Genomic DNA, 243,793 nt, shown 5'->3' with positions numbered 1-243,793 from the left:
AATACTAGCTATGATCAAGTCTGATTGGATCAAAAATCCACAAGAAATTTTATAAGCACATTTGTCAATGAAAGAAGAGGAAGAGCCTTAAATATAACTTAAATATAATTTCTACTGTTGTAAATGTTTGAACGGTTATCAAAGATGGTTTAAATTTCTTTGGGTCACCTACTGCTATACAGTTTCTTGTCATTTAAAGAGATCACTGTTCAAGAGTCTCAGTCAGGAACGAGCTATTTAAAACACAAAGCTGAGAATATAAAATTAGGTACTAGGATTCAAGTTCAAGTTTCTCATGTAATAAAAATGACTTTTTGAAAAGTGTTAACAAATTCACAATTTAATATCTTCTCTAATGCTATATATTTAATTTTTATTATAATCATATTCTATAAAGAAAACATTTTATCACATTCAACAAGCTCCTCTAGTTTTCATTGGATGCTATAATGTGAAACAGTTGGAAAGTACAGATCTAACCCAGCACCTTAACTTATTTATGAGGAAACTGGGGCCCAATCAGGGTGACTCATCTAAGGTCACAGAGCTAATCACTTCCTTCCTAAACCAGCTCCTGTGCTGACTTTCTGAGTCTTACCTGTAGGTCTGTGATACATCATTCTCCAAGTTACCCACATCCAAGTCAACTTATGTTCACTTCCCTCTCTGTCGTATCTCACCCAACCTACATTCCCTCTCACATTGAAGGAATACTCCACTTTATGGGAGCTGACAGCCAGCTGCTTGCCACGTTGGCCTCCAATTTGTAAAAAAACACAGTATCTGCAAAGCGCAGTAAAGTGAAGCATGATAAAATGAGGTATGCCTGTATGTTTATTTCCATTTTGCTGCCACTCCTCCCTCAATTCACACCTTGGTCTCATGGAAAACTCCTGTGACTAGGTGACTAAGGAAGACATTTGAGCTTGGTTTAACAGATGGTATCAGCTGGCAGTGGACTGCTAAGGTGTTCTAGCTACACTTGGAGATGGTCTTGAAAATGGTCTTGGAAGTGGCAAAAGGAAGTCTTCCCAGTGGGCAGAGCTTTGAGTTGTACTTTTGTGGTTCTCTTTGCCTTGAGAAAGACTCTACACCAATTCATGGGCCAGCTGGGTAAGGAGTTAGGCTGGTGACAAGGAGGTTTGGGAGAGAGGATGTAGCTGTAGATGAACCTCAGAATAGACCTAGAAAGTGAGAGTACTTGTATCCTATATGAATATTTATCAAAATGTCCCCACTGCTGGGACTTCCCTGGTGGCCCAGTGGTTAAGAATCTGCTTTCCAATGCAGGGGATGCAGGTTCAATCCCTGGTCGGGGAATTAAGATCCCACATGCCGCGGGGCAACTGAGCCCGTGCACCATGACTACTGAGCACAAAGGCCACAACTAGAGGGAAGCCTGCACACTGCAACGAAGACCCTGCATGCCACAATGAAGACCTGACGCAGGCAAACATAAAAAAAAAAAAAAAGTCCCCACTGCTAAAGAAGCTTTAATAAATTAGTGAAGAAGGGCTTCCCTGGTGGCGCAGAGAGTCCGCCTGCTGATGCAGGGGACGTGGGTTCGTGCTCCGGTCCGGGAAGATCCCACATGCTGCGGAGTGGCTGGGCCCGTGAGCCATGGCTGCTGAGCCTGCACTTCCGGAGCCTATGCTCTGCAGCGGGAGAGGCCGCAACAGTGAGAGGCCCGTGTACCGCAAAAAAAAAAAAAAAAAAAAAAATTAGTGAACAAGATGACTGGACAGGTGGGTGAAGACCTTTTCCTAGTCAACCCAGTGCCTGCTCATTGGGGTCATGAGCTCATCACAGGATTCTCCTCAGCAAGGCTAATCTGTTGCCACTGCAGAATGCCCGTTTTAGAAGGAATCATTATCATGTATTATTTCTGTCATGGTGGTTAAGTGAGTCAACTTCATTGGGAGGAGGTTTATACTGAATTTGGATTTCCTTTCCTACCAGCCACGCCTTCACCATCCTTATCCTAAATGGGTTTACCAAATACCTTATTCACCATCATGGTATCTTATACGTCATGGTATATGTCTTAGTTCAGGCTGTTATCACAAATTACCATAGCCTGTGGGGCTTATAAACAACAGGAATTTATTTCTCACAAGCTGGAAGTCTGAGATCAGGGTGCCAGTGTGGTTGGGTTCTAGTGAGAGCCCTCTTCTGGGTTGCAGACTGCCGACTTATTATATCCTCACCCAGAGAGCAGAGATGGGAAGCAGGCTCTCTCATAATCTTATAAAGGCACGAATCTCATTCATGCGGGCTCTACCCTCATGATCTCACCTAATCCTAATTAACTCTCAAAGGCCCCATCTCCTAATACATCACATTGGGGGGAGGATTTCATCTTACGAATTTTGTAGCAACAGAAACATTTAGTCCATAACAGCATCTGACCAAGGAACTAACTTTACAGTGAAATAAGTAAAGAAACTGGCTGTCCTATCAGATTCACTAGCCCTGTGTTGTGGACCCCGACAACCAGAAGCAGCTGGCTTTAAGGAATAGTGGAATGACCCAGGGAATTCACGCCTACTGAGCCAGCTGGAAGACAAGAGCTTGAGAGCTTGGATTCTATTTACAATGGTCCCTGGGTATTCTCGGGGAATTGGTCCAGGACAGCTCTTCCTATACCCTCCCACCCCCAGATACCAAAATCCAAGCTTGCTCAAGTCCCTTATATAAAATGGCATAGTATTTGCACATAACCTACACACATTCTCCCATATACTTTAAATCATCTCTAGATCACTTATAATACCTAATAAGAACATATTTTGTTTATTTTTAATTTATTTTATATTTTTTGGCTGCACTGGGTCTTCGTTGCTGCGTGTGGGCTTTCTCTAGTTGCTGCGAGCGGGGTCTACTCTTCGTTGCGGTGCGCGGGCTTCTCATTACGGTGACTTCTTTTGTTGTAGAGCACGGGCTCTAGGCGCGTGGGCTCAGGATTTGTGACTCGCGGACCCTAGAGGGCAGGCTCAGTAGTTGTGGCGCACGGGCTTAGTTGCTCCGTGGCATGTGGGATCTTCCCGGGCCAGGGATCAAACCGGTGTCCCCTGCGTTGGTAGGCAGATTCTTAATCACTGCACCACCAGGGAAGTCCCGAGAACCTATTTTAAAGTAGGTTTCTTCCGTTATGAGATTGTAAACTCTGAAGGCTGTCACCATTTTTAATATCTTTCTATTTAAGTACATAGGGTTGTACTTTATATAGTGCAGGATACAGGTTGCACACTTGTAGATTCTCAGCTATATCTGAACTGCATTCATTTTGATCAACCTGAAGTGTTGTTTTTTTTTTAAACTGACAGTTGCCAACATTTAAAAATCAAGAGATTTCATGTGAAATGCACATTTCCACCTTCTCTTGAAAAATTCGAAGGTCTGGCCATTTTAGGCCCACATTCCCAAAGTTGCGCTCTTTAAACAAAACAGGCATTTCCATCCGCCAAAGTCCTCACCTTGCTCACTTGATTTACTTTCACTAGTCACCTGGTCCCTGAAGGCATGTAAGTTTGCCACGCTTGCTGCTCAATGGAACTATATTGAATAAATGAATTTGGCAGTTAATGCTTGTACGTTCATTTTCATTTCACATACGCGTTCTATCCTTCTAACTCCATTATAATAAGCCACTTGGTGGACAGAATCCTGTTAACTATTTTTCCTTAAATAACTTTTTGGTGGTCACGTGCTTCAATAAATATTAATATGTTTATAAAACCTTGCTCTTAGCCCCAGACCACTGCGAGTTGAGTCTCCCTGCGTTGGTCTGGGGATGCCTAAAATTTCATCATTATGATTCGTTCCCTGGGTTAAGCCGAGACTTGGTTACTTGTCAGGTAAAGAGATTAAAATTATTTCCCGATAACACAAACATACAACATTTTAAAGTAGGTATGAGGTGGGAAGTTACCCTTTCCACAGCAAATAAAAAAGTTCTTTCAGAGGTGGTCAAGTTTCTAGCTGGGACCCTGGAAAAGGTGGAGGAGACTGGAATGCAGTTGCACTCTGAAGTTTATCGAAGGCTTTTTGGGTGGGAATTTTATCCGAAGAGTCTCAGAGCGACCCTCGCTCGGGTTCTGGCAGCTTTGGGCGTGGCTTCTGGCACAGCCCCCGAGTAGTTGTCACTGGGATCAATTTCAGGACGCTCCAGAGCCCAGCCTTCGGAGTTTCACATTTCTGGGGGCTCGTCTCCCCGCCCTCAGGTAATTTCCCTCCGTTGCTGGCGCTGCCCTGCCCCCTCGGTCGCTGGAGTCTCCCCCCCTGCCCGACACCCTCTCTGGCTCTTTCAGCATCAGTTTCCCCAAGGAGGCAGGAGGGAGACGAATTTGGGGGCTTCCCTGCCCTCGTCTTGGAGCCGGGGAAGGGGAGATGCGGGCAGGAGGCTCTGTGAGTTCAGGCTCGGCAGCCGGCTCCTGAGGCCTTCGGCCCGGGGCACTTCGCGAGGGAGCGACCCTCTCCTCAGAGCCGCCAGCGGGTGCAGTCCAGCCACGCCGAGAGGAGGGGGCCCGGGGCTCCCCGCCCCCGACCCGGCGTTGCCGCGCTCCCCCTAGCGGCCGCCGTGCGGCCTCGCTCCGTCCCAGGCTCGTCGGCGGCGCAGCTCACGTGACCGCGCTCCGGGCCTGCGGCCGCTGTCGGTTCCCCCAGTCACCGAGCGAGAGGGAAGAAACAAGATGGCGGCTGAAGGCGATCCGGAGTGGGGCCCCAGCAATTCGGATTGAGCCTTCTCCCTCCACCCGCTTCCGCCGGCCGGGCCCCTCCCGCCCGGCCCCGCGGGCCTCCCCACCCGGCCCCGGCGCCCCCCACCGCCACCCCTCCGCCCGCCCCTCCCCCCTCCGCTTTCCCTTCTCCCCCCGCCTCGGCTCCGACATGAGGGGCCGGCGGGGCAGGCCGCCCAAGCAGCCCGCGGCTCCCGCTGCGGAGCGCTGCGCCCCGGCCCCGCCGCCGCCGCCGCCGCCTACGTCCGGACCCATCGGGGGGCTCCGCTCGCGGCACCGCGGCAGCAGCCGGGGCAGGTGGGCCGCCGCCCAGGCTGAGGTGGCGCCCAAGACGCGGCTGAGCTCGCCCAGGGGGGGCAGCAGTAGCCGGAGGAAGCCGCCGCCGCCGCCGGCCCCCCCTAGCACCAGCGCCCCGGGCCGGGGGGGGCGAGGAGGCGGGGGCGGCAGGACGGGGGGCGGGGGCGGCGGCGGCCACCTGGCCCGGACCACCCCGGCCCGGAGGGCCGTCAACAAAGTGGTGTACGATGACCACGAGAGTGAGGAGGAAGAGGAGGAGGAGGACATGGTCTCCGAGGAGGAGGAGGAGGAGGAGGACGGCGAGGCTGAGGAGACCCAGGATTCCGAGGACGACGAGGAGGATGAGATGGAAGAGGACGACGATGACTCCGATTATCCGGAGGAGATGGAAGACGACGACGACGACGACGCCAGTTATTGCACGGAAAGCAGCTTCAGGAGCCATAGCACCTATAGCAGCACTCCAGGTACCCACCCAGCCCAGTTGCTGCAGACTCCTTCCCCACCTCCTCCCCCTTCTCCCCTCGCTCACTCCCTCTCTGGTCTCCCCCCACCCCCTCCTCCCCCCTCAGACAGAGGGGAAATGCGACGGCACATCAAGTGGCAAAAAACTAGATTTACTAGAGGAAAGAGGCGCATTGTTCAAAATGGAGATTGCATTGTTGCAGTTCGCAGGCCACACACTCGCGCTCTCTCTCCCTCTCCCCCCACCAACCCCCTCTTTTTCCTCTTAAAAATTTGTGCCAGTGCAGTGTCTCCACCGGGAGGGTTGAAAGTTTGGCACACACACATCCATTGCATTCATTTTTCTCCCCTTGTTTTGGTTTGGTTTTTTGGAATGAAAGAAGCCTCTTGTTTTTGCAGACCTCTTTGCATTTCTAATGTGGTTTCTTTTAGATTTTTATTCTATATCTGTTCCTAAAAAGGGAATTCAGGATTTAGGTAGATTGTGCCATGCAAACACACACAAAACATGCTTCTCTTCACACCCCGAGCTGTGTGGTTTTAAAAGTGTGTTAAGGAAATAGATCAGTTGGGTTAGTAGGGGAGCCTTATCTGGTCCTGTGTGTTTGTTTTTATTCTTGAGTGCTAATGGGCGCGTGCAACAGTTGCGGGGTAAATGGCCGATTAAAAAGCAAAGCAGAAAAACCAAAGGAAACCAAAACAAATTTAGTATTTCATCTGATTCAAAATCATTTCGGTAAAATGCAAAATAAAATAAGAGGCCTCAGGAACATGCGTCTTAACTAATTTGATGCCTTTGCCTGAGAAATGCAGTTTCCTGTCACCTGTTGCAGAGACGTATAGTTGATCATGCAGACGCAATTGCTGAAGATGAACTTTTGGACCAACTCCCAAGTCACACAGCAGAAGTATAGGGAGATTTATTGCAAAATGACTTTTTATTTTCATTCTGTTTCTGAGGATAACAGTCCTCCCTGATCTGTAATGAATTTCTCCATGGTGACTCCTCTCCTATTTTCTCAGAGTTCCTCTAGGCTGGTGCTGAGATACGTTTTGTTTATTTAAAAAACACACACATACACACACACAATGGCGGCTTTGTATTAAATACGTACTTGCGGCTTACTAAATTGTGAAAAAAACCGTAATTTATAGCGATAACCTACAAGACTTTTCCTTTATATTTTTGTTAATCTGGATTAACTAAATTAGAATCCAGTTTTCAGAGCATTTAAAAAGTAAAGTTCGTGAGAGAATAGGATCTTAACAAAGTGATAAAGGTGTGTCACTTGTTTTTAAAAGAGACTAGGATAGTAGAAGTGGTTAAATTTAAGTGTGTCTGTTTTTTTATAAATACCTAAATACTCATTGGAGGAGTATGAGTATTAAGTCAGATGTAAACCTGTTTAGATTGTCCTAACAGCACATGAAAAAGGTAATTTCTTTTGCCTGACAGAATATCTGCCTGTCTTTGGGGTCGGGTGTGGGGAGAGCTGGCAGGAGAATGAAGGGAATGAATCAAATGTCAAGTGTTTGTGTCCTGTATGTAGAAGGGACTACACACCATTCTTCATTTCTTGCCAACTTAATTTTAGTACATCTTTTATAGTAATAGTTTTTACTTTAAGAAATCACATGTGGTCTTTTCTACCAAGAGCCCAGAATGGAAAGACCCGTGGAGAGTAAATTACACTATTGGAGGAAGTTTTCTCAGATGAGACAGAGCTAAGGTGTTTTGGCAGGGTGGTTCAGCTAACTTTAACTCCTCTTTGAAGGCCTAGAAAATAATATTTAGGGTTGAGAGCCGTGTATATGCTGAGTTAAATTACAGTTTGTGGTTAGGTTTCCTTTTTTAAAAAGATGCTTATATCTTTATGTACTTCCATGACATTTCGTTTTTTCTGATGACATTCATAGTGCACCTTGTGTATGCTTGTCCTATCTTTATGTGAAATTATGGATTATATATGCTTATATTAATCTTATACCACCTGCATTTCCTAGTACAGCGTGTCTCACACAGCCGGTGCTCATCAGAGATTGGTTGGACAGATGATTGTTAGTAGGTGAGAACTTGTAATAGATGAAGTTGTGCTAATTCTACTGTGGGTGCCATAATTCCTAAATATTTTGGATTTGGGAAACTAAATATTGGTCTAATTAGATTTTGATACATTGACCAGGGAATGTTTTTAGCAGCAGAGTTAGTGTGTTTTGAGCTGCTGTTTCATATTGCTTGCCAGGCATTTTCCTTCCTTTATTGGATGTGGTGTTAACGTGTTAGATGTTTTACTTTTTGAAACATTATTTCTCAAGATTATGGTAGAAGAGATGATACATTTTGCGTTCTAAACTTTTAGAATATGTCTGCTTGCCTAGAACAATGCATGACAGTGAGTTGTTTAGGCTAAGCACCTGTTTCATTAGTTTTATTGTCTGTACTTCTAGGTAAATGTATGTGCTTTGGAAGGAAAAATGTATGTGCTTTGGAAGGAAAAATGTTCTAGATGGTTTGATATCCCCAAGCTCATAAATAAATATGTTTGGTGGATTTGAATCCAGCTGTATTGTCAGGGCTCAGAGAGGAATATACTTTATTGGTAATTTAGAGAAGATTATTAAGCTTTGTAAACTAGAATGTTAGCTTAAGTACTAAATATTCAATTCCTAGTATAAGAAATTACTCATTCATTTATTCATATGTTGAGTACTTTGTAGGTAATATACCTGTTGATGCGAAGACATTGGTTGATGTTACTAGCTTAATTTTCTAAAACCATATATTTAAAAAAGTTTATTCACTGGAGGTGAAATGTTTTCCTTTTAATGGAGAGAAATTTTAAATGGGTACGTAAGGTTCTCACATGACAGATATTATTATAGGTATAACAATTTGTTAGTACAAAATTGAAATCATCTAGTTTTGCTTAAATTCAAGGCATTTGGTTGAATGAGGCTTTTATTTTTATTGTTAAAATTTAGAGTTATTTCAGCCTGTAGGTTTTATGACATAGTTTGCCAGTACATTGAGAAGGATTGTGTAGAAAATCTTTTGAATAGGCATTTGGTAAAGTTCTGACAGCACCTTGAAATCAAGCATTTTCTAATTCAAAAAAGTTAAATTAGACTTTAAACAGAATAGTTCTTGCATTTAACTTGTGTGGAACATCTGAGAATACCTAGGTGGTATTTTGATTTTTTTTGTTGTTGTTGTTTTGCGGTACGCGGGCCTCTCACTGTTGTGGCCTCTCCCGTTGCGGAGCACAGGCTCCGGACGCGCAGGCTCAGCGGCCATGGCTCACGGGCGCAGCCGCTCCGCGGCACGTGGGATCTTCCCAGACCGGGGCACGAACCCGCGTCCCCTGCATCGGCAGGCGGACTCTCAACCACTGCGCCACCAGGGAAGCCCCTAGGTGGTATTTTGAAATTTGGAGCTTCTGATGACTTAAGAAAGCAAAAGCGCTGGTGTTGCCCTGGGAGAGTTAGTGATTTATGTCCTCTAAGGCAGGGGTCCGGTACTGGTCCGCAGCCTGTTAGGAACCGGCCTGCACAGCAGGAGGTGAGCGCGAGGAGTGAAGCTTCATCCGCCGCTCCCCATCGCTCGCATTACCGCCTGAACCATCACCCCCCCCCACCCCCGTGCATGGAAAAATTGTCTTCCATGAAGCCCTGGTGCCAAAAAGGTTGGGGACCTGTGCTCTAAGGATTATGACAGTGGAGATGGGTGGCGTAGGTGCCATGAATGAACTGTAGGTTGATCTGAAGCAGAATTTGTTACCTGCTGGCAGTATTTATTCTCACTGGTGTCAACCAAGTATCTTTTCATTGTGCTTGGAATTCCTGATTGCTACAAGTGAGGTACGAAGTGCAGTGGAGATTTAAAGGAGGGTGAGATCATACCCTATTTGGGGGAGTTGGTGTGGGTGTTATGCTTCCTGGATGGACATGTGGCTAGTGAGGATGGACATGTGGCTACTGAGGATGGACAGAAGAAGGGAGGGAGCAGCATGAAGCAAGGCACTGATTCTAAGGTGCAGGCAGGCTTAAGTAACCTGCTTTAGCAAGAGCCTGAGTATGTGAATAGGAAATAAAAAGATAAAGCACCATTGTTGGGCAGTACTTAAGAGAACCAGGCTATAGCATCTCCTCTCTCCCTCATTTGTAGGATAACAATTGGGGTAGATCAGTGATCCTCAGTCATTTTTCACTCCTGGAACACCCAAGGGATTTGCTGTATTCCTATCAGCACCATGTGGGAGCATGAAACAAAACCAAATCAAATGGTGGATACTGTTAAATCACTGATGCAGCCAGTTCTTTCCCCCACAAATTGAGAGAATTAATGGAAGAGGTGATTTCTGAAGTCTCCTCCCCTCCCACCCTCCTGTCTATTTCAGGTCTATTTCATGTGTGGGTATTGGGGATCAATCAGAAGATCTGGAAACAAGCGGGATATGATTTCAGGGGGACATCAGGAAGTTTAGCATTACTTCTGTTCTGCAGGATGGATTGGAAGAGGACAGATAACTGGTGGGGATCTGGATGGGTTTTGTAGCCCTGGATGGGAAGATCAATTCAGGAGGTACTTCAGAATTCTCCAGCATCAGAAGTGTAGACAGAGGAATGCATCAGATATGCCTCTGTAAGAGTGGCAATGCTTTCAGTAGGTACAGGAGTTTAAGATTATAAGGGAAATTAATGAGATCTGTTTTCAGGTATTGGTACCTGAAGAGGTTAAACATGAGAATTAAAAGAAAGAAAATGCGGGCCCCAAAGAGTTATGAAAAAGTTGGACAACATGACCTGTGGGTATTAGAGAGGTGTGTCTGAGGTATGCAATAATAGATGGTCTGTGTACAGCTCAGGCTCAGTACTCTTCTGGTGTATATTTGGAAGTGGAGCTGGGTATTGAAATGTGGGTGTGCAGCAGGAATGAGGATATTAAGGCCAGGAGCTCTGGTCTGTTCCGTTAGGTCTGCCTTTCCTCCCTCTTCAAGACCCCATGTCCTCCCTGTGACTGCAGATCCTTGGTGGGGGGGTGCCAGGGGTGAGAAGGTGGTGGTAGTGGTGGCAGACTGGTAGTCTGGGTGACACAGACAGGAGGAAATCCTAGTAGATGCCCTCTTTGCATTGGTTAGATTGCTCCCTCCCTGGTCCTTAGCCATGCTCTGGGGATCTCTTCCTAGAAGTCTTCCCAGAGTTCTGTTGCTCACCTTGGTCTCTTCTCTCTCTCTCTCTCTTTTTTCTTTTTGGCTGCACCGCTTGGCATGTGGGATCTTAGTTCCCCGACCAGAGATCGAACCCGCGCCCCCTGTAGTAGAAGCACGGGGTCTTAATCACTGGACCGCCAGGGAAGTCCTCTCTTCTCTTTGAATGCCTCTTATAGCAGTTATAGCCTCATCTTCGTAATTTAGCACTAGTTTAGCACTGACCCTCATTATTCTAATTTTTTTCATGCTTTCAGTTCTTTAAAATGATAAGCTTCAGGAGACAGAACATTTCTTAAAAAAAAAACTTACAAAATGCACTTTAAAAGATAGACAGTAAAATGCAGATAGTATTAAAATGCATATAGCTAAATATAACGTTTTAATTGTTTGGTATACTGGTATGTATCAGATTATTCTGTATATTTTTCTAGATACTAAGTTACATTCCTCAAGTATTTTTTGATTGCTGGTTGATTTTTAAAAATAGTAACAGTAAGAGCTAACATTGGACATCTAAATTACAGAATTATTTTTGAGAAGTATTTAATAAAAATTACATTTAAAAAATACCAAAAAATTGGGAATTCCCTGGTGGTCCAGGGGTTAGGACTCTGAGCTCTCACTGACGAGGGCCCAGATTCAATACCTGGTTGGGGAACTAAGATCCCACAAGTTGGCATGGCAAAAAAAAAATTTTTTTTTAAATTATACACACACACACACACACACACACACAGTTTTGCATTTTTAAAATAGCAGCTTTATTGAGATACAGTATACGTACCATAAAATTTACCCTTTAAAAAAAAGTATATTATTCAATGGTTTTTAGTATATTCACGGAGTTGTGAATACATCATCCCTATCTAATTCCAGAACGTTTTTTATCACGCCAACAAGAAACCCATATCCATAGCAGTCACTCCCTGTTCTCTTCCTCCCCTGCTCCATCCCCTGGCAACTATTACTTCATTCTCTGTTGATTTGTCTCTTTTGGAACTTTCTTATGAAAGGAATCATACAATATGTGGCTCCTTTCACTTAGCATAATGTTTTCAAGGTTCATGGATCTTGGAGCATGTAACAGCACTATATTTAAATAATATTCCATTATATGGATATGCCGCATTTTGCTCATCCATTCATCACTTCATGGATATTTGAATTGTTTCTACTTTTTGGCTGTTATGAATAATACTGCTGCTAACCTTCGTGTATAGGTTTTTGTCTGGACAAGATGTGTTTATTTCTCTTGGGTATATCCTAGGAGTGGAATAGCTGGATTATTACAAATACAATTTTAGTAGAATCTTTATAACCAGACTTATTTTGTTCATTACAGTAGTTTTAAAACAGTTCTCTTAGGATGAATGAGAGCTGGTTTGTAAATCTTCCAAAATATCTATGATTTTTGGATTGCTTTAGGTCAGCTTGGAGAATTTATACCAGGGTTTGTCAGAGAAGGAGCAGTGTAAGTGGAGTCGTTTTCCCACATAGTCAGTGTGAGGGCGTCTGGCAGGCTTCGGAGGCACCCACATATGTCAGCCCACCGCAAAATTTTAGGCTGTCATGATACGTGAGAGTCTCAGGATTTTAGATAAATCTTTTATGAATGTCAGGGATCTAGGGAGGTAGCATGTAGCACAGAGTTTTAAAGAGTGAAGGATCTGGAACCAGTCCTCATAGGTTTGAATCTGGGCTCTGTGATGATGGGCATTTTGCTCAGCTCTTTGTACCTCACTTTCCTCCTTTGTAAAATGGAGATATCATAGTACTGAATTCAGGATGTTGTGAAGGCTGAATGGGTTAATGCATGTGAAGTGCCTAGAACAGTGCCTGGCATATATATAGTAAAGATTCAATAAATAGTAGCTATTATTGTCTGTTGATTTGTTCCTGAACTGAAAGTGGATATTCTGTAGGGATATAGGGACCTTACAATGTAGTGAGGTAGTATTTTATTCTGTCGAAAGCTGTCAACTGACTCACAAGGTATAAAAATATTTTAAGCACCACATTAAATAAAAATGTACCTGAAAATAGAGCTTTATTTTCCCCCCTTTAAAAGAATTACTAAATGTTTAACTTACCCATTCAAAACATTCAGTTTACCTAACATCTGATTTATTCTAGAACTATAATAAATAATACATTTCCTTTAGTTATTTACAGGGGTCAGTTAAAGTAGAAATAGTGCTCTTGATAATTTCAGCTCTTTGGTAGTTCCTCTCCTCCATGCCATTTTCCTCTGCCTGTTCCTTAAACACCAGGTTTCCAGGTTTTCAAACCAGCCCCTGGCCCCCTCACTGTCTCCCTCCTTCCCCTGAGATCTCATTTATTCTCAAGTTGTTTTTAAAAATTGCAATGAAAAATTTAAAAATAGTGTAGATTTACTCCTTTGGGAAAATACATATAATATAAAGATGAAAATGAAAATGATCTGTAATCCCACCAACCAAAGATACTCACTAGATATGTTTCTGTATATATATATATATATATATATATATATATATATATATATATATAATTCCACTTACTGTAACCTGCTTTTATCTACACATTTTTTAAAAGTTATAACTAGGATGACACTAAACAAACTGTTTTTCCCTGATATACGGCAAGGTTTTCCCATATCACTGTATCTTTATCAGTCATCCATCCCTAATGATTAGTAATGCTGAATTATCTCTTCACGTGCTTATTTGCTGTCTGTGAAGAAAATCATTGGTGAAGTGTCTGTTGAAATATTTTGCCCGTTTAAAAAATATTTATTTATTTAGGCTGTGCTGGGTCTTACTTGTGGCATACGGGATCTTTAGTGGCAGCATGTGGACTAATTAGTTGCAGCATGCATGCAGGATCTAGTTCCCCGACCAGGGATTGAACCCAGGCCCCCTGCATTGGGAGCGCAGTCTTATCCACTGGACCACCAGGGAACTCCCTTTGCCCAGTTTTTAATTGGGTGGTTTTCTTATTATTGAATTTGGAAAGTTCAGCTAACATAATAATTATTTATGATATATAATTTCCCAAAGCTCTTTTCTCTGTTCCTTTTTCAGAGCATTCTCTTCTTGGATGCAACATCCTGACTTATCTCTCTAAGGATATTTATTATAGTTTTTTTTTTTTGAAGATTTCTTCTGTTTCTTTTGTTTTCTCAGATTCCTTTCTTAGGTTTTAGTTTTTTCTCTTTGATATTGGAGACTTTTTTCAAGTGCCTCGTGATCCTCAACTGTTCATATTTAGGAGTGAAGCACTGGGTAGCACTTTGTGGGTGGCCATGGGTTGTCAGCTGGTGGGTTTCACTGCAGAGTAATTGGGCAGTGGAACCCCAGGTATCAATATTTGTTTTTGTTTTTGTGAATTTTTGTTTTCTCTTTCACTCTTTTTTTTTTTCTCCTGTGAGTCTATTTGGTTTCTTAAGGGAAGATTTCTTAAATCTTTTTTCCTGGGGCTGGGAGTAGGGGTCCGAGGGCACGTGACCAATATCCTGGGAAGCCAGATGAGGGAGGGTGACTAGGGCTCACACCTTGGAGTAGGCACACTTCACTGAATTTCTCTGTTAGGAACCTTGAGCCAACTTTTTTTTTTTTAAGTGTGGTGTAATTGACATACAACATTATCTTAGTTGCAGGTGTACAGCATAATGGTTTGATATATATATACATTGCCGAATGATCACCACAGTAAGTCTAGTTAACACCTGTCAACATACATAGTTACAAAAACATGTTCTTTTTCTTGTGATGAGAACTTTTGAGATCTGCTCTCTTAGCAACTTTCACATATACAATATAGCACTCTTAACTATAGTTACCATGTTGTACAGTACATCCCCATAACTTATTTGTATTGATATTATAACTGGAAGTTTATAGCTTTTCACCCCCTTCACCCATTTTGCCCACCCCCATCCCCTGCTTCTGGCAGCCATCAGTCTGTTCTCTGTATCTCTGAGCTTGCTTGTTGGCTTGTTTTTTAGGTTCCATATATAAGTGAGATCATACGGTATTTGTCTTTTTCTGTCTGACTTATTTCACTTAGCATAATGCCCTAAGGGTCCATCCATGTTGTCACAAATGGCAGGATTTTCTTCTTTTTTATGGCTGAATCATATTCCATATATGTATATTGTGTGTGTGTGTGTGTGTGTATACATCACATTTTTTTAATCCATTCATCCATCAATGGATACTTAGGTTGTTTCATGTCTTGGTTATTGTAAATAATGTTGCAGTGAACATGGGGGGTATAGATGTCTTTATTTTTTTTTGCGGTACGCGGGCCTCTCACCGTTGTGGCCTCTCCTGTTGTGGAGCACAGGCTCCGGACACGCAGGCTCAGCGGCCATGGCTCACGGGCCCAGCCGCTCCGCGGCATGTGGGATCTTCCCGGACTGGGGCACGAACCCGTGTCCCCTGCATCGGCAGGCGGACTCTCAACCACTGTGCCACCAGGGAAGCCCCTAGATGTCTTTTTGAGATAGTGATATCTTTTCCTTTGGATATATCCAGAAGTGGAATTGCTGGATCATATGGTAATTCTATTTTTCATTTTTTGAGGAACTTTCATACTGTTTTCCATAGTGGCTGCACCAATTTACATTCCTACCAGCAGTGCATAAGGGTTTCCTTTTTTCCACATCCTCGCCAACACTTGTTATTTCTTGTCTTTTTGATAATAGCCATAATAACAGGTGTGAGGTGATACCTCATTGTGGTTCTTTTCTCTTTGTTCTAGTATGTTTTTACCTTTTGTACTTCTTTGTTGTCAATTTACCAAGTGTTGAGAGGAAAAGGATATTAGCTCATGTTACATATTTATCATATATAAAGTGAAGTCTCATTAAGTATTTCTTTACAAAACGGTTAAAAAATAACTTATCTAATACTTATTCAGCGTGCAAGGTACTGTGTTAAAACCTTCACAGAGATCCAGTGATGGATAAGAAATGGTCCCTACTCTCAGGTCTTTATTCTTTCAAGAGGGAATAATAAAACAGTGCATAAATGTAAAATAATACAGGGCAGGCTGTGGTAAGTGCTGTAAGAAAAACAATTAAGTTAGGGAGAGAGATCATATTCTATATATTTGGGAGATCAGAAATGGTGTCAAGAACAAGGTTGAATTTGAGATATTTCTTGAAGATTGGGTAGGATTTCTCCAGGTGGAGATTGAACAGAAAGAGAAAGGAGGAGGTGAAAGGTAACAGATGACAGGAAGGTGAACGTTCAGGGACTGCGTACTTGATGTCTGAGTGTGGAGGAGGCGAGACTGTAGAGAAGTGGAGATTATGTTTTGGTCCAATTTGAATAAATGCCAGTCTGAGGAATTTGAACTTAGTAGGCAGTGTGTAGTCATTGAATGTTTTAAAAGTGGCGTATGTCATGATAAAGCTGAGCTTTTTGGGAATTCCCTGCCGGTCCAGTGGTTAGGGCTCCACGCTTCCACTGCAGGGGGCATGGGTTCGATCCCTGGTCGGGGAACTAAGACCCGCATGTCATGTGGTGCCGCCAAAAAAAAAAAAAAAAGCTGAGCTTTTTGAAAAATAATCTGGCTTTGGTGTATAGGATTTATTGGAATAGGAGGGGGCTGGTATAATAACTTTTCATAGCTACATAAGATCCCATCCTAAGGCTTTACCAAGTAGTTAAGCTGTGCTGTACAGTCATTCCTTGGTATCTGCAGGCAGTTGGCGGCTGGACCCCCCCCCCCGCCATGATACCTAAATCTGCTGGTGCTCAAGACTGTTATATAAAATGGTGTTGTACAGTTGGCCCTCGAAATCCTTGGATGCCAAACCTGTGGATATGGAGGGCCGACTGTTTACGTTTGCTGTGATTACCTGTAGTGACTAAACCTTTAGATAAATCTTGGTTCACATTCCTGGTTTTTTTTAAGGCTTTTACTATGTAATACTAATAATTATAAATATTATATAACATATATATTAGGTAATGTATAATATACGTATTATACTAATACAATATGTGTCATTATATTATAAATATTAGAAATATATTTCCACCAGCAGTGTATGAAAGTGCCCATTTCACCAGCACCAGTTATTTATAAACCATCTTTGCATCCAGTGGGTTAAAAGCCCTCTTGTTTCTCTTGTTTGAATTTGCATTTTTGACTAATAAAATTTAATGCTTTCATGACCTCTGACACCCAAATCTCTGTAGTCATGGTTTCCTTCCTGTGTTTTAACTAATGGATGAGTGAATACTTCTTGAACCCCTCCACTTAGAAGTCCTGTAGGCACATCCAGTTCAACATGTTCCAAATAGAATTCATGCTTTAGAGACTGCTCCTAACCTCCCATTTCCTTGTTCAGTGAATAATGGCACTGCCCACTGAATTGCCCAAGTCAGAAGTGAGGAAGTACCAGACTCCTCCCTGTGCCTCACCCTCCATGTGCAGGCTTGTCACCAGGTCTTGTGAAGTTTACATCTTACATATCTCTTAAATATATTTCAGCTCTCTTGTCCATCCATGCTAATGGTTACCTAAATCAGGCCTTCTTTATCCCTTACTTGGCTTCTTAAGGAAACAGCCTGCCTGCCCGCCTGGGCTCCTTTTGTCCATTCATCTCTCATATCCATCTTCCACGTACATACTCCTCTGCTCTGAGACAAATCTGACCATGTTATGCCCTTTCTTAAAAATCTGTGGGAAAATGATTATGTGCTTTAGTGTAGGTGGATAGTTCTGACTTGGCTTTTGCTTCCTCTACCAGCCTCATCTTCTGTTGCTTCATTTATTTGTTCACTTATTTTAAAAATACCTGTTGAGAACCTACTATGTTCCAGGCACTCTTTGGGATGCAGCCAGGAATAAAGCAGACATGGCCCCTGCCCTGACACAGCAGGGAAGGTAGCCAGTGTAACAGTGAGAGAAGTGCTTCCAAAAGGGGCAAGTAAGAATGACTTCATGGGCGTGGGGCGGGGAGTGTCAGAAAAGGCCTCCCTGAAGAGTGACAGGTGAGCTCCAAATGGAAGTAGCCGGCAGAGGGGAGGGGAAAGAGGATTCTAGGCCATAGGATCACCACATGCAATGGACTGGAGGGAAGACCATGAAGGATTTCAAAGCCAGCAGTGCTGTGATCAGGTTGGTGTTTTTTAAAAAAAAGTCCCTCTGGCTATAGAATAGATAATGAATTGGAGTGGGATAAGAATTGATGAAGGGAATTAGGCTGTTGAAGTAGACCAGGTGACAGATTTTGTACCTTGGAGAGAAATATTCAAAAAATAATTTAGTATTTAGGATGTCACATCTTAGTGATAGATTGGTTAGTTGGGATATGATCAAGGTTGAATTGACTTCTAAATCTCCTTTATTTCTCTCTTTATTCACAACTTATTTCTCTTCACCTTTAATTTGATTGTCAAGTAATGCTGAATTCTTTGTAAAAGTTCCCCTCAAACACCTCGTAGTGGGGTTCCCTGGTGGTGCAGTGGTTGAGAATCCACCTTCCTATGCAGGGGACACGGGTTCGATCCCTGGTCTGGGAAGATCCCACATGCCACGGAACAACTAAGCCTGTGTGCCACAACTACTGAGCCTGTGCTCTAGAGCCCGCGAGCCACAATTACTGAGCCCGCACACCACAACTACTGAAGCCCGCTCGCCTAGAGCCCTTGCTCCACAACAAGAGAAGCCACTGCAGTGAGAAGCCCACGCACCGCAACGAAGAGTAGCCCCCGCTCGCTGCAACTAGAGAAAGCCTGTGTGCGGCAATGAAGACCCAACACAGCCAAAAATAAATAAACAAAATAAATAAATTTATTTTAAAAAAAAACACCTCATAGTTATTCACTGCTGTGATGACTAACTCCTGGTCACCCATCCATCACCTTCTCCAGCTTGTCTTCTCTGGTCACCATTCCCTTTTCCTTAGGTGAGACTAAGTTCCTTTACCTCTCCCTAACCCCCCAGGACCATGTGCATTTATGTTTAGTTTCCAAATATTTCAAGGTGTTCTAGGTTTCTTTCTTTCTGTTACTGATTTCTAATTTAATTTCATTGTGTTCAGAAAGCATACTTTGTATGACTTTAATTCTGTAAAACATTTTTAGAGGTTTGTTTTGTGCCCCAAAATGTTGTCTGTCTAGGTGAACGTTCCAAGTGTACTTGGAAAAGAAGGTGTATTCTGCTGCGGGTGGGTAGAGTGTTCCATAAGTGTCAGTTAGGTCAAGTTGGTTGCATTATGAACGTCTTCTGTATCCTTGCTGATTTTCTACCTGCTTGTTCTATTGATCACCAAGAGAGAATTGTTGAAGTCTACAAATATTGTCATGGATTTGCCTATTTCTCTTTGGAGTTCTGTTAGTCTTCATGTATTCTGAGGCTCTGTTATTAAGTACTAAACATTTAGGAAGGATTATTTGACCCCTTCATCATTATATCTTTATTTGTTAAGACATCGTACTGAAATGGACTCTAATTATCTGTCTGTCTCCTTCATCCGAACCTGTCTTAGGGCAGGGAGACTCTCATTCATCTCCCTCTCCTTCGTGCCGCTCAGTCTCTAGCATGCAGTAGGCAGCACAGGTAATTGTTGAACTGAGTGTATGAGTCAAAAAAAATTTCTCTAGATTCTTTTCACCCTTAGTTCTGCCCTGTCCAGTATGGCAGCCACTAGCCACGTGGGGCTATTTAAATTTAAATTGAGTAAAATTCAAACTTCAGTTCTTCATTGACACTAGCTACATTTCCAGTGCCCAGTAGCCATGTGTGATGTAGAACATTTGGGTCACTTCATATCATCACAGAAAGTTCTCTTGGGCTGACCGTGTTACTGTCGCCAGTCTGCTTCTGCTAAACTGTGAGAATTTACCTAGCATCCCTTTTTCTCTAGCCTTTTATTTGCTCTGAATCCTGCGCGGCCTGGGTAGCCCCAGCACTTGGCTGTGGTTCTTCTCTGTTAAGCCTGTCAGCCCAGCGTTATTTGTGGATGTGATGGTGTTGAATTTCTGCAGTGAGACTTGGGCTCATCTTTGCGACGATGGCATCGTTTGTTGTTCTCTGGGGTAGGGGAAGAGGTAGTCAGCTAACCTTCAGTTTTAGAAAATCTGCCATGGTCCTGATAAAATTAAGCTAAGTCGTAGATGCAGGACAAAAGGGAAAGAATTAAAATTCAGAGACTTTTGGGTGAGAAATTTAGTTTGGTTACTCAGGGAATTCCTGTATTGTAGAAGTTGGTATGTGAACTGAATTGTCACATACTGGTGTGTTGTTTCAGTTGTCTTGAGTTCTATATAAAACCTCTTTCTCAGGAGTCTCTGGACAAATGATTTAATTACTTCAGTAGTTTTCAAGGAAAAGACATCACTTTTTGAGTGGAATTCTTTTGTTACCTAACCAGTATTAAATTGCAATTATGGAATCTCAGAAGATTTGCTAAGAAAGCTCATGCTTACACTCTTCTCTACTCATGGATGTGTTCTAGAATTCACACACCTGGGAGACTGCGTGGCCAAGTGATTCATACTGAATGACAGTGTTCAGTAGGTGCAATTTCTACATTTTGCTGCTATGGCTTCCTGCTTGGTTTCAGGATGTTAACATTGCCTCCTTTGAGGTCTGTTTATAGTGTATTCTATTTATGGAACTTAAAAAGCATTTCAGAAACGCACATATTAATCTGTGTGGAATTTCTCTTCTTGTCCTTTTTCCTTCTAATGCTTGCATAGCTATATTGAGACTTGTCTGAGGAAATAGTCCAGCATTTAAAGTAGCTAATAAAATTTTAGCCCTTCCCATCAGCGCAGTTTTCCCTGTTTTTCTAAACATCAAAATTATTTCACACACTCTTTGCAGTCTTAGTAAATTACCCTTTTCTCCAATTTATGACCATAATCTGCTTTCACAGTGTTATGCAAATAATTAAAAAATTAAAAAGTGATTTTACTGTAATTTCAGATACATATTTGAACTTTTTAGCTTGAGTTGTCTGGGTGAAATGCCTCAAATTTCTGATTCTCTGTAAACTTGGAAGATTGCCTTTATCCAGATATATTATTATCCTTAATTGCCTAAACAGCTTGAGTTATAAAATCTCCCTGCATTTCAGGAGAAACCTAACAATGGGAGCTTGTTTATGGCAGGGGACACAAACTCAAATGCTACAGGGTCCAAGTAAATTAAAGATGTGAAGTGGCCTTTTTTTTCCTTTATTAATACAAAACTGCATTTGCTGTTAAAGTTTATTTGCCTTGAAAAACTAACCCTATTGGAATTTTAGTCCCTTTTTGCTTTTACAGACAGTGCTGTTGTAAATGTGCTAGAGATGTATCTTTAGTCACCCAGCCTGGTGTTTCTATAAGGTAGATTCCTAAGAGTAGGGTGGTTGGGTTACATTTCATAGGCTGAGCCAGGTTATACTCTCATTACTATTGTTCTTAGACCTTCCCTAATCCGTGTTTATGTGGCTTTTAAGTTGACTTTTTCTGGAATTTACCGAAGTTTACTCAGACCTTTAGCGGGTATTTTTGGATATAGACTAGGCCCAAAATCCTTTCCTCATCAATTTATTGGTAAATACACTTATTTATAATATGAAAGCCTGAGGTTTAGCTCCTAAATTGGGAGGCAGATGTCTCTCTTCAGAGTTTTCTGGCCAAGTGGGAATGGAATTTTTTTTATTGCTTCTTAGCTTGAATTTGACCTTAGAGGCGTCATTCCTCTGTGGGCCTTATTAGTTTACTCACCTGTAAAGTGTAGATTGGACTAGATGATCTAATGGGCAAGGGATTGGCAGACTTTTCTCTTAAAGTGCTGTATAGTAAATATTTTAGTCTTTGTGGGCCACACTGTTTCTGCTGCAACTACTCAACTCTGCCACTGTAACATGATAGCAGTTGGAGACAATAAGTAGACAAATGTGTATGGCTGTGTTTGAATAAACCTTTATTTGTAAAAACAGTCTGTGGCTGGCCATAGTTTGCCAACCTCTTTCTGAGGTCTTGACATTCATTAATCTGTGATTTGGATAACTAGGTTAGGAAAAAAGCTTTGAATTTTTAAAATAACACTTTTTTTTTTTTTTTTTTTTTTTGCGATATGCGGGCCTCTCACTGTTGCGGCCTCTCCAGTTGCGGAGCACAGGCTCTGGTCGCGCAGGCTCAGCGACCATGGCTCACAGGCCCAGCCGCTCCACGGCATGTGGGATCCTCCCGGACCGGGGCACGAACCCGTGTCCCCTGCATTGGCAGGAAGACTCCCAACCACTGCGCCACCAGGGAAGCCCCTAAAATAACGCTTTTGAAAGTCTAGTAAGAACTTCAAATTTTATTTTTGCTTTTTCTCTTTATCAGGAAAGAAATAAAGAAAATTTAGAAAACTCAGAAGATAACATTAATATTTTGGTCACTATCCTTTGATAACCAGCTTTGTGTGTATATTCATGAGGAGTACTTACATGTGTAGAAACGTACATATTTTTTATAAAACTGGATAATGCATAATTGGTTTTATGAATCTTTTCCCTTACAGCATGAAATCTTACTGTATCTTTAAATAATTTGTGTATGAAAATGTCTGCTGTCATGGAGCTTCTAATGGAGAGCTCATGGATTTTAAAAATTAATTTTGTATTTAGCCACCTCTTCTCTTTTCTAATAGTTTCTAATAGCTTATTTTTTGATTGGGTTGGAATTTCTAGGAATAACATTTCATCAGCTTCAAACATGAAGCATATACATACATCTGCTTTTCTTATATTTATACCTCCTTTTTGTTTCTTTTCAAATTGCACTGTCTACCACCTCTAAAACAATGTTAAATACTAGTTGAAATGAGAAGCATCTTAGTGCACTTTCTAAATTTAATGGGACTGATGCTAATATTTCACTGTGAATTGTTATGCTGACCATTGACTTTTTTGTTTTGTTTTGTTTTTTGCTGTCCTAATAAGCATAAAGGGATATTTCATTTTGGTTTGGAATTTAAGTGCTTTGTTGCCTATGTGATGTGCATGTATTTTCTCCTGGTCTGTGGCTTGTGTTTCACTCTCTTAACTGTCTAATCAATGAGCACATTTTGTCTCTCCATTAATTCAAGTCTTTGATCTCTTTCATCAGTGTTTTATTGTTTTTGGCCTACTGGTCTTTTTCATATTATTACATTTGTACCTAAGTATTTGATGATTTTTGGTGCTATTACAATTAGTACTTATTTTTTAAATTTGAATTTCCAGTTATTTATTGTTATAATAGAAATATAATTGATTTTTGTGTATTGATCTTTGTGACCTTGTTAAACTCAACTGTTAGTCTAATAGATTTTTTTTTTTTTGTAGATTTCTTGGGATTTTCTACATAGGTAATCATGTTGCCTGGCAAATAGAGATGATTTTATGTTTTCCTTTTCCAAGCTGGATTTTCTTTTTCTTATTGAAGTATAATTGATTTACAATATTGTGTTAGTTTCAGGTGTACAGCAGAGTGATTCAGTTTTATTTAATTCTTTTTTTCGATTCTTTTCCATTATATTTTATTATAAGATATTGAATATAGTTCCCTCTGCTATACAGTAAATCTTTGTTGTTTATCTGTTTTATGTAAAGGTAGTGTGTATCTGTTAATCCCATACTCCCAATTTATCCCTGTCCCCCCTTCCCCTTTGGTAACCATAAGTTTGTTTTCTATGTCTGTGAGTCTGTTTCTGTTTTGTAAATAAGTTCATTTTTACTATTTTTTTAGATTCCACATATAAATGATATCATATAGTATTTGTCTTTCTCTGTCTGACTTAACTTCACTTAGTATGATTTCCTCTAGATTCATCCATGTTGCTGCAAATGGCATTGTTTCATTGTGGTTTTATGGCTGAGTAATATTCCGTTGCGTATATATACCACATGTTCTTTATCCATTCCTCTGTTGATGGACACTTAGGTTGCTTCCACGTCTTGACTATCGTAAAAATTGGTTTCTAATTTAACTTCATATGTCAGAGAACATACTGGGTATGACTAAAAATGTTTAAAAAATGAAGTCATTTGAGATTTGTTTTATGACCCAAAGCATTGTCTGTTTAGGTGAATATTCCATGTGTACTAGGAAATAAGAGTCTGCTGCTGTTGGGTAGAGTGTTCCATAAATGTGATTAACTGTTGTTGATAGTGTTCTTAAAGTCTTCTATATCCTTGGGGATTTTCCATCTACTTGTTCTGTTGATTACTAAGAGAGGAGTGTTGAAATCTACAACTATTGTTATAGATTTGTTCTCTGTCTCCTTGCAGTACTGTATGTTTATGCCTTATATATTTTGTGGCTCTGTTATTAGGTTCATAAACATTTATGGTTGTTGGTCTTTTGATTATTTGACCCCTTTATCATTATGAAATGACCTTCTTTACTCTGGTAATATTCTTTGCTTAAAATCTACTGTTTGATATTAATATAACCAGTTCAGCGTCTTTCTTTTTGAATAGTGTTAGCATGGTGTATCTTTTTCCACCCTTTTCCTTTTAGTTTGTACTATGTCATATATATATATATATATATATATATTTTTTTTTTTTTTTTTTGCCGTGCTGCATGGCATGCGGGATCTTACCCCATCCAGGGATCGAACCCGTGCCTCCTGCGGTGGGAGCGCAGAGTCTTAACCACTGGACCTCTATGGAAGTCCCTAGTATATATTTTAAAGGGGTTCCTTGTTTTGTTTTTTTAAAAAGCCAGTCTTCTGACAGTGAATTTAGGCTATTTACACTTAATATAATTTTTTTTTTTTTCTTTTTTGGCCGTGCCTCACAGCTTGGTTTGCAGGGTCAGTTCCCTGACCAGTGATTGAATCCGTGCCCTTGGTAGTAAAGCATGGAGTCCTAACCACTGGACTGCCAGGAAATTCCCATCTTTTTTTTTTTTTGGTTCCTCCGTTTCCCTTTCCTGCCTGCTTTTGGATTAGTTGAACATTGCCCTATTTTAATTTATTAGCTTTTTGGTTTATGTCTGTGCTATTTTTTTAGTGGTTCCTCTAGGAATTACAAAATACTTATCTACTTAAAGTTAGCATTTTATCCCTTTAAGTAAAATTTAAAAGTGTCACAACCATAGAGGTTCCCTTATCCTAGCCCTCTCCCCAATGCTATAAGTGTCGTATATATCTACAGTTGTCCCTCTGTATCTGTGGGGGATTGATTCCCAGGACCCTTGTAGATACCAAAGTCTCTGGATGTCAGATCCCTTGTATAAAGTGGCACCGTACAGTTGGCCCTCTGTATCAGACTCTACATACATTAAAGCTCCACTAGATGATGTTACAATTTTTGCTCTCAACCACTGTACATATATATATATATTTTAACTGTACGTATTTTAAAGAGTTTAACTGTACGTATGCTTAAGAGTTGAAACAACCTTTTTTGTTTGTTTTTTAATTTCTTGTTCTTCCTTTATTCCTGAAAGTCCAGTTTTCACTCTGGTATCATTTCTGTTTCTTTTACCATTTTTACCATTTGTTTTTTTGTTGTTCTTTCATAATTGAGATTTTATTGGCTGTTTTGAGGATCAGTACACAGACATTTCAATTTGTACAAATTCTTAACATACATACCAAAACTCTAAAAAATCATGTAGTTGTGATTCTTTTCTGAACAGTTATTCCAGTGACTTTCCAACTTAAAATGTGGAGGCAAATTTTCCTTGACAGGATATCAAGTACCAGTATCTTCAAATATTGATATGCTGTTACATCATTAAGTCTCACTAATTCACAATTTAATATCACATACACTACATACTAAAATTGTCGATCGTCTACAGCACATTAACAAAATTACTAGAAGAACTGGACTACCATGACCAAAGATGTTACAGAGTACACAAAATTCTGACCAGGAGAGCCAAGATCAAGGAGTGAGTGGTTTGCTTTAGGAAACTCTGTTAGTTTTCCTTCATCTGAAATGTTTTTATTTTGCCTGAATTGTGGAAGAGTATTTTTGAAGGATATAGAATGCTGGGTTGATATTTCTCTAAGCACTTTAAAGATGTCCCATTCTCTGCGGTTATTTGAATTATTGTTCTCTCATATGTAATGTTGTTTTTTCTCTTGCTGCTTTGTAGATTTTTCTTTAGCTATATGTTCTGGAATTCCTTCCATACTCTGGCTTGCGGGGGAGGGGGGGGCTTTTCTTGATCTACTGGCTAGAAAGATGTGAGTTTCTTGTAGATTCTGTAGTTGGAGCCTCCCTTGAGGCAGGGGCCGGAAGAGGGGGAAAAAAAGTAAAATAACAACAAAACAGGGGATTTCCCTCATGCTCTTCAGCACACAGGGGACCCTTTTCCTCAGTCCTCTGCCTGAAAGACAGGGCTTCTCTGAGTTTTTTCTGTTCATGCTTTTTGCCGTAGATTCACTGTGAGCTTGTTCTATTCCAGGAGAGAAAATAGGGAAACAGTCCTCTGCTTGTTGTTTGTTGTTGCCTCTTCTAGTTTCGACTCCCCTACCTGGTCCTTGTGCTTTTGCTTCCCCCCCTCCCTCCCATAATCCTTTGGTGGTTGCTTTTTCTGTATTTTGTCCAGAGTTTTCAGTTTAGTGGAGCCATTATCTCCAGTGAGCTTATTACTCCATCTTGGCTTGGCTTTGGACCACATTCTTCTTGTGAGCTGCATAGTGTTCCCTTGTGCGGAAGTACAATATTATAGTTTTTTGTTTTAGCCAGTTCCTTACTGGGTGGACATTTAGGTTATATACAGCTTTGGCACTGTTGCAAACAGTGCCAAAATGAATGTACATGTGAGTTATGTTATATGGTAAATTCTTAGAAAGGGGATTGCTAGATTAAAAGGTATGTATTATTCTGTAATTTTTCATAGATATTTACACATAATATGCTTCTGGATTTTATTTGCTATTTTTAACTTTATTTTAATAACTATGATTGACCCATCATTTCTTTTGTGGAGGGGGTGGTACATGTCTTTTGTTATTAGGTTTTGGTGTCGCTGTTATCCTGTTTTTTTTTTTTTTTTTTTTATCTTTTTTTTATCCTGGTTTTTTAAAGACGACTTTTAAAATCTTTTCTTCTTTTTCTGTCCTCTGGAATGTTTTGAAAACCATCCTGGCTGGGTGCTGTTTTAGGGACAAGAGCTCGCTGACATCTTCTTCAGTTTCTCCCATAATTATTGGTTTGTTTTCTGTTCTTTGATTTAGTTTTGGTGTTTGGTAATTCTCTGACGGTCATCCTTTCACCCAGGTTTTAGACTTTATTAGCATTCTTTTAATAGCTTCTGTACCTGTGGCAAGTTCCCTTTTATCATCACCAATTTTATTTATTGTGCTTGGTCCCACCTTTTCTTGATTAGGTTAGTTCTAGTTGTGCCCTGTAGATTGCCTATCTGTCCTCTTTACTCACTCTTCTACCTCCTCTTTGTGGACATTTGAATTTGTGACCTGCGTTCATGTTAGCTATTTAGTCAGTCTACTAGAGCTGTTAAGATTAAAAAGAAGTGTCTTAAAGTCTCCTGCTACTATTCTGTTTCTGTCCAGTTCTTCTTGAATTTCTTATAGTTTTGCTTTATATTGTTTGATGCCAATTTATTTGGTTTATTAATTCATGCAGCAACTAATGCAGGAATCTGCTATGTACCAGGAAGTGTAATAAGTACTAGGCCTGAGAAGCCAAACAAAAATTGTCCTGGGCTTCCCTGGTGGCACAGTGGTTAAGAATCTGCCTGCCAATGCAAGGGACACAGGTTCGAGCCCTGGCCTGGGAAGATCCCATATGCTGCGGAGCAACTAAGCCCATGCGCTACAACTACTGAGCCTGAGCTCTAGAGCCCGCAAGCCAGAACTACTGAGCCCACGTGCCACAGCTACTGAAGCCTACGCCCCTAGAGCCCGTGCTCCGCAGCAAGAGAAGCCACAACAGTGATAAGCCCGTGCACCGCAACAAAGAGTTAGCCCTCGCTCACCGCAACTAGAGAAAGCCCACGCGCAGCAACGAAGACCCAACGCAGCCAATAAATTAAAAAAAAAAAAAAATTGTCCTGGCCTTTGTGGAAGTTGCAGTCTAGTGGAGGCATATGTTAATTGAATGAAACTGTAAGGCTTTTAAGTGTGATAAAATACTATGAAGGAAAAGAGCTGAATGAATGAGGAGCTGGCCACTTGACAGAGTGGGAGAGAGTATTCTAGGTAGAGAGAACAGCTGTGGGGAGGCAGCGAGCTTTGCATGATCCAGGAGGCCAGTGTGGCTGAAGCAGAAAGGAGAGGGGGAGGCTGAGTTTGGAGCAGTAGCCAGGGCGTACGTCACAGAGGGCCCTGTAGGTCTCAGGAAGGAGTTTGGATTTTAATCCAAGTATGGTGGGGACTCACTGAAAGGCTTAAAGTTGGGGACTGGCACAATCATATTTACTTTTTATTAAGTTGTTCGTAACTGTTATATCTTCATTGTAGACTGCATCCTTTATCATTACAAAATCTTTGTTCCATTTAGGGATTTAAAAATTTTTGCTTTGAATTAAACTTTTGTAACTCCTTTTTATTTCCATTTCCTACAAAGAGAAGTGTACCTGGGACATCCTGTTGAAAATAGCTAGTAGGCAGTTGGAAATAATGTCTCTGGAGTTCTGAAGCGAGGTCTGGGTAGAGAAATGCATTTAGAAGTCATTGATATTTGGGTGGTAATTGAGTCCACTGATAACTGGGGGAAAGCAGGAGAATCTGCTGAGGACTAAACTTTGGGGAATTTGCACGTGTAAGAGAGGTGTTTGGCAGAGGGACAGCTGGTCAGGGAAATTGAGTCCTGGGTGGCACAGGAAATTCAAGAAGGATGTTGTGGCCAAATATGTCAGATGTTTTCAAAGAGAGGCTAGGTAAAACAGGTGGTATGTTACAGCACTTTCTATCCCAGGTATCGGTTGATGCTTACAAGTTTGCAGTTAATTTAATAATCTTATTTAATCTTACTCTGTATTTAGGCTGTAACATGATATGTCCTGTTAGCTATATATATTGAAAAAATTGAAACAAATAATTGAAACAATTAGAAGTAAGGAGCTTTAGAACAGATTTTCTGAACTTTTTGCTTTTACTTTACGTAATTTCAAATATGCAGAAAAGCTGGAAGAATAGTACAATGAACACCCAGTATACCCTTCTCTTGGATTCACCGATTTTTGTTGTTTATAAATTTATGTATTTATTTATTTATGGCTGCATTGGTCTTTGTTGCTGCGCGCGGGCTTTCTCTAGTTGCGGCGTGGTGGGGGCTACTCTTCCTCGTGTGTGCGGGCTTCTCATTGCGGTGGCTTCTCTTGCAGAGCACGGGCTCTAGGTGCGGGGGCTTCAGTAGTTGTGGCTCGCGGGCTGTAGAGCGCAGGCTCAGTAGTTGTGGTGCATGGACTTAGTTGCTCCGCAGCATGTGGGATCTTCCTGGACCAGGGCTCGAACCCGTGTACCCTGCATTGGCAGGCGATTCTTAACCACTGCACCATCAGGGAAGTCCCGGATTCACCAATTTTTATAAACATTTTTGCCATATTTGGTTGCTCAGTCTTTTAAAATTTTCTTTTTGCTGAACCACTGAATAGTAAGTTGTAGACATAATAGCACTTCACCTCTAAATACTTCAGCATACTCAAGACATTTAATTTAACATGGATATAACATTACATTTCAAATTTCCCCAATTGTCCTCTATTGCTGTTTTGTTTCTTTATCCAAGATTCAGTCAAGGGTCTTGTACTGCTTTTAGTTGACATCTCTTTTGTTCCTTTAATTTAGAGCTCTTCTGTCACTTTTGGAGAGGGAAGGGTTCTTTTGTGACAGTGACATTTTTTCATTGTCCAGGCCAATTGTCTTTAGAATGTCTCACTGTTTGGGTTTATCTGATTGTTTCCGATAGAAACACACATTATATAGAGAGTTATGGGGTCTAGAAGTATGAAAACACTATAAATATTCTTCTTAGAATTAATACAATAAAAATGTATGAACCAAACTGAAAAATCTACTGTGGCATCTGGATTTTAATCTTGGCATGACCTCACCCCTGGACCTCTAGTTTTGCTTCTGGGTATCATTTGTTGAACACACTTTTTTTGTTTGTTTTTTTTTTGGTTATTACAATAAAACATGGTCTGTGCTCTCAGGGAGTTAACAAATGAGCTGGGGGCACATGAGTAATTGCCTGTAATATAAATGCACTCACACTATAATGGAGAGCTGTACAAAGTGTCAGAGAAGCACAGTGCCTGGAGGCACAGGAGAGGACAGAAGAGGCGACATTTGATCAGGGCCTTGGAAAAGGTCTAGGATTTCTTGCAGCTTCAGCAAATTAAGGCAATATCTGCTTAAAATGTACAGAGAAGTTTTTAAATTAAAAAAGCGAGAAATTAACAAATACAGATGGTGCCCCACGGTGCATATTTTAAAAACCCAAGCATGTAGAAAAGGACCCCAAGCAACAGTTAACACTTGGTGAATATTGTTGCCAGTTCTTCCAAAGAGCTCAGAGAAGAGAGCATCCCTATAGACTCTATGAAGTAGAATTCTATTGTGGAATTGAAAGGAGTGGGAAGTTTTGCCTTAGCAACTGTCAGGTTGTTCAGATAATGTACATAGTAGCATATTCTTCTATTAAGCTAATAATCTGTCACATGGGCCAGAATCCTTGTTTAGTCAAGAAACTCTCTCCCTTGGGCTTCCCTGGTGGCACAGTGGTTAAGAATCCACCTGCCAGTGCAGAGGACATGGGTTTGAGCCCTGGTTTGGGAAGATCCCATGTGCCGCGGAGCAACTAAGCCCGTCCGCCACAACTACTGAGCATGCACTCTAGAGCCCTCGAGCCACAACTACTGAGCCCATGTGCCACAACTACTGAAGCCCTCACATCTAGAGCCCGTGCTCCACAACAAGAGAAGCCACCGCAATGAGAAGCCTGCTCACCGCAATGAAGAGTAGCCCCCACTCGCCTCAACTAGAGAAGGCCCGCATGGAGCAACGAAGACCCAACGCAGCCAAAAATAAAATAAATAAATTTAAAAAAAGAAACTCTCTCCCTTAACCTAGACTGTGTTGGAAATTCACTGACAAATTCTTGCTGTTTGGTTCCCGTACCCGCTCCCCACCCCCATGCAGACCACTTTCCATCCATAGCATTTTCTTCTTGTAGGCTTATTAATGTCTTTGATTAAGCTTCAGCTTCCTTTCACACCTGTCCTATTCTAATCATACCTTCTTAGGCAGCTTCTTGATTCTCTTGTTTGAGTTTCCAAAAAAGCCCCACTTTTTGCTTGGTAGTGGGAATATCCAATTTCGGTAAAGCTGTGATTTTCACACTTGGCTGCACATCAGAATTATCTGGGGAGAAAGATAAAAATACAGATTACTGAGCTTCACCTGGGGTTCTGTAAATTTGAATTGCATTTTGCTACTCTACTTTTAACAGTTTACCATGTGATTTTGCTGCACTTCTGGTTTTAGGATGGATAGTTTTCAAGGCAGCATGTCAAACTTTAATGTGTACGTGAATCACCCGAAGATTTTGAGAAACTGCAAATCCTAATTTAGTAAGCCTGAGATTCTGACTTTATTTCAAGCCTCATAGATAATGCCAATCACATTTTGAGTAGCAAGCTTTGAAGGTAACTGGAATTAGTGGATTTCATCTGATGTGTATTAATTTTTACTCAACAATCTCAGGGATAACCTTTTTGAGTTCCAGGGCAGTGGTTCTCAAACTGTGGACCTCAGACCAGCAGTTAGTATCGCATGGGAATTGTTAGAAATGCAAATTGAGACTCTTTCCTAGTCCTTTGAATCAGAAGCTGTTTTAATTAGAGTCAGCTCTCCAGGTGATTCTGATGCGCAAAATTTGAAGACCAGTGTTCTAGGACTTCTCATGGTAGTCCTCTATTTATTTACATAGTGAGGAGTGAAAACACATTTCTGACATCTGCAAATAATGTAAAGACATCATTTTCTTGTGTAATTGCATAGGCTAGAGTTTGAAACTACTGATTCTTTCAGCAAAGTGTTTCAATTTTACATATATATATTCTTTTTCATATTCTTTTCCATTATGGTTTATCATAGGCTATTGAATATAGTCACCTGTGCTATGCAGTAGGACCTTGTTGTTTATCCATCCTATATATAATAGTTTGCGTCTGCTAATCCCACACTCCCAATCCTTCCCTCCTCCACCCCACCCCCACCCCCTGCTTGGCAACCACAAGTCTGTTCTGTATGTCTGTGAGTCAGTTTCTGTTTCACAGATATGTTCATTTGTGTCATATTTTAGATTCCACATGTAAGTGATATCGTATGGTATTTGTCTTTTTTTTTTCCTTAAAATTTATTTATTTATTTAGTTTTGGCTGTGTTGGGTCTTCGTTGCTGCGCACGGGCTTTCTCTAGTTGTGGCAAACAGGGCAACTTCTCATTGCGGTGCGCAGGCTTCTTATTGCAGGGGCTTCTCTTGTTGGAGAGCAAGGCCTCTAGGTGCATGAGCTTCAGTAGTTGTGGCACGTGGGCTCAGTAGTTGTGGCTCATGGGCTCTAGAGCGCAGGCTCAGTAGTTGTGGTGCACGGGCTTAGTTGCTCCGCGGCATGTGTGATCTTCCCGGACCAGGGTTCGAACCCGTGTCCCCTGCATTGGCAGGCGGATTCTTAACCACTGCACTACCAGGGAAGCCCTGTCTTTCTCTTTCTGATTTACTTCACTTAGTATGATAATCTCTAGGTCCATCCATGTTGCTGCAAATGGCATTATTCTTTTTTATGGCTGAGTAATATTCCTGCGTGTGTGTGTGTGTGTGTGTGTGTGTGTGTGTGTGTGTGTGTGTATGTATTACATCTTCTCTATCCATTCACCTGTCAATGGATGGACATTTAGGTTGCTTCCATGCCTTGGCTATTGTAAATAGTGCTGCTGTGAGCATAGGGGTGCATGTGTCTTTTTGAATTATAGTTTTGTCTGGGTATATGCCCAGGAGTAGGATTGCTGGATCATACGGCAACTCTAGTTTTTTGAGGAACCTCCATACTATTTTCCATAGTGGCTGCACCAATTTACATTCTCACCAACAGTGTAGGGAGGGTTCCCTTTTCTCCACACCCTCTCCGGCACTTATTATTTGTAGACTTTTTAATGATGGCCATTCTGACCAGTATGAGGTGGTACCTCATTGTAGTTTTGATTTGCATTACTCTAATAATTAGTGATGATGAGCATCTTTTTGTGTGCCTACTAAACTCCTGATTCTTTCAGTAAATATTTATTAAGTATTCACAGCAGCAGAAATACACAGACAAAACTCCCTGCCCTTAAGGAGATTACATTCTAGTGTTGATACTAACTACTAGTTCATATATATATTATATATATACATCCATTCATCCATAAGCAGTAGATAAAACTGTTTCGCATGGTTCCAAATTATTTATCCTTTTGTAGCAATTTTTTTTGGTAGCAGTTTCATTTGTTTCATGGTGTTTTTATGATTGATCCATGCCGACATATGTAGCCCTTGACTGCTCTATGGAATTTTATCAAATGGGGAATTCCCTGGTGGTCCACTGGTTAGGACTCCATGCTTTCACTGCTGGGGGCCCGGGTTTGATCCCTGGTCAGGGAACTAGGATCCCGCAAGCCAAGCAGCATGGCCCCCAAAAAAGGATTCTATCAGATGAATGTTCCACAGTTTAATCGTTCCCCTGTTGATGTATATTTTGGTTGTTTCCAGCTTGATTGACTGCTTGCTTTTATACGCAATGTTCAGTGTTCTGCATATGTATAAGGAGAGTTTCTCTAGAGAAGTGTTTTTCTTTCTTTTTTCAGGGGGGTGGGTTGGGGTGTGGCTTGTGGGATCTTAGTTCCCTGACCAGGGGATCAAACCTGGGCCCTCGGCAGTGAAAGCTCAGAGTCCTAACCACTGGACTGCCAGGGAATTCCTGAGAAGTGTTTTTCAAACTGTGGGCTGAAACCAGCATAATTTAAAAGCAGAAAGAGAATGGAATAGAAGGTATTGGAATGGGATGGAAGAGAAGATATTAGTATAAGAGTAGTGCTTTGTAGAACTTTAGTTTTGGGGTAGGTGTGTAGGTAGATTTAAATGTAAAATGTATTTCTTACTTTGGATCATGGGCAAAAAATTTTCAAACTGCCCCTTCAGGGTTGTGTGCACAACCTTAACCTGACTGTTACTGAATTGCTCTCCAAAGTGGTGACGGCACTTACAGTCCCGAGTGTGGTATACCGGTGTCTCTGTTGTTCTCCGTTCTTCCCAAGTTTGTTTGGATGGACTTTAAAATTTTTGTCCATTGTTGAGTATGAAACAGTATCTCATTGTGGTTTTAATTTGCCTTTTCCTGATGGCTAGTGAGGTTGACGTGAATCCCTTTTTTTTAATACAGGAAAATTAATATACTTTATCTGCTAGATAGTAGATCAGTGTTGAAAATGGTAATGAGTGTAATCCTCAATGGTATATTATAAATACATTTCCCTGAATAGTTGAAATATCTTGACTTGCTAATACTAATGATTGACAGTTGAGGGGCTTAAGTGGTTTAATTTTATGAGTTTTCTCTTTATACACTGTAATCTGTGCTCACTTCTGTAAACCCAAATCTTTGAATTTGGCAAAATGACCTTATATTTGTATTCATACAAGACCGTCAGTAGCCATTACTGGCAGCATATTAATATTTTTATATATTTGTATAGATACCTGCCCAATATTTTTCTTTTAAAATATTATAATAAAAATATATGCATGTGGTATTTAAGAATATAAAAGGATAAAAAAATTAGTCTTTCTTTTTTTTCCTCCATTTCTCCTCTCCAGGAACAGCTACTTTAAAAAGATTCATATATGACCTCTTTGATGTATATACTTTATTATTGTTCTCTTTTCTTTTTTTGTTTCTAATTTTGTTTCTCAAATGACATTCTAGTCATTGTTCTGTAGCTGGCTTTTTCATCTACTTAATTATACATCTTAAAGATTTCTTATTTCAGCACATGAATTTTACCCTATTCCCGCATGCGTGCTGCAACTAAAAGATCCCCTGTGCCGCAATTAAGACCTGGCGCAGCCTAAATAAATAAATAAAAAAAAATTGAATCGATTTAAACTCCCAATAATGCTTCAGAATGAACTGGCCAGCATTTAATGCTAACTTGTAAAAGTGCTCACGTTGTTCAGTATGTATGTAGTTGTAGTTTGAATAGATACTATTTTGTGGTTTCCAGCTAGATGATAGAATATAGAATTTATGAACCTTTGTTTGCCTTTCTTCCTTTTACCTTAGAAAGCTAACAGACTTTAGCTTAATATAAAGCTAAATGAACTGTTAAATATTAGAATAATACATGCTTATCCAAAATCTTTCAGAATCTGTGAAAGCTGATATTTTAAAATTAGATATCAAATTAAATTAGACTACTGTTACTCTCTAAGTTAATTTACTACAAAAGAGTACTATCAACAGTTTTTTTTTTAAACATTAACTGTTCTCATTGATAGTCTTGAAATAGCAATTTACTGAGTTTCTCATTATAAAAGGCTTGTATACAGTGTTAGATACTGTTTTAATCAGTACTCTTTTATTTGCAAGCAACAGAAAACCAACATGTTCACTTAAGCAAAAGGGGAGTGGTTTTTGGTTTGTGTGACTGGGAAATTTGTTTTTTAAAAATAAATTTATTTATTTATTTATTGTCTGCATTGGGTCTTCATTGCTGTGCACGGGCTTTCTCTAGTTGCGGCGAGCGTGGGCTACTCTTCGTGGTGGTGCGTGGGCTTCTCACTGTGGTGGCTTTCTTGTTGCAGAACCTGGGCTCTAGGTGTGCGGGCTTCAGTAGTTGTGGCACGCGGGCTCTTGAGTGCAGGCTCAGTAGTTGTGGCGCACAGGCCCGGTTGCTCTGCAGCATGTGGGATCTTCCTGGACCAGGGATCGAACCCATGTCCCCTGCATTGGCAGGCGGATTCTTAACCATTGCGCCACCAGGGAAGTCCTGACTGGGAAATTTGAATGACAGGTTCTGTCAGTACTCGTGAGTTATCAATACTTATCTCCCATTTCTGCTTCTGTCTCTTGTCCTTATTCCCTTCTTCCACAAGGGAGGTAAAGGTGGGTTAGCCACATACAGCCTCTGGCCACCTTCATGGAAAGAACGAGCTTCAGATCACTTCTCACTCAGCATCTGAATATAAAATACCAGGCAAGACTCTCACTGGCCTGCTTTGCCAGTGATCAAGAGGTGGAATACTGTGTTTGGGGGCCCCATCAGAATCACATGGTGTAGGGGAAGGGTAATTCTCTAAAGGGAATGATGCTAGCTAATGCTTCCAGTAAAACAAACGTGCCAGATCTTTCTTTGGCGTAAGAGGTGGGTGTTCAGCTATGGAGGTGGAATGGATACCATGAATAGGTAAATTGTAGGGTAACAAATGATTCAAAGAAGGCTACGAGAATTCAGAAGAGTTTGGGGGAGTTAGAATAGTCTTTTGGAGGAAATGGTACCAGAGTTAAATCTTAGGGTGGTGGTGTTATGTTCCACACCAGTTGGTTTCTTTCTTCATAAGGTCACTTTTATTCATCTTTTTCTTCATTCCCACAGCCAGACTCTGAATCCAGGTCTTTATCTTCTGGGTAGTTGCAGAAGATGCCCTGTGTCTGGTTTGTTCCCCCTGTCCTATTCATTGTATACACTGAAGCCAGAGAAGTCTTTCTGGAACATTCTTATGTCCCTGCCCTGCTGAAAAAGTTTTCATTACTTCATTCAAAGCCATCAACCTACATTACTGCCAGAATAAAGTGCTGTAAAAATGCCTACACCTAACATTTACGGATCCATGTTCTGATCCTAGAACTACTTTTCCAGCCTTTCCTTATGTAATCCTTTACTTGGACTCTGTTTGACAGCATTTTGCGTAAACAGCTGAGAGGAACACAAGGACTGTTTCTATAAGCAGGTTTGTCTCATTTGGTGACTTGTGTTTCTTCTCCTGCATTTGAGGGTATTCCTCTAGGTTCAGTCTTCCCTTTAATCCTTTTCTGCTTTCTCTCATTTATACTTTTGCAAATGAGGCCCAAGTAACTTCCAGAAGACAGTGAAATGTACTGGATTACCATCGTGGTGCTTATTACTAGCATGGTGATTCTGTGATTTAATTGAATCTGCGAAAACTGTATCTTTGTAGTAGATGGATATTTGCTGAGATGGAGGAGGTTTCTTTCTTACGATGTAGGCTCACCAGCAAAGTCTGGCCCAGAGTGATCCCTTGGACTTTTTTCTGCAGAAACTAATGGATATAATCTTATTTGGAAAATCTTTCCAGTGAATGAATATGGGGGGTGCATTGTATAAAATAAAAGATCTTGACCTTTTATATTCTTTAGCATACTTTCTTTTCCTGGTGCCCTGTACCCTTTTAGTTTGTACATGATGAGAATTCACTAGATGTGAGGAGGGCACAGCAATGGGGAAGGGAGGAGGCAGTTAAGAGGTGACCAGCAACCCAAAACCATAGTTAATAAAACAACAATAGCATAAAAATAAATTTAATGTTAATTGATCTCATAAAAAGTCTGCTATTTAAAAGTACATTTGCTATTCTGTAAATATCATTGGAAAGTGTAATAATAATAATAATGCAGGCATGGGCATGGCAATTCTGGAGAAAATTGTTTCTTTCCATAAGTTTCTTATTAATACCTCATAGACTTGTTCAGAGGATTAAATGAGATCTGCTTGCTTGTTACGAACTAAGGTCTCAAATGCTATATATTGATACATTTACATACATATATATTCCTGGACTGTACATTTCATAAATTGGCGAACAGGCACGCCTCCTGTTGCTTAATTTACAGCTAAAAATTATAATCTGTTGTCTGTTTCCTAAGTGAGCCCCGCTCCCCCTTTTTCTCCCAGTATTGGAACCCTGCTTCTCTTCTCTCTTCCTTATTTCTTCTTCCTTTCTGTCTCAGCCCTAACCTTGTGCTTCACTGTGGAACTCCCCATTACATGGCTCTCAGGAAGAACTGGCCAAGGAAAGGGTGCGCTGCACCAGAGAACTTCCTGTCTGATTGCTGAGAGGCATTTCTTAGTGCAGCTGGCACCATGTGAGATCTGTTACGCCTGTTCTCTTCTTTGGAGATGTCTTTTTCTCATTTATGTTCTTGTCAGATCTTTCACAAATGCACTGTTATTTTTTATCATGGTTACCTGTAAACCAGTTAACCCCTCTAGGTAATTGAGAACTGATTATAATTGTAATTTTTTTTTTACTTCTAGTTTGGGATATAATGGGAACACTTTAAATTTAGATTTTCTATAGACTTAAAGATTAGAGCTAAATCATTGCTTCTTGGTATTATTTTAACTTGACAGTTACTGAAAAAATAGAAGTATGCGTCTCTCTTTTTGGGGCTATATGTCCAAATAGGAAAAACCTTAGTTTGTAGAAATGATGTATTGATTTGTAATTATACCATTTCTTTATTTACAGGTAGGCGAAAACCGAGAGTACATCGGCCTCGTTCTCCAATATTGGAAGAAAAAGACATCCCACCCCTTGAATTTCCCAAGTCCTCTGAGGATTTAATGGTGCCTAACGAGCATATAATGAATGTTATTGCCATTTATGAGGTACTGCGGAACTTTGGTACAGTTTTAAGGTTATCTCCTTTTCGCTTTGAGGACTTTTGTGCAGCTCTGGTGAGTCAAGAGCAGTGCACACTTATGGCGGAGATGCACGTAGTGCTTTTGAAAGCAGTTTTGCGTGAAGAAGACACCTCCAATACTACCTTTGGACCTGCCGATCTGAAAGATAGCGTGAATTCCACGCTGTATTTCATCGATGGCATGACGTGGCCAGAGGTGCTGCGGGTGTACTGTGAGAGTGACAAGGAGTACCATCATGTCCTTCCTTACCAAGAAGCAGAGGACTATCCTTATGGACCAGTAGAGAACAAAATCAAAGTTCTGCAGTTCTTAGTCGATCAGTTTCTTACCACAAACATTGCTCGTGAGGAGTTGATGTCTGAAGGGGTGATCCAGTACGATGACCACTGTAGGGTTTGTCACAAACTCGGGGATTTGCTTTGCTGTGAGACCTGCTCAGCAGTGTACCATTTGGAATGTGTGAAGCCGCCTCTTGAGGAGGTGCCAGAGGATGAGTGGCAGTGTGAAGTCTGTGTAGCACATAAGGTTCCTGGTGTGACTGACTGCGTTGCTGAAATCCAAAAAAACAAACCATATATTCGACATGAACCTATTGGATATGACAGAAGTCGGAGGAAATACTGGTTCTTAAACCGAAGACTCATAATGTGAGTAAATCTGGTCTTAAATTTTTGTATGTATTTAAAATTAAGCCAACTTCCTTCATGATTGATGTAGAGCTGTGCTGCTGATGTGATATAAACCTTGGTGATTTAATAATGAGTTGTATAGTTTAATAATTTCTAACTTGAAAGAATATGTACATTAAAACAGTTTTTAAAATTGTAAGGAAAGAAGGGTGTATGAAAAAAAGCAAAATACACACCATTGTACTCAATGCCTAGGATGGAAAGCAGAACGTTACTTACTAGGTGGGATGCCACATGCCATTGTGGGCCCTTCCCCCGTTAGATTCCCTGCAGCCCACCATGAGGTAATCTGCATCCTAACTTTGGTGTTAGGATTTTCTTGCTTCTCTTTTTAGTTTTACTATATTGGTATATAAAATGGAGCAGCAAGAACAAAGAAACTGTCTAAGGAAAGATCAGTGCTGCCATGATTGGTTGCAGCCTCCCAGGAGAAGCCCAACCTGAGGGTTTTCACGAGATTCTTCCAGGCAGGACAGTGGGAAGGGCGGGAGGAAGTCTGGGGAAGTGAGGGTGCTTGGCAGGGTTGTAGTGTGGACTTGGTTTTGGACATCCTGTAGAAGTATGGTCAGAGGGAGTGGGTTACTTTGTATTTTCAGCTTCTAAAGCTTTTCTTTTTAAAATATTTTGTTTATTCATTCATTCATTCGTTTATTTATTTATTTTCTTTTGGCTGCGCTGTGTGACATGTGGGATCTTAGTTCCCCGACTAGGGATCGAACACCCTGTACACCCTGCAGTGGAAGCGCGGTGTCTTGACCACTGGACCACCAGGGAAGTCCTCAGCTTCTAAAGTTTTCAAAGCCTTCTTCAAGCTCTCAGAATTAGGTCAAATCAGAAAATTTGTGGTGAGATGAAATGAAAGAGCAGGCATAGAGAGGAGAGAAGGAACTTCATCAGCACATGGTCAGGCCAAGCCAGGTACAGAGAAGTATCTTAGCCAGGTCCACCCTTAGTTTTTAAAGATGGTACAGAGTAAACAGCGAATTTCAGAATTTTGTACAGTTGTCTTCTTGTAGTGTTGCTGTTGAGAAACCTGAATCCATTCATTGATTCTTTGTATATAACCACTTTGGACTTACCTGGAAACTTGTAGAATCTTCTCTTTGCCTTCAGAGTTTTCTGCAGTTTTCGAGTGATAGGACCTTGTGTGGGTCTGTTTTCATCCATTGTGTGTGTGGTGGGCACTTGCAATCTGACAGTTGAGTCAGTTCTGAGAACTTCCCTTGAGGACTTCCTCCTCTCCTTTTGCCTGTTGTATTTATCTTGAACTATTACTTTATTGAATGTTGGGCTTCCTACTTTGGTCTTCTGATTTTATCTTTTCACTCCAGTTTTCCTCTTTGTCTTCGTCCTCTTTGGAATGTGTGTGTGTGTGCGTGTGTTACTCAATTTTTCTAGATTTCCTTATCTTGGTCTTCAAGCCCTACTATTTATTTTTTATATTCTATCACATTTTTATTTTCTAAGAGCTCTTTTGTTCTTAAAATCATCCTCCTTTTTAAAAAATAAAATCAAATCTTAGTTTTTTGTTTTCTGGAAATAATAATTTCTCTTACTTTCGAGGATGTTATTGATAGTTTTTTCATGTGTTTTTCCCCACAGTGAATGGTCTGTGTTTCTTCCAGGCTGCTTCTTCCTGCTGTGTGTATTGGTCTGTCTCTTCCATCCTCAGATGTCTATTAATCCTTAATTTTCTGCTCCTGATTAGCACTGCGGGATTATACAGCTGATTGGAAGTTCTGAGCAAGTGTGTAGGCCATATCAATTTTGAGCTTAATCGTTGGGTGATTTTCTTAATCTTTTTTCTTGGTGGTCCCTGATGTCACTCACTATCTTTAGTCCTTCCTTCTGAGCTGGTCAGGTGACCCAGAGAGGCCTTCTCTGGTGTTCTGCTTGGAGCATGAGGGTTTGGCTGGCTGGGTGGTGGAGGCGGGCTGCATTTACTATGCACACCGCATTTACTGTGTACATAGCCACTCAGTACCTTGGTTTTCTGTACAGGACCTTTGTTCACACCTGCACCTGGTGTCCCCTGGGCCAGAGAACCTCACTTTTACCTCCTGTAGAGACTAAACCTTTAGTGGCTTGAAGTGGATAGATAGGTGGCCTTGGGATCTGCTCCTAAAACAGCTTTCAAGCACTTCTCTGCTGTCGATACTCCCCTCCTCATTTTGGTGATTGTTGGTTCTCAGCTCCACCCTTTACGTTTCGGATTGGGCTTTCTTGGCTCTGGTTAAAGGCGGTTATCACTTGTCCATTTGCTTTCCTGCTTCCAAAAATTTTTTTGTTGTCTCTCTTATTTTCTCTAATCTTGTAAGTTTAAATCTTTAAAAATATTTCTTAAGTGGTTTTAAGAGGGTTTCAAGAGGGAGCAAACTGAGATGTGTGGATTCAGTCTTTTACCTTAATCCAGAAACTGATATGAGAAACAGTATATGAAGTTTTAAAAGTTTTAAATATACAAAGTATATTTTGTATGATTTGGTTTGGATCAGTTATTTTAAAATTTTGTATAATTTTTTTTGTTTTTTGCCCCCGTATCTCCCAAATATCTGGTTGTGGTGTTTATTGTGCCACCTTTCTCATGTCATGCTATGGAGATGTAGCATGGAAACTTGTGTTGGCGAGGTCAGTACAAAGGAAAAGATAACTGGAACCACATTTTGGTTTGAAGTTTAATGCAGTCTTTCATTCTATGTGAAAAGTCAGTGAGACTGCCTTTCAGGGAGCCTGGTGCTTGTGCTCTCTAGATGTTCAGCGCAGCAGTTTACAGACCCTATCCACTCAGTCTCATGTGCCTTCCCGGAAGGTCTCAGAGTCATCAGGATTGCTGTGAACAAATCAGGAAGTAAATGAAGTCTATTCTGTGCTCCTGTTCTCCCATTCTTTTGTTCCCTTCCCTATCCTGCCTTTCTTCACCCTTTTTGGATGTTCATTCTCACTGCCTCTCACTTCCTTCCCTGTGCTGCTGTTTTGGGCCCCAGACATCCCAAAGGTGCTTTGTCCACATATAGGTAGGCCTTGACATCTGTAATGTAAGGCTTATCACACAATAATCAATGGTGTAGGCCTTGGTGTTAGGGACCTATAGGTGGAACTAGTTGCTGATGGGTTAGTAATAACAATAGCCAACATCAACATTTATTCAGCACTTAATATATGCTGTACAGTTTTTTTGTTTGTTTTTTACATATTATATTTACGTAGAAAAAAAGGAAGTTAAAATTTCAACAGCTTTTTTTTTTTTTTAACAAAAAGTATATCCCCAGCCAGGAAAATGGGTAAATCTAGAGAGATCCTCAAGGAGTTTATTAAACTGTCAACTTGCCCTACGGACAGTAACAGATTTAATTTATCATTGGATTGAAAAGTTCATTTTTATTTTTATATAACCTAAATAGTAAATTTGCCTTTTCTCTGAAAATTTTATACACAATTTTATAACCTTCAAAAATGACAATAAAAAATCAAATTATGTTTATAAATTTTTGTTATTTCAGTATATAAGAACCTTTTACTTTCTGACATTTATGGTTTCACAATATATATCTTAAATTTGTATGTTTACTTTTTTTTTTCTTGTCTTTATCCAGGCCATTTATTACTAGACAGTTGTCATACAGAGTGGTTAAATATTAAAGCTCTGAAACTAGCCCTGGTTTGCATTCCTGGCCTTGTTAATTACAAGTTCTGTGTCATATTAAAGCACCTGCAACCCTTCTAAGCCTGATTTTTTTCACCTATAAAATGAGAATTGTCATTGCTTCATGAATTGTGAATGCTTGTATGTTTATTTATTTATAAAATTTATTTATTTATTTATTTTTGGCCGCGTTGGGTCTTTGTTGCTGCACGCGGGCTTTCTCTAGTTGCGAGGAGCGGGGGCTACTCTTTGTTGCGGTGCGCAGGCTTCTCATTGTGGTGGCTTCTCTTGTTGCAGAGCACAGGCTCTAGGCGCGTGGGCCTCAGCAGCTGTGGCAGGTGGGCTTAGCAGCTGTGGCTCGTGGGCTCCAGAGCGCAGGCTCAGCAGTTGTGGCACACAGGCCCAGTTGCTCCACGGCACGTGGGATCCTCCTGGGCCAGGGCTCGAACCCGTGTCCCCTGCATTGGCACGTGGATTCCCAACCACTGCGCCACCAGGGAAGCCCCTGTATGTTTACTTTAGTAATCAAGACACTATTTGTGAAGTATACCTAGTATTTTTATTATTCTGTTATTTACTTTAACAGCTTTATTGAGTTGGGGTTTTTTTTGTTTTTTTGTTTTTGGCCGCGCTGTGCTGCTTGCGGGATCTTAGTTCCCCGACCAGGGATCAAACCTGTGCCCCCTGCAGTGGAAGCACAGGGTCCTAACCCCTGGACCACCAGAGAATTCCCTGAGCTGTTTATTAATTTATGTATTATAAAATTCTATTGTTGTAGATATACAATTCTATAATTTTAGTAAACTAGCACTGAAAGTCCCACATCCCAGGAAACATTTTCTTCTGAGACAAATCCAAGTGGTTGGTTACTCCACATTTCAGTCATTCTGAAAGTGGTCTCATATCTGTTTACAGTTAATCTTACTCCCATTATCAGCCTTAGAAAATCACTCTGCTGTTTGTATAAATTCGCTTTTTCTAAACATTTCATATAAAAAGAAACATATAATAATATTATTTTGTATCTCAGTTCTTTCACTTAGAATAATGTGTGCCTTACAGTTTTCTAATAAGCATTTTGTATATACTTTTTTTCATTAACCCTTACAACAACCCAGTAATGTGGGTACTATTTTTGTACATTTTATAGATGAAGAACTAAACTCAGAGAAGTTAAATAACTTGCTCTAGGACCTGCCCAAGACTCTATGGCTATTAGGAAGTAGGACCTAGAATTATTTTTTCAGGACCTATTTATAAGAATATTCTCTTTTCTTGTTTCTTCTTTTCTTTTTTTTGACCACACTATGCAGCTTGCAGGATCTTAGTTCCCCGACCAGGGATTGAATCCGGGCCAAGGCAGTGAAAGCGTGGAGTCCTAACCACTGGACCGCCAGGGAACTCCCAAGAATATTTTCAATAGCTAATTTTATACTGTAGTCTAGTTTCCAAGCCATCATCTTGAGAAGTCGGCAATTTGCCTTGTTTTAGCTGTTAAAAGCAATGCTCATAACTGCGGGGAGAAAGATTGTATAATGGTTTTGGCTCTGTTGGGACTGGGTTTTTCTGAGATCTTATAAATTTGAAACACAGGCATTTTTAGAAAATATGACATAAATTAAGTGATGTTTCAAAAAAGTCCTGTTTCTTGATAATTCAATATCAGTATATAAAACAACATTCAGACAAGTAGAAGACCCTTTGAATGTGGTTAAATAGGTGCAAAGCTTTAAAATTACAGGAGTGAAAGGACTTAAGAAGGTACCCATGCATGGATTTGTGGTACATTACCAATGAAATGAAATAATCTAAATAGAACAAATTCTTTAAATTACATGTTTGTCAGGGAAACTATTCACTTACATTTATTTGCTTTAAAAGCTTTAGTCATAATCTCTCAAACTGCCTTTCTTATTGCGTAATAAAGTACACAGAATTTAATGAAAATCTCAGATGAACAAGTATGATACTTTTTTTCATGTGTTGTGACATTTTGACTATTTTCTTTGTTAAAAGTCAGATACAAAGATTTTTTCAATTTTTTAAAATATTTATTTATTTATTTGGTTGCGCTGGGTCTTAGTTGTGGCTCACCAGCTCCTTAGTTGCAGTACGTGGGCTCCTTATTTGTGGTATGTGAACTCTTAGTTGCAGCATGTGTGTGGGATCTAGTTCCCTGACCTGGGATCGAACCCAGGCCCCCTGCATTTGGAGCACCACCAGGAAAGTCCCTAAATATCATTGTTAATAATAATTGTTCCTTGTGAATAATTTGAGTAAATGTGAGATTTTACATCATTTTAAAATTTAGATCAAAACAATTTCCGTTTACGCGCCCCCTTGTGGTAGGTGATATGTGGACTACTGATGAAAGTTTTGAAACCATTGTAAATTGCTCAGCTTATGTTATGTGGAGATCTGGTATATGTTTTCCCTGGAAGTCCAGAAGCTTAAAATGATAAATCAGTGGACTTATTGCCCAAGGGGGTTATGTCTAAAACAAAGTCTGGGGCAGTGAACACTTTAATTGTGATACCAATAGTTTATAGAAACTATTTTCCTCTTATTGCTTTTATTTGTTTAATACTCATTTAAAAATATGTTATTTGAATAGGTTAGGGAATAAAAGAAAAGTTCTTAAACATCAGTTTATAGTCTACCTGAGGAACCAAGATACTTACTGAGCAAACAATTTAGAGATCAATTTCAATCTGTTATGTAAGAAGGCCAGTCTTTCTTAAATATTGCTTTCATTCTATCAGTCCTTTGCTCTCAAATTGGGACTTCTAGTAAAATAGGAACTGCCAGATTAGACGAGCACTGTTTCCTGTCACTGTCTGTTCTGAATAAAATTACCTTGAACACAGCATTTTAAAACTCTGCATTTTTTCATTTTCCAGATGAACTAATTTATGCTTTTTAACCTGTACAGCTTTCCACCTGCACCTCCACGTTCTAGCCATAAGCCACCTATTTACTTGTTGACTCAGTTGCCATCAGACCTACGCCTGTAATCCTTCTGCCTGTGTCCAGTTCTGCATACCAGCAGCCTCCTGGACAAGTCCACATAGCAGGCACCTCAGATACAACATGTCTAAAACTGCATGCATCACTTGCCCCCATTACCTACCCTTCATTCAGTGTTGCCATCTTAGTAAATGGGATCACCATCCTACTGGCTGCTCAGGCTAGAAACCTGGGAATAGTCTTTTGTCCTATGTTGTTTGTTACATCTTTTAATTACCTCTTAAATATTGAATCCATTTCTCTCCATTCTCACTGTCAACATCATCTTGATTAGACTAGTTTAGTAGTCTCCAAACTGGTGTATGTGTAACTCCCCAATTCTCTTCTCTGTTCCATAGCTGGATGATTTTTTTTTTTAAATATTTATTTATTTATTTTGGCTGCATCAGGTCTTTGTTGTGGCACACGGGATCATTGAGTTGCGGCATGCGAACTCTTAGTTGCAGCATGTGGGATCTAGTTCCCCGACCAGGGATTGAGCCTGGGCCCTCTGCATTGGGAGCGTGGAGTCTTAGCCACTGGACCACCAGGGAAATCCCCATAGCTGGATTATTTTTAAAACAGCCATTCTGATCAGGTCTTTTCCCTCCCAAGTTGAAAAACCTTTCAATTACATACTTCCATTTGCTCTTAACAGAAAGTTCACAGATCCCTAATTTTGTGTATTTATTTCTTTTGCTTCCCACCACCCAAAACAAAATCAATAAAAAGCAAACTAAAAACCCGCAAAGCCTTTCGACTAACTTATCCTTCAAGTCAGCCTATTTATGCCATTTCCTAGGGCTTTTTCCTCTGAATTTCTCTCCCTCTTGCACCGTGAAACACATCTTTTTTTTTAAAACACCCATTAAACTTGTAATTATTTGTTTTAAGGTAAATATCATATACTTCATCAGATGAAGAACATAATAGCAACCCTGCAGATTGCACCCACCACGTGCTGTCAGTGTTCGAAGCACTTTATGTGTTTTATCCTCACAACAGCATTTTGATGTAAGTACTGTCACCCCATTTTTCAGAGGGAGAAGTTGAGGCAAGAGAGAGGTTAAGTAATTTATCCAGTATCGTACAACTAGTAAGTGGCAGAATCAGAATTCAGTCCCAGGCATTGTGACTCCAGAATGCGTGCTTTTAACCTCCTCGGGCTGCCTGTAATCTCTGACCCCTGAACCGCATTAGCTTCCTGTGGCTGCTGTAACAAGGCAAAGTGAGAGATTAATTTTCTCACAGTTCTGGAGGCTAGAAGTAAAAAATCAAGGTGTCAGTGGGCCCACTCCCTCCAAAGGCTCTAGGAAAGAATTCTTTTCTTGCCCTTTACAGCTTCTAGTGCCCCAAGTGTTCCTTGGCTTGCTGGCAGCATAATTCCAATCTCTGCCAACCTCTGTCTCTTCGAGAAAGTCTAGGCCTTTTCTGTCAAGTGCCTCAAAATTCTTCCAGCCTTTTCCCATTTCCAGTTCCTAAGCCACTCCCACGTTTTTAAGTATCTGTTATAGCAGCACTTCCTTTCCCAGTATCAAAATCTGTTCTAGGGGACTTCCCTGGTGGCGCAGTGGTTAAGAATCTGCTTGCCAATGCAGGGGACACGGGTTCGAGCCTGGTCTGGGAAGATCCCACGTGCCGTGGAGCAACTAAGCCTGTGTGCCACAACTACTGAGCCTGCAGTCTAGAGCCCACAAGCCACAACTACTGAGCCTGCGTGCCACAACTACTGAAGGCCGCATGCCACAACTACTGAGCCTGCACTCTAGAGCCCACGAGCCACAACTACTGAGCCCACGTGCCACAACTACTGAAGGCCGCATGCCACAACTACTGAGCCTGCGCTCTAGAGCCTGCAAGCCACAACTACTGAGCCCTCGTGCCACAGCTACAAAGCCCGCATTGCCACAGCTACTGAGCCCACACTCTAGAGCCTGTGAGCCACAACTGCTGAGCCCGCGTGCCACAATTACTGAAGCCCACATGCCACAACTACTGAGTCTGCGCTCTAGAGCCTGTGAGCCACAACTGCTGAGCCCGCATGCCACAACTACTGAGCCCGCGCTGTAGAGCCTGTGGACCACAACTGCTGAGCCCGCGTGCCACAACTACGAAGCCTGCATGCCACAACTACTGAGCCTGTGCTCTAGAGCCTGCGAGCCACAACTACTGAGCCTGCGTGCCACAACTACTGAAGCCCTCATGCCACAACTACTGAGCCTGCGCTCTAGAGCCCGCGAGCCACAACTACTGAAGCCCGCGCGCCTAGAGCCCATGCTCCGCAACAAAGAGAAGCCACTGCAGTGAGAAGCCCACGCACCACAATGAAGAGTAGCCCCCGCTTGCCGCAACTAGAGAAAGTCCATGCGCAGCAACAAAGACCCAATGCAGCCAAAAAAATAAGTTAAAAAATTAAATCATAAAAAAAAAGCATGAAATCAAAATCTGTTTTAGTTTCCTAGGGCTGCCATAACAAATTGAGCATAAAATGAGTTGTTTAAAGCAACAGGAATTTATTCTCTCGCGATTCTGGCGGCTAGAAGTTTGAAACCAGCGTCAGCAGGATTGTTTCTTTCTGGAGGCTCAGGGAGACTCTGTTCCATGCCTGTCTCTTAGCTTCTGGTGGTTGCTGGCCTTCCTTGGTGTCTCCTGGCTCATAGGCAAGGGCACATGACTCGAATCTCTGCCTCCATCTTCACATCACCTTCTCCACGTGTCTCTTTGAATCCTCTCCTCCGCTTGTAAGGATAGCAGTCATTTGATTTAGGGCTCACCCTAAATCCAGAATGATTTCATCTCAAGATCCTTAGCTAATTACATCTGCAAAGACCATACTTCCAAGTAAGGTCACATTCTGCAGTTTCAGGTGGACATACCTTTTTGTCAACCCACCACACTAGTGTTCCTCACTCTTACTAGTTTCTGTGGGTTTGTTTAGAAATGAAACTCAAAACGTACTGTTAGTCATTAACCTCTTACTTATCTTGGCTAAGTAAAAGCCAAACAGACTTTAAAATGTAGGCATATAATCTGTAAGTTTGCTATTAATTGTAGTTTTGGCCCATATTTTCATTCCATTCTGTCCTCCCCTGTGACTTCAGGGAAGCCAGGCCAGTTTGGGTGTGCAGAAGGAACGTTTTAGAGACAGGGCTTCTGTAGAAACCAAATTCTAACCCCATAAACAAAGATACTTACAAATTGATGTATATTCATCTAGGAAAGCAGTTGTCACTTTTACAATTAGAACAGATAATCTTGGTTATATAAACTGTGTAAACGTGCCCAAGTACATCAATATTAAAACTTCTTTGAAAGCATTAGCTGTTATTGTTCACTCAGTTTTGCTACTTTATGCTTTTGATGAATTTATCCTTCTGTAGCTTCAAGAAGAAAATAAATGGTCATTGTTGAGTATTATCTTTGATGAGCAGAATGAAAAATAGAGCTATTTTTACTTTGTATTTTTTTTTAATATATATTTTTGGCTGCATCGGGTCTTAGTTGCGGCATGTGGGATCTTTTGTTGCATCTTGTGGGCTTCTCTCTAGTTGTGGCATGCTGGCTCCAGAGCGCATGGGCTCTGTAGCTGCGGCATGCGGGCTCAGTAGTTGTGGGTGTGGGCTTAGTTGCCCCGCTTCATGTGGGATCTTAGTTCCCCAACCAGGGATTGAACCCGTGTCCCTTGCATTGGAAGGCGGATTCTTAACCATTGGACCACCAGGGAAGTCCCCCAGTAGAGCTGTTTCTAGAGGGACATTGACAAAACTGTACATTTAGGGGAAGAATATCAGGGTAGTGACGACTGGAAAACATGCTGTATGAGGAATAAAGTATTTGAGCATGTTTGGCCTGAAAAGAAAAAAAACTGGGTAAAATTATAGATGTTGTGAAAGAGTTGATGGACTGTGTATGGAGGAGGCGTTAGGTTTATTTCAGAGAATTCTAGCAGGCAGAATCAGGATGGATTGGTGGAAACACTAGGTGTGTGTCATCTCTTAAAAGGAAAAAACTTTCTAACAGAGCAGTTCCAATCTAGAATAGACTGCCACCATATAAAGTTGTGAATTCTCTGTTAAGATGAAACTTAAGATTAAAATTAAGTGTTCTCCGTTAAGATGGAAATTATGCAGATGCCAGCATGGGCTAAGTCAGTCAACTGATAAGGACCCTTTTAGTAGCCTGTGAGTTGCTTGAAAAATTGGACAGAATGTCCATTTAATTAAATTTGTTCCCATAGCATCTCACTTTCATGTAGAAATCTTATGCTTATAAATTGTTTTCTACCCCAAAAACGTTTTTATGTAGAATGTTTTTCTTGTTCCATTGAAATTTGTAGATATTTCTGAATCAAGAGGAAAAAAGCAAACAAGGAAAGAATTTGATATCATTAAACAGAGGGAAAATCCTTAAGATTGAAATCTTAGAAAACAAAGAATTAGGCTGTCCTGTAACTCTTGTGCTCCGTCAAAGCTCACTATGTACTTTTTATTTATTTATTATTTATTTTTGGCGGCATTGGGTCTTTGTTGCTGCGTGGGCTTTCTCTAGTTGAGGCGAGGGTAGGCTACTCATGGTTACGGTGCGCGGACTTCTCATTGCAGTGGCTTCTCTTGTTGCAGAGCTCAGGCTCTAGGCGCATGGGCTTCAGTAGTTGTGGTACGTGGGCTCAGTAGTTGTGGCTCGTGGGCTCTAGAAGGAAGGCTCAGTACTTGTGGCGCACGGGCTCAGCCACTCCACGGCATTTGGGATCTTCCCGGACCAGGGCTCGAACCCGTGTCCCCTGCATTGGCAGGCGGATTCTTAACCACTGCGCCACCAGGGAAGCCCCCTATTAATCTTTTTATTTAGAGGATTCTGACATCTTTAACATTTTAAATTGGAGTAGACCATTGTTCTCACTCAGTCATAAAAAGTCAGTAGAAATACCCACTGTAGAGTGAAATCTAGAGCAGCTTAAAAAAATGATTTTCAGAAATTTTTGTAAAAAGCTTCTAACAGAAATATATTAGTATCATATGTCAGCAGATGCTGATTTGAAAGAGGGAAAACAGGAACCCTTTATTAATCTTTTTCTTTAAAATTTTTGATAATTTTGATATCCTTTTATTTATCCATGATTTAATATATCCCTTCTTTGTTCAGAATTATTGAATGTCTCATTCCTGGAATTCTGCTACATTTTAATTTATTTACTACCTTATTAGTAACAATAATATTTTCTGTTTATTGATCGCTAATGATGTTTTCCAGGCACTATGATAGATGCCTTATTATAATACCTTTATTTACCGTATAGTATCTTACAGTGTCCCTCAAGACAGGTACTGTTGTCCTCATTTTACCAGTGAGGTGAATAAAATGTCTCAGAGGCTCAGAGGAGTTGTGGCTTGTCCCCGTTCACATATCTCATTTAAAGCCATATCTTTCTTAAAGTGCTCTTCTTTCAGCTTTGTGAGTTTGCCTTTGAGCAGACAGGAATGTTAGACTCTTTCTTGTTAGGTACCTCACACATACTCCTGAATTCTTCTGAATGAGAGAAGAACTAAGTCACATATGTTTCTTGAAGTCTGGTCCTAGACATTAATTTGCCTTGTGTTTTTAGTTATTAGTGTTGAAGTCTCCACCTCCATTACAAGTGACTGGCATCTTTAGAGAGATTTAAGCAGGAAAATAAGCTGCTGTGCTCTTCTTCTCTCCAGTTTGAGCTTTGATTGTCCGTTAAGAAAGAGGGATGAGGCATTGTTACTTGATTGAGATGACTCCTTCAGGGACCAGAATTTAGCAGAGCATTTACACCATTTGGATGGAAATGTTTCTAAACTATACTGTAATGTGAACCTGCTCTGTACCTGCCAAGTACTGAACACAGTTTAAAAATTTCTGGTTATTCTGCTCCTCGCATTGTTACAGTGATGATCTTAAAGTTGATTGAAGTGTAACCAAGACTGTCCTCCACCAAGTACTCACACGCTCTGAATTTTAAGGTCATGTTTCTGCATGTCATGTTTTTAGATATCTTTCTTTGCTGCTATACTAATTCCTCTCTTCCCACTACTACAAGCAAATTATTTTATCCTAAGCTGCTATGGGCTAGCAAATCAAAATAATTAGAGGTTCAAATAAAATGAGTACCTTGAGTTTGAATGAGACTTGATAGGATCCCTTATGAGCAAATATACTGAGCTTTAGTGCACAATCTTTGTGTGTTTTAACTTCCACTGGATAGATAAAATTGTCAGGTAAGTGCCATTTTGTCTAACATCAAAGTGTTTTTGTGCTGTTTTTAAACAGAGAAGAAGATACGGAAAATGAAAATGAAAAGAAAATTTGGTACTACAGCACAAAGGTCCAGCTTGCAGAATTAATTGACTGTCTAGACAAAGATTACTGGGAAGCAGAACTCTGCAAAATCCTAGAAGAAATGCGTGAAGAAATCCACCGGCACATGGACATAACTGAAGACCTGACCAATAAGGCTCGGGGCAGTAATAAATCCTTTCTGGCGGCAGCTAATGGTGAGAGGGAAATTTTCTTATTTTACTTTTTGTTACATTTCCTGGTATGAAATCACTACAAAATATGAAAATATATTAAAATTTTCAAGTATGATTATTTTAATTCTCTATATTTCATTTTCTCAAGAGGAACTTGTTCATCCTAACATAAATTGGGGATCCTGTGCATTTTAGTGTTTTGTACCTTGCCTTGCTCATTACTGATGTTCCCCAAATTATATTTGTTTCTTTCTTTAATTCAAGAATTTTATTAATAAACCTTTTAGGGAGTCCTATTTTTAATTATGAGAAATGGTATTCCTTTAAAAATTACTCTTTGCTTTCTTTTTTTCTAATAAACTTTTAATTTTAGAATAATTTTAGAGTTACAGAAAAGTTGCTAAGATAACACAGAGGGTTTCACGTACGCTGCAGCATGCTTCCCCTATTGTAACATCTTTTTTTTTTTTTTTTGCGGTACGCGGGCCTCTCACTGCTGTGGCCTCTCCCGCTGCGGAGCATAGGCTCCGGACGCGCAGGCTCAGCGGCCATGGCCCACGGGCCCAGCCGCTCCGCGGCATGTGGGATCGTCCCAGACCGGGGCACGAACCCGTGTCCCCTGCATTGGCAGGCGGACTCTCAACCAATGTGCCACCAGGGAAGCCCGTGGGGGCCACTCTTCATCACGGTGCGTGGGCCTCTCACTATCGCGGCCTCTCTTGTTGTGGAGCACAGGCTCCAGACGCGCAGGCTCAGTAGTTGTGGCTCACGGGCCTAGTTGCTCCACGGCATGTGGGATCCTCCCAGACCAGGGCTCGAACCTGTGTCCCCTGCATTAGCAGGCAGATTCTCAACCACTACACCACCAGGGAAGCCCCAGATCATGACTTCTAAATCTCATTCTCCAGGGGTTCCCTGGTGGCACAGTGGTTGGGAGTCTGCCAGCCGATGCAGGGGACGCGGGTTCGTGCCCCGGTCCGGGAAGATCCCACGTGCTGTGGAGCAGCTGGGCCCGTGAGCCATGGCCGCTGACCCTGTGCGTCCGGAGCCTATGCTCCGCAGCGGGAGAAGCCACAGCAGTGAGAGGCCCGCGTACCGCAAAAAAATAAAAAATAAAATAAAATCTCATTCTCCAATTAAAAAAAGAATCAAGACTCCTTGAGAATTCTAGGGCTGGGGCAAAGAAAATACAAGGTGAGTCTGGAACATCTTGTAGTGCTGGAAAGTGAGGAAGCACAGAAGAAGGAAGGTGGGAAGGAAGTGTGTTTAAAGGTTACAGGACTCATGTGTTCAAAGGATACAGGACTTACCTGGAAGAGCTCCCAATGGCCAAAAGCTGGACCGATTTGAGCAACAAAGTAAAAATGATAGTATTGGATCATAACCCAAAGAACATTATTAATATACAGGAGTCTATGCTGATATAACTTGTGGTCTGCACCCATGCCATAGTATCACTCCACCCTAGTTGAAAGAAAATTAGAGCCATTAGGGATTTAGTGACTTCCAGAAAGTTATGGGACTTCAGAGAGAAATGTTTCCAAATGGGCCTCTGTTTTCTCATTTTACAGTGGAGACCTGAAGATTTAGTAGCCTACCCCCAGGCTCACGTAGTTAATTCAGGTCAGATCTGTGCTAGGTCCTGGGTCTCTAGGTTTTTGTTACTGTACCACACTGCCCAGACTGTGGGTCTGTGTCAGCTTAACAGATTTTCTCCTATGGCAGAGGATATCACAGTAATCTATATCAATCTCAATTTTAAAAGCTAGACTAATTTTCCTTTCTTTTTTTAAAAAGAAATTAGAGCCTATATTATCATGTATTTTCTAGAAGTGAAGATAACCAAATCGATTTGAGTTCTCTAAACATCAAAATGTTACTGGTAATCTTGATCCTTATTTCATAGTTCTTAATGCTTTTAGCAAATTTATCTTTAATAACTTGTATTGAAACTCTTAAGTGGCATTTATAGTACTTTTATACTTGGTATATATGGAAACATAATTTTATTTGTTTTATTATAGAAGAAATTTTGGAATCTATAAGAGCCAAAAAAGGAGACATTGATATTGTTAAAAGTCCAGAAGAAATAGAAAAGGAGAAGAATGAGACTGAGAATAATAACTCCAAAGACGCTGAGAAAAGCAGAGAGGAGTTTGAAGACCAGAGTCTTGAAAAAGACAGTGATGACAAAACACCAGATGATCCTGAGCAAGGAAAATCTGAGGGTAAAAACACTATTTGGTTAAAAAGAAATATTTCATCAGTGTTACTTATGAAAACTCCAGTTTTCCTTGCAAAATGAAAATGAATCTTTTTTATTGCAAACAACTATTTAATTTTACATTTCTGAAGAGGTTAGGATACCCTTCCTCCATATATAGCATGTATAGTCATTGTAATGAGTTTTATATATTGGTGGATTTACTATAATGTTATACCCATATCTCTATTTATACTTCTTAATAAGGTGCCATTTCCCTATAAGACTTTTTGGTGAAAATCACTGTTTTTATACCAGAATATACACTTTTGTATGTGATATAATACGTTCCTTTTTATGTTAACTACTTAAACATTCTTAATATATCAAATATTCTTAAATACCCTTTGGATTACCTGCTGCAAAATTATCCCAGAATCTAATTGCTTCAAAATGGCCATTGAATAGAAGCCAGATTTTTTGGTGATCATTCATTTTTAGTAGTTGACTGAATGTGGCCATTTGTCCTAAAGCAATTTTAAAGGATATCTTTAAAGTTTTGTTGTGCATTTTACTGTAGAGCCAACAGAAGTTGGGGATAAAGGTAACTCTGTGTCAGCAAATCTTGGCGACAACACAACAAATGCTTCTTCAGAAGAGACTAGTCCCTCTGAAGGGAGGAGTCCCGTGGGGTGTCTCTCAGAAACCCATGATAGCAGCAACATGGCAGAGAAGAAGGTGGCATCTGAGCTCCCCCAGGATGTGCCAGGTACAGAGGGCAGTGTATCAATGCCTCTGTAATGGGGGGGAAATCCTTCCCTTTAGTAGTAAAAGCTGAATGTCACCTAAAACTTTAAAGTATGTGTTCATTCATGCTGCTTGCTTACATAAATGCCATCCCTGATTGCTAAGTTGTCACCTAACATTTGGAGTTTGACAGATGTTCTTGCATTTAGTGCTTGAAACTCATCATAATCTTCATGCTTTTTAAAGTTCATTTAGCTGTTTTTGTCTAATAGACTTATTTTTATATTTTATCACCAGACCATAGTGGCAGATATTTTGGGTTTAAATACTCACATACTAATGGCTCAGTGTTGAATGATTTGACCATTCCAATTCTGTATGTACTAACAGATTAATTTTATGTTTGCATGTGGTCATGTAAGTTTTTTTTTAACAACATCTCAAACCATAATGTTACAATAGAAAACCATTGTCACAATATATTTTGACATGAAAATGTAAATTAACCAGTAATAAATTTTAAGCTTTTTAAAATTAAATTCAAAATAAGTTATATCACACCAAGAATGTTATTATGCCTTTCCTTTTGCCTTTTTTAAAAATGAAAAAAAAATTTTTTATTATAGGAGCTGTGTGTATATTTTTGAAAAACAAATCAGAAAATTTAGATGAGCAAAACAAGAAAAAAAATACTGGTAATCCTATCAAAAGTCAATAATTATAGTTAATACTGTATTGGAAATCCTTAAAGAGTTTTTCTGTGTATTATAAGAATGTCATGTAGTTCTTTCCTTTTTTTTTCCCGCCTCTCTTTATTTTAGCCATTCTGGTAGGAATGTAAGGATATCTTATTGTGATTTGAACTTGTAGTTCCCTGGTGACTAAGGATGTTGAGCACCTTTCGTGTGTGTGTGTGTGTGCGTGCGTGCGCGCGCCTATATATGTGTGTGTGTGTGTGTGTGTGTGTGTATATATATATATATATTAGACATTTGGATAACTTCTTTTGAGAATTGCCTGTCAGTTCTTTTGTTCATTTTCTATCAAGTGGTCTCTTTTGTGTGTGTGTGGATGTTTCATTGGCTGGGCTAAGTCCAGTCCCTCTACTCCATCCTGACTGGAAGCAAAAGTTTCTCCATTGATATTTTAAAAAATGTTAACCCAATCTCATCATATTCCTGGAATAAATACAACTTGGTTGTGGTATGTTCTTGCTCTTATGTATTGTTGCATTTCATTTTTTAATATTTTGTTTAGGATTTTTGCGTCAACTTTCATGAATGAGATTGACTTGCAGTTTTCTTTCTGTGATAATGTCTGTGTCAGGATTTGATGCCTAGATTATGCTGGCCTCATAAAATGAGTTGGTACAAGTTCCCACTTTTCCTTTTGTCTGCAAGAGTTTCTGTGGGTTGGTATTATTTATTCCTTAAATGTTTGCTAAAGTCTTCTGGTCCTGGAGTTTTCATTGTGGGAAAGTTATTAATTGTAGATTTCATTTCTTTGGTAGATAGTAGGCTATTCATATTTTCTGTTGTTTTCTTGTGTCAGTTTTAGTAAATTTTATTTTTCTAGGAATCTACCATTTCATTTAAATTTAAGATTTTATTGACATAATAACATCCTGTTTTTTAAATGTCTATAGCATCTGTAGTGATCTCTTTTTTCAGTCGAGAAATTGGTTATCTGTTTTCTCTTAATCATTTCATAAGACTATTAACAATTTTTATGAGTCTTTAAAAAAATAACTTTGGGCTTTGTTTATCCTCTCTATATTTTTTCTAGGTTTTTATCTTATTTTTATTTCATTCCTTTTATATTTTTTCATTTTTGTGAATTTTTCTTCCCTGTCTTTTTTTTCCCAAAACCACTCTATTGAGGTATAATTAATATACAAAAAGCTGTACATATTTAATATGTACAACTTGATGAGTTTGGAGATAAATATATACCTGTGAAACCGTCACCACAATCTATGACATAAACATATCCATCACCTCCAGAAGTTTCCCATACCCTCTTTTTTTTTTTTTTTTTTTTTGGTTGTGGACCATTTTTAAAGTCTTTATTGAATTTGTCACAGTATTGCTTCTGTTTTATGTTTTGGTTTTTTGGCCGTGAGGCATGTGGGATCTTAGCTCCCTGCCCAGGGATTGAACCTTCCTCCCCTGCACTGGAAGGCAAAGTCCTAACCACTGGACCGCCAGGGAAGTCCCTCTCATACACTTTTTTTTTTAAACATCTTTATTGGAGTATAATTGCTTTACAGTGGTGTGCTGGTTTCTGCTTTATAACAATGTAAATCAGTTATACATATACATATATCTCATACCCTCTTTATTATTTTTTTCTTCTAGCTTCTTAAGATGGATGCTTTGATTATTTTTTATTTTTTCTATGTCTGTTGTCAAGGCTATAAATTTCCCTCTATGTACTGCTGTAGCTGCATCTCACAAACTTTAATATGTTATTTTGTCTTTATCATTCAGTTTAAAATACTTTCTAAATTTTATTATGATGTGTTTTTTTAACCCATTGCTTATTTAGAAATATATTGTTTAATACTCAAACATTTAGAGATTTTCTTTTTTTTTAATTAATTAATTTTTGGCTGCTTTGGGTCTTCATTGCTGTGCACAGGCTTTCTCTAGTTGTGGTGAACGGGGGCTACTCTTCCTTGCGGCCAGTGACTTCTCTTGTTGTGGAGCACAGGCTCTAGGCACGTGGGCCTCAGTAGTTGTGGCATGCTGCTCAGTAGTTGTGACTCTCAGGCTGTAGAGCTCAGGCTCAGTAGTTGTGGCACATGGGCTTAGTTGCTCTGCAGTGTGTGGGATCTTCCCGGACTAGGGCTCGAACCCATTTCCCGTGCATTGGCAGGCGGATTCTTAACCACTGCGCCACCAGGGAAGTCCTAGAGATTTCTAGTTATCTTTTTTATTGATTTCTAGTTTAACACACTGTAGTCAGAGAACATTCTGTACATGATTTATGTCCTTTAAGATTTGTTGAGGCTTGTTTTGTGGTCCAGCATTTGGTTAATGTTGATGAACTGTCTCATATACACTTGAAGAGGATGTCTATTTTTAGTTTTGGGGTGCAGTACAGAACAACTAGGTCAGGGTTTTAATTGTGTTGCTGAAATCTATATGTTTGCTATTTTTTTCCCCCCTATGGAAGATAATTTTTTTTAACATCTTTTTGGAGTATAATTGCTTTATAATGGTGTGTTAGTTTCTGCTTTATAACATATGCAAGATACTTTTAAGTTATTTCTATTTACTGTGGGGTTGCCTTTTTATCTTTTAAATATTTTTAGTTTTTGCATTATATATTTTGAGCCTGTGTTAGTAGGTGCACATAATTTTTATATTGTTGAATTAACTATATCTTTGTGAAATGTCCTTTATCTTTAATACTACTACTAAACTACAGAAGCTTTCTTTTGATTAGAGTTTGTATTTTATATCTTTTCTGGAATGGAAAGGTATTTAAAAATAACCCGAGAATTTAAAATCTCTTTCAAAATACATCTACTTTAGAATTTCTTTAGAAATATATACACACATATGTATACATATATATGGATATGCATATTTATTTATTTCAAGCTGTATTTTGTCAAGTCCTGTCAGAGAGCACTATCATTTTCTTATGATAGACGACATTATGCAAAAGAAAAATTATAAGTCTGTGATCTAAAAATCTAAAGGAGTGAGAACATAAGAAAAATGGGCAGATTTCATGATTTCAAATTGGGTATGATTCAGAAAGATTTTATGTGGCTGAGATTGAAGTTTAAACTGAAAAGTTGGGCCATATTTTGGGAAATGTTTGTAGACATCACTTAAAAAAGTTAATCTCTGGGGCTTCCCTAGTGGCGCAGTGGTTGAGCGTCCGCCTGCCGATGCAGGGGACGCGGGTTCGTGCCCCGGTCCAGTAGGATCCCACATGCCGCGGAGCAGCTGGGCCCGTGGGCCATGGCCGCTGGGCCTGCGCGTCCGGAGCCTGTGCTCCGCAACGGGAGAGGCCGCGGCAGTGGGAGCCCCGCGTATCGCAAAAAAAAAAAAAAAAGTTAATCTCTGAATATCTGTTCCTGAGATTTTCCACCACTGCATCTGTATTCCAGACATTTCACTTCAGTTCATGAAAATGGTTATGTTGCTAAAAACGACCCGTTATAGCAAGTGTACTGTTTATTATTCAGTATAACTTCTTTGTAGTTAACAAATAGCTCAATTTCAGAATTACACTTTCGTTCTGGATTTTAGATTAGAAACTTTTGTACCAGATTGCCAGTTTTTCAGTATATAAGGAGAGACAGGGGCATGTGTCTTTCTAGCATCTTAACCTCAAATGTACTATTGAGAATTTGTATTCAAACATATAATGAAGACAGCATTTGTTTTATTAAAGTTATGCCTCTAGATTTAATGACTGGGACTAAGAAAATAGCAGCAGTAGATAAAACTGGCTTTATTTCCATAACTATTTATAATTGCTTTGAAAGTGTTTCCATGGACATATTGAAAGTCTAACATCTGTAAAGTTGAACTATAAGAACATATTAATTTAACCGTTTTCTTAACTTTTTGGGATAACGACATCTTAAAAGATAGTACTTTGCTTTAGGTTTGGATTTTATTGTAAGGAAATTAAGTGGAGGTTAAGAGGCTGCTGATACTGGATGCTGAACTGATGTGCTTCCCGTTTACTTCTACCTCATTGAGTTGATTGATAATGGCTTTTAGAGGTTCTGCAGCTAAATATTACTCTTTTGTTTCTTATTCTTTTTTTTTTTTTTTTTTGCGGTATGAGGGCCTCTCACCGCTGGGGCCCCTCCCGTCGCGGAGCACAGGCTCCAGACGCGCAGGCCCAGCAGCCACGGCCCACGGGCCCAGCCGCTCCGTGGCACGTGGGATCCTCCCGGACCGGGGCACGAACCCACGTCCCCTGCACCAGCAGGCGGACTCCCAACCACTGCGCCACCAGGGAAGCCCTTCTTATTCTTTTAAATGTGTTTGGTTTTAGCTTCTAGTGTAGAATATTTGAACTGTGAGGACTATTGGTAGGTGATATCTTCTTTGTGGTGTTTTAAAGCAAATGCTTGAGATTTCTTTAATCCTAATGAAGTAAGGATGTAAAGAGTTCTAGAGCAATTCCTCTCAACTGAAATGGATGAAAACTTAAGGCAAATTAACTTGGGACAAGTCAACAAAAAAGCTATGTATTATGAGTTATGATAGTCCTCAGCTTGTTAGCACCTTGAAAGTTTAAATGGACAGATTCTGAATTCAGTTTGCTTTCAGTGGGGTAATGGTTTTTTTTAAGATCAAAATACCTTGGGATGGGATTGATTGCCTATTCTTTTATGAAGTACCATCATCTTCCTAATAGCAGAGAGCACTTTCTATGAAGTATTTTAAGATACGATTAGGTGGAATCTCTTAAGTCCTATCCCAGAGTTATTGTCTTGGTTAAAACCATACTTGGGGTGTATTGTATGCTGAAATAGTTTTTTGTGGGCTAGTGTAGAACCCAATCACTTTTTATTATACTTCTGTGAGAAAATGCACTCTGAATTCTGAGCTCATAAATGAGGGGATGTCTATATACTGTTTCATTATTCGAGAAGATGATTTTTAGACAATTATAAATTAAGAATACAGCACATTTCAAAACTAGATCTACAGATGTGAAAGGAATGATTAGTGAGGAATTTGATGCTATTCATGTGAGACTTCTCTTCCAAATATATGCATTTTCCAACATGAGTTAGTTGATTATATTACTGGTTTGCAGCTGTCAGATTTTAAGTTTGCCATTTCTGTCTTTCATGTAGAATTTTCTTATTATGACATGCACGAAAGTTAAGAGAATAGTATAGTGACCCCTCCCCCATATTTTAACACTTAGATTAGAAAATCATCAATATTTTGTCATACTAGTTTTACTCATGCTTTTTTTTTTTAACTGCTTTTTTGAGTGCGGAGGACTCAAATTTTTAAAAATCGCCCCCCTTTGACCCCATGTGTACACTATTAGATAAATCATAATCCTCAGTTAATTGCACTCATCATTGGTCATTACATAGTCCCCCTTAATTTATTCATTCACGTTTGAAATGATCTTTATTAATGAAATAAACACCTAGGAACCTATCACCCAAAACAGAAGTCTAAGTCCTGCTTTGAAACTTACCTGTATCGAGCCATCTCCCTGTTCTCATCGCCTGCATCCTTCTACCCTACCTGAAGTGATTGTCACCCTGAATCCTGTGTTCACTAATATTTTCTTTCCTTTTTATAACAGAAATCCAGTAGAATTAAGACTATTGATACTAGAGGTCAAAGTGATGTATAGACCACATAACTGTTGCTTCATTGAGTTGATCTACATGGTTTGCTAAAAACTATGTATTTCTGTTTCTTTATTTTATTTTATTTTATTTTTGCGGTACGCGGGCCTCTCACTGCTGTGGCCTCTCCCGTTGCGGAGCAACAGGCTCCGGACGCGCAGACTCAGCGGCCATGGCCCACAGGCCCAGCTGCTCAGCGGCATGTGGGATCTTTCCAGACCAGGGCACGAACCCATGTCCCTTGCATCGGCAGGCGGACTCTCAACCACTGCGCCACCAGGAAAGCCCTCGGTTGTTTTAAACTGTGTAGCAAGTGTGTTGTGTTAAGTATGTCTTATTAAGTGTATGCGTTAAGTATAACTTCGGGGAACTTAATCTTTTCGCTTTATATTACTAATACAATGTTTTATGTTGCTGGAGTTCTTTCACATTAACTGTATTACAATACTCCTCTGTGTAACTATACCACAGTTTATCCCCTTTCCTGATGATGTGAATTTGGGTTGTTTCCTTACTGCAGTATTCTAAAGCAAATCCCAGACCTCATGTTATATCAGTCCTACATACATTTCTAAAGAATATGGACATTTTCTTATATAATTACAGTGCCATTATCATTTTAATAAAATTGACAGCAATTCTTACTGTCATCTACTATCCAGTCAATTTAAATTTCCTCACTTAAAAAAATTTTTTTGAACATTGGCTGTGTTTTAAATAACTCAAAATAAGATCCCCGCGTGACATGACATTTGGTTTTATATCTACTGAGTCTCTTAATCTAGAGCATTCTTCCCTTTCCTGACTTTTTAAAGAATCCTAGTATATCCTACTATGGAATATCCCACATCCAGGATTTTCTTTCCTTCTTAGTGTTTAATTTGTTCTAAAGGCTTGATTAAATTCATTTTCAACGACTTTTGGCAAGAATACTTCATAAGCTGTGTTCTGGGTATTTCACATCATATTGCATCAAAAGGCTCATTGTGATGTCTGTATGTTTTACCTTTACAAATTCTAAGATTGATCAGTGAGTTCAAAATCAGCTGTCTATTTGGAAGTTATAGTATATGATTTCTAATTCTATAATTTTTTCAGTATTTTTTTAACTGGAATTCTTCTGTAAAGAATTTTCCCTCATTAACTAAGTCTATTTGAATACCTTGAAATATAATTAGAGCAGAAATAAATGCTTAATTATTTCTCTTAAAATCTTATTTTCAGAGTCAGGAGTTGGTGTCTAGTTACCTTCAGTGGTGATTTTTGAGTTATGAACTTTGGGGGGAGGGGCATGATTTTCTCATTTTAAGTATCTGTTTGAACTCATGGGTCTTTATGTATGCAGCTTGTTTCAGTCAGTTGTAGTTATCATTAATTTGGTTATATTGATTTTCAGGAGGCCCTTTGTGTTGGATTTTGAGTCCTTTTTGCTGTGTATGACCCCAGTAGTCTCTTTTGCTTTTTTGCTTTTTGGCAGAATAAGATGTATGCGGCTTATCTTATACATTTCTTACCCCAGACCTGGAATCAGTAATTCCTGCAAGAAGCCCTGGTTCCTTTTTGTGGGAAATGATATTTAGAGACTGTCATCTGGGCCCAAGAATATTTACTGCTCTTGGGCTCTCACTGCCTCTAGGCTTTTTTATTGGGTAGTGTTAGGAAATAGGTATTTTAGAAAAGAAAAAAACCAATTCATGTTGCCATTTCAAATTCAGATTGAGGATTGCATACTTAGTTTCTTTTTTTACACTTGTATCTCTTTTCCTTTATACTGAATGCCTTAGTTCCTAACAACAGTAAGTTAATTATATACTTGCTTTATCCTGTTATAGATGTCCATTAATAATATATATTATTTTTATAATTATTGTTAATATCCTGATGTGCATTAATAACAGTAATAAGAAATGATTTAAATAGCATAGTAATTTCATAATACCAATATTATTGCTCACAGTAAGAGTACTGAACCGCATTTAAGATTTTTTGCAGCTCTTTATCTTTATACCTTATTTCCAGTAAGAATGTATAGTCAAAATTCTGTGTTCCAAAGTCACTTGAAATAATGTTTTTCTCTGTGTGGTTATGCCAACAACTTGATACACGATTAGGCTGTTTTCTTTCAGTTTTTAGGGGCTGCATTTCTAACTTGAATTTTTAAAAAATGTAAAACATTTACATGATTCCAAAGTCAAACTTTGTAACTGTTATCTATTCAGAGAATTTCCACTTTCATCCCTTCGTTCTCTAGGTAACCATTTCCTTCCTTTCCCTTACAGGTAGCTATTTTTATTAAGTTTTGGTTATTCTTCTAGTGTTATTTTTTTTTTTTGTATAGAAAAGCAAAATATGTGCATAAATTCACATTTCTCTCCTTTTTTACATGAAATTAGCATACTCTAAGTACTGTTCTGCATCTTTCTTTTTACATTTAATCTTGAGATCATTTCATATGTGGATATAATGATTTCCTCAGTCCTTGTTATGGTGCATGATATTTTATTGTATGTACCACCTTTTATTCAGCCAGTGCCGTATTGATGGGCATTTTGTTTTTTCTGGTCTTTTGCCATTATAAATAGTGCTACGGTGAATACCTCTGTAAATATCAGTAAGTAATTTAGTATTTTTGCCAGTGTATTTCAGGGTAGATTGCTAGGTTAAGAGTAGATGCATCTGTAATTTTTCTAGATATTGTCAGTTCCCTTTTATCCAGTTTGCACCATTTTACAGTCCTACAATGTGTGGCAGTACCTCTTTAACCCACCGCCTCTCTACCTGAGTGTATCATGAGACTTGGATTTTTGGCCAGTCTGGTAGCTGAGAGGTAGTTTCTCTATACGATTTTACTTTGCATTTCTCTTACTTTGAATTAAGTGAGCATATTTCCATGTTTAAAGGCCATTTTTCTTTTTTGTGGCTGAATCGCATGGCTTGTGAGATTTCAGTTCGCTGACTAGGGATTGAACCGGGGCCCTTGGCAGTGGAAGCACGGAGTCTGAACCACTGGACCGCCAGGGAACTCCCGCCATTTTCATTTCTTTCGTCACTGTTCATATATTTTTCCCATTTTTCTATCAGGTTGTTGGTTTTTTACTCAAAAAAAAATTTAGGAGCTCATGATGCATTACAGATAGCCTTTGTGATATACTGTCGACGACTTTTAATTTAGGGGATTGATTTAAAGGTATCTTAATAGTGGCAAAATGAAATGCACAGGGAGGCTCTAGATTTCTGAACTGCCGAGGAAAGACCTAGGCTTTCAGTTCATGGTAGTATTCATTTTGATATACTTTTAGGAACTGTACTCTTAGTGATACTATTATATTGGTCTTAAAATTAACAATCACTTAGGCATTACCTTCTAGTTAAATTTGGGGGTATAGAATTCAGGCAGAAAACCTTAGAGATAAATAATCCTGTTTAATTCTGTTTCAAATACTGTTTGAATACTTTATGAAAAGTAAGAACATAAACTTCAGATTTTGAGGGATTTTCTTCACCAAATCAGTTCTGCAGTATCTGGCACATCATAAATTTTGTGAGATTGTTATATCACTTTATTATTCTGAAAGATTGTCTGCTTTGTACTACACACTAAGGTGATAAGAGCCTGAGTTAATACTGGGAGACTTAAAAAACAATTCATAGGTTGTTGTTTGCAATTTCTTTCATACATTGCATTATTCATACATGAGCAGCTTTTTAAAATCTAGCTTTGTAATGCAACCCTAAAACAATTAAATGTCTTTTCTGACAATTAGTTGTTTTTGATGTGATTTCCAATTTAAAAATCAGATATTCTATTTTTCTAGAAGAACCTAACAAGACATGTGACAGCAGTAACACTAGTGCTACCACTACCTCCACCCAGCCTAATCTGGAAAACAGTAACAGCAGCAGTGAACTAAATTCTTCCCAGAGTGAATCTGCTAAGGCAGCTGATGATCCTGAAAATGGAGAAAGAGAATCTCATACACCTGTCTCTATTCAAGAAGAGATAGGTAAGAATACACTTCATACATTGAAAGGAGCTTTTTTATTTTTTTAATTTTTAATTTTTTAAATAAAAGTTTGATGGGGGTGGGCAGATTTGGATTTTGTTTTCCTTTTTTTTTTTTTTTAAACTCAAGTGACACTTGCACTCAGTGTTTTTGTTTTAAAAAAATAAAAAAGCACTTGGGAAAAAATACATCTTTTTCACACCCCCTCCCCAAAGGTAACCACCATTATTTGGTGTGTAACATTTTATATCTTTCTCCGTGCAGTTACATTAATGTATGTATGTTTACAAAAAGTTTTTTTTTTTTTTTAATATAAACGGGATCATTCTGCATGTGTTGTTCTGCATCTTGCTTTTTTCACTCAGTAATACATGTAGGGGTTCTTTTCATGTAATGAATTGAATTTATTCTTTTTTAACTGCTGCATGGTACTCCACAGTACAGATGAACCATAATTCATTTACTATTTCTCTATTAATGGACATTTAGGCTAACAGTTTTTTCATTATTACAACTAGTGGTGCTTTTTAACATCCTCACCATGTATCTCCGTGTACTTGTATTTCTGGCAGTATAGATACAGTAAATGGAATTGCTGGATCATATGGTAGGTACATTTAAAAAATAGTGATGGCTACTGCTTAATTGTACGTTAAAAGGAATTTATACTAATCATTTACATGTATGTGTATTTCTTCATATTCTCACTAAATTTGACATCATCTATCTGTTACATTTTTGCCAATGGTGAAAAGTATTTCATTTTAAAATTTGCATATCCCTGCTTACTAATGTGGTTGACTTTCTTTTCATGTGTTTGCTGAACTTTCTGTGAATTGCTTATTCATATTTTTTGCTGATCTGTTCCTACTGAATTTTGATATTTTTCCCAAATGAGTTTTAGGAATGCTTTATGTATTGTGGGTATTAATTTTTGATTTTACCTATATATTTATATAGTCATTGCTTGTTTTTAACCCTTTCTGTTGTTTTATAAAGAAATTTTTACATTTTTTATGCAGTTAAATTTATCAGTCTTTTTCTTTAGGATTTCTCTGGATTTTGTGTCTTACTAAGGAAGACCATCCCTATCCCAAGAACATACATATATTTTACAGTAATTTCACATAATACTTCTATAACTTTGTTTTTAATCCTTCTGGTGTATAATTTTGTGTATGATATGAGATGGAGATCTGTCTTAATTAGAACCTTTTCAATTGCAAGTGACCAAACCAGCTTAAACTAGCTTAAGTGAAAAGGGAATTTAATTAGCTCATATAATTGGGAAGTCCAAGCCATCACCAGGCATAACTGGACCTCCAGGTATCAAAACTCTTTCCATTTTCCTCTTTCTGTCTCACCTTTTGGATCTGCATATGTTTGTGTGTTAACCTCATTCTCTCCTAATACAGACAGGCTTTCCCCAAGTGGCAGGGAAGATGGCATCAGCGGTTTGTATTCATATCTTTCCAAGGTCTGTGACCCAAAGGCAAGGCCCCTACTCCTGCTCCAAATCAAAAGTCCTTGAGGAAAGAATTTGAGTGGCCTATCTTGGACATATTGTTCCTACTCCTGTGGCCAGGGCAGGCAAGGTATTATGATTGATGGCTCCAGCAAAAGTATATAATTGGAGTGGGGTAGGAATGGTTTTCCAAAGAAGGAGAGATGCTGTGAAGATAGGAAACAGCAAATATCCACAGTTCCACCCTAGCTCAGTACAAACGTGTGTATTCAAATTAAAAAAAGCCTCTGCCTAACATAATGGAAAGATCTCACCCACAACTGAAAATTTTTTCAAAAACTTCTCTCCCAAAATGAACATCTGGTAATTTTAACTGTATCTAGGATTTCTGTGTATTGTGTGTATTATTTTGATTATGTGTGGTTGTGGCTTATCTTGATCTTACAATCCATGAGCCAAATTATGAACTTAGCTACCTGTAACACTCATTAACCTGATGGTGGATGGTGTTCTCTGATAAACCTGGCTGCCCTTTTCTGGGAGGTTTTCTGGGAGAATGGATATGGATGAGAAGTGAGAAGCATACGGGAAGGTCCCCCTTCTGGAGGCCATTCTTCTTTAACAGGCTAGATCCAGCTGACTTCTGTCAGGGATGGCCTGCTGGAAATTGCTGTAGGTTTGAATAATTATACATCCCAGTGTGACAGGTTTGGGGTTTTTTCTGGCAGTAACACCCCCTCATAGATTGCCTGAATACCCAGCTAGTATCTAATGCCCAGAAACTTGGCTCAGAGTCTCTGAGGGTAAACCCCCTCTACTTGCCCAGTTTGTCTGCCCCAGCCCCCAGGTGAGCGAAGTCTGTCTAGGCTCCTGCCTCTTGACTCATTAAACAGTGAGTTAGGGAGGCTAGGGCCAGGCAGCTCTGTACTCAGCCTCCAGGCTGCATCACAGTGATCCACTCCTTTAAACAGGAATGTGGCCTTTGGGCAGGGTGTGCTAGACAATGACCTCCACTCTTAGCCTTGTTCCCTCTCTCTGCTCCTTCAAGTCGTACCCCCAGGGATGAATTTTCTGCCTCCTTTCCCTTATTTGCACTAAACTTAGCAAGTGGCAAAGGATTGACTCTCACCTGTTGGATTGTTGGCTCTAAATTGAGGCGCTTAATTTAAAAAGTGCTGTGCCATTCCCTTTCTGCTTTTAGGAAGTCTGGCCTTGACTAAATGATGTCTAAAAAGTCTTTATTGTAGAACTTCAAAGACAGTCCCAAGAAGTAGCCACTGTAGGGAATTCTCTGGCAGTTCAGTGGTTGGGACTCCACACTCTCACTGCTGAGGGCCCGGGTTCAGTTGCTGGTTGGGAAGTTAAAATCCCTCAAGCCGTGTGATGTGGCCAAAAAAAAAAAAAAAGTTGCTGCTATAGTTCATCATGTTGGCACAGAACTCTAGCATGGGTAGAATCATGGTCTGAGAGCCGAGAGAAAATCGTGGATAGTCTAACTAACCAACTGCTTTGCTACCACACATTGAAGGTTACTAGCCTTCCAGCCTGAGATGGCAAGATACCCAGTACCCCTACCCCATCTTGATTTAGTCAGTGCCATATTTTCTGCTTGGTTTTTCATTTGCCAGTGCCACACTGTCTTAGTTTTTAAAAGCTTTAAATTAAGAAAGAAACATGAGATCTTGTTCAACTGTCTGGCCAGTGGAAATTGGATAGTGATGCAGTCATTTTAGAACGTATAGAAATTTTCAGCTGAAGTGAGATTTTTGGAAAAGCAGAAATTGCTCCTTGGCAGTTACATCTGTCACTTTAAAAAATTAAGATATTATGAAAATGTGAGAGGCCTTTATTGTATCTAAAAAAGCTAATGTAGTTGATTTTCACATGTACAGTTATCTGCATACACAGATAATTGTCTAGATTCTTTAGGAAAGAATTCACTTGACATTTATGTTTATAAGCTTTAAATTATTAGGTATTTAAACAGAACTTCAGTGGAAATCTTTCTAAAATTAATTATATCCTTTACTTTTAATATAGAAATCCATGTCGAATATATAAGGCAATATTTTATTAGTGTGCATTTTGAGTTATGTTTGTTAAATCTGTAGCAGCCCTTCCTCTTTTCTAGTAGCTGAGCTTTAAAACAGATAACCTGGCATGTTTGAATTTTCTGTAAAATAATAAATGACTCACAGTAAAGTTCTGACATACTTTCTTTGGAGTAAAACTTTAAGAATTAATGCATTTGCTTTAGCTGTTCAAGGACTTTTTATTTTCTGGATCTTAGTTGTCTACCAGATAGAAGTTTTGGATAAGTAAGGTGTTATTACTATATGTAATTTACTTACTGTTAGCAATTACTTTTGGCTTTTTATTTGATAACAGGTGATTTCAAATCAGAGAAGTCTAATGGGGAAATAAGTGAGTCTCCTGGAGGTGGAAGAGGAGCGTCTGGTTCAACTCGGATTATCACCAGGTTACGGAATCCAGACAGCAAACTGAGTCAGCTGAAGAGCCAACAGGTGGCAGCCGCAGCCCACGAAGCAAATAAATTATTTAAGGAGGGGAAAGAGGTGTGTTTTTCCTGTTTAAAACAAAAATCTCTGGAATGTAAAATAATTTTTAAAATAGGGGCAGGAAGTTTGTAGAGGTACTTTTGAACTTTATTTTCCTCACTTCCAAGAGTGTAACGAGATTAAAAGTGTTAGGTTTGTATTATGATAAGTATAGCTGTACACCCAAATTTCAATCCATGCATAGAAATGCTGTAAATGGGTAGTATTCTTTCTTACTGTATGGTTAGTTTTATTGTATATAATTCTAAAGAGATAGAGGCTGCTTCTTCACATGTGGGAACAGGTAGGCTATTTGTGGGCTTTATTAAAGATTTAATACTCAATTCTGGCTGTAGTCATTTTAGATGAACCTGCAGCTAAAAGATAAGACTTACCCCTTGATAGCAGAGCACAGTGTATAGAACAGCACAGCATCTCAACTCTGACTGTGAACAAAAAGATTGAAGCTAGGACTCAGTATTTCTGTCTCCCAGCAAGCCGTGATGATAGAATAAGGGCCACAGCTGTGTCTCTCAGATTTGAGAATTATTTGCAGGGTAGATATGCAAGATTATGCAGTGTTTTGTTTTGTTTTGTTTTTTAATGCAGTGTTTTTAACATCAAAGAAATGGCTTTAAGGCAGTGGCTTTCAGGCTTCTTTTTACTCTGACCCTCACTAACACATTTTTCATAGCAACCCAGTACGTTCAAAAGTTTCCTGAAGTAGGGCTTCCCTGGTGGCACAGTGGTTGAGAGTCTGCCTGCTGATGCAGGGGACGCGGGTTCGTGCCCCGGTCCGGGAAGATCCCACATGCCGCGGAGCGGCTGGGCCCGTGAGCCATGGCCACTGAGCCTGCACGTCCGAAGCCTATGCTCTGCAACGGGAGAGGCCACAATAATGAGAGGCCTGCGTACTGCAAAAAAAAAAAAAAAAAAAAAAAAGTTTCCTGAAGTAGTATTTTACCATGTGGGAAGCATTCTGGTATTTTCTTTTCTAGTCTATTGTATTATATTTCATTTTTTTTAAGCTGAATAAGCCCCACTATTGATTTCACAGTCCACTAAAGGATTGGAATCAACTATTTGAAACACTATTTTAACGTATCCATGGGCTCTTATCTAAAGCTGGAATGATAAAAGGAGCAGAAGAAAAGGTATTTTTAGGAATATATGTTTGCGGGAATAGTACATGTAATGCCCTCATGCCCTCTTTTGTCTCTAACCCCTGTATATTGTAAGCTTGAGAAAATGATTGGTGAATGATTTATATATCACACATTTAGTTTCATGTGTATATTTGAGATACATGAAAGTACTTAATAATGTCCAACATATCATAGGCACTTTAATAGAGCTTAGCTTTCTTTCTTTTTGCAGGCATATCTTGGTTGTTTAATTATAAACAATTAGCTTTAGCTTTTAACTCAGCTTTTAAACTTCAGAAGTTTAGGGACTTCCCTGGCCGTCCAGTGGTTAAGACTTCGCCTTCCAATGCAGGGGGTGCGGGTTCGATCCCTGATCGGAGAGCTAAGATCCCACATGCCTCTCGGCCAAAAAACCAAAGCAGAGAAAAACAGAAGCAGTATTGTAACAAATTCAATAAAAGACTTTAAAAAATGGTCCACATCAAAAAAATCTTTAAACTTCAAAAGTTCAGTCATAAGATGTATCTTAACTTATTTTGAATGATAAATAACAAATTATTGAAAGACAATTGATCAAATTTACATATTTGACATAAATAATGGAATCTTCTTATTTTCTTGGTCAGGTACTGGTAGTTAATTCTCAAGGAGAAATTTCACGGTTGAGCACCAAAAAGGAAGTGGTCATGAAGGGAAATATCAACAATTATTTTAAGTTGGGTCAAGAGGGAAAGTATCGCGTCTACCACAATCAGTACTCCACCAATTCATTTGCTTTGAATAAGCACCAGCACAGAGAAGACCATGATAAGAGAAGGCATCTTGCACATAAATTCTGTCTGACTCCAGCTGGAGAGTTCAAATGGAATGGTTCTGTCCATGGATCCAAAGTTCTTACCATATCTACTCTGAGACTGACTATCACCCAGTTGGAAAACAATATCCCTTCCTCCTTTCTTCATCCCAACTGGGCTTCACACAGGTAAAGGAAACTTTTTTGCTCTAAATATAGTAAATATTTACAAAATGATTATTGCAGTTGCATACTTTAAACTGTCATTATTAATGAATTGAATGAAGTCATTTTAGTCAGCAGAACACTGAGGATGTTAGGAATATGAGTAACTTTACTTCTAAAGTTACCGATCCAACACTAACATTGGAAAGATTTCTGGAAAGCAGAGTCTTTATTCCCGGAACCAAGTGGAGTCCAGACAGAGTTCCAGAACATCATAGAAGGTTTAAAGATTTGGAGGACGAATTGACCTCTGAGATTCCTCCAGTGTTTAAAACCTATGATTCTGTGAGGTAGAACCTTCCAGTAGCAGTGTATTTTATACCTGCTTAGCCTAGAAGCATATGCCCTATAAGATGAAGTCTTCATAAATTACAGCTCTTGTGCTTTTAATTTAAGATCAACAAGATGAAATTTTGTTTTTTCCTTTTTTTTTCCCTTCTGAAATTTAGGGCAAATTGGATCAAGGCCGTTCAGATGTGTAGCAAACCCAGAGAATTTGCGTTGGCTTTAGCTATTTTGGAGTGTGCAGTTAAACCAGTTGTGATGCTCCCAATCTGGCGGGAATCTTTAGGACATACCAGGTAAGTGAATTCTGAGCCTTGTGAATGGTGTGTTAGTCTCCCTTTTGGAATATTAGTCTATTAATAATGAAAGTTAATGTGTTGAAAAGGCCATAATAAAGACTTAACTCTTCTTGACCTCATTTTCCTCCTATAAGATGGAGGAAAACATGTAAGATGTAAACCTGAATAAACATTAGTTCTTATTTAGGATATAGGATTATAATGAAGATGAGAAGAGATCAGTTATATGAAAATTAAAAATATGTTCTAAAGTGAAAAGTGTTTTTATTGAATAGAAGGAATGCTTATATTATTTGAATATTTATTCTGGAGTGTGCTAGACATCTTGATTTATTTAGAGTCGAGTATCTGGCCAAAGATCATGTAGCTCCTAAGTAGACCCAGAGTTGTGTGACTTTAGCAGACGGTTACCAAAAAAGATAAATTTTGTGACTTGAATCTACTTTTTAGCCCTAATGGATTTATTTTTTAACTTTAATTTTTAAAAAGTTCTTATTATAAACCTAATATAAGCTTATGGTAAAAAATGTAAATTATTATTCAATGTAAAAAGTAAGGCTCCTTCTACCTTCCCTGCCCCTCTACAGGGCCCACTCCAAAGGTATAATGCTGTATTTTTTTTAAATTTAAATATATTTTGTGTTGCTTTCTACACCTGTGTTTTATCTTTTTTTAAAAAATAAATTTATTTATTTATTTATTTATTTATTTATTTATTGGCTGCATTGGGTCTTTGTTGCTGCGCGCGGGCTTTCTTTAGTTGCAGTGAGTGGGGGCTACTCTTTGTTGCGGTGCGTGGGCTTTTCATTGTGGTGGCTTCTCTTGTTGCAGAGCCCGGGCTCTACGTGTCCGGGCTCCAGTAGCTGTGGCACACGGACTCAGTAGTTGTGGCTCGCGGGCTCTAGAGCTCAGGCTCAGTAGTTGTGGCACATGGGCTTAGTTGCTCTGTGGCATGTGGGATCTTCATGGACCAGGACTGAAACCCGTGTCCCCTGCATTGGCAGATGGATTCTTAACCACTGCACCACCAGGGAAGCCCCCTGTGTTTTATCGTATAATGAAAAATTTTAAGAAAAATAAATATGCCTACTAAATATTTTTCATCTGCTAAGGGTTGCTTTCAGTTTTCTGTAGTGTTTCCCCCCCATAAATCTTATGGATACTCTTTCCTCTCTCCCTCCTATTTTGATTGTAATTGCTGCTACTGGTAGAAGCTTCCACAAATGGAATGGACTTAATTCTTCCTAGGATTAAAAAAAAAAAAAAAAAACAGGGTTAAGTTAAGGTGCTACGAACGGTGCAGCCCAGGAGAGGAGAGCTAAATGGGTGGTGTGCCTGTATTTTTCTCACTGCCGCCTTTTCTCAGGGCAGGGAGAGCAAGGGGAAAGTCAGAGGCAATTGTGAGGCCTATATTTCTGTTTTTCCTTCTTGCATTTACTTCCATGCTTTCCCCAAACTCTTCTGTCCCAACAGTCTCCTATTCAGTGCTCATCCTGAAACTTGTGTTGGTGGTCTCTGGTGGCAGAGACCAATATTTTGAGAACTAAAGCTAAACTAAATGTTGCTAAAGAAAACTTCAGTACTCAAATGTAACTTAAAGTGACTAAGTCAGGGCTTCCCTGGTGGCTCAGTTGAGAGTCCGCCTGCCAATGCAGGGGACACGGGTTCGTGCCCCAGTCTGGGAAGATCCCACGTGCTGTGGAGCGGCTGGGCCTGTGAGCCATGGCTACTGAGCCTGCACGTCCGGAGCCTGTGCTCCGCAACGGGGGAGACCACAACAGTGAGAGGCCTGTGTACCGAAAAAAAAAAAAAAAAAAAGACTAAGTCAAAGCTTTTATAAATTCGTTTCTAAATATTAAACATTCTAATGAAAATGCAATTCATTTTTTTTTTAGTTAGGGTTTTTTCCCCTCCTCGTATGTCATTATGACTAGTCTATTATCCTGTTTTATTTTATTTTTTTAATTTTTTTTGGTGCACTGCGTGGCATGTGGGATCTTCTTTCCCTGACCAGGGATTGAACCCGGGCCCTCGGCAGTGAGATCGTGGAGTCCTAAACTTTGGACAGCCTGGGAGTTCCCATGACTAGTCTTTTAAACCTGTAACTAGAGTTATAAAATTGTATCATGAATTATATTAGTATGACACATCTGGTAATATATATGAAAGAACTTTTTTTAAAATTTTGATGAGGTGATATAAAATAGCATACTCTGAATTTTTAAAAAATTAGAGACCATGATTCATGAAAATTAGAAATTAATAATAGGACTTACACTTTGGCAGTAGTATGGTCACAAATGTTTAGGTGACAGACTTCTAAGACTTGATCCTAAGGCAGTATCTAGAAATTCAACCAAATATTTTATTATAAAATGTTTGTTTATTATGATATTCAATAGTAAAGGTTTGGAGGCAGGATCTTTTTTGAAAAAGTTTATGAAGTCTTGGTTGAAAAACATTAAAGAACACCTAAATAAATGAAAATATATCTCCTGTTCACATATAGGAAGACTCAGTGTCTTGACAACGTCAATTTTTCTCACCTTAATATACAGATTAAGTTCAAACACATTAATAATTATAGTTGGGCTTTCTGTAGAATTTCATAAGATGGTTAAAAAGTTTTTATGGAAAGGGGCAACAATAGAAAAGGTAAATTTGAGGGACGAGGTGGAAGGACTTGCCCTCCCATGTAACAAAACTTACTTGGTAGCTATAATACAGTGGTATAAACAAATAGACCAGTGGTACAGAATAAACAGTCCAGAAAGAGACCAACCCATATATGGAAATACAGTATGTGTTGGAAGTAGCATTGGAAAGGATGAACTGTCTAATAGAAGATGAGGAGGAAATTAGTTGTCCGTACAGTGGTAAATTGAACTTCATTCTTTATATTAGACACAGTAGTCAGTTCCAGGTAGAGTAAATTCTAAATGAGAAAAGCAGACGTTAAAACTCTAAGAAGAGAATATAAGAGATTATCTTTGTGACTCTGGAGCAAAAAAAGTTCTCTTCTTCCTCCCTCCCTCTCTCCTTCTCCATTTCCTTCCCTTTTTCCTCCCTTCTTTGCCTCTCTTTGCTTTCACTCGTTCCTTCTTCCTGCTTTTCTTCCTGCCATACTTCCTTCCTTTTCTCTTCTGATTGTTTTATTTCCTTCTTGATTCATTCAGTATCTCCCCTAACATAGCTAAGGCAGGCTTTATTTATTTCATTTGTAAGAGTGCTGTCTGTCAGATTTGAATGAGTATGCATGTGTATGCCTGTGTGTGTGCACGTACTAAAAGTGACTTTCCTTCTTCACATTTATTATGTGATATGTACATAAGATTGTGTGAAATACATAAGCTATAATGGGTAATAATAAAATGAACACCTGTGAATTCACCATCCAATTTAAAAATAAGAACATTATTATTGCATTTACTTTGCATTCATATTACCTTGCCTTTCCTGAGAGATAACCATCATTTTTACATTTGTGTTTTGTTACACCCTTCCTTTTACTGTGTAGTTTTATCACATATGTATATAGCAGTAAACAGTGGTTTTCTGTGGTTTGAGTTTTATAGTAATGTGTCATCCTAAAAGACTGAATCCTAGACTGGTTGAAGGTGTTTTTCTTGTTTTATTATACTATAATCAAAAAAGGGTTAGTATACACAGTATATTGAAGAACTTCTACAGTTCAGTAAGAAAAAAAATCAAACTATTTAGTAGAAAAAAAGGCCAGAGGTACAAACATAATTTAGGGAAGAGGAGACACAAATAGCCAAGAAACGTGAAAAGATGCTTAACCTCCCTAGTAAGTTGGGGAAAAAGCACATTAAAACTAGGGGTTGGGCCAACATCGTTTTCAATGATGAAAAACTGAAACCATTTCTGCTAAGATCAGGAACAAGATAAGGTTGCCCACTCTCACCACTATTATTCAACATAGTTTTGGAAGCTTTAGCCACAGCAATCAGAGAAGAAAAAGAATTAAAAGTAATCCAAATTGGAAAAGAAGAAGTAAAACTGTCACTGTTTGCAGATGACATGATACTATACATAGAGAATCCTGAAGATATTACCAGAAAACTACTAGAGCTAATCAATGAATTGGGTAAAGTAGCAGGATACAAAATTAATGCACAGAAATCTCTTGCGTTCCTATACACTAATGATGAAAAATCTGAAAGAGAAATTAAGGAAACACTCCCATTTACCATTGCAACAAAAAGAATAAAACACCTAGGAATAAACCTACCTAAGGAGACAAAAGACCTGTATGCAGAAAACTATAAGACACTGATGAAAGAAATTAAAGATGATACAAACAGATGGAGAGATATACCATGTTCTTGGATTGGAAGAATCAACAGTGTGAAAATGACTATACTACCCAAAGCAATCTACAGATTCAGTGCAATCCCTATCAAACTGCCAATGGCATTTTTCACAGAACTAGAACAAAAAATTTCACAACTCGTATGGAAACACAAAAGACCCCGAATAGCCAAAGCAGTCTTGAGAAAGAAAAACGGAGCTGGAGGAGTCAGGCTCCCTGTCTTCAGACTATATTACAAAGCTGCAGTAATCAAGACAGTATGGTACTGGCACAAAAACAGAAATATAGATCAATGGAACAGGATAGAAAGCCCAGAGATAAACCCATGCACATATGGTCACCTTATCTTTGCTAAAGGAGACAAGAATGTACAGTGGAGAAAAGAAAACCTCTTCAATAAGTGGTGCTGGGAAAGCTGGACAGCTACATGTAAAAGAATGAAATTAGAACACTCCCTAACACCATACACAAAAATAAACTCCAAATGGATTAAAGACCTAAATGTAAGGCCAGACACCGTAAAACTCTTAGAGGAAAACATGGGCAAAACACTCTATGACATAAATCACAGCAAGATCCTTTTTGACCCACCTCCTAGAGAAATGGAAGTAAAAACAAAAGTAAGCAAATGGGACCTAATGAAACTTAAAAGCTTTGGCACAGCAAAGGAAACCATAAACAAGATGAAAAGACAACCCTCAGAATGGGAGAAAATAGTTGCAAACGAAGCAACTGACAAAGGATTAATCTCCAAAATATACAAGCAGCTCATGCAGCTCAATATCAAAAAATTAAACAACCCAATACAAAAATGGGCAGAAGACCTAAATAGACATTTCTCCAAAGAAGATATACAGATTGCCAGCAAACACATGAAAGGATGCTCAACATCACTAATCATTTGAGAAATGCAAATCAAAACTACAATGAGATATCACCTCACACCGGTCAGAATGGCCATCATCAAAAAATCTAGAAACAATTAAATGCTGGAGAGGGTGTGGAGAAAAGGGAACACTCTTGCACTGCTCGTGGGAATGTGAATTGGTACAGCCACTATGGAGAACAGTATGGAGGTTCCTTAAAAAACTACAAATAGAACTACCATATGACCCAGCAATCCCACTACTGGGCATATACCGTGAGAAAACCATAATTCAAAAAGAGTCATGTACCAAAATGTTCATTGCAGCTCTATTTACAATAGCAGGAGATGGAAACAACCTAAGTGTCCATCATCGGATGAATGGATAAAGAAGATGTGGCACATATCTACAATGGAATATTACTCAGCCATAAAAAGAAACGAAATTGAGCTATTTGTAATGAGGTGGATAGACCTAGAGTCTGTCATACAGAGTGAAGTAAGTCAGAAAGAGAAAGACAAATACCGTATACTAACACATATATATGGAATTTAAGAAAAAAAAATGTCATGAAGAACCTAGGGGTAAGACAGGAATAAAGACACAGACCTACTAGAGAATGGACTTGAGGATATGGGGAGGTGGAAGGGTAAGCTGTGACAAAGTGAGAGAGAGGCATGGACATATATACACTACCAAACGTAAAATAGATAGCTAGTGGGAAGCAGCCGCATAGCACAGGGAGATCAACTCAGTGCTTTTGTGCCCGCCTGGAGGGGTGGGATAGGGAGGTTGGGAGAGAGGGAGATGCAAGAGGGAAGAGATATGGGAATATATATATATGTATAACTGATTCACTTTGTTATAAAGCAGAAACTGACACACCATTGGAAAGCAATTATACTCCAATAAAGATGTAAAAAGAAAAATCTACAACCAATAAATGCTGGAGAGCGTGTGGAGAAAAGGGAACCCTTTTGCACTGTTGGTGGGAATGTAAATTGATACAGCCACTGTGGAGAACAGTATGGAGGTTCCTTAAAAAACTAAAAATAGGGGCTTCCCTGGTGGCACAGTGGTTGAGAGTCCGCCTGCCGATGCGGACGATGGGACATGGGTTCGTGCCCCTGTCTGGGAAGATCCCACATGCCGCGGAGTGGCTAGGCCTGTGAGCCATGGCCACTGAGCCTGTGCGCCCAGAGCCTGTGCTCTGCAACGGGAGAGGCCACAGCAGTGAGAGGCCCGTGTACGGAAAAAAAAAAAAAAAAAAAAATGTACAGCAGAATGAAACAATTCTTCGCCTGAAAATATATGTAGTGTGATTCTATTTATGTAAAGGTTAAAAGAATGTATGCTAATATAATGCTGTATTGTTTAGGGATGTGGACATTTGTGGTAAAAGTTTAAAGAAGTGTAAGGCCTATATGCTTGACACTTAAGAAATATGCTTCTAAATAAATAACAAATGGTAAAAAAATCATAATGGAAACTAGAAAACATTATGAATTGAATGTTCATGAGAATACAACATAAATTGAAATTTGTGGGAAACAGCTAAAGAGTACCTGGGGAGATGGGTAGCCTTCAGTGCTTACACTAAACAAGAAAAACTGCAAATTAACTAGCTAGGCATGCGTCTCAATGAGTCAAACCAAAGATGGGAAATATGTCAATATTCGATGAAATAGGAAACAGATGTGTACCTTAGATACTATTATATTTACAAACCTCTGATGAGGTTATCAGGAACGGGGCGGCGGGGGGGCGGATAAAGAACAAATAACCAATATCAAGAATGAAAAAGAGGTCGTAACAAACAATATTTCTGAATCTCTCTCACTGATACTTTGGATTTCAAACCTTCACAGAGTCCACTAACATAGCATTCAGGCTTCCTACATCTATAGAGAAAGTGCCCGACTGGACTCCTCCTTTTGGGTGGGGGAAGGGTTGGGGAGGAAGAGTCCCACTGATCTGAATCATTGGATAGTAGGGCAGAGGCCACACTCTTGGGCAAGAAAAGGATTTCTGGTTCAGTTTGAAGGATATCACTGCACCTATCAGTAAGGAGATGGGCAGGACCAGATGATTTCATTAGGAAGTTCTTCAAATTTTAGGAAACGGGTAATTCTGTTTAAACTGTTCCATAAAATAGAAAAAGAAGGAAATCCGGTTCAGTATTATTTCTGTTAGTACAAAACTGTTCTAAAACTTGTTAAATAGATAAATAGAAAATCATGGCCCTGTCTCATTTATTAATATTTACCATTGATTAATAATTAATAGCAAATAGAAGTGTATGCAAGAAATCTTAGAGCATTAGCAAATATAGTCAAGAGTAAATTAAAAGAATAATAAATCATGACTAATCTGACTTCCTCTAGGTATGGAAGATTTGTCTGTTCTTAGGAGATTATTAATACCTTGCTATTTTAAGAAGTCAAAGAAAGAAAACTTTGATTTTCTCATTAGATGTCAAGAAGGTATTTGTTTATTAAGAAGATATAAGTTCATTATTAATTCTTGGTTTATAAAAAAAACTTGGGTAAGTAGAAATAGATGAATGCCCCCTCCCCTTTTTTGTAAAAATGTATTTCAGACCAAACCGTCATGTTTTTTTTCTTTTTTTTTTCGGTACGCGGGCCTCTCACTGTTGTGGCCTCTCCCGTTGCGGAGCACAGGCTCCAGACGTGCAGGGTCAGCGGCCATGGCTCACGGGCCCAGCCACTCCGCGGCATGTGGGATCTTCCCTGACCGGGGCACGAACCCGTGTCCCCTGCATCGGCAGGCGGACTCTCAACCACTGCGCCACCAGGGAAGCCCCTGTCATGTTTTTTGAAGAAACCCTTGAAGTATTCCCATTAACATTTAGGTGGAACAAAACAGAGATCCCCACTATTGCTGTTATCTTTTAACTTTTCTTTAAAGTATTAATGCAATTTACTGAGAGAAATAAAACATAAATAGGTAAATGTAGGGACAGTTATATATAGTTGATCTCATTATATACTTAATTGACTGAAAAACTATAAAACAATATGAAAATTAATTAAGGTGACCCCCATACCGAACAGTCGGTTTTATATATGCAGATAGTAACCATGAAGAAAAGCGGGAGTTCTGAGTTAAAATAACAAATTGAATGAGCACATCTAATTTTGCTCCCCACTGAACTCCACCAAAACTATGGCAAAGGGATTTTTTCAAAGCATAAACCCACAAGGGACAAGGGAAACAACGGAGAAGACAGCACCAGTAAAACTGCAAGCAGTATTGCCAGAGGATGAGTGGTACCCTACCCAGGAAAGCCAAATCCCAAGTCAGTGGGGGAGAACTGAGAATTTTCACCAGTCACGCCATAGAATCCTCAAAAGGCACAAAAGCAGGAAGAGCAGAGCAATGCATGATTCTGTCTCTGCAGTGCACCTGTTTACACATGGTCCTGCCAGGTACCCTGAGTGTGGTGAGCGCACTGTCTTCTAGGCGTTGCTTATGACTGTGCCCTCTGATTGCACCACAAGAGGCTCTTAACTTGTGAAAGGTGACCTGGAGACAAATTCATTTTTTCCTGGGAACCTTCTTTTAATAGTGACAATATTGTTCTTGCTCATGCAGCTAGTTTTCTTCTTGCTGAGTTTTCAAAAGCCAAACTTTATATTGTTTGGGATACACACATAGGTGGTGGTAAAACTATAAAGAAAAGCAAGGGAAATGATAACACAAAAGTCAGGATAGTGGCTGCCTGGGGGTGGGACACATTAGTTTTGGATGTAGTGGTTATTGATAAGGTTCTGTTTCTTAACTTGGTTACAGTTTACATATTTCTAAAAATTACAATGAAGAAAACATCCAACAATGACAAAACACCTCAAACCAGGAATATATTTAATAAATATTTAGGAGCATGTAAAGAAATCGTTAAAACTTTACTAAGGATATAAAGGATACTTTGGGACTTCCTTGGCAGTCCAGTAGTTAGGACTTTGCACTTCCACTGCGGGTTCAATCCCTGGTTGAGGAACTAGGATCCACTTGCCGTGCAGTGGCCAAAAAAAAAAAGATACAAAGGATACTTTGAGTAAATGAAAAGATACATCATATGCTTACATATGTATGTTGCATTTTTCTAAAGATGCCATGCAGTATATTAATTATATTGACTTAATCTATCAAATTTAATATTCATTTGCATTGTGAATAGGAGTTTTCTTCCTGGAGGGAGAGGGAGGCATGACCAAAATGATACAAATATTTCCTCTAGAAAATGTGTAAGAAAAGGGAAGTAGGTATTTCAAAAAAAGAGAATAGATATTTAGAATGTATCTTGAAGCTATGGTAATCAGAATAATTTGTACTACAGAAGAAGTAGAGCAGTGGAATCAAACAGAGAATCCAGAAATAGACGTAAACACATGTGGGAATCCACTGTGATAGCTTTGCCTGTCAGAGAAGGAGATGAGGGCGTGTTTGGGGAAAATATCACCCAGATTCCTGCCTCAGCAAAAACATTCAGACAAATGAGGATTGAAAAATACCCAATATATTGTTAAAAACTATAACAAAAAACTTAAGAGCGCGTGGATTAATTTATGTTTCTGTTGTGGTACTTTCTTTTCAAACAGCTATAAAACCCAGATGCCATAGATGAAAAAGTGGATATATGTATTTAAAGTTCTGAGTGGAAAAATATTATAATCAAATCCAAAAGACAGATGACACACTGAGGAAAAATATGTGCACCACAAATGGAAACTTTCCTTTTATAAATGAAAAAGACCTTTTATAAATGAAAAGCCCATTACAGATAAGACACAGGATTTGAACAGGCATTTGGCAGAAAAATAAATATAAAAGGCCAGTAGACATAAAAAAGTGGTTACTTCTCTCATAAAAAAGTGGTTACTTCTCTCATAATTAAAGAAATGTAAATAAAAACAGTGGGATAGTATTTCTTCTCTCTCAACTGGGCTAGTAATTGAGAAGTTTGGTACCAACTTGAGTGAAGGTGCGGGAAAGCAGGGTTGCTTTATAATTGATGGCAGTGTGGAGCGTACAAATCTGAAGAGCAATTGGGCACCATCTGTCAGCACTTTAAATATAATACTCTTTGGACTCAGCCATTCTACCAGTGGGAAACATAAAGGGATATTCCTCAAGTTTGCTAAGAAACACGTAAAACATGGTTTCCTGTAGCTTTGTTTGTAATAGGAAGAGAAACACAACAAAACCCTGTGGAGGTGGGGAACGGAGTTGAGGCTCAGTCCACGCTCCTGGCCTGGCTCTCTGAACCGAGGATGTGTGGAGGGAGCCCCTGCCCCCAGTGCACCCGCCAGTACAGAGTGGTGTCTGGAGGCTCGTAGTACCAGCGTCAGGCTGCCAGCAGTAGCCAAGATTTCTGCCCAACTAAATGGAATTGAACCCCTGCAGAGCTCACCTTTCCTGCTGCCTTTTCCCATAAGGATTGTGTTGGAGATAGTGAGAACTGTAGAATCTATTCTGGGGGAGCGGACATCACAGTTTAGCTACAATACTACCTCGCTGGCCTGGCGTCAGCAAGATGAAGCCTGTCTTTGATGATGAAGATGGACCTGTTCCCCATGTGAACACCAAGAGCACAAGCTGAGTGCCCAGCTTAACCGTGCGTTCCCAGAGTGTCACTGTACTGGTGTTCTCCCCAGACAGTGCTCCATTCCTGGCCACCATCTGCGAAGATGGCTCAGTTGCTGTGCCAGACCTGGCCTTTTATAGGTGTTTAAAGCTGAACCCACAAAAACCCTGTTGAGAAATACTACTTGGTCGTAGCTCAGTCACTACTTCTTCACTCTGGAGAGCTGAGGCTGGCAGGTTATCCACTATGTTGTGTCTCCAGAGTTTTGCCCACTCCCTGGTTGCAAACTATGGTATCTGAGACTAAATTAGTCCCCAGTGAGAATCCACTCCCTTTCCTCTCCCATCAGTAGTGAGAGATGAATTTTTGCTATACTAGTTGTGTGCAGTTAACAGGCATGAGCTCTTGGCCTGGGGGACACTAGATTCTAGGGTGCTGTAATCACAAGGACACAAAACTTTATTCAAAGTGGAGATAGATAAATAGGAAGTTTTTGGTGGAGGGACAGAGGTGAAAAGAATTAAATCCCCTCTCACATCTTTCTTCTGCTCCCCCAGGTTAACAAAAGATCTCTTTATTCTTTTCACATAGCTGTGCATTTGAAATTGGCTACATCTGGGTAGGGTATGATAAAAGCAATTCTTCTACCACTAGGGCTCTTAGAGACCGGAGCTCCTTTCTTTGTAGATTTTGGTTAATGTTCTTCATTATGGGAAATATTCCCATTCATGAAAACCTGATCACCTTAAAGTAGAACCTCACCACAGACCTGCCCATCTCCTTACTGGTAGGTGCAGTGATATCTATTTTCTTACCTGGAAAAAGAGTGTGGGCTGTGCCCTAGGCCTGATGATTAATGCCCAGTCCATGTGGTCCTTCCTGCCCAACCCTTCCTGTCATCCAGAAGCAGGAGCCCTGTGGGTCCCTTTCTCTGTGGTTGTAGGAAACCTGAGTTCTATGTTAGTGGACCCTCTGAAGATTTAAAAATCCCAAGTACTAGTAGAAATAGGAATATTGGTTGATAAAATAAGAGTTTTGGGATTTGTTGGTCTTTTGGGGGGAAGGAAAGAAGATATGTATCTTCTGGTATGGAAAGATCTAGTGTAGTTTTTCATTGATTAAAGACTGTGTAATTGTATTTATAATTACACAAAAAGGATATTATATTACAGTGTTGATGTATGCATAAATAAGTCATAAGTGAGTATATTTCTTATGGAGAGGCATATGAGAAGGATAGCATGTTCTGTTTTTTTCCTTTTTGTACTATTTGATTTTTTTCCTATTAGAGAATTGTACATCTACTTATTTTTATGAGTCTGGGGTTTCTGGGCTGTGGGATTATAGCTAACCATTCTTTGTTTTTGTCTTCCTAATTTTCAGTACTATATTTTTATCTTTTTTGTTTATATTTTATAGTTGAGTGTAATTCTGTCTTTCTATCCATATATTCTTAGGTTACATAGAATGACATCAATTGAAAGAGAAGAAAAGGAGAAAGTCAAAAAAAAAGAGAAAAAACAAGAAGAGGAAGAAACAATGCAACAAGCTACATGGGTAAAATATACGTTTCCAGTTAAACATCAGGTAATTTTGGTATGATCTTTTAAATTGTGTTAGCCATTTCTGAGACTTTGATTCTGCAGTTTTGAATACTTAGTAATTTATTTTTACTTTTGACACACTTTTAATTAACGTAGTTGGAATGAAGTAATTCTTTCTGGCAATTTTATAAGCATAGGTTTATGTTAGTAGACTATAGGTGAGTCATTAGACCAATTTGTAGAAATTGTTATAAATGTAAAATTGTTCTATATTTTTCATATTAGAAAGGAATATTAAGTTTCTTCATAAATCTTTGATTCTCAGTGAAAATAAAATGGACTGGTAGATTAATTTGCCTGACCATTGATTTTATTTAGTAAAAATGTGTAAAACCACATGTGCTTTATAAAACATTCTCATTCTTGTTTAATCAGCATGTTTTCACTTACACCAGGTTTGGAAACAAAAAGGAGAGGAATACAGAGTAACAGGATATGGTGGTTGGAGCTGGATTAGTAAAACTCATGTTTATAGGTTTGTTCCTAAATTGCCAGGCAATACTAATGTGAATTACAGAAAGTCATTAGAAGACAGTAAGTAACTTAAGCTGTTTTTCCTGCATAATTGTTTCTGATTTGTATTCTTAAAAATTTGTAGTATATTGACTATATTTTGGATGAAAGTGTTTTTCTGCAATTCTTACTAGAATGTGAAAAATTACTAATGTAGTTTAATAATTATAAACTCTAAAGTTTTTAAAATTACCTTTATTCATGGGATTTTGGTATCTAGGATTTTAGCTTAAAAAGATGATAGAATAAAACTTGTTAAAAGAAAGAAGGCCTCAGCTACCTAACTGTTTTTCTAAAATCTTAAATTCAGTACTGCCTGACTTCTTGAGGAAACACAGTCTGGTGACCTCAGCATTGTAACGTTTAACAAAACCAGAAAGAAAGCGATAGAGGCTTCCATAACACTATCACATAAAGGAGATAGTAACTCAGTTTATGCTACTGGCTAATGACTTTATTTATTTATTTTTTGGCTGCGTTTGGTCTTCGTTGCTGCGCCTGAGCTTTCTCTAGTTGTGGCGAGTGGGGGCTACTCTTTGTTGCGGTGCGTGGGCTTCTCATTGTGGTGGCTTCTCTTGTTGTGGAGCACGGGCTCTAGGTGCGCAGGCTTCAGTAGTTGCAGCTCGCAGGCTCAGTAGTTGTGGCTTGTGGGCTCTAGAGCACAACCTCAGTAGTTGTGGTGCATGGGCGTAGTTGCTCCGTGGCATGTGGGATCTTCCCGGACCAGGGCTCGAACCTGTGTCCCCTGCATTGGCAGGCGGATTCTTAACCACTGCGCCACCTGGGAAGTCCCAACTTTAGTGTTTAGAATCACAGAACTCTAGAGGTGAACTGCCCTTTTAGGAGGTAAATATTTTGAAACTCATGTTAAATAAACAAATTATTTCATGAAGGTGTTAAGTGCCATACTGAAGGTCACACAGATGGCGCTTCCGTTGCCCTTTTTGCACTCTACCACGTTGTCTCTCCTTTGTTATCTGAGCAATTTTCAAAAGCAGTTCTGTTCACTTTGCAGCATATTTGCTAATTTATGGTGTGATATGGTCTTTCCTGTGAAGCCCATGCTGTAGTGCCAAATAAGTGCTATGTACACACCTAGCTAACTGATTTGGCTTCCTTGTGAATGGTTCTCATGAAACCTGAACCAGTAGATTTTTGAAACTGTTAATGTGGGAAAGTTGTCACTGAATTACCTTTTAACAGAAAAAAAACATGTATTTTATAGAGCTCACTGGAATTTATATTTTAGGGACTAGGAGTGTCTTGCATATAGCAGATGTTCAATAACTTTCTATTTGCTAAATAGAAATATTCAGTATTCATTTATATTATCTGATTATATTCAAGCTAAATGTCCATTATAATAAATTCTAAAAGATTGTTATAATTTTTATTACTATTTCATTGTTCCAGTTACCTGTGTAGCACTTAGAAAGAATTATAGAGAGCTTTTCTTTAATTGTGTTTGACCTATGTAATAAAATCCAGATTATCAATATGCAAAATATTTAGGCTTTTGCAAATTTATTTTGTGTCCACTTTCCTTAGCATGGGGTTTTCTATTGTCCAAATGCTGGGCCTTTATCTAGCAGGTACCAAGTTGGTCTTGGAGCATCTTTTGAGTCTTTTCCTCCCAGTTGGCAGCAGGGAAGAAACCAGTAGTAAATCAGGCCCAAACAAGGCTACACATTGCATTTGGTTATTTCTCTTTTCTGTGATACAGACTTAAGTATTCTTAACTTGGAATCTATAGATAAACTTCAACTGTATTCAAATTTCAAATGCCATTGAAATTTATTACAAAAGTTTGTGTATGTACTTTTTTTCTGGGTAGGGGATCATAGCATTTATCCAATTCTAACATGGTTCTGTAATACAAAGTATGTTAGAAACCACTGATGCAGACTTTCTGAAGTCAGTGAACAGGTTGAAATAGTCTCATATGTGAAGGCTTCTGAAGTACATCTAAACTGTAGTCATTACTTCTATGCTTTAGGTCAGCTGAGCATATAAGAAAGAATGTAATAGCTTCAACTTTTGTATTTTGGGTTTTTTGAATTAAAAAAAGTATAAATTGCTGGAATATATTTGATAATTTCCACTAAACTAGGTGTATTAAAGTAAATTGCTAATATTTGACATACTTGTAATTACTATATACTTGGGGTTTTTTTAGCTAAAAATAATATGGATGAAAATATGGATGAATCAGATAGAAGAAAAAGTCCACGAAGTCCAAAAAAAATAAAAACAGAGTCTGATTCTGAGAAAGGCGAGGTAAAAGATTCAGATGCTACAAAAGGAGCAGACCAAAGTGAAATGGACATTTCAAAGGTTACTGAGAAGAAGGACCAAGGTAAGGAGAGAAAAGTGTGGAGGGCAGCCTGGGGGTGATAAGAAAGCACTGGATCTAGTTCGCACAGCAGGAAAGGTACTGCAATGTCTCTTTGATAATAGCATTATTGAAACATGATTCATATGCCATATAACTCACCCACTTATAGTGTACAATTCAGTAGTTTTTACTATATTCACAGAGTTGTTCATCTATCACCATACTCAATTTTAGAACATTTTTCATCACCCAAAAAGAAACCTCATACCCACTAGCAGTCAGTCCTCCCTAAATCCCAATCTACTTTCTGTCTCTATGGATTTGCCTGTTTTGGACATTCCATATAAATGGAATCAGGTAGTATGTGGTCCTTTGTGTCTGGCTTCTTTCACTTAGCATGTTTTCAGATTTCATCCATGTTGTAGCATGTATCAATACTTCATCCCTTTTTATTTACAAATGATATTCTATTGTATGGATACGTCATGTTGTGTTTATCCATTCATGGTGGACATTTGGGTTGTTTCTTTTTGGCTATTAAGAATAATGGAAATATGAACATTCATGTACAAGTTTTTATATGGACATATGTTTTCATTTCTCTTGGGTAAATACGTAGGGGTGGAATTGCTGGATCAAGAGATAACTCTATGTTCAGCCTTTTGAGGAACTTACATTGACTTTTGTGAAAAGTTGTTTTTTTAAAAACTAGATAAGTTAGATAATGCATGAGGCTTAACATGTTTTATAACCATAAAATAACCATAAAATACTCTGTACAAAATCTTATGTGAAGGTACTGGTATATGCAATAGCTATCACATACTAAGTTATTTTTCCTTGTGGCATTCCATCATTTTTAGATACTAGGAATCAGAATTTTTAAATATTTGGAATGTATGTGTTTTTTAACCTTTTATAAAGTTTAGCCCTGTCCATTGACCTATTTTAATCATATCAGGAACTTTTAAATATATAGCTATTTATAGTTAAGGTTTTGAGTAAAAATCATAAAAACTGGTATTTTTTAAAGTGAAAATATTATCATGAATTCCACATTTCAGACTAAAAATTACATTTATATAAATGTCTTTGTTTCACAGATGTAAAAGAAGTTTTAGACTCTGACAATGATAAATCCTTTAAGGAAGAACCAATGGAAATAGATGATGATGTGAAAACAGAGTCACATATAAATTGTCAGGAAAGTTCTCAAGTAGATGTGGTCAATGTCAGTGAGGGTTTTCATCTAAGGACTAGTTATAAAAAGAAAATCAAATCATCCAAACTAGATGGACTTCTTGAAAGGAGAATTAAACAGTTTACACTGGAAGAAAAACAACGCCACGAGAAAATGAAGTTGGAGGGTGGAATTAAGGGTATAGGAAAGACCTGCACAAGTTCTTCGAAAAGTCTGTCTGAATCACCAGTAATAACAAAAGTAAAAGAAGGGTGTCAAAGTGACTTGCTTACACAAGAACAGAGCTCTAATGCAAGTAACGATAAATCTGAAGACTTGATTCGGGGATGTTCACAAAATGATTCCTCAATTCTTGGAATCAGTGATCCTGATCATACAACAAACAAACTTTATTCAAAAGATCAAATGCTAGATGATGCCTCCATTCAGAGCGCAGAGACAAACTGTCAGAAACAAAATTCTGTTCGAAATGACGTAAATGAGAGTCTCTCTGACCCTGCCAGTAAAGGCCAGGAGCCCAGTAAGATTAAAACAAAAGGAAGTGATTTTCTCATTGATGACGCTAAACTAGCCAGTGCAGGTGAAATTGGTACTTTGATCTATAAGAACAAAAAACCACTCATACAGGAAGATAATGACACCATTGTGTCTCCTTCCCAGAGCCCTTTACTTCCATCAGTACCTAAAAGTACTGATGATAGAGATATACCATCTCTGTCAAAAGCAATAGACTTTGAAGGAAAATTGGGATGTGATTCTGAATATAATAGCACTTTGGAAAATAGTTCTGATACTATGTCTATTCAAGACAGCAGTGAAGAAGATATGATTGTTCAGAATAGCAATGAAAGTATTTCTGAACAGTTAATAACTCAAGAACAAGGTAGTGAAGGCTTAGAACCATTGAAACATGAGTTTGTTTCAGATAAGACCACTGGAAACTGTGGCGACAGGCTGCAGGCTAAGGTAAATGAAGCAAATGGTAAAAAAACAAGTCAAGATCAGAAATTAGAGGAGAGACCACTTAATAAATGTATCGATCAAATCAATCTGAAAAGTGTCACTGACAAAAAGAATAATGAAAACCGAGAGTCTGAAAAGAAAGGACAGAAAGCAAGTACCTTTCAAATAAATGGAAAAGATAATAAACCTAAAGTATATTTGAAAGGTGAATGCTTGAAAGACATTTCTGAGAGTAAAGTAGGAAGTTGTGACATTGAACCAAAGGTTAATAATATAAATAAAATAATTCCTGAAAATGATATTAAGTCTTTGACTGTTAAAGAATCTGCTGTAAAGCCATTCATGAATGGTGATGTCATCATGGAAGATTTTAATGAAAAGAACAACTTGGAAACAAAATCATGTTTACTGAGGTCTTCGGATACTGAAGGCGACTACCAAGATCGCCTAGAGACCCTGCCATCAACCAAACAGTCTGAGGGTACCCAAGCTACCACGCCTCTACCATCTTGTCCAGAAAGCAGCAGTTCAGCCAATCAGGAAGAAGACATGGAAATTGAAACCTGCGAAGTTAAGAAAGTTACTTCGTCTCCTGTTACTTCTGGAGAGGACTCTAACTTCAGTAATGATTTTATTGATGAAAATGGCCCGCCCACCAACAAAGATGAAAATGTCAATGGAGAATCTAAAAGAAAAACAGTCATCACAGAAGTCACCACCATGACGTCCACAGTAGCCACAGAATCAAAAACCGTGATTAAGGTAGCAAAAGTTGATAAGCAGACTGTGGTCTCTTCCACAGAAAATTGTGCCAAGTCCACTGTCACAACCACCACTACAACGGTAACAAAGCTTTCCACGCCCTCCACAGGCAGCAGTGTGGACATAATCTCTGTGAAGGAGCAGAGCAAAACTGTGGTCACCACGACAGTGACAGACTCACTGACCACCGCAGGAGGCACTCTGGTAACATCTATGACCGTGAGCAAAGAATATTCCACACGAGACAAAGTGAAACTCATGAAGTTTTCAAGACCCAAGAAGACTCGTTCAGGTACAGCTCTGCCATCGTACAGAAAGTTCATCACCAAGAGCAGCAAGAAGAGCATATTTGTTTTGCCCAATGATGACCTAAAAAAATTGGCCAGAAAAGGAGGAATCCGAGAAGTCCCTTATTTTAATTATAATGCAAAACCTGCCTTGGATATATGGCCATATCCTTCTCCTAGACCAACCTTTGGTATCACTTGGAGGTATGTACTTTAAAATGCATTTGGGGGAGGAAGAAAGTTTTTAAAGAATTATCTAATAAAAATATCTCATTTATGAGATAACAGAAATAAGACAGGGAAATATATATTTAATGGGCAAAGTTAGTAATGGAAATAAGATACAGAGAGGTTTTAACCCGGCCAGCTGGTGGGTACTAAAGTTTACTTAGGGAAAAATCTTTAAAGACTGAAAATGTAAGGGAATCCTTTAAAATGAAATTCAGCTTCACTTTTCACAAGACAAAAGAAATGTGTCAAACATAGTTGTTGGTCTAACCTCCCAAGTTATTGCCATGTGTTTGCTTTGGGAGTGAGATAATCACAGAATTGGATAATCACCAACTTTCTGGAATGTTTGTATTTTATTTCTATTAGGTAATTCATAAAAACATAAGACATAGGAAACATGCCTGTAAATCACACAAGGTTCATCGTAATGTAGGAAATCTTCTTGATGTAATTTGTTTGCATGATAGGCATTTGTTTTGGAGTTCTCTGTTATTTATGTGAGAAAAGGTAGTCTGAGATGTCTTAGGGAGTTTCTTTAAACCCAGAAATAGTCTTAATTTAAAAGTTTCTGGGCATTAAGCTTTGGGGATAAATTATAAGTACGTAGAGTTGGCAGTTGTAAGATCATGTAGTTTTAAATTGGGAAAGGATCTTAGAAATTCGTATCTTTTTTAGATGCATAATAATTTGCCTCTGGTCCCAGAGGGACTGAGTTAGGAATAGTGCCTGGTTTTCCTAAATCCCAGTCCAGTACTTTATCTTCTATATCACATTTCACGTATTTGTCCTTGCTTTGTGCTTTTCCATGTCCTTGTCTTTTTATCTTTTCACCCTTAAAATTGAAAAGGATGGAACATGAACATTGAAAACATAAGAGTTCTGTGGGACATGCTCAGAAACTAGGAACGGTCTTGTTTGCAGTGAGATTTCGCTAGGATCCTCAAGTTCATGAAGTCAGCAGGTTCCTGAGCAGACTGCATTTCACTTTAGGCTTCATTTCTGTGTGTCTTTAGTATGGTTCCTTTAAGTTGAAATCATACTTTTCTTGTTTTCTTTATATTACAATTAGCTAGTATTAAAAAAAAAGACTGTAAATGAGTACTCTCTATAAAGGAATTAATTAATATGACCAGTCATAGTTGGTTTGACCAAGTTTTTAATAACTCATCTTTTGATTTGAATTAAAATATCATCACTCCATTACACATTCAATAGAGACAGCTGAAAAGTACAATTTCTCTGCAGGGCCTGCAATGAAGGATTTGCAGAATCCTGCAGGGAATCAAGGAACTCTTCATTACAGTTCATGGATTTGTAGGATTACTCTGCACTTTTCTGCTTTCTTCATTGAGAGCGGTCCCAAAATGTATCCTTGACTGTCCTGCAGGTAACTTCTTTCCCACTGGAAAAGTTACTATGTACAAATACTTTAATTAAAGTGACCTGGCAGTTGTGGAGGCCGACCTTTCTGCTCTTTTCTATTCTGTAAATGGAAGGTAGGCTTGACTGCGAAGCACTTTTCTCTGAACCAGTTCTGTTCACGTGTTGCCCAGGGCCCTTTTCTGCACGGCTGGGTTTCAGAAACCTTGTATTGTTATGTTTTAATATGCACTGGGGGCACAGTTTTTATCTGTTTAGTTAATTTCTCATTTTTTAATGGAAGGAAGTACCTTCCTGTATGTTTTAAACAGATACTGCCTTCAGATATATGCTAACGTCTTAATTTGCTGAGGTTGAGAGAAACATAATCCCTTCTATCTAACGGAGGCATGGGTAAAAATGTAAATTATTCTTGACTTTAGAATGCATTTTTAAAAAAGGTATCGCTATAAAAACCATGCATGTGAAATGCATTTTTCTACTCACACTTGAATAAAATATGTCTGATGCTTAGAGTAGGTGCTAAGAATGCCAAAGGCGCATGTTTGGTCTTTATTAAATTTAACATTAAGGCTGAGCAGTATTGAAAAAGTGAAACTTGTCTCATTGACTCATTAGGGCCTCTTTTTCCCTCCACACTGTCCATTCCCTTACTCCCTTTTCCCCAGGCCCTGATTCTGTGTTTCATGATCACTTTGAACCAGTAGTTTTCTCCATGGTGCTGTCAGAAGGATCCTCCTAAAATGCAGATCTATCCTGTGAATGTTCTGACTGAGCTGAGCAGGCATTTAAAGCGGATGTGTTAACCACCACAGGGCTGGGAAGGGGAAAGCGTTTGTCACCTGTCCACCACGTCTATGAGAAGTACTCCCCTTTATAACCCATGCAGAACTGGCTGCATTGCAGAGATCTCCGTATAGACGGCCGCTGACACTCTTTAATCCTTCCATTCGGTGCAGCACATTTTGGCTTCTGCCTTCTTCTCTCGTGCCAGCTTCATCTCTCGCTGCACCTTCACACCCCTTCCCTCCAGCCAGAGTACACCGGATGTGGTTTTCAGGAAGAAGTGTGTGCTTTTGTACACCTTCCTCCTCAGCGCATGTGTGCCCCCTTGCCTTTGGTCAGCCGCCCCCTCACCCTTGTCCTCTGAGGCTCCAGCAAAGCTCTCATCCCCATCCCTGGGCCCAATCAGGTACCACTCCCTTGTGCTTTCCTCTGTTACAGCTCCTGAGGATGCAGGAAGACATTATAATTCACTTCTGTGTCCCCAGCTCCTTTCACTTAGTTTAACACATAGAAGAAACTCAAGTATTTTTTGAATGAATAAATGAATGGACACGCTCTAATGCATGAGATGTGTTCCCCACCTGGTGGTGTTTCCATTGTAAAATGGAGAAGCTTTCAAGTTGTTGTTTGTTGAGAGTGATTGGAGGAAGAAGAGAGAGAATGAGAAACAACTCTCTTTCCAAATAAATATTCATTTGTTTTCTCCCATGAGTCCAAAGTTCCCTAGGCATTTCTTTAGGGTGTGATCTGAAAGTGACAGACACTTTCCCCCTCTAAGGACATCCTTGCACTGATTAACATTTGCCCTCTAATTTAAGAACCCTTTGTCCAGGTCAGAGGATTCACAGGGTGATAGCACAACAAAGAAAATAATGGTGTCACAGCTGGAGAGGGGAAATTAAGAAGTTGCAGCAACTTTTTGGCTAGAGCTTTCTCTTTCTCACATTGTTTGCTTTTCTAACTTAACGTTAAGAATAGAAAGCATTGCTTTTCAAATATAAATTGTCTAAGACTTACCTTGTATACCTCTATTAGAGGAGGAAATTATTTCGTTTCATAGGCTTTCCCTATAGTACAATCAATCAGTATATTCATTTAAGTATGTGGAAACGTCAATAAAATATTTAATTATACAAAACCACTAATAGAGAATTGACAGCCTAGGGCTGCTTTAAAATGTTCTATGGTTAACTCCATTTTAAGACATGATGTTCATTGCAGTTGTAAATTCATTCTGAAATGTGTTTTTAATATTATTTTTAAAAGAATATCTAATATGTTCAATAACTTTGTATACAGTGTTTAGAAAAAACCTGAACACAGAGATTCCTTTGTCTCCTGACTAGTATTATTCATTGTATCATAGGATTCTAAAACTACACCAATGTTGTTAAAGTAACGTTAGTATTAGCAGCATTCATCATCCAGTACTTTGTGTTTTGCAGAACCACCATTTCAGTACAAAATTTCTGTCCATCTGGAAAGGTCTTATTGGATTTGTGAGGTCTTTTTGTTTTGCTTTTTGAGAAAATTGAAACATTTTCAGTTTGTTTCAGCAAAAATCAGTTAAGATTTTATTCTTCTTCAGATCACTTATCACATTGTCACACAATTATTTCTCCATATATGCTCTCATTCATAATTTTTCTAACACATATTTTAGAATTAGGCTAAATTTATAAAATCTTTGTAAATTGTTGCCATATCAGTCTTACAATGAAATATGCTTTGTTTTACATATTTATATGGCATTTGAGATAACTACAGCCCCTTTGTGAATTGTTAGATGCATGTCATGCCTGGGAACAAAAAAGTTCTTTTATTAAGGGACATATAATAACCAAAGTGCTTATAAAGCCATATGATAAATATTGAAGTCACAATGAGGACAAAAAACAATCCTTCAGTTTAGGGGGGAGAGAGAGAGAGAGAGAGAGAGAGAGAGAGAGAGAGAGAGAGAGAGAGAGAGAGAGAGTGTGTGTGTGTGTGTGTGTGTGTGTGTGTGTGTGTGTACATACATCGTTTTTCTTGGGTTTTTCTTTCAGGTATAGACTTCAGACTGTGAAGTCCTTAGCTGGAGTGAGTCTTATGTTGCGGTTACTGTGGGCAAGTCTGAGATGGGATGACATGGCAGCCAAGGCTCCTCCAGGAGGAGGGACTACACGGACAGGTAGCGGTTTTTTATTTTCGAATTTAAGTTTAAAAGAGAAAAATCTCTTGACAGTTCACTTCATTTTAAGCATGTCTGTTATTTATTAAAATATAGTGCTAGTATTTTAAAAACAAGGCTTTGGTCAAGTTTAGCAACACATGCTATAAAATCCTGGGGGCCGGGCAGGGGGGTTTCACATTATAAGGGTAGTCACTAATGTGTGAACCAGTGTGAATTTTTAAAAGATATTTCTTACCGCACAGTATAAATCATTTAAATTGGGACATCTGGAACCCTGTGCTTGCTGCTGCTCTCCTAGGGTTTTTATTATTTTGACCGAATTTTGCCACCAGGAACTAAGCTGTGCCCAAACAGCATTTTGCTCAGTTGAGAAATTTTCAGTGACGAAGAAACTCAGTATTGTTGCAATCTAGTGATGGTCCTGCAACTGTTCATTAAGCAAATGTTTCCAAAGGTTTAGTCTTTTTTTTTTTTTTTTTTTTGCGGTACGCGGGCCTCTCCTGTTGCGGAGCACAGGCTCCGGACGCACAGGCTCAGCGGCCATGGCTCACGGGCCCAGCCGCTCCGCAGCATGTGGGATCCTCCCGGACCGGGGCACGAACCCGTATCCCCTGCATCGGCAGGCGGACTCTCAACCACTGCACCACCAGGGAAGCCCCTAGTCTCTTTTTTAAAGTACCAGATGTTGTACCTTTTTATTCTCTGAATATTTGGGGTGGTTATTAATACTATGTGAATTAAATCACCATAGAAACATCTGAAACTGAAATCACAACAACAGAAATAATTAAGAGGCGAGATGTTGGTCCTTATGGCATTCGATCTGAATATTGTATCAGGAAAATCATCTGCCCCATTGGAGTTCCAGAAGCACCAAAAGGTAAGGAGTAGAAAGAATTCTTTTCTTTTATTATTTACCTGTTAGCCATATCTTTTATGAATTGAAGTTTGATTATAATTGTTTCTTTAACTCTTTATTCAACTTTTGAAAACAATACTTTTTCATCACAAACTATTCTGTTTTTAAAATGATATTTAATCAGTAAACATAGCAAAATTCCACTAGACACACAGTGATGCCTACAGTCATGGTACCAGGCAGAGGAAGGGTACAAATACCTCTTTTATCAGTAATTAAAGATATGGAGCAGTGGTTGACACCAGACCGTCAGCTCCAAGACTCAAGCCTTTGAGTCTGTCTGGTTGTAGTCCTGGAACCTGCTGTAGAATCTGACACATAAGTGGTCAGTGAAGATTTGTTGACTCAAGGGTTCAAGCTATTGTGTAATACTTCAGTGCTCAGGGTAGAAGTAACCTAAGAGGCATAAAGAGTTACTCAGGAAACATTTATAGACACCTACATGATAGGCCTTAGGTGGCAAATACATAGAACAATGGAATCCAGCCCCTATTCTAAAGGAAGCAAAGAAAAGGTATAATAATTATATACTTGAGAATCAAAATTATTAACACTAAGAAGAGTCCAGTAAGGTGTCCAGATTCAAGATATGTAATTAGACAAAAATAAATAATTTTATTTTACCTGTGTAGTAAAAATACTTAGGGGAACAACTATGAAGAAACATGTAAAAAGAAGATGCTGTCTATAAATAGAAGCTTACTATTTTATAGAAGTTAATTGTCCCCAAATGGATAAATTTAATTTTTTGAATCTTGATTGAATCAACTCAAAAGCTCATCTTGGAGAATAAATGAGAATGGCTTTTTTGAAAAGAGTAACAATAAGGGGGTAGCTGCCCTAATAGATGATGAAATATTAGTATAACTAAAACAATGTCCTGGAACAGGAATAGACAGCTCAGTTGATAGGCAAAGACACACAGATGGAAGAAGGCGTTCCTGACCAGTCGTCAGTCTTGACTCCACAGCCGTTGATGCAAACCACTGCTGTCTCCTTGAATCACTTTTCTTTTCTTGTATCACTTCATACAATCCAGGTCCTGCTGCTGTTTCAGTTTCCTTCTGTTGCTTGCCTGTGATTCTACTGCTTCCCTCTTCCCTGAACATACGGGAAGGTTCAATGCTTGTCTGTCCCTACTTTTTATTTTTAGAATCTTATCACTGGAGATTATATCTATTCTTAATAGTTTCCGATCCCTCCTTTATATTAGTAAGTCTCCAGTCCCTCTTCTCGGTGCCCTGATAGGGAAATACAGATCGCCAGAGTTGTACATTTCAAGGACACCCAGCCCAGCTGGGAGGAACACGCTACGCTTCTTGAAGGAGGTTGTTATCCACATTGCGGTCTGAAGGATGAATTAGGCACCAGTCAAATGAGGGGGAAGGAGGCTAGGAGTAGTGTTCCAGGCAGAGGGAACAGGCTGTGGAAAGGCTAATAGGGCTTTTATATCAGGGGCCAGCAAACCATGAGCTTTGACCCACCATCTGCTTTTGTTAATAAAGTTTGATTGGAACACAGCCACACTTTCTGACTTATGTATTGTCTTTGGCTCCTTTTATGATACAGAGTTGAGGAGTTGTAGTAGAGACCATCTGGCCTGCATAGTCTAAAAGTATTTACCATCTGGCCCTTTAAGAAAATGTTTGCCAGTCCCTGCTTTTCATGATATAAGAGAAGATGCCAGAAGTACTATAATTTAGAAGCTATATTGCTTAAAATACTCCGATTTCTTTTCCAAAGAAACACCTACGCCTCAGAGGAAAGGCCTTCGATCGAGTGCATTGCGGCCAAAGAGACCAGAAACGCCCAAGCAAACTGGCCCTGTTATTATTGAAACCTGGGTAGCAGAGGAAGAATTGGAATTATGGGAGATCAGGGCGTTTGCTGAGAGGTAAGGAAATGGTTTATATGTGATCAGATGCTGAAGATTTTTATCACTTCAGAATTAAAGAATTACCCCTTTAATAGTTTATTCGATATGTCCTAATTTTGCTCCACCTTTTGATTCTCTACCTGTGTATCGTTTATTAACGTCCTCTTTCTAATTTTTATGAGTTATCTACTTGTCAATTTTGAATTACCTTAATTTAAATATTTTATTTTTAAATTGAAATAATTTTATACTTTTTGTATGATGTGGAACTTAACCAGATTTCACTTAATATTAGATGCCAGATGCCTAGTAGGATACAGGCATACTCATTTTATCGCGCTTCGCAAATACTGCGGTTTTTCCAAGCTGAAGACTTGTGGCAACTCTGCATTGAGAAAGTCTGTAGGCACCATTTCCCCAACAGCATTTGCTTACTTTGTGTCTGTGTGTCACATTTTGGTAATTCTCACAGTATTTCAAAACTTTTCATTATTATTATATTTGTTATGATGATCTACGATCAGTGATCTTTGATGTTACTACTACGACTCACTGAAAGCTCAGATGATTATTAGCATTTTTTAGCAATAAAGTATTTTTTAAATTAAGGTGTGTACTTTTTTTTTAGACATGATGTTATTGCACACTTAGTAGACTACAGTATAGTGTAAGCATCACTTTTATATGCACTGGGAAACCAGAAAAATCATGTGACTCACTTTATTGCGACATTTGCTTTATTGCAGTGATCTGGAACCAAACCCACAATATCTATGAGGTATGCCTGTAGTTTCTGATAAATTCCTCCTTTCTTTCCCTGCAGAGTGGAGAAAGAAAAGGCACAAGCAGTTGAGCAACAGGCTAAGGTTAGTGAACAGAAGAAGGCAGAGGACTTCAAGGCCCAAATGGAGGCTCATCTCAAACAGCAGCGATTGGCTGCCCAGCAGGTGGGGGAGTTGGTACCAGTCCCACCTGGCAGCGAATTGACATTTTTAGCCAAATTTGTGCACACTAAAAGCACAGTAATTTTATATTCATGTGGTTTTATTTTTACATGTATCTCATATATATCTTAATTTCAGTACTTGAAAATAGCTCTGTGGATATACCAAGCTTTGGTTTTGCAAAAAGTGTACACATTTCAAGAACAATGTTTGAAGTATAATTTCTCTTATTTATTATATTTATAATTCAAAGGGTAGTTTCTAAAGATAATTTTTTCCTGTAAAATTCCAATCCGTAAAATCTCTGTAGTCTATGAAAAAGTGAGTTCTACTAAAAGTATAAGTTTGTTGTAATTGGTGGTCATCAGGCTACTGTGGTCTCTTAGTATTTCCATACTGTGATGTATCATATGTGCCTGACTATTTAGGGACCCAAATAAAAGATAATTACCCCTTCCTTCTAATAAGAAGATACTATGAAAGTTTTTAGCCAAACTTGAATATATAAACTTTCAGGATATTGATAAAATAGAAATAGATAAAATAGGTATCATTAACTTAGTTACACATAACTTACTTAAAAATTACATATTACATAAATAAATCAGACTCATTTCCTCATGTTTTACCTTTTTCCTCATATTTTATAAAATATTTTTTCAAGTTCTTGTATACTTTACAGTGGTTTACTATAGGTCATCTTCACTTAGATCAAAGTTTGAGATAAGAGCACTTCTGGATTTTGTCATGTCTATCTCTCCACTCATAGAAAGACTGTCTAGTTGTTTTGTTTTTCATTTTATGGATGTGTTTTGTCATCTCTACAATGTAATCCAAGGTATTACTTTTTGGGGGGGCCAGGGGGTCAATTTCTTTAATTTGATAATGAGCTTTTCTCTGGCAGTTGAAAGTCAGAACCTGAACTTGGTGATGTATTACCTCTCTGAGTCCCCCAAGAACATTGTATTCTTTGCTTTTCCTTCCTATGTGTGTCAGTTTCTGAGGTGATGGACATGCACCTGTATATAGCTTAATTGAACAGAGCAGTATATACTTAATCTATATATTACTTCAGAATTTTTATTTAGGGGCTTCCCTGGTGGTGCAGTGGTTGAGAGTCTGCCTGCCGATGCAGGGGACATGGGTTTGTGCCCCGGTCCGGGAAGATCCAGCATGTCGCGGAGTGGCTGGGCGCGTGAGCCATGGCCGCTGAGCCTGCACGTCCGGAGCCTGTGCTCCGCAATGGGAGAGGCCACAACAGTGAGAGGCCCGCGTACAAAAACAAAAAACAAACAAACAAAAAAATTTATTTAAAATATCTTTCTCAAAACAAGTCAATCTTCATTTTAATGTTTTCCAAACTTAGCAATGAAGATGATCGAAACTTTTTTTTCCATGCAAAAATTGAGAAATAATGACAGCTAGAGTTTAATGACAAACTTGCTGTTTTGAACATGTGTACAAACCCAGCAGATTTTGTGGACATGTCAAACCTGTGATTTCTTCCCCCTGTAATTTTTAAAAAATTTTTATACAATTTTTAAAGGTTGTACTCCATTTACAGTTATTACAAAATATTGGCTATATTTCCCATAGTCAACATTTCCAATTTTTGAAGGCATAGCCCCAGAAAATAACTATGGGTTTAGCTGTTTTGTTTTTCTTGCCTCCTTTATTTTTATTTTTCTTTTTTTTCTTTTTTTTTTTTTTTTTTTTTTGCGGTACGCGGGCCTCTCACTGTTGTGGCCTCTCCCGTTGCGGAGCACAGGCTCCGGACGCGTAGGCTTAGCGGCTATGCCTCACGGGCCCAGCCGCTCCGCGGCATGTGGGATCTTCCCGGACTGGGGCACGAACCCGCGTCCCCTGCATCGGCAGGCAGACTCTCAACCACTGCGCCACCAGGGAAGCCCACCTCCTTTATTTTTTAACTGATCCAATTGGATGACATTTCCAAGAATCCAAAACTAAGCTCCTTTTCTTCTTTTTTTTTTTAAATATAAATTTATTTATTTATTTATTTTTGACTACGTTGGGTCTTTGTTGCTGCGTGCAGGTTTTCTCTACTTGCAGCTAGTGGGGGCTACTCTTCGTTGCGGTGCGCGAGCTTCTCATTGCGGTGGCTTCTCTTGTTGCGGAGCACGGGCTCTAGGCGCACGGGCTTCAGTAGTTGTGGCTTGTGGGCTCTAGAGTGCAGGCTCAGTAGTTGTGGCACATGGGCTTAGTTGCTCCGCAGCATGTGGGATCTTCCCAGACCAGGGCTCGAACCCGTGTCCCCTGCATTGGCAGGCAGATTCTCAACCACTGCGCCACCAGGGAAGCCCTCATTTTCTTCTGAGGAATGAGAAATTATGTAAAATACCTCACATTATTTTAAGGCATAGAGGACATATACAAAAGTAACAGTAAAAAGACTAGGTATGCTGTCTTTGGTGAGCAGTGTTTGATGGCAAGAAATTGTTCAGCATTGGAATTTGATCTTCGTACACAACTCAGCTCCAGCATTTACTAGCTCTGTGACCTTGGGCTGGTTTTACAACCTCTCTAAGTCTCAGTTTCCTCATCTTTAAATCACAGTACCAGCAACTTTATTGGGTTGGTCCAAGAATTAAATAAGATAATGAAGGGGTAAAGGGTTTGCCACCAGGTTTGTAGTCAGTGCCAGCTGTCGGTTTTTTTTGTTTGTTTGTTTGTTTTAACATCTTTATTGGAGTATAATTGCTTTACAATGGTGTGTTAGTTTCTGCTTTATAACAAAGTGAACCAGCTATACATGTACATATATCCCATATCTCCTCCCTCTTGCATCTCCCTCCCACCCTCCCTATCACACCCCTCTAGGTGGTCACAAAGCACTGAGCTGATCTCCCTGTGCTGTGTGGCTGCTTCCCACTAGCTGTCTATTTTACATTTGGTAGTGTATATATATATATATGTGCATGCCACTCTCTCACTTCGTCCCAGCTTACCCTTCCCCCTCCCCGTGTCCTCAAGTCCATTCTCTATGTCTGCATCTTAATTCCTGTCCTTCCCCTAGGTTCTTCAGAACCAGGAAAACTGGACAGCTACATGTAAAAGAATGAAATTAGAACACTCCATAACACCATACACAAAAATAAACTCAAAATGGATTAAAGACCTAAATGTAAAGCCAGACACTATAAAACTCTTAGAGGAAAACATAGGCAGAACACCCTGTGACATAAATCACAGCAAGATCCTTTTTGACCCACCTCCTAGAGAAATGGAAATAAAAACAAAAGTAAACAAATGGGACCTAATCAAACTTAAAAGCTTTTGCACAGCAAAGGAAACCATAAACAAGGCGAAAAGACAACCCTCAGAATGGGAGAAAATAGTTGCAAACGAAGCAACTGACAAAGGATTAATCTCCAAAATTTACAAGCAGCTCATGCAGCTCAATATCAAAAATATAAACAACCCAATCCAAAAATGGGCAGAAGACCTAAATAGACATTTCTCCAAAGAAGATATACAGATTGCCAACAAACACATGAAAGGATGCTCAACATCACTAATCATTAGAGAAATGCAAACCAAAACGACAATGAGGTATCACTTCACACCAGTCAGAATGGCCATCATCAAAAAATCTAGAAACAATAAATGCTGGAGAGGGTGTGGAGAAAAGGGAACACTCTTGCACTGCTCGTGGGAATGTGAATTGGTACAGTCACTATGGAGAACAGCATGGAGGTTCCTTAAAAAAGTAAAAATAGAACTACCATACGACCCAGCAATCCCACTACTGGGCATATACACTGAGGAAACCATAATTCAAAAAGGTCAAGTTGTAGTTTTTACAAGTGTAAACTTAAACTGTCATGTCGATAAGCTGTCAGGAAAAGGCAGCAATCTCTGGGTAAAGAAACGCAAATCGTCTTTAATAACACTATAGTCTGAAAGATCCGATTATACCGTTCTGTATAAAATAGTCTAAAGGATTTTTCTGTAAAAATACTTGAACTGAAAAATATAAATCTAGTAAAATTATTTATTATTTTCAGCTTGTTTGATTGCAGGTTTGCCAACTTGAATAGTGATACTTAAATATTGACATGTTCTTTATGATTGGGTAAATTAACATGACAGGTCCCATCATTTGCTGTCTGTCTGTTCTAAACCCCACAGCTGAATCGCAAGGTATCCCTATCTCCAGTAAGATCACCCACGTCTCTTGCACTTTCAGTCTGAAAGCTTGGACCTTTGCACAGACTGGAAAAACTTGATCATTTCAAATTTATGTTACCAAAAACTTACTGCTTTTAATAAAGTATATGTGATTTAGAGTCATAAAAATGTTGCCTCCCTCGAGAAATTAAATTCAAGTGTAAATTTGTACGGGCATATTTTCAGAAGTTAAATATTTTAGAAATTTGGTGCACTTTCTTAGATTGAGAGGAAATGTGGCTGGACTTCATGCAGAATGGTGTTTTTATTTGGAACGATTTTGGTTCATGATTTCTCTCCCTGACTTTTCTAGAAACGATTGGAACAGCAGAAGCCTACAGTAATTGCAGCTTCCACTACTTCCCCAACAAACAGTACAACTAGTACCATCTCTCCAGCACAGAAAGTTATGGTGGCCCCCATAAGTGGCTCAGTTACAACTGGCACTAAAATGGTACTAACTACTAAAGTTGGATCTCCAGCTACAGTAACATTCCAGCAGAACAAGAACTTTCATCAGACCTTTGCTACCTGGGTTAAGCAAGGCCAGTCAAATTCAGGTACACAACTGTGATTAAATAAAAGATTGCTTTCATTCAAGAAAAAGAAATTTCAGTCCTTTACCTACTGAAATGAAATGTTTCTTTAGAAAAGTATTTTTCTTCTGCAGCTGATTGAGCAAACAAACTGTAACAGTAGGTTTGTTACAGATAATATTCATAATATTACATTAGCAAAACTCCTCTCTTACATTATTTCACTTTCAGCATTTACATGGTTCACTTACTTTGAGTGGAGAGGAATGTTTTCTTAAAAATACAAAATGAGCCACATTTCATGCATTGGTGCCTTCCTAGAAGTCACTACGTTGCTGGTTGTTTTAAATCTGAAGCTTATTAAATGTCTTATACCCCATTAGCCACCAGCACAGCTGCCACATCTGCTACAACCATTGCCAGCACAGGTCAGACGTTCCAAATTACAGGCAATCCAGTCACTATGGCAGGAAAAGTAATTACCAAACTGCCACTTCCTGCAAACAGCAAGATTGTCGCTGTAAATGTGCCAGCAACGCAAGGAGGTAAGGGAAATGTGAAGAGTTTTAATTCACATTTGCCAGATCATACTGTTGCCATTATTTTTCATTTCCTTTTCACTGATTTCAGTCTTCAGATCTCACATTTTATGTAGCCCACTATAAACCCCCGCCACACCTGGTTTCTCCTCAGGAACCAAGCAATACCTGATGTTTTATGAAAGGGGCAGTTATCAATTACTTCTTCATCTTTTTTTCAAGGCGTTGTTCAAGTACAGCAGAAAGTCCTGGGTATCATTCCATCCAGTACAGGTACAAGTCAGCAAACCTTTACTTCATTCCAGCCCAGGACAGCAACAGTCACGATTAGGCCCAATACCTCAAGCTCTGGAGGAACTACAAGCACTTCCCAAGTAAGAGTTCTTTACAGGTTTATTTGGTGTTAACCACATTGGTTGAAGTTTTCAGAATGGCCTCTTCCAGGATTAATCCAGCTTCTAATTTTTCTTTACCTTTTACTTAATCTGTGACAAAGTACTGATTTTTAAAAAAATCTGTTACTTACATTTCAAGTGAACTGTTAATTTTTAACATTTAGTTAATAGCACATTAGTATAGTTTATGAATCATAAGAATTGCTTTCCAGGATTTTACAAAGAAAATGTCTTTATTGAAAACAATGGGCAATACTGGATCACCCAGGAAAACGACGTGCTGTGCAGCTAAGAAGTAGAGTGAAAACGTAATCCACAGCATTAACTAGTCTATCAGCTGATATGCACACATATTAGATACATCATTTCCTTGGCACTAGTATTATGGAAAAAGTTTAATGTTTTGCAGACTTGAGAATGTTCTAAACCTAACACTGAAAATAATATGCTGTGTAGTCTCTCCTTTAAATTAGGAAAGAACTTCTGGTCTCTGATCTTGCCCCTGTGTTCTCCAGGTTACAGATAAGGATTGGAGCTCAGGGAAAATAGGACTCATCATTTTCCTGTGAGCAACTGTGGTGGTTATAGAGCAGAGCTTTCTTGGGTCTTGTATCCTTCCTTTTAGTCTGTAGGCTATTCTTGGTATCAGTGACAAGGAATTTCTTGCGATCTCATTTAAATTACTTTTTTTCCCCTCAAAGTTCTATCTTTATTCTGATGCTTAATATAATTTAATATGTAATGTCCAAGAGCTTCTGTAATTTCTGTAGACATGTTTATCAATATGGAATGTTTAAAGATATCTGTTCTAAGTCCATCATGCTTTAGTCTTTTAAAAACATTTTAATTCATTGTCCTTTGTGTTATTTGTAGGTAATCACAGGGCCTCAGATCCGCCCTGGTATGACGGTGATTAGAACACCACTCCAACAGTCAACACTAGGAAAGGCAATTATTCGAACACCTGTGATGGTACAGCCAGGTATTCATCCATCCAGTATTATCATTTTACATCTAAAGAGTCAGTCTAGGAAATCTATAATATTCTGTATTTGGCACTCTACATACTGGAAAATACCAATATGAATTAAGATTTCGAAGCATACTAAATTTCTGATTCATCATGGGATACACCCATAAGATTTTGTTTCATTTCTGGCATTGTCAATAAGAGAAAAGCAGGTCCAAGTATGCTTGTTAAAAATGTTCTTAAAACCTCTAGTAAATGAGATAGATACATTCAGATCATTGGAGTAAAGAGAATGAGCAAAGAAAACAGTCTGTGTGGCAAAAGATAAAATCAAGGAAATGGCTAAGAAGCATTTAAATGGAAAGCATAAAACAAGATTACAGAGGCAGTGCCTGCCCTTTTTAATGTAAATAAGTTAAAGCTCCCATATTAAAAGTTGAAGCCTGTAAAGATTGAGTGAAAAAAGAAATCGAACTGTGCATTTATGAGAAACATTCCTAAAAGCAAATCACCAGAGAACGTAAAACATAAAAAGATGGTCAAAGACACATGAAATAAAGGACAAAAAAAGAAAGAAAGAAGGGATAGGCAGAGGGAAGACATGCATAATCCTACTAATACTGAACAGAGTCGAATTCAGTATTTTAAAGAAACAATAACTAGGACAAAGAAAGTCACTTTATATTTGGCTTAAAGATATAGATTGCAGTGAAGGTGCAATCTTGGATCTTTAAATAAGATGTCATTGAAGTGTATAAAGCAAAAACTATTTGAGATCAAGGAGGGATTAACAGAAGCATAGTAGACCAGAAACAGACTGTATCAACTTCTGTACCTTTAGGAATACACATTAGTTTTAAATATTTATGAACTATTTGTATGAAAATGGTCTTATAATGAGCCACAGGTAAAACCTTGATGAATTCCGAAAAGTAGAATGTGTATAGGCTACATTTTTTGTAGTAAAGCTAGAAATTAACATTAAGGTAGTATACTAAGAATGCTTACTTGCTTGGAATTTAAAAACGTATGTTCTCAAAAGTAACTTTTATGTTAAAGAAACATCAGATGTGTCATCACAAACAGATTATCAAGTAGCAGCTAAGCCAGGCTGCAAAGCTGAACTGAGAGGCAAATTCATTCATTCAACAAATATTTTTGAGCACCTACTCTAGGCAGTTGAAACACATTGGTGAACAAAACAGACAAAAAAAAAACCCATATTAAATCTTAACCAGAAGTTAGAAAAATATATAAAACAAGTCTTAAATGAAAACAGGAAGAAGGAAGTAAAGTATAAGTAATGATTATAAGACAGAAAAGGCAAATATTAAACCATTTTCTTTTTGCAAGTCTAGAGAAAGGGGAACAAAATGCTAGTTTACAAAAAGTAGGAATGAGAAAGTGCAATAAAAATAGAAGGAACTAAATCTGTTTGAATAACAAGGCATAATTATATACTATGCTTATAAATTTCAAGTCTTAATGACTCACATCAAGGAAAGAAATTTGGAAAGTTGCCATAGTGTTACCTACAAAAAAGAATTCCAGACCTCATGGTTTTATGGATAAAATTCTTTGAAATGGTTAGGAAACAATTTCCTTCTTATAAAAAATAGTTGCAGGCCATAAGGGGAAAGGGGTAGATAAATTCTTTCCCATTCATTTTACAAATTTAGCATAATTCTAATATGAAACATAGCATAATATTTTTTTAAAGGAAATATCCTAATGCCTAAACAAAATTTACCCCAGAGAAGAAAGTATGATTCCTTATTTCAGTTAATGCTACAGAGACAATTGGTAAAATTCAGTATCTATTCATGTTTAAAAATAGCTGTCAGTTAGGCAGCCAACTAAAAGGAAAGATAAAACTAATGTAAAGAAGAAAAGTTTATGGATGATAAATGGTAATATACTTAGACTTGCATATGTGAATATATAGCTTCACATATGAGTGTGTCTGGTGTGTCGTATGAAAAGCAAGGTGGCCAGTGAGGCTGGTGGGGCCCAGTGAAGACAGTAAGAGTCTTAGGAGTTGTGGTCAGAGAGGTCGAGGGTGGATGGATGTGTGTAGTGTGTGTCTGAGTGTGTGCAGGTCAACTTATCCCTATTCCTACCACCACGCTAGCCTTTCCCAAAGTTGAACACTCCCAGGTTGTAATAAAAAGTGTTTTAATTTTTGAATTTTGATGATAATCTAAACATAATTGAACATGTACATATTGGGAATCATCTGAATGACCATCATATAATCAGTCAATACCAGCCCTTTTATCCATCTGTGTTTATGATGACACCGTATCAATACAAGGTGATATAAGGATGTATGTATACATATAGCTGATTCACTTTGTTGTACAGCAGAAACTAACACATTGAAAAGCAATTATAGTCCAATAAAGATAGAAAAAAGAAAATACAAGGTGATAAACGAAAGTAACTTTTCATTAACTGTTCCTCAAACTGCAGTACAAGGACAGAGTGTTGGGGTCCAGAAGTTCTCAACTTCAAGCACTTGTCTATATGTACTGCACTGTTTTTTGATTCATCTTGAAGAATAAGTGGACAATAACCAAGTAAAGTTGAGAAGAAAGAGTAATGATGAAAAACTTACACTGCCAGTATCTATAGCATATTTACAAGCCATCAGAATTTAGGAGCATGATACCAAAGGAAAGCAGACCAACTGAAGTCATGCAGACACTGTGACGCTATCATACTATTTCTGATTGCTGGAATGTGATACTTTAGTGATAGGGTTGGAAAGGGTTCAGTGAAATGGGCACCCAGTGGTGATGGGAGTATGAATGGGTATAACCTTTCTAAATTCAATTTAATACTATGTTCCTGCTATGAATCCAGTAATTTTGGGAGGAGTATATTCTAAGGAAATAATTAGAAGCACATAAAAATTTATAAGCAAGGATTTCACCAGGGTATTATTTAAAAAAAGAAAAAGGGAAAGTGTTCTAAATGTCAAAATAGGTTTAATTTTATACATAATGCAATAATATTAAGCACCGGTCATTTTAAAAAATATACACAGAAATATATATGTAGACATATGAGGAAAAACAGGAAGTGAATACAAAATTTCAGAAATATAATATTTACAAATTAATAATGAATTCAGATTTTATAAGTATAAAATTAGCTGCCAAATAATTACCACCTGCTTTTTCTTCTAGTTTCATCAGGTTAAATGAGAAACAGAAGTTTTTAGAAGACTATGGAGCCATTTCAGTTAAACTTCATTCATTCTATAGATGTTTATTCAGCAGTAACTATGGAAGCACTTGAGCACCTTGCTCTAGTATTGAGGATACAGGGGTTCTTGCCCTCTTGGTTCCTCCCAACTAAGTAGCAGATAGCTGTAACAAAAACTCATTTATAAATATAATTGTCCCAGAATATTCCAGATTCTATATGTTTTGTTTAAAAATCACATTAATTAATTATTATCTTTTCATTTATATTCCTAAGGAAAGGCAGCCTAATGGCACATTTTACATAGGCTCTTCCATCTTCCCTATTGTCATTTTGGCTTTAGATTCATAGGAAGAGCATTATTATTATTTTTTATTTTATTTTATTTTTTGACTACTGCAGAGAGCAGGAATGGGAGAGTGGTTGTTAGTGAGCTGAGTGGAAACAGGCTCACTGACAACCAGGTGGGTCCTTTGGGTGTGGGTATATGGCTGAATGCATCAGTATGTCAGCATCCCGTAAGTCTTTTTGAAAATTGAGAAGAATACATTCATCTGAAGCGTTAAACGACATTTCAACTCAGAGTATTGCTTAGGGCATAGAAGCATTCTAATGTTTTGCTCTTTGCATAGGTACTCCTCAACAGGTTGTGACGCAGATCATCAGAGGGCAGCCTGTTTCCACTGCGATCTCTGCCCCTAGTACAGTTTCCTCAACACCTGCACAGAAAGGACTAACTTCAGGAGCACCCACTGCAAGTCTACAGCCTTCAACCTCACAGCCCCCTCGCCCCCAGCAAGGACAGGTGAAGCTTACCATGGCTCAACTCACCCAGTTAACACAGGGCCACGTAAGTAATGTGACTTCCATTTTAACTTTACAAGTGATCTTACTTACTCTTGCTGTAAGCTTTAAAACACGTACTTAATCTTTGGACGTTTAAAAATCTACTTACTTTTTTAAATGTCTGGTTCCTAGAGTCAAAACAAAAATACTTTTTTTTAAAAAAATTTATTTATTTATTTTTGGCTGCGTTGGGTCTTCATTGCTGTGCGTGGGCTTTCTCTAGTTGTGGCGAGCGGGACCACTCTTTGTTGTGGTGCCTGGGCTTCTCATTGTGGTGGCTTCTCTTGTTGTGGAGCATGGGCTCTAGGCATGCAGGCTTCAGTAGTTGTGGCTCACAGGCTCAGTAGTTGTGGCACACAGGCTTAGTTGCTCCGTGGCATGTGAGATCTTCCCAGACCAGGGCTCGAACCCATGCCCCCTGCATTGGCAGGCGGATTCTTAACCACTGCACCACCAGGGAAGCCCAGGAAAGGCTTTCTTAAAGACAGAAAATACTAGCCATAAAGGAAAAGATTTATAAATTCAACAACCTTAGAAATAAGAACTTCAGTTCATCAAACATTATAAAAGAGTGAAAAGAACGAGGGAAGGTATAACTACAACCAGCCAAGGACTATTCTGCAGAATACATGAAGAATTACTACTACAAATTAAGAAGGAAAAAAATCCAGATAGTTCGGTAGGAAAAAAAGAGCAAACAAACTTGTCGAGAAAAGAGGAAATCTAAACGTCCATAAATCCAAAAAACTGCTGAATTTTGTTAGTAATGAGGGAAATGCATATTAAAACCATATATCTAAGAGATTGGTATAAACTAAAATGTCAGACAAAATCAAGAGACAGCAAAGACATGGAGCAGAATGAACTCTCATACACACCTCGTAGTATTATAAATTGCTTTAGCCACCTTGAAAAACTGTAGACACTATGTAGCAAAGCTGAAGACACATGCCCCACGTCATAGTAGTTCTCCTTCTAGGTATGTTTCCTGGAGAAGTTCTTGTTCGTCTGAGCACCAGGGCGATGGACATGAATATATACAGCAGCATTGTTCATAAGAGTCAAAAACTGGGAACAACCCAAATGTCAATCTGCAGTCAATTAGATAAATAAGTTGCCTTCCTCCAGCAATGGAAGTGAACAAACAACAGCCACATAGAACTACATTGCTGAGCTAAATAAAAAAGCAAGTAACAAACAGAATTACAGTATGATCTATTTGCATAAGATTCAGAAACAGGCAAAACTAGCTACATGTGTAGGGTTATGGGCCTGCTGCATTGCCTACCTGGAGGGGACACCATTTGAATTCTTCCTGAATGGTGCTCCTGAAGTTGTGAGTCTGTGGCCCTTAGAGAGCTATACCTAAGTGGTCGCACTATGAAGAACTGCAGTTATTGTAACAGTGAGAGTAGTGCTTACCTCTAGGGCAAAGGAGGGGAATTAAGACCAGAGCAGGTCACATGGGGGCCTTCTTGGATACTGGCAGTGATGACCTGAATGCTGGTTTTATAGACGTTCACTTTATAATTATTCATTAAACTATACTTGGTATTGTATGTAGTTTTGACTGTTCACAAAAATGTTTTAGAAAAGCAATAGTGAATAAGGCAGGGGTCCTTAACCGGTTTGTGGCCTGTTAGGAACCAGGCCACATGGCAGGAGGTGAGGGGTGGGCGAGCGAGCGGAGCTTCATCTGCCGCTCCCCGTCCCTCCCCGTCCCGCGCGTCACCGCCTGCACCGTCACCCACCCACCCACCCCGTCCGTGGAAAAATTGTCTTCCACGAAACCAGTCCCTGGTGCACAAAAGGCTGGGGACTGCTGTAGTAAGGGACTCCTGAGTAAAGTGCATGGAGCTTAGCATCACTGTAGGAACTTTGTAGCATCCGTTTTGGCTGTTGGGAACTTAGGGTGGCTTGTTTTTACGTTTGCTTTCTAATTCTCCACCATGTTCCTGATGGTTGAGGATTAAGAAGTCCTGGACAGAAGAGGCAGTGCAGATGGAGTTTTTAGTTCCTTGTCCCCATTTGAATGATTACTCAGACATTAGTGACCTTCCTCACATGGTGTTTGCATTCCACATCTAGAACCCTAAGCTTTCTATACGTTGGCACACACCAACACACTCCATAGGTCATTTGGTACATAGTGAAAAAACTGAAACTAGGAGACCTGGGCTTCTCATTATATCTCACCTTGAACTTGCCGTCTCACTCTGGGTAGGAGACTTGAACTTTCTAACTTGAGTTTCCTAATTGGTAGAAAGATTGTAGTAATATTTTCTCTCCCTAATCCACAAAGTCACAAGTCTATTGTGAGAATCAAATGAGGCATGTCTAAAGTATGTCTAAAGATGCTTTGAAAGTTATAAAATAAGATGATTTAAAATCAGAATTTTGTGCAGACCTTAGTTATTCACTTCACACCCTTATTTTATAGATTGGGAAATTTAGATCCAGAGCAGCGATGTTACTTACAGACAGATAACCTGGCTGTCCGTTTGGAGAACTCAGACTGGAACTCTGGATTGTTAGTTCATGCTTTTTCCACTAAACACCATCAATCTTTTAAAATAAATATTCTTATTTTAGCTTATCTGAATTTTTCTTGGTACCATTCCATAGACATTCAAATACATATGTTCATTATTTTAAAGGATCTGTTCAACATAAAAATGGTATCCTTTGAACACGGTTTACATGTTGTGTGTTTTTTCCATAGGGTGGCAATCAAGGTTTGACAGTAGTGATTCAAGGACAAGGCCAAACTACTGGACAGTTGCAGTTGATACCTCAAGGGGTGACTATACTTCCCGGTCCAGGACAGCAGCTGATGCAAGCCGCAATGCCAAACGGTACCGTCCAGCGATTCCTCTTCACCCCGCTGGCAACAACGGCCACGGCAACCAGCAGCACCACCACCACTGTTTCCACTACAGCAGCAGGTAGAACCTGGGCTTGTCGGAAATGCTGCTTGTTAGTGTCACGGGTTGCTAGGTGACAGAGGGGGCCAGAGGGCCGGTCTTTATCTTTGGGAGGATGTGCCTCAAGCTGGTGAGTGTCACAGCTGACTGGTCAGCCTCACAAGAGCTTGACCAGATCTCTTGCTCTGACAGCCTCCCTGTCACCACCATCCCCTGTTAAAAACTATAGAAAGCGGGGGGTTGGCACAAAATAGTAAAGTATCGTGGTGACTGTGCCCACTCCTAACTCCTCACCAAGCCTGTAGGAACTGATTGAGTCATGACGTGCTCTCAGGGCAGGTGGGTATTTCCAGCTCATAACCTATGATTGGGAGCTTCAGGACCAGAGCACTTGGTGAGCCTCCTGCTGCAAGCGGCCGTCACTCACTGGCGTCACGCCATAGGAGAGGAATGTGGGCTGGCCTTAGCCTGGGCCAGAAGACCTGGCTGATTTCCAGAGACTGTGCCTTGCTTTGGAAGCCAGCCCTCTGGAGACTTAGCAAAATGTGCGGAGGGCAGCCATGAACATGGCCCGTGTTCCCCAATTTAGGAGAGTCCTGACCTAGGTGTTTCTAGATGGAGCATTTCTAGGGCATCAATCTTCTGTACTGTACTGAAATGCAGAATTCTCACCTTTAGAAAATCCCCTTCAAATTCTTCTTAAACCACAGTCTCATGTTCTAGAGTAAGAAATATTTGGTCTTTCCTTTTCACAGGTACAAGTGAACAAAGACAGAGTAAATTATCGCCCCTGACACAGGTGCAGCCAGCCAAGAGCCTGCCTCCAGCTCAGCCGTCGAGCATGAGTCCTGCAGAAGCCCAGCCTCAGACTGCTCAGCCCGCACAGCCCCAGCCCCCAACCCAACCCCCGTCCCCAGCTCAGCCTGAAGCCCAGACCCAAGCAACTTCTGCCTCCCACGTCCCTCCTGAAGCACAGCCCACCCAAGCACAGTCCTCCAAACCCCAAGGTGCAGGACAGTGTCAGCCTCAGAGTAATGTCCAAGGACAGTCTCCTGCTCGTGTCCAGAGTCCACCACAGACTCGAATGCGTCCATCAACTCCATCCCAAGTGTCTCCTGGACAGCAGTCCCAGGGTCAGACTACAGCCTCACAGCCGATTCCAATTCAGCCACACACATCTCTTCAGCCACCTTCCCAGGGCCAGCCACAGTCACAACCCCAGGTACAGTCTTCAACTCAAACTCTTTCATCAGGACAAACGTTAAGCCAAGTTACTGTTTCGTCCCCATCCCGTCCTCTGCTCCAAGTACGGCAGCCTCAGCCCCAAGTCCTTGCTGTGCCGCAGCTGCAACAAGTCCAGGTTCTCTCCCAGATCCAGTCACAGGTTGTGGCTCAGATACAGGCTCAGCAAGGTGGTGTGCCCCAGCAGATCAAACTCCAGGTCCCCATTCAGATGCAGCAAAGCAGCCCTGTGCAGACTCATCAGATTCAGAATGTGGTTACAGTGCAGGCAGCCAGTGTGCAAGAGCAGTTGCAAAGGGTTCAGCAACTCAGGGATCAGCAGCAAAAGAAGAAGCAGCAACAGATAGAAATTAAGCGGGAACACACCCTCCAAGCTTCTAATCAAAGTGAAATCATTCAGAAACAGGTAAAGTTATTAAGTAAAAGCAGCATGTTCAGTAGCTTGAATTATTGTGCTGTGCATTAGACTTAGTGTTTGGTTGTGTTAGCTTTCCTTAAATAAGACACAAAAGTCATTGATGCTTCAAGTTAGAAGCAGCACTGGATTGACCAAAACGTACTGAATGACTGTTAATGGTTTGGAACTCTGTTGGATATAAACAGTCAGTGCTTACTGGAAAAACGACGTGTATTTTGGGAGAACTAAGTTGGAAAGAGTGGACTTAGGAAGTTTAAGTATCATTGATATGAAACCTGAAGGTTTAACTAAGTTTGGAAGCCACTTCAGGCATCATAGCAATTTCTTTGCAGTTGTCATTCCTTAGTTTGCACGTAGACTAAGCAAATTTTATAGACAGATTAAACTCATTTGTGTTTCCAGCCACACCTTCGTAAAAAAAAGATTTAAATAGTATTACTCCATAGCATAAATAAAAAGTGGCATTGTGCAGTAGCTTTGTAGTGAAGTAAGGCAATTTAGATGAGTTAGAATTATTCTGCTTGAAACAAAGCCACATGTATAGTGACATCCTCTATAGCATTGCGGGAGAATGTGCAGCGTTCCGCACTAGTCAGGAGTTTGTGTGGGTTTCAAGTGTTCCCAAGTCAGGAGAACCCAGTTCCTGGGTCTCCCGTTTACAGTCTGTGAAACCCGCTTATCTCCCCTGAGCTATATCCTCATTAAAACTCTCTCCCTTTCAGCCACACAGGGTTACTGTAATGATTAAATGAGGTCATGTATGTAGAAGCACTTTTTATTTTATTTTTTATTGAAATATATTTGACATATAACATTGTATAAATTTAATTTAAGGTATATGTCTTATTGATTTTATACATTCACATCTTGTAATATGACTGCCATTGTAGCAATAATTAACTCCCCTATCATGTCACATAATTTTCATTTCCTTTTAGTGGTTGGAATAATTAAGATCTAGTCTCTTAGCAACTTTGATGATTGTAATGTTGTTAGAAGTGTTTTTTTTTTCTCATTTTAACATCTTTATTGGGAGTATAATTGCTTTACAATGGTATGTTAGTTTCAGCTTCACAACAAAATGAATCAGTTATATATATACATATGTTCCCATATCTCTTCCCGCTTGCGTCTGTCTCCCTCCCGCCCACCCTCCCTATCCCACCCCTCCAGGCGGTCACAAAGCACCAAGCTGATCTCCCTGTGCTATGCGGCTGCTTCCCACTAGCTATCTACCTTACGTTTGGTAGTGTATATATGTCCATGCCTCTCTCTCGCTTTGTCACCGTTTACCCTTCCCCCTCCCCATAGCCTCAAGTCCATTCTCTAGTAAGTCTGTGGCTTTATTCCTGTTTCACCCCTAGGTTTTTCATGACATTTTTTTTTCTTAAATTCCATATATATGTGTTAGCATACGGTATTTGTCTCTCTCTTTCTGACTTACTTCAGTCTGTATGACAGACTCTAGGTCTATCCACCTCATTACAAATAGCTCAATTTCGTTTCTTTTTATGGCTGAGTAATATTTCATTGTATATATGTGCCACATCTTCTTTATCCATTCATCCGATGATGGACACTTAGGTTGTTTCCATCTCTGGGCTATTGTAAATAGAGCTGCAATGAACATTTTGGTACATGACTCTTTTTGAATTATGGTTTTCTCAGGGTATATGCCCAGTAGTGGGATTGCTGGGTCATATGGTAGTTCTATTTGTAGTTTTTTAAGGAACCTCCATACTGTTCTCCACAGTGGCTGTATCAATTTACATTCCCACCAACAGTGTAAGAGGGTTCCCTTTTCTCCACACCCTCTCCAGCATTTATTATTTCTAGATTTTTTTGATGATGGCCATTCTGACTGGTGTGAGCTGATATCTCATTGTCGTTTTGATTTGCATTTCTCTAATGATTAATGATGTTGAGCATTCTTTCATGTGTTTGTTGGCAATCTGTATATCTTCTTTGGAGAAATGTCTATTTAGGTCTTCTGCCCATTTTTGGATTGGGTTGTTTGTTTTTTTGTTATTAAGCTGCATGAGCCGCTTATAAATTTTGGAGATTAATCCTTTGTCAGTTGCTTCATTTGCACATATTTTCTCCCATTCTGAGGGTTGTCTTTTGGTCTTCTTTATGGTTTCCTTTGCTGCGCAAAAGCTTTTAAGTTTCATTAGCTCCCATTTGTTTACTTTTGTTTTTATTTCCATTTCTCTAGGAGGTGGGTCAAAAAGGACCTTGCTGTGATTTATGTCATAGAGTGTCCTGCCTATGTTTTCCTCTAAGAGTTTGATAGTTTCTGGCCTTACATTTAGGTCTTTAATCCATTTTGAGCTTATTTTTGTGTATGGTGTTAGGGAGTGATCTAATCTCATACTTTTACATGTAGCTGTCCAGTTTTCCCAGCACCACTTATTGAAGAGGCTGTCCTTTCTCCACTGTACATTCCTGCCTCCTTTGTCAAAGATAAGGTGACCATATGTGCGTGGGTTTATCTCTGGGCTTTCTATCCTGTTCCATTGATCTATATTTCTGTTTTTGTGCCAGTACCATACTGTCTTGATTACTGTAGCTTTGTAGTATAGTCTGAAGTCAGGAAGCCTGATTCCTCCAGCTCCGTTTTTCGTTCTCAAGATTGCTTTGGCTATTCTGGGTCTTTTGTGTTTCCATACAAATTGTGAAATTTTTTGTTCTAGTTCTGTGAAAAATGCCATTGGCAGTTTGATAGAGATTGCACTGAATCTGTAGATTGCTTTGGGTAGTAGAGTCATTTTCACACTGTTGATTCTTCCAATCCAAGAACATGGTATATCTCTCCATCTATTTGTATCATCTTTAATTTCTTTCATCAGTGTCTTATAATTTTCTGCATACAGGTCTTTTGTCTCCTTAGGTAGGTTTATTCCTAGATATTTTATTCTTTTTGTTGCAATGGTAAATGGGAGTGTTTTCTTGATTTCACTTTCAGATTTTTCATCCTTAGTGTATAGGAATGCCAGAGATTTCTGTGCATTAATTTTGTATCCTGCTACTTTACCAAATTCATTGATTAGCTCTAGTAGTTTTCTGGTAGCATCTTTAGGATTCTCTATGTATAGGATCATGTCATCTGCAAAGAGTGACAGCTTTACTTCTTTTCCGATTTGGATTCCTTTTATTTCCTTTTCTTCTCTGATTGCTGTGGCTAAAACTTCCAAAACTATGTTGAATAAGAGTGGTGAGAGTGGGCAACCTTGTCTTGTTCCTGATCTTAGTGGAAATGCTTTCAGTTTTTCACCATTGAGGGCGATGTTGGCTGTGGGTTTGTCATATATGGCCTTTATTATGTTGAGGAAAGTTCCCTCTATGCCTACTTTCTGCAGGGTTTTTATCATAAATGGGTGTTGAATTTTGTCAAAAGCTTTCTCTGCATCTGTTGAGATGATCATATGGTTTTTCTCCTTCAATTTGTTAATATGGTGTATCACATTGATTGATTTGCGTATATTGAAGAATCCTTGCCTTCCTGGAATAAACCCCACTTGATCATGGTGTATGATCCGTTTAATGTGCTGTTGGATTCTGTTTGCTAGTATTTTGTTGAGGATTTTTGCATCTATGTTCATCAGTGATATTGGCCTGTAGTTTTCTTTCTTTGTGACATCCTTGTCTGGTTTTGGTATCAGGGTGATGGTGGCCTCGAATGAGTTGGGGAGTGTTCCTCCCTCTGCTATATGGTGGAAGAGTTTGAGAAGGATAGGTGATAGCTCTTCTCTAAATGTTTGATAGAATTCGCCTGTGAAGCCATCTGGTCCTGGGCTTTTGCTTGTTGGAAGATTTTTAATCACAGTTTCAATTTCAGTGCTTGTGATTGGTCTGTTCATATTTTCTATTTCTTCCTGATTCAGTCTTGGCAGGTTGTGCCTTTCTAAGAATTTGTCCATTTCTTCCAGGCTGTCCATTTTATTGGCATAGAGCTGCTTGTAGTAATCTCTCGTGATCTTTTGTATTTCTGCAGTGTCAGTTGTTACTTCTCCTTCTTCATTTCTAATTCTATTGATTTGAGTCTTCTCCCTTTTTTTCTTGATGAGTCTGGCTAATGGTTTATCAATTTTGTTTATCCTTTCAAAGAACCAGCTTTTAGTTTTATTGATCTTTGCTATCGTTTCCTTCATTTCTTTTTCATTTATTTCTGATCTGATTTTTATGATTTCTTTCCTTCTGCCAACTTTGGGGTTTTTTTGTTCTTCTTTCTCTAATTGCTTTAGGTGCAAGGTTAGGTGATTTATTCGAGATGTTTCCTGCTTCTTAAGGTAGGATTGTATTGCTGTAAACTTCCCTCTTAGAACTGCTTTTGCTGCATCCCATAGATTTTGAGTCGTCGTGTCTCCATTGTCATTTGTTTCTAGGTATTTTTTGATTTCCTCTTTGATTTCTTCAGTGATCACTTCGTTATTAAGTAGTGTATTGTTTAGCCTCCATGTGTTTGTATTTTTTACAGATCTTTTCCTGTAATTGATATCGAGTCTCATAGAGTTGTGGTCGGAAAAGATACTTGATACAATTTCAATTTTCTTAAATTTACTAAGGCTTGATTTGTGACCCAAGATATGATCTATCCTGGAGAATGTTCCATGAGCACTTGAGAAAAATATGTATTCTGTTGTTTTTGGATGGAATGTCCTATAAATATCAATTAAGTCCATCTCGTTTAATGTATCATTTAAAGCTTGTGTTTCCTTATTTATTTTCATTTTGGATGATCTGTCCATTGGTGAAAGTGGGGTGTTAAAGTCCCCTACTATGAATGTGTTACTGTCGATTTCCCCTTTTATGGCTGTCAGTATTTGCCTTATGTATTGAGGTGCTCCTATGTTGGGTGCATAAATATTTACAATTGTTATATCTTCTTCTTGGATTGATCCCTTGATCATTATGTAGTGTCCTTCTTTGTCTCTTCTAATAGTCTTTGTTTTAAAGTCTATTTTGTCTGATATGAGAATTGCTACTCCACCTTTCTTTTGGTTTCCATTTGTATGAAATACCTTTTTCCATCCCCTTACTTTCAGTCTGTATGTGTCTCTAGGTCTGAAGTGGGTCTCTTGTAGACAGCAAATATATGCGTCTTGTTTTTGTATCCATTCAGTCAATCTGTGTCTTTTGGTGGGAGCATTTAGTCCATTTATATTTAAGGTAATTATCGATATGTGTGTTCCCATTCCCATTTTCTTAATTGTTTTGGGATCGTTATTGTAGGTCTTCTCCTTCTTTTGTGTTTCTTGCCTAGAGAAGTTCCTTTAGCAGTTGTTGTAAAGCTGGTTTGGTGGTGCTGAACTCTCTCAGCTTTTGCTTGTCTGTAAAGGTTGTAATTTCTCCATCAAATCTGAATGAGATCCTTGCTGGGTAAGGTAATCTTGGTTGCAGGTTTTTCTCCTTCAACACTTTCAATATGTCCTGCCACTCCCTTCTGGCTTGCAGAGTTTCTGCTGAAAGATCAGCTGTTAACCTTATGGGGATTCCCTTGTGTGTTATTTGTTGTTTTTCCCTTGCTGCTTTTAATATGTTTTCTTTGTATTTAATTTTTGACAGTTTGATTAATATGTGTCTTGGCGTATTTCTCCTTGGATTTATCCTGTATGGGACTCTCTGTGCTTCCTGGACTTGATTAACTATTTCCTTTCCCATATTAGGGAAGTTTTCAACTATAATCTCTTCAAATATTTTCTCAGTCCCTTTCTTTTTCTCTTCTTCTTCTGGAACCCCTATAATTCGAATGTTGGTGCGTTTAATATTGTCCCAGAGGTCTCTGAGACTGTCCTCAGTTCTTTTCATTCTTTTTTCTTTATTCTGCTCTGCAGTAGTTATTTCCACTATTTTATCTTCCAGGTCACTTATCCGTTCTTCTGCCTCAGTTATTCTGCTACTGATCCCATCTAGAGTATTTTTCATTTCATTTATTGTGTTGTTCATCATTGTTTGTTTCATCTTTAGTTCTTCTAGGTCCTTGTTAACCGATTCTTTCATTTTGTCTATTCTATTTCCAAGATTTTGGATCATCTTTACTATCATTATTCTGAATTCTTTTTCAGGTAGACTGCCTATTTCCTCTTCATTTGTTAGGTCTGGTGGGTTTTTATCTTGCTCCTTCATCTGCTGTGTGTTTTTCTGTCTTTTCATTTTGCTTATCTTACTGTGTTTGGGGTCTCCTTTTTGCAGGCTGAAGGTTCGTAGTTCCTGTTGTTTTTTGTGTCTGTCCCCAGTGGCTAAGGTTGGTTCAGTGGGTTGTGTAGGCTTCCTGGTGGAGGGTACTAGTGCCTGTGTTCTGGTGGATGAGGCTGGATCTTGTCTTTCTGGTGGGCAGGTCCACATCTGGTGGTGTGTTTTGGGGTGTCTGTAGACTTATTATGATTTTGGGCAGCCTCTCTGCTAATGGGTGGGGTTGTGTTCCTGTCTTGCTAGTTGTTTGGCATAGGATGTCCAGCACTGTAGCTTGCTGGTCGTTGAGTGAAGCTGGGTGCTGGTGTTGAGATGGAGATCTCTGGGAGATTTTCGCCGTTTGATATTATGTGCAGCTGGGAGGCCTCTTGTGGACCAGTGTCCTGAAGTTGGCTCTCCCACCTCAGAGGCACAGCACTAACTCCTGGCTGCAGCACCAAGAGCCTTTCATCCACACCGCTCCTTAATTTGGGATGATTCGTTGTCTATTCATGTATTCCACAGATGCAGGGTACATCAAGTTGATTGTGGAGCTTTCATCTGCTGCTTCTGAGGCTGCTGGGAGAGATTTCCCTTTCTCTTCTTTGTTCTCACAGCTCCCAGGGGCTCAGCTTTGGATTTGGCCCCGCCTGGCCTGTGCGTGTAGGTTGCCGGAGGGCGTCTGTTCTTTGCTCAGACAGGACGGGGTTAAAGGAGCCGCTGATTCGGAGGCTCTGGCTCACTCAGGGCGAGGAGTGTGGGGCGGGCCCGTGGCGGCAGAGGCCGGCGTGTCGTTGCTAGCCTGAGGCGCGCCGTGCACTCTCCTGGGGGAGCTGTCCCTGGATCCCGGGACCCCGGCAGTGGCGGGGCTCCCCGGAAGGGGGTGTGGACAGTGACCTGTGTTCGCACACAGGCTTCCTGGTGGCGGCAGCAGCGGCCCTAGCGTCTCATGTCCGTCTCTGGGCTCCGCACTTTCAGCTGCGGCTCGCGCCCGTCCCGCGCCCGTCCCCGGAGCTCTCCCAAGCAGCGTTCTTAATCCCCTCTACTCGCGCACCAGGAAACAAAGAGGGAAGAAAAAGTCTCCTGCCTCTTCGGCAGGTCCAGACCTTTCCCCGGACTCCCTCCCGGCTAGCCGCAGTGCACCAACGCCCCGCAGGTTGTGTTCACGCCGCCAACCCCAGTCCTCTCCCGGCGCTCCGACAGAAGCCGGAGCCTCAGCTCCCAGCCCCGCCCGCCCCATCGGGCGAGCAGACAAGCCCCTCGGCTGGCGAGTGCCGGTCGGCCCCGATCCTCTGCACTGGAATCTCTCCGCCTTGCCCCCCGCACCCCCGTTGCCGTGCTCTCCTCCGCGGCGCTGAAGCTCCCCCACTCCGCCACCCGTAGTCTCCGCCACCCGTAGTCTCCGCCTCCGAAGCTCCCCCACTCCGCCACCCGCAGTCTCCGCCCGCGAAGGGGCCTCCCAGCGTGTGGACACCTCTCCTCCTTCACAGCTCCCTCCCGCTGGTGCAGGACCCGTCCCTATCCTTTTGTCTCTGTTTATTTTTTTCTTTTGCCCTAACCAGGTACGGGGGGGGGGTTCCTTGCCCCCTGGGAGGTCCGAGGTCTTCTGCCAGCGTTCAGTAGGTGCTCCGCAGGAGCCGCTCCACGCGTAGATGTATTTCTGGTGTATCTGTGGGGAGGAAGGCGATCTCCGAGTCTTACTCTTCCGCCATCTTCCCGGAAGTCCCAAGGTGTTCCTGTTACAAGTGTTTTAAGCAGCAGAGGATTTTTTTTTTTTTTTTTTTTGCGGTACGCGGGCCTCTCACTGTTGTGGCCTCTCCCGTTGCGGAGCACAGGCTCCGGACGCACAGGCTCAGTGGCCATGGCTCATGGGACCAGCCGCTCCGCGGCATGTGGGATCTTCCCGGACCGGGGCACGAACCCGCGTCCCCTGCCTCGGCAGGCGGACTCTCAACCACTGCGCCACCAGGGAAGCCCCAGCAGAGGGAATTTGAAGATGTATAGTAGTAATCTTAAAAAATTAACGTCATATATAATGTGTTAAAATGCATTATTATCCAGCTTTTAGCACTGTATGGTCCATGAACTGAGAATTATTACAATGTCTGTCTTTACCCTAATCTCTGCACAAGGTGGCAATGGGGCGGGAGTGGGGTGATCTTTAAAATGAATGCCTGGGACGGAGAGCATAATGTTAAAAACATGGTTATTGAAGGATGATAGCTGGGTTAAAATTAGAGCTGTATTAATTCTTTAATCTCAAACAAGTTAGTAAGTTCTTTATGTCTCACTATCTCATTTATAAAAGTTTCCCTACCTTTCAGCGTCGTTAAGGTGAATAAACAAGGTAATGTCAGCTGCTTCCCTGGGCACAGTGCCGGGTATGTGATAAGCACCCGGGCCAGACAGTAGCTCTCATTTTATTTGTATTACGATATAAAATTCTTAGTTTCTTTGGGAAACACATACATGTGCTCAGATTTCTACTGTTGTTACCTGTGTACCAACTTGTAGTCATTATAAAATATGGATTTTTGGATTTTGTTCTGTCCTGAAGGTGGTGATGAAGCATAATGCTGTAATAGAACATTTAAAACAGAAAAAGACCATGACTCCAGCTGAAAGAGAAGAGAATCAAAGGTAGGGAGAAATGTTTATAACCCATTACACTGGGTCTCACTGTATATCAGTCTCTTCTCTTTAACACACACACACACACACACACACACACACACACACACACACACACACACACACGAGTTCTGAGTTTATATTGTTTTTACCTTGATTGAAGTTTATTAAATGAGAACACTCAGTACTAACAGATACTCATAACTGGTTCCAATCGCTCTGAAGCTTTCCAGTCACAGAAAGTTTGTACCAACTGTAAAGACGTAGAAAAATTTTGTCTTAAGTCTTTCAGAAGGAAATGCCCACTATTACATAGATTGTGTATTTCTCTCTAGAATGATTGTCTGTAACCAGGTGATGAAGTATATTTTGGATAAGATAGATAAAGAAGAAAAACAGGCAGCAAAAAAACGGAAGCGAGAGGAGAGCGTGGAACAGAAACGTAGCAAACAGAATGCCAGCAAGCTCTCTGCACTGCTCTTCAAGCACAAAGAGCAACTCAAAGCCGAAATACTGAAGAAGAGAGCACTGCTAGACAAAGACCTACAAATTGAAGTGCAGGTAAGAAGGTATTTTCTATCCTCCTGTGTTCAGTGTTTAGCATCAAATTTTATTCTTCTTTTCCCCTTGAAATTTCCATTAAGCTTAAAATTTGAGCTTGTTTTCTAGATTTTACATTTTTGTCCCTAGAATGAGAAGCAGTGGGACATATGTCTTTTAAAGCATGACAGAGATTTTTGTATCTACATGTATATTGTAATCTCTAAACTAGCCACTCGGGGAGGTTAGTCTTTTGATTAAAACATTTGAGGACCCTCTTGGCAACAGCCCTTATTGTCTGCGACGCAGTCTTTGCCAAAAGTTATCAGGAGCTACGTTTCTGGAGAAAGGTAGACAGAGAAACTGCAAAATAATGTTGAAAGAAAATAAAGTGTGCTTATTAAATAAGACCAGATTTCTTTCTTGACTTGTAAATGATCTGCAGGCATGGCTAATCCTCTGCTTACTTAGGGAATTTGTTGAAAATTGAAAGAAGACATCTATTCATACATATTTAAACAGTTTTTTAAAAGAGAAGTGGGCTATATAAAGCATCCCTAGAAGTGCCTTGTACATTTTAAGAAGGTGAGAGATGTTAAGACAACACTGATCATCCTACTAACAAACACTGTACATAACTGTGAGACATTAGACATCTTCCCACTGAAGTCAGAAACCAGATGGTAGTGCCCAGAATCAACATTATTGCTTAGCATCTCTAGAAATTCTAGCTAAGGTTAAGCCAAAGAAAGAAAGGAGATAAAATTTGTTATCGTGTATATATGATTATTATATCAAAACCCCAAAGAAAAATTATTAAGATCTAAGAGAGAGTTCAGTAAGGTAGTCACTGCTAGATAAATACTGAGATCGCGACCATGGTCCAAGTAAACAAAAATAAGGTTCGGTAATCTTTGATCATCCCCCCTCCAAAGATGACCATTTTAAAATAATTTTAGGATATAGCTTACATATATTACTTTTAATAAATGTATTCACATATAAAAACATTTTAAACAAAATCAGAATCACGCTGGAGACAACATATACTGAACATTTTTCTTTTTCTGCACTGTACATACTATGCAGCCATTTAAAAATGTTAACAACTACTGCAAATATTCTAGTATACAGTCGTGGTGTTGCTTCTGACAGTGTATCGCTTATCCAATGAGGAAGAAAAATTATACTTAAAGGAAACGTTCAGCATTATTTTAACTATAGAATTTATTGCTAAGATGATTTAGTTTGAGGAACAACATTCAAACGTATATGTACTAGCATATTTTAAAATTTATTTTTAATTATAAAGATTTTTTTAATTTTCAGCATATGTGATTGGTCCTTTATATCTACCTGTTCTTATATCATTTATGCTTGCCTTTTTAGAAAATAGACTTCATTTTTAAGAGCAGTTTTAAATTTACATAAAAATTATGCAGAAAGCAGAGAGTTCTTGTATACTACCCCCAACCCCAGTTTCTCCTATAATTAACATCTTGCATTAGGGTGGCATATTTGTACAATTCATAAGCCAGTATTGATACATTATTATTAACTAAAGTCCATAGTTTACATTAAGTTTCACTCTTTGTGTTGTATAGTTCTGTGCATTTGACAAATGAGTGATGTCATATAATCATGTTACATAACAGAATACAGAGTCATATTACAGTATCATACAGAATAGTTTCACTGTCCTAAAAATGTGTTGTCTTCTACCTTTTCCTCCCTCCTCCATCCCCCTCTGCTTGTCTTTTCAATATTTCTTACTCATTTTTAATAGAACTTATGCCTTCATTTAACTCTTTGAATGTCTCATACATATTATAAAGTTTTTTGTCAGATTGTTCTATAAAACATAAAAATTCACTTGGAGTGAATTCAGATTCGGTTATTGATTTTTGTTGGTTGCTTTTTCTTTTTTTTTCTTTTTTTTTTTTACATTACATGTTTTTATTGTTTTTCATTTGATTTTGCATTTGGAATTTTAAGTGAGAGGAGTTTTGTTTTTGTTTCCTTCCTCCAGAAGCCTAGTGTAGCACAGCCAGCCTTTAACATCCAGCAGGGAGCCTGCACTTCCCAGTTCTGAATCTGGAGCCCAGGAGGCCTGCAGTTTTAGCCCTGGTCATGGTTTTGTGTTTCCGTTCCATAGAGACATTTATATCTTATTCAAGCATGGCTGTCTTTTCAGTTTTCTCTTTTTTATATCTTACTACCATGGGAATGTTCTTGAAGAGGTATGTCAAAGTATGTACCTACTACACTGTCTTGACGATCTTGATTTTCCTAAAATCCATCTCTTTAGGCTATAAACACATCATACTATTAGGAATATGAAACTCAAGATTTACTTTCTTCCCTAGGAAAAAGTTCAGACTTTGTTTTTAAATAGAGAAGGACTGTAGAATTGTCACACAGCATATATTCTCAGTTATAAGACTATTTAGACTCCAGATAGAGGAAGGAGGTTCATTAAACCAGGATCATTCTGGTTTATTTGTTAGAATTTTTTTGATGTTTAAAAACTTGGTCATAGCTCTGGTTTAATTACACCAAGCTTGTTCATGAATGCCAATCACAGTGATTTTTCTCTAAGGAAATAAAAGTTCTTTTTTTTTTTTTATTTTTTTATTATTTACTTTTGGCTGTGTTGGGTCATTGTCGCTGCACGTGGGCTTTCTCTAGTTGCAGCGAGCAGGGGCTACTCTTCGTTGCAGTGCGCAGGCTTCTCGTTGCGGTGGCTTCTCTTGTTGCAGAGCTCGGGCTCTAGGCACATGGGCTTCGGTAGTTGTGGCTCGCGGGCTCTAGAGCGCAGGCTCAGTAGTTGTGGCGCACGGGCTTAGTTGCTCCGTGGCATGTGGGATCTTCCTGGGTCAGGGCTCGAACCCATGTGCCCTGCATTGGCAGGCAGATTCTTAGCCACTGCACCACCAGGGAAGTCCAAGGGAAATAAAAGTTCTTTCATCATCATTTCTCAGAATAAGTTGTAGCACTAGGTAGCAGAGGTGTGTCTGTAAAATACCTCACATGGGAAAAAGTATTTTAATTTATGCAAAATTTGTATTGAGAAAATAGCTCTCCTTGCAGTCTTAAATTCTAGCCACAGGAGCACAGTAAATAAGGCACATCTGTCTTACTTTGCTCTGGGCTGGTCAGGCCACATCTGGAGTATCACGTCCAGTTCATGTCGAGACTCACTCTAAGGAGACACGAGGAGATTTGCCGGAAGAAAGCAGCCAGCGAGCGAGGACACTTGAAATCATGTCCTGAGTGATGACTGCAATGACCAGGGCAGGACCCTGGCATGCGGGAGGGGCCGTTCTTTCTACACACTTGCTCATCTTTCTGTCAGACCTCCTTTGAAGAGAGCTAGCAGTTTTCTAGTTGTTGTGTAATCTTCATCTTCTATTTCTAGTTGTTTTAATTGGGTTTAAGGTGTAGTAAGAACCCTCTTGTTTGGAGTTAACAAGACTCCCTCACTTTAGAGTGAACTGTGGAGCTACTCAGACAAGGGAGGTGATGTAACGTCCTCTGGCCAGAACGTTACATAAGTCAGTTGATGGTCTTATATTCTTTGATTGACAACAGGAAGAGCTCAAGAGGGACCTGAAAATTAAGAAGGAAAAAGACATGATGCAGGCCACAGCTGTCGCTGCCACCTCCCCCGCCGCAGCACCGGCACCTCCAGCCCCTCCACCTTCCCCGCCACCTCCACCCCCGCCACAGCACTCGGGCCCCCTAGCCACGGCCACGGCCACGGCCACGGTGCCTGTGGCTTCCCAGAAGAGGAAGCGAGAAGAGGAAAGAGACTCAAGCTCCAAGTCGAAGAAGAAGAAAATGATCTCTACTACCTCAAAGGAAACGAAGAAGGACACAAAGCTTTACTGTATTTGTAAAACGCCTTACGATGAATCTAAGTGAGTAGATCTTTTTGAGCTCTAGTTTATTTTCTTAAAAGTTTAGCTCAGTTTCCAGTTTTGAAGAAAATGAGTATATCAGTAGCAATGTAAATAAAAACAGTTAAAAATAAGGGTAATAATATTTCATCTGTGGTTTTGCAGCTGATATTTTTAACATTGACACTAGAATAAAAGTTTGGTTCTTTTTCCACGTGTTCATGATTCGTGTTTGTCCTTCATCATATTTTCTGTCAGATAAGCTTTCTGTTGCTCCTTTGCTGTCTCCTCTTCTCTCTGGATCAACTCCAGATCAATTAGTAATGCTGTCTGGAGAAAAGTGTATTACTGTCACCACCCAAAGTTGAGATCATCTGTTCTGGAATCTTCCCAACCCCACGATTACATCCAATCCTAAAGACGACCTACATACGAATGGTGCCAAGGGGCTTTTGAGTTTGAGTGGTTTTGGATTTTTATCATGTAATTTTAAGTAATTCTATGGATTTTGTATTAGAATACTGTAACCTAATATTTTTGTCAAAGTTCCCACTTTCTTATTGGGGACAAAAGTCAGAAAAATACAAAAAGTGATTCTTTCACTCATTCCTCAAGTACTACACTCAAAAATTTGATAAGCATGGCAGCTGGAAGCTGCTTTTGACAGTTGTAACTTGTATTTGGTGATATATACAAGATTTTAGAGACAGTAATCCATAAACATGGTTACACTTCTTTTTTTCCTATCATTATTATCACTTAGCTAGGTATTTAGCTTCCATTTTCAACATTCAAATGCAGGCCAAGTTTTTAAAGCCAAAATTAACCACAGTGTTAATTTTACAGTACCCAAAATTTTATTTGATTGTGATAAAAAAGTATGATCATTTAGAATTAGGAATGCTTAATGACTACTGTAAGTGGATGCCTAATCAATTTATAAAATAAAATTGTTTAATGATGTTTAAGCTGTAACATTGAAGCTGCTTTAGTGGTGCTATTTAAATTACAGTCTGTTTGCAAGTGCTAAATCAAAACTTTTTGTTGGTAGATTTAGCTATGTGTTGAATCAAACACAGATCAGTGTAGGCATCTGCACTTTTCATTGTCTTACTTTATGAGAAATTAGACATGATATTAAAAGTAGAACCCTATTGATTGATTTTCCCCTTAGTCCAGTACAAGTCCAGTGCAATTTTTGTAAATTTACTTTCTTTACAAAAGATTTTCTTTCTTTACAGAAAGATCTGCTTATGGAATTTCCTTAAATAACAAGACATTTTGGCCTATTTAAAATATTCAGATCATAGAAATTCATTTCACACACAACTTTTTTTAACACCTAAATTGCATAAAATGCAGCACACGTGTACGTATGCTCATTCTATTGAGTTTGCCTCATTATTTTGGGGATATTTCATATTTTTTAGTTTTTCATTATTCACATTTCAGTATACCGGCTTCATTCATTCCCTATTCTAGTTGGGAAGAGTTAGTGGTTTTTAAGGAGTATTTAGTGATCTCTTGTTCCAAAGTAGGCTCCTTTGGGAATCTAGTGAGAGTGACTAAAACCTGAAATTCAAGTCCTGAACTCACTTCCAGAACACACAGCCCACCACCTGGTGAAGGCAACATACCAAAACGCCCTGAAGGCCTCCACGTGCGGCAGTGAAAATCATGCGGGAGTCATAATTCAAAAGAGAAAAGTTAGTGGCAATAGGATACACCACACAACCATTATTCCTTTACGTTCAAAAGCAGGTTAGGTGGAAGCTTGAGGACTATTTCGATTCCTGTAGGCGAATCTGCCAAGAAACACCTTGGTAGAACCAATGGTATCAGCAAGGCCAGTCTGGTTCCCTGCAATTCACGCTTATTCTTGCCATGACTTTGACAAGGCGTTCCTCCGGAGCATTCGTCAACACTTTGATACACTGTGTGTTTGTCATAGAGATGCTTTTCACTTTACCGTTTGGGATCTTACATTACAAAAGACTTGAGGATTAATTAACTGATAACCCACGGTTACACACTCATACAGCCCCATCTTGTGGTTTTAGATTAACTATCCTTACATCACTCTCCACTCCGTGTGTCCCTGTTTTTGAATTGAAGTAGTTCTTCACCAGCTAATTAAACTGGCCACTCCACATTGTCATACACATTCTACTAACTGAAAAACTGGCCCATGTCATAGTCTGTTAAAATTAGATTAAATTCCAATATTTACTTAGAAAACTTGGTAGAAACTGAATTACTACATGTACCTTTTTTAGTTTTCTTCTTCATACCATGTTTTGACCATTTTTCTTCTACAACTGGCTGACCTCCTGCATGTTCCTTGTAGTGTAACTTCTACTTGGTGTTTGCGCTTTGCTTTGTTTTCAAATTTAAATCGTGAGATACATTTTCAAACCTATCTAAGAAATAGCCCTGATTTTGAAATGGCTTCTGTGGCATAGGTTTGACAGATGTAAGTCTTTGATTCTTTGGCTTTGGTTTTTGTGCCTGTTACAGTTTTACACACATTCATTAAGAGGGAGACATTACCATCAGTGTGTTGTTTATTTTTTCAAATTCCAGTGTGTTTTTAAAGACCCACATTTCACTAAACAGTGTATTTGTTGAAATAGATGTGAGCGACTCTATGTCCCCACACTTGATATAGCATCAGATGCTGTAGTTTGTCAGGGTTAGAATGGTTGGATTCAGGATGTTTAGCTGACTCATTGCAGAAAGTTATCCTGTAAGAACGTGAATCAGGACAGGGAAGACAGACTTACGTACCATGCAGCTCAAAATGACAATTACATTGTCATTTTCATTGTGAATGCTTTTAGGTTCTATATTGGCTGTGATCTTTGTACTAACTGGTATCATGGAGAATGTGTTGGCATCACAGAAAAGGAGGCTAAGAAAATGGATGTGTACATCTGTAATGATTGTAAACGGGCACAAGAGGGCAACAGTGAGGAATTGTACTGTATCTGCAGAACACCTTATGATGAGTCACAGTGAGTTCTGATAAGAGCATCATATTTAATAATTTAGGAAGCCAAATTGCTCTGACTGGTTACTTATTTGTTTTAAAATAAAAAGCAAGGTATTTTTCTGCATATATTATACACTTACATTACAAATTCTTTTCCAATTTTTTTTTCTCTTCTTCCCTCTTTACCTCCCCTTCAAAATTTATGTTGCTTCATAGTGAATGTTTGAGATGCATTGGGGAAAATGTGGTTTAATGGTAGACTTGATTCTTCAATATGTAACATAGAAATTAATGAGATTAAAATGGCCTGACTTGTTTGGACTTTATCAGTGTTTTGAAATGGTGCTTTATTGCAGGTTAGAAAAACACTAATTTGGGTACAAGCTCCGAGACTCTGTTAAACAGCTTTTAGGATTTTGAACTCCCAGTTGGGTGGCCAATATCAGCTTCCCATTTGATATGGTATTAGTTGAAAGATTTTTGTCTTTATTTTGTTTTGAGTTTTGAAGTCAATTAAATGTTTTACATTTTTCTTCATATTGGTTCTCCAATTTTGACAGTGTTCTTAAACCTTTAATGCTTGTTCGTAACATCAGAAATACTAAAGTAACTCATTGGAATGTCAATCTTCAAAAGTATTAAAACAGTTATAATACTAAAACTATTTTATATCCCAGGGTTAGAATATATTCAATGCATGTTTTATTACTTTTTAAAGTAAATTATAAGTAATGTGATCCCATCTGTTTTGAATTCACATTTCCATTTCGGATCTTGCAGATTTTATATTGGCTGTGATCGGTGTCAGAATTGGTACCATGGGCGCTGCGTTGGCATCTTGCAAAGTGAGGCAGAACTCATTGACGAGTATGTCTGTCCACAGTGCCAGTCAACAGAGGATGCCATGACAGTGCTCACGCCGCTAACAGAGAAAGATTATGAGGGTTTGAAGAGGGTGCTGCGTTCTTTACAGGTGAGAAACCACGCTCTGTGCAGCATTTAAAGATGAAATCAATCAGCGTGACCTTGGAAACACGCCTGGGGTTTGACCTTTACAATCTTAGAGCACCTGACTATTTAGTGACTCCCAGCTGAAGTGCTCCACAGACTTCAGTCCGTCCTGTGCCGACTGTTGTTGTTTAGCTAATGCTCATGTTTAAAATGACTCATTATTTTTAACCTAAATTTTATTTTTAAAGAAAACTATCTTACCACCATTGATTGAAAAGCAATTTGATTAAATTCTAGTGAGATACAAATGCTTATCTAAGGCTCTGAGCCAAAGCCTTCCCTCCCTTATTAAAAACAAGAAGGAAGGTGGGGGTGGCTTCTAAGATTAGCAAGCATTAGAGATGTATTCCAGGCATAGGAGTGCTAGATTGACACTTCCTCCTGTTGTAATCATAATTAGAAGCGTTGAAAGAACTGAAACGAGAACAATAGTCTCAATATGTGGTTAAATGTTATTTAACATCACCGTCACACCTCTGCCACATCATTAGCCTGCAGAGGTAACCATTCCACACTTGGAACCCATCCCACTCCAGTTTAATTGGTGTGATTGCAGTGCCAACATCGCTCAGTTGGCAGGTCATCGTGAAGGGACCAGAGTATAGATTCCTTGACCCCTAAGCTAGTGCTCCACCATCCCCGCTCCAGGCCGAGGTTCCAGACCTCTCTTTGAGAACCATTATTACAGAGCATGCTCGTCTGAGATAATCTGTGACTACAGCAAAAATCATCTTAAGTATAAATAATTTCATCTCTCAAGTTTAAAACTGACTCTTCCAGTTTAAAGGTCGATGGATGCAAGAACTCAAATGGGAAACTTAAGTGAAATTGTCATTTCCACCTGACAATAACCTGACAGTATGATGCCTTTTTTTTTTTTTTCCATTATAGGCCCATAAGATGGCCTGGCCTTTCCTTGAACCAGTGGATCCTAATGATGCGCCAGATTATTACGGTGTGATTAAGGAACCTATGGGTAAGTGCTTGAGTTGAACATGGAGTTTTTTCAGAAGTCTCAGCAGCTACTTCATTTATCATCCAAAAAATTGATATTTCATGAACATATGCTGAGCAAGACTGGTGAGAGTCCAAACTGGTATACGGTCATTTGTAGGATAAACTGGGAGCACGTATTAAAGTTCAAGTGTGTGTACCTTTGGACCCAGCAGTTGCATCTCTTAGGATTTACATGTGCACAGGTATGTTGTTCATCACAGCAGTGTTCATAATTGCAGAAATACTGAAAATGAAATAAATAGCCATCAGTAGAGGAGTAGCTACATCAAAGGATGAGCAGAGTATTCTCTACTGTATAATGAGTGAAATCAGTGAACGGATTGGGGTCCTTGTGAGCCTCTCCTCTTTCCTGTCACCTCTTCTTCATCTTTTCCTGAAGGAGAGCAAAGGTAGAAATTCAAGAGAATATAGCCTCATTGCCCAGAAAATAAAAGTGGTACTAAATAACAGCTACGAGTAACTGTACAGTAAGTCCCCTACATAACAAACCTTCAAGTTGCGAACTTTCGAAAATGCGAACGTGCATTCGCATGTCCAGTCATGTAAGTTAGTTCACGTGTCTGGTGTACATTGTCACATGTGTGCATCCTCTACAAGTGGTTGTGCTTTTGTGTACTTTACTGTACAGTACTGTATAGAGTACAGTAGTACAGTATCTTTATTTCAAGCCCAGGATGTCTGGAAGCAAGTGTAAAAGCATCGGTGATGTGGCTGGTACTACTGTATACTTTTCAAGTATACAGTACTATACTGTACTGTAAGATTAAAAATGTTTTCTGTGTAGTATTTGTTTGAAAAGTATTACAAACCTATTATAGTACAGTACTATATAGCTGATTGTGTTAGTTGGGTACCTGGGCTAACTTTGTCAGACTTAACGAACGTGCTCTCGGAACGGAACTCATTCATATGTAGGGGATTTACTGTATTAAGATGAACAGCTACCGGTGATTATATTAAAAATACTTTATCTACGAAAGAAGTTATAGAAATTAAAACATAGCTAAAAGCTTCCAAAACTGCCCCAAAATTAGCTCTAGCTGATGAAAATATTCCAAACGGCCAGCTAAGCATTTTTTAAATGGGTATGGTTTTATTGTATATTTGAAAGTTGCCAGGAGAGTGGATCTTAAAAGTTCTCATCACCAAAAAAAAAAAAGTTTGTAACTATATGCGGTGACGGATGTTAAATAAAAGTATTGTGGTGATCATTTCTCAATATATACAAACATCAAATCATCCGATTGGGACTTCCCTGGTGGCGCAGTGGTTAAGAATCCGCCTGCCAATGCAGGGGACATGGGTTCGATCCCTGGTCCGGGAAGATCTCACATGCCGCGGAGCAACTAAGCCCGTGTGCCACAACTATTGAGCCTGCATGCTGCAACTACTGAAACCCGTGTGCCTAGAGCCCGTGCTCCGCAACAAGAGGAGCCACCGCAATGAGAAGCCCGTGTACCGCAACGAAGAGTAGCCCCCACTCACTGCAACTAGAGAAAGCCCGCACAACAACGAAGACCCAACACAGCCAAAAATATATAAATTAAAAAAAAAAATCATCGCATTGTATACATAAAGGTACCACAGTGTTCAATGTCAATTATACCTCAGTTTAAAAATAAAAGGAAAAAATTAAAGGAATTAAAGTTCAAACAGGTTTTTAAGAAAAAAAAAGACAGGGGTTGTATTGACGGCAACTTCAAAGATGCAGAAACATGAAGAAGAGATAAATGAGGGCTTATCTTCGGGAAGAAAAACCATAAATACGTTAAGTAGCCGTTACCTCTATCCTCCTCATGTCTAAGATAGAAGGAATTAATCATTGTACACATTTCAGATTTGAATAATCTCCTTTGAGAAAGTACCTGGGGTGTTTATTTAAATAAATAGATGTCTTTTGCTTCTAAAAATAACTTGATTATAGAAAATTTAAGAAATAAAAAAAGTAAGAAAAGATAAATGCACTTTTGATCTTTTTCTCACTGAATGCTATCACATTTTGGTGTGTTCGTGTGTGTGTGTCTGTGTGTGTATGTGTGTGTAAAAATTGAAAACTTTTTTTTTTTTTTAAATATTGAGATCATATAGTAAATGTTTGTGTCTGGCAGTCATTTTCCTGTGTCATTAATCTTCAATAACATGATATTAATGGCTTTGTATAGTCTGTAAATTGAATATGCCTTAACTTATTTAGCCAAAATTCTTTTCTTGAAGAGCTAAAATGTTTTCCTGTCTTTTTCTTTTCTTTTTTTAATACCACCAAGATAAACAGCATTTTATGTGGGTATGTACATACAGATAATACAGGTCTCCCAAGCATACTGTTGAAAGAAATAGGAAAGTTACAGAGCAATCCCTGGGTTTTAAGCAGTAAACAGTTGTATGTTTTCTAAGGGTATGTACATGTGTTTAGAGATGCATAGCAAATGTCTGGAAAGTTACTAACGTGATTGATTGATTGATTATAAATTTATTTTACTTTTGGCTGCGTTGGGTCTTCATTGCTGTGCGTGGACTTTCTCTAGTTGCGGTGAGCAGGGCTACTCTTTGTTGCGGTGTGCAGGCTTCTCATTGCGGTGGCATCTCGTTGCGGAGCACGGGCTTTAGGCGCGTGGGCTTCAGTAGTTGTGGCATGGGGGTCAGTAGTTGTGGCTCATGGTCTCTAGAGCACAGGCTCAGTAGTTGTGGCACACGGGCGTAGGTGCTCAGTGGCATGTGGGGTCTTCCGGACCAGGGCTCGAACCCCTGTCCCCTGCATTGGCAGGCAGATTCTTAACCACTGCACCACCAAGGACGTCCCCCCTACATCGTTTTTAATTGTATGACGTTAAGGTAATTTATTTAATCACCCCTCCATAATGGATTTTTTGGCTGTCTGCAGTTTTTGCTGCTATAAATGACACTTCTGTGAACATCCTTGTGCATCTGCCCTGTTCTTGTTTGTTTTCTTAGGAAAAATTTCTAGAAATAGAATTTCTGTGCCAAAGGGTGTGTATACTTTTTAGGCTTTTGGTAAGTATTTTCAAATTGCACTTCAGCAGATTGAACCAGTTTCCACTGATAGCATATATCTGTACCCTTTTCTCTGCACACTTGAAAACCCTGAGCATTATCATTCTTTCGAGGAGAAAAAGTTTTCTTTGTAAATACTTATTTCGAAAGAATATGTTTGATGTATAAATGCAGATGTTACAGAGATATAGGGAGTAAAATGTAAAATTTACCACCACTTTCATCCACCTTTAGAGGTAGCCCCTGTTAATAGGCTGATGTTATTTAATTTTTAATTTCTGCTAATTTGGGCAAAGGAAGTGACTCTTTGGCTTTGCCTGTCTTCAGTAACTAGTGATGTGCTTATTACTGTTTGTACTTCTGCATGAGTTCCCTATTTATGTATTTTGCCATTTTGCTCTTGATATATTCATACTGTTGTCAGTGTTACTTAAGGGTTATTTATAAACTAAGGATATTTTAATGTTTTATGGCAATTTTTTGGTCATGTGATAGTTTTTAACATTTTTTTAATTCAGATCTATTAATCATTATGAATTCTACCTTTAGAGTTGTATTTTTAGCCTTTTTCCCTACCCCAGATATATAAATACTTACGTGTATGTTCTCCTAGTACTTTTTATTTTTTAAGGGATACTAATTAAGTTGAAATCATTAAATGTCCAAACACTACTCACATACTTTATTACAGTTAGTCAGGAAGGGCCCAGAACTTAAGTCTGAATATGGTGATATTCGGGCGGGCTGTGTTAAGCTTTCTGCCTACCTGTACAGCTTATGTGACCTACACAGAATGGATGCGCCCAAGTCTTGTTCGGAATTTAATCAGGCTGGGTACGTTTTTGCAGTTGTTCTTGTTTACACGTTTTTCCCCTACCTGCGTAAACTGGAACTATCAAAGACGTGTTTGTGTGTTAAAATATTATATGTATAACATAAAATTGCCATTTTTAACTACTTTTATACGCACAATTCAGTGATTAACTACATTCATTTTTGTCCTTAAATTTTAATTCACCTCGGATTACTTTGGCATATAGTGTGAGGTAGAATTTTTCTTCAGATATAGGTAGGCAGTTGCCTCAACCCAATTTATTAATGAATTCTTCCTGTCTCTGCTTATTTGAAATGACATCCTCAACATAGGTGAAATTCTTACGCTGAATACAGTTATGTCTGTTCCTGTTTTGAATTCAGTTCCATTAATGTTTGTATCATGTTGTGCAATGCCACACGTTTTGTTATCACAGCTTTATAAATTTTTTTATATAAATTTATTTTATTTGTTTATTTTTGGTTGCATTGGGTCTTCGTTGCGGTGCGCGGGCTTCTCATTGCGGCGGCTTCTCTTGTTGCAGACCTGTGGGCTTTAGGCACACAGGCTCAGTAGTTGTGGCGCACGGGCTTCGTTGCTCCGCAGGCTGTGGGATCTTCCCGGACCAGGGCTCGAACCCATGTCCCCTGCATTGGCAGGCGGATTCTTAACCACTACGCCACCAGGGAAGTTCCTGTAATTTTTTTTAATGTCTCATAGATTAAATTTTCTCCCTTTACTTTTATTTTTCAAATGTTTCTTAGATATTCCTACACTTTTATTTTTTGAATGTACTTTAAAATTATTTTCTCAAATTCTAAAATAATTATTGAGATTTAGTTAGGAATTGTGTTATCTATGAATCCTAGATTGATTTGAGATCACTGACCTTTTACTCTCCCAGGTTTTTATGTCATGTTGTATATGGAATTTTCCTTCAAGCACAACTGTCTCCTGGGACCCAGTGTTACTTTGGGTGGATTTAGCTCAGTATTCCACAGCAGTTACCTGTGTACCACCCTAGTAATTTTTTCCAATTCTGCACACTACCTCTACTATTACATACTGCTATTTTTATTCATATCAGCTAATATTTTTCCCTTAAGTTTATTTTAAGTAGACACTTTATATCATTACCAACATAATCGGTAAGTCAGTATCACTTGTCACCAATAAAAGGTAACAATAAAAATTTAAAAGGAAACAAAATTATATTATTAAAGTCTAATAGAAGGATCACAAAACCACAGAGATTTTATTCTTAATTCTGGACTCCTTCTCTTTGTACATGTAAGGTATTTAATCAATTGTTTGCATGTGAAAATGTGTTATACTTAGGTACGTATTCATGTTGGTGTAGTGTTTGCTTTGTTTCAAACCAGTTGAATAAAGAGCTATTCTCTGTAGTTTATTGAAAGTAAAAGACCCTTCTTAACGGTAGCCAAGATTTATCTTTTAGACCCCGAATCAAAAACAAAATTGGAAAAGTGCTGCTGTTTTCTTCAAGAATTGCTACGTAGTCTTCACTGGTAAACCAGCCTGGTTCCAGGACTGCTTGGGCAAGATGTTATGTATTCTTATTTGTCAGAACTGCAGGCAGTATCCACACTGGAACAACCTTAAAGCTTTGAAAATCTTTTACATTTTGTTTTTAAGACCTCGCCACCATGGAAGAAAGAGTACAAAGAAGATATTATGAAAAGCTGACAGAATTTGTAGCAGATATGACCAAAATTTTTGATAATTGTCGTTACTACAATCCAAGTGATTCTCCTTTTTACCAGTGTGCAGAAGTTCTTGAATCATTCTTTGTACAGAAATTGAAAGGATTCAAGGCCAGCAGGTAAGCAGATGTGTTCAGCGCTCTGAACTAATTCAGCTCCTAACGAGAAATTGCTGGGTTTGTTTATGATCTGCTTAAAATTATAGTCACTTTTTAAAATTCAAAAAGCATTTATCAGATGCTTACAGAATGTAAGATGCTGTCTTAAATGCCATGGGGCACATACAAAGATAGTAGTAGTAAGAGTTCTTGCTCTCACTGAGTTTACAGAAGTATAAAAATGACTGTCCTGGGACTTCCCTGGCGGTCCAGCGGTTAGGACTCCACGCTTTCACTGTAGGGGGCCGCGGTTCGATCCCTGGTCAGGCAACTAAGATCCCGCAAGCCGCGCAGCCAAAAAAATAGTTTTTTAAAACTATGAGACTAATACTCAACACAGCATATAGTAGGTGAAATGCTCAAAGACTGGTAGAATTCAACAAAATAATGTTTAAAAAAAAAGACTGTTCTGTAGGGTAGAGTAAGGGGAAGACCACCAAGTGGGGATTTAAGCGCTTTCTCTTTCATTTGCGTTTGCTGTATCTTTGAAATCATAAATTGTTTTATTCTAATGGATTTTATCTGTGGACAAAATTAAACTTTAATCCAAGTCCACAGACCTTTTCTTTGAACCTCTCGTAGCATAAAAACATTGAGCAGCTTTGCATGCTATTCAGGTACTGTGACCTTCGCGCCTTCTGTTTCTGACCTTCCGCACCTGCTCCTCCCCAAGCCCATGACTTTCTTCCTTTCAACGGAAGCCTGTTTCCCTTTTCTTTGAGAGCTGCCACCGCTCTGTAGCCCTGAGATTCATTGTTCACCATCCCCCATCCTCCAGCCCGCAAGCTTGATCCTCCCTAGTCAGATTGGGTAGATCTTGGCTGGGCTGGGGTCTGGGCATCTGTATTACCTAATGAACTCCCACGGGACTCTGCATACCAAAGCATAAGAATCAGTGCTCTACCTAGTCGTTTTTCTCGGAGGAAAATCTTCAGGGTATTTTCTCTCCCTCTCCTGTAACAAGGTAGATCAAGAACTGTACTTCAGAGTCAGTTTGCGTAAACTAAAAGTGAAGGACAAGCACAACTGAAGTATCCAATCACCTTCTCAGCGAAGGAGTCAAAAACTATAGGCAAGGAGGGAAGGAAAGCCGTTGGGCAGGCAGGCTGTGTAGACCACCAACCGAGAGACTTCACAGAATCTCTAAAACTTTCCCATTTTTATCGTTGCCTATCTGTTAACCCGTTAGCTGTAAAACTTAAAATGGAAGAGGACTTACTTAATATGACAGAGTCCCCAGGAAAATAATAATAAAGGAATAAAGAGGGGTAAACTCAGAGTGGTGAAAGGAATATGGTAGAAGTTAGTTAGCTGATGAGATTTCAGCAGATTGTGAGGGACAGCAGATGGAAGGCGGCTGACCGGTGAAGGTGGGCACGCGCAGCCAGATGACTCCTCGCGGGCTCCCGCCGACCAGTAGGACCCCAGACAGCCTCCAACACGGAGACTCTGAAATAGAATCGAAGGCTCTAGAGAGTAGGAGGAGAGAGCGGTTAACTGAAGATCTAAATCTGGGCTGGTCACACCCTCCTTTAACCCCAGTGTGCAGCCTGCGTAGGATGCCCAAAGAACTGGAAGAACACAGGGTTCTTCTCCAAAGAAGGAGAATAAACCGTCTGCAGAGAACTAGAGTAGACAGAAGAGAATGGACCCAGAGGAAAATCCCCTGATCTCTGAAGGATCAGCTCCCTCATTCTAACGCTGGGGCTCTCAACAGGATAATTTACTCACCCCCACCCCGTAAGGGATATTTAGCGATGCCTAGAGACATTGCTGTTTGTCACACTTGGAGGTGGTTAGTGGTACTGGCATCTAATCAGTAGAGGCCAGAGATGGTGCTAAACGTCCCACAGTGCGTAGGATAGCCTTAAAGCAAAGAGTTATCCAACTCCAAAATGTCAGTTGTGTTGAGACTGAAAACTCTGATCTAAAGCAAAGCCTGCCAGTCAGTAAGCCACACACACACACACACAGGGTTCTCCAGGCACCCATCTAGGCTGTTAACTTACTTTTCATAAGTGGGAACAGACAGGGACGGACGGATAGGTAAGGAAAGCCTTCAGTGTAAAGGAGAAAAAGGTCAAGGTGTAACCGAAAAATAGATTCCAGAGAGAACAAGAGAGAGCTTTAAAAAAACAAAACAAGCCTCTAAGTCATGTCCTGAGAGAAATTTTAGAAGATACTGCATCTGCAAAATAGTGAACAGGATATTAGAAATAAAGAACAATCTGAGAAAAAGAGTAACTGGAAATTTTTTTAAACTTATTGCACACATTGAAAGTTAAAATCAAGGAACTCTCAGTGGAAAGAGCAAAACGACAAGGGGATGAAAAATAGGAAAGAAAAAAATGTTATAAAGTATCCAGTATTCATTTCATGGAAATTCCAGAAAGAAAGAACAGAGAAGACAGAGGAGAGGAAATTATCAAAAGACTACTTCAATATAAGAAATATTTCCAAACCAGTGAGAGGCACACAACTTCAAATCCAAGCAAAACTATTCATTCAAAAAATGGTTATTGAGCCCCGGCTGTGTGTCAGAATTGACTATAGCAGCAGATCAAACCAAGTTCCCGCTCTCCACGGAGCTCTTGTTCCTGTGGGATAGAGAGATGGACTGGGGCCGGGGCCGGGGTCGTGGGGTGGAGTGGATAAACAAACGTCTAAGCCAGTCTGGACAAGTGGGAAAAGGTCCACCGCACATATGCATCACTGTAAAACCTCCAGAGAGGCTAAGGATGGAAGAAGCTCTTCTGAAAGCTTGTAAAGAGGATAAAACAACTTATAAATTAACAGGAATTAGACTGGTATCAGACTTTTCTGTAGCAACATGGAATGCTAGAGGATTATGGAAGAATAAATCCAAAAGTTTGAGGAAACATGAAGTCTGTGTCTAGCCAGTCAAACGTAGAGGCAGCATAAGTACATTTTCAAGTCATATAAGGATCAGAAAGGGCTTCTTTTCCTTGCATACTTTCTTAGCAAGTTATTTTAAGATGTGCACTAGCAAAATAAAGAAGCAAGTCAAGAAAACAAAAGACCTTGAATTTCAAGAAAGCAAAGAGAACGACTCTGACCCAGAGTGACATTTGTACAGCAGGCCCATGCAGCAGGCAGTTCAAATTGGAGCAGGAGAATGGAGCACTCCCAAGAGGGATGCGTCTGGAGGGGAAAAATTGATTCATACATTAGATAACTTAAGAATGTAAGGGGGGAATGAAAGTCAATTAGAAACTCCATGAAAGGCAAAAAGTTGTATAGGTTACTAAGAATGCCCTCCTAGCAAAAGATTAGGTGCTACAGAGAAAAATATTTACATAGTCATGTAAACAGTACATTGATTTTCAACTTTTGGAATGTCTGCAGACAAAGCATGGAAAGATTTAATTTTAAATTACGGAGAAATACAACTTGTACTCAAGAAGGGAGGAGGGAAAATGGTTCCACGAGCTCAGTTCTCGTTTGCCATAGCAGGATTTAAACAATATAAAGTTGATAAAATAAGAAATAGCAGTGTAAGAAATCTACCTACCTAAGAACTGAAAGTTCCAGGTAACTCATCCTGGAGAGCCTGGTTTTCAGGGTGAGTGAAGATAGGACCGAGGACCACAGCTTCGTACAAGCCCTCCGTGCTCTTTTGCTTCCTGCTTCGTGCCTCGTGTAGTCATTACTCCAGTTAAATTTCTAGAACTGCTTCTTTCAGCTGAAAAGGCTTTAGCCTTTGGTGGAAGTGGAAGCTGGGGGATTTGAATCCCACCCTGCTGCCAGGCTTGCAGGCAGGACGCAGAGGGGGATGGTGGCGGCAGCTGCTGAGGTGGGCCTGCTGCAAAACCAAGGGACTGGGGGAAGGAGAGGAGGCCCAGAGGCGGGGTCTGCATGGTGAAGGGGCCGCTCGGGAGAGCTTGCCATTTGGTGGTTTCATGTAGCTTTTTATTATATTCTGGCTTATGTAATTTTTATTAAAGAACATGGGAGCCAACTGAGAAGTTTGCTCAAGTCTGCTGATGTAAATAAAATGATATGTGAAGAGATATTAGGGGATTTTTGTTGATTTCCAGATTTAGGGCAGAATGAAACATATATGTAGCCAGTCACTGAAATACTATTTTTTATGGATTTCCAGGGTTTCCTTTGCCGTACTTTCCCCATTTTTAATTTGTGATCTCCAGCATTATTTTCATAACTGTTCTTTGTTATAATTCATCATTTATATCATCCATGTTCTTTCTTTTCTTACAGATTGTGATATCTTTAGTCTGAATTTTTAACTGGAATCAGAACTGGATGTTGGGGTCACTCTTTTATTGTACCACTTGATTACCTAATTCAAAATTGCCCCCCAGAGTTCAAATGAGTTAATATAATTTTTTAATGTTTAAAAAAAGATGTATAGTAGTAAACAATTTATTCTAGCAGCCATGTTGAACAATGTATTTAAGAATTGTAAACTCCGAGAAGACTGTATTTATATACACTATTGCAATAGAACATACTTGATAACTGTACAGTAACTTGGTTTACTAACAAAAGCTGTTAATAAAACTGTGAAACTAGAAAGGACACTTTCTGAAATTTAATAGAAAAATGTGATTTTAATACTGTTATTTTTCTCCTTTTAATATTTTTTTCCTTCATATTCCCCAACTCAATGTAAATAAATGCGTGCGTACGTACACACACACACACACACACACACACACACACACACACACACACACACACACACACACACACACCTTCTACCACAATGGTAATGCTTCTGTAAATGTCTCTATTTGTTCCTTTGGCTAAAAATGTTGTATTGGATATATATATATATATGTATATATATTTATATTTCTTTTTTTTAATATTGGCTTTTTCCAATGAATTACCACGTTTAGTGTACAATGAAAATTTTTAATTTTATAGGGTAAAAATTTCTTACTTGTTCTCATATATTTGCTTGCCAAGGGTGAATGAAAGAACATGGCTGCTTTCCCCAGACAGACTGACCTTGGCATCCGCATAAAGCATCACTGTTTTCAAAAATGAAGGGTGCTTAATTGTTCCCTTTTTTCTGTATTCTGTAGGTCTCATAACAACAAACTGCAGTCTACAGCTTCTTAAAGTTCAGCGTGTTAACCTAACATAAAACACAGCAAGAATCTGGTTGAACTGTTTTAAATTAAGGAGCCAGATGTTTTTAGTCAGGATATCCTGACAAGACTTGACCTAAACTTCGTTTTTATTGGTCATAACAGTCCAATTATATTCTTGGCCAATTTTGTCCAACGGACAAGGGAAAAGCAAAGTCAACGACACCATTATCTTGTCAAGATCAAATGGTTTTACTATTGTGGCAGAAGCGGGAAAACTTTGTTTATTGAAGAAAAAAAAAAAGAAAGAAAGAAAGATAAAAAGATAATATGGGGTCAAGTGTAACTCCATGGAAATGCCACGTCTGCTCTTCAGTGAAGAAGCTGGTTTAGAGTCTCACAGAAAACTTTCAACTGTATTTATTTATTGTTGCAAAAAAGACGCTTTTTTATTGCTGCCCTCATTTGTCAGCTAATTATTTTTTCTTATAAAATCCAGCCCGGTTACATGTAATCCATTCTGTATCTTATCATGATTCCTGTAGGTAAAAGTACAAGACGACCTCTAGATGTCTTTTCTTTCTATGAAAGGAGCTGCTATGTACACATGTGCACACACACACAACTGGGAATCAACAATGAGTTTATTGTTCATAGTAGATAAAAATTAAGCTTGCATAAAGGTTGGGCTAGTGGTCCTGGACTACAGACTCTGTTGCCTTGAATATAACAGTACAATTTGTCATTTACTCTGCACCAGGTTAAAATGAGTAAAATCTATTTGAAGGTATCTTGTTTGTAAACATTTGTCAGATTCTAATTTTTTTTCTTTTTGTATTAAAATTCAATTATGGATGTATATGAAACAAAATAAATGGAGATAATTTTTCTCCCACAGACGGTGTCTTTGAATGTGCGCTAATGATTCTCTGTAAGCCATTGAGGGGAAAGGGAGGGCTGCAAGGTAAATAAATAAAAGGCAGAAGGATCTGATTGTACCTGGATTTCTCCAGGGTAGTAGTGGTCCTTCGTTTTATAATTCCCAGCCCACTGTCATCACATCGAAGAAAAATATTCAGGGGTGCTAATCCTGTTGCATCAATTGATCGGACTAATAAAAAGGTAATGTGACAAAATACACATCGCCTTCATCTGTACGTTATATGATACCAGGCAAATTATCAGTTACAGGCCACTGCTTGTATTTTATGAAGGGCATTTTTTAAAATGACTTCATCCTTTTTGTATTTGTTTGTTGGTTGAGTTTTTTGGGTTTTTTTCCCACATAAGAAGAAGTAGTGTAAGCGGTAGGGGAAAAAAATGGAAGCAGCAGAGGAAGGCGTATTTTGCATGTTTTTCCTTTCAGTGTTCTAATCTTACATGTTGTATTTCTTCATTGTAATAATAGCTTCTGTGAGATCTGCCATAGTTGGTTTATGCAGCTTTGCAAAAATGTTACTAGATTTTGCACTAATTCGTATTAGCTTTGTCCTACCAAGTTCTGGAATTTATCCCATTATTGTTTTTTAAAAGTTTCTTTCTGTTTAATATCACCCTGCTATGCAAAACCTTTCCCGGACCGTAGTTTCTTAAAAGAAAGACGTTGCTAACAGTTCCCAGTTCTTTCTTCTTACAGGCTCAGGTGTACAAGTTATTCTGGGTTAATTTTATCTAATGAAGCCCATTCCTTTTTGTACATAAAAATATCACTTAAACTTATGCTTACAAACTAAAGAGACTAATTGCTCAATATTGAAAACATGGAAACAGTTTTTGCTTAAAATACTAACATGGAAGTAGTCAAATATAGGTTATTTTGTCCTTTAACTTTTAAAAAATGTTACATATTGTATGCACTGTGCTGATGCAAGAATCCTACATTTTAATGAATTATAAAATTATTCTGCATCTCATCATGTCACAGTATTTCTGTACTATTTATTCATATATATAGATATAGATATAGATGGGCTTAATCATTTAAAACTTGTTGCAGCAAGAACTTTCCTACCTGTAGGCAATAGATTGCTATGTTTTTAAGAGATTGTGGCAAATTTAAACAGCAGTTCTTTTTGTACGTAATAGGACATTTCATCCTAGAAAAATAAAGTAATGTTTTTGACATTGGATTTGGTGCGGTTTCTAATGAAACAGTGGTTGGTTGGTTAACATATTTTCTGTAGATGTTGGCATTGCCAGATTGTACAAAAAAGGTAAATTTTGTGGGAATCCTCAGGCCAGGAATATGTTAGTTTCATATATGTATTTAATAGTATAAAGCCTTTTGCAGTTTCTATCACCATATAAATACATAGACATTTTATGGTTTTATCAACTACAGAGCTTTAGTGTTTCAAAAGTAATTTTTGGAAAAACATGCATTCTTATACTGAGTTTCAAAAGCTGCTTTCCTACGAGTATTTGACAAGCTTCTGCTACTCAGTAAAATATACATATTACAGCTATTTTGCTTTCAATAATCCAAGTAGTAGAATGCACATTTGTTATACTGTTTTGATTTTTCTACACAGTCTTTGGGCTTGTATATATGTTTAATTTGCATCAACAGATTTCCTTTGCTAAAAGTATTTTCAATGCTTGTTATATTTCATCTGCCAGGTTCACAATCCTTGAAACCATTTCATAAAATGTATTTTCATAATATTGGTAAGGCTTTTTTCTCCTACCCAAATTCTGCAGGATTTGCACTTTAGTTAATGTCCTGCAGTAGTTTTTAAAAATTGTGAACTTTCAGAGATATTTTCTAAAGTAAAACAATTACCTTTTTATATTTCAAGTGGCCTGGAGTGTTATTAAGAGACTCTTGAGATTTGCTGCTGTTTGTAATCTACCTTCCTGGAATCTGCAAATAAAAGTTCTTTCCCTATTTCTGTTCATTTGTTAGGCAAACTCCCTGCATCTTTGTGTGTTTCTGATACTAAAGAGCCAGTGTGGTGACCTTTTAAATCTACACACTTAGCCTCACGACTGAGGCCATTACCCACAAGTGTCAGATTTCTTGTCCGTAAAATGAGAATGGTGATCTCTCATGAGCAAAGTAATGTCTTGGGGGAAGGATTTTTAATAAACTGAAATATTCTGAAGTACTTCTGGATACTTGGAACAAGATACCGAAAAAGACATTTCCTAGATAACACCCTGCTTGATCTAGTTTGGACCAAATTCAACTAAAGGAAATAAGTGCTGTATCTTTTAAATGATAAAGTCCTGTACCCAAAATTGAAGTTACTCATTTGTAGGTAGTGGGTCAGTTTTTAGGTGTTTGCATATACCTGTGTTTGATCAACCTTAAAAATGATTTTAAGAGAAACATAAACAGTGCTAAGTGATACCTCTCAAAGACAGTTAAAAGCTAGTACAAAAAAAAATGTATGTTTTATAGACCTTTCCCTACCAAAAGAAAAACACTTTTTTCTGCTTGAGTTCCAACAGCTTGATGGAAGGAGGGATGTGTTGAGCTCCTCTCGAAGGCAACAGGGTATTTTATTGTGCCCGTGATCCTTTAGTCTTTGGAACACAAACCATGTGCTAAGGAAAGTATATCAACAGGAGAAAAGGATTCAGAACTACAGTGAATTTGGGAATTAAATTTTTCCATAAAATTAAAAGATTGTACCGAAGGTACTGACTGAATATTGAGAAGATTCTCCTTAAACTTTTTTGCCTAACCTGGAATTCCCAGTCTGTTGTGCACCGCCTCCCGTGCATATATCCCCATATGCACCACTGTTCTACCTCATTTGAGCCTCAATCACTATCTTTTTTTTTTTTTTTTTTTTTTGGCGGTGCCTCTTGGAATGCAGGATCTTAGTTCCCCGACCAGGGATTGAACCGGAACCCCCTCCAGTGGGAGTTCACGGAGTCTTAACCACTGGACCGCCAGGGAAGTCCCCGAGCCTCGCTCATCTTTCATTGCAAAGCTGGTCTTGAATGATGGCCTGAAGTTTAACAACGTTTCTAAGAAACTGGCCTGCTTGTGTTTGCCAAAGTGTACATACTAACCGTGTGACCTCCAAGTATCACACAGATCACAGTTTTGGCACTTTTTGTGTGATTCCAAAACATCTCAGAAACTGAGTATTATCAAAGCAATCTAATCAAACCCTAACCCTCAGGCTTATATCAAAGTGATTTTTTTTCTATCTTTTAAACCAGAGCTATTTATAACACTTCTCTTTATGCTCTAACATCTGACCATCCAACTAATAATTTATCTATTTGGCCGTTTTGTAATTTTCCCCACCATGTTACTCAGGATCACCACTTAGCCATTTGACTTTTAAAAATTCGGCTTTGGTTTTTGTGACCGGTGCTACTTCTGTCTTCGTTAATTTTTATCCTAAAGAAAACTAACACAGAAGCTCTTCATTCACTGCATACTCTAATCTACTGCCAATGGTTTGTGTAGTAATGCAGTGGATTCCCAAGAAGCAATTCTAAGATAATTTTTAATAAGCTTGGGCACAACTCATTCTTGGCAAATACTCTAAAAAATCCCTCAGTTAGTGCTTTACCACGGCATAGTCAGAACCTCTCAACTTTTATTTTACCTCTTTGCCCCCTGTTTGGGACAAATAAGGTAACAGTATCTCCCGTCACAATCAGTTGTTACGTCTTACAGTCTCTCTGTGCTGTCCTGACATCCTGTGTGTATACAGTGCTTCTGTGAGGCCTTTAAAGACTGTGCCATTACAGACTAATGACACATCCTGAGCTCCAGAGTGAATCTCATCTGAGACCAAATGGACTGTTTTTGTCTCTTCAGTGGAGTTCTGCGCAGTAATCTTCAACCATGGATTATCAGTGTCTCTATTCACAGCGTTTCAAATTAAAGCACAGCTTGGTCTTCTGAAAAAAAATTGTTAATGTCTTTGTGGGCTGAGGTATAAAATCAATAATAAATTCAGTTCGTGATTAAATCTTTTTCAAGCCAACTGGGAAACGTTTAAAATTCACGTGCTTGCAAACCGTCATTAAATATTGGTTCCAGGGTTTTTGGCGTAAGTTTGAGAAATGCTTTTTCCCAAACCTTTTGGGGGCTCAGTGAGGCTGAAAAAACCAGGTGCATCCAAGATCTGATTTCACAGAAAGATTTACTGCTTTACAAACACAAACATGATACTTGGTCTTAATAGAAAAATGACATCAGATACACCCAGAATATGTTTGGTATTGGGATAGCTGCCAGTATGGCACAAAACATAGGATTTTAGAAGCAGGGAGGCATGAAAATAAACTATCTTATATTTTGGTACATCAGGAACACTTGTTTGAACAAACATTTGTTTGCTTGCATAAGCCCTTCAGTACTCTAAATGTAAAACTTTAATACTTGTCTCGGGCTCTGACTTTAGTGTTTGATCTAAATGTGATCTAAATGACATTTCATACGTCTGACTAGTGCACTTACTGTTATGTACAGAATTTAAAATGTGATGGTTTTAGTATAAAATTCGGTTTGATACATGATATAAACTATTCAAAATTGTATATTTAAACTCAAGGAAATGTTTTTGTGAACTATTTCTACTGAAGAATGTATTTAAATTAAAATAATTAAAAATGATCAACATGAAGCAGTGATCTGTTATCTGGACAGGTCAGTTATCTGAGCTTGTGTGAGTAACTGGCACACCAGTTGAATAACTTCACCACAGAGCTCAGAAGCATAACCATTTAAGAAGCATGTTGTAAAAAAAGTGACAACTTGAAGATGAGAGTTGGCACTTTGCAACTAGTTCCTAAAGGAGCTGTGTGCCCTGTTCTAAAGGAAAATCCGATTGCTTAATGATAGGCCTTTCCTGTCTTGCTGCTGAATTCCAAGTCTCTTATGATCCAGAAACGCCAGGCTGGTATGTTTCAAATGCACTGGGTGTGAATTGCCCCTTGCACTTGCCCATCCCTTTTCCGGTTAAATCTTTTCACATAGCTGCTGCTGCTCCTGAGAAGTCCATCTCCTGGTCGGAGGCGCCCTCTCAGGACCTGAAGCAGAGCTGTAGGTAGCTGCCTTCTCTTATGGTAGATGTGGCCCATCACAATATACCTGCTGCCTGAAAAAAAAAAAAAAAAAAGCCAAAATATAAATTCATAGTTATCTTTCAAATACCACGTAACAATAAGAAAATGTAAGGCTTTTAAGAAATGCCTAAGGTTGAATCTCTTATCTTGCTGCACATGCTGAATCTCAGACATTTAAACCTCAGACAGCAGGTGGAAATAGCCTAGTGACCTTTATAAGATAATCAGATTACTCAGCCTGTAAACAGCCAGCACTAGAAACAAAGGTCCTAATCACAACAGTGCCAGCAGGATTTTACAGAGCACATCTCTAGAAAGACGTGGGAGTGGGCATTACCCGCCCGCCCCAAACACACACGCCCAGCAAAAGACGTCTCTAAACTCAGTTTAAAAAGCCCCTTAGGCATCCTGTCTGGCAACGGTGTTTCGTCATTCACTCCACTTGTCAACAAATATTGAGTGTTTGCTTTGTGCCAATCCACTCAGTTCCCATCTTTAACCGGAGGCGCTGATGGAATTTAAATCACAGAGTGGCCGAAATAATACCTGTCTTCTAAATTCTATTCATTTTAGAATAGCCCCCCCCCCCAAAAAGGTACTGGGGTAACCGATAGAGACCGGGCTGTGGCATGTCAAAGTTACAATGGTGACATAAAGAACATATATAAAATGATCACTTAGATCAGTTTTAATACCAGGTTTAAATTCTGGGCATGGCTTATTGCAACTAGAGGAGTCTAGGGCTAATATGTGGACTCGGAAGAAAAACCCGTCCGGAGTGATGTACAGGCGGTTCATCTTGTACAGCCCGTCCCGGTCCACCAGCAGAGTCACCAGCCGGATCCCTGTACCGAGGACGTCCACATCATGCACGATTCCGTTGACTGCTGCTTTCAAAAAACAAAGAGTTTGGAGAAATGCATAGCACTCACATCCTCTTCCTCTCCCCAGTGCGTTTCTAACAAATCACGAAATAGTCCACACGGCTCTGGGGCCTGCAGGACCGAGTGGGTGGGTTTCTCTAGGGTTTGGTTTAAGGGTCCCGATGCACAGCCCGGCGCTCTCGGCTCGGAAAGGCTCGCCCCGCGGCCTGGGCTCGGCCGCCCGGGCCCGGGAGGAGCTGCGGGCGGGGCTCACCGAACTCGCTGGCGCAGTAGGACTCGCGCTCGTCCAAGTCCGCCCTGCAGGCGCGCGCGCAGGGCTCGGCGCCGAGCTCCGCATCCTCCCTCTGCTGGGGGCTGAGGCGCGGCGGCGGCGCGGGCGCGGGTCCCGGGGGCGGCGCGGCGGCGCGCGGCCGGTTGGGGTGGGCGGGACCGGCGGGAGCCTCGGCGGCGCGCGTGGGAGGCCGCGCGGCCGGGAGGCGCAGGGCCCGGGCGCGCGCGCGCCGCGGGGAGTCCTCCAGCGCGGGCACGCGGCGCGGCGACGCACGGTTCTCGGCCTGCGAGAGGCGCGGGCTCGGCGGGCCGGCGGGCGCGCGCGCGGCCTCCCGGAAGCCGGCCCGGTTCTCGGCGGCCGGCTGGGGCTTCCGGCGCCGCAGGTCGGACCAGGCGCGGGGAGCGGCCTCGGCTGCGCGCGGCCGCCGCGGAGTCTCGGGGACCGGCTGCGGTCGGGGCCCAGGCGTCTCCGCACTCGGGCCGCCGCCGGGGTCGGGCTTCCGGTTGTGGGGCGGCGAGGCTGTAGGGAGAGAAGAGGAGAGGCCGGGGAGGCCGTCAGGGTAGGAGAGGCCGGGGAGGCTGAGAGGAGAGGTGAGGGGTGGGGAAAGGGGAGACAGAGGGGAGGGAAGGGGACGGGGGTGGGGGGAATGGGAGAGGCAGAGAAGAGAGGGGAGGGAGGCCGAGAGGCGGGGAGGGGAGGGGAGGCCGGGGAGGCTGAGAGAGGAGGGAAGGCGGGTAGAGATGAGGCTGTGGAGGGGAGGAGAGGCCGACAGGGGGGAAGAAGAAATGGCTCTGGGAGGGGAGAGGAGATGGGGGACAATGTAAACGTAGCGTACACCTGCGAGAGGCGACGTGGAGAGGGCAGCAGACATGGAAGTGAAGGAAAGAGAACGGGAGGGGGAAGAGGAAGGCGCCCCGGCTTGTGGTGAGCACAGGTTTCCTAGGCCCCAAGAAGACGGAGATGAGGGTCTTGCCCTCTAAGAATGAGGGCAACTAAGAATATTTTTCTCACCACATGGGAACATTTCATTTTAAGGAAGCTTTGCAAATCAATAGCTTTTCAAATTACAACCACCTATTTGTTCTAGGACTAAAGATAACTGACAACTTTGGTTAAATAACAAACTCTTTTGCCCTTTCTTTAATATATATGTAAACATCCGCCTTTTTGCTATGTACAGTTTGTTGAGAAAGTACCAAGAGCAAACCCCAGGGGGAAAGGTCTCCTATTACAGGTTCTCCTAATTGTTTAAGCGCCCCTGACAACAGAACTATTTGGTTTTCCCATCCGTGTTTACACTGTCATCTTGGTCTGTGCAGAGTCGAGCATCTGTGAGTGGATTTTTATCTGGCTTCTTGGACACCACTTAGTAGTAAACCACAGCTTAGAAGGAGGTTTAAAGCGTGGCTGGGCGCAGAGGCCCCTGGTTAAGTGTCAAAGCACCCGCATCGCTTACCCTGCCCGACCCCCACCGCTTCCCATGGTGGAGGAAAAGCTCCTAAATGGCAAACGGCAGGAAAACAAATTTTTGAAATTGTTAGTGATTTTCCCCAGCTCTGCAGGCAGGTTGGTGAGCAAACTTCAGCAAGCTTAGAAGCTGGGCCAGTTTCCATGCCCAGTTACACAATATCACCTCCCCGTTTGCCTGGGTCCCAGTGCCCTCCAGACGGGCACAAGAGCCCATCTTTTTTTTTTTTTTTTCCTATTATTTTAACGGCTGGTTTTCAGCATTTCTCTCTGGCATCGAAGAGCTTGGTCTGACCATTTGCAGTTCTTGCAACACTTCATTTAAAGTGATTTATCTTGCCAAATTGACAGTCTCCTTTAAAATCAGCTTTCACCCAGCAATAATAGCTGGTTATAGTTCATGTTTTTGCAGAGAGGTTGATTCTGGCTCATTATGTTCAAGGTTGCCCATACACAGCTGAATAAAGTTCTGGTGGATATCCAATTCCTGACTGTCAACTGTTGACCTCACAACTGCTTCCCCATTGATATCACCATCTGTTGTCATGGGAAAGATTGTCTGATATTTGGGTTAAATGCCACTGAAGTCATTCCATTTCCATGTGGAAAAATAACCCAAAGTAAATTACCCTGTAAGGTGCGGAAGCTATTTTTCCCAGAGATAGTGAATCAAACAGAACATCCAAATAAAAGCCAGACAAAAACACCTCCCCGCAGAGAACCTCTTATTTCTTCATTCCCTCAGTAATTTTCATCTCAGGCATGAAATTGTGTGTGTGTGTGTGTGTGTGTGTGTGTGTGTGTGTGTTTTAAAGACTCAGGTGTCCCAAGGCCATTGGTTGCGGCTGCAGGGAGAGGGGAGAAAGGTACGATTTCGGCTCCCTCCGCTCCCAGCCCCTGCGGGGCGCACCCAGCTCCTCGGATCGCCGGCGGGACGGGGACCCGGGCGCTGGGCGGACCCCGCGCTCCTCCGGGCGCCCGCCGCCCGCCGCGTCCCGCGAGCCCGGCCCGCACGGCTCCCGAAAGGCGCGCCACGACCCCTTTTGACACTTTCCCTCCTCTGTGATGGAGCAACTACTTAACATGCAAAGTTTCTCCAGCCTGCCCGGCTCGCTCGAGATCATTTCAGTAGCTGAACAACTGGCTTCATTCCGATAAAGGCTGCCAAGACACACACAATCTTGGGGACACATTTTGCTCCTTTCGAACAGGAACACGGACCTGGAATCTCCTCTCTGGCAAGCCCTGACCCCTTTCTCGTCCCGCCCTTCATCGCGCCCTCTCCCCAGCTCGCCCCCGGATCCCAGCCCCTCTCCCAGGGCTCAGCGTTTCATCGATCTTACCTTTTCTCTCCGCCACTGGGGCTTCGGGAGATGATCCAACGATCAAACAGAGGAGCCAGAAAGCTCTAGCTGTCATGTTTGTAGACACGGTTCCCAGGCTCTAAAACTGAGCCTGGGCTTTTGCTCTTTCTCTCCCCCAACCCCTTCTCCACCCCCCCACCCCCGTTCATGCTAATGAGGGGCAGCCTTTGGGGAAACGGGAATCACTCACTGAACAGACCATTGGAACAAAACCGAGCTGCAGGGATTTCTCCCACCTCCTTAGGGGGATGAGCACGTGGCCTCTCAAAGTTGTCCCTGGGAACGTCTGTCCTGAGATCTGTGGGCAATGAAAGCATCAAAACCTACACTTTAAACCCGTATGGGTTTGCGGGCCGGGGTTGGGTGGAGGAGAGGGTGGGGTGGCCAGTGGAGAGAAGAAGGATGTTGAGGGGCTGAGGGACAGGGTGGGGGAGTGTGAGTGATAGGGAGATTTGTCTAGATTAAGTCAACAACAAATAGGCAAATTAGAGCTTAAGACAGTTTGGACTTGTGGAAAGGAGGAGATTCCAGATGACAGAAAATTCATCCCAGATTGTCTTAGGGATTCTGAGAGGAACCAAGTCACTACATCCTAGGTCTGGTTACACTGTTTTACTATATATACAATATTTATATTCTAGAATCAGAAAGGAAAAAAGCCTCAGTAAAATAGCTTTTCTTTTCCCTCCCCCTGTCCCCAGTTGAAATTGGTAGCAGGTTGGCTAGATTCATTAAGCCCAGGCGAGTGCCTTTCACCCACCAGGAGCTAGAGAATAAAAAAGTAAAAATCCTTCCCAGCTCTCTAATGATGGCTCATTTCCTCAAGAAAGGTGGATTTTTTTTCTTTCTAAGAAAAACTCATTCACTACTTAGGTCTGAATTCTTGAAATGGCTCTGTATATTTGTCCTGAGCTAAGGACACTGTCCCTCAGACTGAACAGAAACAGCATTCACCAAAGGGGGAAGTAAGCTCACCATAGTAAACCCACAACCTTACCGACATGTATCTCATTTCAACAGCTTCAAATCCAGAAGGAAGGGGAAATGCATTGAGATGAAGGCATTTTTATCTGAAGCACATGAGCCAACAGTGAGATGCAACTGCTAAAAGAAAGAACAAACTTTTGCTGCACTAATATCTTATGTCTCAAAGATAATAGTGCTAGTGGACCGATCAGTTTTGGGCCGGGGGGGGATCATGTTTTCAAGAAAGACACTGGAAAGCTAGAAGGAAAACGACTGGGTGGTGAGAGGGCTGGAATCCATCATGGTCAAGTTCTTTTGGAGGAACTGAGAATAGGCAGCCTAGGCACAGAAAAACATTTGTTATATTTTGGGAAAGAACCAGTAAGTAGAAGTTATGAAGTGACAGATTTAATTTCAGTTTAAGAAACAATATTCTAACAACTGAGATCTCCAAGAAAGCAGGCTGCTTTGAGCTGTTGTGACAATGAGGTCCTGGCCATTGGGGGTATCCAAAGAGAACGTGACTCGGGGATACCGTAGAACAGGTTCCTGAATTCAGTGTGTGTTGGTTTGAGGGATGTGGTGAGATAAATGTGTTCTAGGGAGGAGTTGGCTGTCTAGTCACAGGCTGACAATATGTTGGAGGGGGTCACTATGTCTGTAGTCTGGTTCTCAACTTTCCTCAGCTTGAAACTCAGTTTTGTCAATGGATTAGATTTGTGGGACCAACTCACGTTAACCAAACTCATAAAAAGAAGATGTGTAAACCAGAATGTCACTTATTAATTTGTAATAGGATATAGCAAAGGTGGTTCAGAGGTCTAATTATTAATCAGGAGATTGCCTGTTGAGCACTAAATCAAATTGCTGTTGAAGGTGGGCTAATTTTCCCTCATTTGAGTTTTAGAGGAGCGAATTCTCTGTTTCCTCCAAAAGAGTATATCTCTTCAGTCACTGCAAGGCTTGGGTACACCAGAATCAGTGTCTCCAGATTCTGGCCAAGACCAAAAAACACTGTGAAATTCGTGCTTTGGGGTTTATAATTTATAGATGTCCTTAGATCCCCTTCTTTCACATACTCTTTAAGTCAAGTGGAATAAAATTAACTAGGCTTAAGCTTTCTCAGTTACAACCGGATCTCAGACATAGTGCCTGAGATAATATTCAAGTCACCCAGATCCAGTTTGGGGTGTTCCCAAAACTCTTCTGTTGCAGGAATGTTGTGAATGCCCTGAAGCCCACACCCTGAAATGTAGAGGCAGAGAGCTGACTGGAAGGCTCCTAGAGGCTCCCAGGGTGGCACCAGCCTGGAAGAACTCGCCAGGGTCCAAGGCTGCATCTTGGGCAGCACATGGCTTGCAGGAGCAGAAGCCATATTCATGGTGGAAAGCACAGAGAGCTCGAAGAGACTGAACTATGTAAGTCAGAATGCCACTTTATTAATTTACAACAAGAAATCGACTCAGGCACACCTGCAGGCTCCTGTCAGCCTGGCTAGCGTTCTCTTTCTAAAAACAAGTCACCTGGGAAGCCAAATTACCATCAGAGTGCTTGGTAATATAAGCCAGAGCACAGGGAGTTCGTCCTACAATTGGAATGTTTAAAGGTATTTGTTTCTCATAACCTAATATGTCCACCTTTACATGCCTATCTTCCACATGTCAGGTGGAAGAACCTAAGAGCCTAATTGCCTTCCTCTCTCCTGCCAATTTCTGGCATTTTGAGTGTATCTTTCTGCTTTACAAATAATTGTTGAGCATCTACTGTGTGTTGTATAGTAAAGGATTTGTGCCAGGTTCCTGGCATGGAGCTTCTAACTCTTGGAATCTCCCAAGTGATGGAAGCGTCTTAATGATTCACGAGCTTCCTGGATCACACCTGAGTTTATGCTAATGCAGTGACTCTTGGAGGGCCCCTTGATAGCTTAGGGCTGGGAGCTGGTCATCAGAAAGACCAACCATGTAATTAGAGGGTTGGAACTTTGAGCCTGTCTGACCTCCAGGGGGCGGAGAGAGGCTGGAGATTGGGTTCAATCAGATGGTCAATGATTTAATCCATCATGCCTGCTTAATGAAACCCATTGACAGCTTCCTGGTCAGTGACCACACTGATGTGCTAGAAGGGTGATGCGCTGTGATCCATGGAGAGAAAACCCTGAAGCATCTGGGACCCTCCCAGATCTTGCCCCATGCGTCTCTTCATTTGGCTGGGTCTGATTTGTATCCGTTATAATAAAACTTTGATCGTAAGTAGAGCACTTTCCTGAGTTTTGTGAGTTGTTGTAGAGAATTATCAAGCCTGAGAGGAATCTTGAGAACCCCCTATATTTATACCCAGCTGTCTGAAATGAGGGCAGTCTTGTTTTGGGTCATCTGCCCTTTAACTAGTGAGGCCTGCGCTAACTCTGGGTGGTTACTGTCAGAATTGAATTGCAGCCCACCACTTGGTATCAAAACACTATGTGCCCTGGGAATTCCCTGGCGGTCCAGTGGTTAGGACTTGGTGCTTTCACTGCCAGAGCCCAGGTTCAATCCCTAGCTGGGGAACTAAGATCCCACAAGCTGCGCAGCACGGCCAAGGAAAAACAAAAACAAAGAAACACCATGTGCCAGGCGTTTTAGAAGGTGGAAATACCCGTCGTCATCATCTTTCTTCAAAAAGAGTACAATACTGTTGCTCTGGTTCCCATTAGGTAAATTAGGGTCATGTTCTAGTTCGAGTTCAGGACCATCCTGATTGGGGCTGAGGTCTCCCCAGATTCTTCAGGTTTTCACAGATAGCTGCTAGGTTTACTCCTACAGGCACCAGGCTAGGTCCTGGAATACTGGGACATAAATCCTCCCCTCAAGTGGCTGACAGACTGCTGTGGGGAATAACGTTCCGTTATAGTGTTAAGTGCAATATTAAAAGGCTACAGGAGACATCACATAAACTCTGGTTTGGAATGACTGGGACGCACCAGATAGACCAAGGAGGGCAGGCATTGCAGGCTGAGACAACAGCACATGCAATGGCACCAGGGTACAAGAGAGCATGTGAATCTACCCAGGCCCGGGAAGCATGACGGCACACCAGGGAAGGAGCCCCAATGGGGGAAGATGCTGAGAGCCTCGATGCCCTATAGATGGACCATGGTAAGTAGCTGCTTTTTATTTTTTAATTTTATTTATTTAACTTTTAAAATTTATTGGCCATGCCACTCGTCTTGTGGGATCTTAGTTCCCCGACCAGGGGTCGAACCCAGGCCCTTGGCAGTGAAATCACCGAGTTCTAACCACCGGACCTCGAGGGAATTCCCTAAGTAGCTGCTTTTTAATTCTTGATTTTGTTTTCCTATCACTCTGTGTTACTGTAATGAAAAATTTGGAAAATAAAAATAAAGTAGACACAAGAACTATCTCCATCAATCACTTCCATGGTGGCACAGTGGTTAAGAATCTGCCTGCCAATGCAGGGGACACGGGTTCGATCCCTGGTCTGGGAAGATCCCACATGCGCAGAGCAACTAAGCCCATGCGCCACAACTACTGAGCCTGCACTCTAGAGCTCGCGGGCCTCAACTACTGAGCCCACGTGCCACAACTACTAAAGCCCGCGTTCCTAGAAGCCCGTGCACTGCAACGAAGAGTAGCCCCCGCTCACCGCAACTAGAGAAAGCCCTCCTGCAGCAACCAAGACCCAACACAGCCTTAATTAATTAAGTAAAGGAAAAGAAAAAAAACAACAATCACTGCAATGTTCCCATGTTTTTCCTTCTAGGCTCTTTCTTAGATACCATTTCACACAGATGCCATCAGAGGACCAACACTATTTTGGATCCTGTGTTGTTCACATGACACCATGACAAGGGCACTTCCCCATTTCACCTGTCATGTATACAATTTTGTATTCAATGAAAATTAAAATAACAAACTCTTTGTAGATACGGAATCTCATAAGTCCATAATATGTTCTCATTTAGACAAACCATCATTTGTGAACATTTTAGGCTGTTTTCAATTTTTGCTGTTGTAAAACGTTCCATGTCGCCGTTAACAAAGGAATGAACGTATTGAGACATACTGAAATACTCTAGAGCAGGGTTTCTCCACCTCGGCACTATTGACATTTTGGGCAAGATAATTCTTTGTCATGCATTGTTAACCGATATCTCTGGCTTTATCTACTGGATACCAGTAGCGCCCCCCACCTCCAGTTGTGACGATCTAAACTGTCTCCAGACATTGCGATGTCTCCTGGGGACAAAATCGTGAACCATAATCATTGCTAGACAGCAATGAAATTAAATGAGCTACAATTACAAAAGCAAAGTAAACATGAATCTCATAAACATGATATCAAGTAAAAGAAGTCCGACACAAAAGACTATATACTATGTAATTTCATTTCTATAAATTCACAAATAGACAAAATTAATCTATGGAGTTAAAAGTCAGGTTATGGTTATCCTGGGGATGGGTAGTGACTGGAAAGAATACAGAGGGGGAGGTGTTCTGTGGTGTTGAAGTGTTGTATAGTTTGATCTACTAAATTTTTTAAAAAATTTATTTTTGGCTGCATTGGGTCTTCATTGATGCTCATGGGTTTCTCTAGTTGCCTCGAGCAGGGGCTACTCTTCCTTGTGGTGCACGGACTTCTTATTGCAGAGTGCACAGGCTCTAGGCTCTCAGGCTTCAGTAGTTGTGGCATGCAGGCTCAGTAGTTGTGGCTCATGAGTTCAGTTGCTCTGAGGCCTGTGGAATCTCCCCAGACCAGGGATCAAACCCGTGTCCGCTGCATTGGCAGGTGGATTTTTAACCACTGTGCCAACGGGGAAGTCCCTGATCTATTAATTTTTGATATCTTAAATAAGAAATGTTACTGTTGGGACTTCCCTGGTGGTCCACTGGTTAGGGCTCCCCGCTTCCATTGCAAAGGGCAAGGGTTCAATCCCTGGTCGGAGAATTAAGATCCCACATGTCATAAATAAATTTTAAAATGTTTAAACATTTAAAAAAAGAACAAATTGTTCTTAAAAAAAAAAGAAATGTTACTGTTTATATGGTTGAATCTATTGGTTATTTTTTTGTGATGTCTTCCATCCATTTATAAAAGCTTTTAAAATGTATATGAGTAATGCATATTCATAGCAGAATAATTAGATATTACAGTTAAGAAAAAAGAAAAAAATCAACTATAATCCTATTGTCTAAAAAAAACTACTATAAGTATTTTGATGGATCAATTTCCAGACTTTTGGGAATTCCGTGGCAGTCCAGTGGTTAGGACTCCTCACTTTCACTACTGAGGTCCTGGTTCAATCCCTGATCGGGAAAAAAAATCCGGCAAGCAGTGCGTTGCGGCCAAAAAAATAATAAAGCTCAGAAACTTTCCAGACTTTTCTCCTATACATATATGTACATGTAAATGTGTTATATAACTTCTTTATATAAAAAAGGGAACATGGTATATACATATTTTCTGACATGGTTTTAAATTTTTTAATGATATGGTAACGTCTTTTCATTTCAATAAATATAGGCTTCCATGATGATTTTTAATGACTGAATTCCTAGACTATTACATTGCTGAGTCAAAAGATATGATAATTTCAATCTTTTTACTATGTATTGCTGAATTGTTCCCCAGATATGTATCAGTTTACACTGACCATCAATCAGTGTAGGTGTGTAATAATGAGTATTTCTCCACATTGGAATATCAAAGCATCATTATTTGATATTCTTTCTGTTCTGAAGGGTTGTTTTTTTTTTTTTAAGATTTCTCTTTTCTAAAAATTTACATTTCTTTGATTGCTGGTGACATTGTACATTTTTTCATAGATTTGTTAGCCATTTGGATTTCTTTTGTTAATAGCCTCTTCATATTCTTTGTCTATTTATTATGAATGATCAGATTTTCCTTTATGATTTTAAGAGCTATTTATAGCTTCAGAATTTTAACCCTTTGTCCATTATATATATTGGAAATATTTCTTCACAGAATTTCATTTGGTTTTAAGCTTTTTAGTGATTTTTTGGCCATATAAATTTTAAATTTTGTATAGTAAAATCCATCAATCTTTTTTTTTTTTTTTTTGCAGTACGCGGGCCTCTCACTGTTGTGGCCTCTCCCGTTGCGGAGCACAGGCTCCGGACGCGCAGGCCCAGCGGCCATGGCTCACGGGCCCAGCCGCTCCGCAGCATGTGGGATCTTCCCCGGGCCGGGGCACAAACCCATGTCCCCTGCATCGGCAGGTGGACTCTCAACCACTGCGCCACCAGGGAAGCCCTATCTTTTTTTCCTTTATATTTTCTAACTGGTTTTGGAAGGTGTATAGAATAGGTACTGATTTGTGTATACCCATATTTATTGCTTATATCCCAATATGTGTATATACAATAATATTTCAAATATTGTCCATAGATTCCCTTGGGTTTTCCCAGTAGAAAACTGTATAATTTATAAATAATGATATTTTACCTCTTCCTCTCAAATATTTATAAAACTTTTGTATTGCATTGATGAGAACTTTACAAACTGTTGAATAATATCAATCATAGTCATCATCTTTGCTTTATAGGTATTTCTCATTTACAGGGAACACCTCAAATGTTTCACTTTCAAATGAATAAGACTTCATTTTGCTTCAGATACATCCACATTTCATCCTGGGAATCTGACAAATATTACTATTCTTTTGTTACTTTCTTAATACTGATTTTTTTTTTTTTTTTTTTTTGCGGGACGCGGGCCTTTCACTGTTGTGGCCTCTCCCGTTGCGGAGCACAGGCTCTGGACACGCAGGCCCAGCGGCCATGGCTCACGGGCCCAGTCGCTCCGCAGCATGTGGGATCTTCCTGGACCGGGGTAATGAACCCATGTCCCCTACATCAGCAGGCGGACTCTCAGCCACTGCCCCACCAGGGAAGCCCAATACTGATCTTTTGATTGTGTCTTCCACGTATTTTATCTTCCCACTCATCATTTTTATCAATTTATCTTTTTCCTTTTCATCCTGATTTCATTTTCAGTAGCATCAACTATGCATTTGGCTCCTTCCAATAAGGAATTTAATCCTAAGAAATTATTATTAGTTCTTTTTTGTTGTTCATCCTATTGTTCTTTCATCTGAGTCTACTCCCTGCTTGTAATTTCCTGATTCACAAGGACCATTTCTTATGTTTTGTGAAAATGTCTGTTTCTTGAAATTGTCTTCGGGAATCTTTGTCATCATTATTTGAGCTTTGTCTTCCTCTGAGCATTTTTAAGGGGAAAATAACATTCAGAAAGCTATTGAGGGACTTCCCTGGTGGTCCAGTGGTTAGGACGCAGCACTTTCACTGCTGTGGGCTCGGGTTCAACCCCTGGTCGAGGAGCTAAGATCCCACAAGCCGCAAAGGGTGGCCAAAAAATAATAAAGAAAAAAGAGAAAGCTATTGAAAATAATATAATGAATAAGTGCATAAGCATGACCCAGTTTCCCAGTTTTATCAACTGTTAATAATTTTTTCCATATTTGCTTCATGTTTTTTTAATGTTAAAATATTACAGATATAGTTAGTGGTAGCCAGTCTCCAGGATGACTGGTCCCCGGTGATCCCTACTTCCTGGTATTCACACCTCGTGTAGTTCCTTCCTACTACAAGTCCCCTGTAGTTGCAGCAGGACTCGTCAGAGTGACCAATAGCATATGGAAAAAGTGATAATATACACTTCCAAGACTAGGTTACAAAAAGACTGAACTCTCACCTCTTTCTTTTAGATCGTTTCCTCTGGGGGAAGCCAGCTGCCGTGTTGGGAGAACACTCAGGCAGTCTGTGAGAGGCCCACAGCAAGGAAGCAACTGAAGTCTTCATCCAACAGTCAGTGAGAAGCTGAGGTCTGCCAACAGCTAGTAAGTGAGCCTGAAGGCAGATCCTCTCCCAGTTGAGCCTCCAGATAAGACTGCAGCCCCAGTGCAGAGCTTGACTGAAACCTCCTGAGACACCTGAACCACCCGGTAAACCTCTCCCAGATTCCTGGCCCAGAGAAAGTGTGAGTAATAATGTTCATTGTTTTAAGCTGCTAAATTTTGGGGTAATTCGTTTTGTGGCAATAAATAACTAATACATAGTTGAAGGCCCCTTAGGGTCCTCCCTCATCCAATTTCTTTTCCTTCTCAGAGGTAATCATTATGCTGAACTTGGGGTCTCTACCATTCTCCTGGATGTTTTTCCTACTATGATTTTGTCAACTATGGTAAAAAGATATAAATTAATGATGAAGGGTTTAAAAATTATAATTACAAATTTTGGAACATTCCATATAAATATGCAATTGTAGTTCAATAAATCATCTCTGAAATGAATAATAAAATTGGGAAATCTCTCCCTTCTTAATTTGGGAACTGCTTTGTCTAATATTACAATGAAATGTAAAGGAAAATCTATTGTTAATAACAATAATAATAGCTGCCATCTACTGAGCACGTTCCAAGTATTAAATCTTTGTATAAACATATGAGCTTATACTTTTATTATCCCAGTTTAGGGATAAGAGAAAGGTTAAGTAACTTACCCAAGGTTATACAGCTAGTAATTAATGGATTCCAAAGCTATTAGCTACTACCAGTGCTATTTATATAAGGTAGAAATTAAAGAGAAGGGAAAAGATCCAATTCACATAAATGTAGCTGTTAGAAGGTTCCTCTGCAAATGGCCATGAGGTCTAAGTTGATCATCTTAACTGCCTTCTTCCATCATTTATTCCCTGTTCCTCCTACCCTCAGCTGGGCAGGGGTCTATGCCTGGTAAGGAGACTCAAAACTTTTCTCCTGTAGGACCTGAGTTCTTGGTGGTCCTGTCTTTATTGGATTGCTGTACTTTCCCATTAACTGGGTCTTTGGGACAAGGGCACACTAAGATGTGCCCCCCCAGTGAATCCTTGGATTCCAGACATTTCCTCTTTCCTCCACTAAGTAGCAGACCGTTTTCCCGTTGGTAATCACATCGTTCACCAAGGCTTAGCTCAGGGACTGTCATACCTGGGGCTGCTATAACAAAGTACCACAGCCTGCACGGCTTAAACCACAAACATTCATTTCTCATAGTTCTGGGGCTGGAAGGCTAAGATCAGGGTATCAGTATGGTTGGGCTCTGGTGAGAGCTCTCTTCCTGGCTCCCAGATGGCTGCCTTCTTGCTGTCTCCTCACACGTCAGAGAGAGACAGACAGACAGACAAAGTGCAACAGAGAGACAGAGAGAGACAGAGACATAGAAAGGGCTCTGGACCCTTCTTCGTTTTATAAGGACACTAATCCCATCCTGGGGCTCCACCCTCCTGACCTCATCTAAAAGCCTCACCTCCTGATACCATAACACTGTGGCTTCTACCCATCGATTTGGGGGTAACATAAACATTCAGCTCATAACAGTGACTGCCCCCCTTCTCTGCCTATTGATTCAGCAGCCTGAGGAGCCCCAGATGGCCAAGGGGCAGCCTCAGATCCAATTGAATGGGGCCATGATAGTATTTCCTGGCCTAAAGATCTCTCCACTGGGCACTAGAACCTCTAGACCCACTGAGTCTCAGATCACTGTCAAGGAAAGCAAAAAGATTCTTCCAGGGAATTATTAGGGGTCATAGTGGGAGAAGCCACCCACCCCTACCTCCTCTCCTTCGTTCCTGGACCTGCGCATTCTGGCAGTGTCTAAGTCCAGGAATGGTCGTGCTAGCAGAAGCCTTGCAGGCAAAGAAGACAAATCCATACCCAGAACACGTGTCTGTCCCTGTGAGGACGGGACGCTGTCCGCACATCCCAGTCTTACTGCAAACAAGGGATTATTGTTTTGCCTGTCAGGGTGCGACCCTCCCCTTGGAGAAGCGCCCTCTGCTGGCATTTCCTAAGATCTGCATCCATGAGCATCCTCTTCTAATTGGCATCTATCCGTGTTGGTTCCTCACTGCTTTTGGTAGCCCTTTCTTCTCCTTTTATTTGAGGAGTTGCAGATATCTCCTAGTTTCATTGATGGTGTTGTTTGTGGTTCTGCTTCTCATTCCCCTTGTGCTTTTGTAGGACTTTTCGAGAGGAGTGGAGAAAAATGGCAACTTTACTATAGTTTTTAATACTGAAATCTGGTAAAATTTAAACGTATGATCACTCTGAATGTTAATATCATTGGCTTGTATTTTAATATTAATTCTGGTGTACTTTCTGACATTCTTAAATGAGTTTTGAAAAATTGGACTAATACAATACTAATATTGTACCCTTTGACCCACTCCTCACGTTGCCCCTGAGATTGCTTGGGGACAAAGGAAAAATGATAAAAAAGGGGACAATTAGTAAGACCCTAAAATGTTTTTCATGAGGTCCATCAATAATATAGTCATACCATCCCTGTTTGTCAAGCTTCTAAGGCAGTTCCTAGACAAGGGGCCAGATGATTCTTTGTTATGGGGCTAACCTGTGCATTGTAAGATGGCAAGGTTACCAGGTCTGCCCAGAAGTGCAGAAGGCTAAATGAGTGTTATCCCCAATACCTGCCACCCCAGTCTTAATCAGTGGTGGAAGAACGGTCTCAGAACTGTCTCAGTGGGCCATTTACATTTAATAGTATGAGCCTGGTTGATGATAACAATGCATCGTAAAACTTTCAGACGGAAGGGAGAACGTTTTGTGGACCGTGTGTGTGTGTGTGTGTGTGTGTGTGTGTGTGTGTGGCAATTTTAAGTTATTAGTTCTTAAAATCAGAACTTTTTAATGGAAGCAACTGGACCAAAAATGTGTCAGAGGATTTTGAGACTCATTAAAACAAAGTTGAATGAGAAAAAAAAAAAACCAGTCTACATCACCTAAAATCAACAGTCATGGTGGAACAATTAATATGGAATACTCAAAATAAAATGTACAACGTTTGTGCTGAGGATAGGTGCCGGTGTTTTGCATGGCTAGTTAGCATTCATGCCTCTTTTTCTTTTTACGGAATTACCTCTTCCCCTTTTAGGGAAGAGTTGGTGGGAGGGTGATTCCTTTGTGGCCCCATGAATCAACAGGAGAAAGTTGGGCCAATTGTAAGCTTTTCCTGGGAAACTTGGCTCTGGAGCAAGTGACCCTAGGATGAAGAAAACTATCAGAGGCACTTACTGCAGGTCTAGTTGCGTGACAAGGGGCAATGATGGCAGCAGTGGTGGCCTCCTGACAATTGTCCCTGGCTCTGAGAGTCACTGTGCTTCCAGCTTCTTGCTTTTGGGGGTCCATTGGTGTGTCCTTATTCTGGCTGGTTCCCACGACTGGTCCTCCGGTTTTGCCCCCCTGTTTAGTAAGCACTTCCCTTCCCCATGTCTTTCCAATGAATTCTCATTTGCTTTGCTTGGGTTGGGCTGGTTTGTTTCCATTGTTGGAAACAAGACGGAACTAGCAAAGGAGATTGAGAAATTGACTGGAGAACTGAGAAAAAACACATTTTTCTGGAAGCCTGGGAAAAGGGTGTGTTTCAAGAAGAAAGGGCCAGAGGCTTCCCTGGTGGCGCATTGGTTAAGAAGCCGCCTGCCAATGCAGGGCACACGGGTTCAAGCCCTGATCCAGGAAGATCCCACGTGCCGCGGAGCAACTAAGCCCGTGCGCCACAACTGCTGAGCCTGTGCTGTAGAGCCTGCGAACCACAACTACTGAGCCCACGTGCCACAACTACTGAAGCCCGCGTGCCTAGAGCCCATGCTCTGCCACAGTAGAAGCCACCACAATGAGAAGACCGCAAACCGTGACGAAGATTAGCCCCTGCTCACCGCAACTAGAGGAAGCCTGTGCATAGCAACGAAGACCCAACGCAGCCAAAAATAAACAATAAATAAATAAAAAATAAAATGAATTTCAAACTTCAGGTCAAAGTCAAGCAAGAAAATGACTGAAAGGTATTTCTTAAATTTGCCAATTAAGAGGTCCCTCTCCAGGAGGAGTGTGGCCGGCGACAGAGGAATGAAGAGAACATGGCAGGTGGAGGGAAGGAGACCCTGGGGACTCAGGAGCCGCCCTTGAGGCAACCTGAATGCATGGAGGGAGGTGCCCAGGACTCATGCCAGGTGCCCTGGACCAAGGGTGAGCTTTTAAGGACTGGAGAATCTGTAGAATGTTTGAGGCTCAAAGGAAACAGCCAGTAGAGGCAAACGAAAGACATAGTCAAGGGGGGGAATTAACGGGCTTCCACCTTCTGAGTGTTTATTAAGTGTCAGACAAGTTTCCTGAGGAGAGAGGGGTTCAAAGCAAAATCAGAGGGAGGGACTGGCCTGGGACTGGAGGAGAGACATCTCTTCATGTGAGACAGAAGAGGGAAAACACAGAGGAGATGATGGAGGTGAGGGAAGAGGAAAATGTGGAATTTGCATGGAATGACTTGAATGTGGGGTGTTCAGTAGGCATTGACTTCAGCCAAATGAACTATGGTGAATGAGTCACAAAACATCTGCCAGAGAGAAGGAGCTGGGCTGAGAGGAGAGGCTGTAGGAGAGAAATGAGGTGGGAGGGTGAGCTTGCTGGAGGCTGAGCAGGCCAGTCAGAAGCCCAGAGAGGGGAGGACGTGTGAGGAGTTTGTCCTGCCCAGTCCTCAGGCTGAGTATTGTGTACGAGAGCAGTCTTGCCTTTGGACCACAGAGACATTGTCACTCTCCGTTGTCCCCAGATGCTGCCTACAGGTAGGAGGCAGGAGACAATGCAGCTCCGATTTTTTGAGCACCTACTGTAGCAAGGACCTAATGTGGCCGTCAGCGCTGAGGTACCAAGAATGCAGCTGGAAATTATGTCCTGGGCTTATTTATTTGTTAATGTGTTCCGGTTTTTAAATTCAGCCCTACATTCCTAATCTTAAAAAAGGTGGGGGCCGCTTCCCTGGTGATCCAGTAGTTAAGACTCTGCGCTCCCAATGCAGGGGGCACGGGTTTGATGGGTGGTCTGGGGAACTAAGATCCTGCACGGTGTGGCCAAAAAAGAAAAAAGAAGGGTTGGGGGTAAAGGTATCAGCTAAATTTCCCCATTGATTGTTTAGGGGTTCTTTCTCTAATAAATTTTAATTTTGGAATAATTTCAGATTTACATGGCAGTTGCAAAGATAGAACAGAGGGCTCCCATATACCCTTCACTCAGTTTCCCCTGATGCTAACATCTTATATTACCATGTACACTTGTTACAACTAAGAAATCAACATTGGCATACTGTTGGTAACTCAACTCCAGAATGTATTCAGATTCCACTGGTTTTTCCACTAACGTCCTTTATCTTTTTCAGACTCAAATCCAGGATACCACATCGCACTTAGTATTTAAGTTGTTTTTCAGAAGTAGGACTTATTCCTCGATATTCCTCTTGTACAAGTTTTAGAAGAAGAGTTTAAACTTTTCAAGCTAGTCAACTGAACCAGTCTGACAAACTTAAACTCTGATTGTATTTCTTTTATTACAGTAATTTGCAAATTAAATACACACACACACACACACATACAAACCTTATGTTCCAACTACAATTTGTTGTTCATTATACTTTAGGGGCAGAAACCATAAATTATATTTATTGTATTTGTATGTTTTAGCACAGATAAAAACACAGTTGCTTATATATTCTCCTTAGTACTGGAAATAAATGTTTGGACCCAGCACAGTTGAATCTGCTCACACACCCCTTGGGATAAGAATGGGGAGGAAGTTTTGCATGTGTGGCTGCCCATGATGAAACCCATTTTTAAAAGATAGAAAAAGAAATGATGCCATCTGTCCAGTTGTCAGTTGCTGTTTCCTAAGGCTTTTCTCTTTTAAAGATCAGTGTAAACTAAGCAAGAGTAAATGCTCCCCTTTTGGGTCAGATTTTAGCTTTCACTTGAAAGGTCTCAATTCCAGTGCTGTTAGAACTCGGAGATGCATTTCCTAATTTGTAAATAGGATAGCCCTCGAGATCGCTGTAGAGAAAGCGAAATTACGACATTTCAAAATCTACTTTCGAGCTCATCCGGGCGTTTCTCTCCATCAAAATTAATCTCCGTGCGACCCAGATGGGACTCGAACCCACAATCCCCAGCTCCGGAGGCTGATGCCTTATCCATTAGGCCACTGGGTCACCACGAGATCCGGGTTCTCACCCCGTCCCCTTACGCAATGCTATCATCGCGCACCGCCCTCGCGCTCTGCGGCCTCCCTTCCGGTGGTGTGTGATTTGGGAGCCGCCCCCAGTGCCTGCAGCACGCGCCTGCGCACTCCTGCGCCCCGACCCGTCCCGCCGCCAGAGCCTCCGCGCGCATGCGCAGGGTCTGCCCCACCCCATTGCCCTGGTACTGCGTGGCCCGCACGCGGGCGGCTTTGGGTGTCTCTGGGGGAGCTGTTTCCTCGTGGGTTTGCGGAAGGGTCTCAGTCCTGGCAGCATACTAGGCGCACTTGGTGGGCGGGGGAACTCTAAACAAAATTCCAATGCTTGGCCTCTCCCCGTTCTAATTCTATTTACCAGGGCGGTCCCGGGCCTCTGCATTTTGCAGAGTTCCTGCGACCTTCTTCTGCGGTGAGGTCCTACTGCATCCCCCCAACCTTCCCGTCCCTAACAGCTCCCTCCTTCCCTTTTTTTCCCTGCATTTATTCAAAGTACGTTAATTGGATAACATTATGTGCTGGGAGCTGTTGGGAGTTTGCAGGGTGAACAGGCTTTTCTTCAAATCTGCCCTTCTCCCCCACTCACCTACAAACATTTTTCTCCCCATCTCTTCTTTCCCTCCGAATTGAAGGGAAAATAAATATAACAAGGTCCCTAAATACAAAATAATACGAATTTTGTTTTGTTTTTATCCTAAAGCTAGGTCTTCGATAAAGATTTAGAGATTTTCTGGTTCCATGCATAGTATCTGTATGCTTGTTGCATATAAAGGTGCTGCATTTGTTATTTTAAAAAATACACGATTTCGTTTTCTTCTTAGACACATAATACCTGTTCATTTAAAAATTGTATAAAATGGGGGTAAGCCAAACAAAAATTGAAATTGATTATAATTTTACCATTCAGAGTTAACCACTATTAACATTTTGGTGTGCATCTTTCAAATCTTATGTGTCAGTGTGTTATGTGTCAGTTTTATTACCTGTGGATCCTGAGTCATCCAGGAAATGCTTTTCACAAAAACTAGGACATTATTAGTGAATAATAAATAATCATATAGCAACGATGGTGCAGAAGCAATGGTGGGTAAAACTGACACAGCGAATCAAGGCAGTGACACTAAGCAATAATCGTTATTCTTCACCTTTGTGCAGTGGAGGGAGGGGAGGGAATTTGGGCCAGCTTCACTTAAGAACATCCTTGATGACACTATAAGAATTATTAATTTAAATCTCGACCCTTGAGTACACATCTTTTTAATATTTTGTGGGACAAAATGGGAATTATGCATAAATCACTTTTACCACAGAATTCAATGGTTGTCTCTTGAGGAAAACATTTGTTCAGTGTTTGAGTTGCAGGCTAAACTGGCTGCTTTTTCAGTGGAACATAGTTCTTGAAAGAATGACTGACAGGTAAACTATAATTATTCAGACTTGGGCACACTTGGGTTTGCTTCTCTGGAGCAGCTTCACTCTCAGGCTCACATCATCAGAGCACGCAGTCCACTGGAAGAGAGGGGATATCTCACAAAAGTCTCAGTAAATATTTTACTGCATTGTGTTACATCTTTATCACCAAATTCCTGTGTCTGGGAGATGGAATGTACTGATTGGCTTAGGCCAGACAGACCCTCTCCTGAATCTCCATCCAAACTACAATAGGAACAGTTGGGGGTGTATGCTTTCCCAGGACAAGGTTGTATCTTTCAAAGGCAACTTTCACTTTTGACATTTTACTTCTGTTTCAGGTTATTTTCAGGTGCAAGCACAGAATAGTGGTCAGAGAGCACGGATCCTGGAATGAGATGGTCTGGGTTTGAATCCTGTCTGCCATTTACTCCTGTGCGAACCTGTACAAGTTACTTAACCACCCACTCTTCTGTGAAATGGAACAAATAATAATACTACCTCACAGAGTTGTGAAGATTAAATGTATTCATAAAGGTAAAACACTTAGAACAATTCTGGGCACATAGTACCCAACACTTGCAAGCAAAAGAAAACCCAATTTGGGGCTTCCCTGGTGGCGCAGTGTTAAGAATCCAACCGCTAAGAATCCACGTGCCAACGCAGGGGACATGGGTTCGAACCCTCCTCCGGGAAGATCCCACATGCTGCAGAACAACTAAGCCCGTGCGCCACAACTACTAAGCCCGCGCGCCTACAGCCCGTGCTCTGCAACAAGAGAAGCCTGCGCACCGCAACAAAGAGTAGCCCCCCTAGCCGCAACTAGAGAAAGCCCACGCACAGCAACAAAGACCCAACGCAGCCAAAAAATAAATTAAAAAAAAAAAGAAAACCCAATTTAACGAGCTTAAACAACAAAGGAAATGTATTGGATGATGTAATTTCAAAGTCATATAAGCAGCTTTCTGAGGTAAGGCAGGCTGTTGATCCTGGTTTCTCTAAAACTGTCTAATTCAGATTTCTAGGACTCACATCTCTCCGTTCAGAAGAACAGAGCCTGCTTTCCAACCTCTAATCATTAAACAAAAGGCACAGGCTTCCCAACTGGATGAATTTAGGTCACATGACTTCCCCAGAACCATTCACAGTAGCCAAGAGAATGCCTTGTAGTGACTGGTTTGGAGGTGAAATCCTTCCACATTTTTGCATTTAGGGAGATAGGATTGTGCTGATTGGTTAGGTGGGAGTAGAATCAACCTCCTATGACTCTCATAGCTGCTACACAATGAGTGAGGCTGGCAAAAGTGCCTGCGAGAAGGGATGAAGATAATTGTTTGAATTTATCTATAGTAAAAAATAAGCCAATACAGCTTTTCTTAAAAATACCCTTTTCAGAATACAGAAAAGTTGCAAAAAGACAACAAAGTGGCCCATAATCCTGAGGTTCTGATAACCATCATTGATGCTTTTTTAAAAAGTACAAGAAAATACAAACATTTTATTCAGAAATGTATAAAATATAGCATAGATCATTACTATAACAATTGACAAAATTTGAACACAGACTATAAATAAGTAATCGCATCAAAGTTGTTGTCTTGAATTTGATGATTGTGGTGTGGTTATATAATAGAATTCTTACAAGATATAAGCCGAAATATTTAGGGCTAAAGGGACATGATTTCTCAGACTTGCTCTCAAATGGTTCAAAAAGTAATATGTAAAAGCCGTGTGTATATATATTTACATAGAGAAAGAAATAGTAAATGTGGCAGATGTTAACATTTGGCAAATATGGATAAAGATTTGCAACTCTACTGTATTTGAAATTATTAAAAATAAGACTGGAGAAACAGGCATAATAAACCTTTTGTTACCATATTTATGCCTTCTATGCAGTCTTTTGCATGACGCAAGTTAAACAACAACATCAACACCACCTAAAAAATGCAGCACATATCTGCCTTACCCCTCCCCTCCTTGATGGCCAGAAACCCCGGCCAAGTTCCTTCTGAGTCCTATCAGGGGAAAAATGCATAGCAATATATTTCTATATCAAGATTTTGAAAGAGAATTATTTTGGGAATCATTTGTGGTACTTGTTTAAGGCAAACATCCAGGGAAACTACCATCCACCGTACAGGCATAAACCCACTGCTAAAAGCCAACGCTCCAGCCATGGCTGACTGGGAACTGGTCCTTCGCGCTGCATGCCGGGATCTGGAGTCTTTCTCCTCCGAACTGCAAGGTGCTCTGGGATAGCCCGGCCTCTCCCTTATCTCGCGATGCTATCCTCTCTTCTTCGGGGCCCTCTGACCCCCGCCCCAACGTGTTTTTCAAATCCACCAATGGGCGCATAGCGTAAGCTCGAACCAGCCAATCGGAATGCGGGGCCACCGGGAAATTTAAATCGCGCCGGCCGGCTGCTCGAGCCACACCGTCCTCTGGCTGACCGTGGTGGACGTCTTGAGTGCAGTCGATCCGCAGCCTGTGCGCCCCGCACCGCCTCCTGTGGAAGCTTGAGCCGGCTGTGTAGGTACGAACTGAGGCCGCAGCCCGGCCCGAGCGGCAACGGCTGGCCCGCAAGGCCGCGCTCGAATTGCAGGCGGCGGGAGGGGAGGCCCGGGGTAGGTGCCGGGCCTGGCTTTGGCCTCTCTGGTTAACGAGGTCTCGGGGGCGTAGTTCGTTGGCGAGACGGGCGTTGCACGATGCTTAGCTGTAGGTCTCGAGGCCCTCCGAACAGCCGCGATTGTCTTTGAGAGAGAATCAGAGTGAGGCCCGAGGAGGAAAGCCTCGGTAGGAGGCCCAGCGCCTCTGGCTCCTCCTCCGCCCGTTCCCGCTGCTGCTTCCCCGAAATGGGGTCGGGGGTGGGGGCGTGGGGCAGGGGAAGGGACTGGAGATGGAGGTCGCAGTTGCAAGTTCTGTCTCTTAACACGTAGGCCCAGGTTTGGTTGTGTCACAATTTCGTAAAAGAACAGAATGGAATTAAAGATAGCCACTTGTAAGGAAGACTTTTACTTTTGTGCTCTCTTGGAGAATGCTCTTAAGTAGCTGAGTTTGAGTGAAGCACAGCTGATATCAGCCTAATTTAGTGGATTCGCTCAGAATTTCTGGAAATGAAAATGTATGCGAGATGCTGAAGATGCAGAACTGCGTCGCAGGTGTTCAGGGTGGGTGGGCAGGAAATTTTATGAAAGACTCCACAATGTAACGATGAATCCGATTTTTAAAAAATTTTCAGACGTGGAGAATGTACCTGTTTGGGCCTTTTAAAGACAGTAGAGGCTCCAGAGGATCGGAATTTATGGCCCCTAGGACATAGATTTTAACTGTAACCTCATTTCCCCTACTTTGTCTTCAATTAACTATTTATAGATCCCATATAGAGTTTAGAGGCACACTGTCCGGTGTGGTAGTCCCCAAACGCATGTGGCTAGTCTGAATTGAGTGATGCTGTAAGCTTAAAGTCCCTGCAAGATCTCGAAGAAAAAAGAATGTAAAATATCTCAGTAATTTTTTGATGTAACGTGTTGAAATGAGAAAATATATGTTGGGTTAAATAAAATATATTATTGAAGTTAATTTCATTTTGTTCCTTTTTGCTTTTTTAAAAATGTGGCTACTAGGAAACTTAAATTTATGCAGCCTGCATTATATTTCTGGTGACAGTACTGCTCCAGGAAGTTATCAGCCCTTCAGAGGGGAGGGGCCGAAGATCATTTGGCCAAAGCTGTTTAATAGTGCTGAAAAAGGAAGTTCTTCCTCTAATATAGAAATGTAGACTCAATATGTGTTTGATGATTCCATTAATGCTCATCTTATTGCACATCAAAATGATAAAAGGGAAATTTTTTTCTCTCCCTCATCTTACAGCTTTCTCCCTTTGTCTCATAACCATGTCCACCAATGAGAATGCTAATTCACCAGCTGCCCGCCTTAACAGATTCAAGAACAAGGGGAAAGACAGTACAGTGAGTACCTTCTGTTGCTTTCCTATGATATTTTTTAAACGGGAATATATTTGGAAAGGGGGTCAAAATTTTGAGCGAATTTGAAAAAGTGCCCTCACTTGGCAACAAAAACTGATTGTAATAGGTGAGATAATATGTTGTCTTTTCTCAAGGAAATGAGGCGGCGCCGAATAGAAGTTAATGTGGAGCTCAGGAAAGCTAAGAAGGATGACCAGATGCTGAAAAGGAGAAATGTCAGCTCTTTTCCAGATGATGCTGCTTCTCCACTGCAGGAAAACCGCAACAACCAGGTAAGGATATTTTAGCTTATGAATTACGGTAAACCCAGAAAAATCAATATGGGGCTTTTCTTAGAAATTTAAATAACATTCCTAGCTTTGTGGTTTTAACTATCAAATGTGAAGATCTGTTTTTGTGTGCTCCCCGGCAGTAATTCTGATGGGTTGTCTTTTTCCTGCCCACCCTCCGAAATCTACTGAAGCTGATCCTAAGGTTGTCTTTAGCTCTGATCTCCCTTCAAGTTTCCCTGCATTTTCAGTTGCCAGCTCATACCTTGACCTGGCCATTTAACTGTTAATTGAAAGTTAATCATGTCCAGAACCATCTTATTTCTACCTCTTTCTTTCTCTTTCTCTTTCCCTTCCTTCCTTCCTTTCTTCTCTATTTTTTGTACTTGTCACCAGCTTTATTCAGGTCTTTTTCCTCAGTACTGAAATACTTTCAGTAGTCTCCTAATTTTATCTTTCCCTTCATTCTGTGCCACATACTACTTACCTAAAAATTTTCCTAAAATTCTGCTTTAAACATCTTAGAAACTTTATGGTTTTAAATCTTTATTTTTTGAAGGTTTTTTGTAAATTAGACCCATCTTAGATTTTCAAATTTATGTATTTCATCTTTCAAAGATATTGGGCACTTTCCTACTTTTTTCATGTTATGCTTTACTTTAGCGCTCCGTATTTTATCAGTTTTTTTTTTTTAATTGAATTCCACCTATGCGCTATTTCTCGAGTTTTATACTCAAATCCCATCTTCTCCTTATAGCACTCTTTGGTTAGCCTAACAGGAAAAATGCTCCCTTCTTAGAATTCCTGTAGCACCCCATTCTGCACCAAAAAAGGAGAGTAAATTCTGTATAACACTATATACATATAACACTATATACATATATATATATATATATATGTATATAGTGTTATACATATAGCCATTTATTATATGGTTGTTTGCTTGTCACATTTTCCTTGTTAAGTTGTAAGCCTATAGGGAGAAAGGGACACTGTCTTTTTGAGCTAACTAGCATTGGTTCTCAAAGCAATGCTACAGTTAACTCAAACCTATGATCACAACCTATACATTTATATTTGCAACACTACTATGGAAATGAATAGATAACAAACTTAGATATGAAAAATCCCAGCATATCTAAATACAAGTGATTTAGACTAAGGTAGGAATAACCTTCGCAGTGCTCTAATTCATTTTTTTAAAGTTGTTCACAGCTACTTTATCTAGTGACTAAATGCTGGGATACTCCATTACTTCAGACTTTGTTTAATCATGACACCAAGTTTGAGAATTGTTCTACATATTAAAAATGAATATTTCATTAACAGGCAAATTTTAATGTAGGGCTAAACTCTTAGTAACTGATTATAAACTTAGGGTTGGGATTTTATTGTTTGTATTTAATCCTTTTTTTAAAATAAATTTATTTTATTTTATTTATTTTTGGCTGCGTTGGGTCTTCGTTGCTACACATGGGCTTTTCTGTGGTTGCAGTGAACAGGGGCTACCCTTCATTAGCGGTGCTCGGACTTTTCACTGCAATGGCTTCTCTTGTTGTGGAGCACGGGCTTTAGGTGCGTGGACTTCAGTAGTTGTGGCACACAGGCTCAGTAGTTGTGGCTCACGGGCTCTAGAGCACAGGCTCAGTAGTTGTGGTGCACAGGCTTAGTTGCTTCGCGGCATGTGGGATCTTCCCGGACCAGGGCTTGAACCTGTGTCCCCTGCATTGGCAGGTGGATTCTTAACTGCTACGCCACCAGGGAAGTCCTGTATTTAATCTTGAAAATGATAATTTGCAAAATTAATTCCATTTTCTTGTAGGGCACTGTAAATTGGTCTGTTGATGACATTGTCAAAGGCATAAATAGCAACAATTTGGAAAGCCAGCTCCAAGCTACTCAAGCTGCTAGGTAAGCCTTGTCTGCTATAGCATGGATAACCTAAGAAATCAGCCTTTTTACATTTTTTGGTGGGAAAGTGATGAGCAGGTGGTGTGGGTAAAGTAAAGTTTAAGCCAGGCCTAGGCCTATTTTCATTAGAATCTTCCCTTAGGAGGATGTAAATTTTTCTGTAATTGCCTAAATTCCATCTACCTCTAGTGATAATCACTGTTAACCTTTTGGTGTACTTTTTAACAAAATTACAAAGTTTTTGTCGGAGTGGCATTTCAAGTCTGTCAGGGAAAGGAGGAATTATTCAGGAAGTGGGATTAGCTATCCCTAATAGCTAATGGGAAGGAGGTGCTATCCCATTTATTTAGAATGGTCCATCCATTTAGGAAATAAATATATGTAGACTCTTATCTCCCACCATACACAAATATTTGTGATATCCATAATAGAAAGGGTTAATAATTTCTGTAGCTTGACAGTGTGGGGAAAAGCAAATCCAGTTGACAAATGATCATGGAAAAGATGTTTAGCTTCACTAGTGGTCAGAGAAATGCAAATTAAATTAACAATGAGAGTGCAATGCTATCAGATTGTCAAAGTTTTTAAAAAGTGATAAGATCTAAAGTAGATTTCTGCAGAGATGCAGAGAGAAGGTTCTACATTATTGGTAATATCTCAGTTTTGGAAAAAAAGTAGTTTACGACGCAACTTATGGTAGCGCCATGCAGCCAGTCTGCTCAGCTCCTCTTAAATTCCAGAATGTCTCAGCATTTAGTGCTTTACTGTAAAAGGTTGTTTAAAGTTCTAAACTCTTGAGTTGCATTTTAAATTGTTTTTTTATATGAATGTGTTTTGATAATCACCTTCAATTTTTGTTTTTCTTTTTGCTTACCCTTAGGAAGCTGCTTTCCAGGGAAAAACAGCCCCCTATAGACAGCATAATCCGGGCTGGTTTGATTCCAAAATTTGTGTCCTTCTTGGGCAGAACTGATTGTAGTCCCATTCAGTTTGAATCTGCTTGGGCCCTCACTAACATTGCTTCCGGGACATCAGAACAGACAAAGGCTGTGGTAGATGGAGGTGCTATCCCAGCATTCATTTCTCTGTTGGCATCTCCCCACACTCACATCAGTGAACAAGCTGTATGGGCTCTAGGAAACATTGCAGGTACTTGGATTTAAGATTCTTTTGACTGAGTGTCTTCAGTCATACTGAGGTTAGTAGAAGTGCCTTGTCATAAGTAATAGTGACGTCTGTGTTGGGTTTTGAACTTACTTGCTTCCAGTGCATATAAGGGGTGGAAGTGGCATCTAATTTAAGGAATTTCTGAGAGTGTTTTCTTTGCTTCAAGACACTGGTGCACTCAGTCACTGAAATTGATGGTGCTAAACAAGTAGTTACGGTTAACTTTTGCCTTTTTTTTTTTTTAAAGGTGATGGCTCAGTTTTCCGAGACTTGGTTATCAAGTATGGTGCAGTTGACCCGCTGTTGGCACTTTTGGCGGTTCCTGATTTGTCATCTTTAGCGGTAAGTTACTTAACATACATCAAGTTATTCATTGATTCTAATTTTCCCACCTTCTCAAAAAACAGAGCACTTCATTGCATTTTTCTTTTCCCCTAGTGTGGTTACTTACGTAATCTTACCTGGACACTTTCAAATCTTTGTCGCAACAAGAATCCTGCACCCCCCTTAGATGCTGTTGAGCAAATTCTTCCTACTTTAGTTCGTCTCCTGCATCACGATGATCCAGAAGTTTTAGCTGATACCTGCTGGGCTATTTCCTACCTTACCGATGGTCCAAATGAACGGATTGAAATGGTTGTGAAAACTGGGGTTGTACCCCAACTTGTGAAGCTTTTAGGAGCTACTGAATTGCCAATTGTGGTAAGTTAACTTTCAGGTGAGAATATAAACTCTAAGGAGCATAATCAATTGGTACTAATATTGACATATTGTCTATTTTAGGCCATATAATGAGCTTCTTACTTGTCAAAACTTTTAGGGTATAGAGATTTTGAGCAGTGCTGGAAAAGATAAAGGATAACCGCCAGCGTCAACATTTTTTTCCTTTTCAGACTCCCGCGCTAAGAGCCATAGGGAATATTGTCACTGGGACAGATGAACAGACTCAGGTTGTAATAGATGCAGGAGCACTTGCCATCTTTCCCAGCCTGCTTACAAACTCCAAAACTAATATTCAGAAGGAAGCTACGTGGACAATGTCAAACATCACGGCTGGCCGCCAGGACCAGATACAGCAAGTTGTAAATCATGGATTAGTTCCATTCCTTGTTGGCGTTCTCTCTAAGGTAATGAAGTCTTAGGACTTAATAAGGGATTGTTAGTGTTTATGGACGGGCACTTGGTAGATTCTTAATGTACTAATGTTAAGTTCTACTTAACTGCCTTTGCTAAATAATAGTCATTTCTTTTACTTAAGCTTGGATAGAACCAGTTGGTAGTTTTCGTCACCGTTTTTCTAAAACAGTACTTTTGGAATCTTATTTTTATGACCATTCTGAAATAAACCTGTTTCCTTATGTTAATTAGGCCGACTTTAAGACACAAAAGGAAGCTGTATGGGCTGTGACCAACTACACAAGCGGCGGAACAGTTGAGCAGATTGTATACCTTGTTCATTGTGGCATAATAGAACCGTTGATGAACCTCCTAACTGCGAAAGACACTAAAATTATTCTGGTTATTCTGGATGCCATCTCAAATATCTTTCAGGTAAGTCTTAAGAAGGTGGCATGTGTTTGAATTTGGACTTGATAATTGGTTTGCTATGAAGGTGACTGGGGTGGGGGCAGCTGAGCTTACTCAGGGGGCCACAGAATCAGAGAGACATTTATGGGGGCCACACTCTTGATAAAAGGTGTGACAACGGATTGTAAGAGAGATAAAGGAGATGACAGGTGAATGATGTCACCTGAATTGAGGTCAGGTACATATGTGGACACTATTCATACCTATTTATTTTGCCAAGAGTTTTTAATTCCCCAGTTTCATACTGAATTTTGGTGAAATTAAATTTGAATGACCTAGTTAATTATATTTTTCTTCTGGTTCCGTTCCTAATTGATCCAAGCATGCTAGCACAGGGCACTTGTCATAGTGTTTGGTGGTAGGTAGGTCTTACTCAACAACTTTAAACTTCAGATTATGGAAATTTGTACATACCAAAGTTGAGTTTAGAATAATGATCCCTAGTGTATCCATCACCTAGCATAAATAATTGTCAACATTTGGCCTCTTTCTACTCACCTTACCTAAAATTTTATTTTTTTTAAATTAATTAATTTATTTTTGGCTGCATTGGGTCTTCGTTGCTGCGTGCGGGCTTTCTCTCGTTGCGGCGAGTGGGGGCTACTCTTCGTTGCGGTGCGCGGACTTCTCATTGCGGTGGCTTCTCGTTGTGGGGCACGGGCTCTAGGCACATGGGCTTCAGTAGTTGTGGCATGTGGGCTCAGCAGTTGTTGCTCACGGGCTCTAGAGCGTAGGCTCAGCAGTTGTGGTGCACGGGCTTAGCTGCTGCACGGCATGTGGGATCTTCCCAGACCAGGGCTTAAAACCGTGTCCCCTGCGTTGGCAGGCGGATTGTTAACCGCTGCGCCACCAGGGAAGCCCTAAAATTTTATTTTGAAGCAAGTAAGTAATTTCATTTTTAAAAATTTATGTTTCTTCTAAAAGTTGAGAACTTTAAAACATATTTAGCCACAATATCATTCTTACACCTAATAGGTTCTTGATATCATCAAATAATCTAGTCCAGGGAATTTGTTTTTTACATACCGTAGGCCCTCTTTACTCTTGGACAATGGTTCTCTTCCTTGACTACATACATTTTGGGATTATCTGGGGTGCTTTTACACTAGTAATTTCCAATTCCCATCACAGACCAATTGAACCTGGATATACCGTCATTTTTAAAGTTGCCGAGGTGATTTTGATGCACAGAAAAGATTGAGAACTATACTGTGATCGTTGTGGCTGAAGGCTACAGAAGTAGTTGCTAAGAGCAAGTACAGGTCTGATTCCCTTGAATTTTTAAAAAATGTAAAATGTAGATAAAAATGGAGATAGTTTTATCTCATAGGATTATGGAAGGAACTGTTGTGTTTATTTCTGTCTGATATATATTGATAGTCAAACATAGACATTGTTTTCTTCATTAAAACAGAACATTCAAAGTTTAAGCTACTAAACTTGGAAATTTTTTTTTAGGCTGCTGAGAAACTAGGTGAAACTGAGAAACTTAGTATAATGATTGAAGAATGTGGAGGTTTGGACAAAATTGAAGCTCTACAAAACCATGAAAATGAGTCTGTGTACAAAGCTTCATTAAGCTTGATTGAGAAGTATTTCTCTGTTGAGGTGAGTAACCTGGTAATGTTAATAAGCACTGGGAAAATACACACTTAGGATTAAGCCCGTAAGATTTTTTTTTCCTCATACTTCTTTAATGAGCCCGGATAAATACAGTAAAATATTAGTGTAAGTAGGAGATGACATACATATTTGCTCCTTTAATGTTTGGCTTGATGATAATACCATCTTTGTAACTTGAGATATTAAAAAGTCACCAATTTACTTTCGAATGAAAAGCCTCACGAATCTTAGAATATCTTTTTTGTTGTTGTTGTTTAATTTATTTATTTGGTTGTGCTGGGTCTCAGTTGTGGCATGCTTGTGGGCTCCAGTTCCGTGACCAGGGATCGAACCTGGGCCCCCTGCATTGGGATCGCGGAGTCTTAACCACTGTGCTACCGGGGAAGTCCCATGAATCTTGGACTATCTTGAGACTAAGTTTGTGTAGGAGTTGGAGAAGTAGGCCGACCCCACAGCCATTCTCTGGCCTAATCCGTTTTGCTCTTGCCTACTGAAAAATGACAGGTTAAAAAAATCTCTATTTTTCTGTTAATTGTAGAAACTTTCTTTAAAAATTTTTTTCTTTTAATATTATAATTTTTTATTGAAGTATTGTTGATTTACAAAGTTGTGTTAATTATTGCTGTACAGCAAAGTGATTCAGTTATACATATATATATATTCTTTTTTGTATATATTCTTTTCCACTATGGTTTATCATAGGATATTGACTATAGTTCTCTGTGCTGTACAGTAAGAACTTGTTTATCCATTCTATGTATAATAGCTTACATTTGACGCCAGCCTCTCACTCCATCCTTCCCCTATCCCCCTCCCTCTTGGCAACCGCCAGTCTGTTCTTGATGTCTGTGATTCTGTTTCACAGATAGGTTCATTTGTGTTGTAGTTTAGATTCCACATGTAAGTAATATCATACAGTATTTGTCTTTCTGACTTATTTCACTTAGTATGATAATCTCTAGTTGTATCCATGTTGTAGTAGCATTTCTTAACCCATTCAGAATCTTCCCCTCTCAGGCAAGTTCAGTATCCCTCCCTCCACTACTTGAGATATTGAAGTGTGTTTCAGGATTAAAGGTGAAATACACAAATGAAGACTTTAAGAGTGAATACCTTATAGGCATTATGCTAAGTGAAATGAGTCAGACAGAGGAAGACAAATACCATAAGATCTCTCTTATATGTGGAATGTTAAAAAACACACACACAAGCTCATAGATATGGAGAACAGATTGGTGGTTGCCAGAGGTGGGAGAAATGTGTAAACTTTTTTTTGTTTTTGTTTTTAGCCTAAATAAATTGAGATAAAAGAAGAAAAAAGTAAATATAGACTTCTAGGCAGCTACCTCTTAGAAATGTGCCATATTTATGGGATTATATTGTTTGTTTTTAAATACTTCCAGGAAGAGGAAGATCAAAATGTTGTGCCAGAAACTACCTCTGAAGGGTATACATTCCAAGTTCAGGATGGCACTGCTGGGACCTTCAACTTTTAGATTGTACCTCTGAGGCATAAAGTTGTTTGTTGTGTACTATGTTTGGTAGAAGTTTGTCTTACTGTTTCTCTACTAAGAACTCTTTACACGTGGTTTGTCATTGTAGCACTTTTTACAAAGAAACTATACTTGAACAGTTCCAAACTGTACATACTGTATGAAGCTTCTCCTCTCAATGGGTTTCTTATTTCTTTGTGGAATTTCATATCTTGCAGTGTCCTGTAAATAAAGATTAAATTCCACCCTTTTCTTTACTTCACCATGCCGATGTGTTAACTTTCTAATTTAGAGCTCTTAAAGGCTGCAAATGAAGGGGAGCTGAATTGAACGGATGTGACTCTAACCAGGGGTGTAGTTTTGGTTGCAGACATCATTTAATGTAAGGTTTGTTATGTCATCAAGGATACAAGATTGATAACTTCCTGCCCACTTCTGAATTCTGGCTTTGCTCCAGGCTGCTTCCCCTCTTGGTTGGTGAAAATGGCCATTGGCACTTCCAGTCTTCACATCCATTTCACACCAGTCAGAAAAATTTTTTTCACAAGTTTTCACCAAAGAACAAATAAAATTTCGCAGAAGCCCTGAGCCAATGTCTTCTCAAGGCTTACTGGCCAGGGAGATGGGATAAAAATCTTAAATTTAATCATAAATTTCTCCTGGAGCTACAAGTGGAATTCATTCCTCTGAAATTTCAAGGCTGAAAGTGGTTTCAAGGCTGCACCTTGGCGTCAACAACTGGGAAAGTTTAATTGGTAAGGGGTGGGGTTGAAATAGTGTACTTAAGTTTTTAATTTAATCCCCAGGTGCTCCATCTGTGCAGCCTGGGTTGTGAAAGCCACTACTTGAAAGAGTTGCTATGCTGTTAGCAGAAAAGGAAGGAGTTGGGGGGTGGAGTGTTAGCTACAGTATCCCAGAAGTCTCAGGAAAACGAAATGCATCTTTAAAGTACAACTGTTAGTTTCTGCCTTTTTTTTTTTAATTTATTTTTGGCTGCTTTTTTGACTGGTGGAAAAGTGATGAGCAAAGCCTCCACTGCCTTTTTCCACCACAGAAGATAAAAGCTGGGACTTCCCTGGTGGCACAGTGGTTAAGAATCTGCCTGCCAATGCAGGGGACATGGCTTCGATCCCTGGTTGGGGAAGATCCCACATGCCGCGGAGCAACTAAGCCCGTGTACCACAACTACTGAGCTTGCGCTCTAGAGCCCTCAAGCCACAACTACTGAAGCCCATGTGCCTAGAGTCCGTGCTCTGCAACAAGAGAAGCCACCGCAGTGAGCAGCCCATGCACCACAACGAAGGGTAGCCCCTGCTCTCTGCAACTAGAGAAAGCCTGCGTGCAGCAATGAAGACCCAACGCAGCCAAAAATAAATATTTTATAAAAGCGGGGGGTGGGGTGGGAGGGGGAGGAGGAGAGAAGTAACCAGACTGCGGCTCTGCAGCCTGTCCTCCCTTCCCTGCCTACCTCGTGCTCCACTCCCCTTTTTCCCTCCCCTTTCCCCAGCCTAAGTCCCTTCTTGGTTGCTGCATCCAGAAGTCTTTCACTTGAGAAAATGTGGAAGTAAACCTGGACATCCTAGGCTTTTGCTTTAAGGTAGGTGGAGCTTTATGGCTTTAAAGGGACTAGTGTAATACACACTTTGATAAGAGTACAAGGCCTGGATTTGTTAGCGTAAAGGCATGACTCAGTGAAGTAATGGACGGGAGGCAGCTGATTTCTAAAAATACATTTTCATATTTTAGATAAAATTCTTAACATACTAGTTTCCTTGGAGTTAAAATCCAGAGAGCCATTTGTATGTTCTTATTGAACTTAACTGGATAAAATCTTAGGTATTTTTTGAGGTTTTATATTCAGCTTGATTTTAAAAAGTGATAAAACACTGTACAGCCACCAACTTTTCCCTCTTTCATAAAATGTCTAAATTGCTTTTATTAATGCACTACATTTTTAAGCTAGCAGTTTTAAATGTCGTCTAAGATTTTAATGATCTTTGCCTATAACTGATTTTTTTTTAAGACTAGACCTTTGTTTTATTTTTTTATTTTTGTTGTGTTGGGTCTTCATTTCTGTGCGAGAGCTTTCTCTAGTTGTGGCGAGCGGAGGCCACTCTTCATCGCGGTGCGCGGGCCTCTCACTATCGCGGCCTCTCTTGTTGCGGAGCACAGGCTCCAGACGCGCAGGCTCAGTAGTTGTGGCGCACGGGCCTAGTTGCTCCGCGGAATGTGGGAGCTTCCCAGACCAGGGCTCGAACCCGTGTCCCCTGCATTAGCAGGCAGATTCTCAACCACTGCACCACTAGGGAAGCCCTGTTTGATTTTTGTATTAGTTGTAAGTAAGGGTGGGAAGGTAACACAGAATTTTAGTGAAATATAAAAGTAAAAACTGCAGACACTTATTTTGCTTGTTGCAAAAATCTTTAAAAAGTTAACGTTATTGGGACTTTCCTGGTGGTCCAGTGGTTAACACTATGTGCTTCCAATGCAGGGGGCTGTGGGTTTGATCCCTGGTTGGGGAGTTAAGATCCCACATGCCACGCAGCCAAAAAAAAGTTAACATTATCATTAGAAGATTGAACGTCAGTGTTAAATATTTCCCGGAGTATTGATTCTTTTTTTTTTTCTTGGCTGTGTTGGGTCTTCTTTGCTGCGCGTGGGCTTTCTTTAGTTGTGGCGAGCGGGGGCTACTCTTTGTTGCAGTGCACGGGCTTCTCATCGCAGTGGCTTCTCTTGTTGTGGAGCACGGGCTCTAGGTGCGCGGGCTTCAGTAATTGTGGCACGCAGGCTCAGTAGTTGTGGCTCACGGGCTGTAGAAAGCAGGCCCAGTAGTTGTGGCTCACGGGCTTCGTTGCTCCGCGGCATGTGGGATCTTCCCAGACCAGGGCTCGAACCCATGTGTCCTTCACTGGCAGGCGGATTCTTAACCACTGTGCCACCAGGGAAGTCCCTGATTCTTTAAATTGCTACATTGTATCTTGGCTTTAAATCGTATCAAGCAACTTAACTATTTTTAGAATTAAGGTAGGAAATAAACATTCCTTTTCTTACTGATGTTTGATTTTTTTTCCGTCCCTCTCTTCAACCTTTCTGTGGCTGCATCACTGAAAAGAAATTCTGGATAATTTCTTGTTACAGTAAATCCTCATTGTTGAATAGGATTTTTGCTTCAGCATTAGGCCTCTTAAATTGCTCTTGTTTATTCATTTATTTATTTTTTTGAGCTTCTCAGAACCAAGAATTAAAACCAAAATTGTGGTCACCAAAGTGGCAGGTTCCTTTCCATTAGCAGTGGAAGCAAAGTCTTCAGTTTTGTTTGTATGGGCAGTTGGAAACCTTGTGAGCTACAGGACCCCAAGTTCAGAAGGCCATTAAGGAAAGTGTAGCTGGCCACTCCTTCTCTCCCTCCACCCTTGCTGAAGCTTGCCAAGACCCAGCTGGCTGATTTTGCAAAGCCCTTGAAATATGTCATTAATGGTTCTTTCTTTTGAGGTTGGGCTGTTGACCTAATTTGTGATTAACAAAACCTGGCCAAATCATGCGGTGCTCCCCGCCCCCAAGGGAAAGTGTTCGTGAAAAGTGTTTTAGTAAGGTCGCTGATTCAACTTTCCTAACCCCAGCTAATAAAGATGATAAAAAACACTCAAGCTATCAAGTAGGGCTTTTTGAGGGCAGAAGAGCAATTTAATTTTGAGCACTTGTATGTTAAATGGCATGTTTTGGGCATAGTTTGAAAGCATAATTCTGGTGTCCACAAATGCCCAGTTTCTCCTAAACATTTGGGACAGTTTCATAACACTGTGTAGGTGTTGTAGTCACCAAACCCTCTTAAACTGATCAGTTTGTTCATTCCCCCCATGCTTTTCACAATCAAAAATGTCTTTCCCTGTCCTAGTTTGGAGAGGTAGTGCTATGGAATGGACTAGTAATTAGGAGCCAGATCAGCCTGAGTTCAAAATCTGTCTCTACTGTATTTTAGTGAGTGAGTGACCTTTGGGCTATTAAAGTAGCACAATCTCTGATGTAAAATATAAGTACAGGTACTAATTACTATATAGTATTAATATCCTAGCTAAGTATCGTAGCCATAGAACAGCTATTCCCAACCTTTTAACAGCAAAGTTTTCCTTCAGTTCTTCCACAGGCCTCTATTTTGGCACATTTTATCTCCTAGACTAAGTTTGTTATTACTCTCCCTTTTTTTCCCCCCTCTTGTCAGTCACAGATATACATCAACATGAGACTTTACATGGCTTGTTTCTGTACTCAATGGTAGGAGTCTATCCCAACGTTGGATGTTCTGTCAGCCTTTAGTTTTGTTACAGGCTTGCCAGAGCTTTCCAAACTGGAACTGGCCCAAGGCTCACCAGCTTTTTCTGGGATGGCCTTTGCAGCTAAACCCTGCAAGAGCTCTGAGTTCTCTTCCTGTGCCCCGCCCCCATTCCCCTTTCTCTGAATTCTGTTGAGCAGTTTATTTGGGGCACCAGCCATGAGAACAGCCCCATCTGAGCCACCCAAGCCAGCTTGGTAATGGTTTGCTTAGAAACTTGTCACTATAGACAACAAATTGGCCTTTACTTAAGAGTGATATAAAGTTCCTTAAGTGAGCAAACATTTCACAGTGAGACAGCCAAACAAAGCTGTATTTTCTGCTCTGAAAAAGGTTGGATGTTTAGAAAACAGGTTCAGGTAGAGATATTGGAAGCTTAGCCACAAAAACAAGGGAACTTGAGGAAGGATTGGATGAATCAGAAACTTTGAATTCATTCAAAATGAATGAAAAGTTGAAGGATAATATAAATATCTAAGGATCAGAAGGCTGTTCTGATTGTAGCTACGATAGACACATATGATTTTTTTAGCAAAACTGTTGGACAACAGGAGAAATGTGGGAAAACACGTAGAAATGAGAAGACCTTTTCAAACTCTTTGGCTTGGACCAAACTTTTAGGTGACCAGTGAGTATCCCCCCACTACATTTTTGACCATCTTTTCAGCCAATGTCTGTCATTCCAAGGAAACATTAACTTAGTGAATATGAAACTTCTTTCTTTTCTTTCTTTTTGGTAACTTTGTAAAATAACTTGTCCTAGTTACAAAACTAATGCTAATTTTGGAAAATTTAAAAAATACAACACCACAAAGATTAAAATAGCCTAAAGTCCCACCATTGGATTGTATATTTTTTCATAGATAGGAATTCTTTTTTTTCAAGTTATTTTAAACTTTATTAAAAAAGAAAACAAGGAAAAAATATAACCACAAGGCATTTACTTAAACACATGAACAGTATTGGATTTTTTAAATTGAGGTACAGTTGATTTACAATATTAGTTTCAGGTGTACAACTAATTGTACAATAGTGATTCAAAATTTTTATAGATTATACTCCATTTATAGTTATTATAAAATATTGGCTATATTCCCTGTGCTCTACAATATATCCTTGTAGCTTATTTGTTTTATACATAGTAGATTGTAGAGATAGAAATTTTTAATGTGAATAACCTGAGATCCAGGATACACCTTAAGGGGCCCATGAACCCCTGAAATCGTATGCAAAGTTTACTGTTAGATACATGAGTATGGGGTTTTCTGAGAAAGGGGCTCATAGGCTGATGAAAATTAGGTTCTTAAAGGTGTAGCCACCTTCAAAATATTAGAAACTTCAGGTGTAGATCTTTCCAATTTATTTTCTACACATTTGAGGCGTGCTTTATTATCTTTAACGTCACCATCTGAGCCCGCTTCACGCAGTCCTTTAAGACCTCAGGCCAAGAATTTAGCTGTAATTTGACTGAAGAGCTCAGGTTGAACGGGAGTTTTAACTGCTGTCCCTAAAAGATGGCATTTGGTGGACATTCATTCCAAAAGCATGATGAAGCACACGAAGAATGTGGTGCCTTTGTCCCCGGCAAGAGAAGATGGCAGGGGTTTGTATTTCTCTCTTTGGCCTCAAGTTTGGCTTCCCTGGAGGCCCCAGAGGGCGGGCGGCAACAAAAATACTGTTTGGCTCCCCATCCTGCTGCCAGGTCTCCGAGAGGCAAATCACACACTTCCCAGGGTTGGATCCTGAGCACGGCTGCCGCAGGGGGAGTGGTTCCTAACTGTTCTTAAGGAAGCAGGGAACTTGCCTGGCCTTCACCAGCATAATCAGATCTGTCATTCTCTTCAGAAATTGGCTTTCTTTCTAGGCCTTGTGCTTTGCTCTGGATGTAACGACTGCCATTTCCCCCTGGTATTTCTGCTGTGGTAATCATGCTTGCCCTTCTCCTAGGAGGCTGGGGGAATTTGCTAGCCAAAGTCACAGCTGGCTCCCAGATGGCTCTCCGTCCCGTGACCTCACCAACATCCCAACATCGATTTGCTTGGGAGGCTTAAACTTGGCTTGGGGGGCAGGATGCCTGTGGACCCCACCCTGAGAGATTTATGGGCTCAAGCCTTGGAGAGAGCAAATCTCTAGAGGTGGGATGGGACTAATCAGTTTCCTTTTGTTGCACATTCTAGAATTCTGCCTAAAACAGAAGAGGTTGACCTCATTCTTACCCCACCCTGGAGATTAAGTGGGGGTAACTAGATAACTAGCAAGCTATTACTGATGATGCTAAATTACCTGGCAAAGAAAGTTTCTCTCTGTCTCCACACACACGCACGCACACGCATGCGCGCGCGCACACACACACACACACACACACGCTAAGAGAGTTCTCTTTCAGGGAATGTTCTTTCGGACACTGAGTATGACATCAAAATGATCTAACAAGATTGCTATCTCCAGTTCCCAGAATGAGAGTATCCATCCCATTCAGGTGGAAATGAGCAACAGAGCCCGAATAGTTTCTTGTTGCAAAGAAATTCTTCGGGGTTTATTTCCTGGAGATAATGTAGAGAATGCTAGCAGGTTTCTAACATACTTCAGCTGTTCAGGAAATACTTTAAATAATTTCCTGCTCTAGAGAATAGGAGGAGGGCCAGAAAGTTGGAAAGTATTACTCTCTTTCTTTATGGTCTCAAATGCACTTCCCAAGGACGCCTTCACTATTCACACACACGCTCCTATGAGCTCTTTTCTGGCTTACCCCAGCCTTTTTATGTGGGAATGTTCTTTTAAAGAGTGTGGCGAGAATCCCAGTAACTTGGACTTCCCATAGCATCCTGGCCTGAGCTTCCTAAGGAACTTGACAAATATGAACTAATTAAGCTTGGAAAGCCCCATGAGAGTCCTCCCAGCCGTTGCTGAAATGCGGCCAGCTCTGAGGTGGAGCTGAAGCTGTTTTTGCTCTGCACAGCAACAATTCAAACAGTGGAGAGGAAGGAAAGCCAACAGCCAAATGCAACTGGAGCTACAAGGAAGCAGCAAGTTAGGCAGTATGTAATTAATTGCCTCCTTGATTTGCTTTCTGTTGCATTCAGTGGGGTTCAAATACTGGTGTTGAAATTGGGTCATTTAGACTTTTGAGGTAGATTTCAGGTAATTGCAAAAAAATTTAACAAGTCTAAGGTGAATTTTTATCTAAAGCAGTGTTTCTCAATCAAAGGTGATTTTGCAACCCCCAAGGGGATGTTTGACAATCTGGAAACATTCGGGGTTGTTGCATCTTGGGGAAAGGGACGCTACTGGCATCTGAGTGGGTAGACGTCAGGAATCCTGCTGAATGTACTATAATGCACAGAACAGACCCCCCGCAATAAAGAATCTTGTCCAAATGTCAATAAAGATCTTGTCCAAAATGTCGATAGTGCTGAGGTTGAAAAACCCAGATCTGAAGGTTCAAAGTGACTCAGTGTTGGCTTGTGTCTTCCCTCTTAGCCATATATCTTACATTGGTGACCTTTCAGCCCATTCAGATCTAGGTCTAAGCTCCTGGAAGCACCCTGGGTTCCTGGGCTCAGCCCTGCGGGTGATGACAATCTCCCAAACTATGGGGTGTTGAAGACACACCTCTCACCGCACCAGGTGCCCTGGGAATCGGGTGCATTGTGCATCTTGTGAGCGATCTTTGTGGAAAAGGAACCACTTTTTGCACGGTTCCCGGTCAGGCCCCAGAGCTTTGAGGTCCTGTTTTTCCTGCAGTGAATGAGCTGCTCTGTTTCTCTGACAGGGCCTATTCAGCAAGCAGCTATTTCTTTTCTCCTTCCTCAAGGCCCAGCTGCCAGGGAGACCGCAGGCTGTCACCGTTTGTCCCACCTTCAGCAAGAGGCAGCCACAGGGAAATTCAGCCAATAGACAAAGACCAGGAATTTTACTTCAGTCTTTCTTTTTTGCAAACTTAAAAACTGGGGAATTCCCTGGTGGTCCAGTGGTTAGGACTCTGCGTTTTTCACTGCCGAGGGTGTGGGTTTGATCCCTGGTCAGGGAACTAAGATCCCATCAGCTGCACAGCACAGCCAAAAAAACCCCCAAAACCCCAAAGCAAACAAAAAAACTCTTAAAACCTGTCCTTCATGGAGAAAACCTGAGAAACCTTCATCTCCCCCAGGGAGCCCCCTGGACATCCCCATGTGGCCCCTCCCTTCTCTCTGCTGCCCCCTTTGGCCTCCTCCTCCTGCCGCCCTCACCAAGCTGTGTCTACCTTGTTCCTTGGGGGAAGGGTGTCCCCTCCATCCTGCTGCCCATGGGCAGCCTGAGGGCAGCGTCCAAGTCTTGGTGCCCCCTGGGTTCCCCCAGGGCCCAGCCCTGGGCACTGGCCCACCCAACACCCCAGGTGGACATTTAAAGGCAGAAAGTCCAGTCAGATCTCACCAGATGGGTGCTGTGGATGCCCGAAAACTTGCTCCAAATGCCGGGCAGCCTACGGCCTCGGGGCTCGTATGGTGGATCATCTGCTCCTTTTCCAGTCGAGTCAGAAGGGCTATTAAAGTGACCTGACAACTGTCTTAGCCTCCTAGAGCTGCAGTAACAAAATACCACAAACTGGGGGGCTTAAAGAACAGAAATGTATTGTCTCAAGTTCTAGAGGCCACAAGTCTGAGGTCAAGGTGTCAACAGGGTTGGTTCCTTCGGAGGAATGTGAGGGCAGGGTCTGTAACAAACCTCTGCCCTTGACTTGTAGATGGATGGTGTCTTCCCCCTGCCTTTCTTCACGTCATTGTCCCTCGATGCGTGTCTGTCTCTGTGTCCAAATTTCCCTTTTTAAAAGGACTCCATTCGGGAATTCCCTGGTGGTCCAGTGGTTAGGACTCTGTGCTTTCACTGCCAAGGGCCCGGGTTCAATCCCTGCTTGGGGAACTAGGATCCCACAAGCTGTGCAGAGTGGCCAAAAAAAAAAAGTAAATAAAATTTAAAAAAAAATAAAATAAAAGAACTCCATTCATATTGGATTAGCGCTCACTCTAATAACCTCAGTTTAACCTGATTACCTCTGTAAAGACTGTATTTCCAAATAACGTCACATTCTGAGGTCCTGGCGGTTAGAACTTCAACATATTTTTTTTTTTTTTTTGAGGGGAAACTATTCAATCCATAACAACAACTAAATGCAGTCCCTGATCTGGGACTGGATCCTTGACTGGGGGAAAAATTATATTAAAGGGATTATTGAGGCCATTGGCAACATTTGAATATGGCCTCCCGGTTGGATGATGCTGCACTGCAGGATGGAAACAGCACAGAGGCAGGGCAGCGCGTGGCAGTGGAGGGCAGAGATGGGCCAGGATGTGGACAGTAGAGGCAGAGACTCTGTCTCTTGAGAAAAAACAGGGAAAAAGAAGAACATGAAACCAATTTGCCTTTAAAAGGTAAAACTCAAGCCGGTGGCAATGAGAAGGACATGCTCCCTTTCTTCTCCCTGTCTCCCTAACAGAGTAAAACTGGAACAGCAAGTACCCCTCCGGTTCATGCAGCAGCCAGAGGGACTTGTTTTCTGTTTGTTTTTTGGCTGAGTCGTCTGGCTTGTGGGATCTTAGTTCCCCTACCAGGGATCAAACCAGGGCCCTCAGCAGTGAAAGCCCGCAACCTAATCACTGGACCACCAGGGAGTCCCTGGGACTTGTTTTTTGGCGAAACTTGCTCACTCTTAACGACATCTTCCCCTGGATTTCTCCGTTTCATTTGTCTTTCTTTAATATACTTTTTTTTGTGGGGGGGGAGGGGGGTGCTGTGACACACGGCTTGAGGGATCTTAATTCCCCAAGCAGGGACTGAACCCAGGCCCTCAGCAGTGAGAGCTCAGAGTCCTAACCACTGGACTAACCTGGGAATTCCCATGACTTTTTTAAAATTTACTTTTTATTTTATACTGGAGTACAGTTGATTTACAATGTTGTGTTAGTTTCAGGTGTACAGGAAAGTGATTCAGTTATACATATACATATATCCATTCTTTTTCAGATTCTTTTCCCATATAGGTTATTACAGAGTATTGGGGAGAGTTCCCTGTGCTATACAGTAGGTCCTTGTTGGTTATCTATTTAATTTAATTAATTTATTTATTTTTGGCTGTGTTGGGTCTTCGTTGCTGTGCACGGGCTTTCTCTAGTTGTGGTGAGCGGGGGCTACTCTTAATTGCGGTGTGCGGGCTTCTCATTGCAGTGGCTTCTCTTGTTGCAGAGCACAGGCTCTAGAGCGCGGGCTTCAGTAGTTGTGGTGCATGGGCTTAGTTGCTCCGCAGCATGTGGGATCTTCCCAGACCAGGGCTTGAACCCGTGTCCCCTGCATTGGCAGGTGGATTCTTTTTTTTAAGCGTAAACTGTTATTTATTTATTTATTTTATTTATTTTTGGCTGTGCTGGGTCTTCGTTTCTGTGCGAGAGCTTTCTCTAGTTGTAGTAAGTGGGGGCCACTCTTCATTGCGGTGCGCGGGCCTCTCACTGTCGCGGCCTCTCTTGTTGTGGAGCACAGGCTCCAGACGCACAGGCTCAGTAGTTGTGGCTCACGGGCCTAGTTGCTCCGCGGCATGTGGGATCTTCCCAGACCAGGGCTTGAACCCGTGTCCCCAGAGTCTGCAGGCAGACTCTCAACCACTGCACCACTAGGGAAGCCCGGCAGGTGGATTCTTAACCACTGTGCCACCAGGGAAGTCCTATCTATTTTATATATAATAGTGTGTATATGTTAATCCCAACCTTCTAATTTATCTGCCCCCCCACCTTTCCCCTTTGGTAACCATAAGTTTGTTTTTAAAGTCTGTGAGTCTGTTTCTATTTTGTAGATAAATTCACTTGTATCATTTTTTTTTTAGATTCTACATATAGGTGATGTCATATGATATTTGTCTGTCTCTGTCTGACTTACTTCACTTAGTATGATAATCTCTAGGTCCATCCATGTTGCTGCAAATGGCACTTTTTCATTTTTTAAGGCTGAGTAATATTCCATTGTATATATGTACTACATCTTCTTCTTTTTTTTTTTTTGGCTGCACTGTGCAGCCTGTGGAATCTTAGTTCCCCAACCAGGGATCGAACCCTCTCCCCCTTCAGTGGAAGTGCAGAGTCTTAACCACTGAACCGCCAGGGGAGTCCCTGTGCCACATCTTCTTTATCCATTCATCTGTCAATGGACATTAGTTTGCTTCATTTGTCTTTATTTGATTTTATTGAGGTAAATATACACACAGTAATGTGTGTAAAATGCTCTAATCTTAAGCGTATAGCTCAATGCCTTTTTATCTATGGACACACCCAGGTAACCACCATCTGGATCAAGATATGGGACATTTCTGGGACCCCAGAAGGTTCCTTCAGGCCCCTCTCCAGTCAATCACCTACTAATCTTTCCCTCAACCCTCCCCTCCATAACCTTAACCCCTAGTCCCCACTCCCCAGCTGCCAGAAGTAACCACCAATCTGACTTCAGCCACAGAGGGGTCTTTAAAAACACAAATCATATCCTATCATTCCTCCATTTCATACTTTCCAATGGCTTCACATCACACTTAGAATAAAACCCACTGCAGCCTGCAAGGCCTTCTGTGAACTAGCTGCCATCGGGCACCCACCCCTCTGACCTCATCTCTCACACTTTCCCAAGCGCACTGTGCTCCAGCTACACTGGCCTTTCCTCTATTCCTCAAACTGTAACCTTGCTGCTGCCACAGGGCCTTTGCTTGTGCTGTTCCCTCTTCCTGAGGTAGTCTCCCCACACATCTCCATGTGACTCATTCTTCTCATCCTTAGGTCTTGCCTCAAATGTTACCTCTTCCTAAAACCTTCATGACATCACCCCTTTCCCTAATCACTATCCCTTTACTTTGTTTGCAGTGCTTTTATTTCCCGAAAAAGCATTGCTTATAGGCCCAAGAACCCTAAAATCTCAGTGGCTTAACACAAAGAGGTTAGTTCTTGCTCACATCACATTCTGATGCAGGTTCGTGTGTCTGTGTGTGTGGCGGTGGGGGGGGGGGCTCTGCTCCACGTGCTCATTCAGGGACTCAGGTTTCTTCCATCCACAAATGGCTCTGTCATTTTCTAGGGGTTTAGTATCTGACCAACCAAACAGGGAAGACAGAGCATGGATGACCACAGCTGTGTTCTTAGGGACCAGGCCTGGAAATCACATACATCACTTCTGCCCACATTTCACCAGCCAGAACTGTTCCGTGATTCTGCCTAACTTCGCAGGAGGCGAGGAAGTGTAGTTCAGTGGTGTGTCCAGGGAGAGGAGGACTTGGATATTCGTGTGTACAGGGTTTTACCTTGTCTGCTGCACTCATCACAGTACCCAGAACAGTGGCAGGCATATGATATGCATAAAACAGGCATTCACACTGAATGCACACACACACACACACACACACACTCACTTTCCCAATAGATGGGCACAAAGTGCCTTCATGATGGTACCAGTGAAAACTCAGAAAACTGGGACAACAATTTGGGAGAAATGAAGAGAAGGCACATATCAGTCATGGAATTAGATCCGCAAGGGAGAGAAGAGACTAATTCCACCTCCTCTTTCTCAAATGGGTAAACCGAGGTGCAGAGAAGGGGAATGACACATCCCAGGTGGCATCACCTCCCCCACTCTCTTCTTTGCCCTTTTCTTGGGCTGCTTTTTTGTCACCCTCCACATTACTTGGTAAATAGTAAGGAACCAAATAGCTAATCAAACCTTAATTCAATCCATCTCCCACAGACCCCATCGGCTCTGTTCTAATCTTCTACACATCTGCTCCTAATCCCACCAGATACATCAAACCAGCCCCACCCACCAGGACCCTCCCCCCCTGCCACCCCAAGCCTCACCCACCGTAGCACGAAACCAGCCTCTGAGGCCAAAAACTTTTGCTTTAAACTTTGAAAGTTTTAACAGGGGTCTTCCCTGGTGGCGCAGTGGTTGAGAGTCCGCCTGCCGAGGCAGGGGCACACCGGTCCGTGCCCCGGTCCGGGAAGATCCCACATGCCGTGGAGCGGCTGGGCCTGTGAGCCATGGCCGCTGAGCCTGCGCGTCCGGAGCCTGTGCTCTGCAACGGGAGAGGCCACAACAGTGAGAGGCCCGCGTACCGCAAAAAAAAAAAAAAAAAAAAAAGTTTTAACAGGAAGAAAATAAACCTGCCTTCCTGCCATCTGGAGGTATCTGAAGCACCGATGTGAAGAACAAGATGTTTCTAAAACTTCGGAGATGTAACCTACCCCAGATCCAGAGTTGACAGTGAGTGAATTCTTTTGGTTTCACATAGGAGGGTGAGAAAAAAATGCTTTCCTTACGATGGCCTAGAGTCAGAGAAAGTGGAAGTTATTGGTTTAAAAAAACTCAAACCAATGTACTTTTTGCTCCTGGTGGATTAATATTTTATGCGTGTTGAAAATGTAAACACAAGGTGTGGGGCTTGTTATGAGAAGCAACAGGGGGGTACTGAGTTCTGTGTGTTATCAGGTAGGGAGGGATTTGTGAAAGCTGGTGGCTTCCTCCTGACTGGAAAACCCACCACAGGGAGGCAGTAGAGCCTAGTGGTTAAGAGTGTGGGCTCTGGAATCAGACAGATTTGAGTTTGAATTCTGACTCTGGCACTGCATAGCTGTGTGACCTCCAGAAAGTTACTTAACTGCTCTGTGCCTCACTTTCCAAGTCAGCCAATTGCGGATGAAACTAGTATCAAACTCCTAGGGATGTTTTAAGGGTGAATAGATAAACAGCTCAACAAGTAAGCTCTTAATTAGTCTTAATTTAAAAAAGCAGGAGTTTAAGGATGGAGGGAGACAAATTTCAGACAGATAGATAAGTGAATAGATTTTTTTGAGAGCACAATATATTTAAGACTGTGCAAAATGATCTAAACAGTTACCCAAAGAACCTGTCCCCAGTCCTCACCTACAATCACATCCCACTGTAATCATGAAGCAAATTTCAACAGCTGCTTCAGAGAAAACTTGGCGGCCCTCCACAAAGTTATTCCTCTAGCTCTTTCTTGTCATGCAAAGGCTGTGTAATTTGTTCCATTTTGCTTTTGAGTGTGACAGCCTTTCTCTTAGCCTTTGGTTGAGTGTATACACACACATGGAAATGATGTATATTCTAGAATTATTTTGTTAATATATAATAATTATATTATGGAATAGAGTATGCAGTTATATTTTAAAATTATGTATAAAATTTATCTTTGGTTTTTTATTTTGAGGTTTTTTTAATTTAGGATTTCACAGAGATGGGGAAGGCTGCTGCTTCTGCTCTTTTTCTTGTTTCAAGGTTTCAAGTAAGAGCTTAAAGCAGCAGCTTTCAATTTTGTGTGTTGATTACCCTGAGCAGTGTCCGAGTTTCAGGGGGGTAGTTAGATTGTGGCTGGTAGTTAGGTGGGTGATTGTTTGAGGGATTGACATAATTTTTGGAAGAAGAGAGGGGTTAATTGGGTGTATTAGAATCTGGGTGATCAGATGATCCACTTTTTTTTTTTTTTTTTTTTGGCTGCACGGTGTGGCTTGTGGGATCTTAGTTCCCCAGCCAGGGATCGAACCCGTGCCCCCTGCAGTGGAAGCTGAGAGTCCTAACCCCTGGGCCACCAGGGAAGTCCCTGGATTCCTCACTTGTGAAAGGAAGAGAGAGAAACCAAATGAGAGAATAACTCTCCCGCAGTTCCCCTGGTAAAGCAGAGTTGAGCTTGAACCCTGGCAACTTCTAAGCTACTCAGGAGGAATTATTTAGGGCTGGAGAGATTCCAAATGAGAACTAACATTCATAATAGTGATCACTGAGTGAGCACTTATTATGTGCCAGGTACTGTACTAAGTATGCCCCTTACATACTCGAACCTCTAAGGAAGCCTTATTGCACTCTGTAAGGTGGGTAGTATCTATAAGCCCTTTTAACAGATAAGAAAACTGAGGCACAAGGAGGCCAAATGGTTTGCTAAGGTGTAACCAGCCTCTCTGGTTTCACCTTCTTCTCCAAAGGACCAAGGAAGGTGGTACCCTAGAACCCAGACCCTTTTGCTCTGCAGACCTGATTTCTGGCCGGGGCTCTTAGCCACAGATGAGAGTCCCACTGAAGCCGCGTGGCTCCCAGGGAACACCCAGGAGGGCACCGGAGAAGAGAAGCTGGTTGCATCTGGCAAAGAGGCCATGTCCTTTCTATATATTTGAGGACAGCAACAGGCGAGACCAAGGTAGGAAGCTGAGACCTCCACTGGCTGGGATGTGAGACTCAGAGCTCTCCTCAGACTGAATCAGCTCTTTTTTGGCAGCTGCCAATTTTTGAAGAGGAAAGAACTAATGCCAGGCAGAGAAAGGGCCAAAGCTGGATGGTTTTAAGAGATGTTTTCCTGATGTGCGTTCCTTCAACTCAACAGCTATTCTTTGAGCCTTTAATATGAGTCTGGGAAGAAAAATAGCACATATACCCTGACATGCATTGCCTCTCTCAATTCTCACAAACACGTGGGTCACAGGGGCAAGGATTCCACCTTTACAGAGAAAGAAACTGAGGCTCAGAGAGGTTAAGGAAGCTTCCTTTTGGAGTCACACAGCCACCAAATAGTAAAACCAGAAAATGAAATATCATCTGTCTGTCTCCTGCCTCATACTGTCAGAGATGGTACTAATTGCTGGGGTACAAAGCCTGGAAGAAAAAGTCCTTTCTTCCCCCCCTAAGATTTTTACTACCCGATAGAAGAGAATACTGGTATCCAAATGACCAATAGGAATGGCAGACACGGAGAGCTTTCTGGGTTTGAATGGGCCTTTTGTCCCCGTGACTCTAATAGGCTTACTGTGGCCCGTGAGGAAGGAATTTTTGTTCCCATTTTCCAGATGGAAAAACTGGGGCTCAGAGAAGTTAAGAAATTTCTCCAGATTCCACAGCAAGCAGTTGTGCCTTCCCAGCCAAGGGAGGTACCACGGGAGGCACAGACAAGCCCTGTAGGTGGAGGCGATTGCGTTTGGTGTGTGCACAGATCCAGCTTCATTCTGGTCCTGAAATGAGTCATCAGCAAGTCATAGAACCTGCCCCTCTGTACACATGATGATGCTGTTTTGTACATTAGGCAGAACTGGGCCCAGATAATGGGGTTCTAAGCAGATGGCCTCATTCCAACCACAGCCCCTTTGCAGGCCCTGGGGAGCTGGCCAGGCCTGGTGACCCACAGAAGAGGTGATGCTGTGCCCTCGTGTCTAAGCAGCAGGCTTGGCCAAGTCTTCTGGGCTTCTTCCAGCTCAGAAACCCGTTTGCTTTTACCCTTCGATGTGAACCAGAGGTGGAGCAGCTCACTCTGCAGGGCAGAGACCACTGCAGGGGGCCATCAGAAGCAGCAGCTGGTAGCTCAGCCCCATCCCCTCTTTCCCGCTCCCCTCCCACATCCCATGCCTCACTGGCACCTCCTGCACCTTCCCTCCCCACCAACAGGAAATGACACTGGACAGATCTCAGAAGTCTATATGTCCCAGACTGTCTCTCTAGGAATTTTATGGGCCTCCAGTTTGCTCTATGTGTCATATCCTTTCCACTCAAAGCATTTTTTTTTAAAATAGGAAAAAATGAAACAGGAAAAAGTGAGTGTCCACCTTACCCCCTCATGATCTTGGGCAAGTACTTTATTTATGTCTGCATGGGCTTGTGGATTCAGTGGGTTACTGTCCATTACTCTCATTACTTAGTTTGATAATTAAATTATTCCCGGTGTGGCTGGTGGGAGCCCACTCAAGCTAGTTGCTGTGTCCTTTGGCCATGATCTGTCATTCTTTGAGCTTTCTAGCACTAGATGTTCTAGGCTCATCTTGTATTTTCCTGTTTCAACCCTGGAATCAGCCATTTCTCCAAGGAACATGGTTGGTTTTAGTGAAAATGATATTTCGAAGTCAAGATCTGAATACTGACTGTGCTCATTGCTACCAGGGCAAGGCCTCCCAGTCCCTTTCAGTGGACAGAGGGAGGGAATGTAGGTGTGTACACACACACACACACAATATGACACACACATACAACATGACATACACACAATCATTTACATCTACATTTATCATTTTAAAAAACTGTGGTAAAATACACATAATGTAAAATTTGCCATCTTAACCTTTTTATTTTTTTGAAATTTATTTTTGGCTGCATCAGGTCTTAGTTGCGGCACGGGATATCTTCGTTGAGGCATGCGGGATCTTTCGTTGTGGTGCGCAGGCTTCTCTCTAGTCGTGGCGTGCGAGCTCCAGAGCATGTGGGCTCTGTAGTTTGCGGCATGCGGGCTCTCTAATTAAGGCGCACGAGCTCAGTAGTTGTGGTGCACGGGCTTAGTTGCCCCGTGGCATGTGGGATCTTAGTTCCCTGACCAGGGATTGAACGCGAGCCCCTTGCATTGTAAGGTGGAGTCTTTACCACTGGACCACCAGGGAAGTCCCCCATCTTAACCATTTTTAAGTGTACAGTTTAGCGGCCTTAAGTACATTCACATTGTTGTATAACCTTCACCACCTTCCATCCACATCTTGCAAAACTGAAACTCGACCTATTAAACACTCATCTCTGTAATGATTCATGTATCTCTGTATATCCTGCAAGCCATGAGTTCACACTGTGTCCGATTTCCATCCAACACCACGGGGTTCGTTCCAGCCTTCTCCCTTCCATACTTGTCACTCTCTTCTTGAACAGCCATGCTTTCCTCTCACTGTTGGCCTCTGACCCCTCATTCCAGGCCACTCCTGGATGGACACTCTTCCCACCCTGCTCGGGCTCTGACTCCTTATGTCAGGTTCCCCGCTACGTGGGCACCCACTCTGGGTCACCACATCTCCCCACCTCCTTCGACGGTGGGCGCCCACCTTGCTCTGTCCCAACTAAGTTTGAGGACTGAATTGTTTGAGAAAGGAAGAGAAAGGGGAAAGGGATTTGAAAAGGAAGAGCTACTAGTCCCATGATTTAAAAACTAAACTACAGACTTTATTCAGGTCTCACCAGTTCTACTCACGACCTTTTCCGATCCCAGCATCCAGTCCCAGGTACCACGTTGCACTGAGTTGTCCTGTCTTCTTAGTCTCCTCCAATTTATGATGGTTTCTGTCGATCCTTGTTTTTCTTTATCTTGACACTTTCAAAGAGTCCACTCAGACATTCTGTATAACCTTCCTCAATTTGGGCTCGTCAGATGTTTTCTCATGGTAAGACTGGGGATGTAGATTTTGGGAACAGGTACCGAAGAGATGAAGCGCCTTCTGATTATAGCTTATCAAGGGGTGTGTCATATCACACGTGTTAGTTACATTTTAAAGATGGAGAAAACTGAGATTCCAAAGGTTTCACCTGCCTAAACTCACAGCCAGCAAATGGTGGAGGGAGGATTTGAAACTGTGCCTTTCTGAGCTTTGTGCCACTTGCCTTGTTTGAGAAGAACTGGCCAGTGTGGGAGATGAAAAAGGTCCCTGGTATTGAAGTGAAGGGTGGGATGTGGGGAGACGTTACATCCATATTAGTTCTGTCAGCCAGGGTGATTCACCACCCATGGTCTCTTCCCCAGAGCCCTGTCCAGTGTTGTCTTAAATTCCATGTCTGGTGCAAGAGGCAATGAGGGCTCCTCTTTAAATAGAGCTGGCAAGCCCATCTTTTGTCCATTAGATGAGATTGTCTGGTCTTTGTGCCTCTACTGCCAGGATGAAAATAATCTGATAATTCAAAAATGATGCATTTTCCATGAGTTATATAAGAATCCTATAACCAAACCAGGTAGCAGTCACAAGGCGGCTGTTCCCCCCACCCTCCTTCCAGCCTTCAGTTTCTCCTGCTCTTTGGACCTCTCCCAGTGGGATACCTGCAGAGGAGGCCATCCAGATGGAATTGGCTTGTGGATGATGGTGACATCGGCTTTCCTGTGCCTGCTCTTGACCTCTTTGCCTATCAGTTATCAGCAAAATCACTATCACTGCATCAGAAACGACAGAACATCCTAAGTTTCAGAGTAGAAGTTCTAAACATGTCTTCTGGGCAGTGGTCAACCAGCATATGTGTTTTGTTTGGCCCTCACTTAATTTAAAAAGTGTAAAATTAGCTCACAACATGAAAAAAGTCAGGAGCTCATCATAAAAGTCTGGATTTTGGCTTCTCTTGAAAAATCAAATGAAGCAATAGATGGTCCACATTCTCCCATGGCAGCAAGTGGCTGGAGCTGAGTAGTGGCTGCCTCTTTAGCCATGGTGCATGTGCTCCATTTCACTCTAGTTCTCACCACTCCCTGCTACTCACCACCCTCAGTCTCAATCACTTGGAATGTCTGCCTGGCTTCTTTTTTTTTTTTTTTTGCGGTACGCAGGCCTCTCACTGTTGTGGTTTCTCCCGTTGTGGAGCACAGGCTCCGGACACGCAGGCTCAGCGGCCATGGCTCACGGGCCCAGCCGCTCCGCGGCATGTGGGATCCTCCCGGACTGGGGCACGAACCCGTGTCCCCTGCATTGGCAGGCGGACTCTCAACCACTGCGCCACCAGGAAAGCCCATGGTTTCTTTTTTTAAATTGATTTTTATTGGAGTATAGTTGATTTACAATGGTGTGTTAGTTTCTGCTGTACAGCAAAGTGAATCAGTTATACATATACATATATACACTTTTTTTTTAGATTCTATTCCCATACAGGTCATTACAGAGTATTGAGTAGAGTTCCCTGTGCTATACAGTACGTTCTTATTAGTTATGTATTTTATATGTAGTAGTGTGTATATGGCAATCCCAATCTCCCAATTTATCCCCCCCCAACTTTTCCCCTCTGCAGCCATAAGTTTGTCTTCTACATCTGTGACTCTATTTCTGTTTTGTAAATAGGTTCATTTGTACCATTTTTTAAGATTCCACATATAAGTGATATCATAAGATACTTGTCTTTCTCTGTCTGACTTCACTCAGTATGATGATGTCTTGGTCCATCCCGCCTGGCTTCTGAAGGCATTTTCGTCCACAACCCCTGTGTTAGATTCTTACAGTTTATTTATTCACTCAACAAACACTCACTGAGCCCCTACTCAGACCAAGTTCTGTGCTAGGCTCCTAGATCATCAGCATACACACTAGTGATTCTAGAATCATATGGTAAGTCCCTGATAAATCCTGTTGATGAGAGCATTGAAGCGGGGGCTCCTAGCTCAGCCTGGAGGGGGTCAGGGGAGACATCCTGAAGGAGACACACACACCCTTAAAAAGCCAGTCACCATCTAAATAAGGTTTATGGAGGAAAGCTGCTCCCTTTACTCCGGGACCCCTGACCCTGGGCAGAGCCATCTGCCTATCTGGACTCGTCGTGTAGTTTACTCTTCAGTGGCCTCAACTTTCCACTAATTCTTACCACCTCTTCCTAGAGTAGGATTTTCTGCATTTATCTCAAGACCCAGCTGCAGCTGTGAGGGGTTCAGGGCGTGTGAGAAGGACAAGTAGGATGCTCAGCTGTGGCTTGAGATGACATCAGGGCTGGAATGATCTACTGTGTGAGCAATGGAGGCTCCATTCTTTGGAGTTTATTTATGGATTGGGAGGTTCCTTGAGGCAGGCAGGGGAAAGAGCAAAAGGCTTGGAGTCACACAGATTCGGTTTAAGTCCTGGTTTTGCCGCTTTCCTGCTGTGTGATTGTATGTGGGTACTTGCACTCTCTGAGCATGTTTCTTCCTCTTTAAAATGGGTCCGTAGGGTTCCCTGGTTGTGCAGTGGTTAAGAATCTGCCTGCCAGTGCAGGGGAAATGGGTTCGAGCCCTGGTCCGGGAAGATCCCACATGCCGCAGAGCAACTAAGCCCATAAGCCACAACTACTGAGCCTGCACTCTAGAGCCCACGAGCCACAATTACTGAGCCTGCGTGCCACAACTACTGAGGCCTGCGCACCTAGAGCCCGTGCTCAGCAACAAGACACCACAATGAGAAGCCTGTGCACCATAATGAAGAGCAGCCCCTGCTTGCTGCAACTAGAGAAAGCCCATGTGCAGCAAGGAAGACCCAACACAGCCAAAAATAAATAAATAAAATAAAATTTTAAAAAAAGTTTAAAGAAAATAAAATGAGTCAGTAGTGTTTATTCACATGGTTACTTTCAGTTTCTTGTGTTATGTATGTAAAGTTGCAAGAGTAGTGCTGAGAACATGAACTCACTACAGACACTCATCATCATTTAAAAAAAAAAACCCATGGGGCTTCCCTGGTGGCGCAGTGGTTGAGAGTCTGCCTGCTGATGCAGGGGACATGGGTTCGTGCCCTGGTCCGGGAGGATCCCACATGCTGCGGAGCGGCTGGGCCCGTGAGCCATGGCCGCTGAGCCTGCGTGTCCGGAGCCTGTGCTCCACAACGGGAGAAACCACAACAGTGAGAGGCCCGCGTACCGCAAAAAAAACCCCCCAAAAAACCAAAAAAAACCCCCATGCATTCTTTTATGGGTGTGTGTGTAATTCTATGAAATTTTATATGCCGATTTTCCTCCAAATAAGGGGGAATCCTCCTGCCTGATGTGCCTTGAGCTGGGATGTCGATTTTTCCTGCCTTTAGACTCAAACTGAAACATCAGCTTTCTGGGTTTCAGGCCTTTGGACTCAGACTGGAACTACACCATTGTCTCTCTTCCGTTTCCAGCTCGCCAACTGCGAAACTTGGAACTCGTCAGCCTCTGTGATCATGTGAGCCAATTCTTTATGATAAATCTCTCTCTCTCTCAAACTCTCTCCCTATTTGTTCTGTTTCTCTGAAGAACCCTGACTAATACAGGACTATTACAAACAAAGCTGCTATAAACATTGGTACACAGGAAAACACATGTTTTCATTTCTCTGGGATAAATTCCCAGGAGTGCCACTGCTGCATCTTATGGTAAGTGTATATTTAACTTTATAAGAAACTGACAAACTGTTTTCTAGAATGGTTGTATCATCTTTACATTCCCACTGTTCATCATTTTTATTATTTTACTATACTAGTTAAATTCATTAAATATGAAATGGGCTGACACTTTCCGAATTTAATGAAGGCTGGTCATGGAGGGATTTTTGCCCACTTGTATTATAAATCGCAGCTATCACGTGCATCCTTGTTTTAACTTTCTATTTACCGGCCAAGCACAGAGGTCTGCAGGGTTAGAGATTTGAAATAACAAACCTGGCTGCCTCAGATTTTCTTGGCTGGCACCAGGTCTTGCCAGGTCTTTGAATCAGCTGGGTGCAGGAAAGGGTCACCAGGAAACTCAGGCTGCTGGACCCGACAGGAAGTGTGGGACGAAGCTTACTCTGGGTCTGGCTCGTGGTCAGCCTGGCTGGGGCCTGAGGCTTCCAGGCCGGCTCAGCATACACTGTCAGGAAACAGCCCCGGCTCTTTAAATCACCCCACCCCTGAAAAATAAATTCATAAGCAAGAAAGCTCTGAGCTCCTTCCTTTGAGAAATAGCATCTTAGAGGCTGGAAGAAAATCCACTTGCAGAGCAATTATGACCATGTGCTTCTCAGGCTCCACACACTCACAAGTCAGTGACTGTGGCTTTGGGACGTCTCTTCCTGGAGGACACTAGTCTGGAGTTGTCTACGGATGCTTACTGCCATGACCTTCTCCTTCTACCCTCCCTGCATGCCTCCCCCCAAGTTCACTTGTCCAGAAGTATTTTTTTTTATTTAATTTTTATTTTTGTTGGCCACGCCACGTAGCACACGGGATCCTAGTTCCCTGACCAGGGATCGAACCCATGCCCCTGCAGTGGAAGCATGGAGACCTAACCACTAGACTGTCAGGGAATTCCTGTCCAGAAGTATTTATCTTGCCTATGGTTATGATTATCTAAGACTATAATTTTTCTTGGCTGCGTTGGGTCTTTGCTGCTGCGTGCAGGCTTTCTCTAGTTGCGGCGAGTGGGGGCTACTCTTCGTTGCGGTGGCTTCTCTTGTGGTGGAACACGGGCTCTAGGTGCTTGGGCTTCAGTAGTTGCAGCATGCGGGCTCAGTAGTTGCGGCACGTGAGCTCAGTAGTTGTGGCACACGGGCTTAGTTGCTCCACGGCGTTTAGGATCTTCCCAGACCAGGGATCAAACCCATGTCCCCTGCATTGGCAGGTGGATTCTTAACCCCAGGGAAGTCCCGATTATAATTTTAATATATTGCATTTTGGTAATGATAAATAGATTCAATCAGACATCACAACTGTATGAACCTTTATAGTTGTATATTGTCTCGCTGGAGTCTTCCAACAACCCTATGGTCTAGGCAGGTGAACTCTTAACTCCATTTTATTAGGAATTTCTCAGGACTAGGACTGAGATTCTCAGCTATTAAGGCACTTTGCATAGGTCCCATAGTTGTTAGTGGTGGAGCTGAGCAGGAAGCCAGGGGACTGAGTGCTCGTTCAGAATCTTGCCCCTCAAACTAGCCTGGAGCTTCCCAGTATGGAAGCCAGGGGCCACATATGGCCCTTGAGCATTGAAATGTGGCTGGTTAGAACTGAGATGGGTGGCAAGAGCAAAATACACATCGGCACATCGGTTAAGAAACTTAGTATGAAAAAAGTAATGAATGTACTATATCTCCTTACTGATTTTTTATATTATTTAAAGCTGAGATGATATTTTGTATATGCTGGGTTAAACAAGTATTTTGGAAAAATAAATCCTCCTCCCAGTTGGTTTTTTTTTTTTCAATGTGACTACTAGAAATGTAAAATTACACACATCTCACATTGTATTTCTACTGGACAGTGCTGCTGTAGACCACATCACAGGCATTTTTTCTTAATAGAGGAGAGTTTTAGACGTATGATGTCATTCTCTTGTAAAAGCGTATTCATCCCAAGTGTCTGCTCGCTACACAGCATTTATGCAGATTTCTCCCCACCGTCTTTAAATGTCACCCTTCTTTGATAAATGTGGGGAAAGGGGGTTTGTCTCCTAACTGTTCCTGAATGGTTATCGACTTTCTTTTTGCTCAGATTTTTTAAATTGCAGTAGAATATGCATAACATAAAATTGACCATCTTGGGCCTTCCCTGGTGGCACAGTGGTTGAGAGTCCGCCTGCCGATGCAGGGGACACGGGTTCGTACCCCAGTCCGGGAGGATCCCACATGCCGCGGAGCGGCTGGGCCCGTGAGCCATGACCGCTGAGCCTGCGCGTCCGGAGCCTGTGCTCCGCAACGGGAGAGGCCACAGCAGTGAGAGGCCCGCGTATCGCAAAAAAAAAAAAAAAAAAAATTGACCATCTTAACCATTTTAAAGTGTGCAATTCACTGGCTTTAAGTGTGTTCACAACATTGTACAAACATCACCACTACCCATTTCCAGAACTTTTTTTATCATCCCAAAGAGAAACTCTGTACCTATTAAACAGAACTCCCCATTCCCTGCCCCTAGCCCCTATTAATCTCTGTTATATTTTCTGTCTCTATGAATTTGCCTATTCTTAGTACCTCATATAAGTGGAATCATATATTTGTCCTTTTGTATCTGGCTTATCTCACTTAGCATAATGCTTTCTAGTTTCATCCATGTTGCAGCATGTATCAGAACTTCATTTCTTTTTAAGGTTGTAATATTCGATTGCATATATACACCACATTTTGTTTATCCATTCATGTGTTGATAAACATTTAGGTTGTTTCTACTTTTGGACTATTGTGAATAATGCTGCTGTGATCATTAACTTACAAGTATCTGAGTCCCTGCTTTCAGTTCTCTGGGGTATATACCTAGCAACGGAATTGCTAGATCATACAGTAATTCTATACTTAACTGTTTTTTTGTTTTTTGTTTTTTTTTTTTGGCCATGCGGCATGTGCGGTCTTAGTTCCCTGACTAGGGATCGAACCTGTGCCCCATGTATTGGAAGCACAGAGTCCTGACCACTGGACCTCCAGGGAAGTCCCTATGCTTAACATTTTGCAGAACCACCATACTGTTTTCCACAGTGGCTGCATCATTTAATATCCCCACCAGCAATGCACGAGGGTTCCAGATGAGAGGTTACCTTTTAAAACATCTGTATTCTAACATCCAAATTAATGCATACCCATTATAACAAATCCAAACTATATCAAAGAATAGGAAGTTCAATGTGACTTGGAGGTTAACTGCACTGAGAGTTGGCCATGTATCCATCTGACCTTTATTTCTGCTTGTACATGGAAAGCTGTGCTTCTCTGCCTCCATTCCTGCCCCCCTACACTCCATCCTCTGCACAGAGTCACAGTGGGCCAGCCTCTTAATACAAAGCAGAACATATGGCTTCCCTGCCTGCAACCCTCCCTGGACCTCCCATGTCACCTTGTATTTATGCCAAGTCTGGATGGTGACATCTAGGCATAGGTGGAACCTAGCATCTTCCCCAGCGGCATCTTCTACCACCTCTCTCTCTTGTTCACTCCGTTCCAGCCATTCTAGCCTCCTTTCTGTGATTCAGCCTCACCAAGCTTGATTCCACGTCGGGACATGTGTGATTTTTGGTGTATGCAAAGTTTGTCATTGCTCCCCCTGCCTCTCACCCAGATCTCTGCTCAGCATCACCCTGTCAGAGAAGCCAACCATGAACGTCCTATCTGCTGTCCAGATACTTGATCCCCTCAACCTGCTCTCGCTGACAGTATAGTATTTATCACCACCTGCTTTATATAATCTATGTTCATTTTCGGTCTCCCCAGCTAGAACGTAATCTCCATTAGAGTCGGAGCGTTTTCTCCTCTGTTCATCTCGTCTCCCCAGTGCCTAGAACAGTGCCTGGCAAGTAATAGGTGCTCCTTTGTTAGGTACGTCTATTTGTTAGATGGATGGATAAGTGAATGAATACACACGCATATGAAATATGCATATTTTTATTTACAAATAGTTTATTTGAAATGCAACTGTATTCAGATCTGCTCATGAAACGAGTGAAAGTGATTGCGCATTGAGAGACCACAACCAATTATCATGATGTGACTAGAGCAGTCTCGCATGTACATTCAAGGCAGTGATGCCGTCTTAAATATGGAGCAACTTTTTAAGCCATCACATGCACTCCAGAGCTCATTTGCTTCCGGCAATCGAGTGTGTGTTTTGCTTGTCTATGGGATAAATTGGCAAACACTCTTGATGCCACAGAGCAGCCTGTAAGACTGGACTTCTGACACAGGGCTCCAGCTTCATTTCCTCATGGTCTCCCAGGGAGGACAGGCTTCTGAGCAACCTCTAAGTCATATACCTGTATGCTGTCCTGAGCCTTCTCCGGGGGAGAAGCGGGGGAGGGAAAGAGCGGTTTACAAACTCCAACGTAGGATCAGCAATGCATTTTTTTTTAATCAAAGTATAATTCATTTACCATAAAATTGACCCTTTTGAAGTGTATGATTCAGTACTTTTAGTCTATTCACAGAATTATACAACCATCACCACTATCTAATTTCAGGATATTTCTTCACTCCCCAAAGAAACCCCGTACCTATTAGCAGTCACTCCCCGTTTACCCCTCCTCCCAGCTATAAGCAACCACTCATCTGCTTTCTGTGTCTCTGGATTTGCCTCTTCTGCACATTTCATACAAATGGGATCATACAATATGTGGACTTTTATGTCTGGCTTCTTTCACTGAGCATAATGCTTTCCAGGTTCATCCATGTTGTAGCGTGTATCGGTTCCTCATTTATTTATTTATTTCTTGAGCTTTAACATTTAAAAAAATTTTCAACAGCTTTGTTGAGATATAAGTTCCTCATTTATTTTTATTGCCAAATAATATTCCTGTTGTATGGACATATCACATTTTGTTTATCCATTCATCAGTCGGTGGACATTTGGGTTATTTCCATTTTGGGGCTATTATGAATAATGCTGCTATGAACATTGTGTACAAGTTTTTATGCAGACATATGTTTTCAGTTCTCTTGGGTATATAGCTAGAAGTGGAATTGCTGGGTTATAGGGCAACTCTACGTTTAATATTTTGAGGAACTGTCAAAGGTTTTCCATTCTCACTAGCAATGTATGAGGGTTCCAGTTTTTCTGCATCCTCACCAACACTTCTTATTATCCATCTATTTGACTATAACAATCTAGTGGATGTGAAATGGTATCTCATTGTGGTTTTGATTTGCATTTCCCTAATGGCTATTGATGTTGTGTGTATTTTCATGTGCTTATTGGCCACTGGTATATCTTCTTTGGAGAAATGTCTATTCAGATCCTTCACCCACTTTCTAATTGGATTATTTATCATTTTATTGTTGAGTTGTAAGGGTTCTTAGTATATTTTGCACACTAGGCCTTTATCAGATATATGATTTGCAAATATTTTCTCTCATTCTGTAGGTTGTCTTTTCACTTTCTTGATAGTGTCCTTTGAAACACAAAAGTTTGAAATTATAACGAAGTACCATTCATCTATTTTTAATTTTATTGCTGTGCTTTTGGTGTCATATCTCAGAAATCATTATCTATCAAAAGTCACAAAGATTTATGGCTATGTTTTCTCCTAAGAGTTTTACTGCCTTAGCTCTTACAATTAGGTCTTCGATCCATTTTGAGTTAAATTTTATATGTGGTGTGAGGTAGGGGGTCCAACTTCATTCTTTTGCATGTGGATATCCAGTTGTCCCAACACCATTTATAGAAAAGATTAATCTTTCCCCACTGAATTGTCTGGGGACCCTTGTTGAAAGTCAATGGACCGTAAATGTAAGGGTTTATTTCTGGACTCTCAATTCTGTTCCTTTGATCTGTATGTCTATCTTTATGCCAGTAGGGCACTGCCTTGATTACTGTAGATTTGTAGTAAGTTTTGGAATTGGAAGGTGTGAGTCCTCCAACTTTGTTCTTTTTTTTTTTTTTTGAGATTATTTTGGTTATTCTGTGTCCCTTCCATTTCTATATGAATCTTAGGGTCAGCTTGTCAATTTCTGCAAAAAAGGGCTCCATGTAAAAAAACTGTTAAACACTTTAAGCAAAAGTTCAGAGTTTAATATAGTATCCTCTGCACCTACTATCTATTTGAGTAACTTTTAACATTTTGCTATATTTGCTTCCAATTTTTAATTTTATTTTTAAGGAAAGGAGTTTGCTACCATTAGTCCTGAAGTGTAACTCTAACCAATCTTGTTTCCTTTCCTCCCTTCTCCAGAGGTAACTACTCTCCTGAATTTCTATGATGTCTTCATAATTCTACAACATATATAGCAACCACAAATAATATATAGAATTGTTGTTTGGGCTATTTATTAACTCTATTTAAATTATATCATGTATATATTATACTTCTGCATGTTTCAATTTACTTATTTATTCATTTATATTTTGGCTGCATTGGGTCTTCGCTGCTGCATGCGGGCTTTCTCTAGTTGTGATGAGCGGGGGCTACTCTTCGTTGCAGTGCACAGGCTTCTCATTGCGGTGGCTTCTCTTGTTGTGGAGCATGGGCTTTAGGCGTGTGGGCTTCACACAGTAGTTGTGGCATGTGGGCTCAGTAGTTGTGGCTCACGGGCTCTAGAACGCAGGCTCAGCAGGTGTGAAGCACAGGCTTAGCTGCTCCACAGCATGTGGGATCCTCCTGGACCAGGGTTCGAACCTGTGTCCCCTGCATTGGCAGGCAGATTCCTAACCACTACGCTACCAGGGAAGTCCCCATTTCAGCATGCTTTCAAATTTATGCTTCTGAAATTTATCCATGATGATATATGTAGCTCTAGTTTTTTTTTAAGCTTCTGCGTGGTATTTGTGCATGTACAATCCTACTGCAATTTACTTATCCAGTATTTTTTGATGGATACTTGAGTTGTTTGCAGTGTTTTTGCTATTACAGAGTTGCAGTGGACATTCTTGTTTCTCCCTCTTTGGGTAAGTGAGTGAGAGCTTGCTTATGGTGTAAACCCAGAAGAAAATTGATTGATTGAAGGATTTGTTCACCATTGATTTTCACTAGCTGTGGCCAACATTTTATTCAAAGTGGTTGTACCAATTTACACTTCTGCCAGCTGTGCATGTGAGTTCCTATTTGTGCACATCTTGGCTAACGCTTGACATTGTCAGTCTTTTAAATTCTTGCCAATCTGAAGGATGTAAAGTGGTCTCTCAGGGTGATTTTAATTTCCATTTTCCTGTTAATGAGTTTAGGAAATCTTCCCTCACACTCTTGACCATTTCTGAGTTTCCTTTAAAATACTTTGTCCATTTTTCCACTTGGCTTTTTGCCATTTTCTTCTTGCTTTGATAGGAGTTCTTTATTTCTTCTGAAAATGAATCCTAAAGTCTGTGTCTTTATTTTCGCTGTGATTATGGCCTTTTATTTTCCTTTCTTTCTTATTTTCTTTCTTTTGGTACAGAAGTGTTTATTTTTCCCAATTTTATAGTTTATCCTGTTTGTGTCTTATTTAAGAAATCTTCTTCTACCCAATGCTATAAAGACTATTCTCTATATTTTTTTCTGAAAGTTTTAAAGTTTTGCTTCAGCATTTAGGTCTCCAATCCATCCAGAATTTATTTTTGTGTATTCTGTGAAGTAAGGATCTAACTATTTTCTCCCATTCGTATAACTAATTCTTCCAGCACCACTCTTAAATGATATAGCCCTCTTATTTTCACTGATTTGTAATGTCCCCTCTGCCATATATTGTTTTTATATGATATAGGTTAGTTTCTGGCCTCTCTATTCTGTTCCATTGGTCTCTTTGTTTTTCCCTGCATGAATACCACTCTGTCTTTATTATACTATTATTACAGCATTTGGAAGGGCAAGTCTCACTACATTGTTCTTCTTCAGCTATTTCTTAGCCTTTTAAAAATTTTTATCAATTCAATAAGAAAAAACTATTTAGATTTTTACTGAAGTTTCATTATAGATTATAAAGTATAGATTAATTTTTGGGGAAAATGACATCTTTACAATATTGAGCCATCTGTGAACAGGTTATATTTCTCTGTTTGTGGATATAGGTCTTATTCTTATGCCCTTCAATAATGGTAGGTGATTTCTCCATAGAGGTTTTGAACATATTTTGATAGATTTATTCTTAAGCATCCTAGAGCTTATGTTGTTATTGTACAAGGGATTTTTTTTCTAATTGATTATTCCATTGTCTAAGAACGCTGTCAGGTTTTTGTATTCTGACATTATATCCAGACACCATTCCCAACTCTTATAAGTCTAGTATTTTGTCCAAAGATTCTCTTGGAGTTTCCTATGTAGTTATTATATCTTCTGCAAATAAATGCTGTTTGTATCTTCCTTCTTAATTCTGATACCTCTTAATTTCTTTTTCTTATCTTTGTTGCATTGCCTAGTCCTTCCAATACAATGTTAAAGAGAATTACTGACAATGGGCTTTCATTTTCTTTTTCTGGTCTCAGAGAGAAGGCTTTCTGCATTTTCATTATTTTTCCTAAACACATTGATAGAAAACTTCATCAGGTTAAGGAAGTTGGCAGCTAGTCTGGCTTCCTATGAGTTTATTATTATTTACAAATGTTGAATGCTATTGAATGCTTTTTCTGCTTTTATTGAGATGATCATTTTCTTCCTTAATCTATTAATACAGTAGATTACATTCATTTTCTTTATTATGAAATACATCAAACATAGAGAAATAGAGAACAAACAAGAGCACCAATCAGAGTTCCTGGTTGTAGGATGCAAGAATCAACTCTAGCTGATATAGGCAGAAAAACAATTTTTTTTTTTTTTTTTTTTTGCGGTATGCTGGCCTCTCACTGTTGTGGCCTCTCCCGTTGCGGAGCACAGGCTCCGGACGCGCAGGCTCAGCGGCCATGGCTCACGGGCCCAGCCGCTCCGCGGCACGTGGGATCCTCCCGGACCGGGGCACGAGCCCGCGTCCCCTGCACCGGCAGGCCGACTCTCAACCACTGCGCCACCAGGGAAGCCTGAAAAACAGTTCTTGAGGAGGAGAGTGGCCTCTCTCAGAATTTTAGGACCAGTCCTTTGAGTTCTAGATACATTGCTGACACCTCAAGCACTAAATGGTGGTGAATCCACCAGCAGGACTGCCACAGTTAAGCCAAGAACTCTATCCTGTGTCACTAGAGATGGAGTTACTCATGGCCCATGCAACTCTGGGCTGGATGTGTTTGAATGGCTGAGCCTTGGTCATATGCTCGTACCCTAGATACATGGGAAGAGGGTTCAGATGCTGGGTGGCCAAAAAGAATGAGAAATGCCCACTATAATTATCAGCACTCAAGTCCCCACTAGCTAGCTTGGTCATTAAGGGACACAGATTAGTGCAGTTGTTACGAGCATAGGTTCTGGAACCAACTTGCATTAGGTCAGTAGCTGTGTGACCTTGGATAAGTTACTTCACTTTTCTGTCCTTTCCCATCTGTAAATTATGGATAACAACAATAGCTACTTCATGGGGTTCTAGGGAGGATTAAATGAGTTGATGTATGTAAAGATCTTATTACCAATACTTGGCATATAAAATGCTATTTAAGCTATATAAGCTATTATATTGGTTAGGATCCCACTCGAAATTAGAGGCGAGTTTAATAAAGGGATTATTTACATAGGTGTGTGTATCAGTCAGGGTTCTCCAGAGAAACAGAACCAATAGGAGATACAGATATAGATATAGATGTATAGAAAGGGATTTATTGTGAGGGATTGGCTCATGCATGATGGAGACTGAGAAGTTCCGCAATCTGCCATCCGCAAGCTGGAAGCCCAGAAAAGCTAGTGGAATAAGTTCCAGTTGAGACCCCAAAGCCTGAGAACCAGGGGAGCCAATGGTGTAAGTTCCAGTCCAAGTCCAAAGGCCTGAGAACCAGGAATGCCAATGTCTGAGGGTGGGAGAAGATGGATGTTCCAGCTCAACAGAGAGAGCAAATTGGCCTTTCCTCTGCCTTTTTGTTCTATTCGAGCTTTCAGTGGATTGGATGGTGGTCATCCACATTGGTGAAGACAACCTTCTTTACTCAGTTTACTGATTCAAATGCTAACCTCTTCCAGAAACACCCTCACCGGTGCACCCAGAAATAATGTTTTAGCAGCTGTCCGGGCATCTCTAAGTCCAGTCAAGTTGATGCATAAAATTAACCATTACGGTGTGGGGCAGTTGTAGAGGTCGCCAGGATTAGGAACATTGGGCAGCCTTTACCACCTTTAGACCCGGAGGGGTAAGAAGAAGGGCAGTTACTGGGATATAGATGTAGAGAAGGCTGTGTGGATTGGGCCCCTTGACTGCTCATTTGGCAGGGCGTTTGGTCAAGGGATGTAGCCAATCTACAGTGACCCTTCAGGGAGGGAGAAAAGGGAATGGGTCTTCTAAACCCACTCTCCTATCTCTTGTGAGCACTCCCTTTGGCCAAACATGAGTGGTTACCAGAGGTGAGGGGCCCCATCATTGTAGTTCACACAGGGCATCCTCCTATGGCACAGAGCAGGGCACAGAGGAGGATGGAAAGTGAATCTGGAGGAGAGGGCAAACAGAAGCTACCATCCCAGTCTGCAATTTTGCCTGTCAGCAGACACTCTTCCTTCATCCATTGAGAAATGAGTGTCTTTGGTAAAGGGGGCCCATTGAGTCTCATTAATATTATGTCATTGCATAGTGATGTCAATTTGGCCCTACTACCACTCTCAGCTGAAACTTCAGCTTTTCTTCATATAAGCTAAAGGATAGAAAAAAGAGGTGACAGCCCCAGCCTCTGTAACAGGTCATGAGGCCCAAGTTGCTCCCAGAGCCGCCAGCTTCTACCACTAACTCTACTGTCCCCTCACCTTCTACCAGCTCCACTGGACAGCGTCTTTGCTTGATGAGACCTTGGTGGTTTGGTCTTTATTGGGCACCACAGTTTTTCATTGATCGGTATCCCCGAGAAAGGAAGAACTAGGGGACACCTCAGTGAATCTCCTGGGTTCCAGACATGATCCTTCTTTTCCTCCATTTTGCAGCAGAAATCAAAATTTCCCTTGAAACCAGAATCAATCACCCCACCCAGTAGAGGGATCTCCTTCTCCGCCCGCTGGCTTAGTAGCATGAAGATCCCCAAATGACCAGGGAGAAGTTTAAGCTTCCAATTCCTTAGAACCATGAGTGTGGTGGAACAATTACCTAGTGGAAACAGTCCCCACCTCAGGCACTAGAACCTTCAAACCCCCAAATCCAAGGCCAAAGGGAGGTAAAGCAAGACTTCTTCAAGTGCATTATTAGGTATAAGAGTGAGAGTGGCCATTCCTGTGCGACTCCTGTTTCCTAGACCTATGCTTTCTAGTTTTGAAGAAGACAACTCCAAGTATTGGCAGCTTTTTAAAACATAAAGTCACACCTAGTAGGCCAACACACCTACCCCACAGGGTGTCATCTCCTAGCTGATCCTGTAACTGAGGCTTCAGTAGTGCATTCTTCTCTTTTCCAAACCAGCTGCTTCTGGGTGGTGGGACATGTGTTAAGACCAGTGAATTCTGTGGATGTGAGCCCATTGCTGTACTTCTTTTGCATTAAAAGTGTTTGGAGATGACATCTTGTGGAGTATACAGTGATGGACAAGCTATTCTGTAAATCCACAGATTATGATATTGGCAGAAGCACTGCAAGCAGGGAAGATGATCTGAACCTGGAATATACATCCGTTCCTGTGAGGATAAGGCACAGCCCTGCCCATGATGGAAGGAGTCCACATGTTACGAGGTGGCTGGCTGGTCTCTCCACCCTGGGAAGGATGCCATATTGAGAGATTAGTGTTGACCTCTGTTTGCAGAAAGGGCCCTTAGCAGTAGCAGTAGTCCAATTAGCTTGGGTAAGGGGAAGTCTTTGTTGCTGGGTCCAGGCATAGATTCCATTCTGGCTGCCATGGCCACTTTGGCCATGGGCATTGAGGAAGCACTGGGGTGAAAGGAAAAAGAGCCCAAATGACATCCACAGGGTGGATCATCCTATCCACCTCATTTATGGGCATATATGTGGCTCTTATTAAGCATATATGTGGGGCATAATTATTTTCACATCCTGGGCCCATTCCAAAGGGTCCATCCTCATAGGTCTCCCACAGAAACTTAAAAAAATTGTTTTTCTTTTGATGTGGACAATTTTTAAAGTCTTTATTGAATTTGTCACAATATTCTGTTTTATGTTTTGGTTTTTTGGCCTCGAGCCATGTGGGATCTTAGCTCCCCAACTGGGGATTGAACCCATGGCCCCTGTCGTGGAAGCACAGAGTTTTAACCACTGGACCACCAGGGAAGTCCCTATTTTTTTTTTTTTTTTTTTTTGTGGTACGCGGGCCTCTCACTGTTGTGGCCTCTCCCGTTGTGGAGCACAGGCTCCGGATGCACAGGCTCAGCGGCCATGGCTCACGGGCCCAGCCGCTCCGCAGCATGTGGGATCTTCCCGGACCGGGGCACGAACCCGCGTCCCCTGCATTGACAGGTGGACTCTCAACCACTGCGCCACCAGGGAAGCCCTATTTTTGGTTTTTTAAGGAACCTCCATACTGTTTTCCATAGTGGCTGCACCAATTTACATTTCCACCAACAGTGTAGGAGGGTTCCCTTTTTTAAAAAAAATTATTTGTCTGCATTGGGTCTTAGTTGCAGCACATGGGATCTTCATTGCGGCACGCAGACTTCTCTCTAGTTGTGGCACATGGGCTTAGTTGCACCGCGGGACTTGAGATCTTAGTTCCCCCACCTGGGGTTGAACCCACATCCCCTGCATTGGAAAGCAGATTCTTAACCACTGGACCACCAGGGAAGTCCCTAGGAGGGTTCCCTTTCTCCACACCCTCTTCAGCATTTGTTATTTTTAGGCTTTTTTAATGATGGCCATTCTGACTGGTGTGAGGTGATACCTCATTGTGGTTTGCATTTCTCTAATAGTTAGTGATGTTGAGCATCTTTTCATGTGCTTATTGGCCATCTGTATGTCTTCTTTAGAGAAATGTCTGTTTTGGTCTTCTGCCCATTTTTTTGATTGGGTTGTTTGGGTTTTTTTTTTGCTTTTTTTTGTCTTTTAACTTTTTTTTTATTGAAATAGAGTTGATTTACAATGCTGTGTCAATCTCTGCTGTACAGTAAAGTGACTCAGTTATACACATAGAGACATTCTTTCTTTTCCATTATGGTTTATCCCAGGAGATTGGATATAGTTCTCTTGTTTTGTTATTGAGTTGTATGAGCTGTTTGTATATTTTAGAAATTAAGCCCTGGTCAGTTGCATCGTTTGCAAATATTTTCTCCCATTCTATAGGTTGTCTTTTCATTTTGTTTATGGTTTCCTTTGCTGTGCAAAAGCTTATACATTTGATTAGGTCCAGTTTGTTTGGTTTTGCTTTTATTTCTATTGCCTTGGGAGACTTAGAAAAACATTGGTACGATTTATGTCAGAGAATGTTTTGCCTATGTGAGGGAGTATTCTAACTTCACTGATTTCCATGTGGCTGTCCAACTTTCCCAACACCACTTGCTGGAGAGACTGTCTTTTCTCCATTGTATATTCTTGCCTTCTTTGTCAAAGATTAATTGACTGTAGGTATGTGGGTTTATTCTCTAGAAACTTCTTGTCACCAACTTTCCAGTCTTGTACTTTCTAAGCCCCTGACCAGTCAGCCAACCCATTAGCCACTGGCAGTCTGTCAGTGTGGATCCATATCACAGGCCACCTTTCATTCCATACAAAGGGGACAAACCAGTGGGAAGATTTTCCTTCACCACTGTTGTTCAGGGCTATGCCTGAGTGGGATGTAGTTGTCATCTACTTCAGCTGATGCCAGTGGACAGTATGAACTCAGCCAGAAACCAGGCCTACTGGTTCTTCTTCCTCCTCTTTTAACTGGTCATAAGGAAACTGCCTTGAGTCCCTAGGTATAGGATTGAGGGACAGATGACAAAGCAGCGGGAACACCTTGTCACCCGCTCATTTGAACACCTGTGCTTTCTGGATCCTCTCAGGCCTGGATCCAGGTGTACCAACTGCATTTTATAGTGGAATGCTGCCGTGCATGTGACTTGGTGGCCTGTGATCCGGTGTTGACGCTCTACCTGGGCCCAGAAGCAAACCAGGAGCTGCTTTTCAAATGGAGAATAGTTACTGGTAGAAGAAGACATGACCTTTCTCCAATCTGTCACTCTCCTGTTGGGGCTTGTCAGTGCGCCAGAGAGTATCTCTGTTGGCCAGACGCTCTTCCAGTTTCATTAGGTGTGCTGAGTCATAAGGCCCAAAGGCAGGGCAGTCTGCACTGTAGCCTGGATTGCTAGAGAGCTCTTTCTCACTCTACGCCCCACCAACACTGGCAGACTTCAGGTCACCCAGAGTGGCATGTCCAAATGTGATATATGCCATCTCTGAAATTCAGAGGTCTACCAGGGTTGCACCTTTTCCCTCATGGTGAACAATGCAAAGTGCAAAAACTTATCTTTTATTTTAGAAGGGATGTTCTCACATGCCCCAGACCGCTGGACCCTAAAAACTTCACAATACGGTAGGCTTTGAAAGGCTATGCAGTTTATCTTCTACCCTCTGGAATGTGTTGGTTTACTAAGATATCTAAGGTGATTACTGCTTGCAGCTCATCATTGTAATGAACCAACGTGATGTCTGTGGGCTAGCAAGATTATCGACGCTTTCTGGACTAGAATATGAGGGAGAAAGGAGAGCTAAGGGAGCCCTAAGGCAAAACAGTAAAGATCATCTGTATTGGTACCTCCTTGTGATTTTCTGCCCTGCTGGGCATAGGGAAAAAGTGTTTTTCTGGTGAGTAGCTATGTATTAAGTGCCTAGAGTTGTAGCTGTAATTGGCACAGCTGGCACCTGATTACATTGGGTAAATCTCCTGACATTCTCCATAACCACTTGGGACTTACATATTCAGACAGGGGTGTTATAGGGCCTGTCCTTGCATATTTCAGGTCTTTGATGGCGGCACTAATTACCGCAGTTTCCCTAGGGGTTTGGCCTTGGTTTGGTTTTTGGTTTTTTGTTTGTTTGTTTTTTGTTTGGCCGTACCACACAGCTTGCGGGATCTTAGTTCCCTGACCAGGGATTGAACCTGGGCCCATGGCAGTGAAAGCGCCGAGTCCTAACCACTGGCCCGCCAGGAACTCCCTGTTTTGTTTTTTCTGTTTATTTATTTATTTATTTTTGACTGCATTGGGTCTTCGTTGCTGCGCGTGGGCTTTCTCTAGTTGCGTTGAGCGGGGGCTACTCTTCATTGCAGTGTGCGGGCTTCTCACTGCGGTGGCTTCTCTTGTTGTGGAGCACGGGCTCTAGGCACGCAGACTTCAGTAGTTGTGGCACGTGGGCTCAGTAGTTGTGGCTTGCTGGCTCTAGAGCGCAGGCTCACTAGTTGTGGCTCACGGGCTTAGTTGCTCCGTGGCATGTGGGATCTTCCCGGACCAGGGCTCGAACCCGTGTCCCCTGTATTGGCAGGTGGATTCTTAACCACTGTGCCACCAGGGAAGTCCTGTTTTGTTTTTAATTGAAGTATAGTTGATTTACAATGTCATGTTAGTTTCAAGTGTATAGCACAGCAGTTCAGTTATACATACATACATATATGTATTCAGGTATAGCTCCCTGTGCTATACAGTAGGTTATATTTTTTCTGTATAGTAGTATGTATGTGTTAATCCTGACCTCCTAATTTAGCCCTCCCCCCACCTCCCTTTCCCCTTTAGTAACCATAAGTTTGTTTCCTATGTCTGTGAGTCTCTTTCGCTTTGGAAATAAGTTCATTTGTATTTTTTTTTAAAGATTCCACATACAAGTGATATCATATGATATTTGTCTTTCTCTGTCTGACTTACTTCACTAAGTATGATAATCTCTAGGTCCATCCATGTTGCTTCAAATGGCATAAGTTCATTCTTTTTTATGGCTGAGTAATATTCCATTGTATATATACACCACATCTTTATCCATTCATCTGTCTATGGACATTTAGGTTGCTTCCATGGCTTAGCTATCGTAAATAGTGCTGCAGTGAATATTGGGGTGTGGTCCTGTGTTTTTTTTGCAGTACACAGGCCTCTCACTGCTGTGGCCTCTCCCGTTGCAGAGCACAGGCTCCAGACGCGCAGGCTCAGCGGCCATGGCTCACGGGCCCAGCCGCTCCGCGGCATGTGGGATCCTCCCGGACCAGGGCACGAACCCACGTCCCCTGCATTGGCAGGCAGACTCTCTACCACTGTGCCACCAGGGAAGCCTGTGGTCCTGTTTTTGATTTGCCATCCTGGTGGGGCATTGGGTAAGAGGGAAGTTCCATAGCTTCTATCTGGACATTCCTACCATAATATCCTCACTGCACAGGTCAGAGCACCAATGTGGGAATTCTGCCCTTTATTGAGTGTATGGCACTGTAACAGATCGCCACAAATTTTGTGGCTTTAAACAACGCATAGTGATTATCTCACAGTTTGGGAGGTCAGAAGTCTGAAATGGGTCTCAATGAGTTCAAATCAATGTGTCCACAGGGCTCCATTCCTTTCTGAAGGGTCTAGGGAAGGATCCATTTTCTTGCCTTTTTTAGCTCCTGGAGGCTGTGTGCATTCCTTGGCTTGTGGCCTCTTCATTTTTAAAGCCGGAGATGGCTGTTCAAGTCTTTCTGCATCACTCTGACACTGACTCTTCTGCCTCTCTCCTCCACATTTAAGGATACTTGTGATTACATTGGGACCACATTCTCCAGGATAATCTCCCTATTTCAAGGAAATCTGATTAGCGAACTTAATTCCATCCGCTCCCTTAATTCTCCTTTGCCCTGTAAAGTAACATATTCACAGGTTCTGGAGATAAGGATGTACACATCTTTGCGGGGGAGGACCATTATTCTGCCTACCACACGAAGTATGTGTCTTCCTTGTATACATTCAGGGACTAGGAAAAGAACCACAGGGCCCTGGACCTGGGCCAGGATTCTGTTTACATCTGGTCTCCGTAAATTCTTATTCTGACTAGTAGACTGCAGTGGTCTTTGGGGTCTCCAGAGACATCCATTCAGAGCCAATATCTAAGAACCCCGAGAAAGTCTCAGTGTATCTTTTCCCCTAGTGCACAGCCACCATGGTAACTGGCCCTGGGGCCCTCTATGGGGGGTTTGGGGAAATATTCACAGTATATACCTGTGACTGCATTACAGACCTTGTCTCAAAAGGTCTTGGCCTCTGTCTCAGTCAGTGGGACCTGGATCTGGAAAATGGTAGCTCTGGGAACTGCACAGGACGCCACGGCAACTATCAGGGAAACTTGAGTTAGATTTCTACCCACCAGACCTGGAATTTTTCCTCCTTATGTGTCAAGTAGCATCTTCTGAGGCCGCTCACCTACTTAATTCCCAGGAACCCTGTGATCAATTGGCCATCAATAAAGATCCCCACAAGTCAGTGTAGTCTGATTACTATTCCTCTCTGTTGTTTATTAAGTAGTAATTGTGCCATGTGGTGTCTGACAAACACCCACCTGGCCTCTACCCTTCTGGCATTTGGCTATTCTCATTGAGATCAAAGACTCCTATTCCTCTGTGGCACCCTTGACCTTACCTCCAGTCCACAGTGACAGTCACCACAGAGCTCCTGAAGGAGACTGGCGCCCCCTCACATTTCTGTAAATGTCTTGGTAAAGGGAGTAGCCTCCAGGCCTTGAGGTAGAGGAAGGGAGATATGGTTGGCTGAGAGGTCACATATAATTGACTCATTTAAACATCCCTATTTCTTTGAGTTTTCAGACTCCTACAGTCAGCATGCCAGGGAATTTTCGGCACCTCAACCTCATTAACTTTAGGTCACAATTAAATTCAGTCTGAGTTAGCCATTGTAGGAGATTATTCATGCTAAACTCCAATGCCCGAACCTGGCTACATCCACGTCCGTGAATTCAACCCAATCAAACCTTTATTTACCCTCCTTAGGTTACTGTGCTTAGAATCCATCCCCAGGCATATATGCTCCCAGGACTCTTCCTGTGAATTGGCAAGGTCCTGCAGCTCTTTCCGTGCGTAGGCCATCTCCTTCTGGGGCAGGCCAGGTGGGCTAAGTTGGGAATCTAACACTCCTTTTGGTCCTGGAGGAATGAGGAGATTGGACATCCGTTTTGTGAAGCAACCATGCTAAACGCAGTCACTGAAGGCAGGGGTGAGTTGGCCCCCCAGACAGGAGAAGGGTTACCTGAGATGAAAAGGGAAGTTCAAGGGGGTTTGAGAGTTCAGACTTCTCACCCTTCTCTGTAGCTACTCAGATGTCCCCATCCTAAGCCTCAGGGTCCCACCACTTCCCCACTGTGCCCTTCTCTGAACATTTAATTGGAGCTGCATTTCTGCTTTATGTAGAGTGAGGTCCTAGGTTCAGTCTTCAGCCATATACAGTCTGCAAGGACAGGAAATGAGGGCTCCTTCAAAGCTGCCACCAAGCCTTTCTCACCGTCCATTGGATTCTCAGTTCGACGTTCACAGCTTTCAGTTTTTCCTTTTCCCCACGTATTTTCTCTGGTGATGTCACTAGAAGCCAAGTGACTCCACAATCTTTATAATGACCATTATTGCCATAGTATAAAAGTGCCCAAGTCCTTCCAGATCCTAGTGCCTTATCCTCTACCTGCCCTTCATCCCATGCCACCCCCAATAAGCTGAGTGATGATAATGCCACCGAACGCCATTGATGACACATGACCCATCTGTGCCCACCACTCCTACAAGGAGGTTATTGCCGGTCTCCTCAATTATATAAACAATCCATCACAGGATTCTATTTTGAGGGGCTGCCCTGGGTACCGGGCCACCCCTGGTACCAATTAGTAGCAGGAAACAGGTAGCCCATTCAAATTGGGTAATATGAGGAGAGCTTACTGAAAGGAAGGTGAGGAAAACAAGGAAGAGTGGAATGCTTTGCCATGCCTGGTCCTGAAAGGGCAAGGGCAGGAGTGGTGACTGAAATCCAGAGGTGGAGAGGGCTGCCTGACAGGAGCTGTGACCTTCGGTCGAGGGATGTAGCAGCCCGGTGGCAAGCTCTCAGACAGGCAGCTAGAGGAATGAGCACCCCGACCATGGTCCCTTCCTCTGGTGTTCTCTTGGTGCCCCCATTGGCTGAGCGTATCAGAAACCAGGGTGAGGAAGCCCACTGATGTGGCCCTTAGATACCAGGGACATAAAACAGGATGGGGAAGGGTGAAGAGTGGATTTGAAGGATCAAAATGTCCAGCAAGACTGTTATTATCATATGTATAATTCTGATGTTTAGCAATTCTTGAATTCCTGAGATCAATCTTACTTGATCATTTTAATTTATTTTCTATTCCCTAATGACTCTACTCGGCAATTATATTGTTTGGGATTTTTAATTCTCTGTTTTTATTTTCTAGCCAACGAAAGGATCGTTTCCCCAGTTGCAATTAGTTTTGAGGGAAATGTCCTTGTACTGGTGATTCTTCTTTTTGTGAGAGTCAAGGGGGTTTGTCCTAATGTTCTTGTCCTTAATATCCATCCCCTACCATACAATACCAGGAGAATATTTTCCTATTCTTTTTTTTTAAAAATGTTTTCCTGTTCTTTTCCAGATCTCTATGCCACCTAGTTATAGCCTTACAAGTCAATGGAACCCAACATTTGCACATCATGATACACACAGAAAGTTGGACTTTTGCCTGGGGTGCTGGGGTAATCCACCAGGCTGCTCGTGGCTGGAGATACCCATCATGCCGGCCTCCCCTAATTGCCTGAAGGGCCGAGGGGACCACCCTCTCAGGCTCACCTCTACTCCGTTTGCCCCTAGATGTGGTTATTATGACCATGTTCTAGTCTGTAAAATGTGAGGAGAAATAATGTGTTCAACTTCCAGGCTGCGCCCTTAAAGGAAAGTTGTACCTTCCCCTTCCTTTCACCCGCTTCTTCTGGCTAGAGTGTGAATGTCATGGGTTGAGCCGTCTTGAACCATGCTCTTGGGATGGAGGAGCAACAAGACAGAAAGAGGCTGGCCCCGACAGCTAAGGACAGCTAACAGAGAGAGAAACTTAACTTCTTTTTTTTTTTAATAGATGTTTATTGGAGTATAACTGTTTCACAATACCGTGTTAGTTTCTGTTGCACAACAAAGCGAATCAGCCATATACATACACATGTCCCCATATCCCCTCCCCCTTGAGCCTCCCTCCCATCCTCCCTATCCCACCCCTCTAGGTCATCGCAAAGCACCGAGCCGATCTCCCTGTGCTATGCTGCTGCTTCCCATTAGCCAACTATTTTACATCCGGTAGTGTATATATGTCGATGCTACTCTCGTTTCTCCCCAGCTTCGCCCTCCCACCCCATGTCATCAGGTCCATTCTCTATGCCTACCTCTTTATTCCTGCCCTGCAACTAGGCTCATCAGTACCACTTTTTTTTTTTTTTTTTTTTTTTAGATTCCATGTATATGCATTAGCATACGGTATTTGTTTTTCTCTTTCTGACTTACTTTACTCTGTATGACAGACTCTAGGTCCATCCACCTCACTACAAATAACTCCATTTTATTTCTTTCTATGGCTGAGTAATATTCCATTGTATATATGTGCCACATCTTCTTTCTCCATTCATCTGTTGATGGATATTTAGGTTGGTTCCATGTCCTGGCTACTGTAAATAGTGCTGCAGTGAACATTGTGGTGCATGTCTCTTTTTGAATTATGGTTTTCTCAGGGTATATGCCCAGTAGTGGGATTGCTGGGTCATATGGTAGTTCTAGTTTTAGTTTTTTAAGGAACCTCCATACTGTTTTCCATAGTGGTTGTATCAATTTACATTCCCACCAACAGTGTAGGAGGGTTCCCTTTTCACCACACCCTTTCCAGCATTTACTGTTTCTAGCTTTTGTGATAATGGCCATTCTGACTTGCGTGAGGTGATATCTCATTGTAGTTTTGATTTGCATTTCTCTAATAATTAGTGATGTTGAGTATCTTTTCATGTGCCTCTTCGCCATCTGTATGTCTTCCTTGGTGAAATGTCTATTTAGGTCTTCCACCCATTTTTTAACTGGATTGTTTGTTTTTTTCGTATTGAGCTCCATGAACTGTTTGTATATTTTGGAGATTAATCTTTTGTCTGTTGTTTCATTTGCAAATATTTTCTCCCATTCTGAGGGTTGTCTTTTTGTCTTGTTTATAGTTTCCTTTGCTGTGCCAAAGCTTTTAAGTTTAATTAAGTCCCATTTGTTTATTTTTGTTTTTATTTCTGTTACTCTAGGAGGTGGGCCAAAAAAGATCTTGCTGTAGTTTATGTCAAAGAGGGTTTTTCCTATGTTTTCCTCTAAAAGTTTTATAGTGTCTGGTCTTACATTTAAGTCTTTAAGCCATTTGGAGTTTATTTTTGTGTATGCTGTTAGGTAGTGAAACTTAGCTTCTTTAAACCACTGTTATTTTGATTCTCTGTCACAGCAGCCAAATCCATTTCCTATTTAATATACCATTCAGTATATATTGACTTAACCTTATGATTTAAAATTTTCTTTTACATGGTGATTATTTTAAAAATTATAAGCAATGAGAAGCAGCCATGGACCAAGTGTGGACCCAAAGCAGGCAGCTCTGAGGCAATTACTGATAAAGTGTAGAGTTGTATTAAAAGCCTGCACCTTGGAATCAGACAGTCCTGGGTTCAAATTCTGATTCAGCTAATACCTGCCTGTGGTCCTAGGGTGAAGAATTTAACTTCATGGGTCTCAGTTGTTGTTGTTGTTTTTCTTTTTTCTTTTTTTTTGGCTGTGCTGCATGGCTTGTGGGATCTCAGTTACCCCACAAGGGATTGAACCCGGGTCCTGGCAGTGAAAGCGCTGAGCCCTAAACAGTGGACGGCCAGGGAATTCGCTCGGTTTTCTTATGTGTAAGATGCTGTGATAACTAAATCTTCTAGCAGCATTCAGTGGCCTAGACAGGGCTTTAGCCCATAGGAGCTGCACGCCACTGCCCTCTCTCCCTAGGGATTTGTCTCCCTCTCTGCCTCTTTTCCTCCCATCTTGTTCTTGATCTCCTGTGCTTTCTTTACTTTCACTTTCTGGGTTGCTTCTGCCTTAAGCAGGACTCCTATGACCAGTTGGTGTGTTTTACCTTTAGATGCCTTCAGGAGGCCAGGAGGTCTTCCTGGCTGACCTGTTATTTATTCTCCCTTCTTCTGCAAAGATGCTGCTTCAGCTCACGAGGAGATTCTCTCTCTTTCTTTCTCTCTCCACGGGACCGGACCATGGGCTGCAGAGAAATCCCCCCGGCACCATGGTGACCAAGCCCAACTTTGTGACCCGCCAGGCCATCCCGTCGGTGCAAGCCATCCCCTTTCTTTTCCTTTACCTTCCCTCTTAACCCTGAGGAAGTCCAGGACAGGGAGCTGGCACCCTGGGCCACCAAGTCAGTGGTGAGGCACGGCTGGCAGTGGAGAATGTTGGGCCAGGACTGTCCCGGGCCTTTGATACATCAGATCTTGAAGGAAGGCCACCCACTCTTCTCCATATTTCTCTGGGGGCTTGTTCCTGGGAGTTGCAGTACATGTTTGATACTTCCTTGGAGAATGTATGCAGGAAAAAAGAAAAGAAGAAAAACAGAGAGGGAAGGAAACAGGAACCAAAATGTCACTTATCCCGTGAGGGAGCTGAGGCCCAGTTCTGAGTCCCTCTATCGGCAGAGGGGAGCCCGCTTCCTGTGGTGGCCTCGTTTCCCAGGCATGGGTTCCACCCTGGCCCCGAAGGTCCCAAATCACCTCACCCTTCCCTGAGAACTCGACTTCTTGTACAGACACAGAAAGGTGACCAGTGTCTGGTGGCTTGATGGGACAGACTTGTAGGGACTTCCTGCCTTTTGATGCATGCCATTCCTGTGAGCTGGGCTGGGCCTCTGAAGACGAGAGGACCCTTTAGACTTCCTGAGTGTTTCAACATTTGGACTCTTGGGGTTTGTGGTCGGAGACACTGGCATGAACATTGTGTTCTATAATGTGTGCCTTCTGGGCCCAATAAAGTTAACAAGCAAAGCTTTGTGCAAACCGCCCCCTAACCAAACTGACCCAGAGGGTCTGAATGGCCCTTGACCTTGCTGCCTTTAGTGGAGGATGAGTGAATGGCTGGCTGGCTCTGGGAGGACAAGGGGAACTGCCCGGCTGAGTGGGAGGTGACAGCATGACCTTCTACTGAACCATCCCCTGACCTCCACTCCAGCACCTTGGAGCTCCCTCCACATGTCACTAGAGATTTCTCGATATTGCTAAGGGCCACACGTATGTTACTGCATTCTAATCCTCTTCTCACTTTCAGATGAGGAAACAGAGGCTCAGTGAGATTAAGCCATTTCACGTGAGGCCAAGTGGGAGAGTCTGGGGAGAGGTTGTGGCTGGTTTCAGCCCGGTGAAGCCTCTGCTGAGTGGAAGGGGTCAGCGTCCCCAGCGGGTCCCCTTCCTGGTCACTAGTTCTCCTCTGCCTCCCAAGCGTCCATCCCCTGTCCCGGCGACTGTTTCCAGGGTGGACATGGGACCTAAGCAGGCCCAGTCGAATCTCAGAGAGCGTGCCTTTCAGAAACTTCCAACCTGACCTGGGTAGAACTGTGAAAAGGGGATCTCTAGCAACTTAGTCAAACTTGACCATGTCTCCCCTCACCCCCCATGATTCCGGGAATAGGGTGACTAACCCTCCTGGTTTTCCTGGGACTCTCCTGGTTTTAAAACTCAAAGTCCCATGTCCCGGGAAAAACCCTCATTCTCAGGCAAACTGGAAGGGTTGTTCACGCTACCGGAAAGATCGGTTGCTTAGCCTTCCATCTCCAGCTTCTAGAAAGGAAAAAAATGAGATGGGAGTAAGGTGAGGGGAAATTACAGGCGAGGAGAACTCAAGACAGCCTAGAGGTGTCCCCACCTTTCTGGCTGTCACACAGAAGAGGGGGCTCAGAAAAAAGATGGACCAGTTTCTGCTAAATGTGACCAAGGGCTGGGGTGGGGAGCTCCTCCTGTGGGAGCATTTAAAAGAGAATTTAGCAGAATGGATGCCTGCTTTGGGGCCCACCTCCAGGCCATTCCCAAGATGATTCCATGTCTTCCATCAAGAAAGATCCCTTTGTTTCTCAGTCTACAGGAAGCACATAGAAGAATGTAGATTTTTACATATTGATGTAAAAAGATGCTCATGACAAATTGCTTAAGCAAAAAAAAGTAGGTTGCAGATGCTTTGCACCATATGAGCTCTTTTCTGTAAATAAATGTATTAGAAGAAGCCTGCCAGGATGAGACCTCCTGCTACCTTTAACGTCTTATCAAAGACAAACTTAAAGATTGTTGCTTTGGTTTTCAGAGAGGAAGAAGACAAAATACCTCAGCTTTTCTTATAATACTCATAATGTTCATAACAACTTTCCAAGCTTTGAGCTGCTCACTGCATTTCACGATAAACACAAGGCCCAGAGCTTGTCTGGAGATTGCTGTGGTCACGCCAAGTGTTGAGAGAGTTTTCTTGCTTTTTCTGTTCTTCTGGGAACTTGAATTAATGCATCTGCCCATTTCTATGCCGAGCACTGTGTTTGTGGTTCTTTTCTTTTTTTTTTTTAAATTTATTTATTTATTATTTATTTTTGGCTGTGTTGGGTCTTCGTTTCTGTACGAGGGCTTTCTCTAGTTGCGGTGAGCGGGGCCACTCTTCATCGCGGTGCGCGGGCCTCTCACTGTCACGGCCTCTCTTGTTGCGGAGCACAGGCTCCAGACGCACAGGCTCAGTAGTTGTGGCTCACGGGCCTAGTTGCTCCGCGGCATGTGGGATCTTCCCAGACCAGGACTCGAACCCGTGTCCCCTGCATTGGCAGGCAGATTCTCAACCACTGCGCCACCAGGGAAGCCCTGTGGTTCTTTTCTTAAACAGCCAAGTTAATTTTCATCAAAAGTTTCCTGGTACAGGTTTTATGACATTAATGCCCTTTAGCCAAAATGCAGAGTCCAAATTTTTGAGCCCACCAGGGCAGAGCTACTGTGGAGAATCTGCAGGAACTGTTTTTCTCTCTTCTGGCTGCCAAATAAGACTTCAGGCCACAGCCTCCATGGTCTTGAGGCTAGACCACCTCAGCAATGCTGGGAGATTCCTCTGCTCGGGCACTTGAGCGTGGGCCCTGGGCTCGTTCAGGCCAAGCTTGCTTCCTTGCCCACTCTGGGGAAAGGCACAGAAAGCAGGTTTCCTGGAGATCCGTGGGCAATGGGCTTTTAGACCGTCTAACCTCTGACCTCAAATCAAGATTAGTAAAATGACTTGCTAGAAAGGTACTCCCTTTGACATTTCCTACAGAGCCTTAACACAGCCACTCTCGATCCTCTCTCTGCCCCTGAGTTATTCCTCCCCCAGATGGCAGACACGGCACCAAGACGTGCTGCCTCGCCAAGTGTTCATTTCCTCACTCACATCATCCCCAGGAAGACGCTGGCACAGAAGCAGGTTAATCTCACAGCCCACCAGAGCCGGCTGTGGGCTTGGAGTCAGCGTTCTCTCCCCTTCAGCAGTCAGTCACCCAAGCTGGGAACCTCAAAGAAGGAAACACCTGTTCGCCCTGTCTTAGGGTTGGGCTGCACATTCCCCAAGATACAGTGAGTCACCATGAGACCATGGAGCAGAACTTACTCATCCCCCAGGAATGGACCCTTGGAAGGCTCCAGAATGACTAGCCTCAAGTGTTCTGTCTCAGGCACAGGGCATTTCTCCCCCAACCATGTCTGCAGTCACTTCCTCTCTGGACACATCCTGTTTCTGAGAGCAGGCAACTTGCCAGGCAGATCGCAGCCTCTGTTGCTGGAAGCAGACGGGCGGAGACATCCTTCCTCTAATTTCTAGTACCTAATCCCATCTTCCTTCCCAGTCAGAGATATTGATCAGCATCTCCGCTTTTCCCAGGTCCCTGCGTGCCAGGAAGGGAGAGTATAGAAGGAAAATGCTTCTATAGGCAACTCCAACTTACTGGAGATGCTTAGAAACCACCTCTGATTTGTCATCAGCTTCTCAGGCACAGGTAATCAAGAAAGGATCTGGGGCAAGGATCCTTTCCATCCATTCATTCACTCAGACAATAAATATTTATTTAGTACCTACTATGTGCCAAGCCTATTCTAGATGCTGGGCTACGGAGGTAAACAAAACATAAAAATCAATGTCCTCATGGCAATTAGGTATGATCCACTGGCAGGGACAGCTGATAAACAAGATAAAACATATAAAAATTATGGCATGTAAGAGTGATAAATGCTAAGTGGAGAAAACAAAGCTGGGAAAGCAAATATGAAATGCTGAGCACAGAGGGAAGTATGAAATGTTCAACAAGGGGGCTGGAGAAGTCTTTGCTGGAAGAAGAAGTTTTGAGTAAAGACTGGAAGGAGGCAAGGGAGTGAGCAGTGGGGGGCAAGAGCATTCTAGGCAGAGGCAGTAGCACGTGCAAAGGCCCTGAGGTGGAAGTGTGCCTGGGCTGTTTGGTGAACAGGGGAAAGGCCAGTGTGGCTACAATGGAGTGAGGAGGGGAAAGGCACAGGAGTCAAAGTCAGAGAGGTAAAGGGAGCCACACCATGCTGTAACCTGTGAGTAGTAGTATGGACTTTGGTTGTCACTCTGTGATATGGGATGCCACGGGAGAATTTTAATAGAAGAGTGACAGGGAGCCAGGAGACCACTTAGATGGGCACTGCAATAGGCTAGGGGAGAGATAATGATGGTCTAGAGAGGTAGGGCAGGGGGTATGGTGACCAGTGATTCCAGAATATTCTGAAGATAGAGCTCACAGGATCTGCTGATAGGATACGGGGTATGAAAAAATACAAGGAGAAAAAGATAACACCAATGTTTTTAGCTCAAGTAAATTGAAGAATAGAGCTGCTATTAATTAAGACGGGGACCCCTGTAGGAGGAGCTGGTCCAGGGCAGAATATCAAGAATTTGGTTTTGGCCATAGAAAGTTTGAGATGCCTATTAGACATCCACGTGGAGTTGTCGAGTAGGCTATGCAGACATGGGTCTGTGGTTCAGAGTAGAGGTCCTGGCTAGAGATATAACTTTGGAGTCATGCTTTTAATGCTGGCTCCAGCTAGCTTGGGTTTTATTTCATGTGCTGAACTTTTGAAAAATATAATCTTTAAAGACTTCTAGTAAGTGATCCTTTAAAGATGTAGGTCAGATTATGCGATTTCTCTACTTTGAACCTTCAAATGATTTCCCTTTTCACTCAGATTAAAAAGCAAAATCTGAGGACAGTTTGGTAGCGTCTACCAAAGAAAAACCCATGCCCCCAGATCCCATCCCTGATAGGTACTCAACTGAAATGCATACTCACGTGTTCCAAAAGACACAAACGAGAATGAATGCTCATAGCAGTATTATTCGAAATAGTCCTCAAATTGGAAACAATCCAAATGTTGATCAGTGGTAGAATAGAGAGAGAAATGGTAGTTTATTCACACAGTGCAATACCACACAGTAACGAAAAAAACAAACCATGACTATACATAACAACATGGACAAATCTCATGAACATAACATTAAATGAACAAAGTCAGACACCAAAGGGTAATACTGTATGATTCCATTTGCATGTAGTTCAAAAATAGGCAAAATTAATCTACAGTAATAGAAGTTGAAGTCGTGGTTATCCTTGGGGTGATAATGACAAAGGAGGCATGAGAGAGGCTTCAGGGCTGCTGGCAGTGTTCTGAAGTTCAGTTGGGAAGGTGGTTTAAATGGGTGAGTCCAGTTGGTGAAAATTCATTGAGTTGTACATTTACAATTTGTGTACTTTTCTCTACCTGTGTTGTATTTCTATACAAAGCTTACACAAAGTCCTTATCTAAAAGGCCCTGCATGGCAATGCCACGCCCTCTCCCCAACCCCCTTTTCCGACTGCACCCAAACTTTGCTCACTCCACTCAATATGTTGTTCTCCAACATACACTGTTGGTTGTTCCTCCCTTGAGGGTTTTGTACTTCCAGCTCCCTATGCTTCCAGATCTCTACACAGCCTGCTTCCTAGCCTAATCAAGTCTCTGCTTGAACTTCTCCCCATCAGAGAACTCTCCCCTGACAAACCTCTGCGAAATAACATCTTCCACCACTTTTGTCTCCTTACCCTTCTTAATCTTTCCTAAGCATTTACCACTGCTTTACATATTATGGGTTTCTTTCTTCATTAATTTATTGTCTATCTCTCTTACTAGAATCTAGATTGAGAATAGATACTTTGTTTTCATTCATTGTTGTATTTGCAGTGCCTGAATCGGGGCCTGGCACATGGTAGGTGTTCAGTAAATATTTACTGGATGAATTAATGCAATATACAGCACAAATAAGCCAGACATGGTTCCCGCCCTCATTGAGAAAAGAACGCTTAGATCTTTAAAAGGAGTGTAAATAGTCTAGCTAGCTCTGAGGTAGGAGTTGTATTTCTTTGTGTTTTCATAGGGTCTAGGACAGGGACTGACCTATAGAGCGGATTTTCAATGAATGATTATTGTGGTCTTCAAAGCTACATTTCTGGGCTTAGAAATTCATTCCCTCAAAGAAAGAATGAAGACAATTGACTGAATAAATACATGAATATTTTTAGTCCCATCTGGTTTCCAAGCCATAGAAAGGAGACTGGATCCTAGCCCACCGGCAAGTTCTTGAAATCAAGTTTGTGTGTGTGTGTCTGGTGTGCTAACACCATCAATTTATTGGAGATCACCAAATTGTACCACATTTGGACATCTTGACAAGAGCACTACATTCTGAGTAGCAATTCTAGGGTATCGGGGCTCCCAGCGTGCGGAGACTGGACTTGTCTTGATAAGTAGGATTAAGGCAGGGCAGCAAGGAGCTCTAAGTAAGAACTTAAGACAGGGCTCCAGAAAGGGAACCCTCCTACACTGTTGGTGGGAATGTAAACTGGTGCAGCCACTATGGAGAACAGTATGGAGGTTCCTTAAAAAACTAAAAATAGAGTTGCCATATGATCCAGCAATCCCACTCCTGGGCATATATCTGGACAAAAACTCTAATTCAAAAAGACACAGGCACCCCTATGTTCATAGCAGCACTATTCGCAATAGCCAAGACATGGGAACAACCTAAATGTCCATTGACAGATGAATGGATAAAGAAGATGTGGTACTTATGTACAATGGAACACTACTCAGCCATAAAAAAGAATGAAATAGGGGGGTGGGAGGGAGGTCCAAGAGGGAGGGAATATATGTATACATACAGCTGATTCACTTCAGAAACTAATACAACATTGTAAAACAATTATACTTCAATTAAAAAAAAACTTAAAAAAAATGAAATAATGCCATTTGTAGCAACATGGATGGACCTAGAGATTATCTTACTAAGTGAAGTTAAGTCAGGAAGAAAAAGACAAATAGCATATGATATCACTTATATGTGCAATCTAAAATATGACACAGGGACTTCCCTGGTGGCGCAGTGGATAAGACACTGCACTCCCAGTACAGGGGGCCCGGGTTTGATCCCTGGTTAGGGAACTAGATCTCACGTGCATGCTGCAACTAAGAGTTCACATGCCACAAGTAAGGAGCCCGCCTGCTGTAACTAAGGAGCACGTGAGCCGCAACTTAAGACCCGGCGCAACCAAATAAATAAAATAAAATATGACACAAAAGAACTTATTTACGAAACAGACTCACAGATATAGAGGACGAACTTGTGGTTGCCAAGGGGAAGGGGGAGTGGGGGAGGGATGGATTGGGAGTTTGGGATTAGCAGATGCAAACTATTATATGTAGAATGGATGAACAACAAGGTCCTACTGTGTAGCACAGGGAACTATATTCAATATCCTGTGATAAACCATAATGGAAAAGAATATGAAAAAGAATGTATGTATATGTATAGCTGAATCACTTTGCTATACAGCAGAAATTAATATAGCATTGTAAATCAACTATAATTCAATAAAATAGATTTTAAAAAGACAGGACTCCAGATTTGGGGAGGAACAGGGACATTGGGTAGGGGACCAAGGAGGACAGGTCACTAGTTCAAGGATGTGCCTGGGCTGGTATCTTGGCTGGGAGTCTCACGTCCATTCATATCTTCAAGTTGGCCATCCCTGCCCTGTTCTGATAGTGATGTGAGCATTTGGCCACAGCGTGCAATAGGCTTCACCTGCATTGCCCAACTCTAAACCCAGAGTGCTGGCCTCCTGGGTGCCTGAGAGGATCATGGGATTTAAAGGGTTACATGACTGGTAATAACCCTCCTCCTGCCTGTTGGGTCTTTTATCCCACCAGCTCACATACCTTCTCAAATAGTAATTAACCTCCCCACAGCCCCAAGTGGAAGCTAGAGACTTTAAACACAGTGTTCCTTGTTCAGCTGGGAGAAAAGAGGCAGGAGCACTTCTAAGTGTCTTGGCTGGAGGGCACGCACAGTGAGTCAGCGACATCTCCCAGGAGGGGAGTCTGGAGTCCTGTCCACAAGTGACATGTTTTACTTTAATCACTACCCCACCCAGCGCCTTCTTGTCGCTTCCTTCACAGCTCTGTGGTGTCTGTTACCACTCCTCCACCAGCTTGCCCTCTCCCAAAAATGTGTTGGAATTTTTCAACCATGAGATATTTTGCTTCCTTTGTTTTTCTTCTTTCCTCATAGGTTTGTAATCTTTTTATTTCTTTACTATCATTGTAATGAGGTCTCCCGAGACAGAGGAGAAAAACCCATGTGGACAGTCTGCCATTATTAAAAATTAAATTTGAAAATTATACTGATACCACCGCTTTCAAAAAATTCAGGGAAAAAAAGGTAGGGGGAATCTCTTGTCTCTCCTCCCAACAAAACCACTATTATCCTCTGGTGTTTTGCTCATATGATTCTTTGCTATGCATGTTTTCAGAATGTGGTCATATTCTTGGTTTGCATAAAGTTTATATCCTTCCTTTTTCACTTGACATTTGTATCAGAAGCATTTCCCCTACATTTTGACATACTCTTTTTAATCATCGCTTTAAAGGGATTTCATCAGGGAGATTTACAAGAATGCACTTTAACCAGAATCCTATTGTTGGTCTCTGTTATCAGATATTTAAGGTGTCCCTGGTATTCATAAGGGATGTCTATACTCGGTTTTTTTTATAAACTAGAAGAAGGTATCACTTGAATGTTTTCAGTGAAATTTGATATATTATAAGGGTATATAAATTAATGGGGGATATAGATAACTAAAAAAAAAAACAGTGTTGGAGACAACTGAGTAGCCAACTGGAAGAAAAAAACCCTCAAATCCGTATCTTGAACTAGGACATATTTCAAGATCACCAAATATTTAGATGTCCAAAAAAAAAAAAAAAAACCCTAAGAAGCTATAAAAATACTTGAAAAATCCACTGGAGAATTTTTTTATTATTTCATAAATGAAAATCTTGTCCAAGTATGAAACGAAGTCCAGCATCCATAAAATTTAAAAATGAATAAATATGATCATATAAAATCTAACTTCTTCATGGCAGAAACCTCTATACAAACTGTCAAAAGAAAAATGACAAACTGTGAAATACATTTTCGATTTTGAATACAGAAAGGGCTAATTTCTCTAATATATTAAGAGTTTCTACAATGGGTAAGGGAACAAGCCAGTAACCTAGTGGAAAATGGTCAAAGACTATATAGAGAGATTTCACAGAAAAGGAAACAAAATATTCTTAAACATATGAAAAAATGTTCACTTTAAGAGCAATTCATTGGAAAATTACCTGGACAGTAACACTATTTCTTCAGATTGAGAGAGACCAAAAATGCAGTTTAGTTTCATGGTTAAGATCCTAAACCCTAGCTTAGAGAACCTTGGTTTGAATCCCCATCCCACCATCTATGAGTTAGGTGGGTACGTTTACCATTTAACTCATTGATTTATCATGAGCAACGATGCCCTTTTGTGATATTGTGATTTATACATTTGGTCTTGGTCCTGTGGCTGGCACAGGGCTCCTAAAACCCTTGGAATTTCCGAAGTGAGGAGAGTGGTAAAGGTGTCTTTTGTTATGTTAATATGATCTACGGTTAGGGGCTGGTTGCCAGGAGACCCAACCCTGTAATTAGAGAGTTAGCACTTTCAGTCCCACCTCCCGACCTCCTGGGAGTGGGAGGGGCTGGAGATTGAGTTCAATTACCAATGGCCAGTGATTTAATCAATCATGCCTGTGTGCTGAAACCTCCATAAAAACCCAAAAAGGAGAGGGTTCTGAGAGCTTCGGGGTTGGTGAACATGTGGAGATTGGTGAGGGTACCGCTTTGGGAGAGAGCATGGAAGCTCCTTACCCTTTCCATGTACCTTGTTCCATGCATCTCTTCCATCTGTCTGTTCCTGAATTAAATCCTCTTGTAATAAACCGGTAATCTAGTAAGTAAAATGTTTCTCTGAGTTCTGTGAGCTGCTCTAGCAAATTAATTGAAACTAAGGAGTGGGTTGCTGGAACCTCTGATCTGTAGCCGGTCAGTCAGAAGTACAGGCAATAACCTAGGCTTGTGATCAGCCTCTGAAGGGGGATGTGGGCAGTCTTGTAGGACTGAGCCTTTAACCTGTGCAATCTGACGCTATCAGATAGTGCAGAACTGAATTGAACTGTAGGATACCCAGCTGGTGTCAGAACATTGCTTGGTGGTGTGTGGGGGAAACCGCTATCTACACATGGGAATTTGGGTGCAGAACCCTTTTGACTTTATAAGGGTATTTGTTGTACTGTTGACTAATTAGCAAAAGATTGGAAACAACCTAATAAAGGATGGGTTAAATAAGTTAAGATATAACCAAGTTATGCACTGAGAGGGATGAGAATTAAAGAAAACAAGGTGTGAAAAAGATTATGTATTATCAGTTTCCAAACTGTAATATTGGCTAGTCCCTAATATTGTCCCTAAGCGGGGGGCTGGGACAAGATTTCACTGTGTATCCCTTTGTATTTTTTGAGTTTTGAGTGAAATTTATTGCCCATTCACAGAAAACTAACGTTTCCATTTTAAAAATAGAAGCTGCCCGCAGTAGGACTGATCTTTTTTTTTTTTTTTTTAGAGATCAAAATATCAGCTTTATTATCAATGAAATAAAGAGCTAGTTGACTTGTTCTCCAGTCATGCTCTCTGCGAGATCTCCCTCGTTAGAGAGAACTGCCGACCTTGCCTCGGAGGGACAGAGCCCATCTTTGCATTAGGAGACCATTAGCTTTCAAGGTGAGAGAACCAACCCCTCAGGGGTGGGGCCATACATGCTCAGTTCCTTTTCCCAAAATCACTCATCAGATGAGACACCTCTCTGTTGAGATGGAATGAAGACTGATCTTTTTAAAAAATTTATTATTTTTGGCGACGTTGGGTCTTCGTTGCTGGGCGTGGGCTTTCTCTAGTTGTGGTGGGGGCTACTCTTCTTTGCGGTGCGCAGACTTCTCATTGCAGTGGCTTTGCCTGTTGCGGAGCATGAGCTCTAGGCGCGCAGGCTTCAGTAGTTGTGGCTCGCAGTCTCTAGGCGTGCAGGCTCAGTAGTTGTGGCACACAGGCTTAGTTGCTCCACAGCATGTGGGATCTTCCTGGACTAGGGATCGAACCCGTGTCCCCTGCACTGGCAGGCGGATTCTTAACCACTGCGCCACCAGGGGAGCATAGGACTGATCTTTAGGAAGACCCCCTTGGGTGGCTCCTTGTGGTCAGGTACATGTAAAGCAAAGAGCACCCCAGACTCTGAGGGCTTCCAAGAGTTCAGAGTGTGAGACCATTCCATCCAAACTCTGGACGGCAGAGCTCAAAAGTTGTGGGGAAGTGGTGGGAAAATCTTCGCTTAATGAGACTTCATAGTATTAGTCTCACTAATGGGCTGAGATGATCCTCATTGTCATCCAAAAGACACCGGAGGGTGGGGGCGTGGGGTGGGGGAAGGGGCTGGGGGAGGAACTCACCAGGGTGGGCCAGGGAGGGGCTGGGGCCGGAAGCCTGCCCTCCTGGGGGAATGAGCAGGGGTAGCCAACCTGTGCCCAAGTGCCCAGCAGCCTCCTTCCAACCCTCTGGGAGAGCCACCCAGCAACTGTGGCAGAGATGGGTCCCTTTGGTGACTGACCCATTTTCTTAGTCAAAAAGAAGCACAGAAGCTTTTGGGGAAAGCTTCTTGGGATAAAAGAAAGACAGCAACTTGTCTCCAGTCATGTAAATTATAAAGAAGATGGGTCCTTATTTTTGTCCCTTTGCTGGAGAAACAGGGCACATGCTTAAATAATATCATGAGCAGTTTTCTACTTAGTGCTTTCTCACATCCTATATTATTGGTTTTTTGAATCAGATTCTGAGAGGTGAGATTATGGTAAAGCTATGGACATTTTATATATGACTTTGTCAAAGAGTTACATCCAAGTTATATATTTCCAGCTGTGTAAAAGACAGAGTCCTTCCACATGAAGACTTGAGCATGAAAGTTCATAATCACCAAAGAGTAGAAACATCACAAATGCCCATGATGAATAGATAGACAAAAATGAGGTCTATTCATACAATAGAATATTATTCATTAATGAAAAGGATTGTAATACTGACACATGCTATGACATGGATGAACTTTGAAAACATTATAGTGAGTAAAAGAAGCCAGTCACAAAAGACCACTTACTGTAAATCCATTTATTTGAAATGTCCACAATAAGCAAATCTAAAAAGGCAGAAAGTAGATTTGCGGTTGTCTACTGCTGAAGGAGAGAGGGATGGGAAGTGACTTTTAGTGGGTTCAGTGTTTCTTTCTGGGGTGATGAAAATGTTCTAAAATTAGATAGTGATATGGTTGTACAACTCTGTGAATACACTAAAACCCACTGGATTGTACACTTTAAAAGGATGAATTGCATGGCAAGTGAATTATACCTCAATAAGGCTATTATAAAAAAAAGGCAGTGAGCTCTATGAAACTCTAACATGAGGTTATTCTTTATTGTTGTATTTTCCTGATTCAATTAATTATACATATTTTAACGTTTGAATAATTTAAAAAATTTTTATAGGGAAACCTTTATTTTTAAAAATTTTTATTTTTTTAACATCTTTATTGGAGTATAATTGCTCCACAATGGTGTGTCAGTTTCTGCTTTACAACAAAGTGAATCAGCTATACATATACATATATCCCCATTAAATATTTTTGAATATTAAAAATTTTTCTTTGAACTACATGTGCAAGTACTTTGTCCATTAATCGTTTGGGTTCTTGGGGTTTTTTTCTTGTAAATTTGTCTACATAATAAAAATATTAAAACTTTCCTAATCACATTTGGGAACAGAGTGCAGTCTGTTTCTTTTACTTTTGTGTTAATTTTTCTTGGGTCTGCATAAGTTTTAAAAATAATTTTATAGAGTTAAATGCATAATTTTTTCCTTTGTAGTCACTTTTATTGTTTTTAGGCTTGGGAAGTTATTCTCTGAAGGAAATAATAAAGAAAAGTAAATGAATCAGAAATAAGTTTGAATTGATAAACAAATTGAAGGGCTGATTCTTTGAAATATTAAAACAATCTGATGATCTAAGTAGACCAAAAAAAGGGGGAACCCTCATGATAACTACAATTAGAAATGAGGAAGAGAATATAATATCAGATGGGAAGAAACCCCTTAAAAATTAAAACATATGATGTTCAACTCTATTCTAGTAAATCTGCAATTCTTGATGAAGTGGAAAATTTTTCAGGAGAACTATAAATGACCATAATTGATCCATGAAAAAGTAGTGTATCAGAATAAGCAAACAGGTACGGAAGAAACTGAATATGTATGTCATTAAAGAAAACAAATAAATTCCAAGAAAGTCTCTGAGTTCAGAGAATTTGCCAGTCCACACTGTCAGCTTTTAGGAAAAGAAAGGCTGGTGGGCATGTAGTGAGACTGTGTCTCATTTTTCTGAAAAAAGGCTGTATCTAGAAAGAGTTCATGCCGTTTGACCTCAAGGTAATCCCAGTTCTAGGACTCAGTCTAATAAAATGACCAGGGAGTCATGAGCAAGTGTATCTTTTTTTAATATATAAAATTATTTATTTATTTATTTTTGGCTGCATTGGGTCCTTTTTGCTGCGCACGGCCTTTCTGTAGTTGCGGCGAGCGGGGGCTACTCTTCGTTGTGGTGCATGGGCTTCTCATTGCAGTGGCTTCTCTTGTTGAGGAGCACGGGCTCTAGGCGTGCGAGCTGCAGTAGTTATGGCACGCAGGCTCTGTAGTTGTGGCACGCAGGCTCAGTAGTTGTGGCATGCAGGCCCAGTTGCTCTGCGGCATGTGGGATCTTCCCGGACCAGGGCTCGAACCCATGTCCCCTGCATTGGCAGGTGGATTCTTAACCACTGTGCCACCAGGGAAGCCCAGCAAGTGTATTCTTTACAGATGTAAACTAGTGGAAAATTGGAAACAACCTAAATATTCATCACTATTGGAATGGGCAATAAATCAAGTATATTTACAGGATAAAATACTGTATAGCCGGGCTTCCCTGGTGGTGCAGTGGTTGGGAGTCCACCTGCTGATGCAGGGGACATGGGTTCGTGCCCCGGTCTGGGAAGATCCCACATGCCGCGGAGCGGCTGGGCCCGTGAGCCATGGCCGCTGAGCCTGCGCGTCCAGAGCCTGTGCTCCGCAACAGGAGAGGCCACAACAGTGAGAGGCCCGCGTACCAAAAAAAAAAAACCCAACTATATAGCCACTTATAATAATAATATTTAATGATATGGAAACAGTCTCATGATAGGTGAAAAATCTGGATGTAAAATTGTTTTTACAGTATGATTACAACTTGGTTTAAATTTTTTTTATGTTTATGCATAAAAACACAAGCTGGATTGAAATATTAATAGTGATTTTATCTAAATATTAAAAATTTTCTCCTTCGTACTTCTCTGATTTTCCAAATCTTCTACATTGAACATGTATTACTTTTATAATCAGAAAAATATTATTTAAAATACATAAATTTGCATAGAATCAGCAGTCAAAGGAAATATACAATGGTTATCTTTGAGTGATAGATAAGTCATTTTCAGTTTCTCCTTTATAGTGTTTACCATTTTCCAAATTTTATAATGAGCAATTTTTCCTTTTTCTATAATAAACATTTAAAAAAACAATCAATCTCCATAGGCTAGATAACCTTTTAAGTATATTTTTAAGATTCTCATAATTACTTTTAAGAGAATGTTAAATACACATGGTAAATATCACATTGTACATATTATTTTGTAATTTATTTTCCCTTAAAGTATTATGACCATTTTTAATGAATATTTTAATGCTTTTAAATATTCATCTAAGATATAATTTTTAATGGCTTTGTATTTTCTCATTATAGTTTTTACCAGATTTTGATTTTCTAATTCAAACTCTGCTTCAATGAACATTCTTATTCATAAATCTTTCTCAGATACTCCTCCAGTTTAAGTTCTCCTCAGTTTCCTGAATGACGGTAGCTCAGCCTCTGATTTCTCTCCAGCGCAACAGGACACTTATCCCCTCCCCAGGTGGGCAGTCCAGATCAGTGCCCCCACAACTTGAATGTGCATTTGAGTCACCTGGGCATCTTTTTTTTGAACTGCAGGTTCTGATTCAGTATGTCTGGAGTGAGACCCAGCACTTATTTCTTTTCTTTTTTTTTTTAAATAAATTTATTTTTTTATTCATACTCTTTATTTTTTTTTCTGCATTGGGTCTTCGCTGCTGTGCACAGGCTCTCTCCAGTTGCGGTGAGCGGGGACCACTCTTCGTTGCAGTGCGCAGGCTTCTCACTGTCGTGGCTTCTCTTGTTGCCGAGCATGGGCCCTAGGCACACGGGCTTCAGTAGTTGTGGCACGTGGGCTCAGTAGTTGTGGCTCGTGGGCTCTAGAGTGCAGGTTCAGTAGTTGTGACACACGGGCTTAGTTGCTCCACAGCATGTGGGATCTTCCCGGACCAGGGCTCGAACCCGTGTCCCCTACATTGGCAGGTGGACTCTCAACCACTGTGCCAGCAGGCAAGTCCCCTAGCAGTTTTTTCTAGTGGGCTTCCCTTGAGGTCCATGCTGTGGTTCTGCAGACCACATTCTGAGGAGCAGGTTCAAAGCCAGTGTATCTTCTGCCAATTCAAATGACTCAGAAAGCCTTCTTCCTGTCTCAAGGTCTGTCTCAATAGAATTCTAATCCCAACTCCACCACACTGGTCATGGCTCCTCCCTGCAAAACCATGTGGAAGAATTTTAATTCACCTGAATGCGATCTCTTACCAGTTATTTTAAGGCAGCTGATGTGTTCCTCTGAATTTTCTTTCTCAGCTTTTCATTCTGCATGGGGCATGGCTTGAAGTGCCTCAGCATCTTGATTTCTTTCTCCTTTGTCCTTTTTACAGTATGGCACCCAGAACTGAAAGTATTGCTTACGGCGCAGGCTGATGGGCTGTGGGTAGAGGGCGACTATCATGACCCTCATCCCCAATAGAATCCTGCTGTGAATTCAGCTAACAGCCCATGACACTGGAATGACTCATGGTGAACCCACTGTCAGCTAAGAGCCTGAAATTTCCACAGGGGGTGTTGTTGGTTCACATCTCCCTCAGCTTCTACTTGAGCAATTGAATCTGAATCTAAGTGACCCAAGAGATCCCTGTTAAGCTCCAGTTTTCTCACTTGAATTTGGCATAGGGCTGTCCTTGTCTCAGAGAAAAATGCTATGACCACAGGAAGGGGGCGATGTTGACTCAGGGATCCCACCACCATTTGGACCAATACAAAGGTGTTGCTGGTATTTGCAAATTACTGTAAACCTTTATTGGCTTCATTTAGGAATCTTGCCATTGACAATCACATTTCTGAAGAAGGAATCTACAGCAATTGATGATAATGCAGAAGTTTTTATTTTTAGTTTATTGAAGTAAACTTTGTCCTAACTAACCATTTCCTTTCCCCTGCCCATTTATCCAATATGGGGTGAAATAATTTCTATTAGTAATATGTAATGTTACTAACATATGAAATATGATTTTATACTCTTCGTGGAAAATTCAGAAAACATCGAAGTTAAAGAGGAAAATAAAAATCCCATATGATGCCATCATCTAGTTGATGATGTCATGTAGTTGATACACCCTTGTTGGTGTATGTCATTGGTTGGAGTATGTCATCCTTTCATTCTTTTTTATTTGCATTTTTTTTTTTTTGGCTGCACCACACAGCATGTGGGATCTTAGTTCCCCAAGCAGGGAATGAACCCGTGCACCTGTATCAGGAGCATGGAGTCCTAACCACTAGACCGCCAGGGAAGTCCCTGCATGTTTTTAATCTTACTAAAAAGCCAATATTTTAAACTTTTATTACATGCGTAACAGATGTTCATTATAGAAAAAAGTGGAAGTATAAATATGCAAAAGAAGAAGAAATAGAAATCCTATTATCTAGAAATGACTTCTTGTTACATTTGGGTGTGTTTTTTTTAAGATGTTTAAACCTGCATATATATTTTATTTTTGTTAATATATTTATACAGTAGTACTATATTATAAAGGTTTTTTTCACTTGACAGCATATTGGAAGCATTTTCCCACATAAAGAAATATACATATTAATAATATTTAGGGACTTCCCCAGTGGCGCAGTGATTAAGACTCTGCCTGCCAATGTAGGGGACACAGGTTCGAGCCCTGGTCTGGGAAGATCCCACAT

At 40.9% G+C, this 243,793-nt stretch overlaps 3 protein-coding genes and 1 non-coding gene across 7 annotated transcripts; 2 read left to right on the top strand and 2 right to left on the bottom strand.

The window, feature by feature from the left end:
- The first annotated feature begins 4,887 nt into the window (after window positions 1-4,887).
- BPTF (bromodomain PHD finger transcription factor) lies at window positions 4,888-144,266 on the top strand. 4 transcript variants are annotated; one of them, XM_060133031.1, is made up of 31 exons: window positions 4,888-5,500; window positions 38,187-39,009; window positions 51,992-52,215; window positions 54,219-54,422; window positions 54,978-55,166; window positions 65,315-65,503; window positions 69,357-69,544; window positions 71,298-71,653; window positions 72,139-72,270; window positions 84,538-84,667; window positions 85,080-85,218; window positions 87,374-87,553; window positions 88,636-90,949; window positions 95,188-95,312; window positions 96,067-96,195; window positions 97,978-98,128; window positions 98,934-99,057; window positions 103,556-103,802; window positions 104,540-104,691; window positions 105,586-105,694; window positions 109,525-109,742; window positions 112,461-112,683; window positions 113,418-114,310; window positions 123,051-123,133; window positions 123,460-123,685; window positions 127,256-127,584; window positions 130,404-130,577; window positions 131,336-131,528; window positions 132,458-132,542; window positions 138,066-138,252; window positions 143,364-144,266. In XM_060133031.1, the coding sequence occupies exons 1-31, from the start codon at window positions 4,888-4,890 to the stop codon at window positions 143,398-143,400; spliced, it is 9,366 nt and encodes a 3,121-aa protein (XP_059989014.1). In that variant the 3' UTR covers window positions 143,401-144,266. The 4 variants fall into 4 exon arrangements, with proteins under 4 accessions (XP_059989014.1, XP_059989017.1, XP_059989015.1 ...); XM_060133034.1 differs by lacking the exon at window positions 130,404-130,577 and having other exon boundaries at window positions 98,934-98,976; window positions 113,418-113,884; XM_060133032.1 differs by lacking the exon at window positions 130,404-130,577 and having other exon boundaries at window positions 98,934-98,976.
- A 4,198-nt stretch (window positions 144,267-148,464) lies between these two features.
- C20H17orf58 (chromosome 20 C17orf58 homolog) lies at window positions 148,465-153,497 on the bottom strand. Its single transcript, XM_060133428.1, has 4 exons — window positions 153,374-153,497; window positions 150,546-151,082; window positions 150,104-150,295; window positions 148,465-149,440 (listed from the first exon to the last, which is right to left on the bottom strand). The coding sequence occupies exons 1-4, from the start codon at window positions 153,447-153,449 to the stop codon at window positions 149,250-149,252; spliced, it is 996 nt and encodes a 331-aa protein (XP_059989411.1). The 5' UTR covers window positions 153,450-153,497; the 3' UTR covers window positions 148,465-149,249.
- Window positions 153,498-168,350: 14,853 nt separating this feature from the next.
- On the bottom strand, window positions 168,351-168,423 carry TRNAR-CCG (transfer RNA arginine (anticodon CCG)). The gene has a single exon. It is a non-coding gene; the product is annotated as a tRNA-Arg (tRNA).
- A 3,851-nt stretch (window positions 168,424-172,274) lies between these two features.
- On the top strand, window positions 172,275-182,157 carry KPNA2 (karyopherin subunit alpha 2). The gene is made up of 11 exons (XM_060133098.1): window positions 172,275-172,392; window positions 173,730-173,827; window positions 173,980-174,117; window positions 175,937-176,025; window positions 176,906-177,174; window positions 177,440-177,534; window positions 177,631-177,894; window positions 178,086-178,319; window positions 178,561-178,743; window positions 180,238-180,387; window positions 181,806-182,157. Exons 2-11 carry the CDS (start codon window positions 173,753-173,755, stop codon window positions 181,896-181,898), a joined length of 1,590 nt encoding a protein of 529 aa, XP_059989081.1. The 5' UTR covers window positions 172,275-172,392; window positions 173,730-173,752; the 3' UTR covers window positions 181,899-182,157.
- Window positions 182,158-243,793: the final 61,636 nt, after the last annotated feature.

Source organism: Lagenorhynchus albirostris, chromosome 20 (genome assembly GCF_949774975.1).
Source record: "Lagenorhynchus albirostris chromosome 20, mLagAlb1.1, whole genome shotgun sequence".
In the NCBI taxonomy this organism is placed as follows: domain Eukaryota; kingdom Metazoa; phylum Chordata; class Mammalia; order Artiodactyla; family Delphinidae; genus Lagenorhynchus; species Lagenorhynchus albirostris.
The sequence above is the reverse complement of the archived record's forward strand: the minus strand, read 5'-3'. Positions and strand labels throughout refer to the sequence as shown.

What these genes read in the sequence shown, in the direction of transcription:
- C20H17orf58 (XM_060133428.1), bottom strand. Translation starts at nt 153,449, where the DNA reads ATGACAGCTAGAGCTTTCTGGCTCCTCTGTTTGATCGTTGGATCATCT. An exon ending in CCCAGTGGCGGAGAGAAAAG is followed by an intron (nt 151,083 to 153,373) that starts GTAAGATCGATG and finishes CTCTCCCTACAG; the next exon opens with CCTCGCCGCCCCACAACCGG. An exon ending in CTACTGCGCCAGCGAGTTCG is followed by an intron (nt 150,296 to 150,545) that starts GTGAGCCCCGCC and finishes TTTTGAAAGCAG; the next exon opens with CAGTCAACGGAATCGTGCAT.
- BPTF (XM_060133031.1), top strand. Translation starts at nt 4,888, where the DNA reads ATGAGGGGCCGGCGGGGCAGGCCGCCCAAGCAGCCCGCGGCTCCCGCT. An exon ending in CCCAGTTAACACAGGGCCAC is followed by an intron (nt 109,743 to 112,460) that starts GTAAGTAATGTG and finishes TTTTTTCCATAG; the next exon opens with GGTGGCAATCAAGGTTTGAC. An exon ending in GTGAAATCATTCAGAAACAG is followed by an intron (nt 114,311 to 123,050) that starts GTAAAGTTATTA and finishes TCTGTCCTGAAG; the next exon opens with GTGGTGATGAAGCATAATGC.
- KPNA2 (XM_060133098.1), top strand. Translation starts at nt 173,753, where the DNA reads ATGTCCACCAATGAGAATGCTAATTCACCAGCTGCCCGCCTTAACAGA. An exon ending in AGGAAAACCGCAACAACCAG is followed by an intron (nt 174,118 to 175,936) that starts GTAAGGATATTT and finishes ATTTTCTTGTAG; the next exon opens with GGCACTGTAAATTGGTCTGT. An exon ending in GGCTCTAGGAAACATTGCAG is followed by an intron (nt 177,175 to 177,439) that starts GTACTTGGATTT and finishes TTTTTTTTAAAG; the next exon opens with GTGATGGCTCAGTTTTCCGA.